This window comes from Sturnira hondurensis, unplaced genomic scaffold (genome assembly GCF_014824575.4).
Source record: "Sturnira hondurensis isolate 20B ecotype Veracruz unplaced genomic scaffold, ASM1482457v3 Scaffold0004068, whole genome shotgun sequence".
Lineage (NCBI taxonomy): Eukaryota > Metazoa > Chordata > Mammalia > Chiroptera > Phyllostomidae > Sturnira > Sturnira hondurensis.
In genome coordinates this window covers 5523853-5808582 of record NW_028076699.1, presented here as the reverse complement: position 1 = coordinate 5808582, position 284730 = coordinate 5523853, and the positions used below count along the sequence as shown (strand labels likewise).

The 284730-nt window shown below is 44.5% G+C and overlaps 5 protein-coding genes, 1 non-coding gene and 1 pseudogene across 11 annotated transcripts; 3 read left to right on the top strand and 4 right to left on the bottom strand.

Annotated features, from left to right (window-relative positions):
* Positions 1–1311: 1311 nt before the first annotated feature.
* ZYG11A (zyg-11 family member A, cell cycle regulator) lies at positions 1312–67546 on the top strand. Its single transcript, XM_037043353.1, has 14 exons — positions 1312–1401; positions 21200–21365; positions 29174–29925; positions 41040–41180; positions 43100–43276; positions 44944–45008; positions 46114–46213; positions 46306–46359; positions 51545–51706; positions 51783–51827; positions 53014–53208; positions 57903–57964; positions 58354–58451; positions 66965–67546. Exons 1-14 carry the CDS (start codon positions 1312–1314, stop codon positions 67126–67128), a joined length of 2271 nt encoding a protein of 756 aa, XP_036899248.1. The 3' UTR covers positions 67129–67546.
* Positions 67547–69258: 1712 nt separating this feature from the next.
* Positions 69259–85027, bottom strand: ECHDC2 (enoyl-CoA hydratase domain containing 2). 3 transcript variants are annotated; one of them, XM_037043252.1, is made up of 10 exons: positions 84455–85027; positions 79021–79088; positions 78863–78950; positions 76759–76845; positions 75863–75955; positions 74472–74528; positions 74089–74276; positions 71750–71800; positions 70277–70324; positions 69259–69648 (listed from the first exon to the last, which is right to left on the bottom strand). In XM_037043252.1, exons 1-10 carry the CDS (start codon positions 84585–84587, stop codon positions 69571–69573), a joined length of 891 nt encoding a protein of 296 aa, XP_036899147.1. In that variant the 5' UTR covers positions 84588–85027; the 3' UTR covers positions 69259–69570. The 3 variants fall into 3 exon arrangements, with proteins under 3 accessions (XP_036899147.1, XP_036899148.1, XP_036899149.1); XM_037043253.1 differs by lacking the exon at positions 74472–74528; XM_037043254.1 differs by lacking the exon at positions 75863–75955.
* An 11071-nt stretch (positions 85028–96098) lies between these two features.
* SCP2 (sterol carrier protein 2) lies at positions 96099–203097 on the top strand. Its single transcript, XM_037043250.1, has 16 exons — positions 96099–96225; positions 101052–101109; positions 105167–105238; positions 112779–112910; positions 115158–115222; positions 122662–122788; positions 135631–135694; positions 145815–145901; positions 147007–147157; positions 148315–148462; positions 156339–156446; positions 170201–170354; positions 184953–185043; positions 190072–190201; positions 199380–199459; positions 202354–203097. The coding sequence occupies exons 1-16, from the start codon at positions 96157–96159 to the stop codon at positions 202447–202449; spliced, it is 1632 nt and encodes a 543-aa protein (XP_036899145.1). The 5' UTR covers positions 96099–96156; the 3' UTR covers positions 202450–203097.
* Positions 153435–154382, bottom strand: LOC118984985 (60S ribosomal protein L5-like; annotated as a pseudogene).
* LOC118985062 (U6 spliceosomal RNA) lies at positions 160099–160205 on the bottom strand. The gene has a single exon (XR_005066046.1). It is a non-coding gene; the product is annotated as a U6 spliceosomal RNA (small nuclear RNA).
* Positions 203098–214263: 11166 nt separating the features above from the next.
* Positions 214264–235054, top strand: PODN (podocan). 3 transcript variants are annotated; one of them, XM_037043247.1, is made up of 12 exons: positions 214476–214566; positions 217147–217272; positions 220044–220360; positions 221673–221766; positions 223065–223129; positions 224699–224808; positions 225858–226014; positions 226308–226423; positions 226987–227644; positions 230370–230518; positions 231493–231703; positions 234111–235054. In XM_037043247.1, exons 3-11 carry the CDS (start codon positions 220049–220051, stop codon positions 231674–231676), a joined length of 1845 nt encoding a protein of 614 aa, XP_036899142.1. In that variant the 5' UTR covers positions 214476–214566; positions 217147–217272; positions 220044–220048; the 3' UTR covers positions 231677–231703; positions 234111–235054. The 3 variants fall into 3 exon arrangements, with proteins under 3 accessions (XP_036899141.1, XP_036899140.1, XP_036899142.1); XM_037043246.1 differs by lacking the exon at positions 217147–217272 and having other exon boundaries at positions 214264–214566; positions 231493–231683; XM_037043245.1 differs by lacking the exon at positions 217147–217272 and having other exon boundaries at positions 214264–214566.
* A 1455-nt stretch (positions 235055–236509) lies between these two features.
* Positions 236510–284063, bottom strand: SLC1A7 (solute carrier family 1 member 7). Of its 2 annotated transcripts, XM_037043248.1 has the most exons (11): positions 283734–284063; positions 276388–276467; positions 257109–257324; positions 247679–247721; positions 245067–245289; positions 241216–241315; positions 240270–240503; positions 239659–239853; positions 238777–238911; positions 238212–238314; positions 236510–237647 (listed from the first exon to the last, which is right to left on the bottom strand). In XM_037043248.1, the coding sequence occupies exons 1-11, from the start codon at positions 283914–283916 to the stop codon at positions 237429–237431; spliced, it is 1731 nt and encodes a 576-aa protein (XP_036899143.1). In that variant the 5' UTR covers positions 283917–284063; the 3' UTR covers positions 236510–237428. The 2 variants fall into 2 exon arrangements, with proteins under 2 accessions (XP_036899143.1, XP_036899144.1); XM_037043249.1 differs by lacking the exon at positions 257109–257324.
* Between the last annotated feature and the right edge of the window lie 667 nt (positions 284064–284730).

Below are 284730 nucleotides of genomic sequence, written 5' to 3'. Positions count from 1 at the left end.
AAGATTTTAAAGATTTTATTTATTTATTAAATTTTATTTTTATTTTTTATTATTTATTTATTTTTAGAGCGAGGATAAGGAAAGGAAAGAGGGGGAGAAACATCATTCTGAGGCTGACTCTCGCTCAAGTCCCTCACCGGGGAACCTAGCCCACAACCCACGCCTGTGCCCTGACCCGGAATTAAACCAAGCGAAACTTTGGTTCGCAGGCTGGCACTCAATCCACTGAGCCACACCAGCCAAGGCTCTTATTTCTTTTTTTTAAATATATTTATTTATTTAATATAAAATATATTATATTTATTTATTTTAGAGCGAGGGGAAGGGAGCAAGCGAGGAAGAGAAACATCGCCCTGTGAAAGACATCGATTGGTAGCTTCTTACACGCCCCCACCTGGGGACCCGGCCCACAACCCAGGCATGATGCAGAGATTAGCGTGGCTGCTGCACAAAGATGATGCGCAAATTTGTGAAGCATTAAATGTAAAGAAAAACAATCAAAAAAGAATGTCTTAACTTCCACTATTACATCTATCCACCACTATAGGTTGTCTTTGCATTCCCTCCCATTACTGTGAACAATTTTTGCTGTTACCGAAGGCCAACCCCTGGAATTGTGCACTAAGTCTCATCCCTTCCTGCTTGTTCAAAGACATCATCCAGCAACATCCTTTTCTTCTCCTGCATTATCATCTTTTGGGGGGGGGGCGGATTATTGCCACCAGCATATAAACCAGGAATCCAACCTTTCAATCCGCAGGCTGGCGCTCAATCCACTGAGCCACACCAGCCAGGGCCAAAAATATATTTTCAAGTATTAAAAATACTTTGTTTTACTTCTCAACTACATAAACTGGTCTCGGGCACGCACGCCTTTGAGGGACTAGAGAATGAGGTATCAAGCCGCGAGGTGTAGGGCAGAGGTAGGCTGGGCTCGCGGGACAGAGCCGGAGTTGCGAGTTCGATGTACCGACTGAGCGCGACCTCCGGAGCGCAGGGTAGGTGGGGAGGGACCGTCGAGCCCTGATAGGGTGCGGAGGTGGTCCGCGGGGCGGAGAGGGGAGGGCTTCTCCTGGGGGCGGGTCTGCGAAGGGCCGACCTCAGCGGGCGCCGGGTGAGGCAGCTGCGGGCGCGTGCGCGTCGCTACGCCGGGCGTTTCAAAAGCTTGGTTACCAGCACTCGTTGCATGCGCGGCTCTCGAACCCGGCGCGGCTCAGCAGCCTCCCGGAACCCGTCCGCCCCACCTCCTGTGGAATTCGGGCTTCCGCTCGACGCCCGTTCTCTCCTCGCGGTTCGCCGGCCGTAGTTGCCATGGTTCACTTCTTGCACCCGGGCCTCTCTCCGGTCACCATCGTCCCTCCCGACGCTCAGAAGGATGCCCTAGGCCGCTGCGTGGTGCTGGTGAGCGCTGGGGCAGGGGCGGGGACGCGAACCGCCGCGGGGTGCCGGGCGCCGGGAGGGCGCAGTGGGTGGTCGGGGACCTTGCGAAGGCGTTTGTTGGGTCGTTGGGCTGATGTGGGGTAAAGTCTGAAGAGGCCGAGCTCCCGCAAGACTCCCGTCGTTGTCCGGGAAGTGCAAACTTGAGGGGAGTTTCCTGCCCGGGGCGTCCAAGGCTCAGGGCGGATCGCAGTGATCTTGAGCAGGTGAGTGGAAGCTCCGCGAGAGCGAGTCCCGTCCCCCGCGTGACCTTGGACGAGTCTCTCCTCAGGTCTTAAGACTCTCCTGTTGGCTGTAGCTGTTTCGCCACGTGCGGGGAGATTAGACGTGTAAGTGCTGGGCAGGGCGTTAGGACACCCCCGTAGGGGACGGCGGTGCTCACTGTGGTAAGGAACCCAAATGCCCCAAACCTCGACGGTTCCCCGCGTGCATTGCGGACGCGGCACTCCCCAGAGGCGGTGACCCCTCGGCCCCTACCACCTGAGTCATCTGGTGCGGGACCGTCACCGGAAGACCCTCCTGAGCCTGGCTGGGGGGACTGGAATTCTTTCAATTTCACGGTGTTTTTAAAAACACACACGAAACCTGGAATACGTTTTAAACTAAACTCGGAGCAAAATGCAAGCCAAAGGAGTATTTGGCTCCTATTGTTTTAAGTAGTATAGCATTTCTAAAGTAAATCTGATTATCTGCTTATGAACTTGAACTTGACATCAGGTATCATGTCAGACTCCACATTCTACAACAAACACCCCAAAACACATTCTTAGAACTAAACATCTAGTGATGGCTCAACCCAAAAATTAGTACAGAGGGAAGGAAATATTGTGGTTGAGGGTGTATTTGATTTATTAGTGCCTTTTTTGTACTTAGAGAAACAGGGAGAGAAACATCAATATGTGAGAGAGACACGGAATAGTTGCCTCCCACACGCCCTCAACTGGGGACCAGGTCGAAAACCCAGGCATATGCTCTGGTCGGGAATCGAACCTGTGACCTGTCGGTTCTCAGGCTGGAGCCCAGTCCACTAAGCCACACCAGCCAGGGCTAAACGCAAGATTCTTTGGAAGAAAGATAAGACTAGTTTATTTTGTAAGTCAGGTTCCACGTATGTTGATTTTCTTTGTAAGATTTCTCATTTAGTTAATATTTTAAAGGTTTTATTTATTTTTAGATAGAGAAGGAAGGAAGAGAAACTTCTATGTGGGAGATAAACATGTCCCACAACTCAGGCACTCAGACACGTGCCCTGGCCCACAGCGGAACTGACATCCTTGTGGGATGTTGCCCGACCAGCTGAGCAATACCGGTTAAGGCTCGGTTTGCTAATATTTTGTTAAATGTTATTACTTACGTCTACGTTTATGAGGGAATTGCTCTTTAGAAATGCTGTGTTTGGTTTTAGTATCAGGATAATGCTAATCTCAAAAAATGAATTGGGACATGTTAGTTCCTATTAATTTTTTTTTTTTGTATGGAGGATTGGTGTTATTTATTACTTAAGTGTTACTAGAACTCACCAGGGATGCCACTGAGAAATGCCACTGAGAATTTTAATTTCTTTGGAGGGGAAGAAAGGTTTTTAATTATGTGTATTTCTTGGGGAGGAATTTAATTATATATTATAGTTAGAGAAGCATCAATTCATCAAGAAGCCATAACATTCCTAAATGTGTACACACTTACAGATTGCCAGTTTTTGTAGTTTGTCATTGAGGGAATTTGCCCATTTCACCCAGTTATCCAATTTACTGGCAAAATTGTTCAATTAGTTTATTATCCTTTAATGCTTATAGGATCTGTAATGATTCCCTATTTTGTTCTGGTTTTGGTTATTTGTGTTTTCTCCTTTTCTCTTGGTCTTGTACTGTACCTAGAGATTTAATAATAATACTATTGATCTTTTGGCTTTGTTTTATATCCACTGTACCTCTTTTTAAAAAAATTTCTTTATAATTCCTTATGCTTACTTTGGGTTTAACTTACTCTTCATTTTTTATGGTGGATACTTAGGTCATTTTTAAAACTTTTTTTGAGTATTTAGAGCTATACTTTTAGCTACACATATAGAGCTCTATATACTGCTTCCACACTGCTTTGATTAACACTCATAAATTTTATGTATTGTTCAAAATATTTTCTAAGTTTCATTATGGTTTCTTCTTTGATCCATGAGATATTTAGAAGAGTATTGCTTAATTTCCCAATAGTTGGATATTCTACAGATCTTTTTTTATTTTTTTATTATTTAATATTGGTGTTAAAATTTTTTATTTTTCAATTGCAGTTTACATTCGTTTTGTATCAGTTTTAGGTATACAGCATAGTGGTTAGATAGTAATATCCTTTGCAAAGTGGTTCCTCCTAATATTTCGAGTACCCATCTGTCACCATACATATTGTGACTATTGACTGTATTCCCTCTGCTGTACTTTATTACATCCCTAGGACTATTTTGTGAGTCCCCTTCATCTTTTTCATCCAGCCACCTAACCCCCCTCCCCTCTGGCAATCATCATTCTATTCTTTGTATCTATGAGTCTGCTTTTATTTTGTTGTTTCATTTGTTTTGCTCTTTAGATTCCACATGTGGTATTTGTCTGTCTCTGACTTAATTTACTTAGTATAAAACTCTCTAGGTCCATCCATGCTGTCATAAATGTGTTAATTGACTTTAAAAAATTTTTTTATTATGTTTTTTCCATTACAATTTAATCCCTTTATATCCCCCTACCCCCAGTTGACCTTTAATGTTACTGTGTTGTCAGAGAACATATTCTGATTTCAACCCATGTACATTTATTGAGATTGGTTTTATGGCTCAGATACCTGGGTACATGTTCATATATACTTAAGAGGAATATGCCCTGGCTGGTGTGGCTCAGTGGATTGATTGCCAGCCTGGGAACCAAAAGGTTGCTGGTTCAGTTCTTAGTCAGGGTACATACCTGGGTTGCAGGAACCCTGGTAGGGTGGCCAGGTCCCTGGTAGGGGGTGCGTGAGAGGCAACCACAGATTGATGTTTCTCTTCCTCTCTTTATCTTTCCCTCCCCCTCTCTCTAAAAATAAATAAGTAAAATCTTCAAAAAAAGAGGAATCTATTCTGCAGTTTCGTAGAGTATTCTATGAATGTCAGGTCAAATTGGTTGATAATGTTTGTCTATATTCTTAGCTGTTTTTATCAATTACTGAAGATGAGTATTCCAACTGTAATTATAGAGTTTTCTCTTTTCAGTTTCTGCTTCATAAGTTTTGATCCATTTTGACTTTATTTTTGTATGTGGTATTTGAAATGGTTCCAGATTTTCTTACCGGTATCTCTCCAGTTTTCTCAGTACCATTTTTTAAGAAACTGTTATTTTCTCATTGTGTATTTTTGCCTCTGCTTTATGAATTTTTAGAAAAGATTTTAATATATTTTTAGAGAGAGGGGAAGGGAGAGAGAAAGAGAGAGAGAGACAATGTGAGAGAGACATCGATCTGTTGCCTCTGACATGCACCTGGACCAGGGACCAAACCTGCAATCCAGGCATGTGCCCTGACAGGGAATCAAACCAGTAACTTTTTGCTTTGCAGGATGATGCCCAACCAACTGAGCCACATCTTTCAGGACTGCTTCATGAATTTTGAAGCTGTTAGTAAGTGTGTATACATTTAGGAATTGCATGTTAATTGACCCTTTTATTATTAAGACATCAATCTTTTTTTTCACCCTGTGAGGACATGCTTGTTTTTTAAAAAAAGATTTTATTTATTTTTTTTTAGAGAGAGGAAAAGAAAAGAGAGGGAGAGAAACATCCATTTGAGAGAGAAACATTGATTGGTTGCCTCAACTGGGGGTGGAATCCACAACCCAGGCGAGTACCCTGACTGGGAATACAACCAGCAACCTTTCATTTTGCAGGCCAGTGCCCAAACAGCTGAGCCACACTGGTCAGGGCTCTATGCTTATTGATTTTAGAGAGAGGGGAATAAAGGGAGAGAGAGAGAAAGAAACATTGATGTGAGAGAAGGGGCCGTGCTTCCACTAACTGAGCCCCACCAGCCAGACATCTATTGTGATTTTTGGTAATGTTGCCCTGCAGCATTCTTTTTCTGGCATTAACATAATCACCCAAGCTTCCTTAGGATTAATGTTTAATAACTTTGTAGTCTTTTTGTTTAAAGCATATCTCTTGTAAAAGCAGTCTTACTTTTTAAAGCATGTTTTAAAAAATTTTATTTGCCCTGGCTGGTGTGGCTCAGTGGACTGAGCACAGGCCTGTGAACCAAACAACTGCGGTTTGATTCCCAGTCAGGGCACATGCCTGGGTTGCAGGCCAGTTCCCAGCAGGAGACACATAAGAGGCAACCATAAATTGATATTTCTCTCCGTCTCTCCTTCTCTTCCCCTCTATTTATTGATCTTCGAGAGAAAAGAAGGGGAAAAAAGAGCAAAACACTGATTTGTCATTCCACTTATTTATGCATTCATCGATTGATTCTTATATGTTCTGACTCAGGGATTGAGCCTGCAACCTTGGCATATTGGGTGGACCCTCTAACCAACTGAGCTACCCAGCCAGGGCTTACTTTTTTAATCCAGCTGACCATTTGTGCATTTTATTTTATTTTTTATATGCTTTTTAAACTGCTTTATTAACTTCACATTGTGTAATAAGCAGTTTTCCATGCAATAGGTAAAACTCTCCTGCTGACACAAACTTATAAATTGGGCCAAAACACAGCATTCATTTAGAAGCTGGTAATATGAGACTCACAGGACACAGTATCAGCAATAGATTTACAAGGAAGGTATGTCACAAATATGTAAGTTTAGGAAGCAGATGTGTCTTCCTGTTAACTTTAGGGATTTTCAAACCAGAAGACATGAGGTTTCTCAGGCATAAGACAAAACTCAGCCAGTGTAGCTCAGTGGATTGAGCATGGGCTGTGAACCAAAGGGTTGCCAGTTTGATTCCCACTCAGGGCACATGCCTGGGTTGTGGGCCAGGCCCCCAGTGAGGTCCACATGAGAGTCAACCACACAATGATGTTTCCCTCTCTTTCCTCCCTCCCTACCCCTCTCTAAAAATAAATAAGTAATATCTTTAAAAAAAAAGACAAAACTCACTGTGATGGTAATGGGAGTAGGGTGTCAGTGCTAAGTGCCTTTAGACTATGACTCAACTGCTTTCCCCTTAGCATTTGTGTCAGCCCACTCGGCTCTTTCGTCCTTTCTGTATTTTTAAAAATATGTTTTATGGATTATGCTATTACAGTTCCATTTCTCCCCTTTTATTCCCCTCCGCCCTACATACCCCCTCCCACCCGCCTTCCCCTGCTTTAATTCATGTCCATGGGTCGTACATATAAGTTCTTTGACTTCTACATTCCTATATTATTCTTAACCTCCCCCTGTGTATTTTGTACCTACCATTTATGCTACTTATTCTCTGTACCTTGTCCCCCTCTCTCCCTTCCACTCCCCCACCAATAACCCTCCACGAGATCTCCATTTCTGTGATTCTCTTCCTGTTCTAGTTATTTGTTTGGTTTTTTTTCGGTTTGGTTGTTAATAACTGTGAGTTTGTTGTCATTTTACTGCTCATAGTTTGGATCTTCTTTTTCTTAGGTAAGTCCCCTTAACATTTTAGATAATAAGGGCTTGGTGATTATGAACTCCTTTAACTTGACCTTATCTGGGAAGCACTTTATCTGCCCTTCCATTCTAAATGAAAGCTTTGCTGTATAGAGTAATCTTGGATGTAGGTCCTTGCCTTTCATGACTTGGAATACTTTCCAGTTCCTTCTTGCCTGCAAGGTTTCTTTTGAGAAATCAGCTGATAGTGTAATGGGAACTCCTTTGTGGGTAATTCTTTACTTTTCTCTTGCTGCTTTTAAGATTCTCTCCTTATCTCTGATCTTGGGTAACATATGTCTTGGTGTTTGCTTCATTGGGTCCAACTTCTTTGGGACTCTCTGAGCTTCCTGGACTTCCTGAAAGTCTGTTTATTTCCTTGGCCAGATTGGGGAAGTCCTCCTTCATTATTTGTTTAGATAAGTTTTCAATTTTTTGGTCTTCCTTCTCTTCTTCTGGCACCCCTATGATTCGGATATTGGAAAATTTAAAGTTGTCCTGGAGGTTTCTAAGCCTCTTGTCATTTTTTGAATTCTTATTTCTTCATTCTGTTCTGGTTGAATATTTCTTTCTTCCTTCTGCTCCAAACCATTGATTTGAGTCCTGGTTTCCTTCCTGTCATTGTTGGTTCCCTGTATATTTTTCTTTATTTCACATAATGCAACCTTCATTTCTACCTGCATCTTTTTTATGCTGTTGAAGTACCCAGTGAGTTCCTGGAGCATGCTGTTAGCCAGTGTTTTGAAGTGTGTATGTGATAGGTTGGCTATCTCTTCATCGCTTAGTTTCATTTTTTTCTGGAGCTTTGATCTTTTCTTTTGTTTGGGCCATTTAAAAAAATTTTTTTTGTCTCTGTGCTTGTTTCATAGAAAGGAGTGGGACCTTAGGTGTTCATCAGGGCGGGGCAACCCAGTTGCTGGGTTGATGCTATATATGGGGGAGGGGCCCGAGAGGGAACAGTGCCCTTGCTGTGCTCTCTGCTGGTTTTCAGTCATTTCCCCCACTTCTCACGATCAAATTGGGCCCTTCTGGTGCTGATTCCTGGTGGGTGGGTTTGTATATGTTCTAGGACCCTGTGGGTCCCTCCAGTGACCTCTCCTGTGAGGTGGGGTTTCTCTCACTGCCTCCTTGACCCCCCGCAAGTATTTTCAGTCAGAGGCTTTGAGGCTTTATTTCCCTGCGCTGGAACCTTAGGTTGTGCTATCTCACTCCCTTGTTCCTCCCGGTTTATTTGCACGTGAATGTGGTACTGCCCTGTCTGCAAGCCACCTGTTCTCTAGCTGCTGCCTTGCCTTGAGTCCTCTCCACCTGGCTGCCCATCTCCACCCTTCCTGCCAGTGTGGGTGGATGTTTTTTCTTTAACTCTCTGGTTGTCCCGCTTCCATATAGTTCAATTTTCTGTCAGTTCTGGTTGTTTTTTTATTTTTAAATTTGTTGTTGTCCTTCTTTTGGTTGTGCGAGGAGGCGCAGTATGTCTACTTATGACTCCATCTTAGCCAGAAGTTCTTTTCTGTATTCTTGTATTTCATCATTGCCTGCGGCTCTCCAAGCCTCTGATTTGAGTCCTGTCTATGCTGCAGGATGGACTGCCTACATGTAACTGCCTGTGTTTCCTCTAGGCACACAATATTTACCAGCTTCCAAAGGGAGAGCCAAAGGCTGTCTTTTATTAGCATCTTACTTCTTTTCATTCTTTTGGGGTTCCCCCCATTTTTCTGGGTGGTGTTTACCATGCTGAGACTTGTTATTGCTTCTTCCTCTTTGGACACCGTTACTCCTGGGCCTATCCTTGCCCTTTCCTTCTCCCAATTCCTGCCTCATACTCCACTGGACATCTGCACGCACACACCTGCTCCCCCTTACCTCCTTCTCTTGGGGCCCCCTTGCCCCTTACACCCTCAGGACCATTGGGAGTAGGAACCAAGAGGAGTGGGAGCCATAGCCTGGTCTAAGCTGTGCCTTTTACATTAGAAAGCATGTAACTATCAAAATAGTTGGGTATAAGTGTCTGTTATTTGTGTTCTGTTTGTCCTATTTGTTGTTGTGTTTCTTCCTTTCTTAATTTATTTTTTAAATATTTTGTTGTTATTAGAGAAAGGGGAAATGAGGGATAGAGGGAGAGAAACATCAGTGTGGAAGAGAAACATTGATTGGTTTCCTCTCATACGTTCCCCAACTAGGGATCTGGCCTGCAACCCAGGCATGTGCCCTGACTGGGAATTGAACTGGTGACCTTTTGGTTCACAGGCTGATATTTAATCCACTGAGCCACAGTAGCCATGCCTTTCTTGATTTCTTTTAAATCGAGTATTTTTAAAGTTCCATTTTATCTTACTAGTTCTGTTTCTCTCCTTTTCTTTCCTTCTTTATTGATCACTCAAAGATGGCAATTTTTAGAGTATAGCCTTAGAATCTCTGGGGTCCCTAAGGCCCCATTATTTCCTTTTTAAGTCATACGTACATTGTAAAACTTGCAAGAATGTAAAAACAGTGCTGCCTTTGTCACTAAAGTCTTGAATGTTATTTTTGAAAATTCAGCTTTTAAAAAAATGTTTGTCAACATGAGATTGGTCTTTTAACATGTATTATTTCTAAATGAATTAATGTGTATTTTATTTTATTTATTTTTAAAATATATATATTTTATTGATTATACCATTACAGTTGTTCTATTCCCCCCCTTCATTCCCCTCCACCCACACACTCCCTCCCCCACCATTCTCCCCCCCTTAGTTTATAACCTCGTGTCTCAAGTTCTTTAGATTCTATATTTCCCCTACTATTCTTGCCCTCCCCCCTATCTATTTTCTACCTACCGTCTATGCTATTTTCTGTACCTTCTCCCCCTTCTCCTCCTCCCACTCCCCTGTTGCTAACCCTCCATGTGTTCTTCATTTCTATGGTTCCAGTCCTGATCTAGCTGTCCTCTTGGTTTGCTTTTGTTTTAGGTGTGGTTGTTAATAACTGTGAGTTTGCTGTCCTTTCACTGTTCATATTTTTCATCTTCTTTTTCTTATATAAGTCCCTTTAGCATTTCATATAATAAGGGCTTGGTGATGATGAACTCCTTGAATTTGATCTTATCTGAGAAGCACTTTATCTGCCCTTCCATTCTAAATGAAAGCTTTGCTGGATAGAGCAGTCTTGGATGTATGTCCTTGCATTTCACGACTTGGAATACTTCTTTCCAGCCCCTTCTTGCCTGTAAGGTCTCTTTTGAGAAATCCGTGACAGTCTGATGGGAACTCCTTTGTAGGTGACTGTCCCCTTATGTCTTGCTGCTTCTAGGATTCTCTCCTTCATTTTAGTCTTGGCTAACGTAATTATGATGTTCTTTGGTGTGTTCCTTCTTGGGTTCAACTTCTTTGGGACTCTCTGAGCTTCCTGGATTTCCTAGAAGTCTATTTCCTTTGCCAGACTGGGGAAGTTCTCCTGTATTATTTGTTCAAATAAATTTTCCACTCGTGGCTGTTTCTTTTCCCCTTCTGGTACTCCTATAATCCGGATGTTGGAACGTTTAAAGATGTCCTGGAGGTTCCTAATCTTCTCCTCATTTTTTTGAATTCTTGTAATTTCACTTTTTCCTGTTTGGGCATTTCTTTCTTCTTCTGGTCCACCCCCTCGATTTGAGTCCCTGTTTCCTTTCCATCACTATTGGTTTCCTGTGCATTTCCCTTCCTTTCAATCAGTTTAGCCTTCATATGTTCCTCTAATTTGTGGCTAAAGTCAACCAGTTCTGTGAGCATCCTGATTACCAGTGTCTTGAATTGTGCATCTGAGAGGTTTGCTATTTCCTGGTTACTTAGAGTTATGGGCTTTGGGGCTTTGAGTTCTTCTTGAGCCATATTTTGGACTGTTTGTGCCTGTTACGTATGAGGAGCAGAGCCCTAGGTGTTCACCAGGGCCGGGAGACCCAGTTGCTGGGTTGTGATGCTGTATGTAGGGGCGGGGCTGAAGGAAAACAATGGCTGGCACCCTTTGCTTCCTCCCACCGCCACCGCGGGCCACTTGATTCGTTCCTCTGGGCGTGAATGGGCCTCACGATTTGTCCCACTGCTCGCGAATGTGCGACCGTGGATCAGCTGCTGCTGGGTTCGCTGCTGGGGGCTGTGTGGACTGTCTCACTTCTCACTCCCGCTGTCTTGAGCCCTCACTGGGCCCGCCCCATACTACCCCGATGCCTGGGAGCCTGGGGTTGGGGGATCTTTCCTGCCTGACCCTGCTCCGCTGCTGGCTCCGCCCCTCTTACCAGTCTGGTAGAACGGTTGGTTGTTGTTGGACTTCCGTATAGTTCAATTTTTCTGTTCTTTGGCTGTGTCTTTGTTCTCCAAACCTTTGTTGTATTCAAACTTGGTTGTGGGAGAAGGCACAGTGTTTCCACCTACACCTCCATCTGGGCGGAAGTCCCCCGAATTAATGTGTATTTTAAAGACACATTAACTTAACAGTTTTAACTTACAATGTAGTAAATGTTGGTAGACATAACCCAATATTTAAGGTTATAATGGGGTCCTAAGACCAAAAAGTGAGAAATATGGCTCTAGGTTCTATCATACAAAGACTTAACACAGTCTACTTTCAAACATATCACTTTACTTTATAAGAGTACTCCTTCATATCCTTCCTTTTAGCCTTCCTTTGTGCTATTGAGATATTGTATATTTATTTCTTCATGTTATAAATTGTACAATATGCTGTTATTTTTGTCCTGATTAATCAGTTCTTAAAGAAATTAGAAGATAAAAGTTTTGTATTCACATGTTCCTTTTCTAGCATTCTTTCTTTTTTTTCCAATTTATTTTATTTTATTTATCTTTAGAGGGAAAGGGAAGGAGAGAGGGAGAGAAATATCAATGTATTGTTGCCTCTTTGCATCCTCTCTGCTGAGAACTGGCCTGCAACCCAGGCATGTGCCCCTACTGGGAATCAAACCGTGATCCTTTGGTTTGCAGGCCTGTGTTCAATCCACTGAGCTACTCCAGGCAGGGCTTTTTCTTTTTTGTATAGATACCAAACACTTGCCTTGTTTCAGTTTTCTTCAGCTTAAAGAACATTGATCTTTTAGTTTTTATTATTTTTATTTTTTTAAAGATTTTATTTATTTTTAGACAGAGGGGAAGGGAGGGAGAAAGAGAGGGAGAGAAGTTTTAATGTGTGGATGCCTCTCCCTCACCCACCCTGGGCACCTGTCTGTCAACCTAGGCATATGCCCTGATTGGGAATCAACTGATGACCTTTTGGTTCACAGGCCGGCACCCAATCTACTGAGCCACACCAGCTGGGGCTGAACTTTTCTTATAGTGTAACTATGCTGATGAAAATTTGTCTATACTTTTGTTTGGAAATATTTTTATTTTACCTTTATTTTTGAAAAATATTTTCATTGCACTTAGTTTTTCTCCCTACTGCACTTTAAAAATGTTATTTCGTTGTCTTTTGGCTAGCATTGCTTCTGATGAAAATTTGGTGATCATACCTTTTTAAAAAATTGTGTCCACATAGACCCATCTAAATATTTTTCTCTTTGTCACTGGTTTTTAGGCATTTGCCATGTTGCTTTTTAAAAAAATTTCACTTTAGTTCCATTTTGCTTCTGGGATTAGTGGGTTTGTATTTTGAATCCAGTTTGACCATTTTTTGACTTTTTTTAAAGGAACAGTCAAATTTGTTTTATTCTTTGTATCCAAGGAATTAACTGTCTAATTAAATAAATGTTAAACAATAAAATAATTTGATAGATTTCATGTATAGGATATTATCTTTTATGACCATTACTTCTTAAAATATTTTTTCTTTCCTAATACTTCCTCTCTTTGGTATTTCAATTATACATTTTTATTAGATTGCTTAAGATTGCCCCTTGGGACTCAATGCTTCTCGTCATTTTTTTGTTTCTGTGTAGTGTTTTTTTGTTTGTTTGTTTGTTTTTGTATTACCTTTAACTTCAGTGATCTCTAAGCTTGTGGTGTCTAATTTTTGAAAATGTTATGTATTATTTATTTTAGACTATATTTTTCAACTCTAGAAATTCTCTTTGGGTGTTTTTCAGATCTTCCATTACTCTGTTGAGATTCCATATTTATCAACCTTCTTATGTTTATGTTCCCCTTTAAACCCATGAATTACAGTATTTGTTTTAATGTTCCTCTCTGCCAGTTATATCATTTCAGTTATTTCTGGGTCTGTTTCTATTGACTGATTTGTTTTTCCTCCTGCTTCTTACCATGTCTGATATTTTATTGTAAGCTATGCTACTTTGAGTGTCTAGAATTTTGTTGTCTTCATGAGTAGGACCTTGCATTACAATGTCCTTGATGTTTTAATAATGCATTTGTAAGTTTTTTAAAATTTGATTTTCCAATTAATTGTTGGTTGCATATAGAAATGGTTTTCTGTTTTGCTTTTTTACCTTGTACCCAATAAAACATGTTAATCAGGAGAGGTACATATTTTAGAAATGATGAATCTAGACTCTGGGTAGAGATGCATCAGAAAATGATTAGGAGCAAAAGTAGAGAAACTAATTTGCAGTTTTTCAGTATTCTAGGTAGTGATTTGGATTAGGAATTACTAGTAGAGCTAGAAAGAAAGTGATGGATTAGAAATTTATTTGGGAGGTTTAACAATCATACTTGCAGCAGGAAACAGATGTCATACTCAGAATACAGATGACTCAGCAATAGCTTAATTAAGGACTACTTACAAAGATAATAAGGATGGGGTATATAAAAACACAATAATGCACTACTCCATGTCCAGTAACACCAGGTATTGCCTGCCACCCCTACACGCAGAAGACCTACCAGAAGGACTTAGTCCATTAGGGCTGCTATAACAAAAATACTGTAGGCTGGGTGACTTTTAAACGACAAAAATTTATCACAGTTCTGGGAGCTAGGATGTTCAAGGTCAAGATGCTGGCAGATTTTATGTCTAGCAGATTTGGGCAGATTTGGTATATGGTGAGAGCTTTCTTCCTGGTTCATAGACATCTTTTTGCTGTGTTCTCATGTGGCAGATGGGCCAACAGAGCTCTCTGAGGTTTCTTTTATAAGATCACTAATTTCTTTTTTTTTTAAGATTTTATTTATTTATCTTTAGAGGGAAGGGAAGGAGAGAGGGAGAGAAACATCAATGTATGGTTGCCTTTCGTGCGTCCCCTGCTGGGAGTTGGCCTACAGGGAGGGAACTGGCCTGCAACCCAGGCATGTGCCCTGACTGAGAATCAAACCGCGGTCGTCTGAATCGCAGGCCCGCGCTCAATCCACTGAGCTACACCAGCCAGGGCTAAGATCACTAATTTCAATCATGAGGGCTCCACCTTCTTTACTGAACTCGCTCTCTAGAGGTTCCTACCTCCAAATACTGTCAAATTGGGGTTAGATTTTAACATAAGATTTTTGGAGGAACACAAAAACATTTAGTCTAGCAAGGAGATGGGGCTAATTTTAAAGGAGTGCTTGGGGGGGACCCCGCCAGCCCAGCCCAGCCAGCTTTCTCCCTTAAAGGGAGAAAGCTAAGGAAATCATTTGTAGTGGGTTGAATTGTGTCATTATTTGGAGATAGGGTCTTTGCAAATACAGAGTGGGCAATAGGTGTACATTTGTAATACAAATAAATAATACAATAATTAGTAAATAATAATAATAAATGCTGTATTTCGCATACTCAAAACTGTAAACCTAGTTTTGCCCACTCCTCTGTGTGTGTGTGTGTGTGTGTGTGTGTGTGTATCTACCTACCTGTCTAACATGGGCTCATGGAGGCTGGCTATACTTAAGTGAAATGGTAGATCTAAAAAAGTTTGTTTGGTCCTGGCTGGTCTGGCTCAGTGGATTGAATGCCGGCCTGCAAACCGAAGAGTTGCCATTTCGATTCCCAGTCAGGGCATATTCCTGGGTTGTGGTCCAGGTCCCCAGTAGGGATGCATGAGAGGCAACCACACGTTGGTGTTTCTTTCCCTCCCTTTCTGCCTCCCTTCCCCTTTGTCTAAAAATGAATGAATAAAATATTAAAAATAAATAAGTCTGTTTATGGGAAAGGGAAACAAGGAACCTTGCCCCTTTTGGCTTGGATTTTGAATGAGAAAAATGTGTCTTAAAAATCTGTTATCATAGGGCTGTACTCACACAAAGTCAGAGTTTTAGTTGACATTTATTTCTTGGTCCAGGAAATTTGTAGCTGAGAAATTTTCAGAGTGATTCCTGGTAATGCCCTGGGGTAGCTTGTGTTTAGCAGACTATCACTGATGTGACATGCTTTCACAGGAGCCCTACAAATAAAATCCTATTAAAGACCAGCTCTCAATCTTAAATTATAAAACACAAACCTCCATGAGTAATCACCAACAGCTAACAGAATTAAATGCTTAGAGACTTCAGAAAATGGAACTATTGAAACACTATCAAATAAATGTATTTAAATCAAAGAAATAAAATATAAAAATTAAAAAGGGCAATATACAATTAGACTGTGAAGAACTGAAACACCACTGAGTAGAGAAATAGTGGCTGGAGTCAGGACACATGCCTGGGTTGCAGGCCAGTTCCCAGCAGGGGATGCATGAGAAGCAACCATACATTGATATTCCTCTTCCTCTCTCCTTCCCTTCCCCTCTAAAGATAAATAAATAAAATATTTTAAAAAAGAGCCCTGGCTGGCATAGCTCAGTGGATTGAGCGCGGGCCTGCGAACCAGACGATCGCAGTTCGATTCCCAGTCAGGGCACATGCCCGGGTTGCAGGCCGGTTCCTTGCAGGCTAACTACCAGCAGGGGACGCACAAAAGGCAACCATACATTGATGTTTCTCTCCCTCTCTCCTTCCCCTCTAAAGATAAATAAACAAATAAAATCTTTAAAAAAGAAAAGAAAAAGAAAAATAGTGGCTGGAAAGATAGATCTATAGGTATTAGCCACAGGAAACATAATTTCTGTTTTCTCATGGGCATGTGAACCAGTTCTGGCTTTTGAGACCCAAGAAGTCTGTTGACTATGGGAATTTTAAGTATTAAAAAAAAAGATTTTATTTGCTTTTACGCGGGTGGCAGTGGGGAGAGAAAGGGAGAGATACATTGCCTCCAACTGGGGAACTGACCTGCAACCCAGGCGTGTTGCTCTGAACAGGAATTGAACCAGCAACCTTTTGGTTCACAGATTGGTGCTCAGTCAGGGTCCCTGGCTCTTTTTCTGACATGAATTCTTACTTGGTGAGGATTTGGAACACCTGAAACTCTGCTATGTTCTTTTGGGAATATAAAATGGTAAAAACTTTGAAAGAACAGGTTAGCATTTCCTTAAATACATACTTATATGAAAGAAGTATGGAATTCCAATGACCAGGAATTCCATTCCTAGGTAGCTGTCAAAGAAAAATGAAAACTGTTCACATATATCTTTGCAAGAATATTTATAAAGTAGCTTTATTCAGAATTTTTCAAAATGTCAAACAATCCAAATGCTCTTTGGTTGGTAAATTTAAAAATTGTGGTACATGTAGAGTGTACTCAGTAATAAAGAGGAATTAATTAGAAAAAAATTGCAACAACACTGATGAATTTCAAATGTATTATGTGAGGTGAAAGAAGTCAGCTTTGAACTTCTTACCTACTGTGTGATTCCATCTATATGACATTTTGGAAAAGGCTGAACTCAGAACATAAGTGATTAGTTGGTGTTGGTGGAAGAGATAGTCTACAAAGGGACACTAGGAGATTTTTGAGTTAAAGGAGTGGTATTCTATCTTCTGGTAATGGTACACAACTGTGCTGTACACCAAAAAGTACATTTTTTGCTATATGTAAATTATATTTCAATTAAAACAAAAGGAAATGAATAGGAGGAATGTGATTACTGCATGTAGAGTAAACGTATTGGAGAAATTTGGTTATGAAGCAGACTAATTGAAGAGGATGTGGGGATCAACAGAGGGTTTCTTGTGTTTTTCGGCAAATAATAGAGCAAAACTGTATGTTAAAATGATCTATTTGAGAAGGAGAGTTTGAGGATGTATGTATGAATGAAGAAATAATAAGAGGGGCCAAAGCAAGAGGATGAAATTCAGCCAGCACGTATGGCAGTGTTGGTCTTTGCAAGGAAGTTTTCTTTGTAAGAGGAGAATAAAAAGATGCATGTAGCTTCCAGCTAAGTTTGACAGTGAGATGACTTCATTTTTCTCAGCAATGTGAATCATACTGATTTTGGCATAAAAAATGGGTTTGAAGAACAAGTAGAGGCATGAAAAAAGTTGTTTTTTAAAAAAAGATTTTACTTCCGGCCAAGATGGAGGTGGAGGTGGAAACACTGTGCCTCCTTGCACAACCAAGTTTAAAGACAACAAAGTTTTATTAACAAAAACGCAACCAAAACAGACAGAAAATTGAACTGTAGCTTTACAAATGGAAGTCCCACAACAATGAACCATTCACCCAGACCAAGAGGGGTGGAGCCAGAGGCTGGCAGAGAGGGGTCAGGCAGGAAAGGGTGGCCGGACGACCCAGGCGTGCAGGCAGTGGTTGACAGATCCCAGGTGTGGGGTGGTAACAGGTGGGCCCAATGAGGGCACAAGGCAGCTGGCTGACCTTGGTCACATATTCACACTCAGATAAACCAGGCGAAGGAGCGAGCAGTGAGACAGACCGCTCAGGGTAGGGCCCCAGCAACGGGAATTAAAGCCTAAAAGCACCAATTGGAAAAACTTTCGGGGTCAAGGTGCTGGGAGAAGCTCCCAGGCTCACAGAGAGTTTGTTTGACCCACAGGGTCCTGGAGGGTGCACAGGCCCACACACCCAGGAGCTGGCACCAGAAGGGCCCAGTTTGCTTGCAGGAAGCAGCCGAGGGGTCTGAAATCTGAGAGAGCGCAGAACCGTTGCCATTGCCCCTCTCTGACCCTGCCCCCACATACAGCGTCACAACCCAACAACTGGGTCACCCTGTCCTGGTGAACACCTAAGGCATAACCCCTCATATGTAACAGGCGTGAACAGACCAAAACATTATGGCTCAAGAAGAACAGCTCAAAGCCCCAGCGCCAATACTTGTAAGCGACCAAGAGATAGCCAACCTATCAGATGCACAGTTCAAAATACTGGTGATCAGGGTGCTCACAGAACTGGTTGATTTTAGTCACAAATTAGAGGAACAAATGAAGGCTAAACTAATTGAAATGAAGGGAAATGCACAGGGATCCAACAGTGATCGAAAGAAAACTGGGACTCAAATCAAGGGAGTGGACCAGAAGGAAGAAAAAATGACCAAACAGAAAAGAATGAAGAAACAAGAATTCAAAAAAATGAGGAGAGGCTTAGGAACCTCCAGGACATCTTTAAATGTTCCAACATCCGAATTATAGGGGTGCCAGAAGGGGAAGAGGAAGAGCAACAAGTGGAAAACTTATTTGAACAAATAATAAAGGAGAACTTCCCCAATCTGGCAAAGGAAATAGACTTCCAGGAAGTCCAGGAAGCTCAGAGTCCCAAAGAAGGTGGACCCAAGGAGGAACACACCAAGGCACATCATCATTACATTAGCCAAGATTAAAATGAAGGAGAGAATTCTAGAAGCAGCAAGAGATAAGGGGATAGTCACCTACAAAGGAGTTCCCATCAGACTGTCAGCGGATTTCTCAAAAGAGACCTTACAGGCAAGACGGGGCTGGAAAGAAGTATTCCAAGTCCTGAAATCCAAAGACCTACATCCAAGATTGCTCTATCCAGCAAAGCTTTCATTTAGAATGGAAGGGCAGATAAAGTGCTTCTCAGATAAGGTCAAGTTCAAGGAGTTCATCATCACCAAGCCCTTATTATATGAAATGTTAAAGGGACTTATATAAGAAAAAGAAGGTTAAAAATATGAACAGTGAAAGGACAGCAAACTCACAGTTATTAACAACCACACCTAAAACAAAAGCAATCTAAGAGGACAGCTAGATCAGGAGCAGAACCATAGAAATGGAGATCACACGGAGGGTGAGCAACAGGGGAGTGGGAGGAGGAGAAGGGGGGAGAAGATACAGAAAATAAGTAGCATAGACAGTAGGTAGAAAATAGACAGGAGGGGGCAAGAATAGTAGGGGAAATATGGAATCTAAAGAACTTGTGACACATGGACATAAACTGAAGGGGAGAATGGTGGGGGGAGGGGTATGCAGGGTGGGAGGGAATGAAGGGGGGAAATGGGACAACTGTAATGGCATAATCAATAAAATATATTTAAAAAATTAAAAAAGACTTATTTTTAGAAAGGAGAAGGAAGGGAGAAAGAGAGGAAGAGAAACATCAATGTGTAGTTCCTACTTGAGCACCCCGTAATGGAGACCTGGCCCACAACCCAGACATGTGCCCTGACTGGGAATTCAACTGGTTACCCTTTGGTTCACACTCCCGTGCTCAGTCCACTGAGCCACACCAGCCAGGGCTGAAAAGAATTCTTGCTCAATGGTGGGAGAGTGTTCTTTCTAAAGAGACCTTGTAGGATTTTCAGCTACTTAGAGTTGTTTTATGTTAATGACTATGAATTTGCCATGACACACTGTATTTTGTGAATCTTCCCTCACTTCATAGGTGATTAGCTGCTGGGTGTTGCCACAAAAAAAAGGTAGATAGTGAAATTCTTATAAGGATGGTGTTTTGTCCAGAGAGTCTAATGGAGGAGGGAACAAGAAGTTGAGGGTATTTGCAAAGAAGTAATTTATACTTTGGACCATGGAGGGAATTTAATTATTTGGAAGTGGTGTGGAGATCAATGATTTATTGCATATTGAAGTCTTTGACAAAGATGGCAATCTCTACTTGGCTTATAATGGTCTCTTCATGTCTAATACATGCCTTCACATATTTGTCGAATGAACAAATCCATCTGTCTTCGAGGAAAAACAGTCATGTACCTGTATAGTCTCACTTCTCTGTGAGTTCTTACTCTTTTACAGTGCTCTGGGTGTAGTAGACTTTTACACTGTGAACACTTTTGAGGGTAAGACTAGGCAGGCCTTCTTATCCTCTGGCACATAGTGATTGCTGAATTAACATTCTCTTTTTTTAAGGTTTTATTTATTTTTAGAGAGGGGGGGAGGGGAAGAGAAAGAGGGAAAGAAACATCAATGTGTGGTTGCCTCTTGTGCACCCCTTACTGAGGACCTGGCCTGCAACCCAGGCTTGTGCCCCGGCTGCGAATTAAACTGGTGACACTGTGTTCGCACAATCCACATCACCGAACAATCCACTGAGCCATACCAGCCAGGGCTAATACTCTTATTTTTTTTTTTTAAGTACGATTTTAACCCAAACTGACAACATGCCGGGGAGCAAGATCTCAGTGCTCCCTGAATTAGTATTTGTTGAATGAATGATCGTGTGACCGCAGCTTGAATAGTCCTTTATGTTGTATTGAGATTGTCAAATTTCTTGGTTGTATTACCTACTAAACTATTAGCTTCAAAATGATTAGAATTAAGTCTTACTCATCCCTGAATTTTTAGTGCACGGCACACAACAGCTGATAAGTAAAGAAATGAGAGAATTTATTTTTCTTTTTCTAAAGATCTTACTTATTTCTAGAGAAAGGGGAAGGGAGGTAGAGAAACACCAGTGTGTGATTGCCTGTCACATGCCCCCTACTGGGGACCTGGCCAGCAACCCAGACATGTGCCCTGACCGGGAATTGAACTGCGATTCTTTGGTTTGCAGGCCAGCACTCAATCCACTGAGCCATACCAGCCAGGGCAAGAATTTATTTTTCAAAGTAAAACAGATGAAATCTTCTGTTTAGTTAGCCGTTGGAATAAAGTACTTTCATTACGTATAAAATATTATTAGATTGAGAATGTGTTTTTGTTTATTTATTTTTATAGGGAAAGGAAGGGAGGGAGAGAAACATTGATGTGCGAGAGAAACTTCAGTCGGTTACATCTGAGGTGCCTCCAACTGGGCACCTGGCCCAAAACCCAGACATGTGCCTTGACTGGGTCGAACCAGAGACCCTGGTTTGCTGGCTGGCACTCAGTTCATCGAGCCACACCAGCCAGGGTGAGAATGTGTTTTCAGATGTACTCATCAAGTAGTTTAGTTTTTATGTATGGCATGACCACTTCTATGTTGAAATTTTGTACATGTATTCTAATAAAGCTTGTTTGGGGGTTTGTTTGCTAGGAGGAGGCCTCTCCCTATTCTTTGGTCAACATCTGCCTGAATGTGCTGATTACTAACCTGGAGAAATTGTGTTCTGAAAGACCTGATGGAACACTGTGCCTTCCGGAGCATTGGAGTTTCCCTCAGGAATTAGCTGATCGATTCCTTAGGGTGATGACTTGGCAAGGTAATGGTTACGCTCCTTTATTAGAGCACTCCCTTAGAGCACTCTTAGAGCTCCCTTAGAGCACTCTTTATAATTTGAAAAGCACTTTCACCTTTAGTTACTGTATCGTTCCTCACAACAAAAACCGCTGGGAGATAGAGAAATTACTCCCATTTTGTGTGTGTGGAGGCTGAGTCTCAGTCTCTCTGGGATCCCTTCGTGGAAATTGTCTTGCTTCAAGGCTCGTCCTGCTATTGCCTTGTTCAGTGAAGAGAGTGGAGAATTAAGCCACCAGTTAGCTATCTGCTCTCTAGCTGCTGATACGCAGTTGCCTATAGTCTTGCCTCCCATTCTTTTGATTGTGAATGTGAGCCTTTAACTAATTTTTTTTTTACCTTCTGTTCTAGTAGGGTGTTCAAAGGACTACAGTGAAAAAAATTTTTATCCTCTCTGGAAGATGTTTATTGATTTTAATGAGAAAGGGGAAAGGGACGGGGAGAAAGAAACATTGATGGGAGAAAGAAACATTGATGTGAGAGAGAAACATCAATTGGCTGCCTCCCACACATGCCCCAACCAGGGATTGAACCCACAGCCTTTTGCTGTAGGGATGATGCTTCTACCAACTGAGCCACCTGACCAGGGCAATAAATAATAATACAAGAATAAGATATGTTTGTGTGTACTCCAACTGTAAACCTACTTTTGCCAATCTCTGCATTATTAACTATCCAGTCAGTGTTCATTTTGACTGATTATCTTAAAACTTTTATGAACCTTTGTTTGAATTAATATCCATTTATTTTGATTGGTTGATAGACTTCTAAGCCTCTTTTAATCTACAGGCTTCCCTTCTATCTCTTGTATTATTTTGCCATACACACACAGAAACTAGCACAAATAATGCCCCTTTTGTATTATAAGATTATTTATTACAAAATCATAAGCATGTAATTCTGTAACATAACAATATCACACTCAAGGACACCATAGGACATTTTAGGTGAAATGTTCAAATTAAAACTATAAATTATTACACCCATATTATTACCCTTCTAAGCACATTCAAACAGACCTTACTTCTGCTGGACCCTATATGTGTATGTGTGTGTTTTTCAAGACATTTTTAGAGCAATTTCAGGATTACAACAAAATTGAGAGTGAAGTACACAGATACTTCATTAATCCTATTCCACATACACATACCCTCACCCAGTATCAACATCACTCATAGGAATTGTACATTTTTTACCAAGGATGACCTTACATTGACATATCATAGTCACCCAAAGTCCATAATTTACCTTAGGGTTCATGTGCATTCTATGGATTTGAACAAAATTATAATGACATGTATCCATTGTTCTGATTCCTACAGAGTGTTTTCTCTGCACTAAAAGTCCTCTGTGCTCAGTCTATGCATCTCTCCCTCCCATTCCTGCAACGACTGACCTTTATACGGTCCCCATAGTTTTGTGTAGTTGAAATTGTACAGTACGTAGCCTTTTCAGATTGGCTTCTTTGACTCAGTAATGCACATTTAAGGTTCTCCAGGTATTTTGTATATTGGTAACTCTTTGTAGTACTGAATAAAAAAGTTCCTTGTTTGGATATACCACAGTTTTTTCATTCATCTACTGAAGGATATCTTAGTTATTTCCAAGTTTTGGCAATTATGAATAAAGTTACTATAAATACCTGTGTGTAGGTTTTTGTGTAGACATAACTTTTCCACTCTTTTGGGTAAACAACAAGGAATGTGATTGCTAGGTCCTATGGTAAGAATATGTTTAGTTTTCTAAGAAACTACCAAACAATCTACCAAAATGAATGTACCATTTTGCATTCCCACCAGCAATATCTGAGAGTTACTTTTGCTCCATACCTTCCCCAGCTTTTGGTGCTGTCAGTGTACTGGATTTGTTTATCTAATAGGCATGTAGTGATATCTTATTGTTGTAATTTGCATTTCTATGATGACGTGGTATGGAGCATTTTTCCATATGCCTATTTGCCAACTGTGTATCTTTGGTGATGTGTTTGTTAGGGTCTTTGGTCCATTTTATAGTTGGGATATTTTGGTGTTGAGTTATAAGAGTTCTTTGTACATTTGGGGTAAGTCCTTTATTAGATCTTTTGCAATTATTTTCTCCCAGGCTGGCTTGTCTTCTAAATCCATTGATGCTGTCTTTCACAGAGCAGAGTTTTTAATTTTAATGAAGTCCAGCTTATTGGTTATTGCTTTCATGGATTATGTGTTTGGTGTTGTATCTAAAAAGGCATCACTGCACTCAAGGTCATCTAGGTTTTCCTCCTATGTTACCTCCTAGGAGTTTCATAGTTTTTGTATTTGAATTAATTTTTGTGAAGGGTATAAGGTTTGTGTCTAGATCCATTTTTTATTAAGGTGAATGTTCAGTTATTCTAGCACCATTTGTTGAAGAAACTATTTTTGCTACACAGAATCGCCTTTGCTCCTTTTTCAAAGATCAGTTGACTGTATTTATGTAGCTATATTTCTGGGCTTTCTGTTCTGTTCCATTGATCTGTTTGTCTCTTATTTTTACCAGCACCACATTGTCTTGATCACTGTAGGTTTATAATAAATATTTTTTAAATATTTCATTTATTTATTTTTAGAGAGAGGGGAAGAGAAGGAGAAAGAGTGGGAGAGAAACATCAATGTGTGGTTGCCTCTCATGTGCCCCCTAGTGGGGACCTGTCCTGCAACCCAGGCATGTGCCCTGACTGGGAATCAAACCAGTGACCCTTTGCTTCACAGGCCCATGCTCAGTCTCCTGAGTTACACCAGCCAGGGCTATAATAAATATTTTTAAAATATTTTTTATTGATTATGCCATTACAGTTGTCCCATTTCCCCCCTTCATTCCCCTCCACCTCCCTCCCACCCACCTTCCCCCCCTTTAGTTCATGTCCATGTGCTGTAAGTTCTTTAGCTTCTACATTTCCGACACTACTCTTGCCCTCCCCCTATTTTCTACCTACTGTCTATGCTACTTATTCTCTGTACCTTCTCCCCCCTTCTCCTCCTCCCACTCCCCTGTTGCTCACCCTCCGTGTGATCTCCATTTCTATGGTTCCACTCCTGATCTAGCTGTCCTCTTAGTTTTCTTTTGTTTTAGGTGTGGTTGTTAACAACTGTGAGTTTGCTGTCCTTTCACTGTTCATATTTTTCATCTTCTTTTTCTTAGATAAGCCCCTTTAACATTTCATATAATAAGGGCTTGGTGATGATGAACTCCTTGAACTTGACCTTATCTGAGAAGCACTTTATCTGTCCTTCCATTCTAAATGAAAGTTTTGCTGGATAAAGCAATCTTGGCTGTAGGTCTTTGGATTTCATGACTTGGAATACTTCTTTCCAGCCCCTTCTTGCCTGTAAGGTCTCTTTTGAGAAATCCGCTGACAGTCTGATGGGAACTCCTTTGTAGGTGACTGTCCCCTTATCTCTTGCTGTTTCTAGGATTCTCTCCTTCATTTTAATCTTGGCTAATGTAATGATGATGTGCCTTGGTGTGTTCCTTCTTGGGTCCACCTTCTTTGGGACTCAGAGCTTCCTGGACTTCCTGGAAGTCTATTTCCTTTGCCAGATTGGGGAAGTTCTCCTTTATTATTTGTTCAAATAAGTTTTCCACTTGTTGCTCTTCCTCTTCCCCTTCTGGCACCCCTATAATTCGGATTTTGGAACATTTAAAGATGTCCTGGAGGTTCCTAAGCCTCTCCTCATTTTTTTGAATTCTTGTTTCTTCATTCTTTTCTGAGTGGCTATTTTTTTCTTCCTTCTGGTCCACTCCCTTGATTTGAGTCCCAGTTTTCTTTCCATCACTGTTGGATCCCTGTGCATTTTGCTTCATTTCACTTAATGTGGCCTTCATTTTTTTTCATCTAATTTTTGACCAAAATCAACCAGTTCTGTGAGCACACTGATCACCAGTGTTTTGAACTGTGCATCTGATAGGTTGGCTATCTCTTTGTTGCTTAAAAGTATTGGCTCTGGGGCTTTGATTTATTCTGTTTGAGTCATAATTTTTTGGTTAGGTTGCACCTGCTACATGTATGAGGAGTGGAGCCTTAGGTGTTCACCAGGTTGGGACCATCCCGTTGCTAGGTTGTGATGCTGTATTTGGGAGTGGGGTCAGAGAGGGAGCAGTGGGGCTTTTTCCATGCTCTCTTGTATTTTAGTCCCTTCTGCAGCTTCCCACAAGCAAATTGGGCCCTTCTGGTGCTGGTTCCCGTGTGGGTGGGCCTGTGTACATTCTAGGACCGTGCGGGTCTCTCCAACGAACTCTCCTGTGAAGTCGGTAGCATGTCCTAGCACCTCGACCCCCAAAAGTTTTTCCAGTTGGTGCTTTTAGGCTTTATTTCCTATCGCTGGGGCCCTGGGTTGCGCAGTCTGTCTCACTGCCTGTTTTTTGCCTGATTTATCTTTGTGAATGTGTGTCCACAGTCAGCCAGCTGCCTTGTGAGTCTCACTGGGTTTGCTCATTTCCTCCCTACACCTGGGTCTGCTAACCATTGCCTCTTCCTGCCGGGACTCCTCTCCACTCGATTTATTAATTTTCTGTCTGTTCTGGTTGCGTTTTTGTTTCTGAATTTTTGTTGTCCTTAAATTTAGTTGTGTGAGGAGGCATAGTGTCTCAACCTATGCTTCCATCTTTGCTGGAAGTTTTGGTTTATAATAAATCTTAAAGTGTAGGGTATTGTCAGCCCTCAAACTTTGTTCTTTTCTTTAGATATCATATGGCTATTTCTGGGTGTTTCGCCTCTTCATATGAACTTTGGAATCTTTTTCTCTCTTTTTTTTTATGTTTATTCTGTCACCTAGAATCAGTTTGTTGATATCTACAAAATAACTTGCTGAGATTTTTATTGGGATTGCATTGAATGTGTAGATCAAGTTGGGAAAAATTAATACACTGACAATATTGAGTCTTCCTATCTGTGTGCATGGAAAATGTCTGTATTTAGTTCTAAGTTGTTTCATTTTTCAGAGTGTTATAGTTTTCCCTGTAGCTCTTATACATATTTTGTTAGATTGATACTTCCTAAGTATTTCATTGTTTTTGAGTGCTAATATGAATGCTATGTTTTATTTAAAATTCCGTTTTTCATTGTTGGTGTATGGGAATACGATTGACTTTTGTATAGTAACCTTTTGTCCTGCAACCTTGGTATAATCACTTATTAGTTCCAAGAGGTTTTTTTAGATTCTTTTCAGATTTTCTTCCTATATGATCTTGTCATCTGTGAACAAAGACCGTTTTATATCTAACCCAATCTGTATCTTCTACTTATGTGTCTTGTCTTTATTACACTAGCAAGGACTTCAGTACCAAAACATTTCTGAGACATTTCACAAAGAAAGCCAAGCTGTTTCCCTTTATCAGGATTTTAGCTCCTCCCTTTATTTGGACTGACGGCTGTTTTTGCCTTTCATATTTTTTAGGTTTCAGCTTAACTGTTACCTCATCAAACCATACAAAGTGACAGAAGATTCTTTTTTTTTAAAGATTTTGTTTATTTATTTTTAGAGAGAGGGGAAGGGAAGGAGAAAGAGAGAGAGAAATAATCAATGTGTGATTGCCTCTCACGCATCCCCCGCTGGGGACCTGGCCTGCAATCCAGGCATGTGTCCCGACTGGGGATCGAACTGGCAACCCTTTGGTTTGCAGCCTGTGCTCAATCCACTGAACTATACCAGCCAGGGCTTTTAATTATTTGTTTGTTTGTTTGTTTGTTTGTTTATTTAAAAAATATTCTATTAGTTTTAGTGAGAGAGGGAGGGAGATAAACATCAATGTGTGGTTGCCTCTGTGTACCCCCTGCTGGGGACCTGGCTCGAAACCCAGGCATGTGCCCTGACTGGGTTTGAACTGATGACCCTTTGGTTCGTAGGTCTGTGCTCAATCCACTGAGCCACACCAGCCAGGGCAGAAGATTTTTGTGCTCCATTTCTCCATCTCTATATTGTGTTTTTGTTTCTTTTAAAACACTATAATTTCAGTGTTAGTAGCAGTCTGCCTGTTCTGTATTCTTTTCTTTAAAGATTTTATTTATTTACTTTTAGAGAGAGGGAAAGGAAAGGAAAAAGGGAGAGAAACATCTGTGTGTGAAACACACATTGATCAGTTGCCTCTCACATGCCCCCAAATGGAGACCTGGTGGGCAACCCAGGCATATACCCACACTGGGAATCAAACTGGTGACCTTTCAGATAGCAGGCCGGCACTCAACTCACTGAGCCACACTAGCCAGAGCTTGTTCTGTGTTCTTTTGTGTCTTCTGTATTCTCCCTATAGGGCGTAAATAAACTCTGTGATGGCAGGAGGCACGTTTGTCTCATTTACCATTTTTGACATCTAGCATAGCACTTTGCATTCAGTGAACACTTTGATATTTGTTGAATAAATATATGAATGAAGGCACTAAGTTTCTCCTCAAAGCTGAAGTATAAGAGCTTCCTTCTTCCTGTCTTGGTAGCTCAGCCCAATTCAAAGTGGGAAACTGGGAATCAGCTTACATACCTTTTCCTCAGTCCTTTTCTTCCAGTCTATTCAGCCACCTTGTTCTGTCAGCCGTGGTTTACATTTTTATCTCTGATTAAAATTATTAGTAATCTGTTGCTCAGTCTCACTCCCATCAAACACTATCCTAATTCCTTTACATTGTCACATCATTGGTCTTTTTAAAAATATAATTATTACCATTCTTCTGCTTAAAATTTTAGAGTTGTTCTAAAGTCTGGATTTTCTAGCTTTGTATATAGGCTCCATCTACCTTTTCCCTTCCTCTCTACAGTTTCCAGCTCTGCCTTTCCTTGGACACTACTCTAGTAGTGCCAGTTTACTTTAGGTTTGTTCTGAATATTCTGTTATGCCTCCATGTCTTTGACATATTATTCCACCCTTCACCTTCCTCTTGGCAAAGTGATACTTAGTCATCAAAACTTTACCCAAAGTTAATCTTACCTGTAGTAATCCAATACCTGGTATGGATCGCCACTACATATAATACACTATTACTCTGGCTGGTGTGGCTCAGTGGATTAAGCACTGGCTGGCAGACCGAAAAGGTTGGTGGTTTGATTCCTGATCAGGGCACATGCCTGGGTTGTGGGCCAGGTCCCTAGTTGGGGGCAGTAAGAGGCAGTCCAGTGAGGCATCCCATCAATGTTTCTCTCCCTCTCTTAAAAATATTTTCACAAAATTGACTATTACAATAATTTATTTACCTTACATGCATCCCTAGACTGAATTCCTTGTGGTCACAGGTTTCTAATGACCTTGTGTGCCTGTTGTTTAACATGGGATCTCACATATAGAAGATGCTTAGTAAATCTTTTCTAAATGAAGTTTAGTACAGCCCACCTATTTTATAGATGAGGAAAATGAGGCCCTGATCGGTAAATGACTTTATCAAAGGCTGTCCATGGATTTGCTTAAAAATAATCTATTTTGTTCTCTTTTCTTTGAACAAGACTGATATAGATAAATCTGGGCTCTGGAGTCCAAATGGCTTTGATTCTTGATTCTGACACATATTTGGGCCTTGAACAGTTTACTCAACTTTTTTAAGCTTCCATTTTCTCAGCTACATGCTGGTAATAGGAATAGTTTTTTTTATATAGAGTTGTTGCAAAGAGTAAATGATATCTGAGTAAAGGGTTTAGAACAATGCTTGGCACAGAGTAAGCAGCAAATGTACTCATTGTTATTATTAGCATCCATCATAGTTCATCAGCCATGATGCCTCCTGGAAAAGGCGTGAGATTTAATTATCATTACAAACCCGTTCTGGTTCTTTTGTAGGCAAGCTGACTGATAGAACAGTGAGCATTTTCCGAGGCAACCAAATGAAACTGAAGCTGGTCAATATTCAAAAAGCTGACATTTCTACAACTGCATTCATAAAAGCTTTCTGCCATCATAAACTCATTGAACTCGATGCTACTGCAGTGCACGGTGACCTCGCAACCCCGGACATCATACATGGGCTCTGCAGCAATAGCTGGATCCGGCAAAACCTCCGGTGTCTCCTGTTGGACTTGACAAGCATCCCTCGAGATTCAAGACTACTGTTCTTTCGTCAGTTCACTGGTCTTCGTGTTTTAAGTGTTTTCAATGTTTATTTTCATAATGAAGACCTGGCTAATGTTTCTCAGTTACCAAAACTGGAAAGCTTGAATATCTCTAGTACGCTGGTCACTGACATCTCTGCCCTACTTACCTGTAAGGATCGACTCAAATCTCTCACGATGCACTATATGAAATGCCTGACCATGACCAAACCACAGATTCTTGCAGTCATTAGAGAACTTAAATTTCTGCTTCACCTTGATATTTCTGATCACAGGGAACTCAAATCAGATCTGGCTTTTCATTTGCTACAGCAGAAGGATATTCTACCTAATGTTGTGTCACTGGATATTTCGGGGGGCAGTTGCATCACCGACGAAGCTGTAGAACTGTTTATACGGCAGCGGCCTACAATGCAATTTGTGGGACTATTTGCTACGGATGCTGGTTATTCTGACTTCTTTACTACAAAACAAGGCTTGAGGGTTTGTTCTTATCTGAAATAAGTTTCATTTGTTCAGAACCTTATTAAGCTTCTCTTGTATATCCGAATCTAGGTACGATGGTTACAGAGACAGATAATAAGTCCTCGAGGAACATAATTATTGTGTTGCTGCTATGTGGTAGGTTGTAGAAATATAATCTTAAACAAGGTGCAGTCCTTGCCACCATGTGTTTTAGTCTAGCTTCACAGTGATATGGTGCAGTCATTTATATATCACCTCCTGTCTGCCAGACATACTGTGCACATTGTTTTCTATTTTAATCCTTCCATTTTACAGTTGAGGGAATGGGAGCTCAGGGAGCTTAAGCTACTTATCCACAACCATAGAACTATTAACTGGTATAGCTAGGACTTTCACGTAAGTCTTTGTGCCTCTAAAACTTGTGTACTTCACCACTATTAACAGCTAAATATAATTAACAAGGCAGGTGATCAACATGGTTAGCACCATTTTTGGTGAACATATGACACAAAGCAATTTTAAAAGAGCCTTAAGAAAAGTTTCAAATGTTGCTGGATTAAGTTTATAGCCTCTCATGGTGCAATTTTTTTATTTTTAATATATTTTATTGATTATGCCATTACAGTTGTTCTATTCCCCCCCTTCATTCCCCTCCACCCTGCACACACCCTCCGCCACCATTCCCCCCTTTACTTTATGACCACGTGTCTCAAGTTCTTTAGATTCTATATTTCCCCTACTATTCCCCTACTATTCTTCCTCCCCCCTATTTTCTACCTACCATCTATGCTATTTTCTGTACCTTCTCCCCCCTTCTCCTCCTCCCACTCCCCTGTTGCTAACCCTCCATGTGTTCTTCATTTCTGTGGTTTTGCTCCTGATCTAGCTGTCCTCTTAGTTTGCTTTTGTTTTAGGTGTGGTGGTTAATAACTGAGTTTGCTGTCCTTTCACTGTTCGTACTTTTATCTTCTTTTTCTTAGATAAGTCCCTTTAACATTTCATATAATAAGGGCTTGGTGATGATGAACTCCTTGAATTTGATCTTATCTGAGAAGCACTTTATCTGCCCTTCCATTCTAAATGAAAGCTTTGCTGGATAGAGTAATCTTGGTTGTAGATCTTTGCATTTCATGACTTGGAATACTTCTTTCCAGCCCCTTCTTGCCTCTAAGGTTTCTTTTGAGAAATCTGCTGACAGCCTGATGGGAACTCCTTTGTAGGTGACTGTCCCCTTATCTCTGGCTGTTTCTAGGATTCTCTCCTTCATTTTAATCTTGGCTAATGTAATGATGATGTGCCTTGGTGTGTTCCTTCTTGGGTCCAACTTCTTTGGGACTCTCTGAGCTTCCTGGATTTCCTGGAAGTCTATTTCCTTTACCAGACTGAGGAAGTTCTCCTTTATTATTTGTTCAAATAAGTTTTCCACTCGTGGCTGTTTCTCTTCCCCTTCTGATACCCCTATAATTCAGATGTTGGAACGTTTAAAGATGTCCTAGAGGTTCCTAAGCCTCTCCTCATTTTTTTTTTTTAATTCTTGTTTCTTCATTCTTTTCTGTTTGCTTCTTTTTTTCCTTCCTTCTGGTCCACTCCCTTGATTTGAGTCCCAGTTTCCTTTCCATCATTATTGGTTTCCTGTGCATTTCTCTTCATTTCAATTAGTTTAGCATTCATTTGTTCCTCTAATTTGTGACTAAAATCAATCAGTTCTGTGAGCATCCTGATCACCATTATTTTGAACTGTGCATCGAGAGGTTGGCTATTTCTTGGTCGCTTAGAGTTATTGGCTCTGGGGCTTTGAGTTCTTGAGCCATGTTTTGGTCTGTTCATGCCTGTTACGTATGAGGAGCGGAGCCCTAGGTGTTCACCAGGGCAGGGCAACTCAGTCGCTGGGTTGTGACACTGTATGTGGGGGCGGGGTTCAAGAGGGGCATTGGTGGTCCCCTCTGCTGCTTCCCTCTGCTGGAGGCTGTGCGGTCTGTCTCACTGCTCACTCCTTTGCTGGTTTATCTGTGTGCGAATATGTGACCTTGGTCAGCCAGCTGCCTTACGCCCTCACTAGGTCTGCCAGTTGCTACCCCACACCTGGATCCGCCCACAGCTGCCCTTGTGCCTGGGTTGGGGGATCTTTCCTGCCTGACCCTACTCCGCTGCTGGCTCTGCCCCTCTTACTGGTCTGGCTGAATGGTTCATTGTTGTCAGACTTTAGTATAGTTCAATTTTCTGTGTTTTGGCTGCGTTTTTATTTACTACAACTTTGTTGTCTTTAAACTTGGTTGTGGGAGAAGGCACAGTGTTTCTACCTACACGTCTATCTTGGTGGAAGTTCATGGTGCTATTTTTAAAGCAGCTTATATTTAAATATTTATATTCTAGAATATCTTTTAAAACAGTGGTTCTTTTCTTCAGTTGTACATTTTAGTCACTTTGGAAGCTTTAAAATATACTGATCCTTATGTCCTACCTGCCCCCCCCCCAAAGATTCTGATTTATTATGTTTAAGATTTGGCCTGAGCATCAAGATTTTTATTTTATTTTATTTTATTTTTATTGTATTTTTTCCATAACCATTTAGTCCTCTTATACCCCCCACAGTCCCTGCAGTCACTATACTGTTGTCCATGTTCTTGAGCCCTTTTGGGAGTCAAGATTTTAAAAGGTTCCAGTAATTCTAATGTGCAGCCAAGGTTCAGAAGCACTGCCTAATTAAGAAGAACCTTTTGTGATTATACTTTCTGTAACTTTTAGGATGAGAGAACAAAGTGGTTTGTACTTATTAATTCTTACATCTTATTCCTTTAATTTGAAAACAGCAATTGTATTTTAAAGTCCTTTTAATTTTCTGGCCTCTCTAATGAAGGTGGAAGCCATCCGTTAGACATCATGAGACTTGAAATAGAGATATAATTTGAACTTTCAGTTAGGTATGTATAGTAGCGAATTGTTTATCAGAAATGTACATCTAGGCCAGTTTAAGAATTAATAGCACAGTGATTCAGAAAGACCACAGTGATAAAAAATTAGATTTTAGTAAATAAATACTTGGTATATACAATAATATGGGACAAGTGCTGTAATATAGTTAAGATACTAACTACTAAAGCAGGTACAACAGAAAATTGGAAGTTTTGTTTTAGTAAACTTATCTGGAATACATGTCAGCATAGTTTATTTTTAAATTTTTTAATTATGCAGTATGTACAGTGTTGGATATTCGGGGATGGGGAGAACACAGTCTTCCCATTACTAAGGAACTATAAAGATCTTAATTCATAAAGGTCTTACTTAATTCAGCCTAATGTGGAGCATAAGTTACTGTAAGTTTAAAAGGTGTGTTTCAGAAAACCTTTTGCTTAATAGAAATGCATATCTTTAAAATTACATGCAAAATATACTAAATATTTTTGTTTGGCTTGATCAAAAGTTTGCTTACAATTAAAACGGATAAAATTAAGTGTTAATGAAAACCTTGAAACAGAACAGATATGTTAATTCTTGCACCCAAAACTAGAATGGGAAACATGTACGTACTTAATTCCTTTAAAATGAGTGAATAAGCCCTGGCTGGTGTAGCTCAGTAGATTGAGCGCAGGCCTGCAAAGCAAAGGTTAACTGGTTTGATTCCCAGTCAAGGTACATGCCTGGGTTGTAGGGCAGGTCCCCTCTCGGGGGGCATGCAAGAGGCAACCACACATTGATGTTTCTCTCCCTCTCTTTTCCTTACCCTCTCTCTAAAATAAATTAATTAATAAAATTAGTGAATAAGATACAAATTATCAATATATAAAAGTCAAGGAATATAATATACAGAATAGATAGTACAGTCAGTAATATGATAATAACTTTGTATGCTGTTAGATGGTTTGTTTTGATAACTGTATTAGGTATATAAATGTTCAGTAACTTGTACACCTGAAACTAATATAATATTGTATGTTAACTATATTTTAATACTTTTAAAAAATTTAATGGGCAGAAAGGACACCCACCATTAGTATTAAAAGCCATGAAACATTTTCATTTGCTAGGAAATTCTCATTGATTCACTGGTAGGACGCAGCACAGATCCCTTGGGAGGATTCTTCTGCAATGGCATTTCCAGGAAGCCAAGGAGAGAGAAGGATACAATGGCTATCTGGTCTCCTGTTTGTTCTTTAAAAAAAAAAGAAAGATATTACTAATTTTTAGAGCCAAGGGGAAGGGAGGGAGAAAGAAAGGGAGAAAAACATCAATCACATCCCCCCTCTGCCCCAATCAGGGACTGGCCCACAACCAGGAATTGAACCATTAACCCTTGGGTTTGTGGGGCAGTACCCAACCTGCTGAGCCACGCCAGCCGAGGGCCTTCTGTTTGGTCTTGCTCTGGCTTATTCTTTGTTTCACTTATTACATTTGGATGATTTTTTTTTTTAATTGTATTTTTAATTATATTTTTTCATTACTATTTACCCCCCTTATACTGCTTGGTCCTGCAGTCACTACCATATTGTTGTCCACGTCTATGGATTGTTTTTCATTTTTGCTCCAACCTTCTACCCTTTAACCCCCACTCCCCAGTTGTCCACCTAGAATATATCCTTTGTTCAGATTCTTAATGATGTGTGGGTCTTTGGGCAATTGATGTATGTGTATAATACTTTTTATATATCGCCCTGGCTGGTGTAGCTCAGTGGATTGAGCTCGGGCCTGTGAAGCAAAAGGTCGCCGGTTTGATTCCCAGTCAGGGCACATGCCTGGGTTGCAGGCCAGGTCCCCAGTGGGGGACCCATGAGAGGCAACCACACATTGATGTTTCTCTCCCACTCTTCCTCCTTCCTGTCCCCTCTCTCTAAAATAAATAAATAAATAAATAAATAAATAAATAAATAAATAAGATATTAAAAAATACTTTTTATATATCTATCTATCTGTTTATTTATATCTGTTCATTTACTTTTTCCCATCACCATTTATCCCTTTACCCCTCCACCTGCAATCCCCCACTGCTCCCTGTTCATGAGTGTTTTCTCTCTCTCTCCCCCCAGGCCCCCGCTCCCCTCATCCCTCTTACTCCCCCTCAATCCCTCCCTCCTCTTTTTGCTCAATCTTTCCACCCTCCGATCCCTCAGCTACACTGGACAGCTGTCAGCCTGCTCTCTTTCTGTGAGTCTCTTTTGCTTGTTAGTTCATTTTATTCATTAACTTCTACATATGAGTATATAATACTTTAAACATTGTTTTGAAATATTTTTTATCTTTATTTTTTTAAATATATTCTATTACAGTTCTCCCATTTTCCTCCCATCACCCCTCTCCACGCTGCACACCCCCTCCCACCCACATCCTCCCCCTTTAGTTCATGTCCATGTGTCATACTTATAAATTCTTTAGCTTCTACATTTCCCCATACTATTCTTACCCTCCTCCTGTCTGTTTTTTACCTACCATCTATGCTAATTATTCTCTGTACCTTCTCCCCCCTTCTCCTCCTCCCACTCCCCTGTTGCTAACCCTCCATGTGATCTCCATTTCTGTAGTTTTGTTCCTCTTCTAGCTGTTTGCTTGGTTTGTTTTTCTTTTTGTTTTAGGTGTGGTTGATAATGATTGTGAGTTTGCTGTTATTTTACTGTACATGTTTTTTATTTATTTTTATTTATTTTTTATTTTTTTAAAGATTTTATTTATTTACTTATCTTTAGAGGGGAAGGAGAGGGAGAGAAACATCAATGTATGGTTGCTTTTCATGCGTCCCCTGCTGGGAGTTGGCCTGCAGGGAACCTGCCTGCAACCCAGGCAATGTGCCCTGACTGGGAATCGAACTGGGAACATCTGGTTCGCAGGCCTGTGCTCAATCCACTGAGCTACACCAGCCAGGGCTGTGTTTTTTATCTTTTTTCTTAGATAATATCTTTTTCTTAACATTTCATATAATAAGGGCTTAGTGATTATGAACTACTTTAACTTGACCTTATCTGAGAAGTATTTTATCTGCCCTCCCATTCTAAATCAAAGCTTTGCTGGATAGAGTAATTTTGGATGCAGGTCTTTGGATTTCATGACTTGGAATACTTCTTTCCAGCCCCTTCTTGCCTGTAAGGTTTCTTTTGAGAAATTCACTGACAGTCTGATGGGTACTCCTTTGTAGGTAACTGTCCCCTTATCTCTTGCTGCTTCTAGAATTCTCTCCCACATTTTAATCTTGGCTAATGTAATGATGATGTGCCTTGGTGTGTTCCTCTTTGGGTCCACCTTCTTTCGGGCTCTCTGAGTTTCCTGGGCTTCCTGGAAGTCTATTTCCTTTTCCAGATTGAGGAAGTTCTCCTTTATTATTTGTTCAAATAAGTGTTCCACTCGTGGCTGTTCCTCTTCCCCTTCTGGTACCCCTATAATTTGGACGTTGGAACGTTTAAGATGTCTTGGGGATTCCTAACCCCTCCTCATTTTTTTTGAATTCTTGTTTCATCATTGTTTTCTGATTGGATGTTTCTTTCTTCCTTCTGGTCCACTCCATTGATTTGAGTCCCAGTTTTCTTTCCATCACTGTTGGATCCCTGTGCATTTTGCTTCATTTCACTTAGTGTAGCCTTCATTATTTCATCTAATTTGTGACCAGAATCAACCAGTTCTGTAAGCATCCTGATCACCAGTGTTTTGAACTGTGCATCTGATAGGTTGGCTATCTCTTTGTTGCTTAGAAGTATTGGCTCTGGGGCTTTGATTTGTTCTTCTGTTTGAGCCATAATTTTTTGGTCTGGTCACACCTGTTAAGTATGAGCGGTTACGCCTTAGGTGTTCACCAAGGTGGGGCAACCCAGTGGCTGGGTTGTGACACTATGTGGAGGCAGGGTCAGAGAGGGAGCAGTGGTGCTTGTTCTGTTCTCTCTTGGATTTCAGTCCCCTCTGCTGCTTTCCACAAGCAAATTGGGCCCTTCTGGTGCTGGTTCCTGGGTGGGTGGGTTTGTGTACATTGTAGGACCCTGTGGGTCTGTCCAGCAAACTCATCTGTGAGGCTGGGAGTTTCTCCTGGCACCTCAACCCCCACAGGTGTTTTCAGTTTGTGTTTTGAGTCTTTATTTCCTGGCACCAGGACAGGCCTTGGGACCCTGGGGACCCTGGGTTGTGCAATCTGGCCCGTTTCCCCTTTGTTTCCCCTGGTTTATTTGGACGTTAATGTGTGACTGCCCAGTCCACCAGCCACCTCATGGGCCACGCTTCTCCACAATCCACTGCTGCCTTGGGCTCCCAGGGTTTGCCAGCCACTGCTCTGCTGTGACCAGACTCTGCCCTGATTCCCAGCTCCGCCCCTCCTACTGGTCTGGATAAATGTGTCTACTTTAACTCCTTGGTTGGGTTGTCAGACCTCCATACAGTTCAATTTTCTGCCAGTACTGGTTGTTTTTTGTTTCTAAATTGTGTTTTTTAAAAATATTTTATTGATTATACCATTACAGTTGTTCTATTCCCCCCTTCATTCCCCTCCCCCCGCACACTCCCTCCCCCACCATTCTCCCCCCCCTTAGTTTATAACCACGTGTCTCAAGTTCTTTAGATCCTATATTTCCCCTACTATTCTTGCCCTCCCCCCTATCTATTTTCTACCTACCATCTATGCTACTTATTTTCTGTATCTTCTCTCCCCTTCTCCTCCTCCCATTCCGCTGTTGCTAACCCTCCATGTGTTCTTCATTTCTATGGTTCCAGTCCTGATCTAGCTGTCCTCTTGGTTTGCTTTTGTTTTAGGTGTGCTTGTTAATAACTGTGAGTTTGCTGTCCTTTCATTGTTCATATTTTTCATCTTCTTTTTCTTAGATAAGTCCCTTTAGCATTTCATATAATAAGGGCTTGGTGATGATGAACTCCTTGAACTTGACCTTATCTGAGAAGCACTTTATCTGTCCTTCCATTCTAAATGAAAGTTTTGCTGGATAAAGCAATCTTGGCTGTAGGTCTTTGGATTTCATGACTTGGAATACTTCTTTCCAGCCCCTTCTTGCCTGTAAGGTCTCTTTTGAGAAATCAGCTGACAGTCTGATGGGTACTGCTTTGTAGGTGACTGTCCCCTTATCTCTTGCTGCTTCTAGGATTCTCTCCTTCATTTTAGTCTTGGCTAATGTAATTATGATGTGCCTTGGTGTGTTCCTTCTTGGGTCCAACTTCTTTGAAACTCTCTGAGCTTCCTGGATTTCCTGGAAGTCTATTTCCTTTGCCACACTGGGGAAGTTCTCCTTTGTTATTTGTTCAAATAATTGTTCCACTCGTGGCTGTTTCTTTCCTCCCTCTGGTACCCCTATAATCCGGATGTTGGAACGTTTAAAGATGTCCTAGAGGTTCCTAAGCCTCTCCTCATTTTTTTGAATTCTCATTTCTTCATTCCTTTCTGGTTGGATGTTTCGTTCTTCCTTCTGGTCCATTCCATTGATTTGAGTCCCAGTTTCCTTTCCATCGCTATTGGATTCCTGGACATCTCCCTTCATTTCAATTAGTTTAGCCTTCATATGTTCCTCTAATTTGTGACTATAATCAACCAATTCTGTGAGCATCCTGATTAACAGTGTCTTGAATTGTGCGTCTGAGGGGCTGGCAATTTCTCGGTCGCTGAGAGTTATTGGCTCTGGGACTTTGAGTTCTTCTTGCGCCATCTTTTGGGCTGTTCGTGCCTGTTCCGTAGCAGGAACGGAGCCCTAAGGTGTTCACTAGCGCAGGGCAACTCAGTCACTGGGTTGTGACGCTGTATGTGGGGGCGGGGTCAAAGAGGGACAATGGCTCTCACTGGTATTGCAGGGCAACTAAGTCACTGGGTTGTGACGCTGTATGTGGGGGCGGGGTCAAAGAGGGACTATGGCGTCCTGCCTGCCGCTGCGGCCCTCACCGATGCCACAGCTGCTGCCGTCACCGGGCCCACGTGTTTCGTCCCACTGCACGTTAGTGTGCCACCGCCATCAGCCCTCGCCCCCTGGGGCCTGCGTGGTCCGTCTCACTGTGAGTGAATGTGCGACCTCGGTCAGTCTGCCCCGCACCCCAACTGGTTCCGGGCTGCCTGCGTGCTTAGGTCGGGGGGACCTGTCCTGCCCGACCCTGCTCGCTGCTGGCTCCGCTCCTCTTACCGTCCCGTTGAATGGTTAGATGTAGTCGGACTTCCGTATAATTCAATTTTCTGTCCTTTGGCTGTGTCTTTGTTTCTCCAAACCTTTGTTGTATTCAAACTTGGTTGTGGGAGAAGGCACAGTGTTTCGACCTATGCATCCATCTTGGCCGAAGTCCTTTTGTTTCTAAATTGTTGTCCTTCTTTTGCTTGTATGAGGAGGCACAGTGTGTCTATGTATGCCTCCATCTTGGCCAGAAGTCTTGAAGTAATTTTTAACTTACAGATTACAAATTTGAAATATTTTTCCATATTTGCTTTATCATATTTGCTCTTTATATGGACAGTGTTTTTAGAACAATTTGAGAGTAGGTTGCACGGTATGCCCCAGGTATTTGGTGGGTTATTTAATTGTATTGATTTAGGTCTTTATATTTCTGAAAAGTTTCCCTTGATAATAGTTTTAAGTATTAGTTCATTTCTTGCCCGGGAATTTCCAAGTATATATATGTTGGATCTTTGTCTTCTTTCCATATCAACACTCAATCTTACATCCTTTTTACTTACTTTTAAAGTTTCCTTTTTTGTTTCCTTGCATTTCTTCTTGTTAGTAAAATTTTATTTAAATCCTTTCTTGTAACTTAATTTTTATATTTAATATGATTTTTTCTTTCCTGATTTAATGAGCCCATCATTTTTGTTTGCATTTTTTTCATATCCCAAAATGTGAATTGAGAATATTTAATTCAGTTTAAACTGCTGTATTAACAGTTTCCTTCTGATTTTTTGGTTTATACGAAGAACTTTTTCAGCTGAAATGTATAGATTGGCTTTTTATTTTAGTTATTTATTTATTTTTGAAAGATTTTATTTATTTATCTTTAGAGGGGAAGGGAAGGAGAGAGGGAGAGAAATATCAATGTATGGTTGCCTCTCATGCGTCCGCTGCCCAGAACCAGCCTGCAACCCAGGCATGTGCCCTGACTGGGAATCGAACTGCGATTGTGTGGTTCGCAGGCCCTCACTCATAGATTGGCTTTTTAAAACATTCTCTTATAGGAGCTTTACATGGAATTGGTTTGAATCTTTTTATTTATTGGCATTCACTGGATTTCTAATTCAAAAGCACTCTCCTGTCAATTTAGTGATTAGCGATTTCTTCAGTGGGTGATGGTGTTACTCGTCATGCTGAAGTGGAAGAGTTATTTTTGTTTTCATTTTTCAAGATACTGAAATTCCCTTCATCCTTCTCTCACTCTCTTTCCTTTCCCTGTCACATCTAATTTTTTTTTATTGTTTTACATTACTTGTTGATTTTATGGTTTGGGTCAGTAGGGTAACTTAGACTTTTTGAAATTATTACTTCAGTGATAGCCCGGAGGAATTATATTAATATTAAATAAATAATAAATAGCCCTAGCTAGTGTGGCTTAGTTGATTGAGTGCCAGACTGCAACCCAAAAGGTCGCCAGTTTGATTCCCAGTCAGGCTCATGGCTGAGTTGCAGACTAGGTTCCCGATTGGGGGTAAACCAATTGATGTTTCACACATAGATATTTCTCTTACTCTCTGTCTCCCTCCCCTCTGCTCACTCTAAAAATAAATAAATAAATCTTTAAAAGAAATACATAAATAATAAGTAAAAATAATGCTACCAGAAAAGGTCAACTCCTTTTTCATTGTAGTTATTTTATGTGGCCTTTTTTATTGTCTATCCTATTGCATACTTAGAAGACATGCGCATTCATGGTTACTGGTTATTTGAAAATTTATATGCTACTCATTATTCAGTTGAGGTGTTAACTGTAAAATAGTTGTAGACCCTATAGGAGATGGTATTTGTTTAAGACCGGCTTCTCCATTTAATTGGTTTGTTACATTTAGCAGCATATTTCGCCTCTTTGGACCCATCTGTCAAAGTGAGGTTGAGGAGAACACTTACTTAGAATTATGATTGAGTGAGAGCAACTTTGCCTAGTAGTACCTGGAAAAATGTAATTGAACACTTGGGGCCCCTAACACCTGTGCTTGGAGAAGAACAGTAAAACCTATTGGTAATGTCTTTGCTTTTCAGGTTGCTGGAGAAGCCAATATAATTCAGATTTCAGAAGCATTGAACCAGTACAGAAACAGGTCTTGTTTTACAAAGGAAGCCCTCTACAGGCTCTTTACAGAGACATTTTCGGTGCAGGTAACCATGCCTGCTATTTTAAAGGTAAGTATACCTCAGAAAGGTAGTTTTTATTATTACTTCTTATTTTATTCCATTAAAGTTGTTCACTAGACACACTGAATATAGTAACTTGTATGCCTCATTCTATAGTGAATCAGAATGCTCTCATAACGAAAGAAAAGCAGTGTTAGGCCTAACTGCCAGATTATCTCATTTTGAGTATCTGAATCAACTTGAATCATCCAGGATTTTTTTTTCCATTTTTTATTTTTATTCATTATCATTTATCCCCCCATACCTTCTTCATCTCCACCTACCCCTCTCCTCTTCACAAATCACCATACTGTTGTCTGTGTCCATCAGTTATTTTCCTTTTTTGCTTGAACTCCTTACCCCTAGCCCATCCCCCAGTTTTTAAAATTCATTTTGTGAAAGGGATAATAGGACCTTTGCACTATTTTGCTAATTAGGACCTACTTATCTGTAAATATGACTTTTCTGTGCCCTAAATGTTGTTTCTTATTTATTTACTCTATAAAATCTAATATCTGGTTTTTCTGAAAGAAAATGATAACAGTATCCCCAGTAAGAACAGAACAAAATAACAATAATTGAAGGTAGCCTGATCTTCCGTTTAAAGTATTTTGTGAATGAAGTAAAATTACCAGTATTGATAGGGTCAGACCTTGCTTTGGGTTATGGAAGGGTGGATTCATTTTAAATCTAATGGAAAGTATTAAGTGGTTTGGGAAAGAAAACTGCAATGACTTAAAATTAAATGAAATATGAAAATAAAGTCTTAAAGGTAACTTTGCCTTTATTATTTGTAATTCTTTGCAGTTCTTTAAAAATATGACTATTTTTGTACCATAGGAGATTTAATTTATAACTTAAAAACAGTACTATATAAAGAGAAAACTCTGGGCCTTTGTTTCCTGTCTGTAATGAGATTGAATTAGATGTTCTAAAAGTCCTTTTCATATCTAAGAATTTGTGATTTTTGAAAATCATGTTTATTTTGGTTTCTGCATATTTAAATTACAAATAATGGTAATCTAATGAAATCTTAAGAGTAGTTTTAACAATCTAGAAAGAGTTGTTTTCAACCGTAAAAGTAAGTATATTCCAGGTCTGTCTCTAAGCTCCATGAATTCATGCAGCTGTCAGAGTGAGGATGTCTGGTCTCTTAAAACCATGGCTATGTGAATATCAGCAGACCCATTGCTGAGACCGGTAGGGATGATTATCCCTATTTGGTAGATAAAACAGATCACATTGTCCCTGAACATTAGAGTAGGTGTGGTGTAAGTGTGACACAACAGCTTCGTTTTACACCTGTGCTTTGGGCCTTCCACAGCCTGTCTTCTAGTTAGCATTCTGATGCTCTGTTTTACCACTTTTCAAATTCAGATTTCTTCCTCCTCCATCTGCTTTGTTCATTGCCTAACTGTGCTCTTGGAATTAAGCTCTTTGATTTCATGCCAGAAATAATTTCTTCCTCTGTAACTACCTTAAGCAGCACTTTATTTATGCCTTTTTTATGGTGCTTTTTCCCTTTTTTGCCCCCATGTTTTTATATCTTTCACAATGTTATTTGTGTACATACCTTATTTCTCACACAAGGTTTTACACTAAGGACTAGGGTTATAAGTGATTCATGTTTGTGTTCCATGTAGTGCTTATTGTAATGCCTTATATGATGTGAGCCTAAGTAAATGATTATGGAGTTACAGATGAGGAAATGGTGGTCCAGAGAAGGCAAGTGACTTGCCTAAAGTCACACAGCTCGTTAATAGCTGCATTTGCATTAGAAGGTATTGCTGGTGTTCTAAAAATAAATGCTGAGGATAGGGATGATCTGTTAGTCTCTGCCAGTGAGCAAATATTTTTGCCAACTAACACAAGACAGTATAAAGAATGCTAATGTTGTAATGAGCCACTAAAAACAAGTTCATTTCCAGCTTGTGGCTATAGGAATGAGGAACCATCCACTGGATTTGCCAGTGCAGTTCACAGCCAGTGCATGTGCTCTCAACTTAACACGCCAGGGTCTGGCCAGGGGAATGCCTGTTCGTTTGTTGTCAGAGGTCACCTGTCTACTTTTCAAGGCTCTGAAAAATTTCCCGCATTACCAGCAGGTAATTTAAATTGAATACTTGACTCCGCTTTACTTTGGGACAAATGTGTGAAAACTGTATATAATTTAGTTCTGATTTTTCATCTTATCTAAGAGAGAGTAAAAAAACAAGAAAGAGACTAGATAAGGAATTTATGCTTATTGTAGAAAAATTAGGAAATATGGATAAGCAATTGGGTTTCCATTTTTAAAATTTCTCAGAAACCAGTTACTCAGAAACATCTATTAACATTTTTGGTACATCCTTGTAGGCTTTACATTATATGTGAAAATTAAATTAAACTGATTAATAGATCTAAATATAAAGTTAAAACCATAAAACAGAAAATATTTGTGACCTTGGAGTAGGCAAAGTTTTCTTAGGATACAGAAACATACATCATAAAAGAAAAATAAATTAGAATTCAAAAAATTTACCTCAGACACATGAAAACATTAAAAAAATGAAAAAGTAAGCCATAGGCTGGGGAAAATGTTCATTGTATGGGGTGGGGAAAAAGTAGTTATATATAGTTGTGAGTACACAAAACACAGAATTTATTCTTGTATCATTACTTACTAATTATTGTATTACTTTCCATACAAACAACTGTAAACCTGTTTTTGCCCCACCCTGTATATATGACAAAAGTCTTTTATCCAGAATATAAAGTACTTTTAATTCAATAACAAAGACCAATTTGTAGAAAGGCCAAAAGATTTGAAAAGACATTTCACCAAAGGAGATATGTGGGTGACAAATTAGCACATGAAAAGTTTCTTATTATCTTCACTTATTAGGGAAATGCAGATTAAAACCACAATAAGTTATTACTATACAATCTCTATAGACTGTTTGAAATTAAAAGACTGACAATACAAAGTTTTGCCAAGGATGTGGAGCCTCTGAAATTCTCATATAATGATGTTAAGACTGTAAAATGATACAACTACCAGGTCAACAGTATTATAGTTTATTTAAAAGTTAGACATACCTTTCCATACTACTCAGTCATTCTACTCATAGAGAAATGAAAACATGTCCCTAAGAACACTTGTACACAAATGTTCGGAATATTTTTATTCATAATCACCCAAACCTAAAAACTTACCAGATGTTCAGCTACAGGTGAATAGATAAACAGATTAGATAGATAATTCGATATATTCACGTAAGGAAATAGATCATGTGATAAATTCACGTAAGGAAATACTATTTGGCAGTACAAAGGAATGAAGTATTGATTGAAGTATATGAATGGTTATCAAAAACATTATATGCTGAGCAAAAATAAGCCAGACACAAAGAGTAGATACTATATGATTCTATTTATTGTGGAAACTTAGGGCAGACTAACATGTGATAACAGTGTAATTTTCCAGGGCAAAAGTTCGCAAGGTCTGGATTGATTAGAAGGGGCAAAGTAGAACTCTTTGGGGTGATACAGTTTTTTTCTTGACTGTGGTGGTTGTGGGTGGGGGTTAGTGCTTACACAAGTGTATTAATGTGTTAAACTAATTGAAGTGTGTACTTAAACTGGAAATTGATTTTGGTTTGTTCTGTTTTTAAAGTTTTATTTTATTTTTAGAGAGAGGGAGGGAGGGAGAAGAAGAGAGACACATGGATGTATGAAAGAAATGCGTCTTGCACGAATTTACTCAGAATTAATTTTCTTTATTTCCTTAAAGTTACAGAAGAATTGTCTTCTCTCCTTAACCAACTCCAGGATTCTTGTGGATGTTCCATTTGACAGGCAAGAAGAAAACCTGGTCATTTTATTTGGGGGTGTTGCCCAGTGTTACTCTGAGCATTGTTGGTTTTTGGGTTATTAGTTTAGCAAATGTTTGATTAAGGCTGGGATAAAGATAAAGAAAGAGTCTGGGGAGAATGCTCTGTTGAGCCTCTTCCACAGAGGTGGTTAGAAGTAATCTGACTGTAAATGTTGTTTCCCAAAATGTGATTCAAACATACTTGGATTCAAGTTCTAGCCCTTTTATTATCTTTGTGCATAAGCATTCTTGCTTGTAAAATAATAACTCTTTTGAGCATTAGATACAGTGATGTTTGTAAAGTACTTAAAACTGTCCAGCCTAAGAAGTACAAGCTGTTCTGAACATTAGTTATTATTTTCATTATTTTATTGATAATAATTTTTTAAAATCCTCACCCTAGACTCCAGAGGGATTACTCTTGAGGCCTTTGTAATCTCCCAGATTCATGAGTTAAAAAACATTTATGATAGTTGCTGCCAACAGCAAGAAAATTAAGCACAGGCTGGTGTGAAAATGTGATTTATGGGTAATGGTGTAGGCTAAGCCATTCTCAAATCTAATGGAAATGTATATTTAAAACTGGAGTTGACTTGTAAAAATATGATAGGGAAGGTGGTTCTCCTCATTTAAAAAACATCTGTCTTTCCTCCTTTTGAAAACATCTTTTCAACCCCATCTTTGTTCCTACATAGCAGGGATCAGGGCTGAGTAACAGCTGCCCCTATAACAGGGCATGGATTCTCTCTAGCTAATTGATTTGTTTGCTGTAGTTCGAATTATAGTTTACTATCTCTCAGGGACCTCTTTTCTTTTTCAGACCAATCATAGTGGAAACTAAATTCTTAAAAAAAAAGAACTTCTTAAATCTGTCCATCTGTCTTTGAATCCTGTGCAGTTTGCTCACTCTCATTCGCACATCTCTTCCCCTTTGGATCTCTCCCAGTTGCTTTTGGTTTTCATAGGTGAGGGTTTAGGAGTTGAGACTACTTTAGTTACAGAATTTGTTGGGGTTGGCCAAGTGATTTCTCCGTTCCTTGTATACAGTTTTAGAAACTTTATTGTGAGAAAAAAAATATTGCTTTTCAGGTTTGATGCTGCCAAATTTGTTATGAGGTGGCTTTGTAAGCATGAAAATCCCAAGATGCAAACGATGGCAGTGAGCATCACCTCGATTCTAGCCTTGCAGGTATGGGATTGCTACAGGCGAGACCTGTGCTCCCGTAGTTGAGCTTCGATGAAGATGTCATATTTCACTGTCAGCTTTTTGTTTGCGTTTAGCTCTCACCTGATCAAGCAGCACAACTTAAAGAAGAGCTCTTCATGGCAGTTAAGGTAGGTTGGTTGTCACTTCTCTAACTTTTTTTTGTCAATGAAAGTAATTATGAACACAGTTTAAAAGTCTAATCATTTAGGCCTTTTAGGTCTAAAAAATGAAAAACCTGGAAGACCTGCTCCCCAGAAGAAATTACTCTGTACTGTTAATAGCTGTTTCTTGTGCTGTTTACCTCCACATCTCTAAATACATGTTTATTTAGTAACGACAACTTTTAAAATTTTCTCAAATTATTGGTTTATTGGTTTTAGATGTTATCTAGTGATTCTGCTGCTACGGTGAAGGACTTAGCTCTCCTGCATATATGTCTACAAATTACCTCCTAGCCCAATAAACTTCTATCACAATATTAATCAGTAGTGTTTATATTATGATTATTCTAATGTTGCTCACGAAAACATGTACGTCATTTTATTTTGCACTTATTTTAAAATAAGGGAATTGTAGTTCTGCCCTGACTGATGTGGCTCAGTTGGTTGAGCACTGCTGGCCTGTGAAATGAAAGGTCGCTGGTTTGATTCCTAGTCAGGACACATGCCTGGGTTGTGGGCCAGGTTCCAGATGCCTAGTTGGGAGCATATGAAAGGCAACCAATCAGTGTTTCTCTCACACATCGATGTTTCTCTCCCTCAGTTTCTCCCTTCCCCTCTCCCTAAAAAAATAAATAAAATCTTTTTAAAAAAAAATTGTAGTTCCTGTGAAATATCTATTCATGGCCTTTGTGTTTTTCTTTTGGGTTGTTGGCTTTTTTCTAATATATAGAATATTTTTTTATATATTAAGGAAATAAACCTTTGACTATGATATGTGATGCATGCATTTTTCTTCAGTTGTCTGTTTTTACTTTTGATGGCGTGTTTTTCTATACAATAATTTTTAAATTTTTATGTGGTTGAAATTATTTTATGGCTCTGGGATTGATAGCACACTTTATTTTTCTATTATAGTTGTCCCATTTTTCTCCCCTTTATCCCCCTCTGCCCTGTACCCCTCTTCCCTCTAGCATTCCCCCACCTTAGTTCATGTCGATGGGTCATACATACAAGTTCTTTGGCTTCTCTATTTCCTATACTATCCTTAACCTCCCCATCTGTTTTGTATCTACCAATTATGAGAGGAGAAAGAGAGAAACATCAGTGTGTGAGAGATATATCATTTGGTTGCCTCTTGCATGCCTCTATCTGGGGACCAACAACTCAAGCATGGGCCCTGACTGGAAGTCGAACCTACAGCCTTTCAGTTTGCAGGCCCAGCACTCAGTCCACTGAGCCACACCAGCCAGGGCTTGATATATCTTAATGAGAAAGAAAGCAGAGAAATAAAGATACTTTATAGGGACCAGTAGTTTTTTTCAAGATGGGCTACACAGACATTTTTTATGATCATGGGACTCATTTTGAAAAGAGGGGAAAATTGATGGCATAGGCAAGACAGAGGGAAATAATTTTGGTGCCAAATCTTTACATGTGTACAGGAATTGTATATAGAACAGAAGAGAAGATGTCTTGATTGGAGCAGAAAGGAAGGCAGAGCACATTGATGCAAGTACAGGTAGTTTGGTTAATATTAGGAAGAATAGCTGTAGTTCTCAGTGAAAAATTAGATGAAGTGATCAAATGAGAGGAGTAAAAAGATTGGGATTGGACTTCTGCCAAGATGGAGGCGTAGGTGGAAACACTGTGCCTTCTCCCACAACCAAGTTTGAATACAACAAAGGTTTGGAGAACAAAGACGCAGCCAAAGAACAGAAAATTGAACTATACAGTAGTCCGACAAAAACCAACCGTTCAACTGGACCGGTAAGAGGGGCAGAGCCAGCAGCGGAGCAGGAACAGGCAAGAAAGATTCCCCGACCCCAGGCACCCAGGCAGCCCCACTTCGGGCGGACCCAGCAAGGGCGTGGGGTGGCAGGCTGGCTGCGGTCACACATTCATGTGCAGGTAAACCAGCAGAGTGAGCAGTGGGACGGACTGTGTGGGCCCTGGCGGTCGCCATTGCTTTCCTCTGACCCTGCCCCCACATACAGCGTCACAACCCAGCAACTGGGTCTCTCGGCCCTGGTGAACACCTAGGGCTCTGCTCCTCATACGTAATAGGCATGAACAGTCCAAAATATGGCTCAAGAAGAACTCAAAGCTCCAGAGCTGATAACTCTAAGCGACCAGGTAATAGTGAACCTCTCAGATGCACAATTCAAGACACTGGTGATCAAGATGCTCACAGAACTGGTTGATTATAGTCACAAATTAGAGGAACATATGAAGGCTACACTAATTGAAATGAAGGGAAATACACAGGAAACCAATAGCGATGGAAAGGAAACTGGGACTCAGATCAAGGGGCTGGACCAGAAGGAAGGAAGAAATGCCCAAACAGAAAAAAGTGAAGTTACAAGAATTCAAAAAAATGAGGAGAGGCTTAGGAACCTCCAGGACATGTTGAAATGTTCCAACATCTGAATTATAGGGGTACCAGAAGGGGAAAAGAAACAGCCACGAGTGGAAAACTTATTTGAAAATATAATAAAGGAGAACTTCCTCAGTCTGGCAAAGGAAATAGACTTCCAGGAAATCCAGGAAGCTCAGAGAGTGCCAAAGAAGTTGGACCCAAGAAGGAACACACCAAGGCACATCATCATTACATTAGCCAAGACTAAAATGAAGGAGAGAATCCTAGAAGCAGCAAGGGATAAGGGGACAGTCACCTACAAAGGAGTACCCATCAGACTGTCAGCTGATTTCTCAGAAGAAGAGACCTTACAGGCAAGAAGGAGCTGGAAGGAAATATTCCAAGTCATGAAATCCAAAGACCTGCATCCAAGATTGCTCTATCCAACAAAGCTTTCATTTAGAATGAAGGGCAGAAAAGTGCTTCTCAGATAAGGTCAAATTCAAGGAGTTTCTCATTACCAAGCCCTTATTATATGAAATGTTAAAGGGACTTATATAGGAAAAAGAAGATGAGCCCTGGCTGGTGTAGCTCAGTGGATTGAGCACAGGCCTGCGAACCAGACAATCGCGGTTTGATTCCCAGTCAGGGCATGTGCCTGGGTTGCAGGCCAGTTCCCAGCAGGGGCCAGTACCCAACAGGGGATGCATGAGAAGCAACCATACATTGATGTTTCTCTCCCTCTCTCCTTCCCTTCCCCTCTAAAGACAAATAAATAAAAATATTTAAAAAAAAAAGAAAAAGAAGATGAAAAATATGAACAGTGAAAGGACAGCACACTCACAGTTATTAACAACCACACCTAAAACAAAAGCAAACCAAGAGGACAGCTAGATCAGGAGCAGAACAATAGAAATGAAGAACACATGGAGGGTTAGCAACAGGGGAGTGGGAGGAGGAGAAGGGGGGAGAAGATACAGAAAATAAGTAGCATAGATGGTAGGTAGAAAATAGATAGGGGGGAGGGCAAGAATAGTAGGGGAAATATAGAATCTAAAGAACTTGAGACACGTGGTCATAAACTAAAGAGGGGGAATGGTGGGGGAGGGTGTGTGCAGGGTGGAGGGGAATGAAGGAGGGAATAGAACAACTGTAATGGTATTATCAATAAAATATATTTATAAATAAATAAATATACCACCTGAAAAAAAAATTTACAAAGATTGGTATTGAAGTTTGAGGAGAGAGAGTTATGGAAAGGTATATTCTTTTGAGCAAACTCATTGAGAAATGCAGTAGGATTGTCAGGTACAGCTAAATGCCCTTTTAAAATTTGGGGAGCAGTAATGAAAGTGAAACTCAAGTACAGTCATTCTAATATTCAGATGTTTGTGAGTGGGGCATGAGGTAGAATTAACTGAGGTAGAAGTTTTGCCAGGATGATGTGATGGAAGAACAGTGAAGTTGTTGGGAATTGTAATAGGAATAGAGATGGAGATGGAGAGTTAAAGATCCTGATACTGATAGAGAGCAAGAACTGAAAGTGACATGGAGGGAAGGATGGCTCGGTAGTTTTTGGAGAAACAGTTTGAGGTACTTCAGGCTTTAAATGAGAACAAAGCAGATTTTCATCCTTGAGCCATAAGACCTTAGTTAATTTACTTATCCCCTTTGTGCCTCACATTCCTTATCGAAAAACTGGCATCATCTGAAAAACAGGCATCTTTTATGGAGTAATGCTGTATTTCAGTTATTTTGAGTATCATTCAGGTAAAATACGTAAAGTGTCAAAGCACGGGCTTGGCTGTAAGTCATTAATTTCAGCATCAGCCTCACTCATGCTCCCTCCCTTCACCCTGTTGTCTGGGTAGATGTGACCAGTGTTGTGTGCCTCACTTACATTCTCTTGGCTCTCACAGCTGTATTTTTGCAGTGAACTGCTGGTACATCCCATTCTGATTGGGTAAAACATTTCAGGTGTCTCGTTCCTTCTGAAAACCAACCTTCTGATTTGTTTAGTGCTGTTATATTTTATGTATCTTTTCATTAGCTAGTTACTTGGAAAGGGCTCTTTTTTTTCCCCTCTCACTAACAGTTTAATATGCTTGAAAGAAAGCACAAATACTAATTTAACTCTATCTAGAAATATTCTGATCTGAAATGGTGTGTTGGAATAACTGTTGCCAGTGGTTTCTTCAAACCATTAGGATGTAATGGCTATAATATTAGTGTTATCCTGTAGCCTTACTGACCTGCTAAGTGACCTAGGGCAGCAGACTTTTTCTTAGCTGGGCATATTTTCTCTCCCCACCTCCTCTCTCTATGTTCCCATTTCTTACCTGGCTAGCATGCTCTTTTTCTTTTGTCTCAGTTTATGTATTACCTTGGTATGGAGGCCCCTCCCCTCCCGTGTTTTGCACAAGTAAGTTCTTTTATGTGTTTCCTTCATCTGTCTTACCTGAGTGTCTGACTTCCAGAAAGTGATAGACATTTACTTAGACATTCTAAGTAAATGAGTATGTGGAAAGCTGTTATATACTTGACTATGAAGTTTATTAACAAACACCAAGAACCAGACTTAAGTGCTTATTAAACTTTAATTTTTTTACTTCATCCTCATAAAAACCCTAGGAGATAGATGTAACTGATTTTATAGAGAGAAATGGATCACAAAGCTTTAAGTAGTAGAACTTGAATTTAGAACCCAGATTTGATCTAAATCTTTTCTCATGTGCTGCTTTCCTTATACTGGAATTGAGTCGGTCATTACGTCTAACTTCGTCTCTTTGTTTGTAGGAACTTCTAGCAATAGTAAAACAAAAGACTATGGAGAATTTAGATGATGTCACCTTCTTGTTTACTTTGAAAGCACTTTGGAATCTTACCGATGAGTCTCCAGCTGCCTGCAAACACTTTATTGAAAATCAGGGATTGGCAATCTTCATCCAAGTCTTGGAGGTGGGAATTCAGGATTGAGTTTATGTGTGAAAGTGCTTTTCTTCATGGTAAAGTAACATTCATATTCTTTTGACAGACTTTTTCAGAGTCAGCAATACAAAGCAAAGTACTTGGCCTTTTGGTAAGATTTTGTTTTGAGTTAATTCTAATTACTAAAAATTAATTCTAATTACTAAAAATCAGAAAACTAACACTTATGTAGTACTTACTATATGCTAGGCACTTTTATAAGCAATTGACATGCATTAACTCGTTTAATCTTCGTGTTATCACTCTTAAGTAAATACCATTATGTATCAGTCATCTATTGCTATGAACAGACTATGGTTTAAAACAACAGCCATTTTATTTGGTTATGAATCTGTGGGTCAACAGCTTGAATTCATTTCAGTGGTGTGGTGGTGCTGATCTCATGTGGAGTTTCTTTTTTTTTTAAAGATTTCATTTATTCATCTTTAGAGGGGAGGGGAAGGAGAGAAGGAGAGAAACACCAATGCACGGCTGCCACTTGTGCATCCCTTGCCGGGAACTGGCCCGCAACCCAGGCATGCTCCCCGACCAGAAATTGAACTGCGATCCTTCGGTTTGCAGGCCCGCGCTCAATCCACTGAGCCACACCAGCCAGGGCTCACGTGGAGTTTCTCGTGGAGCTGCAGTCATCTGATGGCTCAGCTAGGGCGAGATGTGAATGAGGCACAGCCAGCACCTTGACTGCAGCCTTGTGACACTTCAGGGTAGAGGACCCATCTAAGCCATGCCTGGGCTCTTGACCCACAGAAACTAGGAGACAAAAATGTGCATATCTTTTAAGCCACTGGTTTTGTGGCATTATGTTACACAGCATAGAAAATGAATACAATATATAAAATAAAGAAAATACTACCTGACTTTCATTGTTACTGTTAAACTTCAAGCTAATATAATATATAGTAGGCCCCCAGGAATGTTAAGTATTTGAGTCAGGCCTGGATTTATATCCTAGTTCAGTGTGAATTAGACAAGTTATTCTGAGTGTCATATTTTTTTGTACATCTATTTTAAAGATGAAATAAGGCAGAATAAAAAGACATTTTCGTCTGTGTGGTACAGTGCCTGGCATTTAATTTAGTAAGTGTTTACTGACTGATTTATTATTGTTGAGCATCCTATGTAGGGGTGGGATTTTGGGTGTTAGGCTAAATTGAGAGGCAGGGCAGGACAGGACTGAGTATCATGAATGTATCTGAGCAGAGCACTAGGAGAGGGGGAGGAGCCAGCTCCTGATTCTCCCTTTCCTGTTTCTGTTCTCCGCTGCATTTGACTCGTAGAACAATGTAGCCGAAGTCAGAGAGCTCTCCGCCAACTTGGTGACCAAAGATGTGGTGAAGCATGTTAGCGTCTTGCTCCATAGCAAAGAAATGGAAGTCAGCTATCTTGCTGCAGGCATCATAGCCCATCTGGCGTCTGACAAGCAGCCCTGGATGTCCTGTGGTCTTCAGAGGAGTGCTCTTCTCCAGGATCTGGTACAAGAGCCATTCTTCTTTACAGAACCCAGCGTAATCTCTGCAGAAAACCTGTTGTAGATCACAAGGGTGTTAGAAACACGTATTCATTGTAGAAAGTGGGAAACACAGAAAAGTATAAAAAGCATTGTAAATCACCCATATCCTCCCCTTCAAAGCTAACCTCTGTTGGCATTTTTGTTGCATTTCTTCTGATATATTTCTTTCTTTTTAAAAAATCTTTATTGTATTTTTCCTATTACCATATATATATTACCGTATATATTTTCTTGTATAAAAAGGTTATATTTGGGAGCATAGTATATGATTTATTCCAGTTCTCTTTCTCACATTCAGCTCTTTTTAAAGCTATTTCTTTTGGTATTTACTTCCATATCTGTAACATGTTCCCCTTTTAAAATTTTTTAAATTTATTTTTTAGAGAGAAGGAAAGGGAGGAAGAAGAGGGAGAGACATATCAATGTGTAAGAGAAACACCAATTAGTTGCCTCTTGCACACCCCCAACCAGGGACCTGGCCTGCAGCCCAAGCATGTGCCCTGACTAGGATTCCAACCAGCGACCTTTTAGTTTGCAGACAGGCACTCAGTCCACTGAGCCACAGTAGCCAGGGCTGTATATCTGCTGTATTGCTGACATCCCAGGATATTCCTTTACTGTCATCCTGGGGAATTTAAAAAAAAATTATTGATTGATTTTACAGAGATAAAAAGAAACATTGATTTGTTGTTCCACTTGTTTATGTATTTTTTTGGTTTTCTGTGTATGCCCTGACTAGGAATTGAACCTGTAACTGTGTTTGTGGGACAGCGCTCTGAGTTACCCTGCCAGGGCCTGGGGATTCCTTTTGCTTCTCTTGTATTAGATTTCCTGTATCCTAGATTGTATGCCTTTCTGTTTTGTGGTGTATTCCCTCATTTTGTTGGATCATATTCTTCAGTAGCTTCCTATGAAGAGATGAGTGAAAGAGAAAATTTGAGATCTTTTTAAAAACATCTTCACATTTAGTTGATCCAATGGCAGAGTATGGATTTTAGGTGTTTTTTTTTTAAAGATTTCATTCATTTATTTTTAGAGGAGAAGGGAAGGAGAGAGGGAGAGAAATATCAATAATGTATGGTTGCCTCTGGTATGTCCCCTGCTTGGGAACTGGCCTGCAACCCAGGCATGTGCCCTGACTGGGAATCGAACCGTCATCGTCTGGTGCTACAATCCACTGAGCTACACCAGCCAGGGCTTGGATTTTAGTTTTGAGATATTTTCCCTTCCACATTTATAAGTCATTGCTATGTTATCTTCTACTTCTCAGTATCACTGTTGAGAAGTCCGTTGCCATTTTTCTTTGGAACCTTTAAGATCTTTGTTCTTGGTGTTTGGAAATCACAGTGATGTACCTTGGTGTGGGTATATTTTCATCTATTATGTTTGACTGCTATGACTCTGGAAGCTTATTTTCTTCAATTCTGGGAAATTTCTGCCTCCCTCTCTTCCTCCTCTATCCCTCCCTTCCACTCCTTTTTTGGGGGGATGTTGGCCCTACCAGACTCATCTTTTCTTACCTATTTCCTTATCTGTCTAATTTTGTCTTTTTAAATTTCTATTGCATTTTGCATTTTCGCTATTTTTGATTTCCAAGAGCAGCCCTTATTAGCTCTTTAAAGGTATTATGATAGTTTGGGGGTTTAGATTTTCCCTTCTTCCAAGGTCTCTGTTTCCTTCAGGTTGCTTCGCCCTCTGTTTCTGTACCTACACGTTACAGCTTTTCTCAAAGTGTTCGATGGTCCTCGGCTGTTGAGAGGCTGTGCGCCGATGGATGGAACTTGTAAACTGTGGGCTTCACTGCAGGGTGACCTGGATTAGTTGAGCCTCAGTGTCAGTGTCATTAGATTTTTTTGTCCTGAACTGGTTGGGATTTATCTGAAGAAGAATCTTCTGTTCTCCTGATTGAAAACTGTAATTCAGCCAACAGTCTGAATGCCCACAAAAGGAAGAGAATTGAGGGCAGGATGGTCTCAGCATTTTGTATTTATGGGGTTGGCCAAAAAGTTTGTTCAGTTTTAAAGTAAAACTAAAAGACATTTTCCACCAGTAACTTCATTGAACAATGTATTCACCATTCCACTGCCTTCTGTCATCTTTCAGGCAACTTCTTAATTCCCTAATTCTATCTTCCCAAGACTTTTTATATTTTTTGAGCAATGAACTGTTGGAGATGCCTTTTGCAGTCTTCCAAGGAATTGAAATTTTTTCCATTAAGAAAATTTTGTAAAGGCTACAACAAATGGAAATCTGAAGGTGCAGTGGCAGGTGAATATGGTGGATGAATCAGAATGTCCCAGTCAAGCTGCAACTGTTTTTGCCTGGTCATCAAAGAAACTTGTAATTTTGCATTATCCTGATGGAAGATTATGCATTTTCTGTTGACTAATTCCAACACTTTTTGTCCAGTGCTACTTAAGGTTGGTCTAATTGGGAGCAGTACTTGTTGGAATTAATCATTTGGTTTTCTGGAAGGAGCTCACAATATAGGATTCCCTTCCAACCCCACCATATACACGACATTACCTCCTTTGGTTGAAGGCTGGCCTTAGGTCGGTGGTGGTGCATTTCACTTGCCTCATGATCTCTTCTGTTCCATATTATTATAAAGTATCCACTTTTCATTGTCATCACAAATTTGTTTTAAAAATGGAAGGAACATTTTCATTTTTAAATGTTCAAATGTGGTCAAGGTTTTTTTCTTTTAACTTAAGTAGAACCCAAATATCAAAGCAATTAACATAACCAAGCTGGTGCAGTTGATTTTCAACCCTTGATTTTGATATTTTGAGTATGTCAGCTATCTCCCGTGTGGTATAACATTGATTGTTCTCAACTAATATCTCAATTTGATTGCTTATCAACCTCAAGTGGTCTACCTGACTGTGGAGCATCGTCCAGTGAGAAATCTCCAGAATGAAACTTTGTAAACCACTTTTGATGTGTTCAATCAGTCACAGCATGTTCTCCATACACTGCACAAATCTTTTTTTTTTTTGCACAAATCTTTTTTTGCTTTTTTACCTTTTCCAAAAAAGATTTTATTTATTTACTTATTTATTTATTTTTTATTTATTTTTAGAGAGAGGGAACAGGAAGGAGAAAGAGTGGGAGAGAAACATCAATGTGTGGTTGCCTCTCATGGGTCCCCCACTGGGGACCTGGCCTGCAACCCAGGCATGTGCCCTGACTGGGAATCGAACCGGCAACCCTTTGCTTCACAGGCCCGCGCTCAATCCACTGAGCTAAGATTTTATTTATTTTTAAAGGGAGGGAGAAAGAGAGAGAAAGAAACATCTATGATGGGGGAGAAACCTCTATCAGTTGCCTCTCACATACCCTAACCCCCAGCTGGGGACTTGGCTCACAATCCAGGCATGCGCCCTGACAGGGAATCAAACTGGTGACATTTTGATTTTGTGAAATGACTCCCAACCCACTGAGCTACACCAGTCAGGGTGTTTTTCCCTTTCTTGCAATAATAAAGCATAATATGCCAAAAATGTTGCTTATTTTCTTCCATATTCAATATGAAAATGGCTATACAAAAATTCACCAATTTTCTGCGAACCAGAGGATCGCGGTTCGATTCCCAGTCAGGGCACATGCTTGGGTTGCAGGCCACTTCCCAGCAGGGGACACATGATACATTGTGTGTCCTCAGCAGAGGCAACCATACATTGATATTTCTCTCCCTCTCTCCTTCCCTTCCCTTCCCTTCTAGGATAAAAAAATAAAATATTTTTAAAAATTCACCAGTTTTGATTGTTTTTTTTTTAATGCAAACTGATACGATAGCTGTCACAATACCATCTAACAAAATTACTTCGAATGAAGTTAAAGACAATGAAGTTAAAGTTAAATGCTATTAGAGCCATCTTACAGGAAAAACACAACAAGCTTTTTGGCAAACCCAGTGGATTGTCACTCCAGCCTTCTATTGAGTCTCTTGCAGGGGTTCTGTTCAAATTGGAAGTATTATTCTGTATGTGGGATTTAAGAAAATAGTGAATGTATGCTCAGTTCTCCATCTTTAAAGAAAGCCCCCTCCCCTTTTTGTTTACTTTATCTGCTGAGGTTTTTTTTTTATTGTTTATGCTGTTACAGTTGTCCCACTTTCCCCACCTTTGTCCTGCCCCAACCCTGCCCCTACTTCCATAATCAGTCCCCTCACCATTGTCCACATCCATGGGTCCTTCAAATATCTTCTTTGACTAATCCCTTTACCTTTTTTAAATCAACCTCCCTATCCCCTCCCCACTTACGGCTGTCAGTCTGTTCCATGATTCTATGCTTCCGGTTATATTTTGCTCACTTTATTTTGTTCATTAGATTCCTCTTATAAGTGAGGTCATGTAGTATTTGTTTTCACCGACTTACTTAATTTCACTTAGCATAATAGTCTCCAGTTCCATCCATGGTGTCCAGAAGCCCCTTTCTATTTCTTTGTTTTCCACACGACTTGTTCATATTCTGTATATATAATGATTTACCTAAATAATATTTTGGCCATAGGGTGTACCTAAATTAGGATAATCATTTCTCTATTTTGAAATTTTATGTTGTTTTATATATATGTAATTATAAATGAAACCGCTTATTATGACCTTTTAAAAATGATGGATAACTATCATCCTCGTTTCTCTCTTTGTATAGTATGCAACCATCCAGAATTGGCCAGGTTCAGCTTGTAAGATGACAGCATTGGTGACCTACAGGTAATTTCATGCTGGTGTAGTGCTTTTCTTCAAGCTTGTCCTCACGCTGCTCACTGTGCAGAGGCCATGGCACAAAGATAAAATATTAGTGTTACGTAGCCTGTGTTCAAGCCCTATTTCTTTGTGATTTGGGAAATCACTTTTAGAAAATCTGAGACTCAGTTTTCCTCATTTGTAAAATAAGGCAGACAGTGTGCAAGTTGAAGGGTGAAATGAGATGTTACATGTGTAGAGCATCTGACACGGTGCAGTCTCTGGTTCCCAGTTATTTCTTACAATACGTCTGTGTCGGGGAGGAGTTGACCATACGGAGAAAAGGTTGAAAATTATTCTAATATCCCTGATGTTAGCCGGAATGCTGAGTGAACGTCTTCTTTGTACCTTTTTAGATCTTTCAAGGCATTTTTCCCGCTCCTTGGCAACTTCTCTCAACCAGAGGTTCAGCTCTGGGCGCTATGGGCTATGTATCATGTCTGCAGTAAAAACCGTATGTATTTAGTATAATGATAAAGTTCAGTATGCAATTTGAAAAGATGTTGTATCCTGAATTCAACTGCTTTTTAAAAGAAACTGAAAAGCTTTATTAGTTTAAAAAATGCAGTAGAATTATAATATATATGGAGTGAACGTCACGCAACATAGAAAGTGCCTGTCTCCCACAGGCGCACACTGTCAATAATTTGATAGCTGTAGGGAGCATTTGAGATCTTGTTCCCTGGCGTGTTGTCAGTTTGACTCAAAGTCCTATAATAACTTTTTAAAAATGTCGATAGCTATAACTATTCTTCTAGATGCTTTTCTATGTACAGACTATAGTATATAATATTATATACGAATATGATATATAAATGGTTTTAAACAAACAGGCTCATTCTGTGCATTCTGTTGTATAGCATATTCTTTTCATTCATTAGTTTCTCATGAATGTTCTTCCAATAGTTACAAATGGATCTACCTCTTTGTAATTAATGATTTGTGGGAGGCTGGGTGGGTTGGGAGTCATTTCCTAGCTAGAGTAAATGTTTTCCATGTTTTGCTGTTTTAAAATCCCCATTTGAGAATTTTTGACATCTCTTTTGCTAAAGATAATTGTAAAATTTTTGGCTTTTATTATAAAAGAAATATATTCTATAATTTTATGCTAAAAAATAAGAGATAACTTTTATAATTAAGGGTTTAGCTAGTGGCAAAAGTATAAAATTTATCTCAAGATACCATTAACAAGTAATGAAACCTATATGCAGAAAACTGAGGAAAAAATTTAAAAGCCTGACATAATTATGAGACATACTTTACTCCTACGTGGAAAGGCTTAACGGACAGATGTCAGTTCTTTTTACTTTATGGATAGAATGCAGTTGAAGTGAATGAGTAAGAGATGAGAGATCTGAAAATTAATCTGAAGTTAATCTGACAAAAAGGAAAGAACTGAACAAGGAAAATGGTTTTGAGAGCTTGGCCTAACACTTTTCTTTAAATGGTACCTGAATACTGTGAATGGCACGTGAGTAGATAGAGGCAGACCATTTGGTAAGAACGGCCCAGAAACAGACCATTATATTCAGTTACAACAGCAGTAACTCTTACAACTAGCACTTAGTTGAATATTTACTGTGTGCAGACAGTGTTGTAACCTCTTTATGAGTAACCCATTTAATCTTAACAGTTAGGAGAGGGAACATTATTATTATTATCCATCTATTACAGATGAGAAAACAAGGCACAGAGAAGTTAAGTAACTTGCTGGAAGTTAGAACAGCAGGCAGCTGGCAGAGCCAGGGTTATAACCTACTGACCTTTCTCCAGTTCACCACTGTTAGTAAGACCACTTAGTATTTTCTTCACCATGGATACGTAGTAATTGATTGAACCAGTCTCTTTTATATGGACATTTTTTCCAGTTTCTTATATTGCAAACTGATTCAATGAATATACATATGTGTATACATACATACATACATATATGTATATATGAATAATGGCACATGTATGTGTGTAGTGAAAGTAGGGGAGATGCATGTGTGGTAATTAAGAAGACAGACACCAGAAGCAGAGACTACTTGTATTCATTTCCTACTTTCTTTGCTATTTTCTAACTGGGAACTTGAGCAAGTTACTTAAACTGTCTGTGCCCCACTTTCCTCATTTATAAAATGGGGATAAAAAATACCTACTTTGTAAGACTGGTAGGAAAAGTAAGTGTGTTAGTTTTTAAGTATTTCAAACATCGCTTAGTTGATAGTACAAGCACAGTAAAAGTAAGTCGCATGAGTTAATTTGTGGAATACTTAAAATTCCTGAGTCATGCACATGTATTTGTATTTTTTTGTTGTTGAATTGTATGAGTTCATTATACATTTTGGATATTAACCCTTTATTGACTATATCATTTGCAAATGTCTTCTTCCATTCCATAGGATGCCTTTTTGTTATGTTGATGGTTTCCTTTGCTGTGCAAAAGATTAGAAGTTTGATGTCCTGTTTGGGTTTTTTTTGTTTTTGTTCTTGTTTTCCTTGGCTGAGGAGACAGATCCGAAAATTGCTAAGATCAAGATCAGTGGGTTTACTACCTATTTTAAGTCTTTAATACATTTTGAGTTAATTTTTCTACGTGCTGTAAGAAAGGAATTCATTTTCATTCTTTTGCATGTAGCTGTCTGGTTTTCCCAACAGCATTTATTGATGAGGTTGTATTTCTTTCCTCCTTTATCGTAGATTAATTGACCATATAAACGTGGGTTTACTTCTGGGCTCTCTATTTTGTTCCATTGATCTGTACGTCTTTGTTGTGTGTGCCAGTAACACATTGTTTTGGTTACTATAGCTTTGTAGTACCATTTGAAATCAGGGATCATAATTACCTGCAGCTTTGTTCTCCTTGCTCAAAATTGCTTTGGCTGTGGGGTCCTTTGAGGTCTCATACAAATTTTAGGATTCTTTTCTTTTTTTTTTTAACTTTAAAAAAAAAGATTTTATTTATTTATTTATTTAGAGACAGGGGAGGGGAGGGAGAAAGAGAGAGAGAGAAACATCGATGTGTGGCTGCCTCTCACATGGCCCACACTGGGAATTGAAACCCAGGCATGTGCCCCGACTGGGAATTGAACTGGCTACTCTTTGGTTCGCCGCCAAGCTCAATCCGCTGAGCTACACCAGCCAGGGCTATTTTAGGATTATTTTCTCTAGTTCTAGTTCTTTGAAAAATGTCATTGGAATTTTAGTAAGAGTTTGTTTTGAATCTGTAGGTTGTTTGGGTAGTATGGGTATTTTAACAGTATTCTTTCAGTTCATGAGTACAGTGCATCTTTACATTTATTTGTGTCTTCAGCTTGTTTTTCTTGTTTTTTATGTTTTATTGATTATGCTATTACAGTTGGCCCATTCTTTTTTCTTCCCTTTATCCTCCTCTGCCTGGAACCCCCTTTTCCCTCTAGCATTCCCCCCTTTAGTTCATGTCCATGGGTCATACATACAAGTTCTTTAGCTTCTCTATTTCTTATACAATTCTTAACCTCCCCCTGTCTATTTTGTACCTACCAATTATGCTTCTTATTCCCTGTACCTTTCCCTCCCTTCTCCCTCCCCTCCCCATTCATAACCCTACATGTGATCTCCAGTTCTGTGATTCTGTTCGTGTTCTAGTTGTTTGCTTAGTTTTTGTTTTTAGGTTCTGTTGTTGATAGTTGTACATTAATTGTTATTTTAGTGTTTGTACTTTTTATTTTTTTTCTTAGATAAGTCCCTTTAACATTTCATATAATAAGTGCAGGGTGATGATGAGCTCCTTTAACTTTATTTTATCTGGAAGGCACTTTATCTGCCCTTACATTCCAAATGATAGCTTTGCTGGATAGAGCAATCTTGGGTATAGGTCCTTGACTTTCATGACTTGGAATCCTTTTTTTTTCCCCAATTTTTTTATTTAATTATTTTTCAAGTACAGTTTTCTGTCTATTATTCCCATCCCATCCCACCCCCGATGACTTGGAATACTTTTTTCTAGCCCCTTCTTGCCTGCAAGGTTTCTTTTGAGAAATCAGCTGACAATCTTCTGGGAATTCCTTGCTGCTTTTAGGATTCTGTCCTTTAATCTTTGGCAGTTTAATTACAGTGTGTCTTGGTGTATTCCTCTTTGGGTCCAAGTTGTTTGGGACTCTCTGAGCTTCCTGGACTTGTATGTCTTACTTCCTTTGCCAGATTGGGGAAGTTTTCCTTCATTATTTCTTCAAATAAGTTTTCAATTTCTAGCTCTTCATCTTCTTCTGGCACCCTTATGATTTGGATGTTAGAACATTTAAAGTTGTATCAGGGGTTCCTAAGCCTCAATTTTTTGAATTCTTCTGTTCCAATTGAATGTTTATTTCTTCATTCTGTTCCACATTGTTGATTTGAATCCCAGTTTCCTTCTCTTCACTGTTGGTTCCCTGTATATTTCTCTTTATTTCACTTTGTATAGCCTTCATTTCTTCCTTTATTTTGTATCTGTACTCAATCTTTTCTGTGAGTGTCCTGATTACCAGTGTTTTGAACTGTGCATATGATATGTTAGCTGTCTCCTTGTTGCTTAATTCTTTTTCTGGAATTTTGATCTATTCTGTAATTGGGGCCATATTTCTTTGCCTTGGTTCTCCTGTTACATTGTAAAGAGTGGAGCCTTAGGTGTTTGCCAAAGCAGGGCAACACACTTTGCCTTTGTGGTGCTATATATAGGGGAGGGGTCAGAGAGGCAACAATGCCACTTGCTTGGCTCTCTCCCCACTTTCAGTCACTTCCCCTGCTACCCACAAGCAAAATGCTCCCTTCTGGAGCTGATTCCTGGGTGGGTGGGCTCGTATATGTTCCAGGACCCTGTGGACCCTTACAACGGACTCTCCTGTGAGACTGGCAGTTCCTCCCACTGCCACAACTCCCACAGATGTTTACAGCTAGAGGTTTTTGAAACTTTATTTTCCAGCTCAGGAACCCTGGGTTGCACGGTCTGTCTCACTCGCTAGTTGTTCCTCCTGTTTATCCCCAGGTAGATGTAGGGCTACCCCGTCCTCCTGCTGGCACCTCACTACCTGGTCCATCAGCTGTAGCTGCCCATCTCTGTCCCTCCTACCAGTGTGGATGAATGTTTCTTCTTTAACTCCTTGGTTTGTCAGACTTCCACACAGTCTGATTTTCTGGCATTTCTGGCTGTTTTTTGTTTTTAAATTGGTTGTTATTCTTTTGGTTGTGTGAGGAAGTGAAGCATATCTACCTATACCTCTGTCTTGACCAGCAGCTCTCTTGTGTTGTGATTCAGTCTTCCGTGTATTCTAGTTTGCTGTTGATTTCCTCCAGTGTATTTTTCATTTTAGTTATTTTTTTTCATTTGTTACTGTCTTATATTTTCTATATTATTTTTAGAGTTCTTAACTGTGTTAGTTCATTCTTCTGCAAGTTTGGTGAGGATCTTTATGATCATTACTTTGAACTCTTTATCTAGTTGATTGCTTATCTTTGTTTCATTTAGTTCCTGAGATTTTTGTCTTGCCCTTTATTTGGATTGTATTCCTCCATTTCCTCATTTTGCCTAAATCTCTGGGTTTGTTTCTATGATTACCTTTGTTTCCTGTTCTTAAGTAGTTTTATGTTGAACAGGTCCTATTGAGTTCAGCAGTCCAATTCTGTCAGACCACCAGGGTCAGGTGCCTGAGGGCTGTCCCCTGACCGGGCTGCTGCCCCCTTCTAGTTTGGCAGGGCCATAACTTATGCAGGTACACTGATATTTGGGTCTGGCCCCTGGTGCGGCTGGCTGCAAGCTGTGGCTGATTGCTGTGGACAGGCTGATTGTGCAGGTTGTAACCTTTTTTAAAAAATAGATTCTGTATCTTTGCTTTTTTGTGTGCAGTGTTTTTGGTAATTGCCTTATTTGTGTTTTGGGATCATTATTTTTCGCTGTCTAATCAGTTCTTGGACTGTTAAAGATAATCCTTTTTATTTATTTATTTTAAGTTTTATTTATTTATCTTTAGAGGGGAAGGAGAGAGGGAGAGAAACATCAATGTATGGTTGCCTTTTGTGCGTCCCCTGCTGGGAGTTGGCCTGCAGAACTGGCCTGCAACCCAGGCATGTGCCCTGGCTGGGAATCGAACTGCGATCCTTTTGTTCGCAGGCCTGTGCTCAGTCCACTGAGCTACACCAGCCAGGGCTAGATAATCCTTTTTAGACTGAATTGTTGGCTTGTGTCTTCAACACTGTTTATTTGCTTCTGTCGAGTGCCATAGAGATTTCCCTGGGATTAGACTAATTTTTATTTTTTTTTATTTTTTATTTTTTTGGCCAATGCATTCTTTTTATTTTTATTTATTTTTAATATATTTTATTGATTATGCCATTACAGTTGTCTCATTCCCACCCTTCACTCCCCTCCACCCTGCACACCCCTCCCCCACCATTCCCCCCCTTTCGTTCATGTCCATGTGTCACAAGTTCTTTAGATTCTGTAGTTCCCATAGTATTTCTGCCCTCCCCCGTCTATTTTCTACCTACCGTCTATGCTACTTATCTCCTTACCTTCTCCCCCCATCTCCTCCTTCCACTCCCCTGTTGCTAACTCTCCATGTGATCTTCATTTCTATGGTTCCGCTCCCGATCTAGTTGTTCTCTTACTTTGCTTTTGTTTTAGGTGTGGTTGTTAATAACTGTGAGTTTGCTGCCCTTTCACTGTTCATATTTCTTATCTTCTTTTTCTTAGATAAGTCCCTTTAGCATTTCATATAATAAGGGCTTGGTGATGATGAACTCCTTGAACTTGACCTTATCTGAGAAGCACTTTATCTGTCCTTCCATTCTAAATGAAAGTTTTGCTGGATAAAGCAATCTTGGCTGTAGGTCTTTAGATTTCACGACTTGGAATACTTCTTTCCAGCCCCTTCTTGCCTGGAAGGTCTCTTTTGAGAAATCAGCTGACAGTCTGATGGGTACTCCTTTGTAGGTGACTGTCCCCTTATCTCTTGCTGCTTCTAGGATTCTCTCCTTCATTTTAGTCTTGGCTAATATAATTATGATGTGCCTTGGTGTGTTCCTTCTTGGGTCCAACTTCTTTGGAACTCTCTGAGCTTCCTGGAAGTCTATTTCCTTTGCGAGACTGGGGAAGTTCTCCTTTATTATTTGTTCAAATAAGTTTTCCACTTGGTGCTCTTCCTCTTCCCCTTCTGGTACCCCTATAATTCGGATATTAGAATGTTTCAAGATGTCCTGGAGGTTCCTAAGCCTCTCCTCATTTTTTTGAATTCTTGTTTCTTCATTCTTTTCTGTTTGGTCATTTTTTTTCTTCCTTCTGGTCCACTCCCTTGATTTGAGTCCCAGTTTCCTTTCCATCACTATTGGTTTCCTGTGCATTTCTCTTCATTTCAATTAGTTTAGCCTCCATATGTTCTTCTAATTTGTGGCTAAAATCAACCAATTCTGTGAGCATCCTGATCACCAGTGTTTTGAACTGTGCATCTGAAAGGCTGGCTATTTCTTGGTCACGTAGAATTACAGGCTCTGGGGCTTTGAGCTGTTCTTGAGTCGTAATGCTTGTTCTGTTCCCACCTTTTATGTATGAGGGGCGGAGCCTTAGGTGTTTGTCTGGGCTGGGCGACCCCGTCACTGGATTATGACGCTATAGGTGGGGGCGGGGTCAGAGGGGGGAAATAAAATGGCGCTTTGCTCCACTCTGCTCTCTCTCAGATTTCTATCCCCTCTGCGGCTTCCCACAAGCAAATTGGGCCCCTCTGGTGCTGGTACCCGGGTATGCGGGCCCCTGTACTCTCCAGGACCCTGTGGGTCTCTCCAACGAACTCTCTGTGGGCCTGGGAGCCTCTCCCAGCCCCTCAACCCCGAGAAAGTCTTTCCGGTTGGTGCTTTCAGGCTCTAATTCCCGTCGCTGAGGCTCTAGCCTGAATTGTCTGTCTCCCTGTTCCCTCCTTCACTTGGTTTATCTGCATGTGAATGTGTGACTGCAGTCAGCCAGCCGCCCTGCGCCCTCACTGGGTCCGCCCGTTGCCACCCCACGTCTGGGATCCACCAACCAACCACCTCCACCTCTGCTCCTGGGTCGGTCAGAAGGGAACGGTCTTTCCAGCCCTCCGCCGCTGCCTCTGCCCCTCTTACCAGTCTGGCTGAGTGGTTTGTTGTTGTCCGACTTTCAATTTTCACTTCTTTGGCTGCGTTTTTGTTTCTAAAGCTTTGTTGTCTTTAAATTTAATTGTGGGAGGGGGCACAGTGTTTCCACCTACGCCTCCATCTTGGCCGGAAGTCTAGACTAATTTTTATACTAGTTTTTCAGCTTAAGGGTTTCTAGAACATTTAGGTGGTATTAATTCAAACCCTGTACCCACTTGGAACTGAGGTTATGGATTCTCAGGAAAGACTTCTCTCTATTCCTAGAGCCCAGGCCAAGATAAAGATGTTTGTTTTCTTATCCCTTCTCTTATCTAGCCTTTTTTGAAGGACCATCTTTATGAACTGATTTTGCTTCTAACTTTCTAAATTAGAATCTAAAATCTTAGATTACGGAAACTGATGGTCCCTCTCTGCCTCAGAAGAGCTGCACGTTAGGTTATATACCTTCGGTGCTTGCTTCACTTTGTGTCTGGCTTCTAGACATTTTTCTTTTACTTTGCACACTCAATTATTGCCTTTAATTTTTTCAATTATATTTTATCCAGCATCTGGTGCTTTCAGGTGATCTAGATCACCATATTGCCTGAACCTGAAATGTGTATTAATTTTGTAATAAAAGATATTAGAGATATGTGAAGCATAGAATTGTCTGGAAGTAAACATACTAAAAAATAATCACTTGTTCTGTCACTATACCAGCTGAACAGTGTATAAATTTTGACCTATTTCTTTTGAATTGACTCATTTTAGGTTACTTCTTATGTCAAAAGGCTTAAATCTTTGTACCCTTTCTTCAAAAGGGTGACTTGGGAATATTTAAAATACCAATTTGTCCATCATGGTTTTTGCTCGATTTTCTTTCAGCCAGCAAATACTGCAAAATGTTAGTTGAAGAAAAAGGACTGCAGCTTTTGTGTGACATCCAGGAGCACAGTGAGGCAGATGCCCAAGTGCAGAAGATTGCAGCCTCCATTCTGGTTGACTTCAGAATGCACTTCATGAATTATCAGAGGCTCCCTTTGCGTTAAGCCGAGGGGTTGCAGAGGTGCTCTTTATTGCTCAGCGGCAGGCAGATCTCCCACCCTGTCTGTAAGTTACCAGAGGGCTGCATTTGTCTGAAGGCCAGAATCCTAAATCAAGTTGGAATCATTCTGAGAACACTTCCTCCAGCAGTTTTGAAAAGTCAAGCCCTGGGCTCTGGGAAGACCTGTGAGCTTGTGTTGAAACACCTGTGCCAGTCACTTTGCTCTAGCCCCTGGTCAATTCCTTAACTCTGGGAGTTTGTCATTGGAAAGACCTATGGGGAGACCTTGATATTTATGTTAAATTTTATGTTTGAGAGAAATTTCCTGTGTTATTATTTCTGGTTAATATGCTTCCACTGGAAAAGAAGTACATGAAAAGTAGTCTGGGAAAAATATGCTTATATAAATGTGTTTGTTGGAAGACAGAACTTATGTTGGAAGGTAGAAAAAAGGTTGAAAAAAAAAACTACCCTTTTAAGAATGTAGATACCAAAATATCTTCTACTTGTAGGGTGGTAGAAAGATTTTTTTTTTTCAATTTTCAATATTTTCCTTGTGGCCTTTTCCCCTCCGACTTTACACATTAAACTGAGTGGCATAACATTCTGTGGATATGGGTGTGCGGGAGGGGCGTGGTGGGATTTAGGACTGAGAATAGTGTGTCAGCAGAAGACTGAAATTGTGTATCTCAATCCCTCAAACTTTTAAGTAGAGTATGACTGTGATCAGAACTGAGAGGGACAGAAGAGCCCTTTTCTGAAGATTTCAAGAGGGTCTCTTAGCATGGAGACAGGAAAAATACAGGTGTTGCTGAGAACCAGCCTCAATCACAACATAAACTGTCAGAAGCTCTTGTTTGTGCCCTCTGCAAACCCCCTCTGTAGAAAAGAGTATGGGCTCCTTCCTTGATGTATTATTGACAATTAACAAAACATGTTTTGCCCTTCATGTGTTTTAAGTTTTACAGAGAAGAAAAATTAATTCCTCTTTTATTAGTAGCATGTTTTAGGACTAGATTTTTACACTCTTAGGCTGGCCACATGCTTAACTGGAATGCTACATACCATCTTTTGGAATCAAATGAGGCTTATTCTAAACCATATTCCAAACTATTGCTTAACAGTGTCCCACTGAATAAGGTGAACTTGTAGCCTTCTTCCTCCTGCAGTCCCGAAACTGCACTGTATTTTCTTTCATTCACTCTTGTGTGATTTCAAAAGCCTGTCTTAGTTTCCTGACCTCGCTTCTAGTAGTTCAGAATATTCTATTACCAGATACTAACTAGGTGTTGCAAATGTAAGGATGTGGGATGTTGTGCTTGTTGAGGTCCAGTTCTATGCTAGGTGCCCCTCCGACTTTTGTCTCACTCACAACAATCCTCTGGGGGTTTTATCTTCCCTACTTCAGAGATGAAAAAAGGAAGTTCAGTAAGGTTGTTACTTGCCTGAGTAGTTTGCCGCTTTGTTAGTAGTTTGCGGCTGATTCTGGGGTCTAGGCTCTTCTCCCTTCTAGGAAATGAGCATAGCCTTGGAGCACTTTTGTATTTGATAGTAAATTAATATTATTGGTATGTGACCATGCCCATGACTGAGTGATTCTAGGCCAGGCATGGGCTCAGGAAACTCAGGCTTAGATCTGTTCAAGAATGACTACCAGGCCCTGGTGTAGGGTCTAGCCTTCTGTTCCGTGCCTTGGTACAGGATGGTGGTGCCTGACAGCAGTGTGCAGATATGCATATCAGCCCCCTTTGTTTCTCAGTGTGCTGTACAACTGCAAAGATTGGCCTGCTACCCTGTCGTTTACAAAAGGTTTTCACAGCAATGCTTTCATTTGGTTCTCATAAGAACACTGGACATTAATAACTCATATGTTGAACATGAGGCATTTTATTTATTTTAAAAAATATCCTCACAACAGTTTCATTTTGAAGATGAGGAAGCTGAGGCACACAGTGAGTAATTGGCAGAGAGCTGGAACCTGCAGTCTGATTCCTGGCACCTACTCACTTACCAGGGTTTCTTTATTATCTCAACTGTAAGAGTTAGACACAGAGGCAGGGGGATCTTGCAACCTCTTCCCATCTCTGGTGAGTACCTTGTAGCTTAAAGGCAGAGGTCAGGCCTGAGAGCCAACAATACAGAAACCCAGAGGAGTCCATGTTAATCCTTAGTTTATCATTTGAGTAGGGAGACATAGGTACTGTCCAAACAAACCCGACCCCAGTGATTAGCTAGGCAGGGTGGAGAATGATGAAGCTAGCAGTCTTGGGCAAGGTCAGCACCTAAGTACCAGGCACCATATCAGTCATTTTATATCCGTCATTGTCCTTGTGAGGAAACTGAAGCCCAGAGAGGTGAAATAATGAGGGCAGTCACACTGCAAATTTTCCTTCTGGATCCTCCACTTCAAGGTATGCATCTCCCATGCTAGAGGTTAAAGTGGGAGTCACTTGCCCGCAAATCGTGGGGGTCGTTTTTCCCTGAAGGCTGCCATGCCCTCTAGCCGGTCCCGGGTGGGGATGTTCTGAAACAACAGAATATTAGTTTGTGGGTAAGCAGGATCAGAGGACATAAAGATTTGCTCAAGTTCGTCCAGCCTCTGACAAGTCTTGCCATTGTCTGCAGGCTCTGGTGTTGGGCCATGCCAAGGTATGGGCCTCAGTGGCTCCTTAGTCTCCTAGAGAAGGCAGGCCACCTCTTAAGGTTACGGCCTCCACTTGCACGTTGCTTACATGCCTCCAAAGAACTGACAGTCTCCTGCAGCACTCTGATGAGGCTTTGCAGTAAGAAATCCGGCTTTGAATCTATACCAGGCCCTGCAAGTCCCAGGATGCTCCCCCAGACCACCCCATCCCTGCATTTAATAGTGTTTTGGTTACTTGTTGACTTGGAGGTTAGTATTGACTCACCCAGGAGTCAGGGCTAACTAGGTGAGCCCTAGGTTGATCACCCCATAATCAAACACACATAGCCTGTAGGCTATAGTAACCAAGGCCTTGACATCCCAGCTCTCCCAAGTACCTCTGTTCTGTGATTCAGGTGGTATAGAGCAAGATCCTCTGGGTTGGGAGGAACCTACTAAATTGGTCCTGTATTGCACAAGGGCCCACCCTCTGCTTACAAGCATGCATGGACTGGCAGCAACCACGTACCTGGGCATAGCATATCCCTTCAATGGCCATCCCTGATGCAATGTCCACCTGCAAGAAAAAAGGTGGTACCTGGATCAGCCTGACCTTGTCCACCTCCATCTGCACTGGGGGCCAGCTACCCCTCTGTTTATACTGTTCCCAGCTGGTTCATGGATTCCTCCAGTAAAGAATTACTGAGGCTTCCTGTATGCAGTTATGAGCAGAGATCATTATGCTAAGGAATTCCCTACCCAGAGAGGGAACACCATAACTGACAAAACAGTGCTGGGACAAGTGGGGGACTGTGAGAACAGTGGGGCGGGTTGCATACAGCCCTTAAAGCTGAGGATGGCATGCACGAGCTGTGCTTGCACAGCCAGTGTTCTCCCCCAGGCTGCGCACCATGCCTCCTGTCACCACCCCCATTAGTGAACTCTGCAGGCTTTCCCTTGCCCTTAAGAAGAATGCCCTAGGCTTTCATGAGTTGGCCCCTGGCAAATTCCCAGCCTGCACTGACTGCCCAATGCTTACTATTACTACTGCTTAACAAGCACTGTTCTAAGAGAGGTACTACATGCATGTAAACTCAAAGCAAGGGTTACTGTCCCTGCTCTGCAATTCAGAAATCTGAAGCTTGGGAAGGTGATGGAATTTGTCTGTCACAGCAGTATGTGAAAAAACAGGTCTTTGAGCCCAGACAGCCCAGCACCAGAGCCCATGCCCCTCACCTTCATGCTTTTTTTTATCTCATCCCTTCCTCCTCTTCAGTCAAGTCACCTCTGCTTTTGCTCATACTTTTTCCTTTTTTCTGGAATTCTCCCATCATTCCCAACAAACATTCTCCCATCAAACTCCAAAAAGTCTTATCCAACTCAGCCCTACCCAGTGGGACAGTGCAGCTCTTAACCTTTCTGGGGTATCTATCTGCTTGGTACCCCTAGCCTTTTATTAGTGATCTGGGTCTGTGTCTGTCTCCCTCCCCACCTTGGTGGCAGTGGCCATATTTGACTTATCTCTGTGTCCCAGTGTCTGGCTCAGCTCTAGATTCAGTGTGTGATGTATGATTGAGTCAGTTGATGTGTGAGCATGGATTAGCTGGACCCAAGACTCCACCCTCATTCCTGTCCTTGAGGCCACATTACTGACCATCAGCACAAACCCAAGAACATGGACTGGGGGCCACACAGACCTGGTTTTTATTACTTGCTCTGTGTCCCTGGATGAGTAGTTTACCCTTTCTGAATCTCTTTCCTTCTCTCCAAGGGAAAAAGATGAGGATGTAATCTGGACCCTCCCCCTGGCCAAACTTTCTATTTTGTAGATGGGTAAACGAAGGCACAAAAAGGGAGAGTCAGCTTTGAAGTCTGTTCTAAGAAGAGTCCGGTTCCTGAGTCCCTTCCAGCTGTGCTGTCAGAGCGGCGAGCCATGAGCGCTCTGTCTCCCAGCCACCGCACTGACTTCAGTGGGCCCAAGTCCTGACCAGGGCCCCCTCACCTCCATTCCTCGGTCAATGGCTACTTTGCCCAGCCGCACAGCAATGGGGGCCTAAGGGAAAAGGAAAAGCTTGGTTGAGGAGGGGGATCGGTGCTGACGGGGGTGGGCAAAAGTAGGTTAAATTACCAGCCATCATTACCTAAAATATAAATCATAAGGATACAAAATAGCAATAATAATGATAATGCAAGAATAAACTGTTTCGTGTACTCACAACTGTAAACCTACTTTTTCCTCTCCCTGTGTGTTAGAATATATGTTTCTGAGTATACAGATATATCTATGAGAAATCTAGTAATTTCATGTTACTTGGAAATGCGAACAGTGAGTAACACACACTGTGGTCACATTATGTTCAAGTAAAAAACAAACCCATCTTTTAAAGCATAATGTGTAGTTACTCCAGAGGAAAAATCTGAGTGGTAAATTGCAGGCCTTGCATTTATTAAAAATCTTTTTTGGGCCTTAACCTCTGGAACCATTTGACTCCCTAATCTTGGTGGCTTGTCCACTAGAGGGAGCCATCTACCACACCATTCCTAGCACTCACCCATCCAGGAATGGCTGGAAGGTGATTTGTTTTTAGGTTACCTCAAATGGTCCAGCATGGGTTAGTGATTGTGGTACTAGTCTTTGGTATGCTGGTGTTCTGGGATGCAAAGCTGCTTTCAAGTGCTGAAATACTAGTATGTACATTAGTGGAATACCATTATTTCACTATGTTAAAAATCTGAAATCAGAATCCTCTTGAGATCAAGTTCAAAGACCCAGTCACACAGTTTTTGCAGAAAGACATAAACCCTCCAAGTCTTGGTAGACAGGCACCTCAGTGAAGGTGCGGTCAGCCACTACCTTGAGTCACTCAGGTTTGTGTTAGTTCAGATAATTTGTGACCGAGTGTGATAGAAATCTGACAGCATTAAAGCAGCTCTGGTAACACCTTCACACTCTTCATTTATGTGATGAAACTTAAAAATAAAGAAGACAAAACATGCTTTTCTTTAAGTCAAACTCAGTATCAGTTTTTAAAAGTTACAGTCCCTGCCCTCAAGGAAGAACTCAAACTTATAAAGAGAGATAGGATTATTTAAACAGGAGATAGAGAATTTTTTCCAAGATAAAATACTTATTTTTGTGATTAATAATTCAAATGGTTTTATTTGTTAGTATTAAAATGATATATGGATAGCAATTTTATAGACACTTTGTTTTATAATATGTCTGTAAAAGTTCATATTTGAAATGCAATAGTTTCACAGTTTTGGAAATTTTATACATATTCTGTACTCTTTAGAATAAAACACTAGTTTTTATATTGTATGTAGTTTTTGTATTATGCAAAATAAATGCCAAAATACCAGTGTTATCTCTCTGGTATTCCAGTCATTTTTTGTGACCTTGATGAGCAAGTCACCTAACCTTTCTGGGTCTCATACCACATACACAGTGAGGATAATCAGCTTAGCTGGGTTGTTCTGGTCATGGACACACTAGGATAGTGTCTGATGGGTGGGAGGCGCTCCATGTGGGCTAAGTCAATATTTATAATGAATTAGTAAAATCTGGCTCCATTTCAGCTGCTGTCTTACCTTAACAGAAACTTGGGACCTACCTTTGGGTCTTGGAGTATGAGAAGCTGGTAGAGGCTCTCATATCCTTGGAGCCCCCGTCCCTCAGAGCCAGGTGTCCTGCTGAGGCTTTGGGCCCAGCAGTCGCCAGTGCTGCACCTAGGCAGGGCCTTCACCCACTCCCTTAGTCTCTGAACCTTTTTTGAGGATTTGCTCAGAGGCTCTTTGAGGGCTTAAAACATAAGTCCTAATGAATGTTCTACATGACACCCTCCAAGAATTTCCCTGCTGTGCGCTATGGCCAGAAAGATGTGCTTCCAGTTCTTTATCTTGCTTTTTTAGTTTGGGGGATGTCTGGTTCTGTCCAGTATAGTGGCCACTAGCCACATGTAGCAATTAGTGTTTGAAATGTAGGAAGTGGCAGCACATTTTTTATGTACATTTAAAGAACTGCATGTGGCTAGAGGCAGCCTTAGGGACAGCACAAGAGTAGTAGAATTAGTAGAACATTTCCGACATCTCAGAAGTTTCTCACGGACAGCACTGTTCTGAAGATTTGATTCCAGTCCCTCAGAATTCAGTTTTCATTTTAACCTAACATTTGATTTAATTTTGTTTGCTGGATGGCTAAATGGCTACAAAACTCCAAAGAAGGGTGGGTCTTATAAGTGGCAAGTGGGTCTTGCGTGGTCCTGTGGCACACCCTGGCCTCCCCACGCCTGTGTCCACCATAGCACAGGCCCTCCCTCCCGTGCTGGGCTGCCGCCACACCTGGGGCAGGATCTCCTGGGCCAGTTCTCGTGCCCGGTGGTAGGCTGCATTGCCCTCCTCGTTCTGGGCCACAGCATGATTCACCAGCCCCAGGGCCTGGGCCTGCACCCCACTTAGTCGTCGGCCCGTGAAGATGAGCTCCTTCGCCAGGGCCACCCCCAGGCATCGAGGTAGCCTCTGAGTCCCTCCTGCCAGGATGGAATAGGGGTGGCAGATCAGCACGGGAAGAGGGCCCAGGCTGGGAGTCAGCCAAGACTACTTCTCAGAAGGAGGCTCTGAGTTAGGATAGAAGGGCAGAGCCCAGAAAACAGGGCAAAAGAGGAAAGCGGGGAAGTACTTTGGATAGAGGAATTGTGCAGGTTGAGGAGGGTGGGTGGTGTTACCTGCTCCCGGGAGGAGCCCTCGGGTGGTCTCGATCAGCCCCATGACAGCGGAGGAAGCTGCGTAAACAGTGAAGCCCCACTCCTCAAATGCCAGTCCTTGGGGAGAAGTGACACCCACCTCTGGGCTCTGCTCACCCCTTCAGCCAGCTACTTCCATCATGGCCTGGCCACTGCCTTTGCAAGAGCCCTGGCCTTCATCCTGCCACCCCCACCGGTGTGGGGGTGGGGGGTGGGGGTGTGCATCACCAGGCCAGTCTCTCACCCTTTCTGAGCCTCATGGGAGGACAAAAGGATGATTGCCCCTTTTTGGCCTTCTTCGAAGAGCCGCTAAGGGCCAAATGAGGTGATGGTGATGGAACAAGGAGGGCGCTCCTGGAAGATGTCCAATACCTGTTTGTGGGTTAATGAATTCTCTGTCTCATGAAACTTAGCTCTGCCTCCCACTGCAGTTCTTTCTTCCAGCTTTCCATCAGCCTGAACCTTCCCTGTGTTCTGTCCACATCCTTCTTCGGAATTCTGCTTCCTCTGAGACGCCCTCCTTGGTGCTCCACCCCACAGGCTCTTCTCCTGAGTTCCTTCTAGCCATCTGAACCACGCAGTGTGGGAATGGCCACCCCTCCTGCCTATGAGGTGTTTTACACTCACTCTCTCCTACTGCCAAAACCCTATAAGCTAGTTATCTTCAACATGGAGAAGGGGAGAAGCAGAGTTGGGGCCATGACCTGGCCAGGTATTTGGATGCTTTCTCTTTGACACCCATTGTGTAGATGAGCTTCCTCTGGCTGGAGTTACACATTTTTGAATGTCCTGGTGTGGCAAGAGAAAGCACTGGGGGAAGAGGCAGCACTGTGATGGACTTTTTTCCAACAGCCTTTAATAACCACCAAGTCAGTAAGGTTAAAAATGTAATCAGGTACCATCTTCGTCCCCTCCCCCCACTCTCCAAAGCTCGGTTGCCCAGGACAGTGAACCAGAGGGCAGTGCTCCCACCCAGGCATGTTTGTGTTTAGCTGGACTGGAATTCTGCCCCAGTGGCTCACCTAAGGAAATCTGGTTTGGATAGAACTGGAAGGTAAACAACTTGTCTTGGCCTCAGCCTACCCCTCTGGGCTCTTTTTCCTGTTCTCTCAGCAGTGGCTCTGAGGTTGGTAGGAGCTCTCTGGAGATGAGGGAAGCTGCTGCTGAGAGGCGATCAGTACCACAGCAGTCAGGGGCTTGGCCAGGAGGCGAGCCAGCCTCCCCCTTCACTCCCTCTGTGTCCTCTACCTTGGACTTTAGATCTGCTGTTGGTTGGAAGCCAAGAGCAGTGGCTGACTTCACAGAATCTCCAGACGCCCTGTTCCACTCACCCTTTCCTTCCCACCCTGTCCCACCTCTCCCCCACCCAGTACCTGCCACTCGGAGATCACAGGCCAGGGCAAGTTCCAGGCCTCCACCTAAGGCAGTCCCATCCATAGCTGCAATGGTGGGTGCAGGGAAGGCCGCTGTGGAGATGCAAATGGGCTCAGCCTGTGATGCTGTGGCAAGAGCAGCACAGGGACCCGAGATTGGAGAAGGGCTAGCTAGTTGGGACAGAGGGCCTCACCTGGAACCTCAACCAGGTTATCTTAGAAGTTGGTTTTTCCAACAGGGAAATTGAATGGAACCAGCTTTGGAACCAGAGTGGGGAGATGGGCCAGGTGATCCCTGTTCAGATCCCCTCTCCTGCTGGATTCTCTGGATTGGCCATTCTGCTTGCCCTTCTTGTTCTGTGTGCCAAGCCCTGTGCTGGGTGCTGGGAACACAGAACTGAATCAGGTATCGGGAAAACAGACCCAGGGTGATCAGTGCTCCATTAAAGGAAGCTTGGAGGATGGGTCAGGGAAGGCTTCCTAGAGGAGGAAGCACTGGTGGCCTTAAATGAAGAGTAAAAAGTTCAGGTGGCCAAGAAAGGATATTCTAGGCAAAAGGAACAACTGTCAAAGCCTGAAAGCATGCTTGGTGAAACTTGGCCCCTCTGGGATAGCCAGGCTTGAACCCTGAGGTCATCGCATGGGAGGTAGGGGTCAAAACCAGCAAGGCACAAAGGCTGAGGAGCCAGAGCCCCCTGTGAAGGAAAGGCCCACTATACCCCCTTGCCACCCTCCTCCTCGTAGAATTCCTTGTGCCCTTCCTCCCTGGGAGAGTCATTAGTCTCTCCGCAGAGCTCACCAGACACTGTCCTCTCTTTAGAGTAGAGGATGGTGGGTGGGGCTTCAATCAGCAGGGCCCCTGAGTGCCCTCCTCCACCCCAGTCCAGGACCCTCACCAATCTCATTCATCATGCCTCGGAGCCGCTGGACACAGGCCCCCACCTCGGTCTCATTCATCTGCTCCCGCTCCTTCAGGTCTGCACCTGCAAGTGAGGGGTTGGTGACAGTCCCTGGGGAATAACCCATTACCGAGTCCCGGGCTATTAAAGGGTCCAGCAAAGGAAACCCGAGGAGGAGCAGTGAGAGAGGAAGGAGAAATACCTGGAAGCCTTGGTCAAGGAAGCCAGGAGGGAAGGCCGGAGGGCATCAAAAAGGAGAGGGTGGCGCATCGGAAAGGAAAATTGGACCTCATCAAAACACAGAAATTGCATGCATCAAGGGACAATATCAGGGAGTGAAAAGAACATACAGAATGGAAGAAAATACTGGTGAATCACATTATCTGATAAGGGATTAATAGCTAGGATACATAAAGACCTACAACTCAACCACAAAAACCCCCACAATGGACACAGACTTGAATAAACTTCTCGAAAGAAGATATGCAGATGGCCAGTAAGCACATGAAAAGATGCTTAGTGGCCAGTCATTAGGGAGATGCAAATGAAAATCAATGAGTTAACATTCTGCACCCATTAGGGTGGCTCTTACAAAGGACAACAGGAAAGAAGTTGGATGTGCAGAACCCTCGTTGGATTATAAAATGATACAGCTGCTGTGGAAAGCCTTTTGGTGGTTTCTCAGGAAAGTTACATGTAAAATTACTATGATCTCCTAAGGATACACTCAAAGGAATGGAAAGTAAGGACTCAAACAGATACTTGCACATTAATGTTCATGGCAGCATTATTCACAATAGCCAAAAGGGGTGAACAGTACGGTGTCCAACAATGGACGGATGAACAAAATGTGTGTATGTGCAATGGAATATTATTGAGCCAGAAAAAGGAATGACGTTCTGATTTGTGCTCCAACGTGGATGGACCTTGAGGACACTATGTTAAGTAAAATAAACCAGACATAGAAGGACAAATGTGTGACTCCATTGGTATGAGTACCTAGAATGGGCAAATTCATGGACAGAAAGTAGACCAGAGGTGGGTGGGAACCTTGGTGAGAGTGGTGACTCAGGTGAGCTCCTCAAAGGTCAGGTGGTGGGAGGCTGAGGTGAGAGTAGAAGGAGAATGAGAAAAATTATACCAAGTCAAACCTGGCAGAGCCCTTGGAAGTCTTTGGTTAGTTCCAGCCCCTCAGTGACAGATGGGAAAACTGAGTTCCCAGGAAGAGGCAGGGACTAACCCAGGTTTCCAGAGCAAGTTGGGGCAGACTCAGACCTCTGGCAGCCTGCTAATCTGGGATTAGGGAGGAATGGCGCCGACAGGGGCAGGAAGTGACCTTGATAGAGGAGGTCAGGCAGATGGAGGTAAAGGAAGAGGCCAGGGTAGGATGATGACCTTAGCCAGGGCAGCTGGGTCAGGCCGACTGGTCTGCCCCCCTTGTCCTGCAGGGCAGACTCCAGGGCACCAAGATTCCAATGGGTCAGATCTAGGGACTGGGCCCCATCCCCTTGAAAATGCCTGAAAATCACATTCCTCCCACCCTATCCCTCCACGACCACTTCCCCACCTCCCCGTGACCCCTGTTACCCTCTCCCCAACCAACCCAGCATAGGTTCTTAGCTCAGCTCAGCTCTCACTGACTTGCTTCTTGTGGGCCTAGTATGTGGTATGTGGTATTTCTTTGAGATACAAGTTCATTGTACTTGCTCTGTTCTGAGGACCGAGTGGTGCAGGGAGAGTGGAAGGCTTTGGTGACAGGACAGGGCAAAGGGCACAGAGTTCCATCTTGGCCACTGACCCTATGACTGTCTTTGATTCAGTCACCTTATTTCCTCAGTAAAGGGCCAGAACACAGCTTGGCGCAGTGGAAAGAAAAAGGATTTAGGGGTCAGAGAGGCCAAGTTCAAATTGAATTCTATTACACCTCTTACTAGCTATGTAACCTTTAGGCCAGGAATTTTACCTCTGAGTCTTGAGTTCCCATCTGTAAAATGTGAGCAATGAATCCTATGCTAGAGCTGACCTAAGCCCTCCTTCCCAACCCCTGCAGGCTGGCAGGAGCCCTGATGAGCTCTGGGGTTGGGGGAGGGGAGGAACCCACCTGCACAGAACACACCCTTCACTCCACTTCTGAAGAGCAGGACACGCACTTGCTGGTCTTCCCGCAGCTGAGCCAGAGCTTCCAGCAGCTGCAGAGGAGACCCTGTCAGATATGGGCCAACCCAGCCCCAACCCACCCTGGTGTCCACCCTTTCTCACCTCACTGACGAAGACGTTTCCCAGGGCATTGCGGGCACGCGGTCTGTTCATTATAATCTCGGTAATTCCTGCAGCGGACCAAGCAACCTTGGGTGAGTCAGCTGGCGCACTCACTCCTGGCCTGGGGCCTGGGCAGCCTCTGCCCCTGAGCGTCAGTGTGACTTGGGAAAGTGACACATTCCCAGGCCTCAGTTTTCCTGCCTGTAGAATGGAGAGACTAACCCTCGCCCTTTCTGTCTCACCGAAGAAGTGAAGGGAGAACTCTGGAGAACGTGGAGAGGGGGACCAGAATGACCACTGCAGTGGCTCCTGCCTGCTTCTGCCATTGTTACACACACACTCCCTTTCTCTTCTTCACTTTCTCAGCCCTCTCCATGTTATTCTTCCCTTCGCAGCCAGACCTTCTCCTTTAGAGTTTAATGAGTTATAATAAGCAAACGCCTTTGTGAGCAACACCCAGAGACCCCTCACGTGCTCTGATTCAGTCATAGCTCCCTCCTCAGCTTCAAAAGTAACAACACCCTTGACTTTTAGTCATCACTTCCATGCATTCCTTCATTCTTCATAATTTCATCACCCAAGTGCGTGTCACTAAACATTGCACTTTAGACTTGAGAACTTTAAAAAATTGGATATGTCTTTTAAAAGCTTGTTAAAAATCCTCAGTTTCAGTCTCTAGGCTGCCTTTCCCGCAGTAGCTATTTATTAAGGAATGCGGGACATTTGACAGGGTTTCCTGGATTTTGCAGATTGCATGCTCACGTGGCACGTCGGCGGGTTCCTCTGTCACAGGAACTTACCAGCCAAACCCAGGGGCCTGTTCACTCACATTCTGTCACCTTTGGCAAGAGACTAACACTTGCCCTACCTGTGTGATGATCTTTCACCAGCAACAGCTAAGCTTCTTGAAGGAATTTTTGGTACTTACTTTAATCACTTCCTTGCCTTCCATTCACTTAAGCCTTCTCCAATGGAGCGCCCACCCCATCACTCAGCAGAAACAGTTCTCACCCAAGCCACCACATCACTCACTAAGGGACAAGTTTCCATCTTGGTCCCAGCCTTAGCACAATTCGCTGTTGACTACATAGACACGTTCCTCCTTGAACTTTCTCTGCCTTGGCTTTTTAAAAGGAAAGTTACATATTTTTTCCTTTCTTTTTTCTTTTACAGCAGTGTTAGGTTTACAGCAAAACTGAGCAGAAAGTACAGTGTCCCCACATACTCGCTGTTCCCCAATACACGTACAGTACCCCCCACTATCAGCATCCCGTACCAGAGTGGTACCTTTGTTACAGGAGACAAGCCGACATGGAAGCGTCATTATCACGCAACATCCATAGTTTATGTTAGGGTTCACTCTTAATGTTCTGTGTTTGAGGGTTTTGACTAATACATAGCAACATGTTTCTGCCGTGTGGTCCCACGTCCTCCTGGCCCCCCCTTCCTCTCAGATGCTCCTCTGCACTTCTTCTCTAGGTTTTCTTCCACCCAATTTTTGACATTCTTAACTCATTTACTGAACACAGCTATAACAAATAAGTCCAGGGAATGTAATGGTGACTATGGTAAATAGTATTGTTTATTTGAAAGTTGCTAAGAAAGTAGATCTTAGAAATTCTCAGAATAAGGAAAAAATGTGTAACTGTGAGGTGGTGGATGATGTTAAACAGACTTATTGTGATGATTATTTCACAATGTACCAGATACTGAGTCATGTTGTATACCTGAAACTAATATAATGTTATATGTCAGTTTTACCTCAATTTTTAAAAAGCCCAACTCTTACAAAAAGTAACTCCACAAAAGAAGATATACAAATGGCTAATGTGCACATGAAAAGGTGTTTAATTTTATTAGTACCTAATAAATGAGAGTTTTAAAAAGCTTAATGGGATATGACTACACACCCAGTACAAGGGCTCAAAATAAAAAATCAGAAAGTAAAATCTAGGTGTTGGTGGTAAAAAAGAAACCCTAGATATCTATTGAACAATTATATAAGAAATTGTGGGAGTTATAGTTATGTAACACTCCCTGTCCACAAGGTGCTTATAACCTAATACAAGTAAGTTAAAATATGAGATGTTTCTTTGCCTGGTGTAGCTCAGTGGATTAAGCACCGGACTGGGAACTAAAGGGTCGCCAGTTTGATTCCCAGTCAGGGCACATGCTTGGTTTTCAGGCCAGGTCCCCAGCAGGGGGTGTGTAAGTGGCAACTACACATTGATGTTTCTCTCCCTCTCTGTCTCCCTCCCTTCCCCGCCTCTCTAAAAATAAATAAAAATAAAAATCTTAAAAACAATGTGAGATCTTAAGTAAGGTAAGTACATGAAATACCTACAAGATTACAGATGGCAGCTCAAGATGGAAGCATTTGAGCAAGGTGAGAATAAGTACACATTTTCATTTCAGGAATGAAATATGGTGGAAATGGACTATGCGGTTTTTTCTTTTTTCTTTCTTTTAACATTTAAATATTTTATTTATTTATCCACCTAGCTAGAAAACTGTAGAAAACCAAGACAGAGAACTATAATGTTCAGGCTGGGTGGACTTCCTTAACCACCCCAGAAATTTTCAAAGGGTTCACTGAGTTCCGCAGCTCTGGAGGTCCCACAGTGGAACTCATATGTCCCTCATGGTTCTTTCCAGCTCGGGTCTTCAGAAGAGAAAATGTTGCAACTTTGGGGAAGATAAACTGTAGTGGATACATTTAAAACCATATCAGAGAAACCATATCAGAGGGGTTGAGGAAAACAGTCCAGGTCCAAGGTCATTGTGACAGAAAACCCTCGGGTGGCCCCTCTGTTCACATCCCCTTCCCTTGAATGTGGGTGGGACCTAAGAAGTGCTTCTAGCCCTTCTAGCCCACAGAATATAGCTAAGGTTATCAAATGTCACTTCCAAGATTAGATTCAATTATGTGGCAAAGGTGATGAGATGTTACTTTTGTGGTTAGGTTATGATGTATATCAGACTCTGTTTTGCTAGTGCACAGGAGAGAAACTAGTGGACCTAGGGAGAGGGTCATGTGACAAGGAACTGTGAGCAGACTCTAAGAGCTGAGGTTGGCCAGGGTCACTGCTGTGAGGATGGCCTGGATCATACGTAGGCTTGGTGGTATGTGCATGAGTCAGCAGAAACCACTGGAGGTAATACAGAAACCAATTGGCTTAACAACTCCTTACTGTATATAGAAGGGGAAACTGAAGCCCAGAAAAGACAAGAATTTGCCTAAGGTAACAGCTGAACCCAGTTAGGAATCCCTACTCTCAAAGAGCTACCAACCTATGAGGGAGACAAGTACATACACATGGAAAGTAAAGGGACATTAAGAGGCAGTAGGTAATTCCAGAAGGATTTACTTAGGCAGAGAGGTGAGGACCCGAGTCAGGGTCGTAGCTAGAATAAAACACACAGGTGGGACAGCTTAAAAGGAACCCATGGGGTGAGAGAGAAAAGATGAATGGGTCAGGCATGGTGGACGAGAACACCCTGCAAAGAGAGGAGTTGGAGTAGAGACATAAAGAAGAGTGAAGGGTGGTTAGCAAGCCAATCTCACTTTCAAGGACAACAGGTAAAACATGACAATGTTCTGATGCCATCGGTCCAAGAGGAAGGCAGAGCCTGTGGCTTCTAACATCAAATGGCCCCACATCATTTGGGGGGTGGGTGGGGAGGTGAAGTTTCTCGTGTGGGAGTCTGCCCTTCATGCCTCCTCTGCTGCCTCTCATCTCTGCCTCTCATCTCTGCCCCTCAGTGACTTTCTAAATGCCCTCTGGCAGGGGCAAGAGGCTGAATCTGTGGATCCTTGTTATGTCTGGATCAAGGTCTATGACCCCAGGTGATGTTTTTTACTGATGTACAATCCGGGTTTTATACAGTAGAGGCTGTGATTATTTAATAGTTGACAACACAGGTTTTGAAATCAGACCTGGTTCAAATTGCTCAACCTCGCTATGCTTCTGTTTCCTAATTTGTAAAGCAGAGAGAACAATCGTAACCATCTCAAGGTGAGCGCTGTTGCCAGTTTGGCAGTGAAATGAGCATGAGAGTAAGGGGTAGTCTTTAAGACCCAGCAATCCACATGGCCAGAGAAGTTTTCCTCAGGTGACTCGTAGCAGGAGGTTGGCAGCTTCTACCCACCCTTGAAAAGCAGGGGTTACACCCCAGGGAAAGGAAGTAGATTCATACAGCAAAACAGTCCTTCAAAAGTTAGTGTGAGGAGTGGGGAGGAAATAAGAGATATAAAATCCAATGCCCTCTATGTAAATTAAAATTTTTAGGCCCGGCTAGTGTGGCTCCATGGATTGAGCAACAGCCTGCGAACCAAAGGGTCACCATTCCGAATTCCCAGTCAGGGCACATGCCTTGGCTGAGGGGGAGGAAGCATGAGAGGCAAGCATACATGGATGTTTCTCTCCCTCTTTCTCTGTCCCTTCCCCTCTGTCTAAAATAAATAAATGAAATCTTTTTTAAAAAAAGTTCTCTTTCATACACTTAAATCTTAAAAAAATAAAGTTATTTTTAACATTTAAAAAGTTATTGATTTGAGAGGAAGAGGGAGCAAGGGAGGAGGGGGGTGGCAGGGTGGGGAGAAACCAATGTTTTCAGTGTTTGATTCTTGTATGTGCCCTGGCAGGAGATAGAACTCGCAAGCTTGGCGTATAGAGAGGACGTTCCAACCAAACTGAGCGACCCGGCTAGGAAACGAAATTAGAATCCTGACACAAGCAATGCTACAGGAAACACAGGGAAGAGGGGTTAGGACTGGGGAGAAAGTAAAGAGAACGGCCTCGACTTGGTGGTAGGGTGCAGCGGACTGAGGAGTTTGGGTAATGATACAGTAAAACAAAACAAAAAACCAATAAATACAGAGCGCAATAGAAGGTGTTTTCTGCCAGAGACCAAAAAACTTTCCCCTTTGGGTCAGCTAGACGCAAAACAGCCGACAGCGGCCCAGCCAATTCGCGAGGAGGAGACACATCCTCCTCTGGCCTCACCCTCCTTCCTGTGGCACGAGCAGCTGGATTGGCCCCGCCACCTAGGCGTGCATGGACGCTTGCCTGAGACCTTGACCTTAGAGGGCAATCACGCCTTTTAAAGCTCCAGGGGTGGGGGTGATTGTGCCTAGTCCTACCCCTGAGCGACTCCTCTTCCCTTTCTCACTTCCCAGGCCACCGAACCCGGGGCTGAGGACCGGTACTGAGATAGTTCCACTGCAATTCGGGTCGTCACCCACTCTCGGGGAGTCTAGAATGGGATGCAGGAGATTTGGGACCAAATCCTGAAACGCACTGAGCGACCCTCCTTCCTGCTACAGGTCTTGGTCTTTTTATGTGCAGTGGATGCGTTGGCCATCATCCTGTCCTCAGCTCTACCCCGGCTCGCCCTAGCCACCTCCTGGGTGCTCCGGAGACTGCGCACTCGCCTTTGTCCGGACCCTCCAGGGCGCGCACTTGGATCTCCGGCTCCCGGGCTGTTCCATCTGAGGCACTGCTGCGGGCCCCAGAAGGCCTCCAGGGCCGTGTTAGGCTCCTGGCGCTGGTCAGGACACGCATCATCTGGGCGCAGGCTGTAGAGGCGCGGCTCCGCTACTCCACTGCGTTCTCTGCCACTGAGCGCGTGCTGCTGGGCCCCGAGGCCTTCCGGAATTGCTCCACCTACAGGCTGATAGGTCCTCACCGCTCCGCTCACTTCCCGGAGACCCGGAGACCTTGGGGTTGGGGGAAGCCCAGCTCCGCTGCATGGTTTGGGGCAAGGATGTCAACTTTTGTTAAGCATGAGTGTTTTAAATCACTGTGATAACAACTACTGAAAACGATAAAGGCAGAAGCCAATTAAAGTACTGACAACAGATTTAAACAGGTACTATTGCTAATATAAAACAAAAATGTTCAGCTTGAACTGAACGCATCTGAGCACAGGGCGGGAGTTCACAACCAGTTGGAGACGCAGTCCACCTCAGCCACTGGATAAAAAGCTTTGCAACCTGGAACCACCTATGCGGATTTAGGTTCTCTCCAGTAAGGAGTGTGGCCTGGAGCAGGGCCTGAGGCTAAGTGTAGCCTGAGGAAAAATTTTGGACTGTTGGAATTGTTCTGTATGCCGTAATGGCAGTAGTTAGGAAGAGATAGCGCATGTATTGCAACTCACGGGAAGGTACATTAAAAAGGCACCCTGGGGGGGAGGGGGGGAGTTACACTACATGTATGCCTGAAACTTTGGTTTTTCGAAGTTCAGTCACTAGCCCTGTGACCTTTTTAGTCTCTCTGAAACTCTCATGCGTAGTTTTGTTAGGATTAGAGGGGGTTACAGAAGCAAAGGCTTTAGCACCTAGTATATTCTATATATTTGATGTTTTTATTTGCTGATTTTGAATTGCAAATTTGTCCACTCACAAAAATTTATTTGTAACCCCCAAATCAATACTTGAAGAGCTCTTGTGGCAAGATTCTGAGTGGTGCCTTTGTGCTTATTCCCAGCTGAGCTGAGGTTGAACAAAATCGTGCAGTGCCTTTTCTCATCTCTCATGCTGTAAATGAGCATCCCTCTCACGATCTATTTTGTGCCACAGTTTCTGCATTTTTGTCCTTTTTGTTGGTGATTTTGCTCTTTAAAAACGGTCCTCAATCCTGAAATGTTGTCTAGTATACCCATGTACAAGAAAGGTCTGATGTGTCTTACAAAGAAAACAATGTATGTTGGGAACTGCCCTGCCTGGTTTTAGAAGCTGTAATCCCCCCAAGGGCTAAGGCTGAGTGAGAGACCTTTGGACCAAAAGCTGCTAAGAAGACAAAGCTTATCTCCCTGGCAGGGGCACAACCTCTGCCCCTGTTATGTCACTCTGCCTGGCCCCCAATGCATGATCGGTTAGCCAATGACAGGTAAGATTCCTCAAGAGAGGAACGACCTAGATTATGGGGGCCCCCAGGGAAGGACTTGGGGGGCTATAGCAAAAGAGGGTGATGGACCCTCACTCCTCAGCTTTGACATAGCCTGAGTCCTCATTCTGTTTGCAAGAAGTCTCCTAATCTCTTGGCTGCCTTACTTCCCCTGCTTAATTTAAGCCTGAAACAATGATAGAGCGCAGTGTAGCCCTGTGCTGAAAAGGGCAGGTTCCCCGGGTGATCAGGCCTGAGAAAGAATACATAAACTCCTGTGAAACCTGCTTTGCTAAGAATGCTCTCAATTAAATGATAAGGGTCTGAGCAGGAAATGAGTTTGTTTCCCAAAGTTTTATAGCCCCTTAGCTAACAGATCCTGACTCAGAATAAGCCCTCGTAGTTCTTTGTATGTTATCACTGCCTGACAGTGATTAATGAGCTTTACCTGTATTCCTGTGTGAAATGAACTCAATAAAAGCCCACTGAGGAAAAGGCTCTTGGCCCTTCTCCTCTGAGAGATCAGCCACCTTTCCTCCCCAAGCAGATCATGTTCTTGTAGACTTATTCTTATCTGGTGGCAGGGAGGGCCCTGTGGGCAGAGCCCCCCCAAACGTGTATTAGATAAGCTTAGTTCAGACACGAGTTCCAGTGCTATTGGCCTTGAGTCCAGTGTTAATGAATCAGTTACATATTCGTGTGTGTATGTCTGTATGTCTTTTTATACACACACGTAAATATTTTTATACCATCAACAAGAGAAAGGGCAACCTACTGAATGAGAGAAGATATTTGCAAATGATATGTACATTGGGGAGTAATATCCAAAACACAGGGTGGGACAAAAGTATGTTTATAGTTATTTGTATAGAAAATCACACAATAATTAATAAATAATAATATAAGAATAAACTGGTTGTATTCCCAGTTTATTTGTTTGTTTATGGTTGTAGTCCCAACCATAGACCTACTTTTGCCTCATTCTGCATTTGAAGAGCTCATACAACTCAACATAAAAAATAAAAAAACCTAATTTAAAAAAATGTTCAGAGGACCTGCATAGACATTTATCCAAAGACAACATACAGATGGCCAACACACATGAAAAGATGCTCAACATCATTAATCATCAGGGAAATGCAAAACCACAGTGAGATACCAGCTCACACCTGTCAGAATGGCTGTCATCAGGTGGAGATGTGGGTGGAAATACTGTACCTCCTCGCACAACCAAATTTAAGGACAACAAAGATTTAAAAACAAAAACAATCAAAACAGACAGAAAATTGAACTGTACCCAAGTCCGACAACAACGAACCATTTATCCAGATTGGTAAGAGGGATGGAGTTGGCGGCGGGTGGAGTGGGGTCAGGGCAGGAAAAAGTGGTGGCTGCCGGAATGACCCAGGTGCGCAGGTGGTGGTTGGCATGTCCCAGGTGTGGGGTGGCAACAGGCAGACCCAGTGAGGGTGCAAGGTGGCTGCCTGACCTCGGTCACACGTTCATGCGCAGATAAACCAGGCAAAAAAAAGAAGCAGTGAGACAGACCGCATAACCTGTGGCCCCAGCACCAGGAAATAGAGCCTAAAAGCACCAAGTGGAAAAACTCTCAGGGGTTGAGGTGCCGGGAGAGGCTCCCAGCCTCACAGGAGAGTTTGTTGGAGAGACCCACAGGGTCCTAGAATGTACACAAGCCTACCCACACGGGAACCAGAACCAGAAGGGCCCAATTTGCTTGGAGGAAGTGGCAGAGGGGACCAAAATCCAAAAGAGAGCAGGACAAACACCATTGCTCCCTCTCTGACCCCTCCCTCACATACAGCATCACAACCCAGCCACTGGGTTGCCCCACCCTGGTGGACACCTAAGGCTCCTCCCCTCATACATAACAGGTATGAACAGACCAAACATTATGGCTCAAGCAGAAGAACAACTCAAAGCCCCAGAGCCAGTACTTCTAAGCAACAAAGAAATAGCCAGCCTATCAGATGCACAGTTCAAAATACTGGTAATCAGGATGCTCACAGAACTTGGTGATTTTGGTCACAAATTTAATTAAAAAAATGAAGGCTCACTAAGTGAAATGAAGGAAAATGCACAGAGAACCAATAGTGATGGGAAGAAAACTGGGACTGAGATCAGTGGAGTGGACCAGAAGGAAGAAAGAAACATCCAATCAGAAAACAATGGAGAAACAAGAATTCAAAAAAATGAGGAGAGGCTTAGGAACCTCCAGGACATCTTTAAACGTTCCAACATCTGAATTATAGGGGTACCAGAAGGAGGAGAGGAAGAACAACCAGTGGAAAACTTATTTTGAACAAATAATAAAGGAGAACTTCCCTAATCTGGCAAAGGAAATAGACTTCCAAGAAGTCCAGGAAGCACAGAGTCCCAAAGAAGTTGGACCCAAGAAGGAACACACCAAGGCACATCATAATTACATTAGCCAAGATTAAAATGAAGGAGGGAATTCTAGAAGCAGCAACAGATAAGGGGACAGTCACCTACAAAGGAGTTCCCATCAGGCTGTCAGCTGATTTCTCAAAAGAGACCTTACTGGCAAGAAGGGGCTAGAAAGAAGTATTCCAAGTCATGAAATCCAAAGACCTACATCCAAGACTACTCTATCCAGCAAAGCTTTCATTTAGAATGGAAGGACAGATAAAGTGCTTCTCAGATAAGGTCAAATTCAAGGAGTTCATCATCACCAAGCCCTTATTATATGAAATGTTAAAGGGACTTATATAAGAAAAAGAAGATAAAAATGTGAACAGTGAAAGGACAGCAAACTCACAGTTATTAACAACCACACCTAAAACAAAAGCAAACTAAGAGGACAGCTAGATCAGGAGTGGAACCATAGAAATGAAGAACACATGGAGGGTTAGAAACAGGGGGTGGGAGGGGGAGAAGGGGGAGAAGGTACAGAGAATAAGTAGCATAGACAGTAGGTAGAAAATAGACAGGGGAGGGCAAGAATAGTAGGGGAAATATAGAATCTAAAGAACTTGTGACACATGGACATGAACTAAACAGGGGGCGGGAGGAGGGGTGTGCAAGGTGGAGGGGAGTGAAGGCAGGGAAATGGGACAATTGTAATGGCATAATCAATAAAATGTATTTTTTAAAAAAGAATGGCTATCATCAAAAAGACAACAAAGGATAAGTGTTGGCAGGGACATGGAGGACAGGGAACCCTCATGCTCTGTTGGTGGGATTGTAAATTGGTGCAGCCACTATGGAAAACAGTATGGAAGTCCCTGTAAAAATTAAAAATAAATGCCCTGACCAGTGTGGCTCGGCTGGTCGGGTGTCATCCCCTAAAGTGAAAGGTCATCAGTTTGATTTCCGGTTGGGGCACATGCAAGAGGCAACTGATCAATGTTTCTCTCCCTCTCTTTCTCCCCTCCTCCCCTCTCTCTAAAAATAAATAAATAATAAGATCTTTTTAAAAAGTGGAGCTGCCATACAACCCAGCCATCATTTAAGGGTATATATTGAAAGAAAACTAAAACAGTAATTCAAAAATATATATGCACACCTCTGTTCATTGCAACATTGTTTATAATAGCCAAGATATGGAAATAACCTAGGTGTTCATCAGTAGATGAATGGATAAAGACGTGGTACATATATACAGTGAAATATTACTCAGTCAGAAATAAAGAATGAAATCTTGCTATTTATAACACTGTGGATAGACCTAGAGGCTATGGTGCTAAGCGAAATGTTTGACAGAAATATAAACACCATACAATTTCACTTACCTGTGGAATCTAAAAGAAAGAAAGAAATAAGCAAAATAAAACAAACCAACTCATACATACAGTGGGCAAACTGATGGTTATTAAAGGGGAAGTGGGTAGGGGGGTTGGGTGAGAAAAGGGAAGGGGATTAGAAAGTACAAGTTTCCAGTTATAAAATAAGTCACGGGGATGTGAAGAAACAGCATAAGAATAGAGTCAGTAATATTGTAATAACTATGAATGGTGACAGGTAGTTACTAGATTTGTGGTGTTGGTCACTTTGTAAAGTATAAAAATGTCTTATCCCTGTGCTGTGTACCTGAAACTGATATAATATTATGTGTCAACCATATTAAAAAATGAAAAAAAGTATGAGGCTCAGGGCATGGGTAAATAAGTAAAAAACCATATATTAAATGTGTCTTTAAACAGAAACACATAAAGCAAAGAAGATTATGTATTGCTGGGTGGACAAAAACTTTGTGATCAGAGGCTTATAGGAGCCTGTTAGTTTCCATAGGAACAATGGTTCAGTATTTACTAATTTGGTACTTACAGAGATATTTAGAGGATATCTACCACAAAAAGAGAATTGACTATATATGTACATATAAAACTTCTGAGGTCCTTCCTGCCCTAAGACTCTGTGACAAGAGTTTCTCATAGATCTCCATGGCTTAAAGCATCTTCAGGCAGCCAAGTGGTTTCTGCCAAGTGAACATCTGGCCTTAAATCCTAGCAGCCAGTGAACAATTAGCAGGGGTGTCAAACTAATTTTCACCAGGCCACATCAGCCCTGCGATTGCCTTCAAAGGGCCAAACATAATTTTAGGACTGTATAAATGTAACTACTCTGTAACAGTTAAGCGAGAGCTCAGTGTTGCTGCCGGGTAAAACAAGGTGATTCACAGGTGGCAAACACAAGGTGAACCTGTGTTTGCCACCTGTGAATTACAGGTTTCCCAGAGGGAGTGACCTAGTTGTTGGATACTGAACATGCTGCTTCTGTGGGGACTGAGTTGCCTGTCCCTGAAGCTGACTAGCCTGAGGAATCCTGCAGGAGGTAGCTTTCTGCTGGGAGGAAAATTGAACAAAGTGGACCTACAGTTAACAGTTGATTTTCATTATATCAAAAGACTTTATAAAGCCCTGGCTGGAGTGGCTCAGTGGATTGAGTGCCAGACTGCAAAGCAGAGGGCCGCATGTTCGATTCCCAGTCAGGGCACATGCCTGGGTTGCAGGCCAGGCTCCCCAGTGTGGGGAGCACAAGAGGCAACCACACATTATTTCTTTCCCTGTCTTTCTCCCTCCCTTCCCCTCTGTCTAAAAATAAATAAATAAAATCTTTAAAAAAAGACCTTATAGAAATTGTACATTTATAGCCACCATGCCACACTCAATAAAAATCACCATAGGCCCTGGCTGGTGTGGCTCAGTAGATTGAGTGCAGGCCTGTGAACCAAAGGGTCACCAGTTCGATTCCCAATCAGGGCATATGCCTGGGTTGCCAGCCAGGTCCCCAGTAGGGGGCGTGCAAGTGGCAACCACACACTGATGTTTCTCTCTCTCCCTCCCTTCCCCTTTCTAAAAATAAATAAATAAATAAAATCTTGTAAAAATATCTGTTTCTAAAAAAAAAATCACCGTAGTTTCAAAATATTCATATCCCAGACCTCATTCTACCGAATTAGAGCCTGTGGGAGCAGAGGCCAGACATCAATATTTAGAAATTATTATTCTAAGGAGCTAGGACCAGGTGATTCGGTATAATTTCTAGCGCATTAGGGAAGAGGCCAAGAATCTACCCTTTTCCTGCCTATCCTTAGGGCCTAGCCCAAGACAGGGCCCTGCAGGGGCTTTCACTAAGCATGGAGTTGTTTCTTCAAACTCTAAATTGCTGATAAAGACAGAAATGTGACCAGTAGATAAGACACCATGTTCCCAATTTAACAAAACAAGAAATCACAGGCTTATTATGTAATAAATGCTGGCAGTCCACCAACTATGGTTTCAAAATAGGAGTTCATAGAGATGCAGAAAGAATAATAAAATACAAGTTGCTGTTAATGCTGAAAAGATTGGGGAAAAATGCTTCTCTTTTCAATGAGGACAACTAGATAATCCCCAAATTCTCCTGCTGCCAAACACCTGGAAATGCTGNTTAACAAAACAAGAAATCACAGGCTTATTATGTAATAAATGCTGGCAGTCCACCAACTATGGTTTCAAAATAGGAGTTCATAGAGATGCAGAAAGAATAATAAAATACAAGTTGCTGTTAATGCTGAAAAGATTGGGAAAAAATGCTTCTCTTTTCAATGAGGACAACTAGATAATCCCCAAATTCTCCTGCTGCCAAACACCTGGAAATGCTGGATATAATACAACAGATATCCTTATAAGTTCATTAAGTATGGAGGAAGGAAGTTTTTCTTTTAATTTTTATACCTATGTGTACTGTCTGAATGTTTTGACCTTGTGTATGTATTCCTTTTATTTTTATTTTTACTATATCATGTCCTTATTTTAATTTTTGTTATTGTTTTGCTTTCATTTTAATTTTTGAGTAGATAATATTCAACACATGAATCAAGATTCAAAAAGTGCAAAAGGTCAGTTGTAAAAATTCTGCCTGCCACCCTTACTTCCAGCTTCTCAGTTTTCTCCCCTATTCTTCCAGAAGTATTTTATGCAAATCTAACCAAATACATATGTGCATACTTAAAGAGTGCTGTCTTCCTTTATAACAAATAATTAGCTTTCTTCATACACTATTCTGCATCTTGATTTTTTTCATATAACATTAGATTGTGAAGATCACATCAGGGCATAAAGAGTTTTCTGTTTTCTTACTAATAGCTACATAGTATTCAATTTATGATGTACCATGATTTGACTGATCCCTTATTGATGGGTATTAAGACTATTTCCAGTCTTTTGCTATTATAAGCAATGCTGCGATGAATAATCTTGTATAGTGGCATTTCACACATTTGCGGGTATATCTGTGGGTTAAATTTCTAACATTGGAATTTCTGGGCTAAGGAGGAGATGATTTAATGTTCTGACATATATGACTAATTGCTGTCCATTAAAGATATTCCCATCAGCAGTGTGAGAGTATTTCATATGTATTGCTTTTAAAACAATAGTTTTAAAAATGTACATTATAATTCACAGAGAATTACTGAAGGACTATGTCTGTTTAAAGCCATTGGGGTTAAGCCCTGGCTGGTGTGGCTCAGTGGACTGAGTGCTGGTCTGTCAATTGGAAGGTCATTGATTCAAATACCTGCCAGGGCACATGTCTGGGTTTTGGGCCAGTTCCCCAGTTGGGCATGTACATGTTTCTCTCCCTGTCTCCCTCCCTTTCTCCCTTTCTTTCTCTCTGGAAATAAATAAATAAATAAAATCTAGCTCTGGCCAGGTAGCTCAGTTGGTTAGAGCATTGTCCTGATGATACCACAGTTGCAGGTTCAATCCCTGGTCTGGGCGCATACAAGAGTCAACCAATGAATGTGTAAGTAAGTGTAACAAGTTGATGTTTCACTCTCTTTAAAATTAAATCAAATAAATAAATAAAATCATTTAAAAAACATAAGTAGTTAGGACTAGTGTCTTTAAGTATGAGCGGCAAAGTCCCACAGATGTTCCTCGACACTCTGTAAAATTCTTTCTCATGTTGTCTTGTGCTTGTGATTGTTTAAGGAGTGAAGGAATTGGAGTTGTGCCCGGTGATATATAGATAAGGAACATGGAGAGATGGCCAGATGCCCCATAACCTGGATTAATTCCTTGGAAGGAAGGACTGGGTTCAGAAATGACCAGGACTAATGTAAAACCAACTAATCATAATGGTTGCAGAGAGGAAGTTAGAGGCATCTTTGTATAAACCTTAATGGACAGAGTGATGATCCCAGCAAGCACCAGTGACTTAAGAGAAAGTTTTATTTTAATTTAGCCACTGGTTGGAGGCCATGAGTGTTAATGGCTTTGCAATCTTCAACAAGCGGAAGGTGTGGGAGGGGAGAGGGTTCAGAACACTCTTTATTGATTTGCCCAGAACGAACTAAAGAAGGCCACTGATGACCTCTTCAAGAGCAGTTCGGGTGGACAGTGGAAGGCAGAAGCTAGTGTCAACGTAAGAAACGTCCAAACCTGTAGAGAATGTTTGTGAGTTTATTTAAGCCAAACTGACAGCAGTTGCTGGGAAGCAAAATCTCAGTGGAGAAAGTGCTCTGGATAAGGGCAGTTTTACCGCTTACGTTGTACATCAAAATCAGAGGAGAAGACATAAGGGTTACATGAAATGCATTGGTGGTAGGTTTGGGAGGGGGGAAAAACAGAGTGGAGGAATCTCTGATATTGGATAAAAAGTAAAATGGAGAAACTTCTCTTATACTGGCGGTGTGTATGAGAGATAGAGACACACACTAAAACTGATGAACTCTGGGAGGCTTCCAAGGCAGGCCTTATAAACTCCAGAGACAGAAAGTAACCATGATGGATGGTCTGAACATAAAAATTCCTAACTAAAAGTAAGTCCTGTCTAGTTGTCATATCCTAGGTCAGTATCTTCCTTAACAAAGGCCAATCTTTATCTTAATTGAGCCAGCCTGTCTACAATCTTATTTTTGAATCTATAATAACAAACCTTTGGAATGTCAGAGTAAGCCTCCTTTCTCCAGTCAACCTCGGGGCACACACTCCTGCTGGAGCAGGAGACCACAAACCCCTCATCGTTACCTTACTGCCGGAATCCCTTCTTTGTGTGCTGTAAACGTGGTCATCTAGGCTACACTCACCAATGTGGGTCAAAGGAGTCCGTGTCTCTCCGTTTTACTTTTTATCCAGTCTCAAAGGCGTCCTCATTTTGCTTTCTCCCATCCCCCTAATCTACCACTGCTAGATTTCATGTCTTCTCCTTTGATTCTGATGTACGACATGAGCGGTAAAACTGCCATTCTCTGGAGCATTTTCTCAATCTGTTGAGATTTTGCTTCCCAGCAACTGTCGTCTATTTGGTTCAAATAAACTCATAAACATTCTGTATAGGTTTGGACATTTCTAACATTGCAGTGGGTACAGGATAGTTAACAGCGAACATTTATGGCACATAGAGATGGTTATTTGGGCAAGAAAAAGACAATGAGGGGTTCAGGCTCTGGTCTCATGCACCGGTGAGAGTTTGCGTGGGGGGAGTCTGGAAAAAAGGGGGATTACTCTGACATTCCGAAAGTATGTTATCGTAGATTTAAAAAGAAGGCAATAGGTTGGCTTTGTTAGGGTAAAGATGGACCTTTGTTAAGGAAGATACTGGCCTAGCACATGACTATGCGCTAGGACCCACATTTATTTATTTATATTTTAAAATAGTTTATTTATTTATTTTAGAGAGAAGGGAAGGGAGGGAGCGAGGGAGAGCAACAAGGATGTGTGAGAGCTACGTTGATCAGTTGCCTCTCCCACGCCCCCCACAGGGACCCTGAGCTGCATCCAACCCAGGCACACGGCAGGACTGGAATCTAACCTTTCCGTTCTTCGCAGGCTGGCGCTCAGGCCACTCAGCCACACCAGCCAGAGCAGGACACACTTTTACTAAGAAATTTTTATGTTCAGACGATCCCATGTGGTTATTTTCTGTCTCTGGAGTTTGTAAGGCCTGTCATGTAGGCCATCCCTGATCTTGTCAGTTTTAGTGCGTGGCCCCGTTTTCGTCCACACGAGGGATTCACATTCACAAATATTTTTACAATCCAGTTATTGAGCGTAAAATTGAGATGAGTTGAGGTGTATACGGAAGCTGAGGAAGTGAAGTCTATGGATGTAGACAATGACATAATGAAATGAAATATTTAAAAATGAGGTAACATTGACCATATCTGTCCACAAAGAGCTACATAACAGAGCTCTTCCTCCTGAGAGCATGTCCACGCCCTTCTTCCCCCTCAGGCGTGTGTCTCCTAAACTGTTAGGGCCCCCACGGAGACTTGCAACTAGGGCAGCAAGGGCAGTGGCAGCTCTTCTGGGGAATGTCTCCAAGGCCACCTTTTTTCCGACTTTCCAGTCACGGCAGCCCCACCGAGGCTCATTTCTCGTAACATTTGTAGGGAGCCAAAGCAGCCCCATCTAGGCTCTCTCCTGTTGCTCTTTCTATCCTAAGCCCGTCCTTGTTTCACTCTCCTTGACTTTAACACAGGCCTCCCTCCCTCTCTCTCTTTAAAAAAAAAAAAAAAAAAGGAAGGAAAAAAAAGCTACGCCAACTCTCCGCGTCCCCAAAGCTCGGGCCGCGGCCTGCGCTCTGCACAGGCCCCGCCAGCCTGTTCCCGCTCCGCCCCAGCTTCGTGCCGGGGCGGGGGGAGTGGGCGGGCTGCACTGCTGACCGCGGCGCCGGGGGAGGCGGGCTCTCCCGCGAACCGCCTTCCGCTATAGTCTGGACGCACGGGCGTCTGCCGGACGAGTCCGAGCCCAGTCCGAGCCCAGCCCGCACACTCGGAGCCATGCCTCTCACGTCCTTCCTGTCTCGGCCCCCGCGCCGGGTGTTCGTGGTGGGGGTTGGGATGACGAAGGTAAACAAACACCGCTGCGGTCGCCCCAAAGCGGGCCTCCGCCCCTCGGCGTCAGGGTGAGACCGGGAGTTCCAGACATTACCACCAAACTGGGGGCGGCTCGCCGGCGGGGGCGGCGATGCAAAGTCGGGGCCTGGAGTGGCCGTGGGCCCGTCCTCCCACCCTTGAGGGCACCGGGGACACCCCACCGCCTCACGCTTTGGCCCTTGGGGCATTGGAGTGCCAGCTGGGGCGGGCTGTGATGTAGGGTGTCTCAGGGCTCGTGTCTCCTGGAGGGGGTGGGGGGTCCTGTGGCCATTTCCTCCCGGGATCAGAGTTTGTGGAGGACACCCCAGAATAACCTGAAATCCACATCTCCTTTGATTCTGCGTGGACCTTCAAAGGAGGCAAGGGCCACTTCACTGCCTGAAGGGAAGCAGGTTGTGAATGCCACCAGCTCTGCCCTCCTGTGGATATAGTAGTTCCCCCTTATCTGCATACCTGAAGTCAACCACTTGAAAATATTAAATGGAAAATTACAATTAAATTATTAAATAGTAAATGGAAAATGAACAATTCATAAGTTTTAACTTGCACGCTGTTCTGAGTAGCGTGATGAAGTCTCTCACCATCCCACTCCATCCACCCTGGAATGTGAATCGCCTCTTTGTCCAGGTATCTGTACTCTGTACGCTCTGTGTGCATTACCCACCATTACTCAGTAGCCATCTGGGTTATCGGAGAGAGAGAGACCACAAATGCGTGATTTTTATTACAGTATATTGTTATACTTTGTCTATTTTATTATTGTTTCTAATCTATAAGTTAAACTTTATCATGATATGTATGTAGAGGAAAAAACCCCAGAATATATAGGGTTAGGTACTATCTGTGATTTCAAAGATCCACAGGGGGTCTTTGAATGGATCCAACAAAGTATGAATGAGGAGGAGAAACATTATGGATGAGGAGGATGCTCAGTGTCTTGCACAAGATTTTCCTGGATCTTCCAGTCTCACTTCTGTTCCTTAAGTGCTACTCTGCTTGGTAGTAGGAGGCCGGAGGCTCCTACAGTCTTATTTCCTGACACACTCATGCCCCCATGTGCTAGTAATGCCAAACTGCTTTGAGTCTCACTGTACACTCTGTTCTGTGCCTCTGTTACTTTGTGTCTGTTGTTCTCACTACTTAAACCGCTTGTCTTCATTTGGTTAACTTCGTTGCATTTTTCAGAGATCTGTTCAGATTTTCTCCAAGCAGCTTCTGATTCTCCTGGCTTTAACACAGAGCCCCTGTACTTACCTCTGTCTCATGCCTCTGTCTCACTATGTCATGCTCAAATTCTGTTTGTATGCCTACATTCTTTCTTAGCACGTAAGCTCCTCCAAGGGGAGTACCGTGTATAATTCATGGCTATACCCCTAGCTCACTGAAAGTATCTGGTGCCTGAAGAGGCTCAATGAATGGTAGTTGAACAATACTAAATGGATATGCATTATGAAAGAGAGCTTCTAGGGGGATTTTTCCTGAGAAAACATCCTTAAAACTTTTATCATCTTACCAATAGGCTACGATCACAATTCAATCAAAACATGTGTACATATATATCAACTAATGCATTATAAAACATTTGGAGATTATTATTTCATGGGAGAAGGGACTTCTAATGAAGGTAGCAGTAAAACCTGCTACATTTTGGGGTCAATGCAATTAGATCCTTTATTGGCTGTTGAATGTTTGATTATACTGGTTATACAGAAAAGCACACAGAAAGAGCTTTCCAGCCTTTTGGGAAGTACTTCTATCTTTTCCTCCAGTTGGGAGGTGTTAGTTACACTCTTGAGGGAAGAAATTGGGAATATGGAAAGCAGCTTGATTGATTTTCTTACTAGGCCAATGTACTTCCCTCTGGGCTTGATTTTTTTTCTTTAACTTTGCTTAGGGTTTGATGAAGAGGGAGAAATTTGCTAGGTAACAGTGTAAGCTCCATTGGTAGGTCTTGACTGGGTGGGTTCCTTATTTGATATCATTAGATAATTTCTTAAACTAGTAAAGAAGTAATATCATAAGAATATTTGGAAACATGGCATTTTATAAAAGAAGAAACAGCTAAAAGAATTGAAAGTGGATATTTTGGGAGCAAGTAAGATCAGTGGGTGGGGAGTGATGAAACAAGATTGCTCTTTTTAAAAAAAATATATTTTATTGATTATGCTATTACAGTTATCCCATTTCCCCCCTTCATTCCCCTCCACCATGCACACCCCCTCCCACCCACATTCTTCCCCTTTACTTCATGTCCATGTGTCATAAGTTCTTTAGCTTCAACATTTCCCACACTATTCTTCCCCTCCCCCTGTCTATTTTCTCCCCACCATCTATGCTACTTATTCTCTGTACCTTCTCCCCTTCTCCTCCTCCCACTCCCCTGTTGCTAACCCTCCATGTGATCTCCATTTCTGTGGTTCTATTCCTGTTCTAGTTGTTTGCTTAGTTTGTTTTTGTTTTAGGTGTGGTTGTTAATAACTGTGAGTTTGCTGTTATTTTACTGTTCATATTTTTTATCTTCTTTTTCTTAGAAAAGTCCCTTTAACATTTCATATAATAAGGGCTTGGTGATGATGAACTCCTTGAAATTGACCTTATCTGAGAAGCACTTTATCTGCCCTTCCATTGTAAATGAAAGCTTTGCTGGATAGAACAATCTTGGATGTAGGTCTTTGGATTTCATGACTTGGAATACTTCTTTCTAGCCCCTTCTTGCCTGTAAGGTCTCTTTTGAGAAATCAGCTGACAGCCTGATGGGAACTCTTTTGTAGGTGACTGTCCCCTTATCTCTTGCTGCTTCTAGGATTCTCTCCTTCATTTTAGTCTTGGCTAATGTAATTCTGATGTGCCTTGGTGTGTTCCTTCTTGGGTCCAACTTCTTTGGGACTCTGTGCTTCCTGGACTTCTTGGAAGTCTATTTCCTTTGCCAGATTAGGGAAGTTCTCCTTTATTATTTGTTCAAATAAGTTTTCCACTGGTTGTTCTTCCTTTCCTCCTTCTGGTAGCCCTATAATTCAGATGTTGGAACGTTTAAAGATGTCCTGGAGGTTCCTAAGCCTCTCCTCATTTTTTTTGAATTCTTGTTTCTTCATTGTTTTCTGATTGGATGTTTCTTCCTTCTGGTCCACTCCACTGATCTCAGTCCCAGTTTTCTTCCCATCATTATTAGTTTCCTATGCATTTTCCTTTATTTCACTTAGTGTAGCCTTCATTTTTTCATCTAATTTGTGACCAAAATCAACCAGTTCTGTGAGCATCCTGATCACCAGTGTTTTGAACTGTGCATCTGATAGGTTGGCTATTTCTTTGTCGCTTAGAAGTACTGGCTCTGGGGCTTTGAGTTGTTCTTCTGCTTGAGTCATAATGTTTTGGTCTGTTCAAGCCTGTTATGTATGAGAGGCGGGGCCTTTAGTGTTCACCAGGGTGGGGCAAACCAGTTGCTGGGTAATATGTGTCTTACTGTGGTTTGCAGTCAGAAGTTTTTGAAAGTCATTTCTCTTTAACAGAAGCACTGACTAGTGAAGCACTCCATTTTATCTAATCAATCACCAAGTTTGGTAGACTTGACTTCATGCTTTTCAAGGCTCTCTCCTTTTCCTGCTCTGTGCTGCCATGGTAGTCAGCTCTCACCTGGACTGTTCAGAGTCGTGCTGTTTGGTCCCGTTGCCTCCACCATTGCTCCCTTTATTCATTTCTCCACATTGCATCAAGGGATCTGAAATACAAGTCTTCTCATCCTAGTCTCCCTCTCTCTGTTTTCAAGTAGGGCTTTATTTTTCTTTCTTTCTTTGGTTAGTTTTTACTTCATAATCATAAACTTAACTCTGCAATCCAGCCAGACATGGAAGGGGTAAGGAAAATATGGAACCCAATGAACTGTGGTGAAAGCACAAAGATTATAGAACATCACAAGCAGATGAGGGGAAAGGGGTGCACTCCTGAGCCACAGAAGGAATGGTCTGGTGGTTCAGATAAAATACAAGTCCAATGTATTGCAGTTGTCCACAGTCAGTCATAGAGATTGGTGGTCTTGCCATTCCTGGACCCACAGCGCTCCATAACCATCATAACGTCTGTGCCGTCTTTCACTTGGCTAAAAGACTACCTGCTAGCCATCCAGCCACTTGGTCTTGGCAGTGCAGAGTCAAAACTGGGAACTGTTTGTGTTGGGTCTAGCATTTGCCATAGAGAAGATGCCAGGACCTGTGTGCTTCAGGATGAAATTCTCATCACATTTCTCCCCGTAGATGGACTTGTCACCTGTGCCATGGTGGTGTATGAAGTCACCACCTTGGCACATAAATCCTAGAAAAATTCTGTGAAAGCAGGAAACTTTATAACCAAATCCTTTCTCCCCAGTGCTCAGAGTACGAAAGTTGACCACAGGAGAGGATCTGAGGTAGCAGTGGCATCTGCAAGGCTTATTTTTCAAAGCTGTTTTATGTTCACAGCAAAATTGAGTAAAACATAGTTTCATATGCTCCCTGTCCCCACACACGCGCAGCCTCATCCACCATCAGTAATCTGCACCAGAACTACTCTGTACCTTTGTTTCAGTCGGACTGTGTGGGCACATCATTATCACTCAAAGTCCAGAGTTTACATCAGGGTTCAGCACCCTTGGTGGTGGTGTTTCGAAACATATATCCATGATCAGAACCCAGGAATGTGCTAGGTGTTCAACATATGTTTATTTAACTGAATGAATTTCTGTGATGCTCTGTTGTGAGGAAATGTAACTAAACTTGTTTCTATTTGTTATCTTCTTTGTTTCTATTGGTTATCTTCTTTGTTTCTAGTTCATGAAGCCTGAAACTAAGGATTCAAGAGACTACCCTGACTTGGCAAAAGAAGCAGGTAATATAGAATGTTTAGTTCTTTGAACATTGTAGTTTATTGTGGGATCTGTCTTGATTGTGGAGCATTCTTGTGACCAAAAGAAAAAAAAGGAGAACTTATACAGGCAATTGCCCAGTGGCTTACTAGAAAGGAGAGAGGGAAAAGAGCTTGGGCATTCTTAGCTAGGTAGTCGGAGCAGACAGTGGCTGGCCAGTGATTTTATGTGCTACCCAATTGTTTGTTGGGACAGCAAAGGGCTCTGTGGGAGAGAGAGGTAGGTTCATTAAAAGGGATAATTTGATTCTAGGAGATATGACAAAATCGGTGTCTTCTATTCCTAGAAAAGGGGTAATCACATTCAAAATGTATTAAATACCTGTGTGGTGGTTTTCCTCTCTTCACTTGACTGAGCCAATGTAGAGAATTCTTTTTCTGTCACTGGGCTAGTGTGTGGCTAAACGAGCGAGGTGACAGAGTTTGTTGATGTATATACTCTTGTGAGTGTTAAGCAGAGAACTTGGGTGAGTAATCAGGAGCTGGAACTCAAGAGAGAAGGGTTCACGGTGTGTGGTCCATGTTGCCTAGTTGGTCTTCAGAGACACATACTTGGGCCAGGCTGCTGCTGGCTGAAGAGTGGATCTGAATTCCCTTGTTCTCTCATAAAAAAAGGAGGATAAGCACTGTAGCTTCTCTGTACGGTGGAAATAAACGTTTTAGACTCGGGTGTCAGTTGTTTGGGAGTGCTAGAAAACACCACCTTCCCAGTGCGTGGAGACCTCGAGGGCTCCTTGGCCCCATGAAGTTGTTAGGTACAGTCCTCCTCCTGGGAAGTCTCCCAGACCCATCTTGCTCCTGCAAGCCTGTTGCCAGGCATCCCAAAAAGAGTTGTTGGAGTTATTCATTAAATAATCCTCCGTGTCTCCATCGGTACCTAGTACCCAGTGCCTGTATATTTGGATTTTGTTTCAACTCTATTACTTAACTCAGTATTTAGATATTAGTATACATGAAATCACAGCATCTCTGCTCCCCAAAAGGAAGGTTCACAAGATTTAATTAATCGATTTTGATCTTCTGGGTGGACACTTTTCATTTAATGTTTATCTTTTCTGTTGTTGAACATTCTCTTGACTGATGTCTCCAAATAGCTTTTGCCTTTCTCTGAAGTGAGAGATGCTTTACACAGTTCTTTCTCTATGTTTTTGTTCCATTGCTTTTATTTAGTTAATCATTTTGTGGTTACTTTAGTAGTATGTAAATATAATATTTTGATTACAAAATGGTAATGTTGAGGTGAAGTTATTCAGTTTGAAATTAACTGTGGGGATCAACTGTTAACAAGAAACTCGGCCTGATTGACTTTGCTTACTGCTTAAAATTCTCTTCTTTTATAAGTGTAATTAGGAAAATAAGCTTCACTTAATATAGGAACTGTAATGTAGAATAAGCTTTTAAAACTTAGCTTTGCTTTTAAAAATACCCGTTGGTTCCAAGGATTTAGGGAAATGAGAAGCGCAAGAGGATGATTCCACTCACCTGACATCGTCTTGGGTGTGATACATGTGCCTTCAGACCGCGTCGGTCACGTCTGGTTTCACATGTGTTCAGGCACAGCCTAGGGAAAAACTCCTGAGATTCTGTAACTGATTTTACAGTCTCCGCTCTCTGGACTTACCTGTAGACTGGTGATGTGGCAGGGGTGGGTTTCATGGAATAGTAGATCCAGACGTCTTACCCTCTAATTCTCCAAACTGGTTTTAGGTGGAGGGCAGGGGTGTTAGCTACCATTTTCTTTCCTATCATTTCCCAGATGCAGAGAGTGGAGAAGAGCGCAACCAGCAGAGTTGCGCTCTGTCAACTTCCATTATTTAGAGAATTCTGCTCTTTACACATTCTTCATCCTTCTTTCCCTCAGAGAAAGGTTAGGATTCCTTTGCACCTAAATATAAAAGACACTCATTTGAGTGGTATGGCAGTGCTGCGTAACTCAGGTAGTTAACTTCTGTGCTTCCTTTGTCTTCTCGTCCCTTTAAACCCTTTTTATATAACAATTGTTTGAATCTGAAAGTATACACAGAAAACCTCATGTTAGGGGGAAATGTTCAACAAATAGTAGTGAGTGCATCTTGGGGACCTGGAAGGGTTCACTGTAGGGTGGGGTGCAGATCTCAAGGCTCCTCCCATCTGATAGGGAGCGTAAGGCAAGTTTACACAGGTGGTGAGTAGCCCGTGCTTGGTACAATATGCCCTTGGTATCTGGAGGAGGTACAGAGCACAGGCTAAACCTTGTACCTTATGTAACTCAGTCTTTCCCACTGATTATAAGAGCAATACATGTGTTTTATTGGAACACAGAATTGTATAATAACGAAAATGAAGTTTTGTGACCTGTGTCTATATCTCTATTAACATTGTAGTGTGTTCTGTTTTACAATAGTATTTTTCCATATGCTTATATGAGATAATGTGCTATGTAGATTTGCTTCCTGAATTTTTAAACTTATTTTATCATGAGTCTCCTGTTGATAAAAATTGTTTGAAAAAATTTTTTTCAAATTTTAATGATATATTTATTCTATGATTTTTCTGGACATTTAGGTTTGCAACTTTTTTGATATTTTAGAAGAATTTGAACATCTTGCTAAGTAAATATTTCATCTCATCTCTAATTACTTTTGAGGACAAAACCTAAAGATAGATTTATTGGACTAGTGAATATATGACCATTTTAAGTCTTACCAAATTATTTCTTTCTTTTCTTTTCTTTTATTTAGTTGTTCAAGTATAGTTTTCTGCCTAGTTTTCTGCCTTTTACTCCCATCCCAGCCCACCTCCCTCCCATTTCCAGCCCCCCGTTGTTATTGTCCATGTGTCCTTTATACTTGTTCCTGCAGACCCTTCTCTTTTTCCCCTGAAATTCCCTCCCCTCTCCTCAGGACTTGCCAAATTATTTTTCAGACTGGCTACATTATTAGTGTCACTAGCAATGTATGAGAATGCCCTTCTTAACATAATCTTGCCAGCATTATTATAACTGAAACATGAAATATTTTTGTTTATATGCCAAGTGGGAAAAGATGACTAGTTTGATTAAACTAATCCCATAATAAATTAAATGTCTTCTTAGTTAAAAAATTTCAAAGTAGACCCTGGCTGGGTTGCTCAGTTGGCTAGAGTGTCGTACTTATTTGCCAAGTTTGTGAGTTTGACCCCGATCAGGGTACATATTGTACAAGAATCAACCAAATGAATGCATAAATAAGTGGAATGCTAAAATCAATGTTTATCTCCCCCACTTCATATGATTAAAGAAAAAACCCCACACCACAGAATAGCTTAGAATTCCCAGGGCTGTTCCTCAGAGGGCAGTTTCTTTAACTGTTGTGGCTTTAGTTCTTCTGGTGGTTATTTTCATATCCCTAAATGTTTATTCTACCACACTTATTCCAGCTTTTGGTTCACCAATTTTAGATCGATGTCTGCTTCTCACTGCGAGAGATGAGAATTTAGCTCACACCCTCCCTCCAGCCTGCACTTTCTTCTTCCTGGTTTATTTTTATATTATTTTTCAGTTCCTCCATTGGTAATTTTTGTAATTTTAAATAGCATCCTTAGAGCTCCATTTATTGTTCCATGGAGAAGATCATCTCTTGATCCTGGCTCCGTAAGACGATCATGCAAGAGCTTCCATCCCCGTCCACCCCCAGTATTGCCATTCTGTCCAAACTTGCTCACTAGATGTGCAGTGGGACCACAGAGGTGATGGAGATGAGGACCTTGTGGTAAGGGTCTTTAAGACTCTTGGGATTTAATATATTTACAGTTAGGTATACAGTTAGGACAGAAAATGTTAAGTATCAGAAAGGAGATGTGGAAAAGTGAGGCAGTAGCTTACAAGAAGAAATGATTACTTTCAAAAGCAGAGATCTGAGGTGATTTGATGAAGGATTTGTCATTTGGATTGAACGTAGGCTACAGAGAAGTAGATTTACTGCTCTGGGAAAACTAAGTTTACTTTTACCCCTCTAAACAAATACTTAAAGCACTGTTTGATAAAACCCTTTTGTTTTTATAGGTATGAAGGCTTTAGCTGATGCACAGATTCCTTATTCAGCAGTGAAACAGGCATGCATTGGCTACGTTTATGGTATGTATTAAACTGTGTATTCTAAAAATTATTCAGCTAAATCTAGCAGCAACCACATAAACAATATAGGGGTGTTTGTGAATTTTAACTTTCAAAACTCAGAATCTGGAGTTTTACCCATCATTCCTAGATTTCTCTTATGCATTGGCCTAGTTTAACATATAATTTTGCAGTTCTTATAGTCAAAACAGGAAATAAATTAAAAAATATTTTTTATCTTTATTTATTTTTAGAGAGAGAGGAAGGGAGAGGGAAAGAGAGGGAGAGAAACGTTAATGTGTGGTTGCCTCTCAGGTGGCCCACATTGGGGGACTTGCCCCACAACCCAGGCATGTGCCCTGGCTGGGAATCGAACTGGCAACCCTTTGGTTCTCAGCCCGTGCAATATTTTTATCTTTAATAAAGAAAATATTACCCATAATTGTACCATATACAGATAATTACTCTTAAGAAGATAAATTTTTGCTTCTTGTTGTCTTAAAATTTGCATTTGTTGACATTTTTGTATTTAATAGAATTTTTTCAGATTAAAAAATGATATGTACTGCCCTGGCTGATGGCTCAATAGATTTAGTTCCAGCCTGTGAACCAAAAGGATCCTCGGTTCGATTCCCAGTCAGGGCACATGTCTGGATTATGAGCCAGGTCCCTAGTTGGGGGCGTGTGAAAGGCAACCACACATTGATGCTTCTCTCCCTCTCTTTCTTTCTGCCTTATCCCTCTCTATAAAGAAATAAATAAATAGTTTTAAAAAATGATATGTACTATTTATATTGTAAAAAGAAAAAGGGGCCCTGGCTGGTGTGGCTAGTGGATTGAGCATGGGCCTGCGAACCAAAGGATCTCAGTCCGATTCCCAGTCAGGGCACATGCCTGGGTTACAGGCCAGTTCCCAGCAGGGGACACACAAGAAGCAACCATATGTTGATATTTCTCTCCCTCTCTCTTTTACCTTCCTCTCTAAAAGATAAATAAATAAAATCTTTTTTAAAAAAAGAAAAGGGGAACAAATGCACAAGAAAAAAAATAAGTCAACTGTTGAAGTGACATTGGAAGCATGGCAGACCCCCTGGTCTCTTCCCTTGAAGTTACAAGTTGAATAGCCATAGTTCAACACACAAACATGTCTGAGAGATCCACACTGTGAAACTCAGAACATGGCCCACTTGGAGTGAGCAGGGGAGGAGGGGAAGGGGCAGAACCTAAATGGGTGCAAGAGACACAGTCTGGAGTGCACTGTGAGTTGGGAGAGGAGAAGAATCAGGCTGCAGTGTGTATTCTGCAGCCCTGAAGAACAGAGAGGTAGAATCGACATTCCTGCCTGAGTGGTCAGCACACGCTGTGGCTGAACCTGGTGACTGGAGTGGAGATGGAACAAGAGGTGTGGCACCCGTAATCTAGTAGACACCATTGCTAGGCAGAAAAGAAAACCTCGGAGCCTGGCCGCCTTTCCTCATCCTTCCAGAGCCTGGGGCCCAGTAGAAGCTGTAGCAGTGAGTAGTGGGCAGAGCACATTATCTGCAACCCTGAGAACTGGAGAGGCAGATGAGTTCCTCGCCGAGCAATGGGCTCATGCTGTGGCTGGTCCCTGTGAAGGGTGGGGGTGGTGGACATACAGAGGTGTGGCAGCTCAGAGCTGGCAGTTGCCATTGCTGAGAAGAGAACATTCTGCCAGCCCAGCCCACCCCCTACCCATTACACCTGAACTTGGAGGTGGCGGTATCCTGGGACACTTGGAGCACTATCTGGCAGCATCTGGTTATAGGGGGCAGCACTGGGATTTCACAGGCTTGGAACCCCCATCATCCACCACATTCCCCCAACACAGGTAGTGTTGTGAGACTGAGGTGACCTGGTTGAAGAGGAGACCTGGTCACAGAGAAGATGCCCACCCCCCTAGGGAATATAGGGATTTCCACCAGACCTGCAGGTATTCTAGAAGCCAGAGCAGTGCAAGAGAAAATAAAAACTTGTGCTTCCATGCACCTACTGGAAAACAAAGACCTCTTATCAACCTAAGTAGAAAATTGTTCCTCTTTAAAAAGAAAAAGCAGATTTTGTTGTCATAAATGCCTGGGCAGAGCATTTATGCACCAGGCAATAATCCATCAAATACCATGAATAACCACAGTAACAAGGCAGCTTAGAAAGAAAAGGAAAAATCTCCAGGAGATATACTTGTACACATGGAGATATGTGATTTAAATGACAGGGAATTCAAGATTGCAATCCTGAAAAAAACTCAAAATACAAGAAAATTCATATAGGCAGTTGAATGAACACAGAAATAAAATCAGTGAATAAATGAAGTACTTTACCCAAAGAGATTGACCCTTTAAAAAGTAACCAATAGAAATTTTGGAGCTAAAGAGCTCAGTAAAAGAGAGGAAGCATAAACTAGTGAGCTTAGAAATAGAGCTGACCAGATGGAGGAAAGGGAAATATTTAAGGTAGAGAGTTGGAGTAAAATAAATGAAAGAACTCTGAGAACCACCTGACTTCATCAGAGAGAGCAATATAAGAATAATGGGTATACCAGAAGGAGAAGAGAGGGCGAAGGGCACAGAGAGCCTATTCAAGCAGTTGATGAGAACTCAAACCTATGGCAAGAGCTAGATCCTTGAATCCAGAAAGCAAACTGAACACCTAGTTATCTCAATCCAAAAAGGCTTTCTCCAAGGCACATTATATTAAAACTGTCAAAAATTAATGACAAAGAAAGAATTCTCAAGGCAGCCAGGGTAACCTTTAAAGGAAATCTCATTAGATTATCATCCGACTTTTCAACAGAAATCCTACATGCTGGGAGAGAGTGGAATCAAATGTTCAAACTACTGAAAGAGACAAATTACCAGCCAAGAATAATATATCCAGTAAAGTTATCCTTTAGATACGAAGGAGAGATAAAGACTTTTCCAGACATAGAAGCTGGGGGAATTTACCTCAAGACCTGCATTACAAGAAATACTGAACGAAGTTATTCTACCTGAAACAGACAAAAAGATACATATCTGTGAGCCCTGGCTGGTGTGGCTCAGTGGATTGAGTGCTGGTCTGTGAACCGAAGGTTGCCAGTTTGATTCCCAGTCAGGGTGCATGCTTGGGTTGCAGGCCAGATCCCCAGGTGGAGGTGTGCAAGAGGCAACTTACTGATGTTTCTCTTGAACATCAATGTTTCTGTCCCTTCCCTTCTCTCTAAAAGTAAATAAATAATATCTTTTTTAAAAATAAGATACATAACTATGAGTAATATGACTAATGGACAGACAGAAGGCAGGAAATTGTAGCCCTTATTCAAAATAAGGTATTAATACACTTAAATATAACATAAAACTTAAAGGAGATAAAAAGCACTTAAAAAGCAGAAAACAACAATAGCTACTGCAATTTGTAAATGTACTCATAGCATAAAAAAGCATAACTTGTGACAACAAAAACATAAAAGGGAAGAGAATAAAGGTCTGAATTTGCAAAGGGGAATGGAGATAAGACGTATTCAGAAGAAAAAGGACTCCATATCAAAACTTCCTTCTGCATAAACTTAATTATAACCACAGAAAAATCTAGAACTGAGACCACATAAAAAAGGAAAATGGAAAAAATCATAGAATATCACCAAACTAAAATAACAGCTGGAAACACAGGGAAAAGAAGGGAGACACAGAGCTATCAGAAAACAAAAGATACAATGGCTGTAGATAAAATCCTCACACATCAGTAATCGCCCTAAAGGTAAATGGACTGAACTCACTGATAAAATGGCACAGAATAGTGAATTAGATCAAAAAACAAAAGTCAACCAAAATGCTACCATGACAAATGTAGACTCAGAGTGGTAGGGTGAAAAATGATACTCCAAACAAAAGTCATATTCAGAGAAAAGCAGGTGTAGCCGTTCTTACATCTGGCAAAATAGAATTCAAGGTAAAAAGGTAACAAGAGGCAAAGATGGGCATTTTATGATGATAAAGGGGACAATACAGGAAAAAGACAAGAATGCCCACTCCTCCACTGTTACTCAACCCAGTACTGGAAGTCCTAGCCAGAGCAATCAGGCAAGAGAAAGAGATAAAAGGCATTCAAATTGGGAATGAAGAAGTAAAGTCACTTTTTGCAGATGACATGATTGTATAGAAAACCCTGAAGGCCCCTCTAAAAACCTATTAGAAACACCTGGCTGGTGTAGCTCAGTGGATTGAGCACTGGCCTGTGAACCAAAGGTGTCAGAGCCGACCAACAGCCAACCCTTGACACAGTCGGGATGGATGAGGCGAATCTGCACAGCGGAAGCGACTATGGCTGGAAACCTCGGCTGTCTCCCCTTGTATGCTTGTTCTTGCTTGCATGTGGTGGTGGGACTTTGGCACATTGGTATTTTGCTAAGCCTCTGCAGAGTTCCTCTGATACTGCACATAATGATTTATTGACTGCAGAACAGAGGTCCCGAACAGCCCCAGGGCCACCTGCTTCCTTCACCTGGAAACTTAGCGATGGAATGAAACAGTAGGCAGACCAACTGCCAGTGCAATGGTGGAGGGTTTTGTTAAGGGAAACCCCTGATGTGCCCGAGCACAGAAGCTCAGAACTCTATAGCTACTACTCCTCCTATACCCTGGACAGGGGTAATCACAGATGGAGACAGATGGGTAAAGAGGCGTGGGAAACGGGTCAGTTATTATAGTCTAAGCACATGGGAGTAAATGCAAAGAATGTTCCCACCATGATGTAATAAGAAGAATATCTAGACAGAGAATTAGACATTTAATTCAGACAACCTAACCAGAAACCTTTGTCTTTTCCAATAACCATTACTTAAGTTTGCTGTGCACAGTTACCCCTGAAGGATTTCTTAGAATTGGCCTACCTATGAAGCCAACAGGGGGCACCTGGGAGTCTGTACACTGCTCAAAGTACTTTTGCTTAGCTGATTGATAGCCCTCTTGGTCACACTAACTTTGTTAAGCATGATAGAGTCTGTGGAACTTCCTGCACTTTTCCCAGTTATTTTTTATAATAACCTTTTCTGTTATGATAAGCACGCTATGCACCTGTCTTCTTTAACATTGTACAATCATCCCTATAAAAATAAAGAATGTTTGCAGTCAGAGAGCCAGTCAGATCTAATCAGTCTGACTGTCCTCTGGCACTCCACTTGGTGTCCAGCTCTGTATCCTTTGCCACAACGTTCCTCCTTCAGGGACCCTGAGACCCACCGAGGCAGGACCCTGGCACAAAGGGTCTCTGGTTTGATTCCCAGTCAGGCACATGCCTGGGTTATGGGCCAGGTCCCCAGTTGGAGGCACATGAGAGGCAACCACACACTGATGTTTCTCTCCCTCTCTTTCTCCTTCTCTTCCCTGTCTCTAAAAGTAAGTAAATAAAATCTTTAAGAAAAAACAATACTTCAAGTATACTTTAAGTATAAAACATACTTCAAAAAAACTATTAGAAACAATGAACCAATATGGTAAAGTTGCAGGATACGATATCAGTGTATCAATTTGACTTTGGGTGGTGAACACAACAGAGTACACAGATGGTATATTATAGAACTGTATGCTTGAAACCTATATAATTTTATTAACCGATGTCACCTCAATAAATTAATAAAATGAAAAGTCACCTGTCATCCCATTATCTAGAAATTATTACTAATAATTTTTGGTATAGGTCCTTCAGTGAGTAGGAATGTGTGTGATACACCTGCACATACAATTTTCTCTTAAAGAAAATAAGGTCCTAGTATACATACTTTTTGGTGACCTGCATTTTTCACTTTACTATGTTCAGGATTTCCCTTGTCATTAAGTCTTTTATACCGTTATTAACATTTTGCAATTAAGTTTTTTTTCTGGAATAGATTAAGTATTTACATAGTTCCAAAATATAGAAGGCAGATGATTATATAATGGAAAGTCTCACTCTTATTCCCTTAGACAACCAGTGTCACCAATTTCTAGTGTGTTTCCTAGAGGTAATTTGTGTATATACAAATGAGTATGTGCAAGTGTGGTAAGCTCCCCATTTGCCCTTTCTTTCGTTATTCACGTGGTAGCATAATGTGTATACCATTTGGTAGCTTGCTTTTTTTTTGTTTAGTAGTTCTTGGTAACTATTCCAAATTATATCATAAAGAGCTTACTTGGCCTTTATTTATGGTAGCATAGTGTTTCATGGAATAGATATATCATAATCTATTTAATCTACCTCCTTTTAATGGACATTTAAGATGTTCCAGTCTGTGGTATTTCTAATGATTGCATGATATTCTAGTCTTGGAGATTTATTATAGTTTACTTAGTAGTAGCAGTCATATCCTGTTCTCGGACATTAAAAATTATTTCTAATTTCTAGTTATTATAAAAGGCAGTAATACTATGGATAAATCTTTGTGCATATCTTTTATTTCCTTAGATTTTAAGATATCAGGAGAATTATTTTTTTAAAGATTTTATTTATTTATTTTTAGAGAGGGGAAAGAAGGGAGGAAGGGAGAGAAACATCAGTGTGTGGTTGCCTCTCACATGCCCCCTACTCGTAACTTGGCCAGCAACCCAGGCATGTGCCCTGACTGGGAATCAAACTGGTGACCCTTTGTTTCACAGGCCAGCACTCCACCACTGAGGCACACCAGCCAGGGCTGATATCAAGAGAATTCTTGAAAGGAAATTTACTAGTTCAGGTAGATGCAGTGTACTTATTGAAAAGGAGGCCCTTTATGTTGCTGCTTTCCCTGAAGACTGCTGGAGAGTCTGGACCTTCAGACGTTCCCATCACACTGCTGCAGCTTGTCTGCCTTGGGGTCCATGCCACTTGGGAGAGGGAGTCCAATGTATTCAACTTGGATCGCTGTGTCTGGGCTTCTGTGGCACTCAGGAGCTTCTAAACTTTTTGAAGCTGTGGAACCCTTATATGAAGAGAAAATCATGGCTTTTTCATCATTTGTTGTAGTTTTAAAGATTTATATCTAGCAATATAAGTGAAATATTGCTTCCTTAATCATGTAACCCTAGTCACATTGAACTGTTTGCTCTTACTTAGTCATTTCTCTACTTCCCAACCTCTGTATTATGTAAAGAACGTGCACATACATTCTGTGTTTTGAGAATTAAAAAAACTTTTTTATTGATTTTAGAGAGGAGGGGGGAAGAGAGAGAGAGGGAAAGGGAAAGAGGGAGAGAGAGAAACAGAAACATCAGTTTGTTGTTCTACTTATTTATGCATTCATTGGTTGCTTCTTGTATGTTCCCCTACTGGGGATTGAACCCACAACCTTGATTATCAGGGCAATGCTCTAACCAACTGGGCTACCCTGCCAGGGCCTGTGTTTTGAGAATTTTTCTATATTTGTAGAGTAAATGATGCTTAATGCTAAAACTGTTTCTGAGTAAGGTTTTCACAGTGTATTTATCGTTCTGTTCCTGTTGTATGCTAGGCAAAGGCATGACACTGACAAACTGTGATATGGTGCCTTGTTGTGTTGTGGTCCCACATTTCCCATGCTGCCTGTGTTACAGTTTCAGTTTCTTTTTCTCTGCAGGTGACTCTGCCTCTGGGCAGAGGGCTATCTATCACAGTTTGGGAATGACTGGAATTCCTATAATCAATGTTAACAATAACTGTTCCACTGGTTCTACTGCTTTGTTTGTGGCCCGGCAGCTGGTGGAGGGCGGTGAGTGGTGCTCATTGGTTTCGTGTATTTACTGAATAGGAGGTGTTTTGTTTTGAAACTGTTTTGTTCTTTGATCTTCAATGTTAATAAAACTTTTGATTAATATGGAAATGTTTCAGTCAAGAATATAGATAATTTTTGAAAATTTAAAACATTAAATAAAATAAATTTATTTTTAAAAAGGTCTTGATCAAAAGCTCAACAGAATAATTTTTGGAGGGTGGGGACATCTGAAAAAAGATGTTAAAGTTCAACTGAACAGCTAAACAAGGCAGAATTGACAAAATCTCTTTAAAAAGGAAATAAAAATAACAAGGTATGGGGGACAAGGACATTAGCATTATCAAACAGTATGACATTATAAAGCTCCAACAATTAAAACACTTTTTTTTGCATAGTACAGCAATAATCAACAATCAATCAGTAGAACAGAATAAAGAGCCTAGTAAAAGACCCTAGAATACTTGGCACTGAACCCAGTGAGCCATACCAGCCATGGCAATATTTGGAAATATAAAATATGATATAAAACCAAGCGAATTAAAAGCCATAAGAAAAATGTATACAAATGTGTATAGCAGTATTATTCACAATAGTCAAAAAATGAAAACAACCCCAATGTCCCTCAACTGATAAGTGGGTAAACAAAATGTGGTACATCCATAAAATGGAATTTTACTTGGCCATTAGGAGGAATGAAGTACTAGTAACATGCCGCAGCACAGATGAACTATGAAAACACAGTGCTAAGTGAAAGCCCCAGAAGTCCACATACTGTACAACTCCATTTACACAACGTTCAGAGCAGGAACATCCACTGAGACAGACAGTAGATTTGTGGTTGTGAGGAGCTGAGGGGCAGGGCAATGGGGAAGGACTGCTCATGGGTCTCAGGTTTCTTTCTGGTGTAATGAAAATGTTCGAAAGTTCAGTAGTGGTGATGGGCGCCTAAATCTATGAATTTATTTAAAAATACTGAATTGTGTACTTTAAAGGGGTGAATTTTATGATACATAAATCACATCTCCATAAAGTTTTTTTTTAAAGAAATACATTATAAAGCCATCCTCTGATGATGGAGTGTGAAACGATTTTTCTTATGGCTTTTAATTCACTTGGTTTTATATCATATTTTATATTTCCAAATATTGCCATGGCTGGTATGGCTCACTGGGTTCAGTGCCAAGTATTCTAGGGTCTTTTACTAGGCTCTTTATTCTGTTCTACTGATTGATTGTTGATTATTGCTGTACTATGCAAAAAAAAGTGTTTTAATTGTTGGAGCTTTATAATGTCATACTGTTTGATAATGCTAATGTCCTTGTCCCCCATACCTTGTTATTTTTATTTCCTTTTTAAAGAGATTTTGTCAATTCTGCCTTGTTTAGCTGTTCAGTTGAACTTTAACATCTTTTTTCAGATGTCCCCACCCTCCAAAAATTATTCTGTTGAGCTTTTGATCAAGACCTTTTTAAAAATAAATTTATTTTATTTAATGTTTTAAATTTTCAAAAATTATCTATATTCTTGACTGAAACATTTCCATATTAATCAAAAGTTTTATTAACATTGAAGATCAAAGAACAAAACAGTTTCTTGATTTTTTTCCTCTTATCTAGTTGCATATAAGGATTTTCTCTAATTTTTCACTGATTAAAAGTTTTATAGGCCCTGGCTGGTGTAGCTTAGTGGATTGAGTGTCGGCTGGGAACTGGGGGGGTTGCCAGTTCGATTCCCAGTTGAGGCACATGCCTGGGTTGCGGGCCAGATCCCCAGTGGGGGGCACGTGAGAGGCAACCACACATTGATGTTTCTTTCCCTCTCTTTCTCCTTCCCTTCCCTCTCTCTCAAAATAAATAAATAAAATCTTTTTAAAAAGTTTTATAGGACTATAGTATGTTTTTTTCATTTTATATAGATCAATATGTTTATTTTTATTTTTTAAAGAATTACTTTTTAAAAAGATTTTAATTATTTTAGAGAGATGGGGAAGGGAGGGAGAAAGAGAGGGAGTGAAACTCAATGTGTCATTGCCTCTAGCACACCCCATACTGTGGATATAGCCTGCAACCCAGGCATGTGCCCTGACTGGGAATCGAACCAGTGACCCTTTAATTCACAGGCCTGTGCTCAATCCACTGAGCCACACCAGCCAGGGCCTTCAATATATTTAAATAGAAGAATTTAATATATTTTGGGGGGTGCCTGGAAATTAAAATTTTCAAAATAATTATATTTTCTTTTAAGGTATGGCTGATTGTGTCTTGGCTCTTGGGTTTGAGAAGATGCAGAAGAGGTCCCTTATGAAACCAGTGAGTTCCATTTACTGTTGTTATTTCAGAGTTGTTACAACACTACGAGAAAACTTTGGACCACCATCAGTAGCACCTGTTAATAAGCCACATAAAACATACTTTGGCATAGTTATTAAATAAGTTTATACAACCCAAAAAGCTGACAGGTGACATTGTATATGTACATGTAGATTCTGGTATTTTAGAACAATAAAGAGCGATAGAGATAATTTAGTTCAACCTCTTTACTTCATAAATGATGAAACTGATGTTTAGAGAGGTCAGATTATTGAATTTGAGGTTGACTTATCTAATTAAAGAGTAATTTATTCATTCAAAAATTAATTTCATCCAACAAATTGAAGATAATTAGTGACATGTGAGACTTCTGTTTCTGATAATGGCAAACCAGTTTTTGAACCTGGTTCAAAACGGGTTATCAGTTCTTCTGCTGATGATAACCAGAGAGTATTTGGATGGAATATAAACAAAATATTCTAAAGCATCAAAGAGCTAATAAAAGAGAGGAATTTCAGATGAATGCCGGAAAATAAAGGTTAGCATTTGAAGGTGCTTTTGCCTTGAAGACCTTTGCTGATCAGGAAGCTGTGAGCTTCAATCTTGCTGGCTCCTAGAGTGAAGAGGAAAGAAGTCAAAGCTCATTCAGGTCCTCCCAATGTCAGAATTTTAATATCTACTCTCTCCATTAAACTGGGACTCTGTAGGGCTAAACTCTTTGAGTAAGGGTGAACCCAAGGTAAAACTGCTCCCCTTCCTTATTTCCTCTTTTCCGCACTTTCATGAGATCACAGGGAAAATTGTGTGGTACTGAATAGAACAATGGCAAGAAAAAGAGAAAGGGGAAAATACCTGAGAATAATCTTTTACTGAGAATTATAAATGATAACCGTAGTCCTCTGTGTAGGATTGCTGCAACAATTCTTGTTCTCTGGTGATCAAAAAACCCTCAAAGCATGTAATTGAGTCTAAACTGATTTCAGAATGGTAGTAACCTAGGTGCTTAACAGAAGCAAATGTAAATTTTATTTTGGAGGAAAGCATCTTTGTTCTAGGTCTTGAGAATTCTTCAGGTAAGTTTTTAAGGACATGCAGTCGAGGAAAACCAAACATTAAGAAAACAAGGCACCATAATTGCAAACTAGGAGAAGGAGGCACAGTAGAGAGCGATTTGTGAAGACTTCAAAACTGGCTTTACTAGACACACATTTAAGCGTGCTAACTGTGTATAATGAATAAAAGACAAGCTTGGAAATATGTTAAGGGAATAGGAAACGGCAAAAAGAGACACAACAGGCCTGAAAAAATAGAATTTATAGAAGAGAAAAATGAAGTAATTAAAAATTCAAAAGATAGGTTTGATAGCAGATATTATACATGACTCAGAAAAGAATTAGTGAAACTGGACTAGATTAAAAGTAATTATTGACTGACTTCCGCCAAGATGGAGGCATAGCTGGAAACACTTTGCCTTCTCCCACAACCAAGTTTGCATACAACAAAGGTTTGGAGAACAAAGCCACAGCCAAAAAACAGAAAATTGAATTATACGGAAGTCCGACAACGACAACAACGAACCGTTCAACGGGGATGGTAAGAGGGGCGGAGCCAGCAGCTGAGCAGGGTCAGATCCGCCGACCTAGGTGCACAGGTAGACCAGACCCAGTCAGGGTGTGGGGCAGACTGACCACGGTTGCACATTCGCGCACAGTGAGGCGGACCACGCAGGCCCCAGGGGGCGAGGGCTGACAGCGGTGACACACTCGCGTGCAGTGGGACGAAACACGTGGGCCCGGTGACGAGGCGACAGATGGGACGCCATCGTTCCTCTTTGACCCCGCCCCCACATACAACGTCACAACCCAGCAACTGAGTTGCCCTGCTCCGGTGAATGCCTAGGGATCCGATCCTGCTACTACATAACAGGCACGAAGAGCCCAAAAGATGGCGCAAGAGGAACTCAAAGTCCCAGAGCCAATAACCCTAAGCAACCGGGAAATTGCCAGCCTCTCAGAAGCCCAATTTAAGACACTATTTATCAGGATGCTCACAGAATTGGTTGATTATAGTCACAAATTAGAGGAACATATGAAGGCTAAACTAATTGAAATGAAGGGAGATGTCCAGGAAACCAATAGCGATGGAAAGGAAACTGGGACTCAAATCAATGGAATGGACCAGAAGGAAGAACGAAACATCCAACCAGAAAGGAATGAAGAAATGAGAATTCAAAAAAATGAGGAGAGGCTTAGGAACCTCCAGGACATCTTTAAACGTTCCAACATCCGGATTATAGGGGTACCAGAAGGGGGAAAGAAACAGCCACGAGTGGAAAACTTATTTGAACAAATAATAAAGGAGAACTTCCCCAGTCTGGCAAAGGAAATAGACTTCCAGGAAATCCAGGAAGCTCAGAGAGTCCCAAAGAAGTTGGACCCAAGAAGGAACACACCAAGGCACATCATAATTACATTAGCCAAGACTAAAATGAAGGAGAGAATCCTAGAAGCAGCAAGGGATAAGGGGACAGTCACCTACAAAGGAGTACCCATCAGACTGTCAGCGGATTTCTCAAAAGAGACCTTACAGGCAAGAAGGGGCTGGAAAGAAGTATTCCAAGTCATGAAATCCAAAGACCTACAGCCAAGATTGCTTTATCCAGCAAAACTTTCATTTAGAATAGAAGGACAGATGAAGTGCCTCTCAGATAAGGTCAAGTTCAAGGAGTTCATCATCACCAAGCCCTTATTATATGAAATGCTAAAGGGACTTATATAAGAAAAAGAAGATGAAAAATATTAACAGTGAAAGGACAGCAAACTCACAGTTATTAACAACCACACCTAAAACAAAAGCAAACCAAGAGGACAGCTAGATCAGGAGTGGAACCATAGAAATGGAGATCACATGGAGGGTTAGCAACAGGGGGGTAGGAGGAGAAGAAGGGGGGAGAAGGCACAGAAAATAGCATAGACGCTAGGTAGAAAATAGATAGGGGGGAGGGCAAGAATAGTGGGGGAAATATAGAATCTAAAGAACTTGAGACACATGGTTATAAACTAAGGGGGGCAGAATGGTGGGGGAGGGAGTGTGCGGGTGGAGGGGAATGAAGGGGGGGTAATGGGACAACTGTAATGGCATAATCAATAAAATATATTAAAAAAGAAAAAAGTAATTATTGAGACTATACTATAATGGGAAAGGATGGAGAATTGGCAGGAAGTTAAGATATATTGAGGATAATGTGCTAAGGTATAATACATATTTAATTGGAATTAATGGAGAAGAAGTGGTGAGAGAGAAAGTAGAATATAGACATTTTGTTTATCTTTTCAGAAAAACTGCTCTTAGTTTCACTGATATTTGAAAATCTATCTTTTCTATTGCTTTCAAGTCCCTATTTCATTTATTTCCAGTCTGGGGTTTGTTAATTCCTTCTACTAACTTTGGGCTTCTTTTTCTAGTTCTTAGAGGAGTGCAGGGGTGTTCACCCCCTGGCCTGCAGGCCTTGTGCAGCCCAGGGTAGCTATGAATGTGGCCCAACACAAAATCGGAAATTTACTTAAAACATTATGATTTTTTTGTGATTATGTGTTGCAACATATTTAATGTGTGGCCCAAGACAACTTTTCTTCTTCCAGTGTGGTCCAGAGACACCAAAAGTTTGGACACCCCTGGTAAAGTTAGGTTGCTTATTTGAGATCATTATTTCTCAATGTAGGCTTTTATTCCTATGAACTTTTCTCTTAGAACTGCTTGTGCTGCATCACTTGTCTTAAGATATTTTTTATTTTTCTTTTGATTTCTTTTTTGTCCCATTGGTTATTATGTAGTACATTAATCTCTGCATACAGTATTTGTGAATTTTCTAATTTTTTTCTTGTAATTGACTTCTAACTTTCTACCATTGTGGTTGGAAAAGTTGCTTATATGATTTCAATCTTCTTGAATTTATTAAGACTTGTTTTGTGGCCTAGTGTATGATTTATCCTGGAGAATGTTTCCTGTGCACTTCAGAAGAATGTATAATCTGTTGCTTTTGGATGGAATGTTCTGTATATGTCAGTTAAGTCTCTGCTATAATGTGGTGTTTAAGTCCAATGTTTCCTTATTGACTTTTTTTGTCTGAATGACCTATCCATTGATGCAAATGGGGTATTAAAGTCCCCTACTATTATTGTATTGCTGTGTCTTTCTCCCTTGTCTGTATTAGGTGCATAAATATTTACAAATATGTATTTGTTATATCCTCTTCTTGGAGGGACCGCTTTATCATTGTATAATGACCTTCTTTGTCTATTACAGTCTTTATTTTAAAGTCTATTTTGTCTGATATAAATATAGGTACTTAAGCTTTCTTTTGGTTTCTATTAGCGTCAGATATCTTTTACCAACCCGTCGCTTTTAATTGGTGTGTGATGTATTATTCTTTAATGTATTATTGTATTTGATTTGCTAGTATTTTGTTTAGGATTTTCTTATTCATCGGAAATACTGGTTTGTAGTTTTCTTTTTTTTGTTCCTGCCATGCAGTTGTTTTTTCCAGTGGCAGCCCCTGTTTACATTTCCACCAGCAGTGTACAACAGTTTCCTTTTCTATACATTCTGTCCAACACTTGTTATTTCTTGTCTTTTTGGTAATGGCCGTTCTAGGTGTGAGGTAGTATCTGATCTGGTTTTGATCTGCATTTCTCTGATAATTAGCGAACATCTTTTCATGTGCCTATTGGCCATCTGTACATCTTTGGAAAAATTTCTATGCAGATCCTCTGTCCATTTCTAAATCTGGTTGTTTTTATGTTGTTGAGTTGTGTGAGCTCTTTATATATTTTGGGTAATCCGTTATCGATGCTTGTTTTGTAAATAGCTTCTCTCCTCCAGTAGGTTGCCTTTTCGTTTTGTTGATGGCTTCCTTCACTGTGCAGAAGCATTTGATGTAGTCCTATTTGTTTACATTTGCTTTTGTTTCTTCTTTTTTCTTTTTTGTTGTTTTGTCATTTTCTTTTTCCTCTCTTTTAATTTTTGCTTTTGTTTTCCTTGCCTTTGCAGTCACGTCCAAAAAAACATCATTAAGACCTATGTAAAGGAACTTATCACCTGTAATTTCTTCTAAAATTTTTATGGCTTCAGGTCTTACATTTAAGTGATTAGTCCATTTTGAGTTAATTTTTGTGGTGTAAAATAGTGAGATCTAGTATTATTATGTTGCATGTGGCCATCCAGTTTTCCCAACACCATTTAGTGATGGTTGTTCTTTCACCATTTTATGTTCTTGGCTTTGTTGTAAGTTATCTGTATATGTGCAGATTTATTTCTGGGTTCTTTATTCTGTTCCACTAATCTATGTGTCTGTTTTTATGCTGACATACTATTTTGATTACTATAGCTTTGTAGTATAATTTGATCAGGGAAAGTCATACCCCCAGATTTGTTCTTTCTCAAAATTGCTTTGGCTATTCAGAGTCTTGTGGTTTGATACAAATTTTAGAATAATATTTGTTCTAGTTCTCTGAAATGTGTTGTTAGAGGGTTTTTTTAAAGATTGTATTTATCTTTAGAGGGCAAGGGAAGGAGAGAGGGAGAGAAACATCAATGCATGGTTGCCTCTCGTGCGTCCCCTGCCAGGAACCGGGAACTGGCCTGCAACCCAGGCATGTGCCCTGGCTGGGAATCGAACCTCAATCGTGTGGTTTGCAGGCCCACGCTCAATCCACTGAGCTACACCAGCCAGGGCTGTTATTAGTGTTTTGAATGGGATTACATTGAATCAGTAGATTGCTTTAGGTGGCATGAACATTGTAATTATTTTATTTCTTTCAACCTATGAATGTGGAATGTCTTTCTATTTATTTGTGTCTTCAATTTCTTTCAATGGTGTCTGATAGTTTTTTGTGTACAGGTCTTTTACTTCCTTGGTTAAATTTATTCCTAGGTATTTTATTATTTTTGATACAATTGTAAGTGAGATTTTATTTCTTAATTTATCTGATAGTTTGTTATTTGTATATAGCAATGGCAGTTTTCTGTATATTGATTTTTTTATTCTGCAACTTTACTGAATTCTTTTATTAGTTCAAACAGTTTTTTTCTGTGTGTATATGGAGTCTTTAGGGCTTTTTATGTATAGTATTATGCCATTTGCAAATAGTGACAGTTTTATTTCTTTCTAATTTGGATAATTTTAATTTCTTTTTCTTGTTTGATTGCTGTGGTGAGGACTTCCAATACTATGCTGAATAAAAGTGATGAAGTGGGCCTTCTAGTCTTGTTCCTGCTCTTAGAGGAAAGCCTTCAGCTTTTCACTGTTGAGTATGGTGTTAGCTATGGGTTTCTCATACATAACCTTTATTGTGTCATGGTATGTTCCCTCTATATCCACTTTGTTGAGAGTTTTTATCATAAATAGATGCCAAATTGGATGCCAAATGTTTTTTCTGTATCTATTGAGATGATCATATGATTTTATTCTTCATTTTATTAATGTGGTGTATCACACTGATTGATTTGCAGATGTTGAATCATTCTTGCATGCCTGGGATAAATCACACTTGAACATGTTATATGAACCTTTTAATGCATTGTTGAATTCCATTTGCTAATATTTTGTTGAGGATTTTTGCATCAGGGATATCAATGTAATTTCCTTTTGTTTTTCTGTAAGGGTAATAGTGGCTTTGTAAGATGACTTTGGAAGTATTCTCTGTTCTTCACTTTTTTGGAAGAGTTTGAGAAGAATAGGTATTAAGTCTTCTTTGAATATTTGGTAGAATTTTCCTGTGAAGCCAGGTGGTTTGTTTCCTGAGAGGTTTTCTTTTTTTTATTTTTTGAATTCCTGATTCAGTCATCTTCCTAGTAATTTGTCTATTCACATTTGCTATTTCTTCATGGTTCAGTCTTGGAAGATTGTATGTTTCTAAGGATTTATTCATTTCTTCTAGATCATCTAATTTGTTGGCATGAAGTTGTTCATAGTAGTCTCTTATAATTTTTTGTATTTCTGTTATATCAGTTGTAACTTCTTTTTCATTTTTGATTTTGTTTATTTGAGCCCCTGCCTCTGTAAGCGAATCTTTGATTTCTTATTTATAGCATTATTATTTACATTTATATTTAGTTTTGTCCTTATAACCTTCGAACCTCTTCCCCCCTCAAATATAAAAGAGTAAAGATTGTATCTGTTTTTTTCACCTTGAGAAGTTATTGGCACATATGGGATTTTTTATAAAAGTTTCTTGAAAGAATTGTAGCTTTTTGTTCATTTGGTTGTTTTCTTTGCCATGTTTTTGTGCAAAGCATTTCCTGACTGATATTATTCATATTGTCCAGTTTGGGTTTACATTGTGTTTAGAGTGAGCAAATATTTTAGTAACACTGTAAAGTTGGAAAGAAACACTACCATGTCAAGTGCTTATTAAATTTAGTTTTTTCCTCTCCCTTAGTCTTTTCACAGGACTTCTCCACTTGATAAACATATGGAAGTCATGATTAATAAGTATGGATTGTCTCCCCAACCATATACTGCTCAGATATTTGGGAGTGCTGGAAAAGAGCACATGGAAAAATATGGTATGTTAAAAAGAACTTTAAAACATGTTGGTTAATACATATTATATACACATTATATAGATGTGATGAGAACCAGCAGGTATTTATTAAGGAACTGTGGAAGATACCAGGATATATAAGATATAAAATAGTTTTTGCATTAAGTTGAAGTAGTCTGTGTAGAATTTAGTTGTAGAGAATGTATTTATATGTAGGACATTATATTGGAAGTGCCTAGAATGCTCTAAAGCCAGAAAATGAAATAGGAAAAATAACATAGATCTTGTATCCTTTAATCATGGACTGTAAATTGAGGTTCATTTGTTCTGAATATTATAATGAGCCTTAAAGCTGTCTCTTGGTTTATACAGTCAAATTTTATTCCTAGTACAAAGTTTATTTTTGATAATAGGTTTTCATTACCAAATTTTATTTCTAGTACTTAGTACATCATCATCTGTCATTCCATAGTGTTTTTTAAAATATATTTTATTGATTATGCTATTACAGTTGTCTCATTCCCCCTCATTTTTATTAACATAAAAAAACTCTAAGTAGCTGAAAATCCTACAAGGTCTCTTTAGAAAGAACACTCTCCCACCATTGAGCAAGAATTCTTTTCAGCCCTGGCTGGTGTGGCTCAGTGGCTGAGCACCAGACTGTGAACCAAAGGGTAACCAGTTGAATTCCCAGTCAGGGCACATGTCTGGGTTGTGGGCCAGGTCTCCATTAGGGGGTGCTCAAGTGGCAACCACACATTGATATTTCTCTTCCTCTTTCTCCCTTCCTTTTCCTTTCTAAAAATTTTTTTTAAATTTTTTAAATATATTTCATTGATTATGCCATTACAGTTGTCCCATTTCCCCCCTTCATTCCCTCCCACCCTGCACACCCCTTCCCCCACCATTCTCCCCTTTAGTTTATGTCCATGTGTCACAAGTTCTTTAGATTCTATATTTCCCATACTATTCTTGCCCCCCACCACCCGCCGTCTATTTTCTACCTACCGTCTATGCTACTTATTCTCTGTACCTTCTCCCCCCTTCTCCTCCTCCCACTCTCCTGTGGCTAACCCTCCATGTGATCTCCATTTCTATGGTTCTGCTCCTGATCTAGCTGTCCTCTTAGACTGCTTTTGTTTTAGGTGTGGTTGTTAGTAACTGTGAGTTTGCTGTCCTTTCACTGTTCATATTTTTATCTTCTTTTTCTTAGATAAGTCCCTTTAACATTTCATATAATAAGGGCTTGGTGATGATGAACTCCTTGAACTTGACCTTATCTGAGAAGCACTTTATTTGCCCTTCCATTCTAAATGAAAGCTTTGCTGGATAGAGCAATCTTGGATGTAGGTCTTTGGATTTCATGACTTGGAATACTTCTTTCCAGCCCCTTCTTGTCTGGAAGGTCTCTTTTGAGAAATCGCTGACAGTCTGATGGGTACTCCTTTGTAGGTGACTGTCCCCTTATCCCTTGCTGCTTCTAGGATTCTCTCCTTCATTTTAATCTTGGCTAATGTAATTATGATGTGCCTTGGTGTGTTCCTTCTTGGGTTCAACTTCTTTGGGACTCTCTGAGCTTCCTGGATTTCCTGGAAGTCTATTTCCTTTGCCAGACTGGGGAAGTTCTCCTTTATTATATTTTCAAATAAGTTTTCCACTTGTTGTTGTTCTTCTTCCCCTTCTGGTACTTCTATAATTCGGATGTTGGAATGTTTAAAGATGTCCTAGAGGTTCCTAAGCCTCTCCTCATTTTTTGGAATTCTTGTTTCTTCATTCTTTTCTGTTTGGTTGTTTCTTTCTTCCTTCTGGTCCACCCCATTGATTTGAGTTCCAGTTTTCTTCCCTGTGCATTTTCCTTGGTTCCCTGTGCATTTTCCTTCATTTCACTTAGTGTAGCCTTCATTTTTTCATCTAATTTGTGACCAAAATCAACCAATTCTGTAATCAACCAATTCAAATCACTAGTGCTTTGAATTGTGCATCTGATAGGTTGGCTATCTCTTCGTTGCTTTGTTGTATTTGCTTTGGAACTTTGATCTGTTCTTTCGCTTGGGCCATTTTTTTTGTCTTGTAGCACCTGTTATGTATCGGGGGCAGAGCCTTAAGTATTTATCAGGGTGGGGCAACCCAGTTGCTGGGTTGTGACGCTATTTGTGGGGGCGGGGTCAGAGAGGGAACAGTGGTGCTTGCTCTGCTCTCTGTGGGATTTCAGCTCCTTCCGCCACTTCCCCCAAGCAAACTGGGCCCTTCCAGTGCTGGTTCCCGAGTGGGTGGGCTTGTGTATGTTCTAGGACCCTGTGGGTCTCTCCAGTGAACTCTCCTGTGAGGCTGGGAGTCTCTCCTGGCAGCTCAACACCCACCCCCCCCAGATGTTCTCAGTCGGTGTTTTGAGGCTTTATTTCTCCTCACTGGGACCCTGGGTTTCGTGGTCTGTGGTGTTCCCCAGTTTCTCCTGGTTTATCTGCGTGAGAACGTGTGACAAGCCACCTTGTGTGCCGTGCCCCACTTCATAATTGCCCCCTTGCTGGGTCATCCCCTTGCCATCCTGCGCCCAGGGTCCGCCTACTGCCAACTTGCCTGCAACTTGTTTTACCAGGGTTTGTCAGTTGCTGCCTTGTGTGCCCAGTGCCACTGCGTTTTTGCCCACGACCCCTCTTTGCTGGGCCATCTGACTCTGCCCCTCCTACCGGCCTGGATGAATGTGTCTATTTTAACTCCTTGGTTGTCAGACTTCGATGTAGTTCAATTTTCTGTCAATTCTGGTTATTTTGTTTCTAAATTGTTGTTGTCCTTCTTTTGGTTGTATGAGGAGGCACAGTGTGTCTACCTACGCTTCCATCTTGGCCAGAAGTCCTATGTGTCTCCATAGTGTTTTATGAAATTTAAATTTCATGGTTGATTTTTATTTTGTAGGTAAACATACTAGTGATCAGTGATCAGCCTTTCTTATCCAGTCGAAGCGGGATAGTGCAGACAGGATTTTATTTCTCGTTGCATGACCCTGAAGCTGTGGCTCATTGTGTGATGTGAGATGAGAAAGAGCATTTTCATGCTTGAAAGGTCAGTATTCCTATTCTTTATAGCAAAAATATGCCAAGTTTGGTAGCCAAAATCCAGTTATCAGAAAGAAAAAAAATCTTCAAGGCAGAATAGGGAGCCTATAAAGGAACCAGTCTTTGGCTATGGAAATTTTCTTTCTTATACCCATTTCTTACCATTTTAATTCAGTCTAGTCCAATCTAGCTTTCCTCCTTTCTCAAGGCTACCATTGATCACTGTGTTGCCATATACAGTAAATACTTTTCAAACCTAAGTTGATAGACCTCAGCAGCATTAATCAGTTTTGATTTTTTTTTTGAAATGTTCTCTTTTCTTGGCCTCTGTGACACCACGTTCTCCTGGTTTTTCTTACCTTTTTGGCTATTCCTTTTCCATTTCTTTTTCTTTTTCAAACTTTTAAAAAATAACTATTTTATTTATTTTTTAGAGAGAGGGGAAGGGAGGGAGAAAGACAGGGACAGTGACATTGATGTATGAAAGAAACATTCTGTTGTCTCTTGCACACCTCTCACCTGGTGACTGGGCCCACATCCCAGGCATGTGCCCTGACTGGGAATTGAACCAGTGACCTTTTCAGTTTGCTGGTTGGCACTCAATCCACTGAGCCACACCAGCCAGGGTCTTTTTCTTTTTCAATTCAATAATTCCTTCAAACATGAATTCATTTAAACAAGTCTCAGCTTGTGTGGCTAAGTGGATTAGGTGCCAGCCTGAGAACCGAAAGGTTGCTGGTTCAGTTCCCGGTTGGGGCACATGCCTGGTTTGTGGGCCAGATCCCCCAGTTGGGGGCCTGTGAGTGGCAACCTATTGTTGTTTCTCTTCCTCTCTTTCTAAAAGTAAATAAATAAAATCTTTAAAACAACAACAACAACATATTGAGCTCTCATTATATTCCAGGCACTGTTCTAGGTACTGGAATACAGCTATTGCTGTATAGTAAACCACTCTAAAACAGTGATTTTATATGACATTTATTATTGTAGTTTGTAAGTTTGTTGATTGACTGGGAACCAGCTGATCTAAGCTGAGCTTGGCTCTGCTTGTCTGGCTGAGTCGTATGACTGTAAGCTGGTTGGAGGCTCTGTTCTAGTCTCACCTGTTTGGGTCATACGTCTGTCATCCTATTCCTGGGACCCCAAGGCCAGCCTGGCAATATACTTTTCATGGTGAAAGCAGAAGCACAAGAGAGTAATTTGCAACATGCAAGTCCTTTTGAGACTTAAGTTGTTGACTAAAGTAAGTCACATGGCAAACTTGGAATCAAGGGATAGGGAAATGTACTCACTTTTGTGCTTGGAGACTGCAAAGTCAGACAGCGAAGGACAGACATTCGGGGGGCGGGGAGAAAGGAGTTAATCCTGTGGAAAAAATAAAAGAAGATAATATACTTGAGGGTATTGGGGAGCAAACTTAGGATAGTCAGTGATAGCCTCTATGCTTGTATATCCAGTTGGTATCTTGGCATCTCTGTATATTTAACAGGCTCCTGAAATTTTACGTGTTCAAATACAGACTCTTAATTCTATTCTCCCATTATCTTAAATTTGCTCTTCCTCCATTTTTCCCAAAGTAGCACATCCATTCAGATGTTCAGAGCAGAAACGTGAGTCATCTTTGACACTTCTTCCTCTCTTTCCACTATTTCAGTGCCCTCCTCCAGCCCCATGTGCTATCAATTCTTCCTTCAAAGTAGGTTTCTTTCAATTCTTTTCATTAGCATAGCTGTCACCTGAGAGCAGATTTTTTTGAACTGTGAGTTGTGACCTGCTAAGAAATTAAGGAACCAAGTTAGTGGACTGAACCCAGAATGGATTTTTTAATCTAAAAATTTTGGCCCTGGTCGGGTAGCTCAGTTGGTTAGAGCGTTGTCTTGATACGCCCAGGTTGCGAATTCATTCCCAGGTCAGGGCACATACAAGAATCAACCAATGAATGCATAAATGAGTGGAACAACATATTTATGTTTCTCTCTCTCTCTCTCAAATTAATAAGTAAAATTTAAAAAATTTTTGAATAACTCTTCAGAGAAGTACACAAAACATATAACTTAGTGAATTCTAACAAAGCTCATAACTGTCTCCTAAACTACTTCCCAGGTCACAAATAGAATGCTAACACACAAGAATGCTCTCTGTATATTATTTTTATCTTAAGAATTTTGTGCACTGGCTGGTGTGGCTCAGTGGATTGGGTGCCTGCCTGCGAACCAAAGTGTTAGTGGTTCAATTGCCAGTCAGGGCACAGGCCTGGGTTACCGGCCAGGACCCCAGTGTGGGGTGTGTGAGAGGCAACCGCACATTGATGTTTCTCTCCCTCTCTTTCTCTTTCCCTTTCCCTCTCTCTAAAAATAAATAAAATCTTTAAAAAAAAGAATTTTGTGAGTCTCCTGTGAATCTTGTTGAGTCACTCCATTAGTTAAAAAGCTACAACTGCAAATCTTTTTGAGGCAAGCCCTTCTCTACCTTAGATTTCTGCTGAGATGGCAGAGGAACCACATTCTTAAGCTTCCTAGCAGCTTTTTGATTGAGAAGATTATTGAGGCTTAGCCTTTTTCTCTTTCAAGGGCTGTTTTTCTGTCTCACCTATACTCTGAAGCATCACCCTTGCTGTTTCTGAGCTCCTAACAAAAGATTTGTCATACCCTTGGCTTCATCTTTGGACTGTGTTTTCCAGACAGTGTCTTGGATTTGCTCTTTGCTCAAAGATTATCTCCAGTACTTTTTTTAGAGGGGCGGGGAGAGAGAGAGAGAGGGATAATGATTTGTTGTTCCACTTGTGTATGCATTCATTGGTTGATTCTTGTATGTGCCTTGACCAGGGATTGAACCCACAACCTTGGTGTACTGGGGCAACACTCCAACTAAGTGAGCTACCTGGCCAGGGCTCAAAGGCTGTTTCTTAACTTTAGCATCTTTACCACTTTGAGAGGGTGAGAATTTTCAAAACCACTAAGTCCTGAATCCTTTTTGTTTAACAATCCTTTCCTCTGTATAACTATGTAGAATTTTTTCATAAGCAGCAAGAAGAAGCCATGTGGAAATTTCAATATTTTGCTTATTACCTAATTTCCACGTAACTTCAGACAATAGTGTTACTAAAATTTCTGCTACTGTTGTAACAAGACTGTCCTTTCCTCTGGTTCTCAGTAAAGTTTTATCTTTTTGCAAACCCTCACCTCCAGCATGCTTAAAGGACCCCAAGTCTTCTACTAATCGTTTCTTGAAGGCATTTTAGGCTTTTGCTCACACCTCTTGGTTCCAAGATCATTCACATATTTTACATTCTTGTGCAGTGTAACACCATTTCCAGTATTTAGTCTACTTGGGCTGCCATAACAAATACCAAAGACTGGGTGACTCAAACATCGGATATTTACTTCTCACAGTTCTAGATGCTGGGAAGTTCAAGATCAAGGTGTAAGGTAGGTTTTATTCTGAGGCCTCTTCTCTTGTATGCAGCTACCATTTCACTGTGTACTCATACAACCTCTTCTTTTGTGTGGGTTTTGGGGGGGGAGAGAAAGATAGACAGGCAGGTAGACAGACAATCATCTTAGTCTTCTTTTAAGGGCGCTAATTCCGTCATTCTCATGACCTCATCTACCCTAATTACCTCCCCAAACCTCATCTTCAAACACCATCACCTTGGATATTAGGGCTTCAACACATGGATTTTTTTGTGTGTGTGTGGGGGGAAATAATTCAGTCCATAGCATTCAGGTACTAAAATATGTGTTTGTTATCTGTTACTGTGTGATAAAGAGAGACTATTTAAAAAAAAATCATTTCTTGTTTTCATTCCCCCAGTCCAGTCTCTCTGTGTGTAAGCTCACTGGTCTCATTTCATTGTGTTCAGGAAGCCAAACTATTCTCTGCTTCAGCCTCATATTCCATTTGGCTACAGGGTTCAATTCTTCATTCTTTCAGGGCCAGCTCCATCTCATCCTTTGGTTCTTAAATCTTATCTCAAATCTCCAGTACTTTACGAAAGAATCTCCACTTGGATATCTTACAGGTGTCTCAAGTTTAACAGGTCTAAAACTGAAGTCCTAATTCTTTACGTGAACTTCCTCCTTTCTTAGCTGTCTTCCTAAAGTTTTCTGCATTGAGTAAATCACTCCATCTTTCTGGGACCTTTGGCCAGAACCCTTAGAGCCATTCTTTTATTTTTAATTTATTTATTTTTAGTGAGAGGGGAAGTCAGGGAGAAACTGAGGCAGAGAAACATCGATGTATAAGAGAAATGTCCATTGGTTGCCTCTCACATGGCTCCTAACTGGGCACCTGGCTGGCAATCCAGGCATATGCCCTGACTGGGAGTCAAACTGGCGACCTTTCAGTTTGCAAGCTGGCATTCAATCCACTGAGCCGCATCAGCCAGGGCTTGGAGCCATTCTTACTTTTACTTATATTGGACATCCAATATTTCAGCAAACCTTTCTCCTTATTTCTCAGAATATCTATTTCTCACCATTTCTACCACTTCTATAATAGTGCAAGCCCCACCATAATTTCTTACCTTGACTCTAGGATTATCTTAACTTGTTTTTCTGTTTCTACTTTTGTACCTCTGTAATCAATTCTTTATTTTATAGCCAGAGCAATGCTTTCAAAGTATAAGCCAGATCATTTCACTTCTCTGTTCAGAACTTTCCCCCGTGTTCTCCTCACACTCAGATTGAAACCCATAGGTCTTATCGTGTCCTACAAGCTTCTTGATCTGATCCCCCATCCTCTTTTGCGATCTGGGGTCTCATCTCTTATCATTTTTTTTCTTTAACAACTCTACTCCAGCTACACTATTTTTTCTGTTCATTAAACACAGTAAGCACATTCCTACCTCAGGCAGGGCCTTAGCCTTGCTATTTCTACTTCTGGAATGCTCTCCCCTAAGATATCATCAGTGCTAGCTCACTTCCACCTTTGCTTAAATGCTGTCTTCTGTTTGTTTGCTTTTTTATTCACCCTTCTTCCCAGAATTGCTTATCATCTGTCTCTTGCTTTATTTTATATAGCACTAATGGTAATAGAAAAAAATAAACATTAAAAAAATCTGGAATACAATTTTTAAAATTTATTGATTATCTCCTCCAACCAGAATCTAAGTTCCATTAGAGTACTGATTTTTTTTTGTGGCGGGGGGGGGGGTGGTTATTTCTTGCTCGTTGACTGTTACCTAGAACAGTGCCTGGCACAAAGCCCATATTCTGTAAGTAATTATTAAATTTTCAAAGAAAGAGCTACCTCGACCATTCACATTGACGTAGGTCCCCCCTGTTACTTGAGTTCATAGATTGCCTTCTATTGCTTTCCTCCATAGCACTTAGCATTGTTTATAGTCATATATTGATTGCATGTGGTTTTACTTATTTAGTTTTTTGTCTTCCTTATAAACTCTGTGAAGCACCAACCATGTCTGTTGTGTTTACCTTCAGTATATCTAGCCCAGCACAGTGCTTGTCAGGTAATCTGACCAGAAGAGAATTTTCTTCTCTTCTTGTCTACAGTTCCTAGCATATTGATATACTCAACACACATTTGTTGAATGACTAAATGAATGAATGAATTTCCATATTTATGTCATTTCATTCAATTCTCAGTCTCTTTTGGGAGGTATTATTATTCTATTAAGATGCTAGCTTCAGGGTCTCGTGTGTGTGTGTGTGTGTGCACGTACATGTGTGTTTATTTACTTACTTTATTCTGTTGAGAGAGTATCCATCAACTTTTACTTTCTTCAGTTTTTACTACTTTCAGGAATGGGTATTAAATTTAGTCAAAGGCTTTCCAAGTAGTTATGTAGTTGATTGCATCATATTCTCCCTGTAGATCTATTTTTTTAAAGATTTTTATTTATTTAGACTTCTGGCCAAGATGGAGGCATAGGTGGAAACACTGTGCCCCCTCCCACAACTAAATTTAAAGACAGCAAAGTTTTAGAAACAAAAATGTAGCTAAAACAGTGAAAATTGAACTGTACAGGAGTCCGACAACAACGAACCTCTCAGTCAGATCGGTAAGAGGGGCGGAGTCAGCGGCAGAGTGGGGTCGGGCAGGAAAGATCCTTGAGTTAGACGGACCCAGGAACGGAAGCAGGGGTGGTTGGCGGACCCCAGGCGTGGGGTGGGACGGGCGAACCCAGTGAGGGTGCAGGGCGGCTAGCTGACTGCTGTCGTACATTCGCACACAGATGAACCAAGCAAAGGAGTGAACAGTGAGACAGACCGCTTAGGCTAGGGCCCCAGCGACGGGACTTAGAGCCTGAAAGCACCAACTGGGAAGACTTTCTCAGTGTCGAGGGGCCAGGAGAGTCTCCCAGGCTCAGAGAGTTCGTGGGAGAGACCCACAGGATCCCAGAGAGTACACAGGCCCACACACCTGGGAACCAGCACCAGAGGGGCCCAATTTGCTTTTGGGAAGCCGCTGAGGGGACAGAAATCTGAGAGAGAGCTAAGTGGAGCAAAGTGACATTTTATTTCCCCTCTCTGACCCCGCCCCCATGTACAACCCAGCGACTGGGTCGCCCAGCCCTGGTGAACACCTAAGGCTCCGCCTCCCATATGTAACAGGTGCGAAAAGACCAAACATTATGACTCAAGAACAGATCAAAGCCCTAGAGCCTATACTTCTAAGTGACCAAGAAATAGCCAAACTTTCAGATGCAGAGTTCAAAACACTGGTGATCAGGATGCTCACAGAATTGGTTGATTTTAGCTGCAAATTAGAGGAACATATGAAGGCTAAACTGATTGAAATGAAAGGAAAGGCACAGGAAACCAATAGTGATGGAAAGGAAACTGGGACTCAAATCAAGGGAGTGGACCAGAAGGAAGAAAGAAACAACCAAACAGAAAAGAAGGGAGAAACAAGATTTCAAAAAAATAAGGAGAGGCTTAGGAACCTCCAGGACATCTTTAAAAACCTCCAACATCCGAATTACAGGGGTACCAGAAGGGTAAGAGTAACAGCCACGAGTGGAAAACATATTTGAACAAATAACAAAGGAGAACTTCCCCAGTCTGGCAAAGGAAATAGACTTCCAGGAAATCCAGGAAGCTCAGAGAGTCCCAAAGAAATTGGATCCAAGAAGGAACACACCAAGGCACATCATAGTTACATTAGCCAAGATTAAAATGAAGGAGAGAATCCTAGAAGCGGCAAGAGATGAAGGAACAGTCACCTACAAAGGAGTGCCCATCAGACTGTCAGCGGATTTCTCAAAAGAGACCTTCCAGGCAAGAAGGGGCTGGAAAGAAGTATTCCAAGTCATGAAATCCAAAGACCTACATCCAAAATTGCTGTATCCAGCAAAGCTCTCATTTAAAATGGAAGGGCAAATAAAGTGCTTCTCAGATAAGGTCAAATTCAAGAAGTTCATCATCACCAAGCCCTTATTCTATGAAATGTTAAAGGGACTTATCTAAGAAAAAGAAGATGAAAAATATTAACAGTGAAAGGACAGCAAACTCACAGTTATTAACAACCACACCTAAGACAAAAGCAAACTAAGAGGACAGCTAGATCAGGAGCAGAACCATAGAAATGGAAATCACATGAAGGGTTAGCAACAGGGGAGTGGGAGGAGGAGAAGGGGGGAGAAGGTACAGAGAATAAGTAGCATAGATGGTAGGTAGAAAATAGACAGGGGGGAGGGCAGGAATACTATGAGAAATATAGAATCTAAAGAACTTGTGACACATGGACATGAACAAAAGGGGGGGAATGGTGGGGGAGGGGTGTGCAGGGTGGAGGGGAGTGAAGGGGGGGTAATGGGACAACTGTAATGGCATAATCAGTAAAATATATTTAAAATAAGAAAAAAAAGATTTTTATTTAATTTTAGAGAGGGGGTTCAGGAAGGAGGAAAAAAGGGAGAGAAACATCAAAGTGTAATTGCCTTTCTTGTGCCCCCTACTGGGGACTTGATCTGCAACCCAGGCCTGTGCCCTGACTAGGAATCAAACCAGCAACCCTTTGGGTCTCAGGCCAGCACTCAATCCACTGAGCCACAGCAAACAGGGCTCCACTTAGATCTGTTAATAGGATATTTTGTTAATGAATTTATGATACTGAACCAACTTTGCATATGTGGAATGCATCCCACTTGGTCATGATATATTGACTTTTTTAATATGTGGGGTTATGTTCTGTCATTTTTTTAGTACTGTCGAAAATTAATATAAGTGATATGATTAATGATTTTCTTTTTTATGTTTTTATCAAGTTAGATGTTAATTTTACACTTGCTTCATATAAAGAAATAGGAAGTCTTTATCCACTTTTAATTATTTATTTATCAATTTTAAAGAGAGAGAGGAAGGGGAGAGAGAGAAACATCGATTTGTTGTTCTCCTTATTTGTGCATTCGTTGATTGATTCTTGTATACGCCCTGACCAGACAGAGATGGAACCCACAACCTTGGTGTATCCAGATGATGCTCTAACCAACTGAGTTCATCTGGCCAGGGCTCATTCAACAGGTATTTAATGAGTTGTAGAATTTCATAGAATTTTACATTGTTATTCGAAATTGCTATTTGTGAATATGCATTAGAAAGAAATAATTAAAAATGTTCGTATAGCATGCGTCTATAGAATCAGCAGATTTTTGTGGCTTCAAACTTTGACTCAGAAAGATTGAAATCTTTTATACCATCATATTCTTTCAAAAGCCTAAAATTTGAATTGGCAGTTCAGAATCAGTAGTTAACAAACTGTTCATCAGTGCCCAGGTTTAATAAATGTATGATAAGTGAGTGGAAAAATATTTTTTAAAGGGCTGATATCTTTTATAGATAAATTCGATCCATGATAAGAAAAAAAGAAGAGTGTGCTAAGATTGTGGGTTCGATCCCAGGCAGGGTGCATAGCGATATAAGATTCAGCAAAAGAATGCACAATAAATGTAGAACAACAAATCAATGTTTTTCTCTCTCTCTCTCTTCCTCCCCTGTCCTTCTTTCTCTCTCCTCCTCTCTAATCTTCTTTGTCTTTCAAATCAACACATTAAAAAAATTCAGTTTAATCCAGTATTATCTAAATTTGACAGAACCTTTATATTTTCAGCAATATCCCAAAAAACTGAAGTTTACACTATGCTGTTTCCTTATCTTGTCCCAAAGATGTCTTGAAAATTTAATTTTCTTGCTGATATCCAGATACCATATTCCATTTTATCTTCCAATCAATCTAATGAAAAAATATTACTGTGATGTGGCTTGTTCTTTGTGGACCCGTATTGGCTGCCGCCTGATCACTGCTCTTACTGGTGTGAGATCACCAGTGTGGATGGAATCTATCTTACTCCCTTACTTCAGGGGCATGAGGGTGTTGTGGCAGACTTCTTGAAGAAATTGCTGGCAGTTTTTTCTTGCCTGAAAACCACTTTGGTCCCAGGCTGTATTTTCTAGTTTTTGAAATTGGACCCTAGTTATTTTAGGTGGAATTGGCCAGTTTGAACTATTTTCATATACAGGGTGGGGAAAAAGTAAGTTTATAGTTTTGAGTACACACAACACAGAGTTTATTCTTGTATTATTTATTAATTATTACAATATTTTCCATGTGAACAACTGTAAACCTACTTTTGCTCCACCCTGTATGCCTATTAGTTAATTCAATTCAGTAAATATACCCAAGTTTAATGACTAAGAAATATTTGTGGCGGGATCAGTGTTGACATCTTCAGTACTGATGTCTGTGTGGACGAAAATGTGTAGATACGGAGCAGGAGTACCATCGCAACATTTGGTAACAAGCAGCCAAAGAACATTAACTCACGAATAGGTGATTGCTTTCTCTACAGGAACAAACGTCGAACACTTTGCGAAAATTGGATGGAAAAATCATAAACATTCAGTTAATAACCCGTAAGTATTTCAGATCTATGAAATAGTAAAGATCTGGGTTATCCTGCTGTATAATGTGCAACTTTAATACTTGAAAAGCTAATGTAATGAGTGGATAAAAAGGCTGTGGAACGTTTACACAATGAAATATTGCGCAGCAGAGAAAAAAAGAAGAGACATTTTGCAACAGCATGGATGGACCTGGAGAAAATTATGCTAGGTGAACTAAGCCAAAAGAAAAATACCAAATGATCTATTTACATGTGGAATCTAATGAACAAAATAGTAACAGATGCTTAGCTTAGATACATTAAACAGACTGACAGCTACTGGAAAGGAGGCGGGGTTGGAGGGTAGATGGGATGAAAGATGGTGGAGGGACTAACCAAAGAACATTTATACACATCCTATGGACATGGACCACAATATGGGGACTGGCTTGGGGAGGGGAGAGGGTGGGCTTGGGAGGGTGTGGGGAAAGGGAAAAAAATTGGGAACAACTGTAATAGCATAAACAATAATTTTTTTAAAAGCTGTCCTGGCAGCGTGGTTCAGTGGATTAAGTGTCAGCCTGAGAACCAAAGGGTCACCGGTTCAGTTCCTGGTCTGGGCATGTATGCCTGGGTTGTGGGCCAGGCCCCCAGTTGGGGGAGTATGAGAGGCAACCATACTTTGATGTTTCTTTCCTTCTTTCTCCCTCCCTTCCCCTCTCTCTAAAATTAAATTTAAAAAATGTTTTTTAAAAAAGCTAATGTAAGACCTCAAAGATATTAAGTAGAATTTTTGATTTTTTAATTTTATTTTTCAATTACTGTTTACATTCAATAGTATTTTGTATTAGTTTCAGGTGTACAGCATAGTATTAGACAATCATATAATTTACAAAGTGATTCCCTGATATATCAAGTACCCATCTGGCACCATACATAGTTAATACAATATTATTGATTGTATTCCCTATGTATGTTTTTCTTTTTGAACACATGTGCCCTTTTGACTTCTTTTTTTATTTTATTATTATTATTTTTTTAAAGATTTTATTTGTTTTCAGACAGAGGGGAGGGGGAGGGGAAAGAGAGGGAGAGACACAGCAATGTGTGATTGCTTCTCATGTGCCCCCACTGGGGACCTGGCCCACAACCCCGACATGCGCCCTGACTGGGAATCCAACTGGTGACCCTTTGGTTCACAGGCCAGTGCTCAATCCACTGACTGAGCCACACCAGCCAGGGCTGATTTGTTTTTATTTTAGTTTTGGTCTGTTTATATTTAGAAAACCATTTAAGCTTAATGGCTCTTTTAAGAAAGAATGTGAATGGCTGACATTAAAAGATATAATTGGTTTTACACTGCCACTCTAGTGAATAAAATTTATTGTAATAATTTTAGTTTCAATAACCAGTCACTATTTTAAGCTAGTCCTTAAAACTTTTCTTAGTTTATTTTGATTAACTAAAATATTTGTAAAATGCATATCAGTGGTCATTTAAATTATTTTGTATGAAATTGTATGTATTAACTTTAGTAATGCATTTTAACTATGCTAGTGCCATTAACTTTTACTCTGGTAAAATAATATGGTTGACTGTATCTTTTTTTTTTTAAGATTTTATTTATTTATCTTAGAGGGGAAGGGAAGGAGAGAGAGAGAGAGAGAGAAATATCAATGTATGGTTGCCTCTCGTGTGTCCCCTGCCGGGAACTGGGAACTGGCCTGCAACCCAGGCATGTGCCCTGACTGGGAATCGAACCGCGATCGTGTGGTTCACAGGCCCGCGCTCAGTCCACTGAGCTACACCAGCCAGGGCTGGTTGACTGTATCTTAAAAAATAACCGGAAGTGAAATTGCATTGTGTGTCTTACAGATCACTGATCTTTGAATTCCCTAGAGTCTAGCATAGTGTCTGGTGCATAGCATGTGCTAATGGTTGCTAAATAAAGTTGGTTCACTGACAGTTGAGTTAGTGCCACATGAGTAGGCAACACCACTAGGCAATAACAGGGTAATAGCTAACTTTATTAACTGCCAACTCTGTGTCACTGTGCTTGGCACTTTTATGTACATATTCATTTAATCCTCTCAAGGACCCTATAAAGTAGATATTTTTATTCTCATTTTGTAGATGAGGAAAACAAGGCTTATGAAAATTAGGTGACTTGCTCAGGATCATTCTAAATAGTGGCAAAATAATGTTTATATTTTTCCTCCTCCTAGGTTATAATCTCTTTGAGGGAAAGAGTCATCTGTTATCTTTAATGCATAGCACAGAGCTTGGAACTTAATAGCTGCTCAGTAAATTGTTACTGATTTATTAAGCAAATTTTGCCATATTTAATAAACATAAAACCATGACAAAGAGCATTTTATACCATAAGTAGGTTATTACCACATATTCCTAGTACATTGAGCTGCTACTAGTTCTTCTCATTTTCCTAATTTTATATTGATGTTTGAATTTAGAGCATACCTGATTAACAAATACCGAATTCCATGCTTAAGAGCTAAGGGTGTTTTGTGAAATATCTAAGGGTATTGTGAGAGCTTTAGTGAATTCCCACTTCTTATATGATAAAATCCAAATTCCTTCATGACGTAACAAGCCTGTTATAATTTGGCTTCATTTTACTTTGTCATTGTTCTTTCTTCCTACTTCCTTGTATATTCCCAATCTTTAACCGTACTAGATTACTTGGCTTTCCCTAAATGTACCGTATAGGACTTGCTTATGTTTTTTTTTCACTTATGCTGTTTGCAATCCCTGGATATCCTTCTGCCATTCTTTTGTGTGGTGAAACAATTTACTTACCTGTGAAGTGCCAGTCCAAATATCATTGCTTCTCTTAACACCTTATTTTTTAAATACATTTTATTGATTATACCATTACAGTTGTTCTATTCCCCCCCTTCATTCCCCTCCACCCACACACTCCCTCCCCCACCATTCTCCCCCCCTTAGTTTATAACCACGTGTCTCAAGTTCTTTAGATTCTGTATTTCCTCCACTATTCTCGCCCTCCCCCTTATCTGTTTTCTACCTACCATCTATGCTATTTTCTGTGCCTTCTCCCCCCTTCTCCTCCTCCCACTCCCCTGTTGCTAACCCTCCATGTGTTCTTCATTTCTATGGTTCTGCTCATGATCTAGCTGTCCTCTTGGTTTGCTTTTGTTTTAGGTGTGGTTGTTAGTAACTGTGTGTTTGCTGTCCTTTCACTGTTAATATTTTTCATCTTCTTTTTCTTATATAAGTCCCTTTAGCATTTCATATAAAAAGGGCTTGGTGATGATGAACTCCTTGAACTTGACCTTATCTGAGAAGCAATTTATCTGTCCCTCCATTCTAAATGAAAGTTTTGCTGGATAAAGCAATCTTGGATGTAGGTCTTTGGATATCAGGACTTGGAATACTTCTTTCCAGCCCCTTCTTGCCTGTAAGGTCCCTTTTGAGAAATCCGCTGACAGTCTTATGGGTACTCCTTTGTAGGTGACTGTCCCCTTATCTCTTGCTGCTTCTAGGATTCTCTCCTTCATTTTAGTCTTGGCTAATGTAACGATGATGTGCCTTGGTGTGTTCCTTCTTGGGTCCAACTTCTTTGGCACTCTCTGAGCTTCCTGGATTTCCTGGAAGTCTATTTCCTTTGCCAGACTGGGGAAGTTCTCCTTTATTATTTGTTCAAATATGTGTTCCACTCGTGGCTGTTTCTTTCCTCCTTCTGGTACCCCTTTAATCCGGATGTTGGAACGTTTAAAGATGTCCTGGAGGTTCCTAAGCCTCTCCTCATTTTTTTGAATTCTCATTTCTTCATTCCTTTCTGGTCGGATGTTTCGTTCTTCCTTCTGGTCCATTCCATTGATTTGAGTCCCAGTTTCCTTTCCATTGCTATTGGTTTCCTGGACATCTCCCTTCATTTCAATTAGTTTAGCCTTCATATGTTCCTCTAATTTGTGACTGTAATCTACTAATTCTGTTAGCATCCTGATAAATAGTGTCTTAAATTGGGCTTCTGAGAGGCTGGCAATCTGTTGGTTGCTTAGAGTTATTGGCTCTGGGACTTTGAGTTCTTCTTGCGCCATCTTTTGGGCTGTTCGTGCCTGTTAAGTAGCGGGATCAGAGCCCTAGGTGTTCACCAGAGCAGGGCAACTCAGTTGCTGGGTTGTGACGCTGTATGTGGGGGCGGGGTCAAAGAGGGACAATGGCTTCCCTCTGCTGCCCGCTGCCGCAACCCCCACTGGCACCACAGTCACCACTGTCACCAGGCCCACGCGTTTCGTCCCACTGCACTCGAGTGTGCCACCGCTGTCAGCCCTCCACCACTGGGTTCGTCCCCTGGGGCCTGCGTGGTCTGTCTCACTGTGTGCGAATGTGTGACCTTGGGCAGTCTGCCCTGCATCCCGACTGGCTTTGGGCTGCCCGAGTGCCTAGCGCCTAGGTCAGGGGATCTGTCCTGCCCGACCCAGTTCCGCTGCTGGTTCCGCCTCTCTTACCGTCCTGTTGAACGGTTCGTAGCTGTCGGACTTCCGTATAATTCTGTTTTCTGGTCTTTGGGTGTGTCCTAGTTCTCCAAAACTTTTGTTGTAGTCAAACTTGGTTGTGGGAGAAGGCACAGTGTTTCCACCTATGCCTCCATCTTGGCGGAAGTCTCTTAACACCTTATTAAAATTTCCCTGGGTATAAATATTTTTTCTCATGCGTTTCACTGCGCTCCCTGTATTCCTCTCTCATAATGTGTTACATTGTAACATACTTAGTTATTGATGAGTCTTTCTCTTCTGATGATGATGACCCTGAGTGGAGATTGTCTCATCTTTCTTTTAAAATATACTTTATTGATTGTGTTTTTACATTCGTCCTAGTTTTCCCCCTTTGCTCCCCTCTGCCTGGTATACCTCTCCCCTCAGTGATGCCCTCTGCTTCGTTCATGTCCCTGTGTCGTATATATAAGTTCTTTGGCTTCTCCATTTCCTATATTATTCCTAACCTCCCCCTATCTATTGTACCTGCACAGTTATGCTTCTGAATCCCTATACCTGTTCCCACATTCTCCCCTTTCCCCCTCCCAGTTGATAACCCTCCAAATGATCTCCATATCTATGATTCTGTTCCCGTTCTAGTTGTTTGCTTAGTTTGTTTTTGTTTTTTTTTTTTAGATTCAGTTGTTGATAGTTGTGAGGTTGTTGTCATTTAACTTAGTTTTGATATTCTCTTTCTTAAATAAGACCCTTTAACATTTCATGTAATAACGGCTTGATGATGATGAACTCCTTTAGCTTTTACCTTGTCTGGAAAGCACTTCATCTGTCCTTCCATTCTAAATGATAGCTTTGATGGATAGAGTAATCTAGGTTGTAGGTTCTTGCTTTCCATCACTTTGACTACTTCTTGCCAGTCTTTTCCTGCCTGAGAAGTTTCTTTTGAGAAATCACCTGACAGTGTTATGGGAACTCCTTTGTAGGTAACTCTCTGCTTTTCTCGTGCTGCTTTTAAGATTCTCTCTTTATTTTTAACCTTTGGCATTTTAATTATGATGTGTCTTGGTGTGGTCCTCTTTGGGTCCAACTTGTTTGGGACTCTCTGTGCTTCCTTGACTTGTATGTCTATTTCCTTCACCAAATTGGGGGATTTTTCTTTCATTATTTTTTCAAGTAAGTTTTCAGTTTCTTGCTCTTCCTGTTCTTTTTCTGATGTCCCCATGATTCAGATGTTAGCCCTTTTGGAGATGTCCCAGTCTTCTTAAACTCTCCTTGTTTTTTTTGAATTCTTGTTTCTTCATTTTGTTCTGGCTGAATGTTTATTTCTTCCTTATGTTCCAAATCGTTGATTTGAATCCTGGGTTCCTTCCCTTCACTGTTGGTTCCCTGTGGATTTCTCTTTACTTCACTTAGTGTAGCCTTTACTTCCCTTATGCTTTTGCCGAATTCACTGAGATCTCCGAGCATTCTGATCACCAGTGTTTTGATCACTCTGCATCTGATAGGTTGGCTATGTTGGCATTGCTTAGTTCTTTTTCTGGGGTTCTGTTATATTCCTTCATTTGGACCATATTTCTTTGTCTCCTCAATTTGGCAGCCTTCCTGTGTCTGTGTACTAGGTAGAGAGCTACTTTGACTCCCTGTTTTAATCTCTTGTTAAATTGTGTGGGGCGGAGCCTTGGGTGTTCACCAGGGCTGGCAGCCTGCTTTGCCATTTTGTGGTTCCATGTGTGTAGGAGGGATTAAAGATGCCAGTGCTGCTGCTGGCTGACCTTTGGGGGCTTGTCTGATACTTTCCCCTTTTCCAATCACTTTACCCCCTTCCTGTATGTGACTGGCGTCCCTACAGCTGCTGCCCTGGTTGTGGTTCCCAGAGTGGGTGGGTTTGCTTATGTTCCAGGCTCTCCTGAGAAACCGGCACTTTTTTCCAATGCCCCAAACCCCATTGGTGTTTACAGCCAGAAGTTATGAGGCTTTATATTTCCCCACACTAGAACTGGGGCTGTGCGGTCTGGCCTGGGGCTGAGATTGCTTGCTCACAAGATGTCCCCCTGATTTTTAACCACCACACGTAAATGTGGGACTACCCGTTTTGCTGACTGCAGCGGCCTCCTCACTGCCACCCACCTGGCTGCCACCTGGTGTTGTCTCTGCCCCTCCTACCCATGTGGATGAATGTAGCTTCTTTAAATCCTTGGTTTTGGGACTTTCATACAGTTTAGTTTTCTGGCAGTTCTGGGTGTTTTTTTGTTCTCAAATTCGTTGTGATCCTTCTCATGATTGTACAAGGAGGCGAAAAGTGTCTACCTGTGCCTCCGTCTTGACTGGAAGTTGAGATTGTTTCATCTTTCATCTTCAGTATTTAGCAAGGTATTGGAGCATAATACATGCTCAATAAAACTTTACTGTTACTGAGTAGTAGAGTTAGGATGAACAGTCTTAAGTCAAAAAGATGGTCTAGAGCCGATTTCCTTGTCCCTAGAACATGGAGAACCATTAAAAATCCTTGGGATTTTCTGAAACTGGTAAGGAACTGTACCAGCATGCTGAGGAATTGACAGAAGGGCAGTTTCCTGTTTTTGAGGCTCCAAAGGGCAGTTCTCGACCTTCCCCGGAGAACCAAAGCCTCCAAGTCTTTCTCTCATTTAACCTGGTGTCCAACCGGGCACTCACTCACCCACTCCTTACAGCATTCTTCTATGAGAACATCATTCACCCAGCAGTATGTATTCAACAGCCTACTATCTGCATGACATTGCTTTAGCTGCTAGTGATACAGCAGTGAATAAGACAGATAAATTCCTTGTTTGCATGGATCTTCCATTATATTAAGTTCTCAATTATGTTGAGTAGGCAGATGTTATTTCTGGATGTCCGTTTCATCACTTAAAACTCTTTGAAACAGTCAGGAATTTCTCGGTTTGGCTCAGAAATTTCAGGTGCTAAATTCTTGCATTAGGCTTTGCTCGGCTAGTAAAGAAAGAGAATTCTGTGTTTGCTGACCAGTCATTAGCGATTCCCTGTTTCATATTTCTAAGAAGGTTGAATTAAGAAACTATTCTCAAGTGCTTCCTCACAAATTATAAGAATGATCAAATGCAGTGAGAGTCTGGTAAGTAGTAGAGTATTACAGGTAGTCTGTGCCACTTGAGCCTCCAGACCTGTACCTTTCTGCTCGTCTGTACCTTTCCTGCTCGTTGTCACTTAGCTATCCCACAGGTGCCTCGGAGTCAGTGTGATCACAGATGATTTACACTTCCCCTCAACCGGGTTTTCCTTTCAGCCTTCTTCGTTGTGGTGAGTGGCAGAACACAGCCACCCAGCGGTCATCCATGCCTCTGCCTTGTTCCTCAGTTCCCACGTGAGCTGCAGATGATTTGGGGATACACAGAACCCTGCCTCCATGCAGTCTTTTGAGTTTATCCCTTCGCTCATCTTTCTCTTCCAGTTCTGTACTGAAAGGGTTAGGTTCTTCCCATTTCTTGCTGTAGTTAATGCCCCAGTTTTTTAGTTGGTTATCCTGCTTTCCGTAATGCCTTTTTACCATCCCTTTTCGAAACGGCAGTTTTCTTGCTGAGATCCAGATCTGATCATGTCACTTCCCAGCTTGATGTCCTTCAGTAGTTCCTCATTGTTTCTGTGTAAAATGTAAACACCACATACTGTCCTCTCAGGACCCGATCCTCCTTCATTTCTCCTTCCCTGCCTCCTTCACCTTGCCTGCATGTTCCCTCCCAAACTTAATGCTGTAACTTCCGTGAACCGTTTCACCTCAAAAGGCTTTGCAGATACTGATCCTTTTGCAAGGAATTCTCTCTTCCTCTTATTTGCCTAATCTTAGGGATGAAGTTCCCTCTTGTGTCTGGGTCTGAGGCACATCCTGTGAGCTCCCATGGCACCCTGTATAACATTTCCATCCTGGCATTTATCGTATTGTATTAGAACAGTGTATTTATTTGTCATGAATTCGGGTGGAGTTCTTTAGTGGTGACTCTGTCTGTGTCCCCAATGCCTAGCACAGGATCTGGCACAGATAAGGTATTTTTTGGAAGTTGGTGATGGTCAAAGTATCCTTAGAAGCAAGGGTGCAGACACGTGTGTAGGTGGGAGTGAGAAGGGCTTTATTTCTAAACAGTTGAATTGCTTGTTAATTTTCACACCAGTTGAAGTTTACTTTTAGAAACTCCCTTGTGGTTTCTGTTGCTGTTTTCACCAGAGCAAAGTCTGAAAATATGTTATATTCTTAGAGGAGCCGGAGGGGATAAAAGTAAATTTCTTCTTTGCACCAATCAGAAAGAAAATGTTTTTAAGAATGCATATAGTCTATTGTAGATTTTATATCTTATTTAAGAACTTCATTAGCCTTCATTAAATGTAGTTGCATGACAAAAGTTGGCTGAATTGCAAGTCATTTAATTTTGCTTTTGAGGAACTGGCATTTTATAATTATCCAGCAAAAAGAAATGGTATTCTGTTTTAACCTCCAACTGGTCTGACACCATTCGGGTGCACTGTAGTTCAGTTGTGGCACCGGCTCCCTGGAGTTACTGCAGACACCATGCACTGAGGACTCAGTCCTCCACAAGACTGCCCTCTCTGGACGGATGCCAGCCGTGGGTAGGGTCCCTGGGCCATTTGTGCTTTTGACCAACTGGCTATACATTCAGGGGTTCCCATGACCCTAGCAGGTTCAGTAATTCACTAGACTGACTCATAGAACTCAGGGAAGTGCTGTATTTATGATTACAGTACAGACGGTCATCAATTTAGGTTTGTTCAACTTAGATTTTTTTTACTTTACTGTGGTGCACTAGAGATACGCAGAAATTCAGTAGAATTTCTACTGAATTCTAAGATTCAGTAGAAAATGGCTAAGCTAAGCTATTATGTTCAGCATCAAAAAATGCATTTTTGATATATGATGTTTTCAACTCATAATGTGTTTATTGGGATGCAACCCCATTGTAAGCTGAGGAACATCTGTATTATTATTGGGTACAGGATACAACTCAGGAACAACCAGGTAAAGGAGAACATAGGGTGAGGTCTGCAAGGGTCCCTGATGCAGAGCTTCCATGCCCTCTCCCCTGGGCAATCAGGGCATGTTACCATCCCAGCATGTCAAGGTGCGCGGCAACCAGGAAGCTCCACCGAGTTCAGTGTCCATAGTTTTTATTGGCACTTCATTATGCGGCACTTCATTGTGTGGTTCAATCATTGGCATGATTGAACTCAGTCTTTAGCCCACCTCTTCTTCCTGGGGTCACACTGGCTGAGAAGTCCCAACCCTGCAAGCTCATGGTTAGTCTTTCTCTTTCTGGTGAGCAGCCCCCTGTGCCATTCCCACAAAGAGCCACCTTATTAGTGTAACAAAGAGACTTTTGTCACTCAGGAAATCCCAAGGGTTTTGGAAGCTCCTTTGGCAGGAACCCAGGACAAAGATTAGTCACATTTTTTGTTATACAGTACATGGCATTGTGAAGTTAAGATTTTTTACAAATTCAGTTCAAATTATTTACTTATTAAAGGTTGAAACTATAAAAGTTTGTCTTTTGGTTGTGAAAAGGATACTAATGTATTATTCTCTCTTTAACTTCTAGACCAGAACATCTTCAACAAAAAATTCTAATTGCTACCTAATAACGATCTGCTAACTACTTATTTTGTATTTAGGTATTCCCAATTCCAAAAAGAATACAGTTTAGATGAAGTGATGGCATCTCGAAAAGTTTTTGATTTTCTGACCATCTTACAATGTTGGTAAGAAAAACATTTTACTCTTTCATGGAAGGAATGCTCCCCTGCTTACCCCTTGGGCAAACCTTAGGCTCTGTGTCTGGGTGTATCTCTACTGTGCCTGTGGTCCTTACTCTGCGGTGAGTACCCTTCCTTCCTTCTCCTGCCCGGGCATTGATGCTGTCTTCTCTTGGAAGACTATATATTTTATTTCCTTCTCTCATGACTTCTATCTACTTTGTTTTAAGTGTATTTGTTCATTTAAATGTGACTTAGGAAGCCAGTGGGGCCCCACGATTTCACCTTGAGCATTTTTTTTTCTCTGTAGGCAGTTTTACTCTATCGTACTGGCTAAGAGTAAACATAAAACAAGAAAAAAACCATAGCTCTGATAATGATAATATTATTTATTTCAAGTTGCAGCTTGAAAACTGCTTGACATATTTATCTTCTAGAATAATGCATCAGTACTGCACAGGTCCTGCCTGCGCCTGGCCATCACCTGGCTGTGCCCTCGAACTAACTGCTGGCCAGATGCATGGGAACAAGCCGGGTCAGCTTTTATCTGTTGCAGTACAAAAGTCTGCCTATTTACTAAGCCCAGCTGAACTCGCAGAAGGCTTCTGTGTTTGCTACCTCCCTTCACAGCCTTCTCGAAGGAAAAGATCTATTTCGATCTATTAATCGAACCATGGATTTTCTGGAATCCTCTGTTCCATCCTTTTCCAGTTTTCCAACGGATTCCAAGACTGAGTTATTGGGGAGTTAGCAGACTTGGCACTAGTTAGGCCTATAGTAGAATTTTCATTGTATTAGGGTAGGAATAACCTTGTATACTTTTCAGAAGTCACCAGAAGATGACTTCTACAGAAGCAAATGCAGGGTTCTTTGTCATAAGAACTTTTTGGGAGAGATTCTTAGAGACCATGTAGTGACTGAGAGCATTTAAGTTCTTGACTGCGGTTCAGTCCAAGTAGGGAAGCATGTGTAAGTTTCAGCTGTAGATACCACAAAGGAGACCATCCAGTGACCATCCAGCACAACAAGCCTTTCTTCCCAGAAAGAACTTGAAGCCTGAAATCTTTGGACCGAGGTGGGCTGGGTGTAAATAATTTTTGCCTCCCCCTAGTCCCACTTCAGATGGTGCTGCAGCGGCGATTTTGGCGGATGAAGATTTTGTACAGAAGTATGGCCTTCATTCCAAAGCTGTGGAAATTGTGGCACAGGAGATGGTGACTGATTTTCCAAGCACATTTGAAGAGAAAAGCAATATTAAAGTGGTTTGTCTAAAATTCTGCTTTATTAATTAATTAATCACGGGATTAATTTAAAATTTTTTAAGGTGACATGCTGTTGTTATTGACTCTATATAATTTCCTTGAAAAACGGTCTAGAAGGTCTAATATTATAACCCATCCTTAAGAATCTGTTAGGGGAAAATAATTGATGAGAATATATGCTTCCTGTGATAGAGCCACGCGTCATTGTATGTTAACTTTTAACTGACTAGGGGTGCTATTTTTTTTTTATGTTGAATTGGCTAAATATGCTCAGAACTCCTACAGAGTTAAGGGAAAAACAAAGATGTTTTTAGGGAACTTTCTTGATGCTTCAAAGAATCCTGATTGAAAGTTAATTACAAAATGGAGGAAGAAAAAAAGGTGAGAATTCAGACCTAGAGTTAATTGAATATTTGAAGATATATACATACATACATATATAAAGTGTAGGCGTATATACATATATACACCTATGTAAACAATTGTATGCTAAACTGCAGTTTGAAAAATGATTTTTACAACAACGCTCTGAATTTGAAAATGTCCCTGTAACTTGCCCAGAGTCACAGAGCTAGGGTCCTGGGGTGTGATAGGAGTGCAGCTTACATTCAGGTTTTCCAACTGCAGTACATTTCTCACTGTGCCACAGTTTTATTCTTCGGAGAAAAGTTCAGTTTGCATTGTTATTGTGATCTGAGACCAAAGATGTTAAAAATATGGATTTGGGGAAAATTTTTTGAATCCCATATGATCTCCTAAAAGAAGTTTGTTTATTTTCATATAAAAATTCTCCTATTGTTTTCAGTGTGTCATGTTGATCTGTTGATAAATCTCTTCTTCCTGTTTATCACAACTGTACACTGTGGACTGATAGAGGTTTTGTAACTTAACATAAGATATGGCCTAAAGAATTGTAAGTCCTTTTTATGTATCTTATTTAAAATTCTGCCTGTTATAGTACCAGATTTAATATATATTTTCTCCCTCCTGGATATCCTTTTTATTTAGACTTTCTGTATAATATAGAATCAACGGATATTTCAATGTATGTGGTCATTTCTCAGCTGTTATTTTATATATATTAATCCCTCATAATCCTTATATAAAAGTCCCAGTTTTGATGCCCTTAATTTATTTATTTACGATTTTGGTTTTAGGTTGGCTTTGATATGACTAAAGAAGCTGCCAGAAGGTGCTATGAGAAATCTGGCCTGAGACCAAGTGATGTCGATGTAATAGAACTTCATGATTGCTTTTCCGTCAACGAACTCATCACTTATGAAGCCTTGGGGCTCTGTCCAGAAGGTAGTATCTTTTAGGAGATGCTTATTAGCTTAGTAAATTTCTCTTGAGAAAATTTCATTTTCACCATTAAACAAAGGAATTCATTAATTGCTTTTCCCTCCACGCTGGTTCTGCCACACTTTGTGACGTGAATGTGAGCTATCTTGATCCTGGACTTTTTAGAACCTGTAGTCTTAGACAATACCAACAGTGAGACAACAGAGTATACAGGTAATTTGTATTGTCTAAATCAGGGGTACTTACAAGATTCTGTTAGTGAGAAAAAAGGATATAAAGTTACATTTTTTTAGTTAATCATTATTGTATTTTTTCCATTATGATTTAGTTCCCCTAGACAATCCCCAGCAATCACCACACTGCTGTCTGTGTCCATGAGTCCTTTTTCCTCAATCCCTCCACCCCCTAAATGCCCCCCCACTAGCTGTCATCTGCTCTCCATCTGAGTCTGTCCCCATTTTCTTTTTTTTTATATACTTTATTGATTATACCATTACAGTTGTTCTATTCCCCCCCTTCATTCCCCTCCACCTGCACACTCCCTCCCCCACCATTCTCCCCCCCTTAGTTTATAACCATGTGTCTCAAGTTCTTTAGATTCTATATTTCCCCCACTATTCTTGCCCTCCCCCCTATTTTCTACCTACTGTCTATGCTATTATCTATTATCTATTATATGCTATCTATTATATGCTATGCTATTATCTATTTTCTACCTACTGTCTATGCTATTTTCTGTACCTTGTCCCCCCTTCTCCTCCTCCCACTCCCCTGTTGCTAACCCTCCATGTGATCTTCATTTCTATGGTTCCACTCCTGATCTAGCTGTCCTCTTGGTTTGCTTTTGTTTTAGGTGTGCTTGTTAATAACTGTGAGTTTGCTGTCCTTTCACTGTTAATATTTTTCATCTTCTTTTTCTTATATAAGTCCCTTTAGCATTTCATATAATAAGGGCTTGGTGATGATGAACTCCTTGAACTTGACCTTATCTGAGAAGCACTTTATCTGTCCTTCCATTCTAAATGAAAGCTTTGCTGGATAAAGCAATCTTGGCTGTAGGTCTTTGGATTTCATGACTTGGAATACTTCTTTCCAGCCCCTTCTTGCCTGGAAGGTCTCTTTTGAGAAATCCACTGACAGTCTGATGGGTACTCCTTTGTAGGTGACTGTCCCCTTATCTCTTGCTGCTTCTAGGATTCTCTCCTTCATTTTAGTCTTGGCTAATGTAATGATGATGTGCCTTGGTGTGTTCCTCCTTGAGTCCAACTTCTTTGGCACTCTCTGAGCTTCCTGGATTTCCTGGAAGTCTATTTCCTTTGCCAGACTGGGGAAGTTCTCCTTTATTATTTGTTCAAATACGTGTTCCACTCGTGGCTGTTTCTTTCCTCCTTCTGGTACCCCTATAATCCGGGTGTTGGAACGTTTAAAGATGTCCTGGAGGTTCCTAAGTCTCTCCTCATTGTTTTGAATTCTCATTTCTTCATTCCTTTCTAGTTGGATGTTTTGTTCTTCCTTCTGGTCCACTCCATTGATTTGAGTCCCAGTTTCCTTTCCATTGTTATTGGTTTCCTGGACATCTCCCTTCATTTCAATTAGTTTAGCCTTCATATGTTCCTCTAATTTGTGACTATAATCAACCAATTCTGTGAGCATCCTGATAAATAGTGTCTTGAACTGTGCTTCTGAGAGGCTGGCAATTTTTCAGTTGCTTAGAGTTATTGGCTCTGGGACTTTGAGTTCTTCTTGTGCCATCTTTTGGGCTGTTCATGCCTGTTAAGTATCAGGATCAGAGCCCTAGGTGTTCACCAGAGCAGGGCAACTCAGTTGCTGGGTTGTGACGCTGTATGTGGGGGCGGGGTCAAAGAGGAGCAATGGCGTCCCTTCTGCCATCTCCTGCGGCGGCCCCCACAGGTGCGGCAGCTGCCACCATCACCGGGCCCACGCGTTTCTTCCCACTGCATGTGAGTGTGTCACCGCCGTCAGCCCTTGCCCCGTAGGGCCTGCGTGGTCCACCTCACTGTGCGCGAATGTGCGACTTTGATCAGTCTGCCCCACACCCTGACTGGGTCCGGGCCACTTGCACTCCTAGGTCTGGGGATCTTTCCTGCCTTACCCTGCTCCACTGCTGGCTCCGCCCCTTACCGTCCTGGTTGAACAGTTCGTTGTTGTCGGACTTCCGTATAATTCAATTTTCTGTTTTGTGGCTGTGTCTTTGTTATCCAAACCTTTGTTGTATTCAAACTTGGTTGTGGGAGAAGGCACAGTGTTTCCACCTATGCCTCCATCTTGACAGAAGTCCCCCATTTTCCTTATTAGTTCAATTTGTTCATTAGATTCCACATATGAGTGAAATCATGTGGTATTTGTCTTTCCCTGACTGGCTTATTTCATTTAGCTTAATGTTCTCCAGGTCCACCCATAGTATCAAAAAAATTACATTCATAATTCCACCTATTTCAAATTGTGTTTGAATAAAGACTTGCAGAAAGGAAAATGGAAAAACTAGTTTGTGGGATCTGGAGGATTTCTTTTTCCCATTTCTAAAGTGGTTGTACCAGTAGTATATGAGAGTTTCAGTTGCTTCACATCCATACCAGGACTTGGTGGGATCAGTTTAAAAACTTTTAGTCATTCTAAAATATGTGGTGTGTCTTATTTTCATTTTAATTTGCGTATCAATGATGACTAGTGATGCTAGCATCTTTTCGTGTACATGTTGGTCATTCATATATCTTCTTTTGTGAACTGTCTGTTCAGAACTTTTGCCCTTTGATTATTGAGTTATTTGCCTTCTTTATTGAATTTAAGAATATATGAAGGACTTCCGCCGAGATGGAGGAGTAGGTGGAAACACTGTGCCTTCTCCCACAACCAAGTTTGAATACAACAAAGGTTTAGTAAACAAAGATGCAGCCAAAGAACAGAAAATTGAACTATACAAAGTCCGACAACAACGAACCATTCAAATGGACTGGTAAGAGGGGCGGAGCCAGCAGCGGAGCAGGATCGGGCAGGAAAGATTCCCCCGACCCAGGCGCGCCCAGGGAGCCGGGGTAGCATCTGGTGGACCCAGTGAGGGCTTGGGGCAGACCAACCCTCGGTCACACATTCACGCGCAGATAAACCAGCAGAGGAGTGAGCAGCGAGACGGACTGCTCAGGCCCCAGTGGCGGACCCAGTGAGGGCGCAAGGCAGCAGGCTGACCGTGGTTGCACATTTGAATGCAGTGGGATGAACTGTACGGGCTCCAGCGGCAGGAGGCAGCAGAGGGGACCGCCATTGCTCCCCTTTGACCCCGTCCCCACATACAGTGTCACAACCCAGTGACTGAGTTGCCTTGCCCTGGTGAACACCTAGGGCTCCCCTCGTCATATGTAACAGGCACGAACAGTCCAAAATATGGCTCAAGAAGAACTCAAAGCCACAGAGCCAATAACTCTAAGCAAAAAAGAAATAGCAAACCTCTCAGATGCACAGTTGAAAATACTGGTGATCAGGATGCTCACAGAACTGGTTAATTTTAGTCACAAATTAGAGGAACATATGAAGGCTAAACTAATTGAAATGAAGAGAAATGCACAGGAAACCAACAGTGATGAAAAGGAAACTGGGACTCAAATGACGGGAGTGGACCAGAAGGCGGAAAGAAATGACCAAACAGAAAAGAATGAAGAAACAAGAATTCAAAAAAATGAGGAGAGGCTTAGGAACCTCCAGGACATCTTTAAATGTTCCAACATCCGGATTATAGGGGTACCAGAAGGGGAAGAGGAACAGCCACAAGTGGAACACCTATTTGAACAAATAATAAAGGAGAGCTTCCCCAGTCTGGCAAAGGAAATAGACTTCCAGGAAATCCAGGAAGCTCAGAGAGTGCCAAAGAAGTTGGACCCAAGAAGGAACACACCAAGGCACATCATAATTACATTAGCCAAGACTAAAATGAAGGAGAGAATCCTAGAAGCAGCATCGTAGAAGAGATAAGGGGACAGTCACCTACAAAGAAGTTCCCATCAGTCTGTCAGTGGATTTCTCAAAAGAGACCTTCCAGGCAAGAAGGGGCCGGAAAGAAGTATTCCAAGTCATGAAATCCAAAGACCTACATCCAAGATTGCTTTATCCAGCAAAGCTTTCATTTAGAATGGAAGGACAGATAAAGTGCTTCTCAGATAAGGTCAAGTTCAAGGAGTTCATCATCACCAAGCCCTTATTCTATGAAATGTTAAAGGGACTTATCTAAGAAAAAGAAGATGAAAAATATTAACAGTGAAAGGACAGCAAACTCACAGTTATTAACAAGCACACCTAAAACAAAAGCAAACCAAGAGGACAGCTAGATCAGGAGTGGAACCATAGAAATGAAGATCACATGGAGGGTTAGCAACAGGGGAGTGGGAGGAGGAGAAATGGGGAGAAGGTACAGAGACTAAGTAGCATAGACAGTAGGTAGAAAATAGATAGGGGAGAGGGCAAGAATAGTAGGGAAATACAGAATCTAAAGAACTTGAGACACGTGGTCATAAACTAAAGAGGGGGAATGGTGGGGGAGGGGGTGTGCCGGGTGGAGGAGAATGAAGGGGGGAATAGAACAACTGTAATGGTATAATCAATAAAACATATTTAAACAACAACAACAACAACAAAAAAGAATATATGAAATCTGAATAGAAGTCATTTGTCTGATATGTGTATGTTGTGAATGCTTTCCCCAGGCTGTGGCTTGGCTTTTGTTTTATCAACAGTGCCACTCGAAGAACAAATTTTAGAAATTTTGATGAAATATAAAGTATTAATATTTTTAATGGCTCATGTTTTTTGTATTCTAAAATTTCTGCCTATCTAAAGGCCATAAAGATTTTTTCTATTTTTGTAGTAATGCTATAGGTTCAGATTATAAATTCGTTAGCTGCTTGGTCAATAAATTTATTATTGTCTTTATCTGAAAAGTCTTCATAGCAAACTGTCAGTTGGTTTATTAGCTCCTAGCAGCCGGCTCCTGAGCTCTGAGGAGGCTTACCTTCTTCTGAGCTCCCTGACGTTTCTTCTGGGCAAGAGACAGTTCTGTCTCTTCTTTTTAGGTTCTTTCTTAGGCTGCTTCTCATGTACTGGGTTCTCACACGTAGCAGCAGGAGCTTTCTTACACATCTCCTCCATCATGTCTGGAGTTACATTGCTCTTTATGCATTGAGAGAATTGTTTCTTGTAAGCATCTTCATCTTCTTCCCTTAGATAATGCACATAATCTGCACTGTTCTAACCCACGGTGTGTTTCCTATGTACTTTTGCATTGAGTTCCTTGCTTTCTGAATCATAACCAGGGAATTGGTACCCCTCGGGGCCCCAAAATCTTTATTTCCAGTAGTACTTCTGGCAAGCTGTGCATCCAAACAGCAGATGAAGGCTCCAGGTTGACCATCAGTGCTTCCCACACGGTATTCCCATCTCCAGTCATCTCCACTTGGCCGTCCTAGATCCTGTCCATCCTCAACCTGTTGAGGAGCCTGCGGGCCAGCAGCAGGCCAGTCCAGTGCGCTGCAGCATGTTTTGTCAGGCCAGCCTTCACGCCATGCTTGGGGAGTTCCTGTACATACACTGCACAGACTGTCATACCCGCTTCTGTGTCTATATAGGCACAAGCAGACTGACAAGCGATGCTTCTGTTGGCTATGCAAACTATCATTCTGTATTTGGTTGTGTTGTACTTATCTTTTTCCTGGGTTGCCAAGCATTTCTGGGCATAGTCATCAGTTTTAGCCTCTTGTTGTCTTCTAAATTTCACTTGGTATCTCTTGAAGTACGCCAACTTTAGCAAAACCCACCCTGCAGAAGAAAGACCTGTGTTGGTGGCATGCCACAGACCTGCAGGCCCAGCACAGTGAGGGGGGCAGGATGGGGCGGGCAGGAGATTGGGCGAATATAGATTTAGATTTTACATTCAAGTATATAATCCATTTTGAGTAAGTTTTTGTGTATGGTGTAAGATAAAGGTTGATATTAATCTTTTTTATTTCACACACAAATCCAGCACCATTTGCTGAAAAGACTTTTCTCCTCCCATTGAATTGCATTGGCGCCTTTGTCCAAAATCAATTGCCCATATGTATATGAAGATCCAGTTTTGGACGCTTTTGATCTACATTCTTATCTTTTCACCAATACCAAATTATTCTGGCCACTGTACTAATGCTATACAGTACTGTAGTGTATAACAAGTCTTGAAATCAAATAGGGTAAGTTCTCTAACCTTGTTTTTTTCAAAAATTGTTTTGATTATTTTAGATCATACACGTCTCCATGTACATATTAGAATTAGTCAGTTTCTATAAAAATACAACAAAAACTCTCCTTGCTGGAATTTTCATTGGGATCTCATTGAATCTGTAGATGCATTTAGAGACATTTGTCATCTTAACAATGTTGAATCTTCCAACCCATTAGAGGCTATGTGAGCTTTCCCTTTTTGTTGGAGGTAATGTTCTATACACTGAAGACAGTGGAAACACTAACTCAAAAGATATATTCACCCCCATGTTCATTGTAGCGCTATTTACAATAGCTAAAATATGGAAACAATCTAAATGTCCATTGACAGATGAATGGATAAAGAAAATGTGTGGTGTGTGTGTGTGTGTGTGATGGAATATTATTCAGCCATTAAAAAGAATCAAAATCTTGTCATTTGCAACAACATGGATAGACCTTGACAGCATTATGCTAAGTGATGTAAGTCAGAGAATGACAAATACCCTGTGATCCCACTTATAAGAGATCTCAGTTTATGAAAAAAAAAAAAACAAAAGAAACAAAAACCCAAGCTCATGTGTACACAGCCACATTGGTTGTTGCCAGATGAGAGGGTGAGGGGTTGGGTAAAAGGAATGAAGGGTGTCAAAAAATATGAACTTCCAGTTATAAAATGTTATGAGGTATAATGTACCACTACATCACAAAGTGACTATAGTTAATAATATTGTATTGTATATATGAAAGTTGCTAAGTGTGTAGATCTTAAAAAATAAATTTTGTAACTACATTTGACAATGGATCTTAACTAGACTTACTGTGGCATCATTATGTTGTATATCTGAAACTTGTGTTACATATAATTATATCTTAACATGTAGATACATGTCAAATAGTTAGAACAAGGCCTGACACAGAGCGATTGCTTAAAAGCTATTAGCTGCCTTTGACAACAACCATTATCATTATCTTGAGATTTTATCTCTTGGTACCTTATCAGAAATATCATTTAGAAGAATAATTTATACAGTGCATGCATTTTTATTTACTTCTTTACCACCTGGAAGAATGTCATGGGAATTTATAGGAATGTTGAAGTTGCTGAGCATGGAAGTAACTTTTTCTTTTGAGCTTATGTTTATAGCTTAACAACATTTTCAGCCATTTCCCTTCATTTCATAAAGTGTTCTTTTTTTTCTGTCTCTCTCCCTCCTTCTTTCCTGTTTACTAACAATATTTATATAGTGTATGAATACAGTTGAAACTGTAGGGGAATGAATACATTTTGGCAAAATCATGAATGTTTACAGCTGATACAATTTAGTTATAGTATTCATTTCAATTCTTTTCTTTTGGTTCTCTGAATGTCAGTTATATTTGTAGCAGTTTTGGAAGCTGAAGAGCTCTGAGGAATTCATAGGTGCATTGTTTCACGTAGAAATGCTCTGAAAATAGCAGCCTTATTACTCGGTGTTTATGACCTAGCTTTTAGTTGTGCTTAACTCAATTTGATGGTAGTTTGAGCTGTTACGAAATGCCTGCTGTAAAGAAATTGTGGCTATATGGAAGTTTTAAGAACACGTCATTTATTCCAGTGTTATTTTTAACATTTGTAAATATATTTTTTCTTCTATAGGGGAAGGTGCAAGCCTGGTTGACAGAGGAGATAATACTTACGGAGGAAAGTGGGTCATAAATCCTAGTGGTGGATTGATTTCAAAGGGACACCCACTAGGAGCTACAGGTGAGAATGCACAGAGTTTTCACACATTTTTTATTGTCATTTGGCATAAGTGTGAATGATTAGTTATTGATTTGAATGAAAGATTGTATTCTCTGAACTTGGTAGCCAGTGCTTTAAATGATTGTTTAGCCACAGTATTTTTTGTTTTCCTTTATGTACAATATACTTCAGTGATCTTGATTAATTAATGAGTGTTTGAATTAGTTGATATTCTAAATTCAACAATTTATATATTTTTTAAAGTTTGATTATTTTGAAATAGGCGTACAACTTAACTAACAAGATGTTTCCCAATAGAGATCTGGCTACACCTGCTAGATATGAATCGTTTAAAATGAACACATTAATTATATATAGTTGTATATTTGATTGGTGTTGCAAGAAAATTATTTTCTTTTGAGACAACTGAATTAGAAGTTACGTAATATAGCCCTGGCTGGTGTAGCTCAGTGGATTGAGCACGGGCCTGGGAACCAGAGTATCGCAGTTGGATTCCCAGTCAGGGCACATGCCTGGGTTGCAGGCCAGTTCCCAGCAGGGGACGCATGAGAGGCAACCATACATTGATATTTCTCTCCTTCTGTCCTTCTCTCCTTCCCTTCCCCTCTAAAGATAAATAAATTTTAAAATCTTTAAAAAAAGAAGTTACAAAATATAAATTTTATTATGGCTGTACTGCTGACTGGGCATGTGACTATTTTGATTAATTACCAGTTACTCAATTACTCACTTTGATTCTTAGTGTGTCTTTAATCGTAAAATGAAGAAATTATACAAAAAAAACTTCTAAAATAACTTAGCATTAAAATTCTGAGTCTTATTTTTATATGGGTAGGTGAGTTTTATATTTTTCTATATTGTCTTATATATGAATTAAGTAAAATTTTATGAATTCTCAGAGATTATAAAGTAGAGGTGTTAGAAGTAATATTGTATTCATTATAGCAGTTAATTTTGGTTTATTTCTGTTTGTCTCTCAAATTTAGTGGAGAAAGTGAATGTATATAGATAGATGGGGAGTAAGAGAGAAAGAGAGTAAGATGTGTACACAGTCAGTTGCAAAATTAGGTGCCACCTTACTATTTGTTTACTTCCTTGACTGTTCTTTGGTTCCTTTATCTTTTTCATGCTATCTTTTTATTACTTAGGTAGTTTTTAGTATTTTGTTTTCTCTCTTCTATTGGATTATTATTTATTTATTTTTAAATTCTCACCGGAGAATATATTTACTGATTTTTAAAGAGAGAGGAAGGTGGGGGAGAGAGAGAGAGAAAGAAAAACATCAATTGGTTGCCTCTCACATGCACCCCAGCTGAGGATTGGACCTGCAACCTGTGTATGTGCTCTGAGCAGGGATCGAACCTGCAACATTTTGGTGTATGGGACCATGCTCCAACTAAATGAGCCAACCAGCCAGGACACCCAGACCTAAAAAAAGAATTAGGTCATATTGCAGTGCTGTTTTTGTTGCTACTTTTTCTTACTCTTTAGTGGTTGCTCTAGGATTTACAGCATGATCTTTATCCCAGTCTACCTTCAAATAATGTTACACTACTTCACATGTAAGGGATTTTTACAACAGAACAGAATATTTCCCTTTACCCTCTCCTCCATCCTTTGTACTGTTATTGTAATAGATGTTTCAGGAGTGAAACAGTAATTACTAGTACTGTTCTCCCACCATTTCTACAAAACGGTGCCATAATATTTGCTGCTAGTAATTAGTCCCTTGTTTGTATCAGAGTGTGAAAAGTAATTTATAACCCTTTCAGGAAAAGGACATTCTTTAATTCGTAGAGAATGTAATTTTCCTTCTGATATGGCAGCTGCAAAGCACCAATATCTCTATGTGAATGCTGTGCCCAGTGCTACACAGACATTATTCTTGAAGTATTTTTTCTGCCTCTGGTAAAGAGACTAAACTGTTTCCTTTATCTATCAAAAGAATTAGGTCAGCCCTGGCTGGTGTAGCTCAGTGGATTGAGCGCGGGCCTGGGAACCAGAGGATTGCGGTTTGATTCCCAGTCAGGGCACATGCCTGGGTTGCAGGCTGGTTCCCTGCAGGCCAACTCCCAGCAGGGGACGCACGAAAGGCAACCATACATTGATGTTTCTCTCCCTCTCTCCTTCCCCTCTAAAAGATAAATAAATAAATTTAAAAAAAAAGAATTAGGTCATATTGCAGTGCTGTTTTTGTTGCTACTGGGACTAGAGAAGTCAGGGTGATAACCAGTATTTCATTGGAGCCCAGAGAGTCACAGTTTGCATTTGGGAACAGTGATTTACATTCTCCTTCCAGACAGCTTCCTCACTCTCACATAGGAAGCTTCTGTTTCATCAGGGGATGAATGTGACATTTCAGTTACTTGTCTTTATTGAAAATACACCTTTTTTTTCCTCCTCTGAGAGAACATATTTTTACTATAATTGGCTTGCCATTCTGAGATATTTTTCTCCCGCCACCCACTGAAATACCCAGAAATTATGTAACAGTATGATTTTTTATATCCATATTCTTTCTTAAAATTGAGGTATATGATTTTCATATAATAAAATGCATGGTTCTTTCCAAAACACAATTGTTTATGGCAGCATTATTCATAATAGCCAAAAGGCTGAAAAAACAAAACCCAGATGTCTGACACCTCATGAAAGAGTAAACAAAATGTGCTATATTCAGATAATGGGATATTCTTTGGCCATAAAAGAAAAGAAGTGCTCACCCATGCCACAACATAGGTGAATCTTGAAAATATTTTGCTAAGAGAATGAAGACCATGTATATGACGCCATTGATATGAAATGTTCAGAACAGGCAAATCTACAAAGACAGAAAGTGGATTAGTAGTTGGGATGGAGGGAGGTGAAAGAATGATAGCTAAAAAGTGGGATTTCTTTCTTTAAAAAAAAAGATTTTATTATTTATTTTTAGAGAGGGGAAGGGAGGGAGAAAGAGAGGAAGAGAAACATCAGTGTATTGTTGTCTCTCATACGCCCCCTACTGGGACCTGGCCTGCAACCTAGGTATGTACCCTGACTAGGAATTGAATTGGCAACCCTTTGATTTGCAGGCCAGTGCTCAATCCATTGAGCCATTCCAGCCAGGGCAAGAGTGGGATTTCTTTTGGGGGTACTAAATATGCTCTAAAATTGATTGTAGTTAAAAACCATGTAATTGTTTTTAAATGGATGATTGGTTTTGACAATTGTATACATTCATGGTATTACCAGCTAAAATAAGATATAGAACATTTTTATCTCTCCAGAAATGTCCATTGTGTCCGTTTCTGCCAAATCCTTTGGCTTCCCTTGAACGCCTCTCCTCCACCCTCCAAACTCCTCCCCCACTCAGGCTAAGACTTTTTACTTCTATCATCGTAAGATTAGTTTGGCTGATCCTAGAACTTCATGTAAATGGAATCATGTAGTGTATATATGTACTGTTTTGTGTCTGGCTTCTTTCACTCAGTGGAATGTCTATAAGGTTTATCCATTTTTTTTGTATCAGTAGTTCATTCTCTTTTTTTAATTGCTAAGTAATATTCCATTGTTTAAATTCACTAGTTTGTTTATCCATTCTCTCCTGTTGATGGGCATTTTGAGTTTTTTCCTGTTTGGGGCTATGGTAATAAGACTGCTATGAACATTTTTAAAAAATATGGAACGCTTCACAAATTTGCATGTCATCCTTGTGCAGGGACCATGCTAATCTTCTCTGTATCGTTCCAATTTTAGTCTATGTGCTGCCAAAGCGAGCACTGCCATGAACATTTTTGTACAAGTCTATCTGTGGACATACCTTTTGCATTTCTCTTGGGTTAATCGCTCAGAGTGAAATTGCTGGATCACAGGGCAGATGTGTGTTTTACTTCATAATAATCTGCCAAATATTTCTCCAAGGTGTTATCATATACTTTTTAATGTTACAGCCCGATGGCAAATTTTAACATTTAATAAGTCTTTCTCTTCTTTCTTACCCTTAGTTTTGTATTCTTTAGAGTCACCCCCTTTTAATATTTATTTTGTATTTTTCCAAAATTGTTATGCTTGTACAAACACATCCACATATGTGTGTTTATACAATCTTTCTGTATTTATGTGTGCACGTGTGTATATGTGTCATGTATTATTTTAGGGTTAGGGTTGTTTTTTAACGTACATCTTTTTTTTTAAGATTTTATTTATATATCTTTAGAGGGGAAGAAAAGGAGAGAAGGACAGAAGGAGAGAAATATCAATGTATGGTTGCCTCTCGTGAGTCCCCTGCTGGGAACTGGCCTGCAACCCAAGCATGTGCCCTGACTGGGAATGGAACCATGATCCTTTGGTTCACAGGCCCGTGCTCAATCCACTGAGCTATACCAGTCAGGGCTAACATACATCTTTAAAGTCTTACTATATTATCACTTACAGATATTCTTTATTCTCTTTAATGCCTGTGTAGTATTTTCATTGTAAGAAATTTACCTAATCATTCATTTATTGGTGAACATATAAATTCTGTGCAGTCTATTATGACAAGAATCCTGCAGCTAGTATCTTTGTGTCATTGCACACTTTTGCAGTTATGCCCATAGGATAAATTCCAAACAATGGATTCACTATGTCAAAGGTTAGTATGTATTTAAAAATTGGTGGCTATTGCCAAATTTTCCTCAAAAGAGGGCATACCAATGTATATTCCGAGCAACAGAGTATCCAGAGTGCTTCTTCTTCTACAGTCTTGTCAACATTAGATTTAATTTAACTTATTATTTATTTATTTTTAGAGAGAGAGAGAGAAAGGGAGGGAGAAAGAGAAGGAGAGAAACATTGATGTGAGAGAGAAACATCAATTGGTTGCCTTCCATACGTGCCCTGACTGGGGCCTGAACCTGCAACCCAAGCATGTGCCCTGACTAGGAATTAAACTGGTGACCTTTTGGTTTGCAGGATGATGCCCAGCCAACTGAGCTACACTGGCCAGGGCAATACTGGATTTTATTTTTATCAAATGGAAATAATTTTTGCCAATCTTGGCAGGTTATCCAGTTTCTTTCCCCTGGGCCACTAGAAAGCTAACTTAAAACACCCCAGAAAAATAGCAGTTATCCATTTTTTAAATACTTAAAGAGAGACTCTTACTGTCTTCAAATATCTTTTGAAAACCCTTTGCAATATTTATGTGAGTCTATACTGTTGGTAAAAATTTCCTCTTATTATCAGTCTTTGAATGATAGCATTTAGTGTTGGCATAGCATTTTAGGGGGGGAACTTATAAATCTTGATGATTTGATTGATAGTCTGAATAAGGATGAGGAATTATTAAAGAGTAAATGTTTACTTACTACATATTGTGATTTGGATATATTTCAAATACATTCAACCCATTAGCTGTAGCCCAAGAAAAAGAATTCAGATTTCTGGAAAATATTTCAGAATGACAGCACTGAGTAGTTTAAATATTTTCCTCTGGTTACTCAGACAACAAACAGCAATCGGATCTTGAGAAAATCAAGTGAGTACTTCCACGACATGCCGAGTTGAGACCGGGTAGTGAGGGTGTAGAGTTCTCTTCTATAAATGGTGTTAGTTTAACTGCAACGTATTTTATTTTGGTGGGAATCCAGTATTGGAGAATTAACTTTAAAATGAAAGCTCTGTGGTATTAGTTTCTGATTTTAAGTTGCTCAGCTCTGCATGAAAAAAAGTTTCTAGCTGCTTGTAGCAGTACCTGTAATAGAAAAGAGATTTAAGCATTTGAATTGAATATTCTTTTGTTCACTGTCAGTTTAAAAATATGAAGTCCTTTTAGATTTTTGCAGTTAGAAAGGTCACATTGAACCTAAGTTTGTTTTTGTTTTTGGCTTTACTTTGCAATGGTCGTATGACAAAAATCAAATTAGTATCCAAATAATATCATCATATTTTATTGCAGGTTTTCATACATACTGCTTAACACTTACTGAACACTTGTTTAAAATGAATGTGTGAAGTTTGACTTCAGCGTGTTCTTCGCTATCTCTGATTTTTAAAAATGCGTGTTAATGTCTACCGAAAGGGCATGGAAGTGCCTTTGAGATAAAGCTCCTCATAAGGGATTGTCCCTTTGAAGTTCGAAGTTGTATTGTTCCAATTCAGCCTGATGTGTAGTACTTCCCGGCATGGCTTCAACTTAGTTTTAGGTCCTAACCTTCCATTTTGTAGTCCACTACAAATGTAGTCCATTTGAAAGTCCACTTTATCATTAGGTGCTATAGGTAACTCGTTCTCAAATATGGGGTTTACTGATGGGCTGAATAAGAATTTCCTGTAGCTTTTAAATACATATATTTCTGTCCTTGAGAATGCCTTCGGACATTCTGATTTCTAGATCTGTTTGATCCTAACAACTTACGTATTTTTAATGTTTTGCCAAGAGCTTCTTCTGTACGGCCAGATTTGGGAACCAGGGCTATGATATACCAGATCAGCATTGCCTTCAGAAAACGTGCAAGAGGAAGATAACATAATAACACAAATGATTATAATGCAAGGCAGAATATAACTGCCTTAGACAAAGTGCAAACCAGGACTACAAAGGGAAGAAAAAGGGAAAGGCTCTCTCCTGCTCTACAAGAGATACCTGAGACAACAGCAGTAGCAATCTCTTAGGCCAATGGATGGCAGCGAGACCTAACTCCAGTACTTACTCAAAAAAGTCAGCGAGTCTGTAAGGTCTGACAGCCTTTTACCAAAGCATCTATTCACCTATCATTGTATCTATCCTACAGGCCACCCATCCTCATTCCTTTTGCCTAGAATTTACATTTTTACCACTGTGATGTAAGGGGAGGTAAGTTTTATCAGTAGGCTCTAATGAACAACCCCCATTGCCAGGAGAAATGCAGCCCAAGAGAGAGTGTTTACTCTTAATACCTATTGCCAGATCAAGTTAGCTAGGAGCCGACCTGGCTTTTATTGTCTTGTCGAGTCAAAGAAAGAGAGAGAAGGATGATGTGCCTCTATATGCCGTATTTTATTTTATTATTTTAACAGCTTTATCTAGGTAAAATTAACATATTTCCAAATTTTTTAAAAAATGTATTGATTATGCCATTACAGTTGTCCCATTCCCCCCCTTCACTCCCCTCCACCGTACATATTCCTCCCCCACCATTCCCCTCCTTTTCATTCATGTCCATGTGTCATAAGTTCTTTAGATTCTGTATTTCCCATAGTATTCCTGCCCTCCCCCTGTCTATTTTCTACCTACCATCTATGCTACTTATTCTCTGTACCTTCTCCTCCCTTCTCCTCCTCCCACTCCCCTGTTGCTAACCCTCCATGTGATCTCCATTTCTATGTTTCTACTCCCAATCTAGCTGTCCTCTTAGTTTGCTTTTGTTTTAGGTGTGGTTGTTAATAACTGTGAGTTTGCTGTCCTTTCACTGTTCATATTTTTTATCTTCTTTTTCTTTTTTTAAAATATTTTATTTATTTATCTTTAGAGAGGAAGGGAAGGAGAGGAGAGAAATATCAATGTATGGTTGCCTCTCGTGAGTCCCCTGCTGGGAACTGGCCTGCAACCTAGTCATGTGCCCTGACTGGGAATCGAACCATGATCGTGTGGTTCACAGGACCGCGCTCATGTCTTCTTTTTCTTAGATACGTCCCTTTAACATTTCATATAAGGGCTTGGTGATGATGAACTCCTTGAATTTGACCTTATCTGAGAAGCAGTTTATCTGTCCTTTCATTCTAAATGAATGCTTTGCTGGATAGAGCAATCTTGGCTGTAGGTCTTTGTATTTCATGCATTCATTGGTTGATTCTTAAATGTGTCCTGACCGGAGACTGAACCCGCAACCTTGGTGTATTGGAATGACACTCTCACAAACTGAGCTGCCTGGCCAGGGCATGGTCAGCCTATTTCATGTTAGCCATCTAATCAGTGTATAGTGGCATCTGCTTATAGTTTTAATGTGCATTCTCCTGATGCCTAATGATGTGGAGCATATTTTCATGTGCTTATTCAAATCTTTTGCCCATTTTGGGGGCAAAATTGTTTTTTTGTTGTTGAGTTTTGAGAGTTCTTCATATATTCTGTATACAAGTTCTGTATCAGATATGTGCTTTGCAAAGATTTTCTCCAAGTCTGTGAGTTTTCTTTTCATTCTCTTAGTAGTGTATTTTGAATAATAGCGTTTTTTTTTATTTTGGTTAAGTCACCATTTATCAGTTTGTTCTTTTATGGATTTACTTTTAGTGTTGTATCTAAGAATGCTTTGTCTAACTCAGGGTCACAAAGATCTTTTTCTATGTTTTTCTGATGGTTTATATGTTAAGTTTTACATTTAGATCTGTGATCCATTTTGAGTTAATTTTTACATATTGCACAAAGTCTGGATCCAAATCCATATGCATTTTTATATGGATTTCTAGTTACAGCCCCATTTACTAAAAAGCTATACTTTCCCCACTTATTGTCTTTGTCAAAAATCAGTGGTTCACAAATATGTGGGCATCATTTCCCAACTCTCTCTTCTGTTAATATAGTTGTATGTCTTTCCATGAGAACCATACTATCCTGATTATTATAGTTTTATAATAGTTATTGAAATTAGGTGGCCTTCGTCCTCCAACTTTCTCTTTTCCCTCCAATTTTCCTTTTTCAGAGTTGTTTGACTATTCTAGATCCTTTGCCTTTCCTTGGAAATTTTAGAATCAGCTTGTTGATTGCTACCCAAAATCTTCCTGGGATTTTTGTTGGAATTATTTTGAATAGGTAGATTTGTATGGAGGAGAATTGATACCCGAACAATAGTGAGTCTTCTGACCCATGGACAAAATATGTAACTTCATTTATTTAGGTGGTCTTTAACTTTTCTTAGGAATATATTATAGTTTTTACAGTACAGGTATTGCACTTCTTTTGTCCAGTTTATCCTTAAGTATCTCATAGTTGTGATGCTATTGTAAATGGTGTTTTTTCCATTTCCATTTTTTATTGCTAGTATGTAGGAATACAATAAAATTTTAAATATTCATCTCATATCCTTGCTAAAACTCAATTCTAGTAGCTTTAAAAAATTCCATCTGGGTTCTATAGATAAACAAATCATCTGTAATAAAGACAGTTTTATGTTTTCCCCTTTACTGTTATGAAATGGCCTTCTTTTTTCTGGCGAGTCTTTGCTCTGAAATACCCTTTGGCTGGTTTAGTGTTGCCACGCCAGCTTTCAGATGTTCACTAGTGTTAACATGGTATGTCCTCTTCCATCCTTTTACTTTTTTACGATTTGTGACTTTATATTTGTAAAAGTGCATTGGCAGCATTTACTTGGGTCTTGTTTTTTTTTCCTCTCCACTCTGACAATGTCTGCCTTTAATTGGGATATTAGACCATTTACATTTCATGTGATTATTGACATGGTTAAGTTTGAATCTGTCTTGCTGTATGTGTTTTCTTGTCCCAGCTGTTTATTTCCTATTTCCATTCACCTTTTGGACTTATTTTATGACTCTGTTTTTCTACATTTTTGTATAGTCTATCTTCAGATGATATTATACCACTTCACTAGTAGTGAAAGAACCTTACAATCATATATTTTCATCTCTTGTCCAGGCCTTATATTACAGTTGTGAATTTTTCTCTTACATATGGGATGGGGCAAAAGTAGGCTTACAGTTGTGAGTATGTGAAACATAGAGTTTATTCTTGTATTATTTATTAATTATTGTTTTATTTTCTGTATGAACAACCGAAAGGCTATTTTTGTCACACCCTGTATGTTGTAAACCCCGTAATAAATTTTCGTTCTTGCTTAAAAATTATCTTTTAAAGAGATTTAAAGAATAAGAAAAAAAGTCTGTGTATTTACTCATGTAGGTACCCCTACTAGGGCTCTTCACTATCTTGTTAGAACATTTTTTTGCAGCAAGATGGTAGTAAAATGAATAATCAGGTTAAAAATTTCTTTTTCCCTTTAGAAGAGACTGTAAGAAGGGCATCACTGTTAGAATATATCGCTTTGACAGGATGCCCATTCCTGTGCCCATCCACAGTTTATAAACATATTCATGTTTGCTAGTTTATTTTTTTTTTCCAAGCACAGGAAGATTGTGGGTCAGTGCCAGAAGTTATCTAAGGGAGGAAAATGTTTAAAAATATGATCAAATAATTTATGTTTTTATTATGTGCTTTCTTGGCAAGTGGATTTCTGAGGCCAACTTTTGACTTTCGCCCTTCACAGATGTAGGTTTTAGAAATACACAGTTGCCTCTGGCCTTTTGGCTAAGATCAAGTGTAGAAGTACAAGAATCACTGGTTTATTCTGAAGGTAAATAACCAGAAAGCTGTCAGTATATTTTCTCACAGATAGCCATCTTGTTCTGTCAAAAGTAAATAAATTACAAGGAATGAGTTGATAATGTGGATGTTTATTTTTTCCCTCCCTGCTTTTTTTGCCATATATGAATTAGGCAGATCATAAATAGAGATCACAGTGTTCCACATCTTCTACAATGTCAGTTGTACATTGAAATTGAAATTACTGTAAAATCTGTAAATGTTTCTAGTATTTATGCATATTCTTTTCCTTTCTCCCTCTCTGCCTCCTTCCCTCTCCCCGTCCCTGTCTCCTGCTCTCTCCCTCCCTCCCTCCCAGTCACCTGTCTCTCACTCTTCATATTAGCTGTCTTGAGCACTCCTTAGTCTCCCTTAACTTTCTACTCCTTAAGCAGGCCGTGTGCCTTCTTTGCACATGCTCATAGCTCTTCACTAAGCATTCTTTCTTTTGTTTTGCCTAGCTGGCTCCTCTTTATTTATAGCGTCTCAGTTTAGACGTCCAGTCATATTGTACTCATTCCCTGATCTACCAACACATGCGGGATATGCTCCTTCTGTGTGCTCGTAGCACCCGTTCTAATGCCTCTGGTAGTGTTATCAGACCATGTTGTAAAAGCCTGTATTTTTATGTCACCAGATTATCAGTTTCATAAGGGCAAAGACCATGCCAATCTTGTTTGTTGCTGGATCTTCTGAGCCTTGTGCAGTGACTGGCGCAAAATTGGTATTTAATAAATATTTGTTGGTTGGATAGAGAGATAGCTATCTAATTGGTGCATTACATTTTTACTAAAATATCGTAAGCATTTTCCGCCCTGGCTGGTGTAGCTCAGTGGATTGAGCATGGGCCTGCAAACCACACGATTGCGGTTCGATTCCCAGTCAGGGCACATGCCTGGGTTGCAGGCCAGTTTCCGGCAGGGGCCAGTTCCCAGCAGGGGATGAATGAGAAGCAACCATACATTGATGTTTCTCTTCCTCTCTCCTTCCCTTCCCCTCTAAAGATAAATAAAGAAAATCTTTAAAAAAATAAATAAAATATCATAAGCATTTTCCTAAACTGTTAAACTTTGTAAAGATCATTTTAAATAGGAACATAGTAATTTGTCATACAGCATAACTTACATAACCATTTCCTAGTTATTTCATTCGCAGATTATCTAATTTGTCACTGGTATAACAATGTGATGAACAGGTAGTTTTGTTGAACTTGCCTATGATTGTGTTGGGCAGGAAGAAACACCCTCTACCCTCAAGATTCTTTCCACTGGTCTAATAATTAAATCTACGTGAGGCAGATTAACAAGAGAAAATGACCAAATTTAATTACATACATATGCATGGAATCCCACATACATGAGAGAGCCACACCCCACATAAATGAGAGGGTCAAAGACAGAAAGGGGAAAATAAGGTATGTGTGACACTCTGAGATAAGGAAGGAGGTGAAGGTGCCTGGGGCTTCAAAGGGGAAGAAGGTCACTGAGGATGGTAAGAAGAGCAGGTGTTCAGTAGTTAGTACAATAGTTTGACCTGCCAACAGCTCAAGGAAAGTTATTTCTGGTGATAACTCTTATTATGGGCAAGGCCCCTAATTTAAATTTTTCAAGGGGCGTGGCTGGTGTAGCTCAGTGGACTGAGTGTGGGCCTGGGAACCAAAAAGTCACCAGTTTGATTCCCAATCAGGGTACATTCCTGGGATGTGGGCCAGGTCTCCAAGTAGGGGACATGCAAGAGGCAACCACACATTGGTTTCTCTCCTTCTCTTTCTCCCTGCTTCCCCTCTCTCTAAAAATAAATAAGTAAATAAACAAACACACAAATAAATAAATAAATAAATAAGATCTTTAAAAAAATCTTGAAGGGAGTGGTAAAGTTTTTCATGAGCCTATAGGGTTTTGATTGCCTTCAGCCTAAAATAATTCACATGCCAGAGTAGCACATTTGGGGGAGGCCTGTTATGAACCCCTGCAGTTGATATATACCATTATATATCCATATAATGGTTTTCAAGGCATTTTAATAATTTGGTACATCGCTTTCCAAAAAGGTTGTACTGATTTGAACTTTCATCCATACTTTATGGGGGTGGCTGTCTTGACATAGGCTCCCCAGAATGATTAGTCTCAATGTTGAACATCCTTACCAATTTCATTGGCTAAAATGGTATTGTTCTGTTTGATTTGATCAGGGTGAAGCTGGATATTTTCTCAAATATTTGTGAACCATGTATATTCTTTTGTGAAGAAATCTGGCAGTATTTCCCCATTGGTGTGTCATAAGACAAGTGTGGATACTTTTTATGTCTTACATATTTATTGACTGTTTAAGCTTTTTATTTTGCAGATTTCTAGTAAAATTGATTGCCCCAAAGTTTGGATATATTAGTAAAGTCATTCACTTTGATCTTCTTAATTCTCAAAATGTTCACAATTCAAAAAACTATTACAGGGTGTGGAGTTCCCTATTTTGAAAGTGTTTCAGATATATATTCTGTAAATATATGGACACTGTTTGGGAATGAGAAGTGGTATTTAAATTGTGTGAAGTTGGGGCTTATAGGACACTGTCCCAGATACTCAGGAGTCAGAAGTTGTGATGGGAGTGTGGGCGGAAGAATCGACATTGTCAGCAGACCAGTGAAGCTCTGCCTCCAGGAGGAGGAGACCAGTCTATCCTGATCATACACTCTATCTCAGCTGCCCTCCAATAGCTGGCCTGGTAGAAAGATAAGCAAATGTAAATCAGGAGACTTGGGTTCTACTCTCATCTCTGGAATTAGCCTGCAGTGTGCCCACTCACAAATTACTTAATCTTCCAGTTTCTCAGTGCTTACACGATTAAGTTCTTCTCAGCTCTAAGAATCTTTGATTTTGTTATCCAGGGGACAAAAGCTGTTCTTGTGAATCCAGAGCTCTTCTTGTGAATAGATATATGTATAGGTTTGGAAAACAGTTCATTCTTGTTGTGAACTATCTGGGGAAAATAATAGGAAAATTCCTCATACCAGCTACATTTTTTTAGGGAACATGAACTCCCAAATCCTAGATTTTCTTTTTTGATACATAAAAATGGTTAAATTATTTTATGACATTTTTCCTGGGCCAGTGTTTTCTCTTTAGAGTGATTCATAATGTTTATATTCAGTGCTTTCTCTTTCAAACTGGCCAGAAAACAACAGGTTGGATAAATTTAAAGAGTGCAGAGAATTTCTCAAACCTGCATTTTGTTTACATACAGAGATTACTTAAGAAAACTAGGTGCAAAACTGTAAGTGCTCTTTAAGAGAAGTTATTTAAGCAAACGTTGTCTCAGCTTAATTAAATGCTTTAATTAAAAGTCACAACTGAACATTAGGTAGCTCTTGTCTGGCTTAAGAAAGCTAGCTGTTGGTGCAGCTTTTCTAAAGCAACCGGCTCTGCCTGCTCTGTGTTCTATTTGTTAGGTCTGGCTCAGTGCGCGGAGCTCTGCTGGCAGCTTCGAGGGGAAGCCGGAAGAAGACAAGTTTCTCGTGCAAAGGTTGCTCTGCAGCACAATTTGGGCCTTGGAGGAGCTGTAGTTATCACAGTCTACAAGATGGGTTTTCCCGAAGCTGCCAGGTAAGTGTCATTCTGGGTTTTGTCTGACAGTGAATCCTTCTGACTTTTCACAGCTGATGACGTTTTACATGTAAAAAGTCCTAATTTTATTATCTTAGTACTCATTAAAGTATCTCATCATACTGCTAATAGCATAGTTTGAAAACTTTAAAGCTGGCCATTATTTTTAAATTTAACGAGCCTGAGGAAAATTTTGAAGCCAGGAAAGCCGGCATTAGTACCGGCTGTCATCCACCAGACACGGATTGAATCTTTGGGAGCTTTATTCAGATAGTCGGTGACCCGAGAAGACTATCTGAAGACTATCTGGGAGGTTTGTGCACTAACAGACCATCTTAAATTCCATTTTAAACTGACCTCTTTTATAAGAAGAAAAGTGCAGGTAAAGGGTTTAGAATCCAGGGGGAAAGTTGCAGATAAAAGCTGCAGCATTCTTTCCTCTGTGTCCTGGGCCGCGGAGTCTCCCCCTGGAGCACTAGCTCAGGTACCATCTGGAATTGCCTGCAGTCCTCCCGAGGCGCAGAGGTGGAGCTGCTTCTGGTCTCCTGGAGTCAGGGTGGGTCACACCTTCAGTTCCTGAAACAGTAGCTTTTTACATGTGTGGATTACTATGCTTATTAGTTATTACCTGAAACAAAATTTTTTCAACATTGAGTCCCCCATCAGTTTCATTCAAAAAGGAGCAGCACAGCCAAAAAAGAGTGCTCTGAAGGAGAAAGCCAGAGCTGGCAGGGTGCTCTTTAATTTAGGTGAGTCACTTTTTGGTTTCCTTTCCCATAATTTGCTTTCTCCCCATAGCTTCCCAGGCTTAGGACATTGTTTGGACCTCTGCCAAGTTTATGTCTCAGTAGAGCTCTCACTGCTGCTAGAATCGCTTTATTTGTCTCTTGCTAATTTTCTTCTCGTCCTTGTTAAATGCCTGTGTTCCTCTAGGCACCTTTTTACCCAAGCCTGTCAAGATTTCCTACTAATTTGCTCTTCTCTCTGAGAGCTACTCCCCATTTCTAGAGGAAAACATCCCTCTTCCTTTTCAAGGCCCAGCTTTCCTCTTTGCATACTTTTCTTTCCAACAACTTGCTGTAACTTCATTGCAAAAACTATACCCTCTGCCTTTGGAATCTTTCCACCTTTGTCTTTCCATTGACTCCTTTTCCCTCTTTGAGCAAACATGTTCAGGTCTTTTGTATTCTAAAGAAGTCTGTCATTCTTCTTGTCTTAATTGTTCTTTTTCATGATGAGTCTTTTCTATTGCGCCACCTTTGTTTTTCCATGCTGAAATATCTTAAAATAGTTTCTGATCTCATCACTGAGGGCAGGTAAGGCCAGTAGTGATCTGGTAATGAAATGGTGACACGTCCTTGTCTTTATTTGTCATATTTATTCTTGTTAATCCTACTGTAGCTTTCAACACTAATTGGCTCTTTTTTATTTTCCTGAAATTCTTGGGGATTATTTCTTCATACTTTGGTTCCACAAGGATACGCAACACACTTCATTATTCTAATGTTTTGCAAGTTCTTGAGTGTATTCTGTCTGTCCTTGCACTTGTCTTTCTCTGCCTGGAATACCATTTCTGTTGTGAAAACTCTTTCTTTTAAGGCCCAGTAGAGGTACCATCTCCCTTTAAATATCCACAGCACTCTACTTCTTGAGTCCCTATCCATGTTTGATTTAGCTGAAGTATATCCATTTTTTTAATCCCTTTTGTTACATGAGATCTTTGAAGCTTAAGACTGTGACTGACTTCTCCCACCCTTTTTAGGATCTTTCTCATAGTGGCTAAATGTTTATTGAATTAAATCAAATAAAAAGGTGTTAAGAGGTTGAATTTTAAGTTTCCCCCTAAATCTGATTCATTGGTTCTTCACTGTCCTTTGGAATTCCATCCAGTTTATAGTTGGAGTTGAAAACCCTCAGTGACTCCCTGGCTGGAGTAGCTCAGTGGATTGAGCCCAAGCCTGCGAGCCACATGATCGCGGTTCGATTCCCAGTGAGGGCACATGCCTGGGTTGCAGGCCAGTCCCCAACGGGACTCACAAGAGGCAACCATACATTGATACTTCTCTCCTTCCCTTCCCCTCTAAAGATAAATAAATAAAATCTTAAAAAAAAAAAAGAAAAGAAAACCCTCAGTGAAAGCCAAAGTATAATGAGCTACCAGAGTCAGAATATTAGTGCAGCTGTTTAATTAGCTTAAAACAGAAGGTAATGAATTTGGGGCAATAAATTATATTTTAAACATAGAATTCGCATAGTTATTTTATTTTTCAGGAAACAAAATAGTTGAGATATAAAATTGTTCACATAACCAAGGTTGATATTTCTGGAAAGGCAGAAGTACAAAAAAACCCCAGATAATATATTAATGACAAAAATTGGTTTGAAATATTTAAAAATATTGATAGTTTAAAAAAATTCCCAAGGTGATCACTCATTTTTTATTATACATTTTTTGTATACTTTATTGATTATGCTGTTACAGTTGTTCCAATTTTTTTTCCTTTGCCCTACTCTGCCTGGTATCCTCCTTAACTCTAGCAATCCCCGCCTTAGTTCATGTCCATGGGTCGTGCATGTAAGTTCTTTGGCTTCTACATTTCCTACACTGTTCCTAACATCCCCCTGTCTATTATGTTCCTACCAATTACACTTCTTAATCCCTGCACCAGTTCCTCATTTTCCCCCTTCCCCCTCCCAGCTGATAACTCTCCAAGTGATCCCCACACCTATGATTCTGTTCCTATTGTGGTTATTTGCCTAGTTTGTTTTTGTTTTTTAGATTCCGCTGTTGATGGTTGTGAGTTTGTTGTCATTTTAATGTTCATAGTTTTGATTATCTTTTTCTTAAATAAGTTCCTTTAACTTTTCATGTAATAATGGCTTGGTGATGATGAACTCCTGTAGGTTTACCTTGTCTGGAAAGCATTTTATCTGCCCTTCTATTCTAAATGATAGCTTTGATGGATAGAGTAATCTAGGTTGTAGATCCTTACTTTTCATCACTTTGAATACTTCTTGCCAGCCCCTTCTTGTCTATAAGGTTCTTTTTTAAAAAATATATATATTTTATTGCCCTGTCTGGTATAGCTCAGTGGATTGAGCATGGGCCTGTGAAGGAAAGGAGAATGAGAGAGAGAGAAATGTCAATGTGTGGTTACCTCTCACGCATACTGGGGACCTGTCCCACAACCTAGGCATGTGCCCCACTGGGAATTGAATCAGCGACCCTGTGGTTCGCAGGACATTGCTCAATTCACTGAGTCATACCAGCTAGGGCCATATTGGTGATTTTTTAACTTTGATACTTGGTTAAGGTGGTGTCTACCATATTTTCCTCTGAAAAGTTACTGATTTTTTTTTAGTTTTTAAGGAAATTTGTTGAGATGTTTGAGATACGTAAATATCCTTATTCCTCTTCAAACATTTACCCCTTGCCTATTGATCATAGCATCGACTGATGATTTTTTTCCTTGTGTCATCATTCCTTATATTTATTAAGTGGCGTTTTACTATAAGGAAGACTTCCACTTTTCTACCATTTTAACATTTATTTCTATCTATATTTATTTCCTATTGATAAATATATCAATATAAACTCATGAATTATTTTTTTATTCAGTAGATTGTAGTTTACTATTATTGCATTTGATCCTTGAAATGTCCCTGCTTTGGCCTGTGGGATTTCCTTTTAGCTGACTCACATTGTCTCATGATTCCTTTTAGTACTTACTTTTTAGCTCAAGAAGATATTCCAAGCTCCTCCTGTACTTTCTGTGCTACAGCCCTAGCATCAGCCATTTCTCCAACGATGCCTGGTTCCTTTTAGTGGAGGGTGGTAGTTCGAAACCACAGTGTAGCTGCTAGCTGAGTACTTGTTTTGATTACTTGTAGGCCTTCTCAGAGGACACAGTGGATACACATACACACACAACTTAATTTCATTTATTTTTATTAGAGAGAGAGGAAGAGAAGGAGAGAAACATCGGTGTGTGGTTGCCTCTTGTGTGCCCCCAAGTGGGGACTTGGCCTGCAACCCAGGCATGTGCCCGGACTGGGAATCGAACCAGTGACACTTTGGTTTGCAGCCTGCGCTCAATCCACTGAGCTACGCCAGCCAGGGCCTAATTTCATTTTTAAAGAGATATTTAAGGACTACATGTAAAAATCATATGTGATTTTTATCTGTTTCCATAGTAATGTAGCCACTGGTTAGTTAATAGTTAGAATGAAGAAATTATAAAACTACTTAGATGTCACCATCTGCATTATCTTTTAAAAATTTTTATTATAGACTGGAATTATCAGAAAGGCAGTGTTGATCAGTGAAAAGAGCAACCTATCAATTTTCCTTCACACTACCTGCCTTGGGCATGTTAACTTAATATTTTCCTCAGTTAGAAAAGAGTGAAAATATTTACTTCAGAGATTAGAAAACACATAAAAAAATATACCTGCTAGGCCCTGGCCAGGTAGATCAGTTGGACAGAGTGTCATCCAATACGCTGAGGTTGTGAATTCAATCCCTGGTCAGGGCACATGCAAGAATCAACCAGCGAATGCCTAAATGAGTGGAGCAGCAGGTTGATGTTTCTCTCTCTCTCCCTTTTCCTCTCTTTCTCTAAAATCAGTTAAAAAAAAACCCTGCCACACATTGTAGTTGCTCAATGAAATGTTGATTTCTGATCTCCCTGTGCATTTTCCTTTCTCTCTGTTTCTTTAGTTTTTGTCACAGATCAAATGGTTGAAAATTATTTTAGTATTAAATTATAAATATCACCTAGAGGTTTGGAGAAAATGACCTTTTATTTTTAGTTGGCAATGGGGAACATACCTAACTCCTTGAAGCTCACTGTTTGGCTCTTTCAGCAGGATTTCTCTTTGTGATTGGCTCTTGTGCCTTCTCTGAGGGCAAGGGCAGTTGCTGACTGCAGATGAACCTTATTCCCGAGACCTTGTGCACATTGGACAATCTACTTAGAACACACTGATTAGTGGTAAAATGTGGGGTTTGGAGATGGAGATGTGATTACAGTGTAGGATTCTATATTCTTTCTTCCTATACACTAAGAATAATAGTAACCACTTAAAAATTTTTAAACATCTTTATTGAGACATAGTTATATACTACACAGTTCATCCATTCTAAGTATACATTCAGTGGTTTTTAGTATATCACAGAGTTGCACAATCATTGCCACAATCAATTTTAGAACATTTTCATCACCCCAGAAGAATCCCGTGGACCCACTAGCAGTCACTCCCCGGCCCCTGTCCTTGTAGGCTCTGGCCACCGCTAAGCTACTTTCTGCCTCTATGGATTTGCCTATTCTGGACATTTCATATAAATTAAATCATACACTATGTGGTCTTTTGTGACGGATGCTTTTATTTAGTGTAATGTATTTAAAAGTCACCCATGTTACAGGAATGAATGTAGTGCAGGCATACCTCAGAGGTATTGCTTGGTTCGTTGGAGACCCCCACAGCAAAGTGAGTATCACAGTAAGCAAGCACAGAATATTTTGGTTTCCCAGTGTATGTAAAAGTTATGTTTATACTATACTGTAGTATAATAAGTGTGCAGTAGCATTATGTCTAAAAAAAATGGACATCCCCTAATCAAAAATACTCGGTCTGTAGTGTATTAAGTGTGCAATAGCATCATATGTAAAATACATATCTTAATTAAAAAACACTTTTCTGCTAAAAAATGCTATCATCTGAGCCTTCAATAAGTTGTCATCCTTTTGCTAGAGTAAGGTGTTGCCTCAGTGTTGATGGCCGCCGACTGGCAGGTCGGTGGCTGCTGAAGACCCGTGGCTGGCAGTTCCTTGGAGTAAGTCAGCGGTGAATTTCGCCACACAGGTGGACTCTTCTCTCACCAGCGATTTCTCAGTAGCACGTGATGTTTGATAGCATTTTACCCACAGTAGAATTTCTTTAAAAATTGGAGTTAGTTCTCTCAAACCCTCCCATTGCTTTGTCAACTAAGTATATGAAATACGCTAAAGTATTTCAGGTCTTCACAGCTTCTTCACCAGGAGTGAAATCCTTCACCAGGACTCCATCTGAAGAAACCACTTTCTTTACTTACCCATAGAAAGCAACTCTGCATCTATTTAAGTTTCGTCATGAGATTGCCGTAGTTCAGTCTCACCTTCAGGCTCTACCTCTAATTCTAGGTCTCTTGCTAGTTCTGCACATCTGCAGTTGCTTCCTCCACTGGACTCTTGAACCCCGAAAGTCGTTCATGAGGGGTGAAATGAACTTCCTAACTCCTGTTCATGCAGACATTTTGACCTGTTTCCATGAATCATAAATGTCCTTAATGGCATCTAGAAAGGTGGATCCTTTCCAGAGGCTCTTCAGTTCCTTTGCCCAGATCCAGGAGAAGAATCACTGTGCCAACTGTAACCTTGTAGAAGATGGGGTCTGTCCAGAAGGTATCCAGCCACATATTAGGAAGAAGATGCAAGAAACGCTGAACATGGGAAAATGACACCTCAGTCCTGTTCAAAATAGGGTCCTTGGGACCTCACACAGTTCTCCCAGTGTCTCTTACACAGTTCAAAACACAGTGCAAAATCCTTTGTTGGAATCACACTTTGAATCAAGTCATTAACAACTGCATCACGATGTTCCTCCTGCTCCCAGATGCAGTAGATTTTGGAATCCCCAGATCAGCTTCTAGCTGTCACACTGGCAGTCGCCGATCTTTGTTGACCACAGCCCATACATGTCCAACATTCTGCTCAGGTGTTCTGCTTGTTGCAGGCCTTCCAGAATGTAGATAAGTTTTAACAGATCCTCAATCATCTTTGAAGGGGGTGTGCCACACTTTTATTTGCTCTGTACTCATTGCATCATCCCTGAAAGCCTTCCGAATCATCCAAATAGTTTCCACAGAGCAATGTTCAAGCTTAAAGCAAAATTTGATGCAGATTCATTGCTCTACTTGCTCAGTCATTTAGAATTTGATGGCCACACAGTACACATGCTCACTCATCAGTGTCTACTGCCCTCACTGACTAGTACAGTGAAGTCCTCATTGTTCACATATGGCCATTCCAGTCCACTCTTCTTGGCTGCCAGGTTACATCAATATTGCACAATCCATTCTCATTATATTAACAGTGGCTGGATTTTTCCCAGACAGACGTCATCTTTCTTAAATGATAAGGCTTGCAAGTCAAAATTGAATCTTTATCCATGGGCTACAGAATGGATGTTATCTTAGAGGGTATGAAAACATGAATCTCGTTGCACATCTTTATCAGAGCCCTTGGGTAACCAGGTGTATTATTAATGAACAGTAATATTCTGAAAGTATTTTTTTCTGAGCAGTATGTCTCAACAGTGGGCTTAAAATACTCAGTAAATTATGTTGTAAGTGGATGTGCTGCCATCCAGGCTTGTTCCAGTTATAGAGCACAGGTAGAGTAGATGTAGCATAATTCTTACGAGCCCTAGGGTTTTCAGAATGGTGAATGAACATCGGCTTCAACTGAAAGTCACCAGCTGCATTGGCCCCTGGCAGGAGAGTCAGCCTGTCCTTTGAAGCCAGGCATTGACTTCTCTAGCTATGAAGCTCTAAATGGCATCTTCCAATAGAAGGCCGTTTTGTCTACATTGAAAATCTGTTGTTTAGTGCAGCCACCCTCACTACTTATCTTACTTGAGCTTCTTGATAACTTGCGGTAGCTTCTGTATTAGCACTTGCTCCTTCACCTTATACAGTTATGTTATGGATATGTCTTCATGCCTTAAACCTCAGGAACCAACTTCTGCTAACTTCCCATTTTTCTTCTGCAGCTTCCTCACCCCTCTCAGCATTCATAGAATTGAAGAGTTGGGGCCTTGCTCTGGATTAGGCTTTGGCTTAAGGGAATATTGTAGCTGGTGTGATATTCTAGCTAGACCATTAAAACTCTCTCCCTATCAGCAATAAGGCTATTTCACTTTCTTAGCATTTGTGTACTCATTGGAGCAGCACTTTCAATTTCCTTCAAGAGCTTTTCCTTCGCATCCACAACTTGGCGGTATGGTGCAAGAAGCCTGCCTTGCATCCTGTCTTGGCTTTTGATATGCCTTCTTCACTAAGCTTAATCATTTCTAGCTTTGGATTTAAAATGAGAGTTGTGCATCTCTTCATTTCACTTGAACACTTAGAGGCTATTGTAGGGTTATTAATTGGCCTAACTTGAATATTGTTGTATATCAGGGAATAGAGAGGTCCCCAGAGAGGGAGAGAGTCAGGGGAATGGCTGGGCAGTGGCATAGTCAGAACTCACACAACATTTGTCAGTTAAGTTCACTGTCTCATATGGGTCCAGTTCGTGGAGCCCCAAAGCAATTACAATAGTAATGTCAAAGATCACTGATAACAGATCACCGTAACAAATGTAATAATAATGGAAAAGTTTGAAATACTGTGAGAATCACTAAAAAGTGACATAGAAACGTGACGTGAGCACATGCTGTTGGGAAAGTGGTGCTGACAGACGTGCTGCCACAGGGCTGCACACACCTTCAGTTTGTAGAGAAAGGCAGTTGTCTGTGGGGTGCAGTAGAGCAAAATTCAGTGACATGTGGTGCACCTGTACTTTATTCCTTTTTAAAGCCGAATATTTTATTTAAAAAAAATTTTTATTTACTGGTTTTAGAGAGAGAGGGGAAGATGGGTTTGTTGTTCCGTTTATTTATGCGTTCATTGGTTGATTCTTATATGTCCCCTCACCAGGGATGGAACCCACAACCTTGGCACGTAGGGATGGCATGCTAACCAACTGAGCTGCCCAGCCCGGGCAAAGCTGAATAATATTTTATTATGAGGATTCTAATATCTACACATCCTCACTAACACTTGCTATTGCTTATTTTTAAAAATATTTTATTTATTTATCTTTGGAGGGGAAAGGAAGGAGAGAGGAAGGAAACATCAATGTATGGTTGCTTCTCCTGCATCCCCTGCAGGGAACTGGCTCCTGCCGGAAACTGGCCTGCAACCCAAGCATGTGCCCTGACTGGGAATCGAACCGCGATTGTCTGGTTCACAGGCCCACGCTCAATCCACTGAGCTACACCAGCCAGGGCCTTGCTATTGCTTATTTTTGCTTCTAGTGGGTATAAAGTGGTATCTCCTTGTGGTTCTAATTTGCATTCTCCTAATGGCTACTGATGTTGAGCATCTTTTTTTTTTATGTGCTTACTGGCCATTTGTATTATCTTTGGAGAAATACCTATTGAGATCTTTTGGCCATTTTAAAATTGGGTTATTTGTCTTTTTATCGTTCAATTGTAATGGTTCTTTTAACGATCACTTTTTGAGGGCCTAGTGTGTGCCAGGACCTTGGTAGGTGCTTCACATGTACTTCTTTATTTAATTCATAAAAAGCCTCAAATGGTAGGCCTTATACCTTGTTTACAGATGAGGAGATTCATGATCAGAGTTAAAACAACTTATTTAAAGAGAGTTTTAACTGGTAGCGATCAAGATCCTAACCTCATACAAGTTGAATGTTCCTGTTTTCTTGGCTACTCTATGCTTCTGATCTTTGATGTTGTTGAAACTGTGCCTGTATTCTAGGCCTAAAAATGAAAATTTTCAGGAAGCATAGAATTCACAAACCAAATAATTAATCTTCAAAGTCCCTTCCAATATTTTATGTACTGTATTTATTTCAGGAGACTAATATATAAACCAAGTTAAAAAAAGGTCAGAATTTAGTTTTTGCTAAAAGAACTTTGTAAATGATGAAATCACAAGGAACATCCTTCTGTAATATGAGTAATCGCTTTTCTAAGGTTGCTTAAGTTACTTTATTCAGTTTCCCTAGAGAGGTGCATATCAAATAAATTGTAAGATATATATTAACTTTTTTCCTAATCTGGATATAAAGTTGATTTATCATTAGCTTGATGAGCTTTTTAAAACAAGCAAGATAAAAAGATACCTGTGGCCTGTGGGAACTTGTCTGGATTCCGCCCCACAAAGAATCAAGATATTTTGTACCCTGAAAAGTGCTACTAGTGTCAGTTATTATTTTGTCATGTACAGTCAGGAAATGACAAGCTTGAAGCAGGGCATGGTGATGAGGAAAAACTGAAGAGCTGAATTAATGAAGTGAAATTGCCCGGTGGAGGACTTGATTTCAGGTTGCTCATTCAGGCTTGTGACAGAAGATGGTGACCATAGGTAATTCTGCTTGAAGTGGAACAGGAAAAAATTAGGACTTAGATAAGGGAGAATTCAGTATAATTTCTGTTCTGTTTATTCACTGTTTACTGAATACACTTAGTGCATGCAGAGAACTGAGGATATAAAGAATGTTTTTAAAAAGATGTGGTGCCCTGGCTCAGTGGATTGAGCACCGAACTGCGAACCAAAGGGTCACCAGTTTGATTCCCAGTCAGGGTACATGCCTGGGTTGCGGGCCAGGTCTCCAGTAGGGGGCGCTCAAGTGGCAACCACACATTGGTGTTTCTCTTTCTCCCTTCCCCTCTCTAAAAAACTTCTCTTTGTTTCTTAGAGAGGGGAAGGGAGAAATCTAATTTCTGAATTAGAAAATTAGAATAATTTGAATCTAATTTTATTCTAATACAAATAAATTTAATACAAATTTATTTGTATTAGAATAAAGTAGAATACAAAGTAAATTCTATTTGTATTCTAATAAATTACAATACAAATAAATTATAATACAAGTACAGTTGCTTGGCCTGAGTCTTGAGGGTGAAACGGAGCTTGCTCAGACAGAAGTATTCCACACGTGAGAAGCAGCACTGGCAAAGGCGTGGAAGCATGAAGCATGCTCAGAGAACACATATTTCAGCATGGCAGGAGTTTAGGTTCCATTCCGACTGTTCATGATACTAACATGACTCTGCTGGTGGGCTCACTTTGAACTTCTGTACCCACCCTGTACAGACTTCCTGTACCCACCCTTTCATCCTCATTCTTAGCTGATTATTTTGCTGAAAAATCAGAAGCCATTAGACCCAAACTCCCTCATCTTTCATCTCAAGACCTATAATCCCATCTAGAACCATACCTGTCTGACCCTCTTGCCCTAAGTCTCATCCTGTTCCTGTCATGGGCCACTGGATCTCATTCCCTGTCACCTTCTCAAGACTTCTCTCCTTGTGTCTCCTTTCGCCTGGTTCATTACCATCATCAGGCAAACATGGTCAATGTGTCAATCTTAAAACAAAAACAAGCTTTTCTTGATACTAAACTCCTCTCCAAAGGCCACTCCATTTCATGGTTCTCCTAGATAATTCACTGTAATCGACTTCAACCTTCCACCACTCCCTTAAAATTACTCTTGGCAAAATCATCTGTCCTCTTCATGTTGCCAAATCCAGCAGGTACTTGACACAGTTCACTCCTCCCTCCAGAGTCTTTCTGCCCCCTCAGCATGCTCCACTGGTTTCCTCTTGCATCACTGGCCGCTGCTTCCTCTTCTCTCCCAGACCTCTAAGTAATGGAGTTCCATGGGTGTTGTCCTGGGCCCTCATTCTCTGCTTTTCTTTCAAGGAGAGCTTGTCAGTTCCCGTGGATTTAAATACCTTCATAAGCTGATGATTATCTCAGTTTTATCTCCAGCGTAGACCTCTCCTCGGAGCTCCAGACTCCCATATCCAACTGCCTGGTTGTCTCAGAAGCTTCTCATACTTAGTGTGCCTAAAATGGAACTTGAGCCTCTCTACTCCCACGACATTCCTTTTATCAATAGATGGCAGTATTATTCTTGAATCATCCTTGTCCTTTCCCTGCCTACTTAAATCTCCCTCATTCTATCTGGATTCTATCCCTAAAATTTATTTTGGATCCCTTTCCTCCTCTCCACCATCCCCACTGGCCTCCCCTGTAGTCCAGACCACCATCACTTCTTACATGGACAGCCCTAGCGGCCTCCTGTCTGCCCACCTCTGTTCTTGTACCTGTCTCCCCAATCCGTTCTGCACACTGTTGTGAGGATAATCACAGAGCTAACTGTTTCACTTCCCTGTTGAGTCATTCAGTGCCTTCCCAGATTTCCTACTTTGGTGTGCGTGATCTGGTCCTGCCTGGTTCTCCCATTTCATTTCATGTCACTGTCCCCTCACTTACTGTGCTCTAGTGACACTGGTCGTGTTTTACTTTCTTTTAACATACCAAACTCTTTTTTCCAAGACTTGGCATTTCCTCTTTGAAAGGCCAACTTCTTTTAGTTCTTTAATTGGATCTCAGCTTAAATTCATTTACTCAAAGATGTCATTCCTTAACTGCCCTACCTAAAGTAGGTTCTTCCTCTTTTTTTTTTTTTTTTGCTTTCTAATACTTGCAATTATTTTGTCTGTTCACTTTCTTTTCCACCAAAAAAATGTAAACAGTGAGGAGAAGGACTGGGTCTGACTTGTTTACTGTTACACTCCTAGTACCTGGCACAGTGTTTGGCATGTAGCAAGCACTCATTAAATATTTATGAAGTGATAGAAAGAAGGGGGAGGGAAAAGAGAAATGGGTGGGGTGGGTGGGGAGGGGGAAAAAGACAGGAGGAACAAGGAAGGGGGGGAGAGAGAGAGAAGAAAAGGAAAGAAAGAATTGGAGAGGGAGGAAGGGGAAAGAGAGAAAGAGTGTTTACTGAGCAGCTTCTACACTCCTGACTCCTGTGTCCATCTGGGGGAGTTCCGTCTCTGTCCCCGCCAACACCAGTGTGCGTGCAGTACGTCAGTGGCATCACCTCCCACCCAACGGTGGCTGCATCTTCCTTAGACCCCTCAACAGCCAACAGTCTGAATCTAATACTTGAGACTCTGGAGCCCATCTGTCGTGTCTGCCACTTTTTACCATGGGCCAGGATCTCTGCTAGCGCTTTCACACTGGATTCCGTTTAGTTCTGGAAAGTCATTGGCACTGTCCACCTCCTTCCCTGCCTCCTCACCAGAGGTACACAGAGAAGTATCTGGCTCATAGTCATACAGCTAGTGAGTGCAGGAAGCCCTGAGGACTCCAACCCAAGCCTTTGTGCTATAAAGACTGTTCCTTCTGCCATATGAGGTGTCTATAGTGGTTCTCTAAATATCAAACAATCAGTAAGCAAATGGTTGTTAATTTGTCAACGTAAGAAATGTCCAAACCTGTAGAGAATTTTTATAAAAGTGTATCTGATGCCCTGACTGGTATGGCTCAGTGGATTGAACACCAGCCTGCAAACTGAAGGGTTGCCAGTTCAATTCCCAGTCAGGGCACATGTCTGGGTTGTGGGCCAGGTCTCCAGTTGGAGGGTGTGCAAGAGGCAGCTGGTCGATGTTTCTCTTGTACATCCGACATCTCTCTCTTTCACCCTTCCTTCCCTCTCTCTAAAAAGTAAATAAAACCTTTTTAAGAGTTTATTTGAGCCAACACTGATGATATATTTCAGGGAGCAAGATCTCAAATGCTCCAGAGAATGCAGTTTCGCAGTTTTATTTATGTATTGAAATTAAGGAGGGACTATAAGGAAGATTACGGGAGGGTGGGAGAAAGCAAGGCAAGATTGTATGCTTTCTTGACAGTGGTTATTGACCTAGGTATACTGAAACAGTGGATCAGGCTTGCATAAGGCAAAGATAAACCTTTTATTATCAATAACAAGTTGCATGCCCGGGGCATGACTACCCACCATGACCTGTCCATGTAGGAATTCATGGTCAGATCATCCTGTGAGGTTACTTTTCATAGAACCCCTTTTTTTGTCCACAAATTCGTATCTGTATCACAGGTAGACCATGAATCTCAGTCCAACCTCTGCTTGTTCCGTATCCTTACAACCTTCTGCTCGTCACTACCACCTTCTGCTTGGGCCGAGGCAGTAGCCTCATAACCAGAGCCCCTGCCTCCCCATTTGCCTCTTTACAGTTTGTTTTGCAGTTGGCAGCCAGGTTTATTTTTAAAAACATGTACATTGGATTGTGCTTCTTTCCAGTTTATACTCATTACAAACTTAAAATAAAACCCAGACTCCTATTGATGACCTATAAAGCCCCTCATTACCTTGCCCACATGTTTCTCTGGCCTTATATCCTCTGTTCTGCTCCGCTCCATCCATGCTGGTCTTCTTACAGTTCCTTTAACTGCCAACCCGGTTTCTTCCTCCAGTTCTTTATGAAACTGGCTTCCCCACCTAAATCTTTACACAGCTGGCTCATGGACATAATTTAAGTACCACCTCCTCAGAGAGGCCTATCTAACCGGACCATCTAGGACACCCAGCACAAATAAATACACTCTCTCTATATCCCATTAACCTGCTATATTTTCTTCATAGTAGTGATATTCATTGTTTTTTTTTTTTTTTTGCTTGTTCATTGGCTCTCTCCCCTACTAGCATATAAACTTCATGAAGGCAGCTTCTTTGAATTACCATATTTTCAAGGATAGTGCCTAGCACTTGTATTTGTTGGGAAAAAGGGGAAGTAAAACTTCTTTTATGGGCTTAATAACAATTTTATTTGGGTAGGAGTTATAACATCTCCGATTTTAGGGTTTTGGAGGATTACTACTGTCTGAGTGTTGGAAAACCCAGTACCTGTGTGATTCCATGATTGAAACTGAGCCTCCCCCTGTTCTTTCAGAACTCAGATTGTGGCTGTTCCAACCAACTCTGCAGTTGAAGGGTTTAAGGCAAGCCTTATCTTTAAAGAGATTGAGAAGAAGCTTGAAGAGGTAAGTAATATTTATATAAAGTACTGCCAAGAGGACCTGTGGGCTAGAGAAAGCACATACAGATTTCAGATGTTGCCATGAGGTGGTACAAGTTGAAAATTTATATCATGTTATTAAGTATTGAATGTCTTTTAGATATCTGAGTGTCTATTACAGTTTCCTTGTAATTTTGGTAGGAGTGCATTTCAGAGAGATAGAAACCTCCATGTTTGAGTTATATAAAGAACTATGGTAAATTGCTATTAAAATTTTAACTTCAGAGGATAGGTTAACACTTGTCACTCTTTTCTCCATCTTCTCTTTGTCAGGGAGATAATAATTATGTGGTTCACAGGCCCACGCTCAGTCCACTGAGCTACACCAGCCAGGGCTCAGGGAGATAATAATTATGGACAGAGTTTATATGTAAAGGGATTGTAATTTATTTTGGTGTAATTTTATTCTGAATTAAAAAGATCTTACATAGAACTGTTCAAAAGAATATTTAAAGTGAGCCTTTAAAGCTACCTAATATCAAAACTCTTTTTTAAAACAAATCTTTTGTCCTTGTTTTTTTTCAAAGTAGGTTTTAATTTGTTTTTTTCTGATGTAAAAATGATGCTAATTTTGCTGTGGCCCATGTGGCTCAGTTGGTAGGAGCATTGTTGAATCCCCAAAAGGTTATGGGTTCAGTTCCCAGTCAAGGCACATACTTGAGTTGCAGGTTTGACCCCCAGTCTGGGTATTTATATGGCAGGCAACTAATTGATGATTCTCTCTAACATCGGTATTTCTCTATTTCCCTTCCTCTTTTTCTAAAAGCAACGAAAAAAATGTCCTTGGGTGAGGATAGAAAAAGTTTTTTTAAGATGCTAATTTTTAATACAGTTACACTCTACAGAAACATATAAAGCAGAAAAATTTTAAATCTGAAGTGGGAGCATTTGAGATCTTGCTCCCTGTTGTATGTCATCAGTTTGACTCAAATAAACTCTTATAAAAATTTTTTTAATCTCCTAAAATGTTAGAGTTCACTAAAATGTTAACAATGGTTGGCCTTCTTTCAGCTGTCTCTTTGTGTATGTGAACACACAGGTTTATGTAACTAGGACCATACAATACGTGTTGAGTTTTTAAAATAATGCTCTATATACAGATCTATTTTTATGTACAATAATTAGTTCTTGAAAGATCATACTAGGTAATCTACCAGTGACTGTCTCAAAGAAGAGAGTTACTTTCTTCAGGTAAAATGAGATATTTACTTCATTGTTTCACACTGAAAGGTACCTTGGGATTTTATTATTGGTTTCAGTTTTGAGACTAACAAGGCAGTTATAGCCCGTCACACAATCCCAGTTGCATAGCTGCTAAGCTGATCAGAGTGGGCTGAGATAAAGGAAAGGATGCCTTGAGCTGTGTACTTCACTGGTGTTAGAGCCACACTGTGGATTGCAAACATTGTAAACATGTACAATGTTTGCAAACAATGTAAACATGTACATCTCCCTTATTGTAGCAGAAAGGACCTCCTCACATCAAAGGTGACTGAATTGAATGTGTTTAGGGGGAAGGGGGACAGCCAATGTGACCAATGTGTATTAACAAAGGACCCTGCATTTCTAGGATTTTCATAATGACCAACAACCTTTCTGAGGTGGGGAGGTCCAAGGCTGACAGTTGGGGCAGGCGGACCATGGTCCACTTGCTGCAGACCTGTGCCACCACCATCTTGTGGGAATGCCCCTGAGTGAGATTGCTTTTTCCTTTTGACAGTGTGTTCCATGCCCTTAAATCCTTCCCATCAGTCTTAATGACCACATTGCACTTGTTTGAATGTCTGTACCATAATCTAACTAGTCTCCTATGGTGAACCTCAGATTGTATTTGAATTGTGTGAGTAAAGCAATGGTTTAATAAATTTCCTTTTGCACTCCTCTTTAAATACTTAATGCCATGATTATCTTAGCATTAATAATTAAAGGGGGAAATTGTGGAGTAGTCGGGTGTGTGTGCTTTGCTTTTCGATACAGATTGCCAAATTATCCACCAAAGAGAGGGATCTGATTTACAAACTTAATAATAATTTATGAGGTGACTTTTTTTCTTTCAGACCTTCTTCAGTGCTATGTTGGCTGGTTTAAAAAACATCTTTGCTGATCCAGTAGGGAAAAATATCTCATTAAAATTTTTTTCTTTCATGCCAGCAATATTTGCTTACAGAGTAACCCACAGAGTAGTGCCAAGTTGCCCCATTCTTGCAACTTTTTCTGTTAAAATAATCACATAAAAGGAATCAGTCGAGAGAGTCTCTGGTACGGCTAGATGTCAGTCATTGCACACCTCGTTATTGGGGTTAACAAAGAAGTGCTGTTTTTATTTTGCAGACTTCTTCTAGTTTTGCAAATGTGTGCCTCTGGCTCCCATTTTAATTCTTTTTTCCTCCTTCCATAACCTCACTTGCACAGACCTTGTCCTCTTGTTTTTTTTCCTCCTTCCCACGATTGTCAGTTTCCTAAATGTTTGCAGAACTAGAAAGTGAAAGAAAGTCTTGGAATCTTTTGTCAATTCATGCATTTTCTACCTTAGCAAAGGAAGCCTGGCAAGATATTTTATTTCCACTTTTGTCTTTGTTAGCAATATCCCATTGCTCTTCTTTGAATTCTGTTAATTTTTTTGTTCCGGTTGTGTTTACGACAGGACCTGCTCCTTGACCTTTTACCTACTCAGAAAGAAGTACTTTTCTTCAGGCAGGGAGGCACTCAGAATTTACTTAGTATTAATGATCTTTGGTTTCACAATAAATGTGTATTTGATTTCCCCTTTTAACTCTCTCCCTCTCTCTTCAGTTAAAAATGTTTTATTGACCAAAGGATGTGATTTTGTAAGATGATCAGATGGTTCTTAAAATTAATAGCAAGTGTCAAATTAATCAGCACCTATCTTAAGGAGGTGGGAGGGATTTCTCTCCAAGTACGTAGGTAGAATTTCTGAGTGTTTGCTGGGGTTTTCCTGCTCTAACTGATCTGTCATAGTTCTTTTCCTGAGGCATCGTGCAAGCACATGACATGGATGTCCCTGGGAATAGTCATTGAGGAGTTGCTGGCCCTTAAGAAAGCCTGGCTCTCAGGTGGCCCAACACACCAGCACTGTTGCTCTAGAACCTGGAGGGATAAAATATTTCAAGGAATGTGGAGAAGACTACACTTTTAAAAAATTCATTTATGATAACAAACTGCTTTCATAGGAAGCTGAAGTTTGGAAGTACTGATGTAGTCTGCTTTGCAGTGGGGTTTGTGGTCCAATGGAAAGAGCATGGAATTTGAAGTTAAACCATCGTAGGGTTGAGTTCTTGGTTGCACTGCTTATGGGTCAGATGTCCCTGCCCCTGAGGGAACATAGAGTTCAGTGGGAAGAGAGACATGGAAAAAATTTCCCAGAAAAAAAATAACTGCTTTCACAAGAAACCCGGGTGCACGTGCAAAGGGCTTTCAAAGTATGCAGTAGAGACAGAAAAACCTTCGCAGAGAGTCAGCATGTGGGCTGAGACTTGAAGAGATTAGGGTGCAAGTGAAGAACAGGAGGTGGTACGTGACCCACTGCAGGGCACAGAGACATGTATGCTCCTGGAATTCAAAATGGTTCGTATTGTTCCAACATAAAGCCTGAGAAAGATGAAAAACTCTGAAGTTAACAGATAACTGTCCTTCAGATCATTAAGGATCTTGAATGATACGTAAAGACAGACTTCATCCTATAGTCTGTGGGGAGCCATTTAAGACATCTAAACTGGAACATGCAAGGTGGCTCATCTAAGAGTTAGATGGGTTGTGTTAGATCAGGGTGTCAAACTCATTTTCACCAGGGGCCACCTCAGCCTCACGGTTGCCTTCAAAGAGTCAAATGTAATTTTAGGACTGTATAAATGTAACTACTCCTTAACTACTAGGGGCAAGGAGCTCTGCATTCAGCTCTCAATAACATTTTCTAATTTTTCCACAGTAAAATGTGGTTTCTCTTTAAAGAAAAATAATTGCAATAAAATGATTTTTGTTTTGATTTATTTTTTAAAGGTGTGTGAAGTTGTTACTGCTTCCCTCTGTAGTCTCCTCCATTTCCCTTTATCCCAATATATCGTAATAGTCATCAGAGTATATTATCACTCATCTCTCCAATGCCTGCTTCTGTATTCTTGGTGCCCAGAACAGCGTCTGCTGCCAGTCGTTGATTCAGTCAGTAAATGCTGCAGTGAGGGAAGATGCAGCAGAGTGGGAATGGAGGGGAGAGGGAGGGGGGTGGAAACCAACCCACAGAGACATGTATCTGAGGTCATTTTTCCAGCTTCATTCTTCAAGATCCAAAAGTAAGTTGTAGATGGTACCTTACTTGCATAATCCTTTGTACTGATCCAGAACATGGGTTGACCGAAAAAAAAAAAAAGACTGCTCTCAGAACCACGTGTCTTTAATTGTGTATAACCAAAAATGGATATAAAGGAATTTATCTGCAAAAAAAAAAAAGAGGAGTTCATACATTTAGACACGCCAGAGTGAGTCTTTCGAGNCTTACTTGCATAATCCTTTGTACTGATCCAGAACATGGGTTGACCGAAAAAAAAAAAAAGACTGCTCTCAGAACCACGTGTCTTTAATTGTGTATAACCAAAAATGGATATAAAGGAATTTATCTGCAAAAAAAAAAAAAGAGGAGTTCATACATTTAGACACGCCAGAGTGAGTCTTTCGAGACCATTGAGAGAAATGAAGGCCATTTCAGTAGAAAATGCTGGCGCTCCCCCCATCCTCCCACCCTCCTTTTTCTTCCATCAGTTCTGTCCAGAAAACCATTTTTATTTAACAAAAGACTTGGCAGATGGGGGGGTTGTTGTTGCCTGGTTGCCTTTCAGACCTTTCTGGGTAAAAGATCCTAAGGGAGCCTGGGGACTGCCCCTGCTGGCTCAGCTGCTCGCATCAAGTATCTATTTAAACATTTAATAAGAGGCCAGAGACATGAGCTTAATATAACTCCCAGTGTTACTCTTCTTTCCAGGAAGGGGAACAGTTTGTGAAGAAAATCGGTGGTATTTTTGCCTTCAAGGTGAAGGATGGCCCCGGGGGTAAAGAAGCCACCTGGGTGGTGGATGTGAAGAATGGCAAAGGATCAGTGCTTCCCAACTCAGGTCAGTGCAGTAATGACTCCGTTTATAGGAACATGGACAAGTTTGCAGAAGAAAATGGGAGTCTGCTTTGGTGTTCCCCAAAAGGGCTGGCTTTAGGACCCTGTTAAACTGGTGAATCCTTGGGACTAGGAATAGGTCGAAGCTGCCTCCTCCCGAAGATTGAAAGATTCTATTACAGAGTCACCAGAGTCTTAGGCTTTGAAATTAGACAAACTCGGCTTAGAGTCCTGGCCTTGCCACTCACAGATTTTGACCTTGAATAAATTATTTAACTTTGCTGAGCCTCGATTTTCTGATCTGTATATGAGAATAGTAAGTGCTACCTATTTCACAAGTTCCATGGGAGGTGTAAGAGAATTATCTTGTAATTAATCTGTAAAGTACATGGTCTAGTGTATGGGTACGTGGCTTGAAAGACCTGTCTGTACTATCTCCACCACCTCTCATCCCAGTCTTTCTTTTTCCCCCGTTGCTGTCAGCCATTTGTTCTGTAGTTCTCCATCTCTTTCATCCCAGTCTTTCTTGAACCCATTCTCGTCAGCTTTGTTTTCTTCACTGTCCCACAATTATTCTTGTCAGGGTCACCAGTGACCATCATGTTACTACTTACCTGCTTGGCTGCTTCCTGCTTGGCTTCTCTTCCTGTTTTCTCCTCTAAATTTTTAAACACTAGAGTGCTCCAAGGCTCAGTTCTGTCCTCTGGGGATCTCATTTAGTCTCATGCTTTAAAACCTTCTCTACACTGAGGACTCCAGGTATCGTCGGCCCAGACCCAGCCACTGAGTGCCAAGGTGTGTATCCAGCTGCTTAATTGACAAGTTTCCTTGGATATATAATAGGTATCCCCAAACTAATACGTAGAAAGGTGAACTCCTGATCTTCCTCCCACTCCCCTCTGATTATGTTCTCCTCCATGGTCTTCCTCATCTCAGTCATTGTTGATCTGTCCTACCAGTTCCTCCGCCTAAAAATCTTGACATCATTGTCATTGGCTCCTCTTTTTCTCACCCCACAGTCTATTCCATCAGCAAATCCTGTCCTTCCCCTACTACTACCGCTTTGATCTAAGCCTCCATCTTTTTTTTGCCTGGTCTCCCTGTGTCTAATCTTCAGATTTCTTCCCCACACACCAGCTGGTGATTTCTTCACCACACACCACCACACACCAGTGATCATTTTAAAACTCAAGTCACATAGTGACCCTTCTCCACTTAAAGGTGTCCAATGGCTTTCTGCTAACTCCAAGGAAAAGCCAGAGTTCTCCCAGTGGCACCAGGGGATCTGGCCCCAGTTTTCTCTGTCTTACCACACTCTCCCTCACTCGGCTCTCGTCACACTGACCTCCTTGCATTTCCTTGAACACGGGGTGTTCCCAGATCAGGGCCTTTCTACTTTGTTCCCTCCGCCGGGAATTGCCCTCTCAAATTGCCTCCTGGTTTGTTCCCTCATTTCCTTTTGATCTTTGTCTGAATGTCACCTTTGCTGGAAGCTCTTTCCCAGCAGTACTTTTAAAGTCATACTTCCTTTATTGTTCTTTATTTTTATATATGGTACTTATCACCGTCTGATATACCATATAATTTTTAACTTAATTGATTATTGCCTTTCCCTCCCCACACTTGAACTGTAAGCTGCATGTAGGTAGAGCTTTTCCACACTCGGTTCACTGCTGCTGTCCCAGTGCCTCAAATTGCACCTGACAATCACTAGATGTTTAGTAAAATAAATAATTAAAAAATGAACAGCAGAATGAGTGAGTTCTGCTTAGTAACCATTCAATAAGTGGTAGCTGTTTTATATGTTATGCTTCTCTTATTGGAGAGAGCCTGGTGCAACTAAGAAATGTGATGGATGAGCATCAGCTTTTTGGAGGGTTTAAAATACCATGCTTTGGACTTCGAAAGTGACTTGATGTATAATCAAACCATTAAAGCTTTTTTAAACTAGAGAAGTGAAAGTCAGAGCTGTGTCGTAGAGTATGAAGCTTGTGCAATAGATGAGTTGGATTGGGAAGGGAGAAATCAGAGACAGAGAGAGCAGTTAGGAGGATGGATGTTGCCACGTCTAAATGAGCAGAAATGACAGCCTGAGTGTCAGCAGTGAGAGAAAAGGGATATTGTCCCAGCGTCATTGCCAAGGGTATTTGGGGTAAGTTGATGGGACCCAGAAGCTGTGTAGGAGAAGGCAGTTCCTTGAAGGTGGTAGAGATCATTATTGATACATTTTTGAGGGTGCCCCTGGAGGAGCAGGTGGCGTCAGGAGTGCAGGTAGAAGGAAGGGTTAGCCTTAGCAAGGAGGGGCAGAGACTTCTTTCTCTGAGATGGTAGATAAATATTCAGGAGTATTTTGAAATAGAGAGGAGGCTGGCAGAGTGTCTGGAATAGAGTTGACAGCTTGGAGATAGGAGAAAATGTTAATAGTGTTATAAGTGCCGTTAAATAAGGAATCAACTAGAGATTAATGAAGGAAAAGCTGAGCAGTATTAAGGGCCTCCGTCTGGTGTGGATAGGGTGGCATTGTTGTGAAAAACTCTTGAATTATGTATAGTGGGGTTTTTTTTTCGTTCTCAAAAAGAGTGGATAGAAGAATAACTATATGTTTGACTTCTGTGAGCTGCTTCGTCTAGGTTCTAGCTTTTAGAAATAAAAAGAACTTTTGGGAAATAGACCAATTTTTTTAATTACTAAAGGGTTATAAGTACTGGAGGATTATATTCTGATATGCCCAGGCAGATGCTAGGGTGATTTTAAGGTTTTTTTTCTGTTTTTTTATTGGTGTTTGTTTGTCATGAAACATAATATGCTTTTGGAAAGCTATTGTTCCCTGCATGTGGACTCTGGCACTGAGCTCTCCCCTTATTCGGTGCCCCATCCCAGACCTGAACGGATTTTACCCTGGGGCAGGGTAATTTCTGCTGAAACTGACACGTGTTGGCAGCCAGGAGTGGCGCTGAAATACGGGCTTACCCAGTAAAAGCCATCACTGGAAATTGCCAGCTCCTTTTACATCAGCCAACAAGTGACCGTTTGTTAGGGACCAGCTACATTAAAGCATTAATCACCTGTCCTAGTTTGAACTGGCGTCTTAGAGAATTGCTGGTTCTTTCGGCATGTGCACAGTGTTGAGAGATTTACTTACTTTTAATGAAGTAAGATTTACTTAGATGTGTTTCATTTGCTTATATTCTGAGAGTTTGGTAATGATAGTACTTGAGGTTTTGTGCATTTTCCATCATCTTTTTTCCGCTGAGGTGCCTTTTAGTACCTTCTCCGTGAGGTCTGCTCCTCTCTGTCCTTTGAGACAACTCACATAGCATGTCTCGAGGAAGCCAACTTTGATGAATCCAACATGACACTTTACTCTTTTATTCCTTTATTCTGCCCTCAGCACTTACTTGAGTTTTCAACCCTGCCCTTTTGTGGGCAACATGGTATAGAAAAGCCTTAGTGTCGCCCACCCCCAAGGTGCCATAGAAAGAGTATAGCCTTTGGAGACACCCAAACCTGGGTTTGGACCGTGACTCTGTCATTTACTAGGTGTGTATCTTCCCTGAGTCCCGTTGTCTCACCCAGAAAATGGTAAGAACAATTTCTATTCATGGAGCTGTTGTGGGGGTTAAATGAGATAAGGTGTGGAAAGCACTTTAGCATAATGAGTGATTAATAAATCATTGCTTCCTTCCCAACCCATATGTTAAACATTAATTTTGCTTGAACACATTAGACTTGTCTGAGACTCCTTAAGAGGATGTGCAGAACTGAGAATGCATCTGGGATTCATCAGATGCTGATGAATTGTGAAGCCCCAGTTAAAATGGAGCTGTTGAATGGGTCTGTATCCTTCTTATACAAGGAAGCCATGGAGCATAAGAGTTGGGAGTGTGGGTTTTAGCTGCAGGAATCCACTTTCAGACCTAGCTCAGCTACTAATCAGCTGTGTGATCTTGAGCAAGTTATTTGACCTCTCTGATCCTCATAGAGTTATTATAATGATCAAATGAGTTAGTATATGAAGTGGTTGGTATAGCGAGAGTTCAACAGATGCTGATAATACATCCGCAACAGTAGCAGCACCCACAGCAGACTTTACTTCCCAAAGACACCTTTCAATGACTGAGTCCTTTCTTGTAGTATTAGGATCAAGTCCAACTATAAACCAAGTTGATGATCTCAATTTGCTAGCTTTTTCCCCCTCCCTGCTATTTGATGTTATATATCTACAAGAGAATTAGATTTTCTAGATTTGTAAATTCTTTTATCTTCAAGGATTCACACATTTTTTCTAGTAATAAGAGAAAATTTTGTTATGAACAAAGATGGAATGGCCAGTGAATCTCGTTCTCTTTAGAGGGTATTTCTGAGTTGTGAGATAAATAATAAAATTTTTTTATTTTCAATCTTGTTTTAGTGATTTAATAATATGGGCATGCTATGTAATTTAACATTTTTCCCATGTCTTTGTTTGGGCTACTATAACAAATGTCCTGCAGACTGGGTGGCTTATAAACAACAGAAATTTATTTCTCACAGTCTGGAGGCTGGAACTGCAAGATCACAATCAAAGTCGTGTTTGGTGAGAGCCCTATTCCTGGTTCACAGCTAACGCCCTCTTGCTGTGGGATCACATGGTGAAAGGGGCTTGTGGTCTCTTCAGAGTCTCTGTTTTCATACAGTGCTTTTCCCTTCCACTAGGGCTCCACCCTCAGGACCTCCCGAAGGCCCTACCTACTGGTAGCATCAGGCGTTAGGGTTCGTAAATACGAGTTTTGGAGGGGGAGACAAATGGTTAGAATGTAGCATCCTATATCTCTCTTTTTTTAAATATATTTTATTGATTATACCATTACAGTTGTTCTATTCCCCCCCTTCATTCCCTCCACCCGCACACTCCCTCTCCCACCATTCTCCCCCCTGTTGTTTATAACCACGTGTCTCGAGTTCTTTAGATTCTATATTTCCCCCACTATTCTCGCCCTCCCCCTATCTATTTTCTACCCACCATCTATGCTATTTTCTGTGCCTTCTCCCCTCTTCTCCTCCTCCCACCCCCCTGTTTCTAACCCTCCATGTGATCTTCATTTCTATGGTTCCACTCCTGATCTAGCTGTCCTCTTGGTTTGCTTTTGTTTTAGGTGTGGTTGTTAATAACTGTGTGTTTGCTGTCCTTTCACTGTTCATATTTTTCATCTTCTTTTTCTTATATAAGTCCCTTTAGCATTTCATATAATAAGGGCTTGGTGATGATGAACTCCTTGAACTTGACCTTATCTGAGAAGCACTTTATCTGTCCTTCCATTCTAAATGAAAGTTTTGCTGGATAAAGCAATCTTGGCTGTAGGTCTTTGGATTTCATGACTTGGAATACTTCTTTCCAGCCCCTTCTTGCCTGTAAGGTCTCTTTTGAGAAATCCGCTGACAGTCTGATGGGTACTCCTTTGTAGGTGACTGTCCCCTTATCCCTTGCTGCTTCTAGGATTCTCTCCTTCATTTTAGTCTTGGCTAATGTAATGATGATGTGCCTTGGTGTGTTCCTTCTTGGGTCCAACTTCTTTGGGACTCTCTGAGCTTCCTGGATTTCCTGGAAGTCTATTTCCTTTGCCAGACTGGGGAAGTTCTCCTTTATTATTTGTTCAAATACGTTTTCCATTCGTGGCTGTTTCTTTCCCCCTTCTGGTACCCCTATAATCCAGATGTTGGAACGTTTAAAGATGTCCTGGAGGTTCCTAAGCCTCTCCTCATTGTTTTGAATTCTCATTTCTTCATTCCTTTCTGGTCAGATGTTTCGTTCTTCCTTCTGGTCCATTCCATTGATTTGAGTCCCAGTTTCCTTTCCATCACTATTGGTTTCCTGGACATCTCCCTTCATTTCAATTAGTTTAGCCTTCATATGTTTCTCTAATTTGTGACTGTAGTCTCCCAATTCTGTGAGCATCCTGATAAATAGTGTCTTAAATTGGGCTTCTGAGAGGCTGGCAATTTCCCGGTTGCTTAGGGTTATTGGCTCTGGGACTTTGATTTCCTCTTGCGCCATCTTTTGGGCTGTTCATGCCTGTTAAGTAGCAGGATCGGATCCCTAGGCATTCACCGGAGCAGGGCAACTCAGTTGCTAGGTTGTGACGTTGTATGTGGGGGCGGGGTCAAAGAGGGACAATGGCTTCCCTCCGCCGCCTGCTGCCGCGACCCCCGCGACCCCCACCGGCACTGGCACCGCAGCCGCCACTGTCACCGGGCCCACGCGTTTCGTTCCACTGCACTTGAGTGTGCCACCGCTGTCGGCCCTCCACCACTGGGTTTGTCCCCTGGGGCCTGCATGGTCCGTCTCACTGTGCACGAATGTGCGACCTTGGTCAGTCTGCCCCGCACCCCGACTGGCTTTGGGCTGCCCGCGCGCCTAGCGCCTAGGTCGGGGGATCTGTCCTGCCGGACCCAGCTCCGTTGCTGGTTCCGCCTCTCTTACCGTCCTGTTGAACGGTTCGTAGCTGTCGGACTTCCGTATAATTCTGTGTTCTGGTCTTTGGGTGTGTTCTAGTTCTCCAAAACTTGTTGTAGTCAAACTTGGTTGTGGGAGAAGGCACAGTGTTTCCACCTATGCCTCCATCTTGGTGGAAGTCCCTATATCTCTTTTTTTAAGACATAGATTATCTGGTTAGTTACTGGGCCATAACTTGATAATCTTTTGAATTCTAAATAATTTCTTCAATAAGAATTTATGAGTTGCCCTTTGTATCAAGCATTCTTCAAGAGCCTGGGGATATAGCAGTTGTAAGTAGACGAAACACAGTTTCTTCTTCTTATTATTTATTATTATATTATTTTCCGTATGTACTTTTGCCCCACCCTGTAGTTTTATTGCAACACAGACACACTCTTTTGTCTGTGGCTGCTTTTGAGATCTGGACGCAGAGTTGAGCAGTTAGAGATCTGATGGCCCACAAAGCCCATATAGTGTCTGATTCTTTACAGAAGTTTGTTGAGCCCTGATGTAGATAACCGTGTTCATTTTGTATTATTGCATAACAAATCATCAGAAACTTAGTGGCTTAAGACAGTGCACATGTTTAGTACCTCACAGTTTCTGTGGTTAAGTTGGCTGAGGACAGCTTAGCTGGGTCCTCTGCACAGGGTCTCATGGGCTGCAGTGAAGGTGCTGGCCAGGGCTGGGTTGTCATCTGGAGACTTGACTGGGGAAGGGTCTGTGTCCAAGCTTATGCAGATTGCTGGCAGAATTCATTTCCTTGCAGCTGTGAGAATGACAGCTTTAGTTTTTTACTGGCTATAGGCCAGAGTCTCTCCTTAGCTCCTAAAGGCAGGTAACCTGCTGTGTGGCTATCTCCATACATACACAGTTCATGGCATAGCAGCTAGCTTATTCAAGGCCAGAAGGAGAGTAGGACTAAGTCTGCTAGCAAGACAGTCTTACATAACATTACAGAACCACAGGGATGACATCCCATCGCTTTGGCTACATTTGTTGTCTAGAAGCAAGTCACAGCTCCTGCCCCCACTCAAGGGAAGGGGATTGTGCCGAGGCACGAACGCCGGGAGGCAGCAATCATGGGGGTCACCTGAGAGACAGCACCGTCACACTGTTATTAATATATTGGTATCTCAGTTTAAAGATGTTTTTCATATAAACATACATAATCAAATAATTGAATATCTGTTTTTATGCAAAAATGGGATCATGCTTACAGTTTACTTTGTAACTGGCTTGTACGGCAGTATCATGAACAGTGTAACATTAACATTTTTCAGGCCAGTACATGTAGATCCATGTCACATAATGGCTGCATTGTATAGCCCATCAAATGAACACAACATCATTTATGTGTGTGTGTGTGTATATATGTATACACACATAATTTTTTATTTAAACAATTAAAAGTAGAGCAGAGAGGAGGACATCGGGAGTATAGGGCAGAGTATAATATGAAAAGCTGAATTTAACTTGAGCTGATTGAAGTATTTATTACAAGTAAAGACTCTTGGATGTTTATCAGTTCGTAGGAAACTAAGGAAAAGTCTAAGAGATGAAACACTCAACCCTCACAAATTTTCTGCTTTTAGTATTCTTGAGAGTGTCAGTAGACTACCCATTAAAAGTCCTCAGAATAAAAAAACAAAACAAAAAACGTAGCCCCGTCCTCGCTGGTGTGGCTCAGTTGGGTAGAGTGTAGTCAGTGACCAAAAGGTTGCAGATTCCATTCCCTTCAGGTGCAGGTGGGTGGACCCGTGGTTGGGACTGGAAGGGTTCCTGGTCCCTGCGCAGATCCCTGGTCTGGGTGCATAGATGAAGGCAGGTGATTGATGATTCTCTCTTGGTGCTTCTCTTGCACTGATGTTTCTCTCTCCCCCTTCTTCTCTCCCCGCTTCTCTCTCTCTCTAAAAAAAAAATAAAAATAAAAAAATAAAAGCAAATGAAAATGTCCTTGGGTGAGGATAAAAAAAAATACTCACCCCTGACTGGTGGGGCTCAGTGGGTTGTGCAGCGTCCTGCGGACTGAAAGGTCCCTGGTTCGATTCCTGGTCAGGGTCGGGAACATGCCCGGGTTGTGGGCCAGGTCCCCAGTGGGGCCTGTGCCGACAGGCAGCCAATAGATGTTTCTCTCTCACATCAGTGTTTCTCTCTATCTCTCCCTCCATTCTCCTCTATGAATGAATGAATGATCTTTTTTTAAAAAAAGAGTAAAAGACTACATAATCTCTTAAAATTAGGAGTATCGATAAAGGAATTCTATTTTGTAAAACAAATAAGTGGCTTTAAGTGATCGTCTTTTAAATTTTTATTAATTTGCTTTTAGAGTAGGTAGTACATTTTTATGATGAAAAGATTAAAAGATAAAAAAGGTCATACTATGAAGTCTCCCTCTCTTCCCTTCTCTCTAAAAATAAGTAAATAAAATCTTAAAAAATACTTAGCATATGTAGATGCTTTTAGAATATCTGTTGAAAAAATGATTGTTTACACTCCCATCATTTATTTAATCAGTTCTCTCTTGTTAAATGTTGAGGTTGCTTGTAACTTACACCACATTTAACCGGGCGGCTACTGCCTGTTTCCCCACACTGCTTGGCATGGGGTGTGATTCTGTTGTAGTCAGCAGCGTTTGATTAAAACGTGTGCATAAAACTGAACACTCCCCTTTTCTCTTTCCTTCTTTTGTGTATCTCTGTTTTAGACAAGAAGGCTGACTGCACGATCACAATGGCTGACTCGGACTTACTGGCTTTAATGACTGGTAAAATGAACCCTCAGTCGGTAAGTATAATGGCACTTACATCCTTCTAGAAGGTAGGTCTTCTAGCCCAGTGCACTTTATCTCCTCAGCCTCACATTTCACATCATAAAGTGCAGACTGGTCCAGCCCACAAAACTCAGTGTTCACCTAACAAATGACAAACATTAGTGGAGCAAACTGTGTGCCAGACACTGTCTCGTGTGCTGGAAAGGCCCCGATGAGGAAGAAATAGTACCCGTGCTCAGTGCATCCCCAGTTTGGTGGGAGACAGATCTGCAAGAGTGAGGGCAGCCAGGTATCCAAAGTGCCGCCCCTGGTTTGAGGGTCAGGCAAGGTGCAGCCACGATGTCCTGAGCCATCAGACAAGGGCTCATAGAGAAAGTGGCACCAGAGCTGAGTTCTAGGGGTTCAGGAGTGAGCGGTGCACAGATGGGGAGTAGGAACAATCCAGGTGGAAGAAAGGAGAGGTGTGAACAAAGGCGTGACCTTTTACATTTTGTGTATTCGCCCATGCTGTTGCCTGAGCTGGCCTTCCCTGATAAACTCCTTGTCTCTCAAATTAGACTCAGATGGTATCTCCAAGGACCTCCTTCCAACTGGTTGGGGAGCTGTAGCCAGTCTCTCTCCTGGTCCACCTCCTGGGCTGCTAGCTTAGCACTTGTCACGTGATCGATATGAGTCCTAATGTGCTTATCTTCCCCATTGGATTGTGGTTATCTTAAAGGAACAAACCATGTCTTATTTGTCTTCTTGTCTCCAGGGCTTAGCATGATGCCTGACCTTTTTTAAGTTTCCACAGTTGCAGGATTATATTGTGCTTTTCTGAATTGCCCAGATTGTCCAGGGTCATCTTGTCCTCTTTAGTTGCACAGTGGTGAGCAGACCATGGTATATTGAGCTTTCCCTCAGCCGTAGACAGTAACAAGGAAAGTAAGGTGCCCGACCTGATTTGTTTTAGGCCTACTCCTGTGGTCCCCTGGGAATTCTAGACATTGGATAAAACAATTAAATCTGACTCCCACTTATATTCCTTTTTAAAATGCTTTTCCTTTTAAAAATGCTTTTTCTAAGCAGCTAAGCATATTTCGGTCGATGCGCTGACAGACAAGAGCCATGTGACTCTGACGTTTCAACTGAGTACACACCATTGGCATTGACATTCCCACCCACTGAGCTCGCTCCAGGAGTCTGGACAGGACGGAGGCCACCAGTACCGCAGCTGGTGGTCATCCTCGTTCCACTGTGCACTCGCTGCACGCACTTACTTCCTCGGCAGGGCAACCACATGTCCGCCAGCCTCAGTTCTCTCCTTTATCTGTTCAGCAGTTTATCTGTTCTCCGCCCCTTTGGGGGCGTGAAGTGTTAGAATGTTTTTCCTGAGCACCTGTTAGCACACAAAGGAATCAAAGACAAGAATGACAGACCTTTCCATTAACGTGCGAATGGCCTTTCTTTCGGCGCCTTCCCTTATGCTCAGTAGGATTTGACTGGAAACCATTAAATGCAGTGGAAATTATAATTCAGTGTTTGGCTACAGTTGAAACAAAGCAGTGTGCTCTCCATCAGCAAGCACATACGAAGAACACCGAGGGGCCAGGTTAAAATGGTTCTTACATTTGGGTTCTCTGGAGGATGAGGATCTGTGCGTTCTCTAGAATAATTAGTAAATAAAAAGACATTTTCTCTTTTAATTTAAAAAAGGGAGAGATGGTGAATTTCTCTTCTAGGTACCACTGGTCCCTATTTTTAAAGGACATATGTTAACTATATTGTGTTCTGAGACACCTGACCTTTAAGTCATCAGACAGAAGGCTGTGTGCCATGTAGGAAGGAAACATTTAGTTTGTCCAGACAGAGGAGGGGAAAAAAATTAGTCACCCTTACTAGAAAGTGCAGAAAAAGCAGGGCTCTGTGAATTCCCATGGATGAGGCAGAGTCCTAACCTCTTTTTTTTTCTCTTTTTTAAAAATTGATTTGAGAGAAAGACAGAGACTGATAGACCTTATTTTTGTTCCAGTTATTTAACGCAATCATTGGTCCATTCCTGTACGTGCCCTAATGGAGGATTGAACCCACAACTTTGGCATGTCGAGGACGATGCTCTGACTGAGCTCACCTGCTGACTTCTTAATGTACTTGTTAAAAAGCTAAGACTATCAGGGACTTTTTTCGTCTAGCCCTTACTTATTTTAAGAATTCAGTTCAAAGACTGAGATCATAGCGGGAAAGTCTGGCTGTGTTCCCAATTTTGCTATTTCTCCAAAGTTTTCCTGGGATCGTGTTACGTGATAAATTTAGCAAGTGTCATGTGATCGAATCCCAGGCCGTTGTTAAATGGAACAAGTTGTGGCTCTGCACTTCGGATCGGCTTGATTCTTCTGACTGAGCCACAGGTGCAGCAGGCTGCTGACCACCCTCTGTGGGAAGAGGTCCTTTATTGCGAAGACCAAAAAGGGGAAAAAAATGATGGTATTTCATCCATATTGTATTCCAGGAGTTTCTAAGTGTGTTATGTGTGTGCTTTTTTTCTCAGCAGACTTCGGAAAATTTTAGTTTATATTCCTGATCCACACGTAATATTTTTAAACAAAAGCATTCTAGTGTGGACCCACTTGGCCTAGTATTTGGAAAATGTAGCACCGGTGAGGAAGGCAGGTGGAGGCAGACTCAACTTCTGAGAGAAGACGCGTGGGGAAGCTGTGCCTTTTGACTGCTCTGTGTAAAGCATGGCTTTTACAGTTCCTTCCTTTTGAAGAATCATTCTAAATCGGTTCCAGAAAGCTGAATTTCATAGTTTGGGGAAAGTATAAGAGACCTGATGAATCGGTGATCTCAGGGCTGGGCAGTCTATAAATATTAGCCATCTCAAAACAGAAAACATCAAGTAACACATTTTCTTTCTTCTTACTCACAGGCCTTCTTTCAAGGCAAATTGAAAGTCACTGGCAACATGGGTCTGGCTATGAAGTTACAAAATCTTCAGCTCCAGCCGGGCAAAGCTAAGCTGTGAAGAACTTCCTGTTCTACCTTTGAAAATCAAGATGAGACTTACAGATACCTATCCCCATATTTCATTGTCAGAACTTAGACAGAAACCAAGTGTTGGCCAATAGCACAAGATGTGTCTTTAAATGGGTGTGACCGATCCTGTTTTTCCGAAGCCCTGGGTGGGTAGAGCCCGGTGGCACACTGCTGCTTCGCTGCATCGCATACCACTGTGCATTACAAAGTTAATGTGGTAATTATGGTTCGCGGGGAAATTGGGTTTCAGAACAAAATTAGGCACAGCAAAATCCCAAAGCTATGTAAACAAAAGCTCTCATTTTGCTTATGAAGTGTATTTGAGGATGTTATGCTGAAGATTTGATTTAAGTTTTTCTTGGGAGAATTAGGAGAGAAACAAAATACCAGAAGCTGGCTGGTAATTAGTTTATGCTCTTAATGATCTTAATCAATTTTCATTAATAGTTTTTAAAATTCTGTACTGGGATTTAAAATTTTTTTTTAATTTTGCATTTTGTGCCATCAGAATGGTATTTTCTTCCCAAATCTAAATAAAGGAAATATGATCAGAGCTCGAGGGAGGGAATTTATAACTGAACACAGGCCTATTTTTAAAATAAAAAATATTTTTAAATGGGTTTCCTTCTTGAGAAAATCAGTGTTGGAATAGGTTTAACAATAAAATTTGCTTTGAGATGCACAGTTTTAAAATTATAATTTCATATTAATTTGTAAAGCTTTCGATCCTTTGTTGTAATTTTCCTTCTCGTATATTTAGTTTAATTAGTAATCCACATTTATCTTTCTTCCTGGTTTTTCTATTACTAATGTTACTTCTTATAACTTAGTAAAATACAAGGTAAAATAATGCTTTTGGAAGAATGTTTAATAGAAAATTAAAGAGGCTCTTCCTGATCTTTTTTGTGTGTATCGTGTTTGTTCTGTTTATTCTTGGTTGTCTAAATGAAGGGGATGGAGAGAAAGAAACACTGGGGACTTACAGCCTGTGTCATCTGGGCGTTGTCTACCGGGCTGTCTAATGGGTTCTCCGACATACTCGCCAGCTCTTTCTTTCTTTTTTTTAATACAACATACTTGACTCACTGGAGTTCTTTTTTTTTAATTCATTTACCTTTAGAGGAGAAGGGAAGGAGAGAGGGAGAGAAATATCAATGTATGGTTGCCTCTCGTGAGTCCCCCGCTGGGAACTGTCCTGCAACCCAGGCATGTGTCCTGACTGGGAATTGAACCACAATCCATAAATAATTGAAATAAAAATTAAAATGAGCAAGATTTTTTATCCTGAAAGTTTGGGCCAAAGACGTGGGTGTGCATTATACATGGCAAAATACGGTTAACTGCCTGCTTGGCCTGTTTGCTCAGCTGTTAAAAGGGGAGATTTATGGGTATGGTCTCTAAGGTTTCTTATGCTCTGCTCATTCTCCGAGACTATTCAGAGCCCAGAAGAACTGTTTGGGAGTTATCCAGGCCCCACCTTTCCATTGTACACATGCTCCTTTACCTGAGGGTGGTCAGAGGCACAAAGCCAGGTGGTTTCATTTGTTTAGATGCTTTGGAGACTGTGCTAGTCAAGTCAGGACTGTGGATCAGATCCCCCTTAGACCATTAGCTTTTCCTGTCCTGTGACCAGCAGAATAGCATTTGGTGATGGGGCAAGATGGTAAATTAAGCGAATGTGAGTTGATCTCAAGTCCCATAAAATGAATTCAGAACACAGACCTATTTCCTAATCATAGCAGCTTCTTACTCTGAGATGTAAGACTTCAAGAAAAAAGTTCCCACAAAATGTGATTTATCTGTAGTTTGGATTTACTGCATATTTCTGCCTTCACTGGTCCTGGATGATAAGAGATGTCTGAGATAGGATTCTGTGATATGTAATGTGATGTCTGTAGTGTTTTCTTCTCTTTTTAAAATATATTTTATTGATTATGCTATTACAATTGTCCCATTTTTACCCCTTTTATTCCCCTCTACCCTGTTCCCCCCCATCTGATGTGCTTCCCCCCCTTAGTTCATGTGTTGTGCATAAGTTCTTTGGCTTCTCCATTTCCCATACTATTCATAACCTTCCCCTGTCTGTTTTGTACCTACCATTTATGCTACTTATTCCCTGTACCTTTTCCCCTATTCTCCTTCCTTATCCTCCCCACTGATAACCCTCCAAGTGATCTGCATGTCTGTGGTTCTGTTCCTGTTCTAGTTTGTTTAGTTTGTTTTTGTTTTAGGTTCAGTTGTTGATAGTTGTGAGTTCATTGTCATTTAACTGTTCATATTTTTGATCATCTTTTTATAAGTCCCTTTAACATTTCATATAATAAGGGCTTGGTGATGATGAACTCCTTGAACTTGACATTATCTGGGAAGCACTTTATCTGCCCTTCCATTCTAAATGATAGCTTTGCTGGATAGAGCAATCTTGGATGTAGGTCCTTGCCTTTCATGACTTGGAATATTCTTTCCAGCCCCTTCTTGCCTGCAACGTTTCAGCTAATAGTCTTATGGGAACTCCTTTGTAGGTAACTCTCTGCTGTTCTCCTGCTGCTTTTAAGGTTCTGTTCTTATCTTTAATCTTGGGTAATGTAATTCCGATGTGCCCTGGTGTGTGCCTCCTTCAGTCCAACTTCTTTGGGACTCTCTGAACTTCCTGGAAGTCTATTTCTTTGCCAGATTGGGGAAGTTTTCCTTCATTATGTTTTCAAATAAGTTTTCAATTTCTTAATCTTCCTTTTCCCCTCTGGCACCCCTGTGATTCATCTCTAGAATGAGTGTTTCTTCTTTAACTCCTTGGTTGTTGGACTTCCATATCGTTTGCTGTTCTGGCATTTCTGGTTATATTTTTGTTTTAAATTTTGTTATTCTTCTTTTGGTTGTGCAAGGAGGCAAAGTGTATGTATCTATACTTCCATTTTGGCAGAAGTCTGTAGTATTTTCTTATGTCCCACTTTTTGAGTCTTTTTTTGTTCATTCATTCATTCATTCATTATATCTGTCTAGTGGTTACCTTACACAGGTGCTACTTTGAGGGTACAAGGCCAGGCACTGGAGATAGTGGTAAGCTCCTCCCCTCCCAGCACTTACAGTCTGGTGGGAGAGATAGTCAGTCAAAGAGATGAACAGCTACTACAGACTGGTGTGCCATGCAGGAAATGGCAAGGGTGCTGGGGTGGAGAAGCACAGAGAGGGGTCTCCTTTGATAAAGTGGTCAGGGAGACATCTCTGAGGAGGTGAGATCTAAAGGGTGAGCCCTAGCCAATGTCGCTCAGTTGGAGCATTGTCCCGTAAACCTAGATGTCACAGTTTTGATTCCTGAATGGGGCACATGCCTAGGTTGCAGGTTCAGACCCTGGTGTGGGACTGTGTGAGAGGCAACTGGTCAGTGTTTCTCTCCCATGTGCTCTCCCTCCCTTCCCCTCTCTCTAAAATCAGTAAGCATATCCTCAGGTGAGGATAACAATAAAATAAAAATTAAAAAAATAAAGGTTGAGGAGTGAACCATACAAAGAACATTGCATAAAAGGGTAGAAAGGGGCTTGGCGTGTTCCCAAAATTGCGCGGAGGCCACTGGGAGTGGAACCTAGTGAACGGGAAGGACAGGCCTAAGGCGAGGTTGGATAGGTCCAGGGGAGCAGATTGTACTGGAATCCGTTTGTTATGCTAGGGCATTCGCATGGCGTTCTGCGTGCGGTTGGGAGCTGTCGGAGGTGCGGCCTCACACATGGTGTTTCTCACTCGTGCTGCATGTCCGCTTTGCCATTGCCTCCCACGTCAAGAATCTGGGCTGGCGGAGCAGCCAGTCTCTGGAACATTGTGATCTCTCCATGGTGTAGGAGAGAAAAACATGAAGTACACATTGGCTATCTATCTATCTATATATTTTTTTTCATTGTTGACACTATAACATATGTCCTCCATTTTCTCCCTACATTGGCTCTTTAAAGTTTCCACCCAGAAGTGATCCGTATCATTTTTGCTCCCATTTTCTCATCCAAAGAAAGTTACATGGCCCCCACCCGCAACTTCACAGTCTTACCATGTACAGAGGGAGAGAAGGGAGTTGGAATATCTGTGGAAGAACTGCTGAACTCACAGAAGGGCTGTCAGCAGAGGAAGGAAACGATTTCAGATGTCGCTGTGGCTGCTCTGTGGAGAACGCACTGAGGCACGGGGCTGGAGAGTGGTGACCGGTGCGAGAAGGTGGAGCCCTGGACAGTGGGGGAGATGGAAGTGGGGAAGGAAGCAGAGGTGGAGCCGGCAGGCTTGGTGACCAGAAGTAGGGGCAAGAATGACCTCCCGTGACTGGCCTGGTGAAGAGCATGCCGTGACTGGAATGATTTGGAGACAAGTAGGTTTAATGTTTGAAATAATAAGCTCCACTTGTGAACTTCACTTTGAAATGTCTGAGAGGTTTCCCAGTGGGGTATCAAGAAGGAAGCTGGGTTCACAAGATGAGCTCAGAGGTAGGTTCAGCTTGGCGTCCCGAGCATAGGGGTGGTCTTAAAGCTACAGGATGGCTGATACCACCTGGGGAGGGAGGAAGGGGCATCGGAGTGAGGGTGAGGAGCTTCAGCCTTCAGAGGTCAGGTAGAGGAGGAGGACTCAGGCAGCGGGATGAGGAAAGGGACTAGAGAGGTGGAGGGGAATTTCCCGAGAGGAGTACAGTGTAGCCAAAAAGTGGGGATGATCAACTGTCCTGTGCTACTGTGAGGTTGAATACCATGATGTCTGAAAAGCATCTCCTGAATTACATTGGGCGACATTACAAGTCACCAGCGATCACTACAAAATCAGGATCAGTGGAGTAGTAGGGGTAAAAGCTAGACTGGAATTGGTTTCATAAAGAGCTTGAATAATAACAGAGACGTTCTGCTTGGTAGTGATAGGTTTGGTTTCCAAGTTGGTAACACAGAGCAAGCACTGCAGCTAATACTTTTAGTTCCAGGTTAGGCCACCCTGTGCGAGCCGTTCTCTGTGTCCACCCTTGCTAGTCTCTCTCTGCCCCCGCCCCTCACCTCATCCATTGGGCAGATTCCTTTTCATGCCTCAGCTTTCAGGAAGCTGTCCTTAGTCACAAGTAGGGCTAACCATTCCTCTGTAGTCGTTTGCTTTTGTCTCTCACTGAGCAGAGAGCTGAGCTCTGCAAGGACAGGGAGAACAGCATCTTCTGCATCCACTCCAATGCCTCCGGCACAAGTTCTTGGCTTAGTGTCATTAAGTGAATAAATGATAGAAGTTGAATAACAATTTTTTATTCACAGGGACCATTTCTGAGGATAGGAACCCTGTCACAGAAATGCGTTCTCTATTACAATGACCTTCTGTTGCCCTGATGATGAAAGAGAACATTAAAAATTCCCCATTAGCCTGACCTGTCCTGCTCTTTCTTTAAAAATATTTGCAGCTTCTCAGAACAGAGTTCAACTTAAGACTGAAGCAGCCCAAAGGAATAAATACAAAAAGTCACACTGTTGTAGCTCTGTTACGTTTTTTAAAAACGTGGCCTAGTGGATTCTGGGGACATTAAAATCAGTGGCCTTATTGCTGGACTCGCTCAAACGGGTTCTGGCTGCCCAGCTTCTGCAGTCTCCGTTGCATACGTACAGAAACAGTAATAAAGGAGAGCGTGTTTAGGAGGCTGAGGGTCGAGCTGGGGGTGCAGAGGAGTCACTGAGGTGTGATCAGAAGAGTCTGGAATCAGGTCCTGTCCACCTTTTGGAAGCTGACAAAGCATTTAGGCCTGACCAGCCTTTAGTTTCTTCCTCTGCACAAGGAGGGTGCTTTTAATTTTCTTTCTTTTTAAAAAATATTTTATTTCTTTTTAGAGAGAGGGGAAGGGAAGGAGAAAGAGTGGGAAAGAAACATCAATGTGTGGTTGCCTCTTATGTGTCCCCTTCTGAGGACCTGGCCTGCAACCCAGGCATGTGCCCTGACTCGAACCGGCGACCCTTTGCTTCACAGGCCCATGCTCAATCCACTGAGCTACACCAGCCAGCGCAATTTTCTTTTAATAGTCTCATTAGACTGTGAATACCTTAAGGATAGAAACTATGTTCTTTATCTTCATATCTCTAGTATTAATGCAATGTCTGCCAGAATATGCATGAATAAAAATTTCTTGAAGAAATGGGGATTAGACAGTGATTACTAAAGTTATTTTTAAATTGTAGAATACTTTGTCCAATGTTCCAGCATACATACCTGTGAACTTCTATTTTTCTCAGTTGCATTACTTTAGAAAAAAGAAATATGAAGTTAAATCCTATTATTAACACATTGATCTTTGGAAACTTAAGCAGTTTCAGAAAATAGTACATTCAGAGCAGCCTGGTGTGGTGGGAAAACTTGGGGCCCATCAGATGACGGTCCTGGCTCTGGCGCTCGACAGCTTTGGGACTTGGAGACAGTGACTCTACACCTATCTCTCCATAAAAAGGCAGTGATCATGGCCACCTTGACGGTGTGGGAATCAGCAATTTCAGCTGTCAAATGTCAGGCACACAGCAGTACTCAATAGGTAGGTGGCGCCTAATGATATGGGGGGAATTCTTTTTAACTTGAAGGAATTTATTCACTGGAACATTTTGTGACCACCCTTTGAGGTCAGATAATCAGCTGGCATCAGGATTGGGGGCAAGTGGCTTTTTAAATGAACTGTTTACCTTCTTACATTTTCCTCAAGAATCATTAAAATTTAATAGTATCTGGACCTAAGTGAATTAATATAGAATTATTTAGTTTGGGGTTCAGAAGTTTTGCATTTCAGCCGAAGTTTACAGTTCTAGCTGCCCATGGTGTGGTTGCTTTTTGAGCACAAAGAAGTTGCTTGACGTTATTGACTAAGGGAAAAAAAAGGTAATCGGCCAGATTGTACCTCTGGGTAAATGACTCTGTGGGACTGAGTTTGTTTGGAGGCCATGCTGATAGGAATTAGGAATTGGGGATATAGTACTGAACAACGAATGAGGGCCCTGAAAGGTTTATGCCCTATCAGGAACCATGGCCATGTCTGGCCAAATTGTAGCTTTTCTCAATAGAGTTACAAAATCTACTGGAAAGGTCCAGTGTTAATATCTATCTGGAGACTGCTGCAAACAAACAGCTCTTTAGTTCTTGGTAAGAACAGAGACTATTGGGCCAGATTTCTGGCCCTTACGAAAGGTGGCGTCTGATTCCATTTGGCAGGAAGTTTAATTTGGTGTGGAATTGTAGCCAGACTTCTTGGAGAAATATCAGTATATATTTCAAATGTATTGCATCCAAAACTTATTGTAAAAAGTGATGTCCATTTAGTCAACCAATTCTATTAATAGTCATCTCAATACTATATAAATATTCACAGTGCAGTTTTCAGCAGCATGTAGTAAATACTTGACTCTGTAGTTCCTGACTTTGTGGCCAGAAACATTTATGTAAAATTGGGAGACATTAGTTGTAGTCTGCGGCTTATTTAAATTGCAGGCAGAGAAGCAGTACATGCTATGGTTTCCTAACCAGCTACGAAGTAGGTTGTTGTATAATTCACCTTTTAGAATGTGGCACCTGCAGTGAACCGGACCGTCGGTTCAAGGTTAAACGCCTCATTAGAACTTAAATAATGGAAAAGAAGTTCAGGCATGGAGACACAGCAATGTAAGCGAAAGGTTGACTTAGGTGGCCTGAAAGGTGACTTCTGCTTGGCAAAATGACCCAAGGGCAGAGTGTGATACAGTTCACAAATACTGAAGAAATGGAAAGGCTGCCCTGACCAGTGTGGCACAGTTGGCCGGGACTCGTTCTGTAGAGTGAAAGGCCGCCGGTTTGATCCCCGGTCAGGGCACATGCCTGGGCTGCGGGTTCGGTCCTTGGTCATTGCACACACGAGAGGCAACCCATTGATGTTTCTGTCTCTCTCTTTCTCCCTCCCTTCCCATCTCTCTAAAAACAAATAAAAGATATTTTTTTAAAAGCGGAAAGACCAAAGAGGAGAAAGAATTCTTTTCCTTTGTTATTACAAGTAATGGGAAGAAACAGAAAGGTTTCGGACTGAAAATCAGGTGAGCTCTCTGACAAGAAAAATTGGTCATGAGTGGACTAAAGTCTCCGACCACAGAGGCGTTCCCACTGGCATTTCATTGTGCAAGACACATCTTAACAGCGGCTGAGAGAGCATCTGAATGGGAGAAAATATTTCATTGACAGCCATTCTCTCGAGGATTTCTCCTTTTGCTATTTACAAAACTCTCTTTTCTTCTGTTGGTCCAGAAAGAAGACTTGATCCTTCTTCCATTTCTGTGTTCACACCCTGACTCGTTCCATGACTGACTTGATATCTTTAGAAGAAACAAAGGAGAATTCAAATGCTTTTAAGCTTTCACAGTGTGAAAGCAGCCTAATTTTCTTTTGTTTGTTTTTGTTTATCTTTTAGTCCTTTTTTCTAAAAAGGACTAAATTCTAAATTTCTAAATTCTACCTTAATCTTCCTTAAGGTAGAATTTTCAAGCCACAGAATGGTAGCTGCGTGTAGGATCCAACCCTCACTGGTGTTGGAACCCGAAGACCGGAGTGTAAACCATGTTCCAAGTACTTGTTCGCTGGTCACCTGAGCAAGTCGCTCATCCTCCCCGAGCATCGGTTTCCTCAAGTAAGGAGACAGTAACACTGTCGTGCGTGTTGTGGAGATGAAGTCATGAGTGGGAAAATGCTCTGTACCATGTAATAGTTATAGTTACTAACGTTTGCAGTAGGTTTCTCTTGCTGCTGTACACATTTCACCACAAACTTAGTGGCTGAACTCCACACAGATTTATCTCAGAGTTCTGTAGTTGGCAGAAGTCTGGGTGGGGTCGGCTGGGTTTTCAGCCCCAGGTCTCATGAGGCCAAAGTCAAGGTGTCAGCCTCTTACCTGGAGGCCCTAGGGGAGAACCTGCTCCATGCTCATTCAGGATGTTGGCAGAATTCAGTTCCATGCCGCTGTGGGGCTGAAGTCCCCATATCCTTGCTGGCAGCCTGTAGTTCTCAGCTGCTAGAGGCTGCCTGTATTTCAGATCTCTCTGATGTTCCCTTCTGCCTCATCTCTCCTACCTCCAGCCAGATAAACTTCTCTTTTCAAGAGCTTATTGGATTAGGTTAGGCCCACCAGGATCATCTCTCCATTGGACGGTCCATAACCTTAACTACATCTGCAAAGTCCCTTTTGCTGTGTAGTGTAACACTCACAGGCTCTGCAGAGGAGGGTGTGGGCATCTCTGGAGGTTCTTTTGGGGGCTAGAAAGGGACCTTACTGGACATAAGGTTCTTGCCTTGGAGGGTTTAACAATCTGGCGGGGGACAGAGAGGAAGACATACACGGCGGAAGAAGTCCAAAGGTAGTTTGTGGGGGATGTTCTAGGAGCCCATAAGACGTTCGGTACCTGCCTTGACCTGTGGTTTTTCCATTACTCCCTGCAGTCCTTTAATGTCTTTTATCAAGCTCCTTCAGGTGGAATTTGTATACACAAAATAACACCATGTGATCTGATTTTTAAACATCCAGAGAATCATGCTGCTGCTGTAGCTCAGTATTTGGGACTCTGCTGCTTAATAAGGCAAGATTTTGAGTCCTCTGATGATGAAGTGTAACAACACCTTATCTTGTTCCTTCCAGCCCCCCTTTCCTCATCAGACCCTCTTGAAAGTCTTCTTGTCCTTCACTTCTAGCCCTCCAGCCATACGTATGTGTAGCTTCTTGAGTGTTTTTGTTTCATACTGTTTTGAAGGAGGAGGCACCGATCCTGGACAATGCAGAGGTTTTTGTGTAAGCCTTTCCACTTGTCAGTTCTATTTCAGTGTTTCCTGGGTGTTTAGTCAGGATTCAGTAATAGTTCGTAACAATGGCAGCTGGCTTTTTTGACTGCTTACCATGTGCCAGGTGTTATACAGAGTCCTATACTTCCATTTTCTTATTAATTTAGACATTCTGTAAAGTGTAGGTACTATTTTTATCTTCTTTCGAATCCAGCTTGAATGTGAACCCAAGTCTAAGTCCAAAGCTGGTGCTCGACCCCCTACACTTACACAGGGGCTGAAACTGAGGGGCAGCACAAGGCAGCCAAAGCAGCCCGAGTAGATTCAGGAAACCTGTATTGCAAACTCAATTCTGTCTTTAAGGCCGTCCCGAAAGTTGGGGATTTGCTTGTAGAGCAGCATGATTGCCTCCAGTTTTCCACCTGAGACTCTCAAAGTGATTCCTCCATATTATTCTTCAGACAAATGATTTTAGCGTGTGTCTGTCTGCAGCACGGGACGGCACAGGTGTGGGCTTGCAGCGACTCGGCATTCCACAGAAGAGCCTATTTCTCGGGGCTGGGGAGGGGGCCGGATGTGTGGTGTGCCCTCTGGCTGGCCTCCGCAGTTACAGGAAACCAGAGAGTACCTTTCCCCATGGGGTGTATAAATCCTTAAAATATTTAAGGACTTAACATGGTACCTGGCACTTAGTAGGCCCTCAGTATGCGCTGTTTCTCATTGTCCTGGAAGGTTTCCTTGGTTCATGGGCGTTCCAGTGTCTCGCTCTAGCTCTACTTGAGTCTGCTCAGTGTTGAGAAGACATGAGCTGCGTCTGTGTGTTGGCCCTAGTCCAGCCTGTGAATCACACCAATGCTCGTAAGTTTGAGCTTAGAGAGAATTAGAGTATGAGACCAAAGAAGGCAAAATATTTCCCCTTCCCTTTCTTGCTAAATTCCTGAGTTTTTGAGATAATGGAAACAGGGAGACCTGGGTTCAAATCCAGCCTCTGCGCTTGCCGGTTCGAGTCACCTGCCTGTTTCCATCATGGAAAGAACTTGGCTGTGGGGAAGGGTAAACCTGGCCATTTCTCGCAGTTACTCAGTCACATCTTTTCTAAGGCTGCCTCCTTATCCCTAAATGGGGGCAACAGCAACTCTTCTCTCGCAGGGTTGTGGAAAGTACAGAACAGTGCATGTGGTGCCATCAGGATGCGGTCGCAGAAGCCAGAGAACAGTCTGGAGGGGCTTTTACATGAGCCGCTCATTCATTCATTCACTCATGGCCTTGGCAATCGAGGTGTGGCAAATGGTCCTTAGTTTGAGTTATTTCTCCATCTCCCTATCCAGCAGGAGGGAAAGGTAGCTCTGGCCCTGACCACAAGGCCAGAGCAGGTATAAGGGGAGCGCCTTGTTGGGCAGTGGAGGTGCCAAGTACCACCTAAACCCAGCCCTACTGCCTTCAGCTGCTGCCAAACGCCCCTGGCACCAAACACTGTTGCTTCAGCTGCTAGTAGTTAATGCTCCTTGACTTGGAAAAGTTTTCAGCTCCTGGGAGCAACATGGTGAGGGCTCATCACCCTGTCTCCCTGTGACTGGGATCTGCATGCATCCTACCCCCTGCCCAATTTACCTTCCTTTAAGTCTCACCAGGCTGTGAGCCCAGGGCCGACACAGGGGTGAGGAGTGTGGGGAGGGTGGAGAGCTTTTCTGGGAAGGGGCCCAGCGGGGTCCTGGCTGGCTGCCCCATTAGCCACGGCCCAGGACCCCAAGGGTGGGAGAGTGAACAGAAAGGTACTCGCGCCTGGAGCAGTTGCAAAATCTGTCATGAGGAAGAAACTGATCTCAAAGGCACTTGGTGGAAGGGGCCCTCTCCCCGACCCTCATTCAGGTGCTGGGGCCTAAAAGGGGTCCAGTCCCACTGCGGAAGCCTGGGAACTAGAAAGCGTTGCGGACTAGACACCCCGCCTTTCCAGTCTCATGGTTGGTGGGTGGGGTGGGGAGTGGTTCAGCGGCCCCGCCAGGGCCTGGACCAGGAGAGGGGTCGGTCCTGCGGCTCTTGCTTTCCCGGGAAGTGGGGCCCGGCCAAGTCCAACGTGGGGAAGGGGCAGGCGTCCCCCTCCCCGCGCCCGTGGGGACCCTCCGCCCGTGTCCGGAGGAGGCCCGCGTCCAGCAGATGCACGCGGGGAGTGGGGAGGGGTGGCGGGGGAGAGGCGGGGAGGAGGAAACCCACAACAAAACTTGCGTCGCCGAGCGCGCGCGGCTGGACTTGAATGGAAGGAGCCCGCGCCCGCGGAGCGCAGAGGGGACTCGGAGGAGAGCGTTCGGCTGGTGGGGCGCGGCGCAGCGCGGGGACGCAGCAGGTACCGGGCGTGGGCGGCTGGGTGGGCCAAGGGGTCGGGGCCAAGCCGGGCCCCGAGCTCAGACTTCCCGCCGGGTGCGTGCGGACCGCCCGAGTGGGACCGCCGCTTCTCGCATCTCTCCCCTCTAAGCCCTGCACCAGGGTCGGGCGGGGAGCTCTCCCTCGGGGGCGCGACCCCTCCGCGGTCCGTTGGGACCTGGCAGGGCCCTTTCCTCCTCTCCGGCCAGAGGCTGGTCCCAGCCCCCGGGCCCCTCCCGCCGCGCACATCTGGAAAGAATCTGAAGGCGGATGGGCGGGGGAAGGGGGAGGACGCGGGCGGGCAACGGGGAATGCGAGGGGCAGGTGGAACTGGGTGGGGGGCGCGGACCCCGGGACCTAGAGCCCCGGCTATTACCCTGCGTCTTCCCCGTGTCTTTCCACGCCGCTCGTCCCAGCTAGTCCACCCTCGACCTCTGTGCAGACAGAAACCGAGGTCAGTAGAGGGGCAGCAATCTGCCCCAGGACGGCGGACAGGTGAGGGGGAGCCCGCGCGCCCACCTCCGGGACCCTCTCGGGGCTCGGCCCCCCCCCCCCCCCGGCCCAGAACTCTCAGCTGGTGGCCTGGTGTCTGTCTGTCGGTCGGTCGGTCGGTCTGAGGGGCTGCCTCCCGGCCGGGGCAGCTGGACTGGGAGAGGGAACTCGCAGGGCGGGCGGGTAGAGGGGTCGGCGTCCTCCCCCTAACTCGGAGAAAACCCCAGGTCCTAGGTCCCTGAACTGCCAGCCCAGGCTGGGGCGGAACGAGATCGCGGCTTTAGAATACCTGGTGCGCGGTCAGGTGGAAGAGGAGGTGGCGTCAGAGCTGCTGGTGGCCCGTGGAGCTGAGGCTGGGCTGGGCCGGGAGGCAGCGTCCGGAGAGGAGCGAGGACGAGGCGCGCGCTGCGCCGGCGCTCGCTGTCTGGGCGGCTCAGTGGGACGCGCGCCCGGCGCTCGAGTGCGTCTCGGAACCGCAGGGCCCCCGGCCGTCTGAGCGTGGGCCCTGGGACGTGGGCAGCCCAGGAGAGCGAAGCTGTGGTCCACCTGGCTCCAAGGACGCCACTGGTGTGAACTGGGAGAGCCCCTGGTCGATCTTGTCTCGTTCTAGGGCCCCGGGCCCAGTCCACTCTAGCCTAGAGTGCAAGTTAATAAGTGTCAGATTCACATGACTTTTCATAAGAGCTTGTGGGAGCATACTTTGTCCCTTTTATCTAAATTGTGAGTCCAGGGCAACTAATGGAGGCACCGTTCGGCCTGGTAGAGTCACACACAAGAGCTCCGACCATGACTTGCCTGTAGCCCACAGTGGCTCCCTATCCTCGGCACTGCAGCATGGTGGCTGATGCCTTGCAGAGGTGGGCACCATCCTGTTCACCCTTCCTTTAAGGTACCTCCCTCTCCCGTTCACCCCCATTTGCCCCCAGACCTGCCTGGAATCCACCTGGAAAACTCCTACTCAACCTTCAGGAGCAGCTCAAGGCCCTGGGGCAGGAGTCAGAGGCACAAGCTCTAGTCCTGGTCTTGCCTTAATCGGCTAATCTGTAAACAGGGAGTCAGATGAGATAATGTTGTAGATCTTTTCCAACTCTGCCTTTCACGAATTTGTTCCTTTATTCAGCAAATGTTTTCAGAGCCCTGTTGCCATGTGGGCAGGGGCGCTGTGGGAGCCGGGAGGAGCTCCTGAACCCAGCCAAGGGGGCAGGAGCGGAAGACTCACTCTTAGTCTTGGGGTTTCTCCTGGGGTCTAAAAGATGTAGTTGCTTGGGGCCAGTGCGGAGCAGGTGATCAGGAAGTTCTCACTGAATTTGAGTGGAGGAGCAAGGTCGTGCTTGGGGTTAAGGATCTGCCTTCTAACTTGAAGATTTTCCTTCCCCTTCCTTCTTCTTCCTGCCTTAATCCCATACCTCAGCCTGTCAGAGCATCGAGATTTGGAGTGGGAGGGGGGGTGCAGCGGGTCCCAGAGACGTCCTCAGTAGCAGTAACCCGTGTGTGTAGCTCACACTTGCTGGGTGCCAGCCTCAGCCAGGCTTGTTATTTCACTGAATCTTCATGAGGGGCTCCCATCTCCATTGCCCAGACTAGTAAACAGAGGCCCAGAGCAGTGAAGTGACTCCTCCGGGCTCCGGACTGGACCCCACACATTTTTGTCACTGAAGCTCTCCACAGGAAGACATGAGCTCACCGCAGGTTGGGCTGCCCCCCCCCCCCGCCCCAGCCTTTGCTTTCCCAAAGATGTGAGTTGTTCCCCACCAGCGGAACTCCTCACTCTGGGGACTTCCAGAGACAAGGGGTCTCTTCTGTCCTTTATTCTTCCACACACAGCTCCAGCGTGGCAGGGCACAGAGAAGAGGCCTTGGGGGCTTATGTTGCTCAACACTCTTAGAACAACAACAAAAACTGAGACTCAGGGGCCAGTGATGTAGCCAAGGACACACAGAAAACCAAGTGGTGGAGCTGGGGCTGCCCAAGATCCCAAGGCCCTGAGGGTGGCTGGTGGCACTGGGGTCACCACTCTCCAAGGCCTGTCTGATCTTCTCCCCTGAATCCAGCTCCCTCTTCGCTCCTGCAGCCTGGCCCCTCCCTGTCTGCCCAGACTAGGCTCAATAACCGCCACTGGCACCACTGCACAGCCCCTGAAAGCTCCGCACTGTCTGTCCATAAGCCTGCCAGGGCCACGCTCCTCATCTCCCCAAAGGTAAGGGTCACTCTCCTTAACCTGGCTTTCAAGTCCCTTCTTTGCCTGGACCTGTGGTCACTCTCCACTGGCATGACTCCCAGACTCTGACCTCTACCACTTTGGGAGGTTTGTAGGGGTCATAACGTGGGCTCTGTTGCCCCCAGGGCTTTGCACAAGCTGACCCCTTGCTTGTAGTGCCCTTTCCCTGTTGCCTGACACTCATCCTTCATAGCCAGTAAAGTGTCCCTTCTTCTGGAAACCCTTCTCAGCCCAGGCAGGATTAGGCCTCCTCTGAGTTACTATGGACTTTTAGTCTCTTCATCACACCTCTGATGACAGTGGCATTATGATACTCACTTGATACCTAATGTCCAACAGAAATACAGTGTGAGCTCTTGAGTGCTATTTACACCTCATGTCTAATAGAAATGCAGTGTGAGCCACACATGCAAGTCACATATGTCATGTGAAACTTTCTAGAAGCCACAGTAAAGTAAAATGAAGCAGGTAAAATTAATTTTAACAAATTATTTAACTCAATAGATTCAAAAATATTATCATGTAATCAGTACAAAAATAAATGAGCTATTTAATGAGATGATTAATATTAATAAGATATTTTACATTCTTTTTTGTCCTGCGTCTTTGAAACCCATGCACACTACATTTTACACTCACCGCGCCTCTCAGTTTAGACTAGCCACGCTTTACGTGCTCAGCAGCCACGTGTGGCCGCCACATTGAAAAGTGTAGGTGTGGGCTTCTGAAGGGCAGCAGCCGTGCCTGAGCGGTCTGTCTGGGTCCTCGGTGCCCAGCTGTGCTTTGCATTAGCCAGGGCATCAGGCTTAAGACCTGCACTGGGAGCTCAGCCGTGCCATTTAACAGCTGCGTTCCATCGGCTAGTCCTGCTGGGCCTCTGCTCCCTCATCTGTAAAGCGGTGATGATAACATTTTCAATATGGCTCATAACGTTAATATAAATTCAATATTTTTACGGATACAGTTTACAGGTCTTCACAGACGCGAAGCTGAAGGTGAGGGAGGAAAAGTAGCTGGCTCAGTGCGTGCACAGGATGTGTGGGGAGGACCCCTTTGCCTGGCCTTCTGCCCTGATTGATATAGGGCCTGGACCTGTGCCCAGCTCCCCCTCCCACAGTCCTGTTCTGCAGCAGGGTCAGACAGACTAACGCTTGTGCTCCAGGGGCTGGAGGCTGCGGAGCTTGCTGGGGGTTGTGATGTGCCGTGGGAGTGATGGTCTGTGGGTTGGCTGAGGATCTATTGCTCATTTTGTCAGGGGACAGGGCAAGCAGGAGTGCGGTAGGGTGGGCACAGGGCCAGGCTGCAGCTGACTGACCCCTGGAGGCCGGGGCTCTCCGAGCGCTGGGCTCCCTGGTTCTCTGCCAGGCCAGGGCTTGGGGTCCCAAGTCTGCTTAGGCCTTGAGGATAGATAGAGTCCAGCAAGACTGGTGGCCACCTCCCTTTTCCCTCTTCACACCTTGCAAATCTTCTGGGAGGAAGTGGACCTGGGACTGGAACAAAAAGCACAGCAGGATCTAGACAGGCAAGGGTGAGAAGCAGGCAGCAGTGTGGCTGGGGTGTGAGCAAGGACCATGGATCCGGTATTAGTGGTGGGAGGAGCCAACATTTGTTGAGAACTTACTGTGTGCAGTTTGTTCATCCCACTGACTCTCAGTCTTCTGTGAGGATGACCGGGTTACCAGCCCAGGGATGGGGAGGAAGCTGGGTTTGAAGGGCGCCAATACTTGCCCAAAGCCCCGCAGCTGGTAGGAGCCAGGGCTGAGCTCGCAGCCCCAACTGTCTGGCTCCAGAGCCTGCTTAACAGACATCAGTGTCATCATGAAGCTTCCAGTTTACCCAGGCCCCCCGGGCCCACCAGCATGTCAGACCCTTCTAATGGCTCTGCGGGTTGTGGTCCCTGACCTAACGGGAGGGGGACAGGCTCAGACCAGGGTGTGGTGTCCCCAGCCCGCACACTTGCCCTGGGTTTGTATTCACAGCAGTTCTGACGGCGGCACCATATCACTAACAGATGCTAGGTGCTTTGTGGCCATTCCGGTGCGGAGTCGTCACAGAAGCTGTGAGGTCAAACTCTGTAAGATGAGGAAGCTGAGCCTCAGTGAGGTCAGAGCTGCTAAGTGGTGGGTGGGGACAGGGACTGGGGTCTGTGGGCTCCATAGTCAGTGTACCCGAGCTACCGTCTCTCACAACCTATCCCACCCCAGAGAGGGGAATGGCATTCCAGGTAGAAGGAGCAGGGTGTGCAAAGGCCCGGAGGGAGGGACTACTAGATAGACCTGTATACCTGGGCCAGGTGGGTGCAGAAGTGGAAGAGAGGCGGGCCGAGTTTTGGAGACCTGAGAATGGCAAGCTGAAGAGCTGGGACAGCCATGCTGGTCGGGCCCACCAAGGCCTGTGGCGGCTGGAGGAGAGACACGGCCTCCCAGCACTGCCCATCTGGGAGCTCAGCAAAACCCAGGCCGAGCCCTGCACCTCACGGTTCTTCCTGGGCCTCAGCTTACCTTCTGTGAAGTAGGGGTACAAATTCTTCAGGACCAGACCTGGTGAGGGTTGTGGGAGGTTCTTCAGACCTGCTTAAAAATGGCTTCGCTGCACACCATCCCTCCAGAGGGCAGCCCTGATAGGGAGTCACCAGTGGGCTCTGCCTGGTGCCCCGGAGGGCCCCACGAGGCCTTCTGTGGGCCCTAGCCCTGTGCCTACTGTACCTAACAGGTTAGGCTGGAGTGGGTCTGACTCCACCCCTCCTGCAGGCACCATGGCCCAGAGCAGCGCGCTGCTGCTCCTGCTGCTGTTGCCGCCACAGCTGCAGCTCGGACTGGTACTCGCCGTGAGGGCACCTGTGTTTGGCCGAAGTGGCACCCACAGCCTGAGTCCTGAAGAGAACGAATTTGTGGAGGAGGAGCCCGTGCTGGTCCTGAGCCCGGAGGAGCTGGGGCCTGGCCCAGCGGCCATTCACTGCCCCAGAGACTGTGCCTGCTCCCAGGAAGGGGTGGTGGACTGCGGTGGCATCGACCTGCACGAATTCCCAGGGGACCTGCCTGAGAAAACCAACCACCTGTCCCTGCAGGTGAGACCGGCGCTGCGCCAGTGGTCACCGGGGGCTGCCCCCACACGCATGGCTCCTGCCCCAGAACCCCCGTGGTCACAGCTCCCTGCTCGCCCAGAACCCCCAGTGCCCCTGGCCCCACATGCCCAGACTTGGGGTGCTGGGGCAGGTCAGACACGATCTGGCTCCACCCTGGGGTCCCCTCTGTTGTCCGGTCGCAGAGCACCGTGATGTAACCCACTGTTTCCCTGGGAGGAGTCTGGGCTGAGGCCCATGAGGAGCGTCAGGCCCTGTCTGGAAAGGGACATGGACCTGCCCTACGGCTGAATCTCAGACTCCGTGATGCTATTAGAGGCCAGGAAAACGAGGGCAGAGTGGACCCCGGTGGAGTGCTCTGGGGGTTTGCAGGACAGAGTGCACCCTCCAGCTGAGGTATCGGAAGTGGACTTGAGTTTCAGATGGGAGCTCTGAGAGTGCTGGTGTACCCAGTCACCCTCGTGTGGCCCAGGAGCCCTGGAGGCCATTTCCAGAGGCCAGGTCCAGTGAAGGAAAGTGACCTGCCCACGGTCAAGCAGCCCTGGTGGGAGCCCAAGGCCCGGGGAGCCTATGAGGAAAAGAATGAGGTGACAACAGTACCTATTTTTGGCTCACCCACTCACTCCTCCATTCATAAAACATCTCCCGGGTATCAGCTCTCTGTCTCGGTCCTGCGTGGGATGCTGGGCACACAGAGAGGACTCAGACGCCTGCCTCTGAAGCATTCCCAGGTGTGGGGTGGCGGAGACCTAAACAAGTACAGAGGGTGAGAGGTGGAGATAGAGGGGCTGCCTTTGCGACGCGGAGCAACTCCTAATCTAGCTCCCAGTCCAACCCAGGAAGGCTTCTGGAGGAGATGGTACCAGACCTTAAAGCATTCCAAGGGGAGTGAGACATGCAGAGCCCAGAAAGGGAACCGAAAGTGGTTTCTGGCTTGAGCGTGGGGAGGACGGGCTGTCACCAGGTGGGACACGGCAGGAACATGGGGAGCAGGTCTGAAAGGGAGATGACATTCCAAGTTGGAACTTCCTGTGGACACCCACGTGTGGGCTCCTGGAATGCGATCCCCACACGTCTGTGGTGGTCACTGCTCTGCCTCTAGCACCTAGATCCAGGCTTGGCCCGGAGCCAACACCTGAGTCTGTCTCCCAGGCGGGAGAATCCCAAATGGAGGTGCCCAACAGAGGGACTGGCCCCTGAGACTGGGGCCGAGGGTTGGGCCCACGGGTTGGGCCCACGGTTTGGGCCCATCCCCCGTGCCCCTGCCCGCTCACCACCCCTGTCCCCGGCTCCCCAGAACAACCAGCTGGAGAAGATCTACCCGGAGGAGCTCTCCCGGCTGCATCGGCTGGAGACTCTGAACCTTCAGAACAACCGCCTGACTTCCCGAGGTGAGGGGTCGCCCAGGGCCTAGGACTGGGCCTCCAGAGGCGGGGATTGGGTGCCCCCCGAGAGAGCCCCACCCTGCAGTCCCTGGGATGTGGCGAAAAGCAGGTCTGGGCTGGGCTGGCAGAGGGTCCTTGGTGTTGACGGAAAGCCACCCCCAGGTGTCTCTGAGGCTTGGGAGCTGGCACAGGGGAGAGGCTTCAGAGACTTTTGTCACAGACTGTTCAGGTCGCGGAGGCCCTTGGAATCAGGGTTGTAGGGCCCTCACATTCTAAAATGTGTGTTCTTTCCTGATGATGAAAATCATTTTGATTATAATAGAAAATGTGGACATATAGAAAAACAAAATAGAAAATTAAAAAAACCTACTCATAATTCTGCCACTTGGAGTTCATCACTGTTGACATTTTGGTACATTTCTTTCCATTTTTTAAAAGTAGCTTTATTGAGGTGTAATTTGTATACATAAGATTTACCCAATTAATAGGTACAATTTGATGAGTCTTAGTCATTTATAGTTTCACAACCATCATCACAATCCAATCTAGTCTCTTCTCCTTGTGGTTTTTGTCCCTCGCTGAGTTTATAAAGTAGGCATTGTAACTATTGTCAGTGCCTCGTTTCACTCAGCGGCTAGCTCAGCAGCCCTTCGCGTGCTGCTAAAACTCTCCCTGCCCGTCACTTCACACGGCAGCTGCAGGGTATCCCACGGAGGGATGCCGCACGGTGTATGTAACTGTGCCCTCTCGTTAGATAACTGGGTGAGTCCCAGCATCTAAGGGCCGGGGAGCCTGGTTGTCATGGGCCAACCTCAGGACTGGAGAGGGGCCAGCCTGGCCGGGATCCTGGTGATGGCCATCCTGACACTAAAGGGGCCGGAGGGGTGGGCCAGATGGTGGGGAGGCTCAGAGGCTGAAACCCCCGCGCCCTGCCACGGGGCTGGGTTTGATCCTCTGGGGCTGCACCCAGAACTCCTTCCTGGCAGGGAAAATGTCAGACTGGGTCCTCCATCCCTTGGCCTGACCTTACGGGGACCCATTCCTACCTAGGTGTCCCTGAACAGGTGAAGGACTAGTCATCCCTCAGCTGACACTTCCCACCTGCTCCTCTGAGCTGGGGGTCCTGTGAGCAGGAGGCTGGGAAGGCCTGTTGGGACTGGCTGGGAAGACAGCAGAGTCACACCTGCCTCAGGGAGTGCCGTCCCCAGTCCTAGCCAGTGGGGTGAACTTGGGGGTTCTGCGCTGGCTGCTCCCCTGTAGCGTCTCCTTCACCCAGGGCTCTGACCGATGCCTGTCCTTTGAAGGGCTCCCGGAGGAGGCGTTTGAGCATTTGACCAACCTCAATTACCTGTACCTGGCCAATAACAAGGTGAGGGCCCGTGGCAGGGAAGGAGTGCTGACCACGCTCCCTGGTGTCAGAGGCAAGTTCAGGGAGCTTCCAGGGCCTCTTCTGGGCTGGCCACTGGGTCCTCGTTGCTGCTCAGACACGGCCCAGACCCCACACCTTAATCTGGGGCATCTGAGCGCTCAGTTAACGAAGACAGAGCCCCAGGCTTTCAAGAGTGTAGGGGAAGTGAAAGCTCATCTCCACAGGGCAGGGGCACTTACGGGGCTTTGTGGAGGAGACAGCATTTAAAGGACCACGAAGGGACGCAGGAGTTCAGACAGGAGTTTGAAGGCAGAGGACACTGCAGTAGAAGGGACATCATGAGAAAAGGCACAAAGACGCTCAACCTCAGAATATCTGCAATCCCCAGAGCTCTGTCCTGGCCCCTGCTCTCTGAACTGTCTCCACAACGGCCTCATCCGTGGCAGCCTCCAGACCCTTCCTCACCTCCCACCTGAGACTCAGAGATCCTTCTGCCTCCTGGCCACCTCCCCTAGATGTCTAACGGAAGTGGGACTGCTTTCTGGTCACAGCCCCCAGCGCTGCTGCTGCTCTCCACCTCTGTGGAGGGGGTCTCCAACCACCCACCATACATACCGCTGGCCCGAGTGCAAAGAAAGCCCCAGTGCTTCTCACCAAGCCCCACCCCCACCCCCATTCCACTCTCCTGCAACCGGGCAACCCCACCTCCTCGTTTCTGCCCCTTCTCCTCCTCGGAGCAGCCAGAGTGACCTTCAAACATCATTGCCCGCTTCTCCCCTACACCTTCCCTCCCGGCTTAAAACCCTCCAGTGCCTTCGCCTTCCTTCCGGAATGAAGACACACTTCCCCCTGCTTCTTTTAACTCAGGGTCCCACCCACTCTCTCCTGCCCCTCCCCTGCCCTCCCCCCCCCCCCCATGCTGGGTCTGCTGTCTTGGATGCTCTCCTCTCAGATGGCATGTACGGTGCCGTCATGCCTTAAATGTCTGTCACCTGTTCCCTGAGCACCCACCCCACCCAGTCGTTCTGTCTGAAGCCTGTTTGAATTCCCTGCATAGCAATGATCATTATCAGATACTTTTATTCCTTGTTTATTATCTTCTCCACTAGGACATAAGCTTGGGTGGGGGGCGGGGGGTGGGGGGCAGGCAGAGGACTTCTCTGTCTTGTTGTCCAGGCCATGCCCAGCGAGCTCCTGGACCTGTGCCTGGAATGTTGTAGACGCTGGCTCTGCTGCTGAATGAATGAGGGGTGGTCACTGTGGGCTGCGTCTGGGAAAGCGGGATGCTCACTGCAGCTGGACAGAAAGCCAGGGTTGGGGGCCAGGGAGGGGAGAGAACAAGGAGGACAGGCAGGGCAGAGGACAGGCCTGGTGGGCTTTGAATGCCAAGCACAGGGTGTGGGGGGCTGTGGACGTTCTAGTTTGTGTTGTCAGTGGAAGAGGACAGCAGGCCAGATGGCTGTGCTTGCTGGGAGGGGACAAGTGAAGGGCCCAGATAAGCAGCAGGCAGTGGGACCCAGAGCTGATCTCCCTCCATTGGTCTTTCTGCCCCGACTCTTTCCTTTCCAGTTGACCTTGGCACCCCGATTCCTGCCAAACACCCTGATCAGTGTGGATTTCGCTGCCAACTATCTCACCAAGATCTATGGACTCACCTTTGGCCAGAAGCCAAACCTGAGGTCAGAGGTCAGAGGCGGGGCCTGGGCTCAGGCTGGGGAAGGGGAGGAGCTGAGCAGAGGCTGCTCCCATGATGAGGCAGAGAGGATGCAGACAGGCCCTGGAGGAGGGCCATGCTGTGCAGTGTGGTCATGAGACCCCCTGCTCAGGGCTGTGGTGGGAGACGCCCAGGGGCTGGGGGGAGGGGGCACAGGTTCCAAAGGCTGAGACCTAAAGGGTGAGGAAGAATCGGTCCAGGAGGCAAGGACAGAGGGTGATATCAATGAAATTATGGGAGCTGGGTGAGGTTGCTTCCCTCCTTCCTCAGCCCCTGGGGAGAAGCATCTTCCAGCAGGCAGAGCTGTGCATCCCGTCCATCCCTTGCTGATAGCTTCTTTGGGAGGAGTGAACAGAGCACAGTGGTGCCGGAAGGGCTGGCCCCTCCTGGTGCCAATTCTGTACCCGAATCTGTCACCTCACTGGATTCCCTCCATCCCCCTGAGGAGCAAGAGTCACTATGCATGCTCCTATCCCACAGATGAGAAGGCTGAGGCCCAAGAGAGGCACACAGCAAGAATGAGCTCTACCTTCTATGTGTTTCTTTGCTTCCTGGTCTTCTGGCCCTCTAGTGTATTAGCTCCATGAGAGCAGGGACTCACTGGTGTGTCCATGCTATATCTTCACAGTCTAGAACATTCCTGGCATGTAGGGGCACTCACTGTGTACTTGCTGAGTGGATGAGGCTTCACTTACCCTGAGCCAGTTCCTGTGCTGGGCATCAGGGACACTTCCCATGTTCAGGAAGTCCCACAGAACTTAGAGCCAGCCGTGTGGGGTTGACAATCCGGGAATGACTGAGAACCCTGAAGCGTATGGAGAAGCATGGTGGTCCCCTCAGCTGTATAGGGGGCATGACATTAGGTAGGGTCTGAGGTTCCTTAGAGGAGGGGGGGATGCCCGAGGCCCTAGGCCCAACCTGAGCAAGGTTTGGAGGCTGCAGGGGAGCGTGCACGGGGCCGGGTCCTGGGGTCCCGGGGTCCCAGGTGAGTGAGGCCTTGTGCCGTACCCCCAGGTCAGTGTACCTGCACAACAACAAGCTGGCGGACGCTGGGCTGCCAGACAACATGTTCAATGGTTCCAGCAACGTTGAGATCCTTATTCTGTCCAGCAACTTCCTACGCCATGTGCCCAAGCACCTGCCACGTGCCCTCTACAAGCTGCACCTCAAGGTAGGAGGGAGAGGGCAGATGGGGCACCCCCGGAGCAGGGACCCGTAGCAGGGCAAGAGCCCAGGCCCACAAGCACACAGTGGCAAGACTGTGAGGCCTTGGCACAGCATCTACGACAGAGAAGCAGGCGGAAGCCCGGCCTCCGGGTTTTCAGCCCCACACTCAGAGTTCTCCAGGCCTGGGCCCGCACCTCATGGCTTCCTCAGACCCCTCTCCGCACACCCTCTGGCTCTGCCTTTGCCCCTCGGCTGTCTCTCATGCTCCCCTCCCCACTGTCCCCTCACCCCCACCAGAACAATAAGCTGGAGAAGATCCCACCAGGGGCCTTCAGCGAGCTGAGCAACCTGCGGGAGCTGTACCTGCAGAACAACTACCTGACTGATGAGGGCCTGGACAACGAGACCTTCTGGTAAGCCCCTGCCTGGGCCCCCAGGAGGACCAGGCACCCGGGAAGCTCCACCTAGCCAGGCCCTCTCACACTCATTTCTCACCCAGCTGCCCTGGCCAGTTTCACCAGAGAAGGAACCCTGAGGCTTGTGCCTCTGCTGACATTTCTGCCCCTGAGAACAAGTGATGTGTATGGGTAAGGCCTGCCAAAATTCCAGTGAGGCAGGGAAGCATTTGCAGATGCTGGTTTCACAAAATAGAAACTCAAACATGTTTGTTGAAGGCAAATATAAATATATTTTTATTTTTTAGGGCCCAGAATAGCCAAAAAAGCCCTTAAACAATTGTTCTTCAAATAAACCCCTATGTGTAGGAACCATGCTAGAACCTTCCTGTGTCAATGTCACTGAATAATCAATCCAATGAGAGGCTTGGAGAGGTTTGAGGTTCCCCAGTGAGCAAGCAGCAGAGCTGAGATGAATGACAGGCAGTTTCCCTGCCACCTTGCTCGGGAACATGGCGGAAACAAGAGTGGGCCCCTGCTATGTGGGCTCCTGCCAACTGTCCTAATCGCCCTCGCCCCAGGAAGCTCTCCAGCCTGGAGTACTTGGATCTGTCCAGCAACAACCTGTCACGGGTCCCAGCGGGGCTGCCACGCAGCCTGGTGCTGCTGCACCTGGAGAAGAACGCCATACGGAGTGTGGACGCAGATGTGCTGACTCCCATCCGCAGCCTCGAGTACCTGCTTCTGCACAGCAACCAGCTGCGTGCGCACGGCATCCACCCACGGGCCTTCCAGGGCCTCAAGCGGCTGCACACCGTGCACCTGTACAACAATGCGCTGGAGCGCGTGCCCAGCAGTCTGCCCCGCCGCGTGCGCACCCTCATGATTCTGCATAACCAGATCACCGGTATCGGCCGTGACGACTTCGCCACCACTTACTTCCTGGAGGAGCTGAACCTCAGCTACAACCGCATCACCAGTCCGCAGGTGCACCGCGATGCCTTCCGCAAGCTGCGCCTGCTGCGCTCGCTGGATTTGTCCGGCAACCGGCTGCACACACTGCCGCCAGGACTTCCCCGCAACGTGCATGTGCTGAAGGTCAAGCGCAATGAGCTGGCGGCTCTGGCACGCGGGGCGTTGGGTGGCATGGCCCAGCTGCGTGAGCTCTACCTCACCAGCAACCGGCTGCGCAGCCGGGCCCTAGGCCCCAGTGCCTGGGCTGACCTCGCCAGTCTGCAGGTAAAGGGGAGGACAGGGGGCGGAGCCATGAGGGAGGTACCTCTTGGGGAGGCCAGTCCTTATAAAGTAATGGGGCTGGGTCATTCAGAGTAGGGCTGGCATGCCTGGTGAGGAGTGAAGGGTAGAGTGCCCCTGGTATGGCCAGGCAGAGGTCACTACCTGCAGGTATAGGCTTGAGGAGGGCCCTGGGGGAAAGGAGAGGTCATGGCTACAGGCAGAAGCCCATGGTTCAGGAGGACAGGGAGCAGGGACAATTCAGGTGACAGGAGAGTCAAACTGCCCATCCACAGGCACAGGAATATGTGCTCAGGGAAGGCTGGGTCCTCAGGAGGGCGTGGCAGCAAGGCCCCTGAGGTGGTCTGCAAAGGGCTGGGGCAGTCTTGCTTGAGGTGACCCGGGCAGTGGGTGTGGCCGTTGTGGCCATGGTCAGAGGCAGGCAGGGTGCCCGCTACCACCTCCTTGGAGGTCTTCTCTCACCACATAGCACCTTCCTCTGCATTGCTTTTCTTCATAAGCCTCATCCCTCCTCCCTGGCATCAGGTCATCTCTTTGCTTGTTTGGGGCCAGCGCTTTCCTCTAGAATAAGGAAGGGCAGGTACTTTAGTCTGTTGTGTTCACAGCTGGACCCTGGCCTGGTAGGCTCACAGTCCCTGCCTGTGGTGGGAGCTGCTAGGATGGGGCTATCTGGGGTTGGGGGGCAGGGAGGTGAGGCACAGCTCTGAGGGTGGAGCAGGGTGGGCATCAGGGAGGCAGCTGGCCCTGCAGGAGCAGCATTAGATGGGGTCTCTCCTCACCCAGCCCACCCTGCTAAGTGTCAGACACCAGGATCCAGCCACCTGTGCCAATTAACCCCTCTTAGGTGTACCCCAGGACCCCCATTCTCAAGGGGCCAAACCCCATCGTCCTCTCCTTCACCTGCTCCTCCTGCTTCATTTCTAACTCACTGAAGGGGGCGACATCCCCCCCAGTGCCCACGGGAAACCTGGGAGCTGCCTTGGCATCCCGTTGGCACCGTCTGCCTTGCAGTCCCCCTTGTTCCACCTGCCAGTCCTACCATCGCATCCCGATCTGTCCTCTTCTCTCCACCGCTGCTGCCCAGGCCCCGAGCCAGCCCACCCCCGTTTCCCGCCTGGACCCAACCTTCCTAGGAACCCTCTACTCCTGTTCTCCATAAGCAATCAGAGGGTATCTTGAAAAATACATGCTCAGCTTACGCTCTGCCCAGAACCTGTCCGTGGTTCTCCATTGCCCTTAGAACCCAGGTCAGCATCCTTGCCACAGCCTTCATGGCCCAGGCTGCCCCGGTTCCCAGCTGAGTTTATTTTCCCAGGCACACCAGGCTTTGCTCTTACTGGCCCCTCTGCTGGAAGCAAGCACCATTTCCTCCCTGGTGCTACTTACTCCCTCATCCATTCCCCAAGTCTGTATGGAGACCCCAGCTTGTGCAGGCAGTTCTAGAACTGAGGACCCAGCTGGGAGCAAGGCAGTGGGGAGCTCACTACCATCCTGGAGACTGTAATATACCTGGACTCAGGTGTCCCCTCCTCTGGAAGGCACTGATGATGGGCAGGTTAAATACCTCCCTGGGCCTGGATGAGTTCAGTAAGGGAATGGGAGTCTGTTGGAGGCAGATTCTTCCTCCCGCTGTTGGCTCTTCCTACACGCAGCAGCTGTTCCCACCTCTGTCGGTGCCCCTGACTGGAGGCTGTGTCAGGCTCCTCCCCCAGGCTCCCTGGTGGTGGCCCCATTCCACCGGCTGTCATTGTTAGATTCTGTGTCCATCTGCCAGCCTGGCTTCCTGAGTGGGGAGGCAGTGTCTCAGCAGATTCCCTGTCCCCAGCACCTGTGGGCACGGAGGATGTATGGAATGAATGGGGGAGTGCTGTAGCCGGGTGAGGGGACAGGCGGGGAGCAGGGAGCCCTGTGTGTAGGGGAGGTGACAGGAAGGCTCCCTATGGTGGGTGAAGCTTGTGCTCCCCTTGAATGTTGAATCTGGATTCAGGGGCCCCAGCCTGCTGGGGCGAGGGTGGCGGTTTAGAGGTGATGGAGCCCCACCCGGCGCTGCACAGGTCTATTGGCGGAGTGCACTGACAGCTGAGGGATAGTGCGCTGGGCCATGCACGTCCACTTCTCCTGCCTACTGCTTGTTCCTTGTGCTCCCTGGGAGAATGCCCCATTTTCCAGGTTTGCCACTTCCTGGACTGTGGGCATGTGGTGACTCCGAGACTGACCAGCCTGGGGTCACTGTCAGCCTTGCACTCTTGCTCCTGACCCCTGCACATGTGGCCCCTGAGGTCCACAAATAAGCAGCCCCACCCATGTGGCCCCCAGTCCCACCCTCCTCTGGGATCTACAGGGCAAGAGTCAAAGACTGGAGGACTCCTGGCCCCTGCCCTCTGGGTTCTTTAGTCTGGTGGGGGTGACATGTGTGTTGAGGAGGAAGGATGTGATGTCCAAGCATCCTGCCCGTGAATCCATGTGGGAAGGCAGGAGGCACTGGGCAGAACCAGGGTTTGGGGTCAGGTGCACTGGGTTCCAGCCTTGTCCAGGCCGTGTGGCCTTGGACAGATCTCTTAACCTCCTTGAGCCTCTGTTTCCCCTTCTCAAAATGTGGTAGTTATAGATCCCTCCTCACGGAGTTTTGGTGAGGTTTAGACATGTTTGGGGGCGAGTGAGGGGCCTTTGCAAGTCGTTAAGTGCTTTTACTTTCGTGGTCACCCTGCAGCTGCTGGACATCGCCGGGAACCAGCTGACGGAGATCCCAGAGGGGCTTCCCGAGTCGCTCGAGCACCTGTACCTGCAGAACAACAAGATCAGCACTGTGCCCGCCAACGCCTTTGACTCCACGCCCAACCTCAAGGGGATCTTTCTCAGGTGGGAGGTCCCCTGTCGCCCTGCTGATGCCCCGCTTGGGCCTGCCCTGGCTCTGGCGGGATAGTCAAGGCACATGGGAACAGCTCGCGGGTAGAGGTCAGTGTTCAAAGCCAAGTGGTGCACGTGGGCACTATTGATGTTACTATGGCTAGAAGGGGTCCCGGAGAGCATCGTCCCAATTTACAGCTGGAAAAACTGAGGCCCAGAGAGCATAGGTGATGCTGTGTCCACAGCTGGCTAGGCTATGCCTGGGCCTCAGATCCAGGGCAGCAGATGTTGGTGTTCTCACTGGACTCTAGGGTTTAGAAGGACTCAGGGGACTCAGCTCCCCGTGGACATGAGGAGCTTCCATACAGCAGAACCAGGGTAGTTCTTTCTAACATCCCCACCTCCCACTCCCTCAAATCAGAGAGAAGGAGCCATATCAGAGAAAGGCAGAATGTATACTCCCAGGGGCTTTGTGGCCCAGGAGGGCCCCGGCTGGGCGACACTGGGGTGGAGTGTGACCTGTGCTTTGGTTCCTGCAGGGGACTGCTCAGAGAGTTGAGGGGCTTGGGATCGAGCCCGGCCTCTGCCATGCCACAGCCTGGGTTTCCTGGCGCAGCATGGCTCCGGCCTTGCAGGTGCACCCCAGGGTCACCCCAGGCAGGCAGCCCAGAGGCTCAGGCCCTGAGTGTTAATTCCAGAGGACAGGCGAGAGGTTCCCATGTCTGCCACCCCCAGGTCTCAGTGAGAGCTCATGCCGTGGGTAGCCCTGCCCTCACTCCGTGGGTCAGTGGCCCGGGGTCAGCTCTGGCCCCTGCAAGCAGTAGCCACACTGGACAGCTGGGACTTCCCTTGATGTCGGTGCCTTCCAGCCCCCTGCCTTTTGTGCTTGCTGCACCATCCTCCTGCAGGGCCCTCCCCTTTCCTTCTGGGTGGGTCAGTGTCGGGGTGGGGTTCTCAGCACTGACCCCACGTGGGTGGCTGTACAGGTTTAACAAGCTGGCTGTGGGCTCTGTGGTGGAAAGTGCCTTCCGGAGGCTGAAGCACCTGCAGGTGTTGGACATAGAAGGCAACTTTGAGTTTGGTGACGTTTCCAAGGACCGAGGCCGGTTGGAGAAGGAAGAAGAAGAGGATGAGGAGGACGAGGAGGAAGAGGAAGAGGAAAGGCGATAGTGACCAGGTGAACCGAATCTGACATAAGTGGGTGGTTTTTGCTAGTTTCCTGTCCCTGACTCAGTCTAGGTCTTTCTGCCCGTGCTCCACCCTCTGTCCCCTGCTCACTGTTCATTTTGTAAACCAGTACAAGCATTTGGTGTGCGCCAGGCCCTGGGCGGGAGGCTGGGATGATGGCAAGCTCATGGAAAGCTGGCATGTGCCCGGGCATTCCCTGCAGGGTGGTGATGCCCTGAAATCCCCACAGGGAGTGGACATGGGAGCCCAGGCGGAGGCTACTGCTGTCATCCAAGCCAGAGGTTGCGGGGCAGGAGGTGAGGGTGCAGACAAGTAGATGGGCCTGAAGGGACTGGGGGGGACAGGCTTGAGTAGTCCCTCTGGACACGGGAGTGAGGGAGAGGCTAGGCCCAGGTTCAAGCTTGGAATTCAGGGTGGAAGAGCAGAAGAACAGGCTTGTTTAGGGAAACGTTGAGTTTGAAGGGCCCAAAAGGCACTGGAGGAGGTGCCCAGGGAAGGGTTGGATGTCTGGGTCTGGGGATCAGGAGGGAGGCCTGGGCTGAAGGTGGGGACCCAGGCATCATCAGCCTGAAACGGTTGCTGAGGCTGCAAGAGGCCGGAGAGCTCACCCGGGGAGAGCCAGTGGGCGGCCGAGGGAGCAGCTGAGATGGAGCAGCTAGGGAAGGAGGCAGGAAAGCCACAGACAGCCCAGGTCAGAGGGTGTTCACACATACATGTGGCACAAGCCCCCACATGTACACCCAGTGATCAGCATACACGCACCCATGCTCATGCACACACATCAAAACATGCGCCCACACCCACAAAGCACACATTTGTGGAACACACACTGCACATGTGCATGCATATTTGTGTACATGCACACCCCACACGGGCTCGTGTGTGTACATGTGTGCACACATGTTGAGTGCACAGGTGCCATGCATGCATTCACAGTGGAGAGAGTCAGCTGTGTCGGTGCCCCTGAGAGGCGGGTGAGCTGAGTGCCACCAAGGGCGTGCTGCGTTCATCCACAGCGTGGTCACCACGGCCCTGTGGGGAGCAGCCTTGGGGACAATGAGGTGGAGTTAAAGGCTAGAGAGGAGCAGATCCAGAGAGCACAGACAACTCTGTCCAGAAGTTTGGCCATGAAGAGATGAGGGCGTTAGTGGGGAGGGGTGAGAAGTCCAGGCAGGGCTCAGTTCACATAGGGCCGTTTCTAAGGAACGGCGCTGGTTGGAGTGCTGATGGGACGGCCATGTGGAGGGAGCAGTTAAAGACATAAGAGTGAGAAGCGGAGTACAGTGGTGAGCCCGTGGAGGTAGTAGGAGGGACTGGCTTTGGTCGAGGGTCAGTACTCCCTCTGTGGTGGCAGGAGGGACAGAGGACCGAGCAGCGGCAGTCACAGGTTAGTGGCTTGGTGGCTGGACATCAAGTCATGTCAGCCAGCTACCTTCGGTCTGCTGTTTTCTCCCTGCAGCACAAGGTGCTCAGCGGTGTGGCTGGGGGTGAAGGTGGATAATTGGGTCCCCCACAGCTGGGGTTTTGGCTGGGTGTGTGGGACAGAAGGGCGAGGGACGAGGAAACTGAGTGTACTGGCAAGAGACGGCTGCAGTGGTGGATCCTGGGGGTTAGGCTGCGAGGGGAAGGGGTGCAGATAGGAGGGGCTGGTAGGCAGGGTTGCTGGGGGGCCATGTTGGAGAGGGCCACGGGAGATGTCGGTGAGCGGCCAGGTGGAGAGGTTGGGTTAGAGGGATAGCAGGAAGCTGGGGGTCACAGGGTCAGAGTGTGGTTATGGGAGGCACGGGGCCACTCTTAAGAACTTGGCCTGGAGTAGGGCCTGGGGCAGAGGGGAGTCCCAGGGGGTGAGAGGGTGAGGACCCCATAGATGGATGACAGAGGTGGGGGGAAGGGTGTGCCTAGGGGCAGTGTGAGTGTGGAGGGCAGGCCCAGGGCAGCTCCGGGAAGTCAACTTCCTTTACTTCAGGTGTCTGGGCTGTGAAGGTGGACCCCCTCTCCAGGCATCTTCTTCAGGCAGAGCCAGGGGTCAGCAGCAGGGGTGACTGGCCATTCAGTGTGGATGCTGTGGGCCTCACAAGGGGGCCTGTGGAGTCCTGGGGTGGAGAGGATCTGCCCCTCTGGGGGACATTGGCCACGGTCAGGTCAGTTGAATGGAGTCCCGGGTGAGGTCCCAAGAGTGTCCAGAGGGACCCAAAGGTGCTCCAGTCCACCCTGGGCCTGGCCACACCAACATGAGCACCTCCCAGGGGTGCCCACTGGCTCTGGGCACCCAGGAGCAGCCTCCCTTCTGCCCGAAGTCACTGGGCCCTCCCAGAGCAGCGCCATGTGGGCTCCCTGGCTCTGATCCACCTCCCCCAGGCAGGCTGTGGCTGGCGGGTCTGCTTTGGCCTCCCTGACGCTCCCACGTGTTCTACAGGATGATGGCCATCTGGACCCTCTCTGCGGTGCGGGGCCCTGCCCTGTGAGTGCCGACTCTGCCACTCTCCAGACACGCCAGCACTGATCCCACCTACCCCCAATGCAAGCTTAACACACAGTCTCTCATTCCCACCCCTTCCTACAGTTCATGCCACAGCCAGGCACACACACACACCACGACACACCACGACACACCCACATACAGCCAGCTGCCCGTTGTCCTCCACAGGGTCCCACTGTCCACTGCATACCCAGTGCCACCATTATTGTGTCTGAATCGTGCAGACTCAGGGAAGGGTCTCGCACTCACCCTGGCATCCACCTCCTTACACACACGCGCACGTGCACACACACGAGTCACGTGCAAACAGCCCTCCTCGGCCTATGCCACCAACAGCTCTTGCCCCAGCCAGAAATGGCCAGAACAGCTTGCTGTCTGCCTGTCCATCTGTCCGTCCATCCTCTGGAGAAGACACAGAGTGATCTCCGAGCTCTCTGCGGCCAGGTGCCTGCTGCCCTTTGGAACTCACAAAAGCTGGCTTTTGTTCCTTTTCCCTCCCTCTGGGGTTAGGAACGCTCAGGACTGCTGCCCTGGCCCCCTCGCCCTGGCCCCCAGGTGCTGGGGGAGTCACTCTCTGCCATGCCCTGGCTGGCCACAGGCATGTTCTGGGCAGGCAAGGCCACAGGGAAATTATCCTGGGACTGCCGGGGGCCATGGTGGGAGGGAGATGGAGGTGTGGCGCTGGGCTGGAGGAGGAGGGAGGGCCTGGCCCCACCGCCTATGAGACACCATTTTTATTCTTTGGGCCTGCAGGGAGTTCTGGGTGCCTTTGTTTTTTGTTTTTTGGTTTTTTTTTTAAGAAAAAAATGATAAAAACCTCAAAGCTGATTTTTGTTGTTATAGAAAAACTAATATAAAAGCATTAGCCCTGTCCGGCAGCCTGTGGCCGTGTCTGTGTGTGCTTCCTGCCAGGCGCCCCTGTCCAGACTGGCAGGGGTCAGGGGCAAGTTCAGTTCCTGGGGCCTACAAAGTAGTCCCATAGGCAGAGGTCCAGGGACACGGTGCAGTCCCAGGTAAGGCAGCCCTTCGGCATGGTGGGGGTCAATGGGTCGGGCGGGATCGCCACACCGGGCCTGGGAGCTCGCTGTGGACTCCTAGAGGCTGAGCATCCAAGCGAAGGACCTGCTGGCTCTGGGCTGCTCAAGGTTCACCTGGAAGGCTGCCTGTGCACTGAGTGGGCATTGCTGGTGGGGTCTGTCCTGTGGAGGATGGCCGAGGTGGGAAGCGGACCCGAAGCAGGCCTGGGAACTGGAGTAGAGCTTTGGGAAGAGGTGCAGACATGACCAGTGTGCTCACCAACAGGGCCAGAGCTGGGACGGGGGTATGGTGGGGTATAGCATCCTGCTCAGAGCAAAGAAGAGCCTCCAACAGGCAGAACCGCCCCTGGATGAGATGCCTGGGCAGCAGCAACCTACCACTTGAGGTGTGCACATGCTCCTGCTGAGCCTAGGGGTGGGGCAGACTCCCCTGCTCGAAGGGCCTAGAGCTGTGATGTAGGGAAGGGGTGGGGAAGCCCTCACGTGATGGTGGGAGTGACTGTAGCTTGACATCTGACCTTTCTTAGCTGCCCGGGTCTTAAGGAAGAAAGGGTACTTCCATGGTGCACCTCACACCCAGCTCTGCAGTGGGAGGGGGATGGGGGGGGCCCTTCCCAGACTCCTCAGACTATGGACCTGGGAAGAGGAGGGCAGCAGTTCAGGAATGGAGGGCTGGGAGGCTGGTGCCCTCCTGATTTTTCGAGCGATGGGAAGCCTCTTCCCTTCCTCTGCTTCAGTGTCTTTACGGCTCTGCAGCGTAAGGCCCAAAGGTATATCCTCTCCCCAAAGTGCACACAGAACAGGCTGTGGGGCCAGGTTCCCCTTTGCCCCCTGTGAACCTCCGGGAGGTACGCCGGGGCTGAGGAGAATGCAGGAGATGGTCTGAAACTGTCCTTGGGCACGTCTCTCTCTGCCTTAAAGCAAAGCATTCGCCAAAGCAAGCCCGAATGGCTGAGGAACTCTGTTCCGTTTGTGGGGACTGATCTCAGGGCCTTGCCTGCAGAGCGAGGCCCAGGCCAGGGGCAGAGTGGTCTGTCCACGCTGTGGCTATCGAGACAGGGCCCTGGGCAGGCAGGTTTGTGCCCTGCCTCTTGCACGTGACAGCTCAGGCAGGCCTGTCCACACACTGACCACCCAGGTTTGGGCTCTAGCTGGACGGGCCAGCCCACTTATGTTGTAGCCACCTGGACAGGCTGGTCCGCACTCTGGCTGCCCAGCCCAGCCAGTCTGTGCTGTGACAGCGTATATTGGCACAGTAAAGAAATGCTGGCTGGAGTATGGTTGCTAAGTCTACAAGACTCAAAAACCAAATACCTTTATTTAGTTATCACTGACTTTGCAAACACAGAAAAGAATATAAAACTTAACTTCTCTTTATCCCTCAGGCTTCTGGGAGTCTTGACCCAGAGCCAACTGGGCAGCTTGTACGAAGCGTCCCAGGCGAGCCTGCCCCTGGGTCCTGGCTGGCCCGCCAGCACACCCGCCCAGAGCGAGGCAGGCCCAGATGTTTCCAAGGGCCCGGGCAGCCCTAGTCAAGACACCCCCATCTCCGCATCATGGGAGCTTTGTGAGAGATAACCGGTGGGCTGAGACCAGACAGGCCGAGGCATGTGGAAGGCAGCAGGCCTTGGTCTTGGGCTGGTCCCCGCTTGGGAGAGCTGTCTGAGGCCACATGTTACGGGGCCGGGCAGAGGCTGGCCTGGGCCGGGACGCAGAGGGGCAGGCCTGGAGGCTGCTGTTCTGTCTTCAAGAGTGGAAAGCAGTGGTGGCCGCAGGGCTGTCGGACAGGGCGGCGCCTCGAGCCTGTCTGGGCACCTGGCCCGGCCAGTAGTGCCCCTTTCCCCCGGGAGGGAGTGGCCAGGGTGTGAAACACGCAGGTTGGAGTCCTCGCCCTGACTTGCTCTAAGACCTGGAATACGTGTTTTCACCCCTAACTCTGTCATCCGGAAAGTACAGCCCATACCCCCTGCCTGCTGTCCTTACGGACCGTCGCTGGGGGAAGTCACAGCCAGGGCTGGGCTGTGCTGGCCCATCACTCCCCCACCGGGGTTTCCTCTGTGAGACTCCACTTTCTGTCAAGTGGAGCTGATACCGACCTCCCGAAGGAGGGGAGAATGTGGGAGGCTCGCCCCTGTTGGCTGCTCAAGAAAGTAGGACATTGAGACGCGACCCTTTGCCCAACCCTGGAGGCCTCCCTGGCCTCTACGGCTCTGCAGGCTCAGACGTTGGTCTCCAGCTCGCTGATTTCAATGGTGCACTGGTCCAGGCTGGCAGCCGCCGGCTCCTCATCCTGCTCCACCTGGACGGGGACATGGTGGGGGCAGGCGGGGCCCAGGGTCAGCTCTGAGGCCTCAGCCACGCTTTTCACACAGCCATTCTGCTGAGTTGCCATGATCTCCCGGAGGCTCACCGGCTTGGTCTCGCAGGGCAGCAGTTTCTGGAGAGAGGAGATAGGCCTTAGTAGCCACTAGAAGGGCTGAGGGTAGACAGTAGGGAGGACTGAACATGCAAGGGCTGGGAACGATGCCATCGGTTTTCCGACAGATGTGCTGTGGGGCCTCTCTTGGCTGTCCTGCCTTCTCCTGGGGCTGTCCTAGTAGAGGAGGGAATCTGACCCACAGGGTGCAGTGAGGGAATTGGGTCCTCTGCTTGGGCCTCAGCATCCTCCCTGTGGAGGGGGGCAGCCTGCTACCCGTGGTTGTTGAAGGAGCCCTGAAGCCCCTGAAGCCCCTGCAGATGTGCAACATCTGCATTGCTGTCGCTGGCCCAGCGCCACCCTCACGCTGGGGCACAGCTCCCCGAGGACGGGGCGTTAGCATCTTTTGTTCCTTCCGTGTCTGGAGAGGAGTTAGTCACCTCCAGTACCAGATTGGAAACCGAGGCAGTCATGGAGACTGAAGGCCCCTTGGATGGCGAATGGAAGATCGGTGCCCATTCCACCCAAACTCCACACGCTGGGGGCCTTTGGGTGGCTGGGCTAGGACGGAGGTATTGTTCTCACCTCGGTGACTGTGTCCTGAGTAAAGTCCTTCCGGCAGATATGGGCCATGATCCCTGCAGCCAGTGCATCACCCAGCACGTTAATCATGGTGCGGAAGCGGTCCCTGGTGGGCCAAGGGGGGCCGTGAGCAGTGGACAGTTGCAAGGGGAGCCGGGAGAGGGCAGGGTGAGCAGCCCCTGTGCACAGCAGCTGCCAGGGCAGAGCCCCCAGCGAGGCGCTTTCCTGGTGCTCTGCAGCCCACCACTCCCTCAGTGGTGGGGAGGTGGGGGTGCTGGGGGTGGGGTGCAGGTGTACAGGGCTTCACGGGTACATGGCCACACAGAGGAATGGGCCTGTGCTCAGCATAGCCCAGGCCTGGTTTAAAAGTTCACACTTACCCTCTTGAAATTCTTCATAATTTGTAAACAGGGTACCCCAGATTTTCATTTTTGAAAACCGGGCTTCACAAATTATGCAGCCAGGCCAGTGTCAATGCATAAGGCACCCCACTGTGCCAAACTAGGGGGTTTCCTCTGCCCACCCCAAAAGCCTGCTGCAGGAGGTGAGGGGGTCCAACCTCACTCACAGAGCCCAATCGACTGCGATGATGAGGGTGATGTCGTCAGTGGGCAGTCCCACAGAGGTGAGCACAATGACCATGGTCACCAGCCCAGCCTGGGGGATGCCAGCTGCCCCGATGCTGGCTGCTGTGGCTGTGATGCTGCAGAGGGGGTAGGGAGAGGAAGAGGAGAAGCAGGGGGCAGGGTGCCGTGTTGGGGCCCTGCCCCAAGGGAGGCCGGAATGCCTGCACTTCTGGGACAGCCCTATGGGCAGGGGCTGTTAGGAAGGCCGCAGCAAGAAGTTCTTGTTGGGGTAACAGGTTCCTGCCTGAGGTCTGATAGCCGCATGGGCCCCCATCCTGGCCTCAGCAGAACCTCCTGAGGCGTTTGTGGAAAACCCTTTGTCAGGAGCCGATGCTTCTGTGGGTTTCCAGGAAGCTGCACAGCTCTACCCAGCCTCCCTCTGGGGCCATGTCCGCAGGGTCAGACTTGTGCCCTCAGGCCAGCATGGGAGGCCTTCCCCTCAGCCTCTGCCTCTCAGCTCAGCACCTTCTCTCAGCTCCAGCCACACCAGCAGCCCCTCCATTGTCCCCAATCCTGCCCCTGGCCTCTGCTTCCTTTGTGCTTGCCTGCAGGGCCCTCCCTCCGGCTCTCGGCTCCCCAGCCTGCTCGGAGCTCCCCACTCTGCAGGACACTGCTGGGGAAGGAGCTCAGTCAGTGCTGCCAGTCACAGAGGTCAGGTGATGGCCCCAACCCTAGTGTTGGCTTGCTGTGTGGCCTAGAATGAGCCCCTCACCTTCTTTGGGCCTCAGAGACCCCCTCAGTTCTGGGAGTCGGAGCATCGGAACAGCAGCCGCCCTTCTACCCCAGTCTACCTGGGCGTCGGGGGGGTGGGGTCAGGAGCACACCTGATGGTGATGATCTGGCCGAAGTCCAGCTCGTAGTTGTTGACCTGGGCAATGAAGATGGCAGCCACAGCCTCGTAGAGCGCCGTGCCATCCATGTTGATGGTGGCGCCCACGGGCAGCACGAAGCGGGCGATGCGCCGGTCGATGTGGTTGTTCTCCAGCAGGCACTTGAAGGTGATGGGCAGTGTGGCTGAGCTGCAGGCAGAGAGGCCAGTGCCTGCCCACCATCCTCCTCTAGGATGGTCAGGGCCTCTGGGTTGCCAGGCCATCATGGGGGAGAACAGGCTGAAGGGGCTCCCCGGCTCGCCCTGCCCCTGTGGTGTGGAGGCCGACCCCCATTCGGATGGAGGGAGCGGACCTGAGGCATGTGGGCAGCCGGGGGAGGGGAAGGCCTCAAGAGATCATAAAGGCTTTCTTCCATTTGGGCAGGGGTGCACCTCAGGCATTACATTTCAGAAATTAGTCTTGTTACCATAACTACCTCTAATTTTGTGAAGCGGGCTTTACTGCCACTTTCCAGGATTCTGTGGCTGTGGACAAATGATGCCTGAACAGATGGACAGAGCTAGGCCACCACCACCTCCCCTGTACTGCCCACTGCCGAGGGCTACCTGGAGGAGGTGGCCAGTGCGATGAGCAGGGCCTGGAGGACACCGCGGATGAAGACGATGGGGTTCTTTTTGGTGATGAAGAAGTAGAGCAGGGGCAGGATGAAGAGGCCATGGACCACCAGCCCACACACTACAGTGACTGCGTAAAAGCCCAGCTTTTTCCCCACAGCTGTGGGGTCATCCATCTCCAGGATCTTGCCGGCAATGAGGAACACAATACCAAAGGGGAAGTACCTGTTGTGGGGTCAGGGCAGCCAGCTCAGAGCCAGGCAAGTGAGGGTCCCAGGAGGCCCTGGCACTGTGTCTCTGCCTGGCCTGACCTCCCTGAGCCTGCCGGGGCTCGGAGGGCTGAATGAGACTGAGCACCAGGTGCCTGGTACACGGCATCATCAAATTATTGCCCTCAGCCAACCTGGCCCTGCAGAGCCTTCCTGCCCCTTCTCTGAGGAGCATGCCTGCCCTCTGCAGGTCCGTGTTTCAGCCCATCAATGCCATAGTCTGCGTGCGTGACCTTGGGCAGACCTCTGCATTTCCCCATCTAAACTGTGCAGGGTTGGACTAGAGATTTCTAAGGTCTGAGCTCTGAGCCCAGGAGTGGCAGCTGGTTCTCCCTGCCAGAGTTTCCTTCCTCCAAAAGCTGAGCTGATGAGCACCATGTGATGGGGAAACTGGGCCAGCAGAGCAGGGCCAGGCTTAGCTCTTAGCTCTCCTCCAGTGGGCCCAGCTGGGCCAGAAGTGGCAGGCCCGGGGCTGGAACTAGGCCCAGTCAGGGCTGGGGATCCAGGGGAACACGTGTGACTCTGGAGGCCCCAGGCCAGGGCTCAGTCTCCTGGGCAGTCCACTCCTAGGAGAATGGAGGGTGGGGCCCTGGGGGCCCTCTGTCTGCCCAGGGCAGGAGTGGAAGGGGGTGGGGAAGGAGAGGCCACCCCCATCCCACCAGGCTTACCACACCGCCACTGCCACGATCTTCATGACTGACTCATTGAGGCACTGGCAGAAGCTGACCAGGGGGGTCCCGCTGTCACCCATGCGGCCCAGCATGATGCCTGCAGGGGCAGGGACACATGAGCATATCACTGACCACACAGGCCAAGGCAAAGGCATGTGATGGCTGCACATGACAGTACATGCCAGTGGCAAGGTGGGGACAGACCCCTATGCACACACCGATCTCGCCCTTAGCTGACTTCCCAGCGGCCTCCATATACCAGTGTTCCCCTACTCTCCCTTCCCTTCTCCTTGGCCTCCACCCAAGGACCAGGGCCGTGACCTTGCAACAGCGCTCTCCTTTCTTCCTTCTCTCTCATCCTTTTTCCACACATCAGAGAGTGTCATCTTCTTCAGACAAACATGTTCCCTGCCAAACACCCCCACTGGCTTCCCTGATGACCTAGACCGTGACCAAGCTTCCTGCTGCTCCCAGCCCCACTGGATCTGACCCCTGTCCATACCTCCCACCTCCCTCTGGCTGCTCGTGCCTTCCTCTCCAGGCTCTGCATCGCTGGCCTTCCTTACATTTCTAGAAGACATCGAGCTCTTCATTGCCTCAGGGTCTTTGCCCACGTGGTTCCTGATGCCTGAAACATGGCTGCCCAGCTCGCCACCTGCCTTGGACACCCATCCCCACTGCCCTTCGAAAACTCCCAATTTGCCCTGGCTGGCGTAGCTCAGTGGATTGAGCACGGGCCTGTGAACCAGACAATCACGGTTCGATTCCCAGTCAGGGCACATGCCTGGGTTGCAGGCTGGTTCCTTGCAGGCTAACTACCAGCAGGGGATGCACAAAAGGCAACCATACATTGATGTTTCTCTCCCTCTCTCCTTCCCCTCTAAAGATAAATAAATAAATAAATAAATAAAAAAAAAAAAAAAAAAGAAAACTCCCAATTTGTTCTCCTTTGTCTCATCTCTTTCCAATCTCTTCATATCACTTATCACACTTATAATCATGATTTTCCAGTTGTCTGTGTTTCTGTTTCCTCCAATAGAAGGTTAGCTCCTTGAGGGCAAGAACTATATAGCAGCTGGCACATGGTAGATGTTCAACTACAGCCATTGAAGGAAGGGAGGGAGGGAGGGGGGGTGAGGGAGGGAGGGAGGGAGGGGAGGGGGAGAGGGAGGGAGGGTCAAGCCTGTCCCAAGGCCCCTGTTATTCTCCTATTGGGGTTCTAGACTCTTCTCCACTTGGAAGTGTTCTCATGTGACCAGTCCATGGGTGAGCTCCACGCACGTGAGCACAGTCAGGCCACTCTTCCAACCGTGATGGGTGCCTGCTCCCTCCTCAGGGGCTGCCCTCATGAAGCTACTGTACTCTGCTCCCAGAGGCTCACCGGCTGACTCAGCAAGGGAGGGGCAGGGCAGGGGTTTGAACCTGGCCTGTGGAACTCCAGAGAGGGCTCTTCCCCTGCCCCCAGAAACCCTGAGCCCACATTGTCTTTGGAACAGCTGCCACTGGGATGAGGTGGGGTGGGAGAGGCCCAATTGGAGGTGACACTGGCCTAGCCCTGCCCTCCTGGCCTGTGGTAACCTAAGTGAGCTCAGACGCAGGTCCCCTGCCTGCTCTGACCCTCTCCTCATCAGCCGCCACTTAGGTTGCCCTGGGGGCACCCGAGGGCTCTGGCTGGGTCCTGGTGTGCATTGGACCCAGGTGGGTGTGGGCTTCCTGCAACAGCAAAGGCCGATGAGACTCCAGCATCAGCCACAGCCCAGCACCAGGGAGAAGCTGGGAAGGGAGGCTGGGCTGAGGGGACAAAGCAAGGAGCTGTCCAATGTGCCCACAGACCTCAGACATGGGCAGCGTTGACACAAGCACTGCAGACTTGGGCATCACACAGGCACAGGTACACACAGGCTCGGGCACACACTACCCTGGGTACACACACACAAATCTGCATTCACCCACGCACAGTTACACATGGTCAGTAAACCCTTTGTGAATTGAGTCAGAGGGTCTCAGGAGTCTCATTTGCTCTGCCAGTAGATGTCCTTTTGTATGTTTCCACCCTTATGACAGGCGGTCGCTGAAGGTAGGAAAAATGTTCAGGACTGGGGACTCATTCTCCGATGTGCTGAGGGCACTTCCAAACCCTGTCCTGTCACGTGCTCGGGTCACTAAGGTCTAGCCCCTCTGCACGTCCCGTGTTTCGGCCAAGACGGTAAGAGCTCTATCATCCATCATTGCCCATCCGTTCACCCATCCATCTACCCATCTCTCCAAAGGATTTCACTGAGGGCCCCCTCCGGCTGGTCACTGTGGTGCGCAGGCTGTGGGGATAAACGGAGAGCAAGCCAGGCCCATCTTTGCCTGCATGGAGCTTCCGCCAGCTGCTGCGCAGACATTGAACAATTACACCAACGATTACATAACTGCAGTCGGGTCAAGAGTTTAAGGAGTAACCCAGGGCACCCGTCTGGGGAGCTGGGAAGACCTTCCTGAGGAAGTGGCGCTATGGAGCGCCCCCATCACTACCACCCTCAAGGATGAGAAAGGGGCCGGGTGAGGGGGGTGGGTGCAGCCAGAGGAGGGAGTCATTCTCTGGGAGCTGAAAGGCAGTGTGGCTGGGGGAGGGAGCGGGGCAGAGAGGAGCAGGAGGCAGCCGGCTCCGCTGGGTGTCGGGCCCCTTTCCAGGTGGACGGGAGAGCCACTGGAGGCCACTGCAGGGTGCTTGTGACCCCGTGAGAAGGACACGCCAGGACAGGGGACTCTTTGGGCAGCCTTTGCCAAAACCAGTTGAGAGATGACAGTAGCCTTGGACCAGGGTGGACAGAGGGAAATGCAGGGACGGCAGACGGATTTCAGATTCTGGCTGTGGGCTGAGACAGAGGGCGAGGCAGCAAATGACCCCCAGATTTCTTGCTATGAACAACCAGAGGATGGGGAGGCTTTTTACTTGAAAAGAAAACCGTGTGGATTAGTCAGGGAAGCAGGAGGGAGCCTCCCAGGCTGGGCTGATGGGGAAGGTTGATGCCCATTTTAGAAGGGCAAGGTAGATCGTTCTGGGTGGGAGAGGAGGTGTCCCCAAAGGGAAAGGTTCTGTGTGTGTGTTTGGGGGGGGGCGGGCTGAGGCACTGCAGGCAGGGACAGATCCATGGGTTTTGTGGGATCCGAAGCCTGTACAGTGTGGGGCCCTCTTTAAGAAAAAGAATACAAAGTCAAAAACAAAATAAGGCACAGGCCTCAGCAGGAGCCTGTGCTAGTTAAGCTTCACCAGCTTCAAGATGTGGAGCCTGTGGCTGGGGGTCTTGGGACCCAGGGAGAGTAGCACAGGGAAGGGAGTGGTCAGGCGGGCCAACTGTGGGCTGAGAAAAGGCGCCCACAGGTCTCAGGAGAGAGGCCGGGAGGAGAAGCCCCTGCCAGTGCGGGTGGGAGGAGGAATAGGGCTTTAAACAAACAGTAATGGCTGATAGTTTTTAGATTTTTTCTGTTTTTTTTCCTGTTTTTAAAATATTGTTAACTGCCCCCTCCCCCCCCCCAGTCCCCAATATTCCCAGACCTCAGTAGAAATTTCAGGAACAGGAGGGGCCAGAGGCATGGTCTTTTTTGAGGGAGGACCACCCCCAGGAGGCACACTGGCCCCCAGGGATGGAGAATTCGAGTGAGAAACACTGGCTCCACCAAGGGTGGGGAGGGGATGGGGGTGGTGCTGGAGCCAGTCCACTGGGTGGGAAAGGAAGGAACGACCTGGAAGACGGGAGACTCTAAGGTATTCGGGTTGCTGGATGCGGTGACGCAGGGAGGGGTAGGTGCAGGGAGGGACCAGCTCCCCAGCACTGCAGGGTGACATGGGCAGCACGTACCCATGGTGGCAGAGAACATGACGATGCCCAGCACGTTCATGCCGTCGCTGGTGTCAGGCTCTGACTTGTAAATGATCTCGGGTGGTGGGGTCAGGTCCAGGGCGAAGTTCTGAATGCGAGAGCCATTCTCTTCCTGGACCCCGTAGATGAGGATCCGGCGAGAAGGGGCCTCCTCTGATGGCACTTTGGGGGACTCGACGACAGGTGTGGTCTTGGTGCGGTACTGGTGGGCGACACCCCAACCAGGAAGGGGTCAGGGCCAACGTGGTTGTTAGTATCGTCAACAACAAAAATAAAACATCTTGGCAGCACATTTGTATCCACTCATGAACTATTTGATTGACAATAACCTTGTAAGGTAGGCAGGTCAGGGATTATTATCAATATTTTACCAAAAAGAAAACTGATTCCTTCATTCACCTACACACACTGCCAGCTGCACCTCTCTCCATCCTTCCCCCCTCTTCTTCCTTCTAAGCATCATCGCACCCTCGTCGGTCCCTCTCTCACCATTTGCCTGTCTGTCTCTTTCTTCCTCTACCTGGGCAATTCTCCAACACCCATCCGTCCCTCCCAACCATCCAATGTCCACCCACCCAGTGGTCAGCCGGCCCCGCCTTCCACTGATGGACACTTGGACCTGCCCTAGGCACACCTCCTGTTACGGCAACTCGTTTCACTGAACTTCGCAGGTGTTGTGGTTTTTGTTGCTGTTGTTTCAAACAGAAAGTAAGGCCCTCCACCAGCAAAAACATTGTTACTTGTTTCCCTGCAACTCTCGTTTTATTGTGGTGGTGTGGAACTTCACCTGCAGTAGCTCCCACTTTTGCTTGCATTTGAAAAGCTCCGCTTGCCCCAAGCCTTCTCGATGAGTTGGGGTCCCAGCTGCGAAGAGCCCCTGAGCTGCCTGCATTTCCTCCTCTGCCCCAGGGCATTTCCGGGTCTTTCCTTCTCATGCTACAGTTCCTAGGAACCCAAACAGGGAGTCTCCTACCCTCCCCCCGCCCCCCCCCCGCCCCGTGTCCATGAGGTAAGCCTTGGGTAGGGGGAAGGGACCCCTCTGGAGGTGCATGTGACCTAAGTTTTGGGCTTCAGTTTCTTTACCTGTGCTGTGAGGGTCATAATGGTGTCTCCCTCATTAGATTAAATAACAGCAGTGGGCAAAGTAGGTTTCCAGTTGTGCATATGGAGAAATTATAAGACTAATAACACAAGAATAAACTCTGTATTTCACGTACTCACAACTGTAACCCTACCTTCGCCCACTCTGAACATGTAAATGCTCACAAAAGTGCCTGGCAGACAGGGCACCTCATGTGGCCGTCGCTGCCATTACCGCCGTCGGCATCGCCGTTCCAATACCGAACCTTCTGTGCGGGGTGCTGGGCACACAGAAATGAACCAGACGTGAAGTCTCCTCTGAGAGCCTTGGAGAAGGAGCGATAATACTCTGCCTGAGGGAGTCTCACAGCTTCATGAAGAAGGTGGCATTTGATCTGGGGCTTGAAGGATAGGAAGGAGTTTGCCGAAAGATGAAGGGCATTCCCGGCAGGTATGAAGTAGAGTGATGTTCTCTCCCTCTGTCTCACAATGTCAGTGATCTCCCGTCACTGCTGGAATTATGTCCAAACTCCTAGTCTAGCATTTAGGGCCCCTCCCTATCTGGTTCATTTCTTAGTTGAAGACCCAAGAAGTCAGGAAAAATAGCTCCAGATTTCACAGCTCCTTATTTGGGAGCCTCCTCTCCAACCCCCAGTCCCCCTCCTTGTGTCCCCAGACCCCAGGCAGGGCCCAGCATGGGGACAGGCGTCCTGAAATGCCTGCTGGATTAAGTCAACCAAGCAGCCAACGTTTTAGAAGGGGAAAAGAACTAGAAACTACCAAAAGTGCAGATTATTGGTGCAGAAAGACCTACTAGAAGGGCAAAACTTTGAAAACCAAAAGGGAGATGGGTAAATAAATTACAGTTTAGCCTTACCACCACAAGTATCATATTTTTCAAAATACTTAATAACTAGGGAAAATGCTTACATATAATGGGGGTGGGGGAAAAAAGCAAGATGCATGCTGATCCTAATTTTATTTAGAGGGAATAAAGACTAAAATCATACCAACTACTATGACTATTGCTAGGTGCTGAAACTAGAGATTAATTTTGTTTTTATATATTTTAGTCTTTTCCTGATATTTATAGTGAACATTAGTACTATTGTTATTAGAGGGAAATAACTATTTTAAAAAGAAAGAGAAAGCAGGCTTAGAAGCAGACAGGCCTAGGTTTACCTACAGGGCTATCGTTCACTATTGGTGTATCCTTGGGCAAATCCTTTAGCCCTCTGAGCCTCAGTTTCCTCGCCCTACCCGCGGCCGTTATTGGCTGCGTAAGCCCCGCAGCAAACCTCGAGCGGAGCAGCGCTCCACCCTCACAGCTTTTCTCTTTGCAAAGCTGGAAGCCAGGGCAGGGCGCAGCCTTGGGAAGCCCTAAGAATCCAGGTTCCCCTCCTTCTCCTCCACTCCAGCATCCTGCCCCCAGGTGTTGGGGAGACTTGCCAGTAAACCTCTCACTTCCCAGTTGGGCCCAGGCTGGCCCTGCCTGTCTGTCACCCACTCACCTGTTTGAATGTGGCTTCCACCAGGTTGGCTGGAAACATGTTCCTGGGAAGACAGTCAGGAGTTGAAGAATTTCAGAGCCTGGGACAGGAGGAGCCTTGGGATCGTCCGAACAACTCCCCTGGCAGTCCAGACCCTCCCGAGGCAGCCTCACCTCTCTCCACAGCCACACCTCCTCCCACCACGCCCCCGCCCCCCCCCGCCCCCCCCCGGCACTGAGAGCTCCCACACCAACTGCATACAGTCCCTTAAACACACCCTGTCTTTTCAGATCAGTCCTGTGTTCACACCGTCACTTCGGTTTGGTGCCCTTCCCGATTCTCTAATTGCTACTCCAATCAACCAGAGCCCAAGCCCCAGGTCCGCTCTGTGGCCCCGCCCCTGAGTCACCTACTCTCTAGAACACAGCGTGGCTCGCACGGCTGCCTCCCCCAGACTGACTTCCTTGAAGGTGGCACTTGGTCATTCATTCCTCATTCGAGGTGTTGAACCCAGGACCTGGCACATACTGGGATCGTTATTCTTATTAATATTGAGAAGCTTTATTTTCATAAAGCTAAAGGAGGAGGGAGTCTTGTCCACCAGATATGAAAAATACTATAAAGACGTAGCTGTCAAAACAGGGAGAAGCTGGCACAGCTGTCCAAAGAAAAACCAACGTAATGGAACCTATAGCCCAGAAACAGAACTGGGTTCGTCTAGCACTTTACAGTTGACAAAAGTTGCCTCACAAATTAGCGAGGAAAAGACAAACTCATTATAGCCAACCAGCGCTTCAGAAAAATAAAAGTTTAGATCTTTATTTGCACTGTGTACCCAAATAAATCCCAGATAGCTTAAAGAAATAAATAATTTTAAAATGCACCCATAAAAAACTAAAAATATAGATTAATATTTTATCAGATCATAGGCTATGGGAGGACTAAGAACAAAACGAGCAATAAAAATGAACAGATGTCACCACACTGAAATTAAGAATTTCCTAAGGGCAACACGATATCCCGCATTGGGTTCTGGGACAGAAGGTGGAAAAACTGGTGAACTCCGAAGCAGGTATGTAATTCAGTTAGTAGTTGCACTAATTCGGTTTCATTTTGAAAACTGCCGGATACGCCAGTGGCTGACACCAGAGGAGGCTGGGTGAAGGGCCCTTGGGAAACCCGCACGATCTTTGCAATTTTTCTGTAAACCTAACACTATGCCACCACAAAAAGCTAATAACATTAAGAAGCTCACTAAGACAGATTGCAATACAAGTAAAATTCTAAAGCCAATGACGAGCTGGGGAAGCCGTATGACAGAGTTACCCAGAGTTACCCAGAGTTATATAGAGTCTTATATCTATGCGGGTTTTACAAATCTTGTCCCCATCTCCGTGCTCACTGTCTGTCCCCTCTCAGCAGACCCCCGCTCCCTGGAGGCAGAGGTCTGTGTCGTATCCCTGCTGTGTTCCCAGCTCTCGGCAGAGTGTCTGGCACGGAACAGGCACCCAGCAAGTATAGCTGCTGCATTAATAAATGGACCGCAGAAACATGAATACCCCAGTAGAAGAAACACAAGTAGCTCCAACAGCTTTTTAAAAGTGTTCGGCTTCCTCGACGAATTAAAGGCACCTTCACTGTCAAACTAGTAAAGAGTGTTTCACACCACAGTGCATAATGCTGAACATGTGTGGGCCCCTCGCGTGGTCCTGGCAGTCACTCTTCTGTGCAGCCATTTGCCACCCATATCGAGGGGCTTAAATGTGTTGTCTTTCCACGCTGCTTCCAGGGCCCTAGTCTAAACCAGGGATCCTAGCAATTCTTGTTCACACACTTGCCCTTCCTTGCAGCCTCACACTGCCCCCTGTACCCGGTCTTCCCTCCCACTCAGTCTTCTCAGCAAATCTCTTCCAAAGCTTGGCTCACACATAGATTTACACAGGTAAATACGAGTGTGCGTTTTTTCTTAACTTTACACCCCAGCGGCCACTGTTGGGGAGCAGAAACTAACCATTTTTTCCCTGCTGCTAAGATACAGGTTCAGGCTAAGCACATGGCCGGAGGAAGAGGCTCAGAATGAGCCACGGAGGCAGAAAACTGGGAGAGAGCGGTCACAGCTTCTCCCGCTGCTTTCAGCTTTGTCTCCTGGAGGAAAGGAGCAGAGTTGGGAGCCGAGCTCTCAGAAGCTTGAGTGGGGCTCTCCCCGGTGAGTTATGAGCAGACTTCTGCCACTGGAATAGCAGCTGCCGCCAGGGCTCTGACGGCAAGCAGACCAGAAGCACCCGCCGGGCACACAGGCTGCCAGAGGGCCACCAGCCACCGGCCCAGGGCCCGGACGACCACAGTGGGTGGTGCCCACGCTGTACAGGTTGCTAACTCCCGAAAAGCTCCCCCGGGTACAGCTCCACGAGGTTCAAGTGACTTCTAAGGTGGGTCTCTAATGTAACTCAGGGGAAAGGCTGCCTTGGCCCGAGTAGGAACTAAGAACATTCAGAAGGTCATAAACAGAATGGAACATGCTTGGTACGTGCATTTCTTTAGAACTTCCTGCAAAATGAGAATAACTTAAAATGTGTTCTGTGGCAGGCATGGCTTGTTGCCTAACCAGTCTCTGTCCCCTCTCCTCCTTCATGAACAGAAGCCCCGAGGTGTTACGGGGCCAGCAAGGCCTTGCCGTCCAGCCCTGCTGCCCAGCCTCTCTGGCCGAAGGGGTGGCCAATGAGATCTAAGGGGGAGTCATTGGGTAATGTTTTCTAGAAAACTGTTGAAAAGGTGCCCACTCAGCCAGGACCCTTTGGTCCTTTCCTCCAACTGTCTTCTCTCTGCCTGGAACATGGACACAATAGCCAGAGCTTCAGCAGCCTTATTGGACCATGAGACACATGGATGATAAAAGCTGAGTGCTGAGCACTGTGAAGCACAAAGATGCAGGGAACACCCGATGACCATGAGCGGCCCACCCCGGGCTGCTTGTTTAGGGGACAATGAAGCCTTTACCTGACGTAAGCCTCTGCTGGTTCAAGTTTTTCTTAACTCGAAGCCAGAGGCAACGCTTGACTAATTCAGGTGCTCCTACTAATTCTCAATGAACGTGTCCTGCAGATTTGAATTAAGAATCTACCTTTGCCCTGACCGGTGTGGTTCAGCGGGTTGGGCATCATCTGCAAAGTGAAAGGTCGCTGCTTAGATTCCTGGCCAGCACACGTGCCTGGTTGCAGGTTCGGTCCCCAGATGGGCGTGTGAGAGGCAACTGATCTACGTTTCTCTCCCTCTCTTTCTCCTTCCCTTCCCCTCCCCTAAATATAAACAAATAGAATCTTTTTAAAAAGAGCATTAAAAAAATAAAAAATACACCATTGCAGTTCGATTCCCAGTCAGGGCACATGCCTGGGTTGCAGGCCAGTTCCCAGCAGGGGACTCATGAGAGGCAACCATACATTGATACTTCTTCCCTTCCCCTCTAAAGATAAATAAATAAAATCTTTAAAGTAAATAAATAAATAAATAAATAAGAGCATTGACTTTTGATTATGAACTGGGAAAATGTGCGCCTTGTTTTGCGTTTGAACACCCACAGGCAGCCTGTGCCTGCCCCATGGGGCCTGTGCTCCTGCCGGCAGTTACCTAAAACGCAGACACCCGGCCGTGGAGTGCACACACCCTGCTCTCTCCTGGGCCTGCCAGCCCGTCTCTTGGAGCAAGGCCACAGTGAGCCTCTTGGCTCCTCTCCTCACTTACTGTGTATAAGCTCCCACTGTGACAGTCCAAGCTCACCCCCACCCCGTGTCCCCAGCCCAGGCCCCGGAGGTGGGGATTTTTGCTCCCCAAGCACGGCTCCGGGAGCTTCATCCAATCCCCAGGAGGGTGACTGGGAGCTCTGTGCAGTGCCAAATCATTACTTAATCTCTCTGGTGTTTAAATAAGACTGGGCAGGGGGGGGGGGGCGGGGTGGAGAAGGGAAGGAAGCTCTGATTAGTGTTCTGCTTGGGTTTCTCTGTCAGCTGCCCTGTGAGCAGACGCTGGTTTTCTGGAGCCTGGGAAAGGGATTCAGGTCTCGGCGAGGCATTCAGGGACACGGCCCGCCATGTTCCTCTAGAATCACCTTTGAGAGATGGACGCTCACCTTCTCACCCCAAGGGGGGCCCTGGGCCTTATTTCCCTACTCAGATGGCCCCCACATCCTCCTGGCTTTTCATTAGTCATACCTGCCACCAGTTCCCAGTTCCCTGCCATGGTCATCCTGTTCCTGTTTGGTTTTCAATGCATGGTGGGCATTGGCTCTGGGCCAGAACAAGAGTGAGGGGGCCCCCAGTGTCCCCACTGCTGGTGTCCTGGTCATACGCTCAGACTCTGGGAACACCAGGGCTAGCAAGGGTCTCAGAGCGTGGCTGTCCAGTGTGCCCTTCTCATCTGTCTGTCCTAAGATGCTGGGCAACCTGATGCAGGGGCTTGCATTCGCCCCCCACACCCTCAACTCTCAGCACAGTGTCTTCCCCCAGAGCAGGTACTTAGTAAAGGTAGGCTGAAGGGAACGGAGTTACCTGCAACCCATGCCCACCCCCAGTGTATCACTATGCGCCCAGTCACCCCCTGTGCACTCTACCGTGCTCCAGTCTGTCCTCCCCACACTCACCAGCCTCTTGCTTCTTAAGCATGACAGCCCAGCCCTCAGCCTGGAATCAAGGTCTTACAGATTGAGCTCTGCCCTGTGCTCCTGACCTCATCTCCCAGAACCCACCTCCAAAAGCTTCAGCTCAGGCCTGCAGCCTCCTCACAGGGTTGGAAGCCTTTGTGTTTCAGAACCCAGAGTTACAAGGGGTTCTGAAAACCACTGGGGAAACTGAGGCCCAGAGAGTGGGGCTGGCCTGCCCAGAGCCACACAGTGACTGACTGGCAGAGCTGAGATGAGACGTCACATCTCCAAGGTTCTGTCCCAGGGAACATGTATCATCCCCTGCAGCTGCATTCTCTAAGAAACAGTGACAGCCACCCAGCTTTGCACAACGACTTGCCTTGGGGTTGAGCGACTGGGGGGAAAGCCTCAAACCAGAGGGATCAACTTTCACCACGTGAAAAGGGGCTGAGAACAGGAACTGCCCCTGGAACATCTGACTCCGACACAAGTGCCCCATCTGGAGCCCTCAGCCCCAGCGCAGCGGAGGCAGTGGTGGGAGGGGGGGGCCCCAACCATCTCTTTCCACCACCAGGGAAGGCTGTTTCGAATCATAGAATCCAAAAAACGATGAATCATGGTCACCAACTCATAGAAATAACGGACCTTAGAACTGAAATGTCTCGAAATTCCTCTTCCCCTGGCTTACAGGACGTCTGCTCTCCCGGCCCTCCTCCAGGCCCTCAACTTGCTCTTGCCTTCAGCTCGGCAACCCCCCAGGGCGGCTGTGGGCCACGGCTTGCCGGCCTCAGGGCTGCCTGCTCAGCACACTCCCCCTGGGCGGCCCCTCTTGTCCAGTGGGTTCAAAGCCCAGCTCCACCGGTGCCCCCACATCCCACGTGCGCATCCAGCGACCACTGTGCCGTCCTCTGTGCCCGCTGCTCCTCTGGGCACCAGGATGTCGCGGGACACGGGGTTTCTAACACTCGAGCCCTCCTGGAGCGCATTTCGTTCCAGTGGGCGAGACAGAAAGAGAAGTCCAGAAGTCCACAGACATGACCGTGTCAGGTAGTAATAAAAACTATGAGGAGAGAGTGACAGAGGCTGGGAGGTCCCTGTGAAGAGGTGACACAGAGCAGAGGGGTAAATGGAGGGAGAAAAAGGCTGCCTGCATCCTGTGGGAGGCGTCGGTGAGGACAAGGCACACAGATAGGACCCTAGTGACACCTGGAGGAGTGGTAGAGGCCAGCACGGCTGGGTGAGGGCAGGCAGAGTTGGCAAGGAGGTCAGATGCCGACCTGCCTGTGGTGGCGGCTCATGAACGGGCTGTAGATCACAGAAAACACTGGGTTTGGTTGTGCAGTGGGCTGTGAATGGATGTTAAAAAGGATCCCTTTGGCTGCTGTGCTGAGAACCAACTGTGGGGCAGCAGAGAGAAAGAGGGCAACCTCGTCGGACACCAGAGTGAGGGCGTGGTGGTCTGGGTGATGGCGGAGGTGGCACAGGGGGACAGGAGGGACAGGTTTGGGATATTATATTGAAGGTACAGCTGAATGAATTTGCTGACAAACTGGAGGCAGGGGAGGAGAGAATGAGAGACACCAGACCAAGAGGGGCAAGACTGAGTGAAGGGCAGATTTACGAGGAAATCAAGAGCCTAGCTTCGGACGTGTTTGTTTTGAGATGCCTTTAGACACTGTATGTAAGAATCTGAAGTGCAGGAGACAGGTTTCCAGGCTGGAAACAAAATTTTTCAGCGTCGGGATACAGAAAGGACTCATCGTCATGGTTCGGGATGAAATCACCAGGCAAGTGAGCGAGGGCACCACACACCCTGCCTGGTCTCTTTCTGGCTGTAGACCCTGTGGCTGGGAACCACATGACAGGAACAAAATTGCAAGTATGTTTGTGATCCTTAGTTCGTCACATGCCTCAAGGCATAAAAGAGAACCCAGAGAACAAAGAAAGTGAGGGAGCAGTAGACCCATCGCATCGAGGGCTCCCTTTCATGGACGCCCTTTGCCTGGCAGTACTGTGGTCCCCTCTCACCTGAGTCTGGGCTTGGCCACGTGAATGGCTTTGGCCAATAAAATGTTAACTGACCTTGAACAATTAAAATAAAATAAAATGTAAAAAAGATGTTAACTGACTTGACAGAAGCAGAGACTCAGAAAAACACAGGATCCTCTAGATCAGATCAGCAGAACATGCCCAGCCTTGCCCTCTCTGTCATCACCGGGAAGGAAATCCAGGCTGGCCCACTGGAGGACGAGAGACCACCGGAGTTCATCCCCCGAGATCGCCCTGCATCAGTGGCTCCCCAGGTGAGTAACCAGCTGCCTGCAGGCTCAGAACCTTCCAGCCGGCTTAGAGACTCAGAGCTGTCGTTTTAAGCCACTAGGTCTTGGGTGCATTTGTTACATGGCAATTAATAATGGATGGAGAGGGTGAGGAGGGAGGGAGAGAGAGAGGAAGGAAGGGAGGGAGGGAAGGAAGGAAAGAGAGAGAGAAAAATAAAGGAAGGAAGGAAGGAAGGAAGGAAGAAGGAAGGAAGGGAAAGGAAGGAAGAGAAAGGAAGGAAGAGATAGGAAGGAAGGAAGGAAGGAAGGAAGGAAGGAAGGAAGGAAGGAAGGAAGGAAGGAAGGAAGGAAGGCAAGAAGGGGAACAGAGAGAGAATTGTGTGCTGGGCCTCTATCCACACAGGGGAGAAGAGGACTGTCCCTCAGGGTTTTCGGAGTGTCCGGGCTGGCTCCTGACTCACGCCCAAAGGCCCTGGGAAAGGCCTGAACTTTCAGCAAAGATCTGTGTGCTTCCCATGGGCCAGACGTGGACCCTGCCTAAAAGGGTCAACCAGGGGGGCGAGATGACCCGCAGAGGAGCTGACCAGAGGTCAGGCCTGAGGAGGGTGTTAGAAGCAGCCAGACGGAGCCAAGGCTGCCCGAGTCAAGGGAACGACCAGGAAGACGCCAGTGACAGGAGGAGCTCCAAAGGACCCTCAGACGCGCCCTGAAGAAATGCAGCTTGGGAGTTATGCCAGCCCGCCTATGCCAGCCCGCTCCACCACCTCGGGAGGACCTTCTAGCCCACTGTCTCATCTCTCTCCACTACTCCAGCCCTGGTCCCAGCAGCAGGGGAGCAGATGGAGCAAGAAACAGAAAAACCTACTATGACCTTCTTCCCACTCCAGGTTTCCAAGTTTGAATCAGACGCACTACGCTAAGACAGGATTCATTTTAACTCGGATGAGTCTGGAGTTTTAATGTTAGACTGGACTGGATTTCTTACATCTGAGGCTGGCAAGGAAATGAAAGGGACTAGAAGGAGTCCCCAGAACACGCCTGATGCGGAATCCTGCTGAGCCCAATGCATCGCTTCCCACGGGGTGCTTCTGGGCTCTGTCCCGTCCCGCCGCCCTCACCCACGTTGTGCTGGGAGACCCCTCCGCCCTCAGGGTCTACCTATTGTCTCTGCCCTGCTGGTTTCCTGCACTCCTCCAGGTCTGACTGTCCCACCAGGCACATGCACAAGCCAACCGTCAACAGGCATCTCTCCCGGGATGTCCTGCTCTGGCACCGCCCTGTGGTCTGGTGACCACACTGCCGTCCACTTGGGTGCTCCGATCTTCATGCCATCAGCACCACCGGCTCCTCCACCCTCCCCTTTATTTTGCTTGTCTCCTGCTGATTTTACCTCCTGAGCAGCCCTTCAGTCTGACCTCTTCCCCCATGCCCGTGGCCACTACCCTGGCCGTGTCCCTGCCTCCATCTTCCTCTCCTCCCTGCCCCCCACTCAGTGAGCCTCCTGAATTAGATCGTGCCCCTCCCATATTTAAAACCCATTTCAGGATAAAACATGATGTTTGGCCTGGTTCACCATGTTCTGCATGGTCCAGCACCATCGCCTTGTCCAGTGATTGTCCGGCCCCTCCTGTCCCCCACCCACTGCACTCCGCATGCCCAGTCACACTCACTGGAGGGGCTGTGATTTCCCTCCACAACTCTCCCTCTCAGCTCAGGGCCTGCACCGCTGTTGTGTCCCTGTCCCCGCACCTGCCCACCCACCCCATCCTGTACAGCAGCAGCAGCTTTGCCTCCTCTGCCCCTGCTCCTCCCCTGCCCTCCCCCACCACCCTGGTTTTCCCCATCAGAGCCCCACCCCCATGTTGTCTGTATCTAGTCATGGGTGTTTCTCTCCTCCGGATCTAGGGCAGCTCTGAGGGTCCTGGCCCAGGCCAGCCTCTCTGAGGAAGCCCGAGAGAAAATGGAGTGTGGTCTGTTGGGAGTCTGGGGAGGAGAAGTCAGGCATGGATGTACTTCAGGGCCTACAGCGCTTTCCCTGGAGGTGAGCACAGGTCTGTGAAACAAACGGTTAGCAGAGCCCGTGCAGGGGCAGTGCCTGGGGAGAAAGCCCTACACTTGGAGTCGGACAGGCCTGTAAAAAGGGGCCCAAAAAGGAAAGGGTGGGGGGGGGACCTGTGACTGCTGGCCTTCCACCTGAGAGGAGGGGTGTGCACAAGCGAGCGCAGTCAGTCAGCAAACACTCACTGGGCCCGCCCTGTGCCAAACCCTGTGCCGGGTCTGGGCTGGCAGAGGCGCCCTGTCCTGCCCTGGAGGCGCTCTCAGGCTGACGGGGAGGCCCGCCATGGGGGCAGCAGGTGCAGTGTGAGCCCAGAGGGAGCACAGGGGCTGAAGGAACGCAGAGCGGCCTCCATGGCTGCCCCCTCGTCACCATGAGAAATCAAGAGCAGACCCTGAGCATGTACCCCCCCACCCCTTCCCCTGCCCTCTGGTCCCAGCCCAGGATGTCTTTCCCCAGCAGGGGGTCAGTGGTAAGGGTTACCGGATGAGGTCCAGCAGGGCATCAGCTGAGCTCATGATGGGCTTCCCGCTCTGCTCCGTCGCCTCCTTCTGGGCCGCCCTGCCTGGGTGGATGATGGAGACCATGATGATGCCCACGACGACTGCCACGAAGGTGGTCCACAGGTAGTATGCCACAGTGAGAATGCCCAGGCGGCTAGAGGTCTTGGCATCCAGGGAGGCGAGGCCGGATATCAGGCTGGGAGGGTGATGGGGGTCACAGTCTGTGGGTGGGGCAGGCCCTGGGCTTGCCCACCTTTGCTGCCCCTCCTGGGCCTGCCCCGTGCCCTCACAGAGCTCCTGGGAGTGTGCAGTCACAGAAACCCCCACCCCCATCATCTAATCTGTGTGGCTCCTTCTAGCCTCTCCTTCCCTTCCGCTCTTTCTCCCATGGCAGAGTCAAGTCCTTCCCCCCCGCTGGGCCTTTCCATGTGCTGTTGCCATTGTTTCATGTCCTCTGATCAGCTTCCATCACTTGCCCAAGTCCTACTCCCTCGGTAAGACTGGGCTTGGTGCCACCTCTTTGGTAAAATCTTTTTGGACTGCCTGCATCTCCCCCAGGGCGAGGAGCCCACTGGGGTTCCCACTGCCCCAGGCCTCCCCGTCAGGACCCTGTGGTCACTGTCACGTTTGCCTGTCTGTCCTTCCTACCAGACTGAGGACATACGAGAAGAGGGATGGATCTGACTCCTCTGTGAGTCCCCAGTGCCCAGCATGAGCTCTTGGTGCTGCCACCCTGTAGGTGGTTACTGCAGGCTGGCTGAATGAACTCAGGAATGAGTGACGGAGTGAGTGAGTCAGAGCCCTGGGCTGGGAGTCGGCGACCTGGGTCCTGGTCTTAGCTCTGCCTGCTGGCAGCAGGTCACTGCCCCATCTTTGGGCCTCAGGATGCCCATCTCTAAAGTGGGGCCATGGTTATATTTTCCCTGAGAGATGCCACCCTTTGGCCATCTTGGGTTAGTTCCCTGGGCCCAGACTCCCCTCGTGGGAGGCTGTGTTGAGGCGGCTTGTGGGTCTCTCTCCTCTTGGGTTTGCCCGCCCCCTCCCTGCTCACCCTGAGCCAGACTCTCTGCCCATCAGTGCAGGCCAGCCTGCAGCTACTCTTCCCATGGCTGTGGGAGGGGGGAGGGCCGGCGGGAATGAGAGATTAGTTAAGGAGATGCTCATGAGTGGCTTTGCTGCCAAAAGGATTTTTCCGCAAGCCCTTTCCTTCTTTCAGATAAAGGAAGTATTTGTCTGTTTTTAATCATGTAAACAAGAGTAGATAATCCTGCCCCTTTCCCGCTCCTCTTATCACTAGGCCACAGCAGGCAGCATCCAGCATCAGGGGGAACACTGTGGCCTCTCCCCAACCCCGGGCTGTAGCTGCTGTCTGTGAGCGCCCTGCTCTTCCTGCTCCCAGTGGTAAAGGCCCACTCTTCTGTGAAGACACAGTTTAATGTTGTCCTCCTCCAGGAAGCCTTCCCTGACTACCAGGCAGGGTGAAGGCCCCCTTTTGGGGCTCCCACAACCCCTGTGCTGCCGTCTATCCTAGGCGCACCTTACTAAGTTGCTGACTGTTTCCTGGAAGTGCCTCTAGGGCTGGGCCTAGTTCTGGTTCAAAGCTGGGTTCACACATCCAGGCCCAGGACTCAGCAGAATACAGCTTGGCAGCAGTTTGCTGAAGCAAGAAGAGAGTGGAGGAGTGAATGAATGAGTGAACGAGTTAATATTTACAATCTCTGTTCACTGCTGTTTGCCAAGACGCCATATGTTAGAGATGGGCTTAGGGTGGGTTTCAGACATAAACCCTGAAGGGCTTATTATGAGATTATGGGGCCAGAGATAACGGGGGACTGCTCTGCAATCATTGTCCATGAGAGAGATTACCCCCAGGCCAGGCCCAGCACATCAGCCCAGGGCCAAGCTGTCCCCTGGCCACACATCGCCCACAGCAAGGTCCCACTACGGCCACAGGGAAGCCGTGGCCCTGAGAGAGGAGGACCTGCCCGAGGTCACACAGAACACTAGTGGCGCACTGGACCGAACTCAGAGCCTGACTCCAGACGTGTCCTCCTTCATTCGTGTCCACTCTGTGCCATGCCCTGTGCCCACAGAAATCAGAATCAGTGTCTGAACTCAGGTAGCCCCTGCTCTGCTGGGGGGGGTGGGGAAGGCGACAGACACTGGGGCACAAGTAGCCTCAAGTAACCAGTGAACAAGGTGGATGGTCACATCAGTACCATAAGGAGAGGGCCAGGTTGTGCTATCTTTACGCAGAGGAGGGAGGGATTACTTCTAGCTTGGAGAGTTAGTTATGAAGGGCTTCCTGGAAGAGGGGGCATTGGAGTGGGTTCTTGGAGGACGGGGCAGATTTGGATATGGGCAGATGTGCCAGGCAGGGGAACTGCAGAAGCCAACAGGGAGGCTGAGAGGAAGGCAGACATGGACACACCAAAATGAGCTGCAGTCACATGTGAGGCCTGGTGATACGTGAGGCAGAAAAGACAGACTAGACTCAGGAGCGTGGTGGCCTTGAGTGCCAGGCCGAGGGAGACACAGGGAAGCGAGAGGTCCAGCACAACTCATCAGGCAGAACTTGCTGGATGACTCGGAAGGGAGAACTGAGAATTTCTTAGATTCGAGAGTATGAAAGTCAACGAAGTATGCCAGGAGGATCACTTCTAAGAGCAACACTCTGGGGCCCACTTGAGAAACCGAGATGCCATTGGATAAGCAGTAATGACGCAGTCAAGCAGGGGAGTTCTAAGCCACCAGTAGAAGTGATGTGTCGTCAGAAAGACGTTTCCGTCTGATGCTAAGTGGAGAAAGCAAGGTACGAGATAGTTTCTGGTTCTGTAGGGAGCCCTACAGCTCCTGTGATGGAGACCCCTCTCCAGGTTTGCATTCAGACAGACACACAGACACACTTGGGGGGTTGTGCAGGAGACGGTGCAGGTGAAAATGAGATTTCCGAACGGGGCCAAGGGTCACCTTGAGGAGCAAGAAGTCTAATGTGGGGGCAGTGCTCAGTCAGGGACAGACCTGGACGTGGGCTGGGAGGGAGTGTAGGTTCTAGATACAGCAAGAAGGGGCCCCTGACCCAGGGCCCCTGGGAAGGAGAGGAACCCTGGATGCCATGGGAAGAATTCCACCACCTAGGACCCCAGCAGCTCCACTCTGGAATGTTCCCCTCTCCCCACGAAATGGAAAGGGTTTCCTACTGACTGAAGAGAGAGGTGACCAGCAGAGGTGGGAGCTGGTGGGGAGGGAGTTTCCAGCAGTAGCTCCCCTCCCCAGGCTGGTGCTCACTTCAGGGCTCAGTAATAGGGAAGGAGTTTCCAGGTTCTGCCATTAGCTGATGGGGGCTCCTTGAGGTCCCAGACTTTTGGACTAAACTGTTGGGTGACCTTTCTGAGACCCTAAAGCCGGGTGGACGAGTTTGTGGGGAGTATTGGGTCACATGGACATGCATAGGAGGAAGCTCTAGAGAGTTTATTTTTTTCAAGATTTTAATTTTAATTTTATTTTTAGAGAGAGGGGAAGGGAGGCAGAAAGAGAGAGAGAAACATTGATGTGTGGTTACCTCTCACACGTCCCCAACTGGGGACCTGGCCCACAACCCAGGCATGTGCCCCGACTGGGAATCGAACTGGTGACCCGTTGATTCACAGGCTAATGCTCAATCCACTGAGCCACACCAGACAGGGCTTGAAAGTTTAATAGTAGCTGTTTGGGGGTGGTGGAATTAAGGGTAATTTTTGTTTTGTTTTAATAAATTTTATTTATTTATCTTTAGAGGGGAAGGGAAGGAGAGAGGGAGAGAAATATCAATGTATGGTTGCTTCTTGTGCGTCCCCTGCTGGGAACTGGCCTGCAACCCAGGCATGTGCCCTGACTGGGAATTGAACCTCGATCCTCTGGTTCAAAGGCCCACGCTCAATCCACTGAGCTACACTAGCCAGGGCTTGTTTCGTTTTTATTATTTTTTATTTTTTATATATATATTATTGATTATGCCATTACAGTTGTCCTATTCCCCCCTTCATTCCCCTCCACCCTGCATACCCCTCCCCCATCATCCCTCCCCGTTAGTTTATGTCCATGTGTCACAAGTTCTTTAGATTCTGTATTTCCCATAGTATTCTTGCTCTCCCCACTGTCTATTTTCTACCCACCACCTATGCTACTTATTCTCTGTACCTTCTCCCCCCTTCTCCTCCTCCCACTCCCCTGTTGCTAACCCTCCATGTGTTCTTCATTTCTATGGTTCCACTCCTGATCTAGCTGTCCTCTTGGTTTGCTTTTGTTTTAGGTGTGGTCGTTAATAACTGTGAGTTTGCTGTCCTTTCACAGTTAATAATTTTTATCTTCTTTTTCTTAGATAAGTCCCTTTAACATTTCATATAATAAGGGCTTGGTGATGATGAACTCCTTGAATTTGACCTTATCTGAGAAGCACTTTATCTTCCCCTCCATTCTAAATGAGTGCTTTGCTGGATAGAGCAATCTTGGCTGTAGGTCTTTGGATTTCATGAATACTTGAATACTTGGAATACTTCTTTCCAGCCCCTTCTTGCCTGTAAGGTCTCTTTTGAGAAACCCGCTGACAATCTGATGGGCACTCCTTTATAGGTGACTGTTCCCTTATTTCTTGCTGCTTCTAGGATTCTCTCCTTCATTTTAATCTTGGCTAATGTAATGATGATGTGCCTTGGTGTGTTCCTTCTTGGGTCCATCTTCTCTGGGACTCTCTGAGCTTCCTGGATTTCCTGGAAGTCTATTTCCTTTGCCAGATTGGGGAAGTTCTCCTTTATTATTTACTCAAATAAGTTTTCCACTCATGGCTGTTTCTTTTCCCCTTCTGGTACCCCTATAATTCGGATATTGGAACGTTTAAAGATGTCCTGGAGGTTTCTAAGTCTCTCCTTATTTTTTTGAATTCTTGTTTCTTCCTTCTTTTCTGTTTGGTTGTTCCTTTCTTCCTTCTGGTCCACTCCCTTGATTTGAGTCCCAGTTTCCTTTCCATCACTATTGGTTTCCTGTGCATTTCCTTTCATTTCAATCAGTTTAGCCTTCATTTGTTTCTCTAATTTGTAACTAAAATCAACCAGTTCTGTGAGCATCTTGATCACCAGTGTTTTGAACTGTGCATCTGAAAGGTTGGCTATTTCTTGGTTGCTTAGAATTATAGGCTCTGGGACTTTGAGTTCTTCTTGAGCCATAAGGTTTCAGTCTGTTCACACCTGTTATACATGAGGGGCGGAGCATTAGGTGTTCACCAGGGCTGGGCGACCGAGTCACTGGGTTGTGATGCTGTACGTGGGGGCGGGGTCAGAGAGGGATAAAAATGGCACTTTGCTCTGCTCTCTCTCAGATTTCTGTCCCCTCTGCGGCTTCCCACAAGCAAATTTGGCCCTTCTGGTGCTTGTTCCTGGGTGTGTGGGCTTGTGTACCCTCTAGGACTCTGTGCTTCTCTCCAACAAACTCTGTGAGCCTGGGAGTCTCTCCCGGCACCTCAACCCTGAAAATCTTTCCAATTGGTGCTTTCCGGCTCTAATTCCCATCTCTGGGGCCCTAGCCTGCATGGTCTGTCTCACTGTTTGCTCCTTCACTTAGTTTATCTGCGTGCGAATATGTGACCTCGGTCAGCCAGCCGCCCTGCGCTCTCACTGGGTCCACCTGTTGCCACCCCACACCCGGGATCCACCAACTGCCGCCGCCTCTGCTCCTGGGTCGGTCGGACCGAAAGATCTTTCCTGCCCAACCCGACTCCGCCGCTGACTCCGCCCGTCTTACCAGTCTGGCTGAATGGTTCGTTATTGTTGGGCTTCCGTACAGTTCAATTTTCTGTGTTTTGGCTGTGTTTTTGTTGCTGAAACTTTGTTGTTTTTAAACTTAGTTTTGCAAGGAGGCACAGTGTTTCCACCTATGCCTCCATCTTGGCCAGAAGCCCCTTGTTTTGTTTTTAATGTTTTCCCACATTCTCTCTTATTTCTGGAATGAGCAGGTCTTGCTTGTATGATGGAAAACACAAGCTCCTGAGCACCTGGCAGCACAGAAACCGTAATTTGTCTGGAGCCGAGCTGTCCCCACACACCTGCACAGCCACCTAATTTGACCCTTAATGTTCTAGGCCAGCATTGCCCTATACAGTGATGTGAGCCACATTTGTAATTTAAAATTTTCCAGGAGTCAAGTTAAAAAAGAAACAGGTGAAATTCTTTTTTTGGTGAAGTTAATTTTAAGAATATGTTAAGCCAGTCTATTCAAAATATTATCAATTCAATGTGAAATCAATATAAAAATGCTTATTAAAATGTTTGTAAAACTAATTCAAGCTTTACAATTTTAATTTAAATTAATTTTTAAAAAGTTCGTTCCTCAGTACCAGCCACCCATTTCAAGGGTTCATAGTCATTTATGACTAGTGACTATGCTATTGGACTGTGAAGTAAGAGTTACAGATAAGAAAAATAAAGTTCAGCAGGTTGAGATGATTAGACAAGCCACCCATCTGGTGAGTTGTGGCGTCAAGACTGAAACAGGGGTTTCTGGTTCAGAATCCCCGTGGGGCTTCCCCCTCGCACACTGCCTGTCTGTGGTACAGATTTGGTTTAACTCCTGTGGAAGAGAAAGGTCTGCTTTTGGCTGACCATGATTTTAACATGACTTAGTTCATGTAATGCCTCTAGTTCGACTCCCAGAGTTTACAACCTGTCCCATGCAACAGTCCTCCGATTTATGGTGGTGAGCTCCCCATCTTTGGAGGTATCCAAGTGGAGCCTGAAAGGCCACCTTGTTGGGATGCTAGATCAAGGCTTCTAGACTGAGTGGTTGGTTCCATGAGGATGATTTCAAATGTCCTTTCTGGCTCTGTGTTTTATGGTGAAGAAAGAATAGATAACCTTGCCTCTTTAACTCTCAGCATGGCTAGGTGCTCCTGGGAGCCCCCGAATCCTCCAGGGACCTGGGGAAGAGCCCTGGGAAGCCCAGAGGTCTGGGCTCCCTCCCAAGCCATCTGGCTACTACCCAGAGTCCAGAGATTGGGGTTCAAGAGATTGTGGTTCAAGAGATTGTGGTGATTGGAGAGTCGGCTGGGTTCCAGGGCACAGCCTGTTTCAATCCAGTAATTGCTCCACTGGCAGAGGTGGGGGAAGGGAGCCGCAGCTGGCGGGCTCCTCCTGGAGGGAGGAGAGCCTGCTTACTTGCTCACACCTGGTTCTCGCAGCAACCCCTGAAGTGAGTACCATGACCCCACCTACCACCTGGAGGTGCCCACTACTTGCATACCTCGTTTCAGAGGGCAGACAGGCTGCTCAGCCTGCTGGGTGTGCCTCCCGTTTGAAGTCCTCAGGAACTGCCCTCCTCCTTCATGGCCTCGGGTCCCTCCCCTCCTCTCTGTCCCACACCCGTTTCCCCACTACTCCTTGAACCACCTTTGTACTGGCCGTTCCTTCAGCCTGGACCTCTCTCTCTCCCACTCCCCACACACCTTCTCAAGTTTCTACTTGTCCTTTCCAAAATCAGTCTAGACCTCACTTCCTCCAGGAGGCCTTCCCTGACAGCATCTCACCCTCCTCCTCAGAGCACCCTGTGCTTCCCGGTTTGTTATGGGGCACTGTGCCCGTAGCTCGCCCCTGAATCCCCGAGGCCCAGCTCTGGTACACCACAGCTGGCAGGATCGAGTGTGAGCGAAGCTGTGACAGACCCAGTCCCCTGGCCCTGCCCTCTCTGCTTTCCATTCTGCTCCTCTCCTGTTGCTGCTACTCAATTCTCACATCTCTACTCGGGCACCAGCTCCTTACAGAGCCCACCAGGCTGCACTAGGCATCTCCTGTGAGGTCCTGCCTGTGTCCCTCACTGCCTGGGAGCCCTTGGGCATGTTCCTTAGCCTCTGTGTGCCTCAGTTTCCACTGGAGGATAAATGGGGACCAGGATGGTTTCTTTGAAGGTTAATCTAGGTTTAGAATAGTGCCTGGTATGTAATAAGTATTCAATACATTCTAATCATTAGCATTCACGGTCCCGTGGCCACCTGCCCCACAGACTGTGAGCTCCTCCAGCAAAGGGCTGAATCTGGCTCCACAGAGCCCAGGGCCTGGCCCAGCCTGAGTGCGGGTCTGTTGATGTGTGTGATGTTAAGCCAGGGAAGAAGTCTAGACTAGATCGTTAAAACGACATTTGTGAGCTCAGATCCCTGGAAACAAGTCACCTAGACTAGCTTTGGTGTCCTTGCCAGGTTTAGGGAATGCCCCTGGTGCTGTGCGTCTGCATGACACGGAGGCAGTGGGCGCCAGAACTTTGGGGAACAGACTGGAGCTTTTGGGAATGACCATCATAGGCCCAGCCCCATCCTGAGTGAAGAGGTCTCTGGGGTCTCCAGGGTCTCTGGCGTGTACTTCCAGGCTCTGCCTTCAGCCCTCTCCTTCCCGCTCATTTTTATCAATGGCTTGGCCAAGGCCTCTGACAGCATGTGGATTGGATTTGTTGAGGACAGGAAGCCAGGAGGAACAGCTAACGTGTTGGATGAGGGATTGGGACTAAGCGAACCCCAGCAGGCTGCGGCCATGGGCCAATTCTGACATGATGAAACTGTGCGTGGACACATGTTGGGCCGTACTTGGCTTCAATAGCTCGGACGGCACAAACCCTGGGGTGGGAGAGAGCGGGGTGGGGGGAGGGGCACGCTGAGCTTCAGCAGCAGCACGAAGGAAGGGGCCTCTGGGAGTTTGTTTGATTCCACTTCAGTGGGTCAGCTGGGGCCTGGGGCAGCCAGGGAACTGGTGGGCCCTCAGCCGGTGGGGCCAGAAGCTGGGGAGCTTGTCAAGGAGGATATGGACCTGACCTGACGTTGAGACCCACGGGGAAAGGGACAGGGGAGGGAGGCATGTGTCCCAGAGGGCAGCTGGGGTAGGTGGCAGGTGACAACGACACAGGCCTGGGGGAGGTGCTGGAGGGACAGGGCTGGGGACCCCCAGGCAGAGTAGACCTGGGGACACTGGGATGGATGAGGAAAGCCAATCACTTCCCAACAAACAGCCGTCCCTCCCTGAAAGGGGCCACCTTGAGAAGTCACTGAAGCGTGCAAGCAACTTGCTAAAAAGTCACACGGTGAGTAAGTAGATTTGAACACTGGCTACTAGCATGACAATATCCATACTTACAACATCCCGGCTCTGGGACGTTGGAGACAGGAGGGAGCTCTGAGCCCATGGCCAAGTCCTCAGGCTCTGGCCTCGGGTGACCCAGTCAGGGAGGCCCTCCCAAGCTGGCCTCTGAGAGGCAGCTGCAGAGTCCACCCGACAGGCAACCAGAGGGAGGCGGCTGGGGTCTGCGGGAGCCCCCTCAGAAGCTTTGCAGCTTACTTCTTCCCCCGAGCAGATGACAGGCCCCGCAGCTGACAGCAAGTGCCACATTAATGCAGAATTACGCTTCCCAGATGGCTCTGCCACACTTCTGCCCTCAGGCCAGCTCCTTCTGAGGATGCCCAGTCTCCCCAGGCTAAAGTCTGGGTTGTTGGGTCCCAGCTCCCCCATGTCAAAGGCGGAAATTCCTCTGCTGCCTCTCTTTGCACGTCTCAGAAAATAGAGAACTCACTGCCTCTGCTGTGGCGAGTTCTGCTTATGAAAAAGTCCTTCCTGGGGCCAGAATGGGACCTGCCTCCTGGGAAGAGAATTGCCCCCACTGGGCCCAGCCCTGCCCTCTGGAGCCACATAGGCCCTACCTCTTCGGTTTTGCTATGGATTCCAGGGCGGGGAAGATAGGGAGGGAGTACGGCTCAGAGTGCTGGAGATGGGGAGGGACAGTGCTTGCCTGGGGCTTACAAAAAATCAGCTTGAGCTGAATCAAAAGGAAGAGCTGGAGGAGCCACAGCCGCCCCCCAGAGAGCTCAGAACGGCCTGCCCATCGACCACTCTCAATGCTTTCCACCCGGGAGGCTGCGCTCTGCTCCGCGGGTGATAAGGCCAAATCCAGTTCCCACCTCCACGGGAGCCAAAGCCCTTTCTTTCCCCCGGAGGCGAAGAGTGCCAGGTGGGAGGGAGCCAGATTGTCCTTGCACACTGTTCCCTGTACCATTAGGAACAACTTCTTGGAGTGGCTGGCTTCTTGGCTGTCTTTGTGAGTGCCAACATGTGATTAGGAGCCCAGCTCATCTGGGAAGGAAAGACCCCACTCAGAGCCTCTGGGAACGCAGGTCCCCTGTCTCCTCCTGTACTAGCTGGGTTCCTGATGTCTACACCCCCAAGGCTCTGGCTGGGCCAAATCAAGTAAGGCTTACCCCAGGTCATGTAAATGCCCCCGCCCCAGGGCAGGGTCTTACAGTTTTCCACGGGGAAGAGTACAGGAGGTTTTTCGAAACCTCACCCGCCTCCCCAGACTCAGCTGTGTCCCCAGCCCACCCCATGATGAACATTTGCTCAGGGCCGTGGGAGATGGCGCTCCGGAACTGAGTGAGGATGGGTTTGAGGTCCTCAGGGAGCTCTGTCCAGTGGGTCAAGAGACCTGCAGCTGGACAACGCAAAGTCCTGGGTCATGGCTGGGACTGAGAGAGGCCAGGGCTGGGGTGTTGCCCAGCCTGGGGATTCAGGCTGGCTTCCCCAAGGAAGTGACTGCTAAATGGACCCCTGAAGGATGAGTAGAAGTTCTCTATCAGGAAAGGGGAAGGAGCAGGGGAGCCCATGACCGGTGATAAACCCTGGGAGTTTTTTGGAGTCACCAGGCTAATGACCTGACCCCACCCATAGCCCCCAGCAGGATGAGTAAGGTGGTCAGCTGATTGGGCAAGAAGGCCAAGACAGATCCCAGGGCTCCCATCAGAGAGGTCAGCAGAGTTCTTCGAAGAACACTTGCCCGTGGCCTGAGGGGCAGAGTCCAGGGAGCCCAGGCTGCCCACGCCTGGCCTCCCTCCCACTCGCTGCTGGTGCTGGGCAGCCCCGGGCAGCTGCCCCCTGCACGCTGGCTCCCGGACCAGGCTTTGACGGCTGCTTGGCCCAGGATCCTCTCCAATGAGTTAGGACGTGGGTGTTTGGGAGTTTTCTGCCAAACTGGAGTTCCTCAGGAAGGGGGAGAAGGGAGGGCTGGGTTTCTTTGGCCAAACATGATTTCCTGATTCTAAGAAAAATCAGTTTAACATTCTTACAAGAAATAGGAAAACAATACATACACAGGAACACACACATGTATATATGCATGCACACCATACACACATGTAAAGAAGGCACCACACATTCACACACAGACACACCCATGAGCTTGGGTTTCTTTGTTAAGATATGGAGCTTACAAAACACTCTGCCATGTTCAGCCTCAGTGAATCACAGACACATGGATTCGGTTTTCCTTGAGTGACGCCTGGTTTAGGAAAGTGGAGAATGAGGGAAAGGAGGGTTTGGCAAAAAGCGAGTGGAGAATTGGAGGCCCTTGCTGGGTCCAGATGCTGTTTTGATCCGCCCCTGGTTCCGTGTGTCCCTCTAGTCGGAGGATGTGTGAAAGCAAGTCTCAGCTGACTTCCTGGGCTCAGAAGCACACTCTGGCCTCAGTGGGGCTGCGTGGGTCTCTCTCTCTCACACACACATACACAGTGATGCCCTGACAGCATATCCAGTAGGGTCTGGTGTCTGGTGAAGAAGGCAAAAGGGCTTTGCAAACTCTGCCCCAGCCCCAAGTGGGAGAGTAAAACAGAATTATTATGAAGATGAGGGTGCAGCATGACAATTCTTATGACATCTGTTAAATGAAAAGGAAAGAAGAAGCAGATAGACATATGTTTGCAGAAGTAGTAGTAAGTATGTTCCAAGAACTTAAAGGAACAACCCTGGCTGGTGTAACTTGGTGGATTGAGCACAGGCTGTGAACCAGAGGGCCACTGGTTCAATTCCCACTCAGGGCACAGGTCCTGGGTTGCAGGCCAGGTCCCTAGTAGGGGGTGCACGAGAGGCAACCATGCATTGATGTTTCTCTCCCTCTCTTTCTCCCTCCCTTCCCCTCTGTCTGAAATTAAATAATATTTATTTAAAAAAGAATAGAAAGTTGCCAATACTCTTTGAATTAAACTATAAATTAAAAGCAAAAGGGATCAGAATAGTGACAAGTGGTATTACTGAGAGAAATGGCAAAGGAAGGCTCCCAGGCTCAAAGGCTTGACTTCTCTGGTGGGAGAAGGGGTAATCAGCATGGGACCAGTCAGCAGCAGAGGACAGAGAAGACAGCTGAGAGAGGCAAACCACTCAGCACCCATCCAAGCATGACCCATGAGAGAGGGAGCCAAGTTCAAGGATGTGATGATGCTATTGCAGGTCCTAACCATTAGACTGTTAGCTCCGATGCAACGAGAGGCAGAATGTCCTAAATTTTGTCTGAGGCTTCTGTATTCATGAGTAGAGACAGCGAGGCTTCTTGCGGCTGATTTTGTTTTTGGAAGAACTTTTCAGATGGCAAATGTCAGGTAAGAAGGCATGCACTGTCCAAGGAAAGGGAGAGACTTTCGTGGTTTAGTGCCCCTTCCCGAGAACTTAAGATCTGCAGAGTTATGGAAAGGTGCCCCAATTTGCACAAGAGGCTCAGGGCCTTCTGGGAAAGAGACTGAGATCCCAACCCTTGCACCCTCTGAGTTGAAGTTAGGGTCCAGGTATACTTAGGGGGCTCACGACTAAAGTTGTAGGCACTAAGGCCCCTACCAGGAGAAAAAGGGACTTAGGGCTGCACCCCAGGGAACTAAGCTCAGGACACGACTAAACTGCTTTGAGGAATGGCAATGGAGCACCTTGGTGGGATCTAGCAGCCCCAGCGGGGCAGCTCCGTGCTTGGAGCAGGAATATGCACCTGCAGGGGGCAGTGGGCAGGCTTGAACCAGGCCATGCAGGACCCGTGTTCCACAGCAACACCACGTGGAAGGCACCAGAGCAACAGGGCTGGCAGCAGGATATTCCTGTCTCTGTATCTACCTGACATGAAGCTTTCACTGGATGAAGAAATCTGGCCTTGGCCTGTGGGGCGCAGGCCCAAGAGGAGGGCACCGGGACTCCTGCTTGTACAGAGGAGCGGGAGCGTATCCAGCATATTCCATCCCCAGGTCAGCACGTCAGGCAAAAAACAAGCATAATCAAATTTGCCCCTGAAGATCTCTTAAGTTTCCCATTAAGTTCAGGGGATATAGTTCCTAAGTAGTCATTCGAGTCATTTTTCTCCCAGTTTTGGGGTGGATTGATGTTTCATTAGATGAACACCAGTTGAAACAGTCAGCATACACTCAGAGGCCATGATGGCAAAAACAAAACCCCAAGCAACCCTCTTTCATGGCCTCGAATCACAGTGGCTGCAGGGAAATACACTCTGAGCAGGAACCGGCTGGCTTAGCGCTGAGCAGGCCTGCCTCCGTGACTCGCTGGCTTGGGAGCATCATTCTGTGTGGAAGAGCTCCCTCCTCATTTAAATGATTTTTTTCTTTTCACAGCATACGTAATTGATGTCACTTAAGTTCAATACACATACAGTGAGGCTTTACCAGGTGGGACCCCAGAAATCAACTGAAAATGGCAAACCTGGAGTCACACAGGTTGCACATGTGAGCACGTTTTCCTGTCAGTAAACAGACTTACCCAGCGGGCTCCTCGAGTGGTGATCGTGCAGGCAGAGATGCTCTGGCCCGAGGCTGTGTGCACCTGTCCTCTTGGCCATAGATTTATCTCTGAATGAATGCATTGGCATTTGGTTGATTTGGTCTCCTTTTGTCAGCATCAGAGGACAGGCCTGAACAACTTGGTGGTTCAGACAAGGAGCTTCCAAGCCAGTTGGCTAAGGGCCACACCCTGGGCCTGGCGAGCGCACCACTAAGAATGGTGAACACAATGGTAGCAAAGGTGGTGTTGGGGTGTTGCCCTGTGCTTATGTTCTGGGAGACTCTGTCCTAGAAGACTGGAGAGGGAGGGGTCCTACCCCTGGCCTTGATGAAGCAAAGAGCTACGTTGGGGACGGTCTGGGGAGAGGACAGGAGGTAGCAGACTGCCTTGAGGACCTGAGGTGGCCTCTAGCCAATAGCCATTAAGAAGCTGGGTCCTCAGACAAACAGTCACACACAAGGAAATGACTTCTTCCCTGGCCAAGCCTTCAGATGAGAACACAGTCCAGCTGACAACTGATTGCAGCCTTGTGAGACAGATGCCACCCCTACCCACTCCCCACCAAAGAAGAGAATCCCACCAAGTCCTGCTGTAGAAACTGGTAGATAATACGGGGACATTGGGTTAGGTCACTGAGTTTGTGGTAATTTGTCAGCCAGCATAGATACCTAGTGTACAGAGAGAGAAAGAGAACCAAGAGGTGGCTGAAGGGCTTACACTCTTCAGTGCGACGCTTTTCTGTGTTCTCGATCCCTGTCAGCGAAGCTGTAAAACTTATGAGCCCCTTGAAGCAAGGGGTCTGCAGGAGGGTGGGAAACTGGCGAAGGCCATGTCTCTTGGCTCGCTGTACGGTGGTGAGGGCTGAGAAAAGCCAGAGACAGTGAGCACTGGGAGTTCGTGGTAAACGAGGGGGCCGCTCCAGTCAGGGCACGGGGAAGGGCTCTGGGCCCAGGTGACGGCATGCTATGTGAGACGCACAGGACCTAGTCTGTGCCCTGCGAAGGCTGCTGCGAACACAGACGTGCAGGACTCACGCAGGTTTGTGTCAGTGTGGAGGATGCACCCAAGTGTGCCAGAGTCAAGGCAGCCTTTCCAGAGGAGGTTACAAGCTGGGGTGCTAAGTGAAAGCGCAGGGCAGGAGCAGGTCACCCAAAGGGACTGCCTTCTGAGAGCAGAAACAGAGGGAGGGGATTTCGTGAAGCATCTCATCTGGGCTTGGGAGAAGCCTGGTGAAGCATTAATAAGTTAGAAAACCATGTGACTTCCACAGTGTATCAGGCACCATGCTGGGTGTTTTCAGTACATTATCTTATTTTCCTCTCAGAAAAACCCAGTGAGGAAGGGAGGTGTTCTTCCCATTTTACAGATGAGGTCACTGTGGCTCGGATGCTAAGAGACTTGGTTAAGTTCACATCTCTAGTGAGTGACCCCAAAGTTCCCATTCTTCCCCTGGAGCCTGTTGCAGATTCTCAGCACCCCCACCTGTGCTGTCTCTCACTGCCCTCGCTGAGACTTACAAAGCCACAGCTGGCCAGGGGTGGCTTGCTCCCAGCTGGGCTGTGGCGGGCCTGGCTGAGGAGGGGCTCGGGCGAGCTGCTGGCTTGCAGTAGATTGTAGAGAAAAGTGCTGGAAGGTGCCAGACTGTGGGAAGAGTGACTAAATTGGACTCCATCTCAGGCCAGCTGGCCCCACCTCCTTCCCTCTGGGCCTCCTTTCTCTGGAACAAAGTGTCTCTGTGACTGTCTCTCTGCCAAATAGTGAGACCCTCCAAGGCAGGCACAGGGTCCTTTCAGCCCTTCATCAACCTCCGCCATTACTGCCCACACTTCTTTACCGTCTCCCTTTGCCTGTCTGTTAGATTTCCTTCTCCTGCATAAATCTGTCACCCGGCCCGCTGGGTGGAGGTCAGTGTGGACGGTGAGGGGAAGGCGCACCTGACCTCGCAGCATCTCACGTGAAAACACAGTGAGCGATGCACGTGGAGGAATTGTGGCGACTGGTCCTACCCCTCAGCAGGGGCACATGTTTAGCACCAGAGTGGCTAGTCCAGGTGGGAATATGGGTTAATTTCCATGTCACTACTGCACCAAAAGAGGGGTCAGCGCCCCATGGTGAGGTATGCCAGCTGTGACTGCAGTCATTTAACTAAGAAAGTGAGCACATCCAGGGCGGCGGCAGCATCGACAGTGGGGACAGGTCAGCATCGGTGTTTGTTAATAAACGAAGAGCTGGGAGGTTTTGTCGACGGAAGCTTGAGCTAGGTCGTGAACACAGAGTGGGACTTCATTCAGAGGAGGAGAAGGCATTCGTGGAAGCGGGGGAACAGCATGGGCAAAAGCGCGGAGGTAGAAAAGTTTGTGGCACGCTGAGGGACTCATCAGTGACCAGCCTGCTTCCAGGAACTTGGCATAGGGAAGGGGTGGCAGGTTCTCCTGGAAAAGAGCTTAGAGCACTTAGAGGCAAGTGCCAGGATTTGGGGCCCAGACTCACAGGTTATTGGGACTAGAAGCAAATGTGCATCCTCCTCTCTGCCTTGGAGCAACCGCACGCAGCGAGCCCGTGCCTCCCGGGCTCCGGCCAGGACAGAGCGGGGACCGATGAGCAGCAGCCCTCATGCCAGGCTCTTTAGCTCCAGAAGAGCTCTCCAGAAGGCCTGATCCCGAGACACCAGGGCTTTGGGGCTTTTCTTCACCGTTAGAACACTTGTGGAACTTTTAAAAGAAACACCTGCGTGGGCCCCTCCGGAGTCCTGTTCCCTAAGTCCAGCATGAGGCCTGACGTCTGAGTTTTCAAAGCAGCTTTGCTCAGCCCTCAGTGACAGTCCCCACACCAGAGTGGTGGCTCCTTGGGACCAGGATGCCCCACCTGGGCCAGCTGGAGCAGGAGTCCTGGGCACTGTGGGCAATGCATGGACGGATGAGGGGTGGACAGATGGACTATGGGCCAGGTGAGGGTAAAGAAAGCAGGCTTTAAGGACACAGGGGACTGGCACTCAGAAATCTGTCATTTTTTCCCACAAGAAGGTTTAGCTCTCCCTTAGTAGGAAAATTTCGAAGCACTGCCCCTTTTCAATGACACGGTTGCTCTGCACCAGCCCAGACTGTGTAATAAACAAACTAAATGTATGAACACACTCTGGCTTTTTCTCAAGTTAATACCACATTCCATTTCCAGCCAAGAGAAAGTGCTTTGGTCGGGCGGAGAGACATCAGGCCTCCGAGCACCCGGACTTGGCCAGCTGAGCGGGCCCTTAGTCACTAGGTAAACTGGACCCATCGCGGCCCGGAGCCAGGAGAGCCTNCTTAGTAGGAAAATTTCGAAGCACTGCCCCTTTTCAATGACACGGTTGCTCTGCACCAGCCCAGACTGTGTAATAAACAAACTAAATGTATGAACACACTCTGGCTTTTTCTCAAGTTAATACCACATTCCATTTCCAGCCAAGAGAAAGTGCTTTGGTCAGGCAGAGAGACATCAGGCCTCCGAGCACCCGGACTTGGCCAGCTGAGCGGGCCCTTAGTCACTAGGTAAACTGGACCCATCGCGGCCTGGAGCCAGGAGAGCCTCAGCCAAGGTCGTGTGATAATCATGGGGCAAGCAGGTCCAGAACCCAGACATCTGATCCTCTGATTGCAGGAAGTCTTTTAAGGTAAATAGCTTGCCCCAGGTCATGCAGCTAGAAAACAGCAGGGCCAGGGTGGGAGCTTAATTCTGTCCGCCTCCGCATTCCTCATGAGGAGTAAGAGGCGGTCAGGATGGTCAACAGCAAAGGGTGACGGAGTTCCCAACAAGAGTCTTGTGCTTTATTTGCAATAAAACTGGAAAGATGGGGGACGACAGCCCTGAGTTTCCTGTGTTAACTTCTTTAGCTCTCATGTAACCGTGCACTTTCTCATTGGCCTCCCACACGGCCCATGAGCTCCTCAGGGACAGAGCCTCACTCAGCTCTGTATCTGCAGCGCCCAGTACAGCGCCAAGTACCCAGAAAGCTCAATGCACGATTGTTGAATTCATTCATGCACCCACCTGACAAGTATTAATGAGTACCTACTGTGTGCCAGGCGTTTGCCTAGGTCCAAAGTGGAACCTCGACAGAATGTTGTCTTTGACTTGACAGAGTTTGTGGTCCAGGGGAAGATAAAGAAACCAGTCAGCAACTGAATGTATATAAAATAACAATGAGTATTAAGTGTTGTGTGGGGAGTTCAGGGAGGAAGATCTATACTGGGGAGTGTTGGGCTTACCGGTGGGATATTAAAGCCATGAGGACAGATTAGAAAAAGCCTAAGAAATTGCAACATTTGGAGGCTGAGTAGAAGGAGAGAAACAGATGGAGGGGCAGAGAGCAAGTGAAGAGCCAGGGAAGTGTAAGGCTGCAGCAGAGAGCGTTTCGGGAGGCAGACAGTGACCAGGGGCTGTCACATGTGCCGGTCGCTGTGGAGAGGTCAGGCAGAGCAAGAACTGAGAGTGGCCTTGGATTTAGCAACACAGTGGCCACTGGTAACTTTGACAGATTCACTGACTCAGCGAATGACTCAGAAGGTGCGTAGAGAGGCGACAAGCAGAGAGAGCTGAGAAGTCAGGGAAAGCTTTTGGAGGGAGGCGGCATTTCAGCAGAGCCTTGAAGAATGACCCTTGAGAGACCTAAATGCTGAACTGGGTTGGACAAGGCCTCCCTGGGAGGAACAGAAAAAGTACCACTGATTGGCCTCTGGGCCTGGGGAGGCCCATGTCCATTACTCCACAGGGAGAGGGGAGGAGCTGTCTAATTCCTCAATAACGGAGACTGATGACCACAGGTGACAGAGCCCACTACACCCCTCAGGACTCACTGGCTTGTCTGCTTCCCTCTCTGCCGAGAAGTCCTGGGAAATGAGGATTCCAAACCCCTGGCCTCAGAGCAAAGGGCTCTTAGATAGTATCTGGAGCAGACAGCTCACTACACATTTGGAAAAGAAAAGGGCAGGGTCTTGCTCAAGGCCATGCAGTACATCCATGAGGGGGACCATGTGATCTCCAGTGCTTTCCTGTGGCCCTTGATCTAGTGGGTGAAGTCTGAATTCTCTAGCCTGACATTCAAGGTCTTTCATGATGGAGCAAGAAGCCCCTCCAGCTTCATCTCCCCCCCTCCCTCCCTCACCCCCTGAGATCCAGGCCCCCTGAACACTCAGTGCACACAGATACATAGCCTCATGTAGTCCTCACAATAAGCCTTGGGAGTAGGAGTGATATTTCAATTTACAGATGGGGAAACTGAGGCTCAGAGAAGTTTGATACCTGTCCGAGGGTACACAGCCAGCGCCGTACACTGCTGAGCCAGACTGTCATCTCACGAGTGTCTCCCAAGTCACCTTTCCCCCACACCTTGCTGCCTTCACCATGACAAGCCCCTCCTTCGGGAAGCAGTCCCCAAACCCCTGGCCTGGAGCTACCTTGAAGTCAGGCCTCGCCCTGTGACTGAAATAGTTGGTGCCACGAATGACTCAGACCTCAGCAACTTGCGCTGCAGCCTTTGGCCCACACAGGCCCCACGATCACACTGCTCCCAGGCCCACGGGGCCAGTCTGGCCACCCACCTCAAGAGCAGGGCCCGGACAGAACCTGTACAGAATCCTCTCCCCTCCCTGCCCCGGGCTTCCCAGCCAACACCCTGCCACTCACCTGGAGACCACCAGGGGTAGGATTAGCATCTTCAGCATCCTCATCAAGAGCTCTCCAGGAAACTGGAAGTAACTGATTTCCTGAAAACATACCAAGAGCCGAGGTTATAGCAGGCAGTGCAGGTTTCGCAGTTGCTCAGATCTTGATCTTCTTCAAAGCACTGTTTCACGCGCACTCTCTTGTCTAGCCCCGTGGGCAGCAGAGTAGTGGAGAGAGCACAGGTTTGGGAGCCAGACTTGAGTCCTAGTATTGCTCCCCCACCCCCTTGAACTAGCTGTGCAACCTCAATGCAAGCTATTCAAACTCTCTGAGTTTTTCTCATCTGTAACATGAGGGTAATAACCACTTCACAGGATCATTGGGAAGCTTAAATGAGAGGATGCCCACGAAGCACTGGGCAGAGGGCCTGGACAAGAGCAAAAGGTCAGTATCACAGTAAATAACAGCGGCCTGCCCCCCACCCCTCACCTCTGCACCATTCACTGCCCATCGCCGTGTAGGTCTGTCCCATGCAGCAGACAGTGGGAGGCACGAAGACAGGGCTGAGTGCTGGTCACACAGTCATTTGGCATGTACTGTGCCAGGTGTCACACTGAATACCCCAAAATGAATTGGGCACGGTTTTGGCCCTGAAGTTCTCGGTCTAGTTCATAAGGAGGCTGACTCATGACACACTGGCATTCTGGAGCCAGTTTCTTCTTTGTTGGGTCCATTGTGCACCCCCAGTAAGACCCTCACAGCAGGTCTCACATTTAAAATGCCGAAAGAGAATTGGATCGGGTTGGTGAGACAGCACTCAGTATGAAGAGCCCCCACTGGACAGAGTTCTTACTTGGCTTCCTCGTGGGCTGCTGGTTCCAGCCTGTCCCTGGGGCTTGGATTAGGGCTCTAAATTCTTGCCCAATCGGCTGTCTCCAGAGGCACCAGTCACATGACCAGATGCTAACATCCAAACCAGAACGGACTCCTAAGCCTGGTAAAATTTGAATTTCAGATACACAACAAGTATTTGTTCTTCATGTATACTAAAAATTATTTGTTGTGTATCTGAAATTCAAATGTAACTGGGTGTGCTGCTTTAAAATTTCCTTTAGTTCAGTTTTGCTGTTTCTGGCAAGCCTCGCTGGAGGCCACTTGCATCAGGGAGTAAGGCCGTGGTAAAGGCTGGTACACGGACTTGCAAACGCCGTCCAAGTTCAAGTTTTGTACTTGCAACTATTTTTTTTTAAAACCAAAGCCAAACATAACACTTGGTTAATGGTCTGATGATTTGAAAAGCTCCAACTCACAGAATGTTGGTGCCACGAAGGGCTTCTAAAGGATTTTTCAGTCTAGCTGACTCGTTTTGTAGATGAGGAAGCGGAGCCACGAGGGGAGGTGACGTGCCCCACAGAGCGAGTTAGCAACAGAACGGACCGGGAATCGGCCTCCTGAGCCTGTTCTGCCACCGTTTCCGATGCACCAGAAATCCTGCTTTTAAAAATATGCCGATCACGGCTGTGTGTTTTTAATTAATTTTAACTTGTGTGTATAATCTTTAATTTAAATAGCACTATACTTTAAAAGCAGCCCCTTTCTCTATCCCAACCCCAACTTCCCTTGTATTCCTTCAGCTGTTTTCCTTAAAACTGTTATTTCTGAATAATATGGTTATAATACTATTTTTAGATGCATCTTTTTGACATCTACTAACTTCCCCTTTTGACATCTGCCATGACAGACAAAGGCTTAGTTTCTAGTCCCCTTTTCCTCCTACCATTTCACCATTATACCAATTTTTGGTTAAATTAATCATCGAGGTTTACAATATTTTGATCATAAAATATTGTTCACTGCTCAGCCAAGGGAAAAGCTACAACTTTCATTTTTTGTACAACCTTTCTTTCCTGCAATTAATAATTAACTGATTTTTCATGTCTCATTTTCTGTAAACCACTCACTAATTTCTTCCAAATGCTTTAACTCTTTAAAAAGGCCTGACAAGGCTGCAGCCACTCCTGCAGAGGGAGGTAGGAGGCCCTGGCCCGGTCCTGGTCCACTCCCGGGAGAGAGAACGGGCCAGCTGAGAAGGGTCCCAGTTCTGGGGGATATCAGAGAAGGAGCCGCTCCAAACCCCCAAGGCAACATAGATCCACACCTCCTTCCCCTTCTCAACTGAAAGGCAACGTGAGGAACAGAAAAAACAAAGAGCAAAGAACATCAGATTACTGAGGAAGACTTCAAGGGCAAAACAGAGGAAGAAGTAGAAATGGGAGGTTAATGGGATTTGCCTCCTTTGACTCCACAATAGGGGAACGAGGTGGGCAGCTCTGTGACTGCCTACTCGGCAAGGATGCCTCAAGAGAAGACATGCAGGCGGTAGTGACCAGAGAAGGGGTTCAACAGAGCTTTGGGTTTCATTGCATAACAACCAAAATGCTGAGGAATGGGTTTTCCCCCTTTCGTGATCAGAAGAATGGATTTTAGATTTTATATTTCATATGCATCAAAACAAGATCACAGTCCTTCCTCCTCGTAAAGTAAGAAAATTTTATTAATGATGTGTGCAGTTCACCTATCCTGCCTCAAAAAAAGAAAGGTTAAATAATAACATTTTTTTCTTTTAGAAAAATATCATTTGGGGCCATTATTGACCCCATTTTTTGCTGTTCTTCTTCCTGTGGAAGCTGTGCATGTTTTGTTCTTGGTTGCTCATTAGGACTTTTGTAAACACGTGAAAGTAATTTGGGTGGAAGTATCTCAAATAAATAAAATAGGCTTAGTGAGAGTCTTTTCTACATATTGAGGTGTGTCCGTTCCTTTTGTGCCCCCTGGGACCTCAGGCCAAGTGCTCGCCATCTTCCTGTCGCAGTTGGGACAGACTGCTCTACAGGCCTGGGGGCTGTCCTGGTCCTCTCCTTTGCTGTCTTTTTGGGATTTTCTCCCGTCTAGAATCTCCTCTTCCCTGGATCCCTTGTCTTCTTGGCTTGTTTCCTTGTTTTGCTGGAACATTTCCTTGGGTAGCTTTCTCAATAAGAGTGAATGGGAGAGAAAATTCTGGGTCCTTATGTGAGTAAAAATGCCTTTATTCCACCTTTACCTCTGATAGTAGTCTGGCCATATATATAAGGTTCTTAGTTTAGGAGAATTTACCCTCCAAAGAGACTTGATTGGGGGTGGTGAACACACAATAAAATATACAGATGGTGTGTCATAGAACTGTACGCGTGAAACCTGTATAATTTTATTAGCCAATGTCACCCCAATAAATTTAGTATAAATAAATAAACAAATAAAATAATCTCCCCTCTGAATTTTAAAGGCACTTACCCTTTGGCTTCTGGACTCCAGGGTTGCTTAAGACATTTCAAGCTACTCTCACTTCCTAGCTATCCCGTGAGACTTGTTTTATTCCCTCAGAACCATTTAAGGCTCATCCGTTTATCTCCAATTTTCTGTCATTTGCACAGCGATGTACGGTGGTATGAGATTTCCTTCTTTCCTTTTAAAAAATTCATAGTGCTATGCAGACCTTTCATTTCTGAGAAACTTTCTGCTATTCTCTGTGAATTTTTTGTCTTTTTGTTGTTGTTGTTTGTGCTTTCTAAAACTTCTATTAGGGAGTTAAATATTGGACATTCTATTTTTTCATATTTTCTTCTATTTTCATCTCTTTTTGTTTTACTACCTATGATATTTCTGCAATTTTATCCCAGCTATTGGTATTTTTATCTTGGCTCATCTATTTTAAATTTCCAAAAGCTCTTTCTTGTTCTTTGACTGTCCTTTCTTTTTGCATCCCATCCCATTTTATGGTCACTATACTTTCTCTCACATCTTCAAAGAATTTAAAAAAAGATTTTGAAAGTTTTCTTCTATTCCCTGCTTCATTAGACACCATCTTTTTGCGTGTTTAGCTTCTGCTTTCATATTAGAAACTGTGACTGTGACTTTCTGCTCACATGTGAGTGTGAGGAACTTCTGGGTGCACGAGTGGGACTTGTCAACCTACGGGAGAGTGATGGACGAGCACCTGGCTTTTCCTCTGGGGCTGGGTGGGGTGGGCACGGAATCTCCTCTACAGCAGAATTCGGAGATCTTTTCTCTGAGGCTTCAGTGACAGCAGCCTCTTCTCCCTCTGACTGGGGGAGGGCGGGTGCTAGGCCTAAACCCAGCTGACAGGAATCTTTTGGGGACCCCACACTCAGGATGCAGGTGTCCACTAATTTGTCTGCAGCATGCACCTCCCCACCTCCCCTCCACCAATAGCCCTAAGTCAAGCTTCTCTGGTTCCTTGGGACAGGCAGTGGGGTAGAGGTGGGTGGATGAGGAAACCCGTGAGTTCCTGAGCTGGGAATAACCTGGGGGTCTAACTGTTCCCGTTGCAAAGTTCCAACCAAAGTCCCTGATCTCAACTCCAGGCTTCAGCCCTGCTTCCTGCAGCACCTCGTCCCAAGCCCTGCTGGAGTTCTCCAAGGCGAACTGATGTGGTATCTACTTCCGCGGACACAAGATTTTAGCTTTCAGTGCTCTCTTAAATGAGGTCATTCAACTCTATCCACTTCCTGTCTTGCCTCATTGATTCTAGTCAGTCGACTTTTCTCAATTGTCTCCTTTTACATTCTCTTTGTTCTTCGTAGTTTATGTCTTCGAAAAATCCCGTCACTACAATTTTGACACAGCTCCAGGGAGGAAAGGAAGATGGGTGCGGTTGTAAACTCGCCATGGTTCAGCTGGAACTCTCAAAATGATGGGTATTTTTAAGTGAGATACTAATTTCAAAAAAAAACCAATCCAAATGACAAATCCTTGTGGTTTTGCAAATTCTTTTCTCATATAGGATCTTCTACCATTTTACTAATTGTTTATGATTTTTGCCTGTTGCAGCAGCTTATAAGATAAGAAGGGCTTGGCTTCTGGGTCCCAGGGAGAGACCAAACAAACAACTCCCGGATTCCACAGTGAGATGCTGAGAAAGCCAATTCCTGCCAAATAATTGTTCTAAGACTCCAATCCTTCCTTCAATTTATCTGGCAGGTTAGTCCAGACTGAAATACGTTTGCATTTCCAAACAGATGGGGAAGGCAGCTTTGGCAAAGGAGGCCCCAGATGAGTTTGGCTTTTGATAATAAGCATTCCAAACTTGTTTTCACAAAATAATCTTCCTACAGGAAATATATTTCTGTGGTTGAGGAACATCAAAGAAAGTACATAGCAGATTGTCTGTGCCAGTTCAATTCGGCAAAAAGATGAGGGCTCTTTCTGTGATAAGCACTGCGCTAGGGTCGCATTTTGGTTCAGAAAGCCCATGTGATATTTAGCAAGTTGAAGTCTGATGGGGGAAATAGACTCCTACACAGGTGGCTCTGAAGTGAGACGGGGACAGCTGGGTCACAGTGGAGGGATGAGCNTCACAAAATAATCTTCCTACAGGAAATATATTTCTGTGGTTGAGGAACATCAAAGAAAGTACATAGCAGATTGTCTGTGCCAGTTCAATTCGGCAAAAAGATGAGGGCTCTTTCTGTGATAAGCACTGCGCTAGGGTCTCATTTTGGTTCAGAAAGCCCATGTGATATTCAGCAAGTTGAAGTCTGATGGGGGAAATAGACTCCTACACAGGTGGCTCTGAAGTGAGACGGGGAGAGCTGGGTCACAGTGGAGGGATGAGCAGGGGGCAAGTGTGGGAGGAGAGCATTATTTCAGATACGGGCGGGTCTGGACGCGAATTTTTATGAAATGTGGAACAGGAGATGGTCTTGATGCAGGTAGGACTTGGACAGGTAGATGGGGGGGGGGAATGACATTCTCTAAGCACCCAGTATATGCCAGGCATTGAGGGATCTTTGCCTACTCCTCAGCAATTTTAGTGGACATGGAGACCCCCACTCCATTTTACAGACGAGGAAACTCGGGCCCAGAAAGGAGATAGGATTTTGCCTAGGGTCACACAGCCACTTACTCGTAGCGTCAAAGTCCAGGGTTCCCCTGCCTGCAGAGCTTCTCCCTGAGTCTCCCATAGTGGCCTAACAGAGCCCAGCTCCCAGGGAGGGGGTGTTTTCCTTTCAACGGAAAAATGGACAGAATTGAATAGCTTGAGCCCCAGTTGTAGAGTTCATATTAGATATCAGTGAACTCCAGGAAGACATCTTTTATGAAATTGGGAGTTTTCCAGGAGCCCATGGCCAAAGTTCCTTGACCAAGCTTTAGACAGGCTGCTCTGAGCCTTCTTTTTGATTAGGCCCCATCCCCGGGCCCTGTCTTCAGCCTGCCTAGCATGGATGTAGCCGAAGTTCTGCTAAGTCGGTTTAGTGAGAGTCCCCACTCTGCCTTCGACAAGAACCCTGCCCTTTTCCGCTGACCCCCTTGCTGTGCTCACTGGCTGGAAACCCCCAGCAGTCTTCATTACATTCAGATTTGAGCCCCATCTCTCTTCCCAGGGTCTTGCCACCCGAATAAAGTCTTTCTTATCAGTTTAACAAGTGTCAGAGTAATGTTTTTAGCGCCACGAGAGTGTCCCTCCTGTAGGAGCTGGGACTACGAGGGGAAGGGGCCCTTTCCCAGGCAAGGCAACCCCACCTTGCAGCGACAGTGGCCAGAACCCTGAGGCCCTTCCCTGTCCCCCTAACCCCCAACCCCACATCCAATTAGTCACCATATCCGGAAGGTTACTATTTTGGAAACAGTTCTCCTATCCATCTGTCCTGTTCATCCCCACTGTCACCTCTCACCCTGCAGCTGCCTCCCTACATGGCCCCTGCCGGTCCCACTACTGCCCATCCTCCACTCAGTGCAAAGGGGTCTCTCCAAGCTCAGATCTGACCACATTGTGGTCCTGTTCAGAAGTTCTCGTGGTTGCCCGAGTCCACATCCGGTGGTAGGATCTGGAGGCCTCACAGTGTCCGCTCCCGCTGCCGCAGACAGCTCGCTCCACATCCCTCCCAAGTCTTTCTCGCCTGTTCTTGTTCCTGCTGTTACCTCTGCCTAGAGCACCCTTTCTAAGTCTCTCGTCGTATAAGCTGCTTTGGGAAGTGTTCTCCAACGCCTGCTTCACACTCTTAGGGACCCCTTCTTCCCTCTCCCACAGCTCTTATCCCTGTGGTTATTCTGACGAGGCATCCTTGCCTCTCATTCACCTGGTGATATCAGTCGTAAACACTTGCTCAGCCTTTTTATTGGATGCCACTCCAGTCCTATAATGTATTTTTTATACCCATGTTACAGATGAGAAAACGGGCCCAGAGAGGCAAAGGGACCTGCCCACTGTCATGTCATCAGGGAGTAATGGAGAGGGAATGTGACCCTCAGATCCCTCGGGCCCACACATCCCACCTGAAGGGGGACCCAGTGATGCCCCAGTGCCTGACCTGTGGTGAGAGGCGCCGGGTTCTCAGGAAGAAGCCAAGGAGGCAGCCCACGGTGACAGACAGCACAGACAGGATGAGAAGTCCGTTCCTCTTGCAAACATCCCTCCCTCGTGCCAGGATGGCCCCCAGCACCATGGTGAGCCCAGCCTGCTGGCACCGGGCACAGCACCATTCCATGCACATGAGGCCAGCCAGGGCACAGGGTCCTGGCTGGGGCTTTGGCTCCTCAGCTGGCAGGTGGTCAGGGTTGCTAAGCACCCGTTGCCAGCCGCCCAGCCATGGCCTGCGGGGCTGCCCCAGAGGGAAGCCACAATCCTATTACCAGCTGCATCATTAGGAGCTGGGAGCAGATTAGGGCCTGGGAAATTAGAGCAGGCCACGTGGTCTAGGCGCTCAAACCTCAAAGCCAAGTGCTACCCTTAAACAGGGAGGGCGCCAGGCACTGCTGGGAGGGACAAGAGAAACATTTGCTTGATTCCTTTGATTTTTACCCCCACTTCCTTCCAGAAAGAACTGAAGTCAAGGCCATAAGATACCAGTGAGTTGCCAATTAATTGCTAACATTAATTATTTATTGTGTACCGGGTGTTGTTCTAAAACCACATTACTTGTATTAGCACATTTAATTTTTTTAAAGGTTTTATTTATTTATTTTTAAAGAGGGGAAGGGAGGGAGAAAGAGAAACATCAATGTGTGTTTGTCTCTCTCACGCCCCCTACTGGGCCCTGACTGGAATCGAATCTGTGACCTTTTGGTTCACAGGCCCCGGTGTCCAGTCCACTGAGCCACACCAGCCAGGGTCAGGGCCTATTATTTTTAAAGATGACAGTGTCCAAGGGACCTACTTTCAAGTCCCAGCTCTGTCACTTAGTAGCTATGTGACTGTGGACAAGCCACTTAGAGTCATTGTGCCCCAGTTTCCCCAACCACAAACAGACGTAGTAACACTGCATCTGCCTTATTGGGGCTGGTGCAGCATCCCATCCAGGAACATCT

Coding starts and splice junctions, on each gene's coding strand:
- SCP2 (XM_037043250.1), top strand. CDS start 96,157: ATGCCTCTCACGTCCTTCCTGTCTCGGCCCCCGCGCCGGGTGTTCGTG. Junction 112,911..115,157: donor CCGGCAGCTGGTGGAGGGCG/GTGAGTGGTGCT, acceptor TTTTCTTTTAAG/GTATGGCTGATTGTGTCTTG. Junction 145,902..147,006: donor CTGACCATCTTACAATGTTG/GTAAGAAAAACA, acceptor GCCTCCCCCTAG/TCCCACTTCAGATGGTGCTG.
- SLC1A7 (XM_037043248.1), bottom strand. CDS start 283,916: ATGTGCATGGAATGGTGCTGTGCCCGGTGCCAGCAGGCTGGGCTCACC. Junction 276,468..283,733: donor CCCGGCGCCTCTCACCACAG/GTCAGGCACTGG, acceptor GTATGTTTTCAG/GAAATCAGTTACTTCCAGTT. Junction 238,912..239,658: donor GGCCAGATCATCACCATCAG/GTGTGCTCCTGA, acceptor CCCCCTCTGCAG/CATCACAGCCACAGCAGCCA.
- ECHDC2 (XM_037043252.1), bottom strand. CDS start 84,587: ATGATGCGTGTCCTGACCAGCGCCAGGAGCCTAACACGGCCCTGGAGG. Junction 78,951..79,020: donor GAAACGTCTTCGTCAGTGAG/GTGAGAAAGGGT, acceptor TCTCCTCTGCAG/CTGCTGGAAGCTCTGGCTCA. Junction 70,325..71,749: donor CCATTGACCGAGGAATGGAG/GTGAGGGGGCCC, acceptor TTTTTCTTGCAG/GTGGACATTGCATCAGGGAT.
- ZYG11A (XM_037043353.1), top strand. CDS start 1,312: ATGGTTCACTTCTTGCACCCGGGCCTCTCTCCGGTCACCATCGTCCCT. Junction 29,926..41,039: donor CTACAAAACAAGGCTTGAGG/GTTTGTTCTTAT, acceptor TTTGCTTTTCAG/GTTGCTGGAGAAGCCAATAT. Junction 46,214..46,305: donor CCTCGATTCTAGCCTTGCAG/GTATGGGATTGC, acceptor GTTTGCGTTTAG/CTCTCACCTGATCAAGCAGC.
- PODN (XM_037043246.1), top strand. CDS start 214,380: ATGCACGCGGGGAGTGGGGAGGGGTGGCGGGGGAGAGGCGGGGAGGAG. Junction 220,361..221,672: donor CCAACCACCTGTCCCTGCAG/GTGAGACCGGCG, acceptor CCGGCTCCCCAG/AACAACCAGCTGGAGAAGAT. Junction 230,519..231,492: donor CTCAAGGGGATCTTTCTCAG/GTGGGAGGTCCC, acceptor GTGGCTGTACAG/GTTTAACAAGCTGGCTGTGG.